Source organism: Rhinoderma darwinii, chromosome 2 (assembly GCF_050947455.1).
Source record: "Rhinoderma darwinii isolate aRhiDar2 chromosome 2, aRhiDar2.hap1, whole genome shotgun sequence".
In the NCBI taxonomy this organism is placed as follows: Eukaryota; Metazoa; Chordata; class Amphibia; order Anura; family Rhinodermatidae; genus Rhinoderma; species Rhinoderma darwinii.
The window spans coordinates 82,963,632-83,251,989 of NC_134688.1; the positions used below are offsets into that span (position 1 = coordinate 82,963,632).

Sequence of the window (288,358 nt, forward strand, 5' to 3'; positions counted from 1 at the left end):
TTCCGCAAATCCGCAAAACTGCGGATGACACACGGCGGTGTATCCGCAATTTCCACGGGCCCATTGACTTCTATTGGCATGTCCGCACCGCATTTGCGGCCCATAATAGGACATGTCCGTAGTTTCTGCGGCACGGATGTGCGGACATGCGGAGAGCCGTGAAAACACGGATAGTGTGTATGGGCCCATAGAAATGAATGGGTCCGCAATTTACCCGTGGATTTGCGGTTGAATTGCGGACGCAAAAACACGGTCGTGTGCATGAGGCCTTAGGGTATGTGCACACACACTAATTACGTCCGTAATTGACGGACGTATTTCGGCCGCAAGTCCCGGACCGAACACAGTGCAGGGAGCCGGGCTCCTAGCATCATAGTTATGTACGATGCTAGGAGTCCCTGCCTCTCCGTGGAACTACTGTCCCGTACTGAAAACATGATTACAGTACAGGACAGTTGTCCTGCAGCGAGGCAGAGACTCCTAGCGTCGTACATAAGTATGATGCTAGGAGCCCGGCTCCCTGCACTGTGTTCGGTCCGGTACTTGCGGCCGAAATACGTCCGTCAATTACGGACGTATTTAGTGTGTGTGCACATACCCTTAGGGTATGTTCACACGAGGGCGTCCGTTACGGCTGAAATTACGGGGATGTTTCAGCCTGAAAACATCCCCGTAATTTCAGCCGTACCGGCATGTGCAGGCGCTTGAACGCCGCGTCAATTACGGCCGTAATTAGCGCTGCTATTCATTGGAGTCAATGAATAGCGGCTCCAATTACGGCCAAAGAAGTGACAGGTCACTTCTTTGACGCGGGCGTCTATTTACGCGCCGTCATTTGACAGCGGCGCGTAAATATACGCCTCGTGTGAACAGACAAACGTCTGCCCATTGCTTTCAATGGGCAGATGTTTGTCAGCGCTATTGAGGCGCTATTTTCGGGCGTAATTCGGGGCAAAAACGCCCGATTTACGTCCGTAAATAGGCCGTGTGAACATACCCTTAGGGTTGTAGTGAGTGACTCAGGACTGCAGAGCGAGAACGGCAGTGACGTGGTATCACTCCTCTATTGATGTCAATAATTGTACATACATTGTATACTATGTCTGTAGGCGAACTGTGCTGAAATACTGACAGACCTGTATATTCGTGTCATAATATTGTCTTGTTTCCATCTAAATGGCTTTGTATTGGTTGATCTGGATATTCTTACAGATTTAAAAACCTTTAAAGGGAATTATAGTTAAAAAAAGAATACATAAATATACATATATGTATATATATCATTCTGAGGGTCTATTCAGACGTTGAGGTGTGGTCAAAACTGCATAGAAAAATGCAACCACATTGAAAAATGCACCAAATCGCAGTGAAAACGCATGCGATTTTCAGATGTAGTGTTCGCAGTAGTATTTCTAGTCTATTTTGGCGTTTAATAAGAGCGTTTTTTGGTCCGGAATATGCTGTGTGAACATGGCTTTACACTGACGGCCCTAAAGTCATGCCCCCTAGTGGGACAAAAAAATGTTAAGTAGAATGTTCAGAAAAAAAAAAGTATATCCAAAGTAAAAAAAAACCTCTATTATAAAATGCTGTATTATGGAAAGAAAAAAGTACCGTACATATAAGTGGTATCACCAAATCAGTTACGACCCATACTTTATAATGAATGCATTATTTATTCTGCATGTAATAAATTAACTGGTGGAATTGTTGTTTACCCTTCACCTAAAAAAAAAAAAAAGAATAAAAGCAAAGTAAATCAATAAGTCCAATGTACCGCAAAATGATGCCAATAAAAACTACAACTCGTCCTGCAAAAAATAAGCTCTCATGAAGCTTAAAAGGGATTTCCCATGAGGGACATTTATGATATATTAATAGGATATGTCATAAATGTCAGATAGTTGCGGGTCCCACCTCTGGGACCCGCACCTATCTCCAGAACGGGGCCCCCTAAATCCCGTTCTAGCTTTTTGTGCTCACGCTGCCTCCCGGCCACTTACTGATCACATGGTCGGGAGTTACGGAAACAGCGTTACTTGCTGAGCGATGCTGTTTCCGTAACTTCCCTATTAGTCAATGTCTGTTACGGAGGCAGCATAGCATGCGAGCTACGCTGTTTCCGTAACTACTATTCAGTTCTATGGGAGTTACGGAAACAGCATAGCTCAGCGAGTTACGCGGTTTCCGTAACTCCCGACCATGTGATCAGTAAGTGGCCGGGAGGCAGCGTGAGCACAAAAAGCTAGAGAGGGTTTTAGGGGGCCCCATCCTAGAGATAGGTGCGGTTCCCGAGGTGGGACCCGCAACTATCTGACATTTATGCCATATCCTATTAATATATCATAAATGTCCCTCATGGGAAAATCCTTTTAAATTATTACTCCCAACTTACATTTATGGCGTATCCTATGTATATGCCATAAATGTCTGACAGATATGGGTCCCAGCTCTGCAGGGGAAATGCCCGGCTAGCACCGCTTCCCCTGGAAAAATCAGTCGATCAAACATCCCCTTTAGGACATGGCCAGACGTGGCGGATTTGCTCTGGAATTCCGCTGCGGCCAGTCCGCTGGGGAAATCCGCAGCGGACATTTTCTCCTTTGCTTTCCACAGATTTTTAGTTAGGTTCATGCAAACGTTGCGGAAAACTCCGCTGCGGAGCATAGGCTGCGGAGCATAGGCTGCGGAGCGGAATTTGGTGTCCGCAGCATACACTGGCTGTTGCGGACGAGTAGCGGACTTGTTGCGGACTCATTGCGGAATTTCTCCATTGACTTCAATGGAGATTCAAAATTCTGCAATGAAGTACGCAGATGTTATGTGTGCTGCGTTGCGTATTGGTTTTACGAACATGACATTTCTTCATTCTGGCTGGACCTACGTGTTTCTAGGTCTACAGCCACGAACGTATAAACGCCCGTAATCACGGGCCGTTATTACGGCACGGGCAGGCCCATAGAAATTTATGGGGCTCTCGCAATTACGGGTGACTATGTGTGTGCACCCGTAATTACGGGAGCGTTGCTAGGCGACGTCAGTAAATAGTCACTGTCCAGGGTGCTGAAAGAATTAAACGATCGGCAGTAACTGTTTCAGCACCCTGGACAGTGAATACCGATCACAATATACATCAACCTGTAAAAAAAAATAGAAGTTCATACTTACCGAGAACTCCCTGCGTCTTCCTCCAGTCCGGCCTCCCGGGATGACGTTTCAGTCTAAGTGACGGCTGCAGCCAATCACAGGCCAATCACAGGCTGCAGCGGTCACATGGACGGCCGCGTCATCCAGGCAGGTCGGGCTGGATGGCGAAAGAGGGAGGCGTCACCAAGACAACGGCCGGTAAGTATGAATTTATTTTACTTTTACTAGGGAAAGGGCTGCCCCTTCTCTCTATCCTGCACTGATAGACAGCAGGATGTACTCTTCACCTGAATACGCAACGGCTAGTCCGCATCAATTTACTGCACATTTTAGGCAAAGCCGCAACAGAATCTGTAACGCAGATTATGTGCGGCATTGATGCGGACAGTGTATGCAGAACTCCGCCACATCTGGCCATGCCCTTAGGCCAGGATCACACACACAGTTTTGAGTACGTTTTTTTTAGCCAAACAGGAGAAGATACAAAAGAAAGAAGATGCATCAGTATTTTTTTTATACTTTTCCTTCCTTTTGAATCCACTTCTGGCTTTGGCTCAAATAGCGGAGCCAAAAACTGAATCGAAAGCATCATGAAAACTGCTGGAAGGATACTGGAAAGATTTCCGCACAATATTTGATTAGGTGAGACCCAGGAAATTCACAGTTGAGCAGATCCTTCCACATTCATGCTGTGCCTGGCTGGTGGACATGTAAAGCATTGTGCCCTCTGGTGGTGGGTATACATATACAGAATAGTCACCTACTATAGTTTCTGTTAGAATAATAATCTATATTTGCGGAAGCGCATTACATGTGGGGAAGTAACCGCATTCTGGCCACTGCAAGTGAGCTGGGCTTCGACCATGTGCAACCGCTACTACGTGGGACTGGACCTTCATAGTAGACAAATATTCTGCCTGATCAATCACCTGGGGAAAGAAGATACATCCGATGTGGCAGCTTAGGTTTGGGGGGGCTTAGTTCTAGAGAATCATGTGTTACATATAGAATGAAAAAATTGCGCGGTTCGTTTTTAATTATTTTTTATCTTGATTAAAGTCACGCTAAGATTTCAATAAACTGGGGCAAAACATATGGAAAATATGACCTCTAGGATAAAATACTGCCGCGACAAAACAAAATCCGTGATACTTATTACATCAGCTGTCTGAAGTACAGAGTCATTCATTAAGCAGACTTGGGCTGAGTTCACAGTCTACGTTTTTGTTGTGTTTTTAAACGCTGATGGAATAAACGCATCTAAAAAAACGCATGCGTTTTTTAAACGTTTCAGCTGAAATCTGGTTTTGAATTGAATGTTTAGGCTGGGTTCACACGTGGCGGAATTTCACTTAAATTCCGCTGCGGACACTCCGCAGCGTTAATCCGCAGCGGAGCCGTTTCTGCATTGACTTCCACTTCTATTTAGAAGTGTTCGTTTAGACGATGCGTAACATTCCGCTGCGGAGCATAGGCTGCGGAGCGGAATTTGGTGTCCGCAGCATGCTCTGTCTGTTGCGGAGCAGTGGCGGACTCATGGCGGAATTTCTCCATTGACTTCAATGGAGATTCTAAGTTCCGCAATGAAGTCCGCAGCTGTCATGCACATGTTATGTGTGCTGCGGATGCGTCTTGCTTTTTTGACATGACATTTCTTCATTCTGGCTGGACCTATGTATTTCTAGGTCTACAGCCAGACTGAGGAAGTCAATGGGGCTCCCGTAATGACGGGAGCGTTGCTAGGAGACGACTGTAAATAGTCACTGTCCAGGGTGCTGAAAGAGTTAAGCGATCGGCAGTAACTGTTTCTGCACCCTGGACAGTGACTACCGATCCCAATATACAGCAACCTGTAAAAAAATATAAGTTCATACTTACCGAGAACTCCCTGCTTCTGTCTCCAGTCCGGCCTCCCAGGATGACGTTTCAGTCTAAGTGACGGCTGCAGCCAATCACAGGCCAAGCACAGGCTGCAGCGGTCACATGGACTGGCGCGTCATCCAGGGAGGTCGGGCTGGATGCCGAAAGAGGGACGCGTCACCAAGACAACGGCCGGTAAGTATGAAAGTCGTTTACTTTCACTAGGGAAAGTTCTGTCCCTTCTCTCTATCCTGCACTGATAATAGAGAGAAGGGAAGCACTTTTCCTGCAGTCCGCAGCAGCTAGTCCGCATCAATTTTCTGCACATTTTGTGCAGATCCGCAGCCGTAATCCGCAACCCGGATTAGGTGCGGCATTGATGCGGACAGTTGCGGAGGAAATCCGCCACGTGTGGTCATGCCCTAATAGGAATACGGCTAAAATACCTCGTGCAAAAAAAAGCATACATTTTTTTCAGATGTGTTTTTGCGGCCGCGTTAACAAAAACACACAATGTGAACCCAGCCTTCAGGTCACATACCAAAAGGTCACAAGTTTTCTGGATCTTCCTAATTTTGCTATCATGGGCTGTGACCCTTCCCACATTGCATAATTGGTAAATAAATGTAAACCCTGGCATGCTGTGTGGCAGCCACGTGATACTCCAGACAGTACTTGTCCCCACTTCATCTAGATGGAATATATGCCGTAAAATAATAGCAAATATAGCTAAATGCTCTCCTACACGTCACTGCTCCGCAGCCTGGGTGACCCGGGAGAGACACAGGTTGTGGACTACTACTGCTGTAGGTCTATTAATCCCGCACAGGTAGTAGTAGTTTAGAAAGTGGACTATCTATAAGCTCCACAATGATCAGATAAGATATGGATTTATAGATCAGCATGATCCACCAGTATATATTTTCCTTGCAATCAGATAATTTGGACAGATGGATCAAAGTTCTCTTGGATTCCAAAGGTTATATAGGATACTTGAGTTAACAGAAAGTTTTTCGGGGGCAGAGGAGAAGGAGATTGATCACAGTGAATACAAACAGGACAAGGGTTGTTAGATACACTTCTTACTCTCGCTGAAAGGGAGTTCAGGGGGTATTGTCTGGTTTCTAATTATGAAAGTGCACCCGTGGGCACCATCTCTGCAGTGAAACACCATGGCACCTACTGAAGAGACCGCAGAAACCATAGTGCGCCAGAGAAAGAGCAATCACACTCCGGATGAAGCCGCCAAACAACACAATGGTAACTATTGCGGCCTGTTCAGCATGCAGCAGAACAGGGGCATTACTTTTATTTTTGGGAAGGGTAATGAATGGGGAGGTTACATCTGGTTTATCACTTGGTCTACCAATCCTGGAGCATAACAAATAGTGTAGCGCGATAAAAATGTCCTAGATGCACAAATTTGCAGCCCCAAAAATAACTCTGGACTTGAATTTGTGTTATTTTTACCTATTGGTCTAAGGTCTGAGCTACATGTACAATATGATGCCCAGTGTGACTTGAGTTGTATAATAAGACTTTCCTGCAATTAAAATCACTTTTTTAAATTTTATTTTGTCAAAGGCCGGGATCACACACACAGTTTTGATGCATGCGGTTTTAGGATGCAGTTTTTCGATACGGTACCCCACCTCAACGTGTGAATGGACCCATAGGACTAGATCACACATATGCCGTTTTGATGCAGTTCTTGGCTCAGTCTTTTTTTAGCCAATGTACGACATGGATCCAGAAGCAAGGAAAATTATAATTAAAAGACTGAGGCATCATTTCTTGTGTCTACTCCTGTGTTTGGCTAAAACAAAACTGCAAAAAACAAAACTGTGTGTGTGATCCTGGCCTAGGCTGGAATCACACATGCAGTGTTCATGGCAGTTTTTGATGCAGTTTTTTGTACCAAAGCCAGGAGTGGATCCAAAAACAGGAAAGAGTATAAGGATAAAACTGATACTTTGCCTTTTTTTGTGTTTGGCTCAAAACTCTCCCATAAAATCTGCATGTAATTCCAGCATCATACACCTTCTTCTCTTTTTCCACCTCATAAAAAAATGACAGAAAAAGTGGACAGAGCTTCAGAGTTGCGCCGAGTGTGACTCCTACACCAAAGTTTTTCAACACTTTGCTACTTAAAAAGTGTCATCAACCAGGCACACATCCTGTGGTTAAATGACACAGATTTAACACATTTTTCTGAATGCAAGTGGCAGTGTGATCGATGGATATATTCATTCTGGTTACAATGTCTGCATCCAGAGACCAGTATACAGGTACAGCCAATCACACGATAACAGTAGGGATTTCTCCCCGGACGTAGTTATGGCAACCAGAATGTAACCTCCATTGTTTCCACTGCTGGCTGAATTCAGAGAAGTGGAAGATAGAGACCCATAGAAAATAGGTTTATATTAACCCCTTCATCCACCTTGACCTAATAGTACATCAGAGTCCTCAGGTAGTTGTGGTATCTTGATGTACTGTTAGGTGTCAAGGTGATCTCATGGCACTGCCATTGTGAGACCGTCTGGTACCAAATAAAGTTCCTCGCAGGACATACCATGTAGCATATATCTAGCTATTAGCTTAAATATTTTTCCGAGTTAGCAAGGAGAGACATCACCACTTTCAGGAGAATTCTATTATTTATTTATTGATTATATGGCACCGAGATTTGCCGCATCACTGATCCTTTTTTTGCCATTCCCATCAGTCTCTAAAGTACATTTCATTTCACTAAATGACTACACCCTGGAGACATGACATTATACACTGATAGACTTTAACCACTGCGATAATACTGTAATGACTATTGATTAGCTATAACTTCACATCTTATGGGGCTATTCACACAACCTATTTTTTGACGGGTCCGGAAAACCGTCCGTCAAAAAATAGGACATGCCCTATTTTCAGCCGTTCACCCGGCCGCCCGGCTCCCGTAGAAGTCTATGGGGCCGGGTAATACACGGAATGTGTCCCGAGTGACGGCCGTGTCTACCGTCGCTCGCTCTCACCTCACAGCGCAGAGTGCATGTGAGGAGGAGGAGTTTATGCCATTCAAACGAATCGCTGTATGCTGGAGGTAAGTTTCTACAATGTGGGGGTGCTGTATACAGGGGTACTGTGTGGCAGGGCCAGGGTGTACAGCAGGTGGAAGGGAGCACTGTGCTGGCTTCCTTCCCCTGCTTGTTTTAAAAGCGCCCTGGCCCGGTGACACCTCCCATGGCCGATGGCGCCGCTAGCAGCAGCTGCGGCTGCTACTGCTGTAGCGACGCCACTATAGCAGAGCAGGGAGGTATCTCCCTGCTCTGCTATGTGCTAGCCCCACTTTAGCTCCCTGAAGGAGCGGAATCCCCGCATGTTCGGGGATTCCGCTCCTGGACAGAGCGCTTGATGTATCTGTCCATATATGGACAGTGACATCAGGGGAAACTCCTGAAGCGGAATCCCCGAACACTCTGTGACTGGGGATTCCACACCAGGCGAAGCCAGTAACGTTCATTTCTATAAATGGACACAGACGACAGGGGCTTTTCCTGAAGTGGAATCACGGCCACATGGGGATTCCCCTTCAGGAGTTGCCCCTGATGTCACTGTCCAGATATGCCCGGCCCTAAACGGATGCAAAACGAATGCAAACCGGCGGGAAAAACGGACGATTTTATTGGCCGACACTCGGACTCGGTCGGGGCCCTGTCGTGTGAATAAGGCCTAGGCCTTATTTACACGAACGTGTTTCACGTCCGATATACGCGCGTGAAAATCACCCGTGTCGCACGGACCTATGTATCTCAATGGGGCCGTTCAGACAGTCCTTGATTTTTGAGTGTGTCCGCTGCGTAAAACTCACGACATGTCCTATACTTGAGCGTTTTTCGCGCATCACGCACCCATTGAAGTCAATGGTTGTGTAAAAACCACGCACGGCACACGGACGCACTTCGGTGTGCCGCGCGTGATTCGCGCTACAGTTGTTATTTAAATGAAGGAAAAAAAACACCACATTCATTGCAGTTTCTAAGCATCAAAACCACGTGTCATAAGGATGGCATATGCGTGAAAATCACGCAGCCACGCACCAAACACTTATGACACACGGAACTGCAACGTGCGCAAAACGCTGCATTTTCTGCGTGTGCAAAACGCACACATTCGTGTGAATTTCGCCTAAGGGACACCCTCTATGATGTCCATATGCCCTAATAGTGTTTTCAGGAGACAACCCCTTTTGGCTACATGCCACATATATGTATGTGACAGCCGCCAATTGGAAGTATAGAGCGGGCTCACAGGCTGATCGCGCTGCATTCTGAGCAGGTGTTGGCTGTATGTTACAGCCGACACGTCACTGCAACGGGCGGAATCAAAAAACATGTTGATTCCGCCTGTCTAACCATTAACCACGGCCCCCTCGGACAGCCCATTGCCCCCCATAAAGCGATCGCTGGGTGCTGGTGGTTGTTACAGCAGCTTGGAGGACTAATGATGTTCCCTCTGGTCTGCCGACTTTGCCCGAGGTAGGGTTTAATAGGAGCCTCTAAAAATCGCTGGTTCGAGTCCCTAGGTGGACTAATAAAATAACTAAAGAATAGTTAAAGTTTTTTTTAATGTACAGAAAAAATAAAAATATTAAAAGTAAAAACTAATCTGTTTTTTTTCCGTAAAGTAATGTTAAAAAAAAGCCAAATTAACATAACTGGTATTAACGTGTCCGTAAAAGTCCATACTATTCTAATATAACGTTATTTAACCCGCACGGTGAACACTGTATGCTGTAAAAAAAAAAACAACATAATTGCTATTTATTGGTCACCTTAGCTCCCCAAAAAAATGGAATTAAGTGATCAAAAAGTTGCATGTACCCCAAAATGGTACCAATAAAAACTACAGCTTGTACCGCAAAAAATAAGCCTTCATACCGCTAAATTGACGAACATATAAAAAAGTTATGGCTCTCAGAAAGTAGCGACACAAAACAAATTTTTTGAACAAGTTTTCTCTGTAAGGCTATGTTCACTCGAAGTTTTTTGATGCGGAAACTGCGCCAAAAAAATGTCCGAAAACACCTCCCATTGAAGCCTCCCAACAAGCGACGTGCCCTATCTTCGGGCGTTTACATCTCTGACCACCCATTGACATCAATGGAAGGCAGAGAAAGCTTTTCTCACAGCGTTTTTTGCCCGCAGCGCTCAATGGCCGCGGGCGTAAAATGTAGTGAAAAATACGGCAAACGGCGTACATGCAGGTCAAAATCTGCCTCAAACTTCCAGACGGTAGATTTTTCTGCCTGCACAAACTCAGTGTGAACATATCCTAAAAGTGGTAAAGCATAAAAAAACTAAATTTGGTAACACCATAATCGTATCGACCCGTAGAATAGAGGTAACATGTCATTTTTACCACACGCTAAACGCAGTAAAAACAAAACCAAAAAACAATGGCGGAATCGCTGTTTTTTGCCTATTTCACCCCACAAAGATTTTTATTTTTTTTTCGGTTTTCCAGTACATTATATGGTACGTTAAATAGTGCCATGAAAAACTACAACTCGTCCCACAAAAAACAAGCCATCATACGGCTATGACGACTGAAAAATTAAAAGTATTGGCTTTTGAAAGGCGGGGAGGAAAGAACTAAAATTAAAATTAGCTGCGGAGGGAAGGGGTTTAACCCCTTCCCAACATTTGACATATCCATACGCCAAAGTCGGGTAGGGGAAGTATGGAACGGGCTCACGGAGTGAACCCGCTCTATACGATGCCGGTGTCGGTTGTTTGTTACAGCCGACACTTCAGAGTAACTAATGGCATCGCGCTCAAGCGCGATCCCGCTCGTTTAACTCGTTAAATGCTGCGGTCAATAGCGACTGGAAGCATTTAAATCGTTAGAAAGAGGGGGGCGACCCCCTCTAACAGCTCATCGCGCCCCCCGCAGTATATCGTGCAAGCGATATAACGATCGTTGGTTGAAGTCCCCTAGGGGGACTAATAAAAAAAGTAAAAATTAGTTAAATAAAGTTTTTTTTTAATGTAAAAATAAAATAAAATAAAAGGTTAAAAAAAAAAACTTTTCCCATTTTCCCCCTAGAGCATAGTAAAAAAAAAAATAAATAAACATAATTGGTATCGCCGCGCCCGTAAAAGTCTGAACTATTACAATATATTATTATTTAACCCACACGGTGAACACCGTAAAAAGAAAAATTGTAAACTCCAGAATCTCTATTTTTTTGTCACCTAATCTCCCACAAAAATGAAATAAAAAGTGATCAAAATGTCGCATGTACACCAAAATGGTATTATTAGAAACTATAGCTTATCCCGCAAAAAAAAAAGCCCTCATACCACTTCATCGACAGAAAAATAAAAAAGTTATGGCTCTCAGAATTTGGCAACACAAAATAAATGTTCTTTTTTACACTTGTAAAAGTAGTAAAATATAGAAAAAACAATATATATTTGGTATTGCCGTAATCGTATTGACCCACAGAATAAAGTTAACATGTTGTTTTAATTGCACGGTGAATTCTGTAAAAACGGCGCGCAAAAAACCATGGAGGAATCGCTGTTTTTTTCATTTTCTACCCCACAAATAATTTTTTCCCGTTTCCTAGTACATTATATGGCAAAATAAATGGTGCTACGAAGAACTACAACTCGTCCCGCAAAAATCAAGTTTTGATCATTGGGGTCCGAGCACTGAGACCTCCGCTAATCGCTAAAAGGAAGTCGCAGATGCATTCAGGTGAGCACTTTGCCCCTTCGTTTCTGAGCGGCTCTCCTCGGCATTCCTCGGAAAGCCAAGTGAGCATCTATAAGCCGTACACTGCTCGCTCAGCTTTCCGAGGAAAGCCAAGCAGAGTCTATCAGAAACGAAGTGGCACAGTGCTCACCTTAGCGCTCGGACCCACACCGATCAAAACTTCTGACAGCTTTTTACTGTATATATTTCTCTATTCACACGACAACCGTTTTCAGAACAATGAAGTTCTATGGGTGTATTCACACTGCCATTTTTTTTTAATGGCCTGTAAATAATAGCCATCAAAAAATAGAACATGTTCTATGTTTGGCTGTTATGGCCCGACAGCCCCCATAGAAATCAATGGATCAGTTTTTAACGTCCGTTTTCCAGAAATCAACCCTTGTGGCGGCCGTTAAAAACTGATCCTGGCCCTCACAAGGGGTCTGCCCACGCACATCGCTACTTTAAGCCTTGAGTCCGGGGAAACCCCTGACATCACTGTCCATATATGGACAGTGATGTCAGGGCTTTCAACTATGGAGTCCCTGGCCAGAGCATCGCAAGCTCTCTGGCCGGAGACTCCTGTCTTAGGTACGCCCTATATATGGACAGTGATGCTAGGGGCTTTGTAATGCAAGAATCCCAACGCCAACACTCTGGCCAGGGATTCCGCTGCTAGTGGGAGCCCCTGACGTCACTGTTCATATATGTGGGCTTTGAGATGCCAGAATTCCCGGCCAGAGAGTCGGCAACAGATAGGACCTGTTGCGGTTTCTGTGGCTTTCTACCCGCTAAAAAATTTGTTTTGCTTAGGGTGTGTTCACATCAGCGTCAGGGTTCCGATCGTGGGTTCTGTCAGACCTTTCCATCAGGGGAACCCATGAACGGAAACCATAGCTTTCCGTTTTGGTGGAATCAATAGCGCAGTCGACTACGCTATTGATTCCGCCAAAAAATGGAAACCTTACGGAACGGAAACAAACGGAAACCATTTGCAACGGAAGCATTACCATCGAAATCAATTGTAATGCAAACAGTAAGCTATGGTTTCCATTTGGTTTCCGTTCATGGGTTCCTCTGACGAAAAAGTCTAGCGGAACCCATCAACGGAACCCTGACGCTGATGTGAACATAGCCTTACAGATACAATGTGTGAATGAGATTTGATAACATCACATTCGCTACAATGTAATATCTGGCTTCAGAGGTTTTTCTCACAGTGAAAAATAATGCAAAAAAAAAAAAAAGTGTGAATCCAGCCATATTATTGTAGAAATTAACCCTTGATGTCATATGTGGGTTTTGTGTCTTTGTCCTGTGCTCTTAGGCTATGTTAACACGGAGTATTTTGCAGGAGGAATATCTGCCTCAAAGTTCAGTTTGGAAGTTTGAGGCAGATTTTCCTCTCCCTTCACGGCGATTTACGTGCCGTTTTTTGCCCGCGGCCATTGAGCGCCGCGGGCATAAAACCCTGCGAAATACGCTTTCTCTGCCTCCCATTGAAGTCAATGGGAGGTCAGAGGCGGAAACGCCCGAAGATAGGGCATGTCGCTTCCTTTTCCCGCGAGGCAGTTTTACTGCTCGCGGGAAAAAGACGCCGACGCCTCCCATTGAAATCAATGGGAGGTGTTTTCGGGCCGTTTTTGCCGAGTTTTGCGACACGGTTTCCGCGTAAAAAAACTCAGCAAAATACTCCGTGTGAACATAGCCTTACTCTCTACAATGCTATCTTATTATCTATTTACTGAGCTTGCACAAGGTATTTACAACTATGGACTTTCTGGGTATGTGCACACACAAAATCAAAAACGCCTGATTTTCAGATGTTTTTTATTCAAAGTCACGTTTTTTGCTGCGTTTTTATGTCCGTCTTTGGAGCTGTTTTCCTATAAACTCAATGAAAAACGGCTCCAAAAACGGCTCAAGAAGTGACATGCACTTCTTTTTCATTGGCGAACGCGGCTGTTTTTCAAAACGGACGCATAAAAAAAACGGCCCGTCGGAACAGAGCACCGTTTTTCCCATTGAAATCAATGAGCAGATGTTTGGAGGTGTTCTGCTTCCGATTTTTCGGCTGTAGACGACCCGAAAAACAGCCGAAAATAAGCCGTGTGAACATACCCTCAGGGTGTATTTATATGACTATTTTTTTTTTTTTTTTGGCGCTGTTTTCATCATGTTTTTTTGTCGCAATACACTCTTGGGGTACATTCCCCTGTTGCGGCAGATTAAACCATGCCCACATGCAATGGACAACAGATTTTTGTGTTAATAACTCAGTCTTACCGGCAAAATCGTGTTGCCATTGGTTACCAACAGTGGGTGTGGTTTCATCTGCATTCGGTCGCGCAACGTGGGAACGTGCCGTTGTTTTATTGTGTTACATGTGGATTTGATCATCTGCATTCGGTCGCGCAACGTGGGAACGTGCCGTTGTTTTATTGTGTTACGTGTGGATTTGATCAGGCTGATTTGACACTGATCAACTGAAAAAGACTCTCACTCCACTGACAAAGGTCTGAATAGATCACGCCCATTACCATGGATACACCAAACACACCCGATCTTTTTGCATCAGAAACACCAAACTAAATCAAAGCGATAATATGCATATTAAAATCAGGATAACCTACATATTGAAATTGTGACCGTGAAATTTACATCTGAAGGCAATAACGGTGACTCGCACATCGGAATGTAATCTGGATCTTGTTGAACTTTCAATTTAATTAAAACCTTTGTTTAAAATTCATTCAAAAATAAAGACTGGAATCCCAAAACTGCGTTCTCATTTTGATGAATAAATAAGTAATTGAATCCTTTTTCAATTTTTCACTGGCAAGAACATATGTAATGCGTCAATATTCGCAGTGCAGCATTAGTCTTGTCTTAATTGTTATTACGCCTTTTACCAATCAGGGAGGATATGCGCTCTCTTATTGTCACAAATTTGGGGGGATCTTTTTTATTTCTACTTACGGAGTGAGAAGATGAGCAGTTACACATCTATTCACCCCTGGATGTTTCCCCAGCATCTGGATCACAGTGATCTTTGGTTTCTTCATTTCTAGTGATTATATGAAGATACATGCATGTAGACATAGGTATAAGTGAAATATATGAACTCTGCACATCCATCACATTTATGCATTTTTATGAAACGTTAAAGTTTCATGCAAAATTGCATGAAGGTGCCCATGATTGTAAAGTGCTTGGTGACATTTGTCTCTGCTCAAGAAATATATCGCTATTGGGGTATATTATGAGGTCCTGTCAGCTAAAGGGTTAAAGGGAATCTGTCATGACAAGAATATAAATTAGATAAGGTAAACATGTCAGCAGGTGGCCCCTCAGGTCCTGTTCTATTCTTTACATGTGTTGTATGTAAAGTTTGTGTCAAGCCAAGGGGCACCATGTGATTTGGTTTCGGTCACATGGTGCCTCTTAGATATCACTCATTTACTTAGTGTGCGGAATAAGAGCTCCAGTGGCGCTATCGGTTAGCGCACGGTACTTAGTGTGCAGAATAAATACACGTCCCTGTTAGAGGGTTCATGGTGCTGCACATACCCACTGAGATGTGTTGGCTCTCTCTGTTGTGTTGTAGGGTTGTTATGGAGATAGCCAAGCAGCGCTAGCTCGGCTGTTTCCACAACTCCCATTGAACAAAAAGAGCTGCGTACACGCGTGACCCTCTCTCCACTAGTCTCTGTCTGGACTCTGTGGCCAGCGTCCACCGCACGAGGCAATATAGGGGTCACGAGACACCCGTTCTCGATATAGGTGCGGGTCCCTCAGCTGGAACCCTCATCTATCAGATATTTATGGCAAATCCTGTGGATATGCCATAATTGGCTATGATGGGAAAACCACTTTAAGTGGAGTTTTTATTATCTTTAAAGTGGTTGTCTGCATTAAAGCATATCGGGGTAAAAGAGGGTCATCCATTTCTCAGAGTACCTCTCTATGAGCCAGAGCAGGGACCTGCTTTGTAATTAGGGCTAAAGTTTGTAAAGTATACGACACGTCCTCCAAAAGGTCAGAAACAATTTCCACTTTAACCAACTATAAGGCTGTTCTGTGGAACATAACAATACAATAATTATAATGGTTAATAAAATAATTTGTGTGTGAAAAAACAAAGATAACCATAAAACAATGGCAGACAAATTGTCATACAAAAAGCATGAACTGACTATTCTCGTATTGTCACCACAGGTGGTGTGTCAGAAAACATAAATGATGTACTAGAATGGAAGAGACACATGGAGGTAGGTGGGCTATTGTATACTCTCCGTTTGTAATGACGTTATGAAGATGAAATTAAGGCTATGTTCACACGGAGTTTTTTGCAGGCGGAAATTCTGCCTCAAAACTCAGTTTGGAAGTTTGAGGCAGATTTTCCTCTCCCTGCACGCCGATTTTCGTGGCGTTTTTCACCCGCGGCCATTGAGCGCCGTGGGCATAAAACGCTGCGAAATACACTTTCTCTGCCTCCCATTGATGTCAATGGGAGGTCAGAGGCGTAAACGCCCGAAGATAGGGCATGTCCCTTCTTTCTCCCGCAAGACGGTTTTACCGCTCGCGGGAAAAAAAAGACGCCTCCGCCTCCCATTGAAATCAATGGGAGGCATTTTCGGGCCGTTTTTGATGAGTTTTGCGCCGCGGTTTCCGCGTCAAAAAACTCTGTGTGATCATAGCCTAATAGTTAACAAGAGAAATCATGAGCATCATGTTAGATAAAAGGAGAAATGTAGAAATGACACCATATTACCAGGTAATAAACTGATAACAAGTGGCTCTAGACCGGTAACAGAATGTCTACCATCCAGATCACCAGTGAGATATTACTTACTTTTGATGGAACATAAAGCAACATTAAGGCTACATTGTAATTTAAATCAGGAAAAATTAAGAAACACATGACTTCTCAACACACGTTAAAAATTGCAGTGTTTTTCCCCATAGGGAATAATATCTACCACATGCAACTGTGAAGGGGCATCCTCCCTAGGGGGAACCCACCCTGATTTGCGGTCTACTTCCCTGATTCTCCAGCATCTCTAAGGCCTTATGCAGATGAGCGTATTATACATCCATGTGCTGTCCGTAAATAAAGCGGACGGCACACGGACCTATGCAATTCAATGGAGCTTTTCACACGTCTGTGGTTTTTTCATGCAGTGTGTGTCCGTTGCGTGAAACTCACTGCATGTGCTTTTTTGATCCGTTTTTGCGGACTACGTCGCCCATTGAAGTCAATGGGTGCGTGTAAAGCACGGACAGCACACGGACGACATCTGTGTGCTGTCTGTGTTTTTCACACACCAGTTGCTAAAGAAATGAGAAAAAAAAACAGGAACACTGATGCCACACAGAACTGAAATGCATGAAATATGCTCAGTTTTTTTGCAAACGCAAAACAGATAACACTCGTCTGAATAAGGCCTAACGGTAAATTGCAGCACGGTGGCTCAGTGGTGAGCACGGTTGTCTTGCTCGTCCTGGGTAAAAATCCAACAAGGGATAACATCTGCATGTAGTTTGCATGTTCTCCTTATGTTTGTGTGAGTTTTCTTCCAGGTACTCCAGTTTACTACCACATGCCAAAAACATACGGAATAGGTACAATTCCCAAGCCCCTGTACACACCTGAAATTTACACTTTTTTACATGCGCCTGTTTGAGTGTCACAGTGCTTGTATAATAAAGCTAACCATACTGCTCCCAATGTGCCAGCCACAATAGCCCATAAATGAGTTTCCATAATTAATAGCCAGAAACCCAGTTTGTCACAGTACCTAGTTCCAGCCACTCTTTATCCCCACAAATATCAGCACACTGATCCCATAAATGTCAGTACCATTGGCCCCATAGATTTAATTGCCAGCACTGTAATGCCCTTAGAGCAGTTACAGAGTTTTACTGACTTCTTCCATAATCCTGAGCTATGTTACTCGCTGAGGCCTGAAGCTCAGAGATGATTTGGATGAATGTACAAAATCATGTGATTTGGGTGGTACTGATCAAAATCCGTTGTGTGCTTTCCACACAGGTACAATTTGAAGGTCCGTGTGGACAAATAATTCACTTACTGGTTCTAAACACACTCATACTGTCAGCTGGCAAGACTGAATGACGACAAATATCCTGGCAAAGAAAACAGCGCCATTAGAAATCTCATGTCTATAGACATTAGAGACCTATATGCCCAGTGATCTGCTGACAGCTGAACATACACTACCGTTCAAAAGTTTTGGGTCACCCAGACAATTTTGTATTTTCCATGAAAACTCACACTTATATTTATCAAATGAGTTGCAAAATTACTAGAAAATATAGTCAAGACATTGACAAGGTTAGAAATAATGATTTTTATTTCAAATAATAATTTTCTCCTTCAAACTTTGCTTTCGTCTTGGAATGCTCCATTTGCAGCAATTACAGCATTGCAGACCTTTGGCATTCTAGCTGTTAATTTGCTGAGGTAATCGGGAGAAATTTCACCCCATGCTTCCAGAAGCCCCTCCCACAAGTTGGATTGGCTTGATGGGCACTTCTTGCGTACCATACGGTCAAGCTGCTCCCACAACAGCTCTATGGGGTTGAGATCTGGTGACTGCGCTGGCCACTCCATTACAGATAGAATACCAGCTGCCTGCTTCTTCCCTAAATAGTTCTTGCATAATTTGGAGGTGTGCTTTGGGTCATTGTCCTGTTGTAGGATGAAATTGGCTCCAATTAAGCGCTGTCCACAGGGTATGGCATGGCATTGCAAAATGGAGTGATAGCCTTCCTTATTCAAAATCTCTTTTACCTTGTACAAATCTCCCACTTTACCAGCACCAAACCAACCCCAGACCATCACATTACCTCCACCATGCTTGACAGATGGCGTCAGGCACTCTTTTCAGTTGTTCTGCGTCTCACAAGTGTTCTTCTGTGTGATCCAAACACCTCAAACTTCGATTCGTCTGTCCATAACACTTTTTTCCAATCTTCCTCTGTCCAATGTCTGTGTGCTTTTGCCAATATTAATATTTTCCTTTTATTAGCCAGTCTCAGATATGGCTTTTTCTTTGCCACTCTGCCCTGAAGGCCAGCATCCCGGAGCCGCCTCTTCACTGTAGACGTTGACACCGGCATTTTGCGGGTACTATTTAATGAAGCTGCCAGTTGAGGACCTGTGAGGCGTCTATTTCTCAAACTAGAGGCTCTAATGTACTTGTCTTGTTGCTCAGTTGTGCAGCGGGGCCTCCCACTTCTCTTTCTATTCTGGTTAGAGCCTGTTTGTGCTGTCCTCTGAAGGGAGTAGTACACACCATTATAGAAAATCTTCAGTTTCTTGGCAATTTCTCGCATGGAATAGCCTTCATTTCTAAGAACAAGAATAGACTGTCGAATTTCACATGAAAGCTCTCTTTTTCTAGCCATTTTGAGAGTTTAATTGAACCCACAAATGTAATGCTCCAGATTCTCAAATAGCTCAAAGGAAGGTCAGTTTTATAGCTCCTCTAAACAGCAAAACTGTTTACAGCGGTGCTAACATAATTGCACAAGGGTTTTCAAGTGTTTTCTAATCATCCATTAGCCTTCTAACACAGTTAGCAAACACAATGTACCATTAGAACACTGGAGTGATGGTTGCTGGAAATGGGCCTATGTAGATATTGCATTAAAAACCAGACGTTTGCAGATAGAATAGTCATTTAGCACATTAACAATGTATAGAATGTATTTCTGATTAATTTAATGTTATCTTCATTGAAAAAAACTGTGCTTTTCTTGCAAAAATAAGGACATTTCTAAGTGACCCTAAACTTTTGAACGGTAGTGTACATGTTAATGTCCTTTTACACGGCTAATATGGGTCGTGAAAACGAGCGCCTATCAACGAGACAGCTTGTTGATCGGCGCTCGTTTGCTCCTTTCACAAGAGGAATTGATTCGTTATATATGGGGACGAGCGATCGTTCATCCCTATACATTTCCATCATATCGGCAGCACATCATGAAAACAGGGAGATGTGCTGACGACATGATAGAAATGTATGGGGACGAACGATCATAGTAACGATCGCTCGTCCCCATACATAACCAATCAATTCTCCTTTTCAATGATAATATTTTGTGCTGCATAAAAGATGCGATCAGCCAATGAACGAGAATTTGCTTGTTCATCGACTGATCGTTGCCATACAGGGCAATGACCGGGAACGAGCGTTCATATGAATGCTCGTTTGCCCGATCATTGGCCCATGTAAAAGGTCCTTTATTTGAATAGAGTCTGGTGAATTGTGTGGCACTTATCCTTTAGAAAAGTGGGCTTTGAGGTTACTTGCTGAAGGTGAATACATATATACTTATTTTTTCAATGCATGTATTCTTGAGTCTTACATGACACCTTGCTGGCTTTAGGGAGTAAAGGTAAGACTTTTGGAGGACATGAGCTGCCACATGAGAATTCTCCTGGATAAAGCTGTGACGGAAGCTGTGGAGTCCTACACAAGGGTAGATAAGCCTGCAACCCAAGGGTTGAAACCGAGGTAAGTTGAATTGGTGCAAAAATGTTTCGTTTTTACATTGTATTTAGTATGCACCAGGTGATGCTGGCGTGCCGGGCACACCCTTATGTGCATATCTAGATTTTTATGTTTGTTTGTGTGGAATGGTACGGCCTGGCAACAATTTCTACTTGGTATTGTATCTAAGCAGGGAACTTGGTTCCGGACTGAGATTGGTTCTGTTACCAAATCTATGCACTAGGCTTGTTTCTGTTGATGTACTTCCTGTGTGTACTGAGGTTGGATCTGTTACTGTATCTACAGTGAAATCGGAAAGTCTTCAGACCCTTTCACTTTTTTCACCTTTTGTTATGTTGAGGCCTTGTGCTAAAATTAAAAAAGAGGACAAAGTGAAAACAGATTTTTAGAAATATTTGCACATTTATTAAAAAATTAATTCAAATTTCGCATGGACATAAGTATTCAGACCCTTTGCTATGACGCTTGAAATTTAGCCGTGGGGGGCCTTGTATTTCTCTAGTTCATCTTTAAAATGTTTCTACACCTTGATTGGAGTGCACATGTGGTAAATTAATTTGATTGGACATGATTTGGAAAGACACACCCCTGTCTATATATGGTCTCACAGCTGACAATGCATATCAGAGCAAAAACCCAGCCATGAGGGGGAAAGAACTGCCTGCAGAGCTCAGGATTGTGTGGAGGCACAGATCTGGAGAAGGGTACAAAAAAATTTCTGCTGCACTGAAAGTTCCCAAGTGCACAGTGGCCTCCATATTTCTTAAATGGAAGAAGTTTGGAGCAACCAGGTCTCTTCCTAGAGCTGGCTGTCCCACCAAACTATGTAATCAGGGGAGAAGGGCCATGACACAGTGGTCACTCACGATCTTTGGAGCTCAGCCAATGTGCAGATGGGAGAAACTTCCAGAAGGTCAACCATCACTGCAGCACTCCACCAACCTGGGCTTTATGGCAGAGTGGCCAGAAAGACGCCTCTCATCAGTAAAAGACACATGAAATCCTGCCTGGAGTTTGCAAAAAAGCACTTAAAGGATTCTCAGACTGTGAGAAACAAGATTCTGTGGTCTCATAAAACAAAGATTCACCATTTTGGCCTTCTCTCTAAGCGTCCTATCTGGAGGACACAAAGCACTGCTCATCACTTGCCCAATACCATCCCTACAGTGAAGCGTGGGGGAGGCAGCATCATTCTATGGTGGTGTTTTTCAGCGGCTGGGACAGGCAGACTGCTCAGGGTTGAGGGAAAGATGACTGAAGCAAAGAACAGACATATATTCTTAATAAAAAAACCTGATCCAGAGTGCTCTGGACCTCTGACTAGGCCGAAGGTTCACCGTCCAACAAGACAATGACCCTAAGCACACAGCCAAGACAATACAGGAGAGGCTTAGGGGCGACTCTGTGAATGTCCTTGAGTGACACAGCCAGAGCTCTGACTTGAACCCAATCGAACATCTCTGGAAAGACCTGAAATTGTCTGTCCACTGACGGTCCCCGTCCAACCTGACAGAGCTTGAGAGGATCTGCAGAGAAGAAAGGCAGAAAATCCCCAAATCCTGGTGTGCAAAACTTGTGGCATCATACCCAAGAAGACTGGAGGCTGTTATCACTGCCAAAGGTGCTTCAACTAAGTGCTGAGTAAAGGGTCTGAATACTTATGTCAATGCAATATTTTAGTTTTTCCTTTTCAATAAATTAGCAAAGATTACAAACATTCTGTATTCACTTTGTCATTATGGGGTATGGAGTGCAGAATGATGGGGAAAAACAAGAATATTTTTTATTTTAGGACAAGGCCTCAACGTAACAAAACGTGAAAAAAGTGAAAGGGTCTGAAGACTTTCCGAATGCATTGTGTATTCTAAGATTCGATATAGTTCTGTATCTATGCTCTAGCCTTGGATCTGATACTGTATCTATAAAGTATATTCACCTATGCACTACACTTGTTCTATTACTATATTTGCATGCTTAAAGGGGTATTCCGGTTACCGGCACTTTTTTCAAAAACCGCAAATAGCGTGTTATTCACCTATAACCTCTCCACTCCAACATGTGCGGCTGTTCTTCCATTACTCCTTCGCTTATATTGCTCTCCAACAGCTCCAGCCGAAATATGCTTTCCTGATCAAGTATCATGGCGCCGTCGCTATTAACACATGACCTCATCACCTACATATCCCATCATACGTCTGTCTGCCTGTGCACGTTCACAAGATTCTCTTCTCACTCATTGGCGCCTGTTTCAGCCTCATTGGAGAAGATGTAATGAACTTGGCACGTGCGCACGTCAAAAAGAGGTCCCGGCAGGAAACTTCACAGGCAGTCTAATGCGAGTAACAGTGCGTGTTCGTGGGTTCATCGATTACTGCGTCAAGAATAAAGATGCACTTGACTCAACGCGCATGCTCAACCGGAGACTACAGGTCATAGTTATTAGCAGGGGCGTAGCTAAAGGCTCATGGGTCCCGATGCAACAGTTCTTATTGGGCCCCCCCCCCCCCCGCAAACTTCTCATGGCCGACAGTCTGCAGCTTTCAGCTGCATCGCTGGGTCTCCTAAGTGACCCAACAATGCAGCACTAGCAGCCGGGGGCGTCACTAAGGTCTTAAAACGTCAGGGGAAACAGCCCCAATACATACAGTGGAGGAAATAAGTATTTGATCCCTTGCTGATTTTGTAAGTTTGCCCACTGTCAAAGTCATGAACAGTCTAGAATTTTTAGGCTAGGTTAATTTTACCAGTGAGAGATAGATTATATAAAAAAAAAAAAAGAAAATCACATTGTCAAAATTATATATATTTATTTGCATTGTGCACAGAGAAATAAGTATTTGATCCCCTACCAACCATTAAGAGTTCAGCCTCCTCCAGACCAGTTACACGCTCCAAATCAACTTGGTGCCTGCATTATAGACAGCTGTCTTACATGGTCACCTGTATAAAAGACTCCTGTCCACAGACTCAATTAATCAGTCTGACTCTAACCTCTACAACATGGGCAAGACCAAAGAGCTTTCTAAGGATGTCAGGGACAAGATCATAGACCTGCACAAGGCTGGAATGGGCTACAAAACCATAAGTAAGACGCTGGGTGAGAAGGAGACAACTGTTGGTGCAATAGTAAGAAAATGGAAGACATACAAAATGACTGTCAATCGACATCGATCTGGGGCTCCATGCAAAATCTCACCTCGTGGGGTATCCTTGATCCTGAGGAAGGTGAGAGCTCAGCCGAAAACTACACGGGGGGAACTTGTTAATGATCTCAAGGCAGCTGGGACCACAGTCACCAAGAAAACCATTGGTAACACATTACGCCGTAATGGATTAAAATCCTGCAGTGCCCGCAAGGTCCCCCTGCTCAAGAAGGCACATGTACAGGCCTGTCTGAAGTTTGCAAATGAACATCTGGATGATTCTGAGAGTGATTGGGAGAAGGTGCTGTGGTCAGATGAGACTAAAATTGAGCTCTTTGGCATTAACTCAACTCGCCGTTTTTGGAGGAAGAGAAATGCTGCCTATGACCCAAAGAACACCGTCCCCACTGTCAAGCATGGAGGTGGAAACATTATGTTTTGGGGGTGTTTCTCTGCTAAGGGCACAGGACTACTTCACCGCATCAATGGGAGAATGGATGGAGCCATGTACCGTCAAATCCTGAGTGACAACCTCCTTCCCTCCACCAGGACATTAAAAATGGCTCGTGGCTGGGTCTTCCAGCATGACAATTACCCAAAACATACAGCCAAGGCAACAAAGGAGTGGCTCAAAAAGAAGCACATTAAGGTCATGGAGTGGCCTAGCCAGTCTCCAGACCTTAATCCCATCGAAAACTTATGGAGGGAGCTGAAGATCCGAGTTGCCAAGCGACAGCCTCGAAATCTTAATGATTTACAGATGATCTGCAAAGAGGAGTGGGCCAAAATTCCATCTAACATGTGTGCAAACCTCATCATCAACTACTAAAAATGTCTGACTGCTGTGCTTGCCAACAAGGGTTTTGCCACCAAGTATTAAGTCTTGTTTGCCAAAGGGATCAAATACTTATTTCTCTGTGCACAATGCAAACAAATATATATAATTTTGACAATGTGTTTTTTTTTTTTTTTTACATAATCTATCTCTCACTGGTAAAATTAACCTAGCCTAAAAATTCTAGACTGTTCATGTCTTTGACAGTGGGCAAACGTACAAAATCAGCAAGGGATCAAATACTTATTTCCTTCACTGTATGTGTCCGCCCAAAAAAAAAAGTGTGTATAGGAGACAGCATATCTATAGCACTATGACCCTATAAACTATGGATAGGATTAGATACATTGGCTCAGCAGACAGTATCACACATGATAGGATTAGATACAGTGGCTGAGTAGACAGTATCACACATGATTGGATTAGATATAGGGCCCAGCAGACAGTATCACACATGATTGGATTAGATACAGTGGCTCAGCAGACAGTATCACACATGATTGGATTAGATAAAGTGGCTCAGCAGACAGTATCACACATGATAGGATTAGATACAGTGGCTCAGAAGACAGTATCACACATGATAGGATTAGATACAGTGGCTGAGCAGACAGTATCACACATGATTGGATTCGATATAGGGCCCAGCAGACAGTATCACACATGATAGGATTAGATACAGTGGCTCAGCAGACAGTATCACACATGATAGGATTAGATGCAGTGGCTCAGCAGACAGTATCACACATGATAGGATTAGATACAGTGGCTCAGCAGACAGTATCACACATGATAGGATTAGATACAGTGGCTCAGCAGACATTATCACACATGATAGGATTAGATACAGTGGCTCAGCAGACAGTATCACACATGATAGGATTAGATACAGTGGCTCAGAAGGCAGTATCACACATGATAGGATTAGATACAGTGGCTCAGCAGACAGTATCACACATGATAGGATTAGATACAGTGGCTCAGCAGACAGTATCACACATGATAGGATTAGATACAGTGGCTCAGCAGACAGTATCACACATGATAGGATTAGATACAGTGGCTCAGAAGATAGTATCACACATTATAGGATTAGATACAGGGGCTCAGCAGACAGTATCACACATGATTGGATTAGATATAGGGCCCAGCAGCCAGTATCACACATGATCGGATTAGATGCAGGACTCAGCTCGCTGACATTGCGGCTCCAGGAAAGGTAAGAATAATAATTTTGCTTCTTTATGTGTTACTGATTATTTTTGTGTGTTTGTGTTTTTTTACAGGTTCGGTTGTTGGACTTCGGATACGAGGACTTCAATGACAGCGTTTTTTTATTCTCAATAAAATGGTTAATGGGGGTTGTGTTTTTTTATTTCAATAAAATATTTTTTCTATGTGCTTGTATCTTTTTAAACTTTATTACTACCGCCTTAGTAATGGCCGCTGGCTGATTGACAACCTCCATTACTAAGGCGAGGCTTAATGTTAGCCGGTGCAGAGGCTACACTAACCCCCATTATTACCCCGGTACCCACCGCCACCATGGGTACTGGGAAGAGCCGGGTACGAACCAGTACCCGACCATCTGTAGTGACGGTTAGGCACCGGGGCGGCCGCAGGCTGGTAGTATTAGGCTGGGGAAGGCCAAAAACAGTGGCACCTACCACCCTGGTAATGTTGCCTGCTGCTGCTGTGTTGTATCTGGCTGGTTATGAAAATTGGGGGGGACCCCACATCGTTCTTTCCAATTATTTTTTATTTTATTTTTTTTAAATGACGTGGGGTCCCCCCCATTTTTCATAACCAGCCAGATACAATAAAGCAGCAGCAGCCTAGCATTACCAGGGTGGGAAGGGCCACTGTTTTTGGCCTTTCCCCTTCTGATAATACCAGCCTGCGGTCACCTCAGTGGCCGACCATCACTACAGATGGTCAAGTACTGGATGGTACCCGGCTCTTCCCAGCACCCCTGGTGGCGGTGGGTACCGGGGTAATAAAGGGGGTTAGTGTTTGCCTCTGCACCGGCTAACACTAAGCCCCGCCTTAGCAATCCCTTTCCCATCCCACTTCCCCTTTCCCATCCCTTGGTTGAACTTGATGGACATGTGTCTTTTTTCAACCGTACAAACTATGTAACTATGTAACTATGTAATGGACGCTGTCAATCAGCCGGCGGCCATTACTAAGGCGGTAGTAATATAGTTTAAAAAAAAACACAAAGACATAGAAAAAATATTTTATTGAAATAAAAAAAAGTGTTAGGCTTAGATACAGGGCCCATGTGTGATACTGTCTGTGGGACCCTGTATTTAAGCCTACCACAAGGTAGGCTTAGATACAGGGTCCAGCAGACAGTAATCTTATACAGTATAAGATTACTGTGTGCTGGTGCCCTGTATCTAGGCCTACAGTGTGGTAGGCTTATATACAGGGCCCATCAGAAAGGATCACACATGGGCCATGTATCTAAGCCTACCATTTGATTGGCTTAGATACAGGGCCCAGCAGACAGGATCACACAATCGGTGATCCTGTCTAATGGGCCCTCTAAGCCTGCTACATCGTAGGCTTAAAAGGGTTGTGCAGTCCCTAAACATTGATGGCCTATCCTCAGGATAGGCCATCAATAGCTGATGTGTCGGGGTCCGTCTCCCGGGACCCGCCAATCAGCTGTTTTGAAGGGGCCGCAGCACTCGTACGAGAGCTGCTTCCCCTTCATTTCACTACTCACTCACACTGTGAATCGCCGACACCGATTCACAGTGTGACCGGAATGAAGGGGAAACAGCTCTCGTACGAGTGCTGCGGCCCCTTCAAAACAGCTGATTGGCGGGTCCCGGGAGTCGGACCCCGCCAGTCAGGGCTACTAATCTTACCTTCCTCTTCAGCCGCGGCGGAAGTTCTGTCCTCTCGATGTTGTGCGCGGCGCATAGCGCTGTGACGTCATGCGCTGCGCACAGCGCTTGACGTCAGGACCTCCGCTGCGATCCGGAACCAGGAAGGTAAGTACAGTCTGTTACTATAGTAACAGGGGTCCGCGGCCCGAGTTACTATAGTAACTTTTTATTGATGTGGTGCGGGGGGGGCTGTGGACCCCCCTGGCTTCGGGGCCCGGTTGCAATTGCGACCGCTGCGACCCCTATAGCTACGCCAGTGGTTATTAGTGAGGCCAAACGACAAAATTAGGGTACTATAAAATTATTTTTATAATAACAGAACGCTACTAAATGGCTTATTAGGACCAATTTGAGACTTTTATATTTTGTAAAGTTATATATATATTGTTTCAAGTAACCGGAATACCCCTTTAACCTATGTAGCAGGGGGTGTAGCTAATGGACAGAAAATGTGTGTGGTACTACAAGCAGGTTACAACTGCTACCTCTGCACCATCTAAAAAGCTGCGCCTTGATTGTGCCAAATAAGAGGCAAACTTTTTTTGTGAGCAGTTGTTTTATGTAAGTAAAGTTCATGAACACAATCTATCACATGAGCATGATATGAAACACTGCTCCTGTATTACGATCTATGATGCTGTTATTTTGGGTCATTAGACGTTTGCGGCTGCTTTACGGGCACATAAATGTGCCGTATTACATTTTGGTCTAAGTAACAAAATCTGACTAGACAACGTGATACATTTTATGATTTATAATATACAATGTTTCTATGGTGTCTAAACAATAGGATATAGCTATCTGAAAACCAAGTCAGTGTGAATATATTAGATGCTGATGTTTTGTAACCTTCAGTCTAGATTCAGACGAGCCGGTGCGTTTTGCGCACGCAAAAATAGCGGCGTTTTGTGTGCGCAAAAGGCACTTGACAGCTGCGTGTCTCCTCAGTGTATGATGCGCGGCTGCGAGATTTTCGCGCCGCCGCCATCATTATTACACTCCGTTTGGATGTTTGTAAACAGAAAAGCACGTGGTGCTTTTCTGTTTGCATTCAAAGTTTGACAGCTGTTGCGCGAATCACGCTTTTCGCACGGAAGTGCTTCCGTGTGACATGCGTGATTTTCACGCACCCATTGACTTCAATGGGTGCGTGATGCGCGAAAAACGCCTAAATATAGAACATGTCGTGAGTTTTTTTCAGCGGACTCACGCTGAGCAAAACTCACGGACTGTCTGCACTGCCCCATAGACTTTTATAGGTCCGCGCGAGCCGCGTGAAAACCACGCGGCCGGCACGGACGCAAAACACGTTCGTCTGAATCCGGCCTCAATGTATTTTGTTTTGTAGGTTTTTTTTAACCTTAACACTTCAAGATACAATTCAGTTAAAATAATAAAGTATATTTCAAGGGGATTTTTTTGGAGTTTAAATAGGGGTTATTTAGGGGCGACATATGGAAAACAAAACTCTTGTCTCTGAAACTTACCATGGACACATCACTGCATTGGAAAACCCCTAACATATTCCTCAGTTTTGCTCTACTATCAAGTTCTTAAACATCTGAACAGAATGATTGGATTTAGCTTTTTCTGGAAATGTGTATGGCTGCCTTTACAAATCCCATGGGGCTTGTCCTCTATCGTTCCCAAAATTCTGAACAGTAAATCTGCCTAGTTGTGCAAGGAAGTGTGACATCCCTATGGGAGCTTTAATGGCAGCCACATTCATTTCCTAGAAAGGGATTGCAAGGAGTTGTCACATTGCTTGACCCTGCCCAATATAGTCAGTGTCCGGACACCTTAAAAAAGCCAAACCATGTGGACAGGAGACTAAATGGCATGGCACTTTCCAAGCATTTCTGCAACTTCATTCTAATGATCATGGGGCCGTGGGTTGGACATTGGTGGCATAACCGAACGTTATGTCAGACAACTCCTTTAACTAAGAGAAGGCTGAATATAATTTTTAACCACTTTACAGATGAGGGCAGCTCTAGCATTTATGTTTATTGGTGATATATTTACTTTTTTCAGGGAGAAAACCACTGTGTAAGTCATTGAGTCGCGTATATTTATGGTTTAAATAATAAATATGAAATATTAGTGACCTGTTTATTTTTCCAAATTTATCTTACTTATGAGTTAAGCAGTTTGAAAAGCATTACAAGATATAATCACGATGACATTATTTATTCTAATATGATGGCTTTCAGCTGTGTAGATGATGATCCCATTATATCAAGTGACGGAAACAGACAATTTGGAATTATGATTTTTCTAGGCCTATTAATTTTAGATGCAAGGGAGAAGGCATGACCGAAAACAGGAATTGCCTATATCTATGCTATCTATCTAATCAAAGGTCACAATTGAAAACAAAAAGAAACAAGAAAAATAACTGGTAATAACACAATTGACATAAATCATGTCTCATGTGATGAAAAAGTGCGTTAAATATAACAGGAGACTTTCTTTTTAAGGGCTTTTTCAGAGTAAATGGGATGTGCAATTTAGAAATATATGTTATGGGGATAAGGTTACGTAGACAAAGCGTGTTACAAGGCAGAGTGCGATACAACCCATGGTATATGTGCCCTAGGCACGGAGACTGGATATGCCCCATAAAAGGCCCATTTACACTTGGCAATTATTGTCACGATCTGCTCATTTTTGGGAGATCGTAATGATAATTGGCCAGTATTCATAAAGGAGAAGATCAATCATCCTGCTGTAAAAATAATAGTTATTGGACGCATGATCTGTAAATGTAAAGGCCAATACACTGACTAAGTAATACCACTATACACTAACTAAATAATACCACCACACACTGACTGAATAATACCACCACACACTGACTGAATAATACCACCTCACACTGACTGAATAATACCACCACACACTGACAATAATACCACCACACACTGACTGAATAATACCACCATACACTGACTGAATAATACCACCTTATAGTGACTTAATAATACCACCATACACTGACTGAATAATACCACCTTATAGTGACTGAGTAATACCACCATACACTGAAAAATACCTCCATACAGTGACTGAAAAATACCACCATACAGTGACTGAATAATACCACCATACAGTGACTGAATAATACCACCATACACTGACTGAATAATACCACCTTATAGTGACTTAATAATACCACCATACATTGACTGAATAATACCACCTTATAGTGACTTAATAATACCACTATACAGTGACCGAATAATACCACCATACTGTGCCGAGTGAAAAACACAATACGAATACTAATATTCCCACCATACCGAGACTTAATACAGTGACCATATAGCATAACTAGAGTCCTATGGGCCACAGTGCAAACTTTTCTTGCAGTTTGCTTCTCAGACCCGCAGGCTCCAGGCACATTGTAAGGGTCTAATAGGATCAGAGGCACAAGCCTCAAGACATGTTTACCCCCCAAATTTATATATATATATATATATATATATATATATATACAGTGAAGGAAATAAGTATTTGATCCCTTGCTGGTTTTGTAAGTTTGCCCACTGTCAAAGACATGAACAGTCTAGAATTTATAGGCTAGGTTAATTTTACCAGTGAGAGATAGATTATATAAAAAAAAAAAACAGAAATTACATTGGCAAAATTATATATATTTGTTTGCATTGTGCACAGAGAAATAAGTATTTGATCCCTTTGGCAAACAAGACTTAATACTTGGTGGCAAAACCCTTGTTGGCAAGCACATCAGTAAGACGTTTTTTGTAGTTGATGATGAGGTTTGCACACATGTTAGATGGAATTTTGGCCCACTCCTCTTTGCAGATCATCTGTAAATCATTAAGATTTTGAGGCTGTCGCTTGGCAACTCGGATCTTCAGCTCCCTCCATAAGTTTTCGATGGGATTAAGGTCTGGAGACTGGCTAGGCCACTCCATGACCTTAATGTGCTTCTTTTTAAGCCACTCCTTTGTTGCCTTGGCTGTATGTTCCGGGTCATTGTCGTGCTGGAAGACCCAGCCACGAGCCATTTTTAATGTCCTGGTGGAGGGAAGGAGGTTGTCACTCAGGATTTGGCGGTACATGGCTCCATCCATTCTCCCATTGATGCGGTGAAGTAGTCCTGTGCCCTTAGCAGAGAAACACCCCCAAAACATAATGTTTCCACCTCCATGCTTGACAGTGGGGACGGTGTTCTTTGGGTCATAGGCAGCATTTCTCTTCCTCCAAACACGGAGAGTTGAGTTAATGCCAAAGAGCTCAATTTTAGTCTCATCTGACCACAGCACCTTCTCCCAATCACTCTCAGAATCATCCAGATGTTCATTTGCGAACTTCAGACGGGCCTGTACATGTGCCTTCTTGAGCAGGGGGACCTAGCGGGCACTGCAGGATTTTAATCCATTACGGTGTAATGTGTTACCAATGGTTTTCTTGGTGACTGTGGTCCCAGCTGCCTTGAGATCATTAACAAGTTCCCCCCGTGTAGTTTTCGGCTGAGCTCTCACCTTCCTCAGGATCAAGGATACCCCACGAGGTGAGATTTTGCATGGAGCCCCAGATCGATGTCGATTGACAGTCATTTTGTATGTCTTCCATTTTCTTACTATTGCACCAACAGTTGTCTCCTTCTCACCCAGCGTCTTACTTATGGTTTTGTAGCCCATTCCAGCCTTGTGCAGGTCTATGATCTTGTCCCCGACATCCTTAGAAAGCTCTTTGGTCTTGCCCATGTTGTAGAGGTTAGAGTCAGACTGATTAATTGAGTCTGTGGACAGGAGTCTTTTATACAGGTGACCATGTAAGACAGCTGTCTTTAATGCAGGCACCAAGTTGATTTGGAGCGTGTAACTGGTCTGGAGGAGGCTGAACTCTTAATGGTTGGTAGGGGATCAAATACTTATTTCTCTGTGCACATTGCAAATAAATATATATAATTTTGACTATGTGATTTTCTTTTTTTTTATATATATATAATCTATCTCTCACTGGTAAAATTAACCTAGCCTAAAAATTCTAGACTGTTCATGTCTTTGACAGTGAGCAAACTTACAAAATCAGCAAGGGATCAAATACTTATTTCCTTCACTGTATGTATATACATATATATATATATATATATATATATATATATATATATATATATATATATATATATATATATTTGGGGACTATAAGACTATTATTTAGAGGTATATTATCATAATACTTAGAAAATTGTCTTATGGCTACGTCTGATATATATACACGACGTAGCTATAAGACAAATTTCTAAGTATTATGATAATATACCTCTAAATAATAGTCCTATAGTCACCAAATAATACCACAATACAAGGAACAAATATCGCATTGCGCTGTGTGCTGAGCTGGGAAACTGACATCTTTCACACCTCTAGTACGCCATAGGCCTTCAACAGCCTGTGACTTGGTAAGTGGCAGGGCACCATAGTCAGCAGCGCTTGCCTGGGGATCCAGGCTACTGGCGAGCAATCTGTGAATGCAATCCTTACGCCCCTGCATATAGTGGTCAGATACCACACAAGTAGTCTACAGAATAACATCATGTTGCAGACTGGTAAAATGAAAACTGTTCTGATCAGACTCCGTCAAAGACAGACTAAATTACATTTAAATTCAGTGAGTCACAGGTGACGTCTTCTCTGATTGGAGTAGTTCACTTTCCATTTTTCTCTCCGTCCGGCCCAGACCGCCATGACTACTTGCACGAGATATTATTTGCGGCTGCCAAGTTTGCCAGACAGACATCTTTGGTTTCTTGCTTTAACCAACACATCCCTACCCGCTATAGCAACACAAATTCCCCATCCTGCATCCCTGTTTAATATTCCTATCCTGTTGCAACCCCTAATACTGTGGCTTACCCCAATAGTGTGCCTTTTCTGCTGCCAACTATTCCCAAATACTGTACTGCATAAATAGTAAATATAGTTCCCCAAAATAATAGTGCAATACAGATAGTGTCCTCAAATATAATTTTGCCATGCAAATAGTGCCCCCAAAATACTTCCTCCTTAAAACAGTGCCACATATAGTGCTCCTGAAAATATTGCCACATACCCAGTAGCCCACAGTAAATAGTACCATACAGCTACTGCTCCCCAATATACCCCACAAGAAATAGCGCCATAGAGTAATCCAAAATAAAAAAGCACCTTGCATATGGTGCCCCTCAAATTATCCTATAGTAAGTAGCCCCATTTAAAATTGTGCCATATAGTTAGTTCTCCCTATATATAACTGTGCAAAAAAGACACTCCTTTGGCCTCTGTCGGACAATGGAGCCTTTGTACGTACATTGTAAACCAAAAACTGGAACTGCAATTGATATAGGTCGTATGACTCTTATATTATTTCTTTAGTATATAGTTTGTATACCATCAGCAAATGCTTTCATTGGTTTCTTTATATTTCAGACCCCATGAGCCGGTAACGGAAAGGAAAAAAGTTTTTCTGCAGCAAGCATCACTGCTGGAGTAAGTGTAATTATTTTGTCACAACTTTGGAATAGGTTTACCACCTACTTTTAGTCTTTTCTGTGCAGTGATCCTTTTGAGGTCTGTTGCCTGACATGGTTTTAAGAGCATACTGAAAGCCTGTTGTGCTATTCAGTAACGCAAATATACTTCCAGTGTTGTGAAAAACTATTTGCCTATCACTCAATTTTTTATTTTTTTTAATTTGTCACATTTTAAATGTTTCAGCTCATACAACTTATTTTAATATAAGATAAAGACTACACAAGTAAACACAAAATGCAGCTTTTAAATGATCATTCCATTTATTAAGTATAAAAATTTATTTAAAATCTATCCTGGAGAAGCTAAACAGCCCCAGACAATCGCACTACCAGCACCATGTTTGACTCTTGGTATGACGTTCTTATGGTGTCATGCAGTGTTAGCTTTATGCCTGGATTAATAAGACCCATGTCTTTCAAAACGTTCCACTTTTGACTCATCAGTCCACATAATATTATCCCAAAGGTCTTGGGGGTCATCTAGATTTTTTTTGGCAAATGTGAGACAAGCCTCTGCATTCTGTTTGGTCAGCGGTGGTTTGCGCCTTGCAACTCTCCCATGGATGCCATTTTTTCCCAATGTCTTTCTTATTGTTGAGTTGTGTACATTGACCTTAACTGAGGCAAGTGAGGTGGGCAGTTCTTAGGATGCTCATCTGGGTTCTTTTGTGACCTCATGGATGAGTCATTGATGCGCTCTTGGTGAAATTTTTGTAGGCCGGCCACTCCCAAGAAAGATTCACCACTGTTCTAAATTTTTTCCATTTCTGGATAATTTCTCTCACTGTGGTTCACTGGAGTCCCAGAGCTTTAGCAATGGCTATGTGACCCTTTCCAGACTGGTAGATTTCAATAACTTTGTTTGGCATCTGTATTTGATTCTCTTTAGTACATGGCTTAATTTGCTCCTTTTTTGAGACCTTCTAGCCGGCTTCACATTGCCAGACAGGTTCTATGTAAGTGATGTTTAGATTCAACAGGTCCGGCAGAAATCATGCCTGGGTGTGGGTAGTGAAATAGAACCCAATTGTTAATTGAATTTTGTTTGCTACTAATTCAACCAGTTAAGAAGGCAATCATTTTTTCACATAGGGCCAGGTAGGGCTGAACAGCATTTTTCCTGTAATAAATAAAATCATCATCTAAAATAACCCAAGTAAACACACAATCCTTATCTGTGTCTAATATTAAAAGTAGTTTGATGACCTGAAACATTCAAGTGTGACAAATATGCAAAAGAAGAAGAATTTTTCACAGCACTGTATGATGGCATTTTTTTTTATAATGAAAGTCAATTGGCACACCGATCTAAATGCATGGTATATGTATGATATATGTATGGTATATGTATGATGTATGTATGGTATATGTTGTAGTGATGTTAATAGAGCCTAATCTGTGTAAGCTCTGCTGACTTTTCAACATTATAATAGGAAATATCTAGGAAGAGGCCTGCTAGGACATTCTTACCATAATACTACAGTTCCTTCAACTCTCTGCTCTATCAGCAGTACGTTTTTTTATTTTTTGCAAGATCAAAAAAGGGGTGGAGTTTATGCAAATGAGTGTGGAGGAAGTAGGCGTTTCAAACCATTTTAGAGCGTTTCGGGTTGGGCGGGGCTTAAACATCCCAATTTTGGGGATTTAAATGTTGGTGAGTATGTCTTTGGTGTGGGTGTGACTGCACAGAGTGGGCTCTGCTTGTCTTTCTCTATCTGCGCACGCCTTGCAGAATTTGTATGACAACATGAGGACATTCACACTGACTGGAACATGGGGACGAAAACATGCAGATGTAATCATGCAGACTTGTAGGCTGAAAAGGAGACCAGGAGACAAAGGGGGAATTTGTTAGACTGACGTTTCATACGCCATGCTAAATAGAAACAAAAATTGGAGTCAATTTCAACACATTTTATGGCACAATGACCGCAGCCAGGGCCGCTATCATAAATTTCAGGGCCCCATATAGCCTAAGAGTCTGAACCCCATGGGGACGGAAAGTTGCGGGAGGGGGCAGGGGTGAGACACATACTGACAGGAGCTCTGTGGAGGGGGCAGGGTGGAGACAGTGGACAGGTGGGGCCAAGGGGGGGGGGGGGACTATGTGGCAAGGATCTGTGGGGGAAGAAGAGAACTGGGAACTGGGGGGAATCTGTGAGGTGTCAGGAGGGAGACACACTTTGGCAGGGGGTTCCCTAGTGGAAAGCAGATGGCACACACTAGGTTACAGGAGAGGGGGCAGGAAAGGAAAAAAAACAAAACATAGGCTCAGTGGGGAGAGGGCATTGGTTGACAGTCAGCAGACTGTTTAAAAGAAGAAACTAATAATAATTGCACTAAAGCTGCTGCCTGCCTGTACAAAACACAGAATAGGCTGCAGCTTCAGGAACTCTCCCAGGCCTCACTCCTACACTACACAGCAATACTCACTGTGCTTCTGTATGCTCCATCTGGTACAGAAGGCAAATGATGGTGGCAGAACTCCCGCCACCGTGGGGTAGATGACGAATCCATCTCCTCTCCACACGCAACCAAACGTCACGTTGCTGAGGAGGAGAATAGAAAAGAGGGCAAGGCCAGCATTCGCTCCAGCAGTTCTATTGACTTGGAGGGTGGGAGAACCGGCAGGGAGAGCAGCCTTCTATAGTAATACTCTGGTGAAAAGAACGGGCCCTCACCCTGCAATAGGTGAGGGCCCATACGCTCAAAGTGAATTTATACAGGCCCAATTGCAATGGCCACATTGATGCCGGTAGCAGCAAGTGGGCCCCTTTTTTTTTTTTACATATCTGTCCAGGCCCCTGACAGCAGTACCACCAGTACTGCCCTGATGGCAGCCCTGACCTCAGCCATCCATTCCTCCCCTCTGCATAACAAAACTCGTGCACGAGCGTGTGTCGAAGCAAAAAAACACTAGAATGAAAAGCAGAACTTCCGACCGGCCAGAGGTAGGGGGAATAGGAACAAATGCGTTCTAATTTTTGACACAATGCATATGAGGAAGTTTATTTGATTTTGACAGAGTATTAGTACAAAAAGTTTGTATCCCTGGAAAACCCCTTTAAGGGGATGATATGGGGAAGTGTAATTTCCCACGAGGAGCGGTGGCACTTTTATTGTGTGATCGGTATACCACCCATAGTGTATGCCAGTAGCTTGTAATTCTTACTCAGTGACTGTATGTATCTAATATGATGTTGTCCCACGATGTTCACAGTGATTTGATGGAGGTGGAACACTTCCGAACCATCTACCACATGTTTGTGGCTGCTCTCTGTGTTTTTGTGATCAGCACAGCTGCTGTGGATATTATTGACCAGGGGAGGTAAGTAAAGATTGGCATTCTAACCCTTCATCCAAACTACATTCAAACTTTTCACTTATGTCAATATCGCTCTTTGTTGGATTACGCTATGTTCACACGCTTGGCAAAAAATGTCTGAAAATACAGAGCTGTTTTTAAGGGAAAACATCTCCTGATTTTTGCATTTTTCGCGGCGGTTTTTGAAGCTGTTTTTCTATAGAGTCAATGGAAAATAACTCCTAAAACAGTTTGTAGGCGTTCTGCTTTTGTTTTTTTCAGGCGTTTTTCGAGGTGTAAACGCCCCGAAATACACCTGAAAACACTACGTGTGCACATACCCTTAGTGTCTATATAGAGCATACTCTGCCGTAATACATGGTGGAAGATGTAGTGTTTATGACACTAAACTACAGGTTACACTAGTTAAACTGCAAACTGTATATAAAAGATGTCCCGCTATTCTTGCATAAAACGTGTTTGGGCCTGGATAGTGTTCGTTCCTTTTTCAAGGATGTATTGTGCATCATGACATTGCAACCTGCCTAATTCCGGTTGTAAATGACCAGTCACGGCAGAAAAAAATAAGCCATGCTACCTATAAATACCCATAGGTTGGGCATCTCTGGGCACCTGCGCCATCTACAAACACTATTGGTGTAATGTGTCCACTTTTATACTGCTGTGTTCTCAGAGTCCTTCTTCTTTCTTCAGGTTAGTGCTGGAGTTTGATCTACTTTTTTATACGTTTGGGCAGTTTGGGACTGTGGTTTGGTCGTGGATCTGTCTCTTTATATACACACTCCTGGTGCCGTACAAAGTGTTATCTTTCTGGGGCTCCGTGTATCCAAAGTCAGAGCACAAGTTCCTGCTATCTGCCTGTGTGGGGACGTTCCTACTTGTCAGCCAGACGTGTGCGCTGTGTATTTTCCCAGTCATTGTGGTAAAACATTACCAGCTGCCTCCAGCATCCAGCTTCATTGTCATCCTGGAGCAGGTGAGCTCAGTAACCATGTGGCCCAGAGTCTCTGATCTCTCCTGGAACCTTATATCACATATTTCTTTTTTGGCAACAGCAGTTTGCCTTTCAATAAAAAGCTGTCACAATGCATGCTGCCCGCCAGGTCGCCCACAAGCAAATGTTCTGTATAATAGTATTATGAGGGAATAACTTAAGTAGTGACATTGTATATTCTCTAAAAGAGGACCTGTCACTTCTCCTGTTACTTATTTTAGTAAACACTTGTATTCCCCATGAAATAACAATTCTGGAATATATTCTCTTAAAATTGTGTGTTGTGCAGTTCCTCTATTATTCCTCCTAGAAGTTTATGAATAAATTGACAAATGGGTGTTACATTCCCCTTGTCAAAGGGGCATGGCCCTACTCAGTCTCACTCTGACAGCATTGATTGGACAGTGTCAGTCTGTGCATGGACACACCCCCAACTGGTCACATGCAGTTGTCAATTTATTTATACATTTCTTAGAAGAATAACCGGAACGGTACAACAAAGAGTACTATGAAAAGGAAAGGTGACAGGTCCTCTTTAACCCGTTAGTGTTTTTACGGCGGCCACTAACCGGCTTTATTCCGATGCAGTAGCCTTTTTTTTACGCGCTGCATCGGAATATGTAAACAAAGCAGGGAGCCAACCTCTGGTAGCTGCGGGCTGGGAGCACACCTGCTTGAACGGGCGAGATCGGTCTTGATCCCGCTCATTTAACCCCTTAGTGACTAGCCTATTTTAGGCCTTAATGACCAAGCTATTTTTTATGTTTTTCCATCGTCTCATTCAAAGAGCTATAACTTTTTTATTTTTGCGTCGACATAGTTGTATAAGGTCTTGTTTTTTGCGGGACAAGTTGCAAATTTTTAATAGCAACATTTTGGGGTACATGGAATTTATTGATTAACTTTTTTATTAACTTCTTTTTTGGGGGTGGAATTGAAAAAAAACAGCAATTTCGCCACACTTTTTTGCGTCCTAAATTTACGCCGTTTACCGTCTGGTATACATAAAACAATAACTTTATTCAGTGGCTTATTATGATTGCAGTGATATCAAATATATAGATTTTGTATGTTTTACTACTTTTACACAGTAAAAACACTTTTTTCAAAATTATGTTTTTAGGTCTCCATATTTCAAAAGTCACAACTTTTTTATTTTTCAACCGATGCAGCTGTATGAGGGCTTTTTTTTTGTGGGTCGACTTGTAGTTTTTATTGGTACCATTTTGGAGTAAATGCAACTTTTTGATCACTTTTCATCACATTTTTTTTAAAGACAGGATTCACAGAAAACAGCAATTTTTTTATTTATTTTTACGACGTTCACCATGCGGGTTAAATAATGCAATAACTTTATAGTTGGGGTCGTTATTGGATGCGCCGATACCAAATATGTGTAACTTTTTTTACTTTTTTTTTTTTTAATAATGAAGCATTTTGTAAGGGGGAAAAGTGGGTTTTTCTTTTTTTTTCACTCATTTTTAACTTGCAGTATATCAGTGCCTGTCCGTTTAAAACGGACAGGCATCTGCTAGGCCATGGGGGCCTTTATTAAGCCCCCCGGCTGCCATAGAAGACACCGACACCCTGTGATCACACGCAGGGTGCCGGTGAGGTGAGAAAGGGAGCTCCCTCCCTCTCTCCAAAACCACTCAGATGCGGCGCTTGCTATGGAGCGCCGTATCTGAGGGGTTAAACGAGCGAGATCGATACTGATATCAATCTTGTCCGTTACAGCAGGGCTGCTCTCAGCTACCTCTGGTAGCTGAGAACAGGGAGTTTTAACAGCGCCCTGCTCTAAGTGAATTTATACAGGCCCAATTGCAATGGCCACATTGATGCCGGTAGCAGCAAGTGGGCCCCTTTTTTTTTTTTACATATCTGTCCAGGCCCCTGACAGCAGTACCACCAGTACTGCCCTGATGGCAGCCCTGACCTCAGCCATCCATTCCTCCCCTCTGCATAACAAAACTCGTGCACGAGCGTGTGTCGAAGCAAAAAAACACTAGAATGAAAAGCAGAACTTCCGACCGGCCAGAGGTAGGGGGAATAGGAACAAATGCGTTCTAATTTTTGACACAATGCATATGAGGAAGTTTATTTGATTTTGACAGAGTATTAGTACAAAAAGTTTGTATCCCTGGAAAACCCCTTTAAGGGGATGATATGGGGAAGTGTAATTTCCCACGAGGAGCGGTGGCACTTTTATTGTGTGATCGGTATACCACCCATAGTGTATGCCAGTAGCTTGTAATTCTTACTCAGTGACTGTATGTATCTAATATGATGTTGTCCCACGATGTTCACAGTGATTTGATGGAGGTGGAACACTTCCGAACCATCTACCACATGTTTGTGGCTGCTCTCTGTGTTTTTGTGATCAGCACAGCTGCTGTGGATATTATTGACCAGGGGAGGTAAGTAAAGATTGGCATTCTAACCCTTCATCCAAACTACATTCAAACTTTTCACTTATGTCAATATCGCTCTTTGTTGGATTACGCTATGTTCACACGCTTGGCAAAAAATGTCTGAAAATACAGAGCTGTTTTTAAGGGAAAACATCTCCTGATTTTTGCATTTTTCGCGGCGGTTTTTGAAGCTGTTTTTCTATAGAGTCAATGGAAAATAACTCCTAAAACAGTTTGTAGGCGTTCTGCTTTTGTTTTTTTCAGGCGTTTTTCGAGGTGTAAACGCCCCGAAATACACCTGAAAACACTACGTGTGCACATACCCTTAGTGTCTATATAGAGCATACTCTGCCGTAATACATGGTGGAAGATGTAGTGTTTATGACACTAAACTACAGGTTACACTAGTTAAACTGCAAACTGTATATAAAAGATGTCCCGCTATTCTTGCATAAAACGTGTTTGGGCCTGGATAGTGTTCGTTCCTTTTTCAAGGATGTATTGTGCATCATGACATTGCAACCTGCCTAATTCCGGTTGTAAATGACCAGTCACGGCAGAAAAAAATAAGCCATGCTACCTATAAATACCCATAGGTTGGGCATCTCTGGGCACCTGCGCCATCTACAAACACTATTGGTGTAATGTGTCCACTTTTATACTGCTGTGTTCTCAGAGTCCTTCTTCTTTCTTCAGGTTAGTGCTGGAGTTTGATCTACTTTTTTATACGTTTGGGCAGTTTGGGACTGTGGTTTGGTCGTGGATCTGTCTCTTTATATACACACTCCTGGTGCCGTACAAAGTGTTATCTTTCTGGGGCTCCGTGTATCCAAAGTCAGAGCACAAGTTCCTGCTATCTGCCTGTGTGGGGACGTTCCTACTTGTCAGCCAGACGTGTGCGCTGTGTATTTTCCCAGTCATTGTGGTAAAACATTACCAGCTGCCTCCAGCATCCAGCTTCATTGTCATCCTGGAGCAGGTGAGCTCAGTAACCATGTGGCCCAGAGTCTCTGATCTCTCCTGGAACCTTATATCACATATTTCTTTTTTGGCAACAGCAGTTTGCCTTTCAATAAAAAGCTGTCACAATGCATGCTGCCCGCCAGGTCGCCCACAAGCAAATGTTCTGTATAATAGTATTATGAGGGAATAACTTAAGTAGTGACATTGTATATTCTCTAAAAGAGGACCTGTCACTTCTCCTGTTACTTATTTTAGTAAACACTTGTATTCCCCATGAAATAACAATTCTGGAATATATTCTCTTAAAATTGTGTGTTGTGCAGTTCCTCTATTATTCCTCCTAGAAGTTTATGAATAAATTGACAAATGGGTGTTACATTCCCCTTGTCAAAGGGGCATGGCCCTACTCAGTCTCACTCTGACAGCATTGATTGGACAGTGTCAGTCTGTGCATGGACACACCCCCAACTGGTCACATGCAGTTGTCAATTTATTTATACATTTCTTAGAAGAATAACCGGAACGGTACAACAAAGAGTACTATGAAAAGGAAAGGTGACAGGTCCTCTTTAACCCGTTAGTGTTTTTACGGCGGCCACTAACCGGCTTTATTCCGATGCAGTAGCCTTTTTTTTACGCGCTGCATCGGAATATGTAAACAAAGCAGGGAGCCAACCTCTGGTAGCTGCGGGCTGGGAGCACACCTGCTTGAACGGGCGAGATCGGTCTTGATCCCGCTCATTTAACCCCTTAGTGACTAGCCTATTTTAGGCCTTAATGACCAAGCTATTTTTTATGTTTTTCCATCGTCTCATTCAAAGAGCTATAACTTTATTATTTTTGCGTCGACATAGTTGTATAAGGTCTTGTTTTTTGCGGGACAAGTTGCAAATTTTTAATAGCAACATTTTGGGGTACATGGAATTTATTGATTAACTTTTTTATTAACTTCTTTTTTGGGGGTGGAATTGAAAAAAAACAGCAATTTCGCCACACTTTTTTGCGTCCTAAATTTACGCCGTTTACCGTCTGGTATACATAAAACAATAACTTTATTCAGTGGCTTATTATGATTGCAGTGATATCAAATATATAGATTTTGTATGTTTTACTACTTTTACACAGTAAAAACACTTTTTTCAAAATTATGTTTTTAGGTCTCCATATTTCAAAAGTCACAACTTTTTTATTTTTCAACCGATGCAGCTGTATGAGGGCTTTTTTTTTGTGGGTCGACTTGTAGTTTTTATTGGTACCATTTTGGAGTAAATGCAACTTTTTGATCACTTTTCATCACATTTTTTTTAAAGACAGGATTCACAGAAAACAGCAATTTTTTTATTTATTTTTACGACGTTCACCATGCGGGTTAAATAATGCAATAACTTTATAGTTGGGGTCGTTATTGGATGCGCCGATACCAAATATGTGTAACTTTTTTTACTTTTTTTTTTTTTAATAATGAAGCATTTTGTAAGGGGGAAAAGTGGGTTTTTCTTTTTTTTTCACTCATTTTTAACTTGCAGTATATCAGTGCCTGTCCGTTTAAAACGGACAGGCATCTGCTAGGCCATGGGGGCCTTTATTAAGCCCCCCGGCTGCCATAGAAGACACCGACACCCTGTGATCACACGCAGGGTGCCGGTGAGGTGAGAAAGGGAGCTCCCTCCCTCTCTCCAAAACCACTCAGATGCGGCGCTTGCTATGGAGCGCCGTATCTGAGGGGTTAAACGAGCGAGATCGATACTGATATCAATCTTGTCCGTTACAGCAGGGCTGCTCTCAGCTACCTCTGGTAGCTGAGAACAGGGAGTTTTAACAGCGCCCTGCTCTATTACTTTATTCTGATGCAATGCCGTAAAAAGGCTATTGCATCGGTATAAAGCCCATTAGTGGCCACCATAAAAACAACTATGTAACACTAAGGCTTTATTCAGACGAATGGGAAAAATGTCCGTGCAACGCGCGTGATTTGCACGCGCGTTGCACGGACCTATATGTGTCTATGGGGCCGTGCAGACATGTCCGTGATTTTTCATCAGCGTGAGTCTGCTGAAAAAAAGTCACGACATGTCCGTTCTTTCAGCGTTTTGCACGCATCACGCACCCATTGAAGTCAATGGGTGCGTGAAAACCACGCATGCCGCACGGAAGCACTTCCGTGCGAACTGCGTGATTCACGCAAGAGCTGTCAAAAGGATGAATGTAAACAGAAAAGCACCACGTGCTTTTCTGTTTACAAACATCCAAACGGAGTGTCTTTGAGATGAGCGAACCCGGACAACCGAACCGAACTTCACCGGGTTCGGCCGAATTCGTTTTGGCCGAACCCAGCCAAAAAGTTTCCGGTACGCGACGTCAGGAGATAGTCACTGTCCAGGGTGCTGAAAGAGTTAAACTGTTTCAGCACCCTGGACAGTGACTTCCGATCCCAATATACATGAACGTGTAAAAAAAAAAAAGAAGTTCTGACTTACCGAGAACTCCCGGCTTCTTCCTCCAGTCTGACCTCCCGGGATGACAATTCAGTCCAAGTGACAGCTCCAGCCAATCACAGGCCAAGCACAGGCTGCAGCGGTCACATGGACTGCGGCGTCATCCAGGGAGGTGGGGCCAGATGTCAAGAGAGGCGCGTCACCAAGGACGCGTCACCAAGGCAACGGCCGGAAGGGAAGTTCTCGGTAAGTACGAACTTTTTCTTTTTTTTTAACAGGTTTCTCGATATTGTGATCGGCATTCACTGTCGAGGGTGCTGAAAGAGTTAACTGCCGATCAGTTAACTCTTTCAGCACCCTGGACAGTGACTGACGTCGACTATGCTCATCTCTATGATGGCGGCTGCGCGAAAATCACGCAGCCGCGCATCATACACGGATGACACACGGAGCTGTCAAGTGTTTTTTGTGTGCGCAAAACGCCGCGTTTTTGCGTCCGCAAAAACGCCACGTTCGTGTGAATCCAGCCTAACACTAACGGATTGACCCCTCAGATGTGGCGCTCAATAGCGAGCGCTGCATCTGAGTGGTTTTGGAGAGAGGGAGCTCCTCTCTCACCCCACCGGCACCCTGCTATACAATCGTAGGGTGTCGGTGTCTTCTATGGCAGCTGGGGGCCTAATTAAGACCCCCAGGTCTGCCTTTAGTTAACCCCTGCTAGGCCATGCCAGAGACATGGCCTAGCAGATGCCTGTCCATTTTACACTGACAGGCAGTAAAACACTGCAATACAGAAGTATTGCAGTGTCTTATAAAAGCGATCGAATGATCGCACAGCACAAGTCCCCTAGTGGGAGTAATAAAAAAAGTTAAAACATTTCTTTTAATAAAAGTTTATAATAAATAAATAAAAATCCAAAGAAAAAAAATGAAAAACCCACTTTTTCGCCTTACAAAAGACTTTATTATGAAAAAAAAAAAAGTTAAATTACACATATTTGGTATTGCCGCATCTGTAACGACCTCAACTATAAAGCTATTTCATTATTTAACCTGCTTGGTGAAAGCCGTAAAAATAAAATGAAAAACAATGCAAGAATTGCTGTTTTCTGTGCATCCGTCCTTAAAAAAAATGGGATAAAAAGTCACATGTACTCCAAAATCATACCAATAAAAACTACAAGTCGTCCCGCAAAAAAAAACAGCCCTCATACAGCTGCATCAGCGGAAAAATAAAAAAGTTATGGCTCTTCAAATATGGAGACACAAAAATAAATAATTTTGAAAAAAGTGTTTTTACTGTGTAAAAGTAGTAAAACGTAAGAAAACTAAATAAATTTGGTATCGTCGCAATCGTAACAACCTGCTGAATAAAGTTATTGTGTTATTTATACCACACGGTAAACGGTGTACATTTAGGATGCAAAAAAGATTGGCAAAATTACTGGGGGGTTTATCTATTCCCCCCCAAAAAAAGTTAATCAATTAATATATACCCCAAAATGTTGATGCAAAAATAAAAAAGTTATAGCTCTTTGAATGAGACGATGGAAAAACGTAAAAAATGGCTTGGTCATTAAGGCCTCAAATAGGCTGGTCATTAAAGGGTTAAGTCATGTTTGCCCTTTGCATTGTGGTGCAGAAGACGAGCACACTACCAGCAAACGGAAAAACCCACAGCAAAAAAAACATGGAAAACTACATGTGGTTTTGCTATGTTAGAATGTTTCTTTTTAGGGGGGGGGGGGGGGGGACTATATACAGTGAAGGAAATAAGTATTTGATCCCTTGCTGATTTTGTAAGTTTGCCCACTGTCAAAGTCATGAACAGTCTAGAATTTTTAGGCTAGGTTAATTTTACCAGTGAGTGATAGATTATATAAAAAAAAACCTGAAAATCACATAGTCAAAATTATATATATTTATTTGCATTGTGCACAGAGAAATAAGTATTTGATCCCCTACCAACCATTAAGAGTTCAGCCTCCTCCAGACCAGTTACACGCTCCAAATCAACTTGGTGCCTGCATTAAAGACAGCTGTCTTAAATGGTCACCTGTATAAAAGACTCCTGTCCACAGACTCAATTAATCAGTCTGACTCTAACCTATACAACATGGGCAAGACCAAAGAGCTTTCTAAGGATGTCCGGGACAAGATCATAGACCTGCACAAGGCTGGAATGGGCTACAAAACCATAAGTAAGACGCTGGGTGAGAAGGAGACATCTGTTGGTGCAATAGTAAGAAAACGGAAGACATACAAAATGACTGTCAATCGACATCGATCTGGGGCTCCTTGCAAAATCTCACCTCGTGGGGTATCCTTGATCCTGAGGAAGGTGAGAGCTCAGCCAAAAACTACACAGGGGGAACTTGTTAATGATCTCAAGGCAGCTGGGACCACTGTCACCAAGAAAACCATTGGTAACACATTACGCCGTAATGGATTAAAATTCTGCAGTGCCCGCAAGGTCCCCCTGCTCAAGAAGGCACATGTACAGGCCCGTCTGAAGTTTGCAAATGAACATCTGGATGATTCTGAGAGTGATTGGGAGAAGGTGCTGTGGTCAGATGAGACTAAAATTTAGCTCTTTGGCATTAACTCAACTCGCCGTGTTTGGAGGAAGAGAAATGCTGCCTATGACCCAAAGAACACCGTCCCCACTGTCAAGCATGGAGGTGGAAACATTATGTTTTGGGGGTGTTTCTCTGCTAAGGGCACAGGACTACTTCACCGCATCAATGAGAGAATGGATGGAGCCATGTACCGTCAAATCCTGAGTGACAACCTCCTTCCCTCCACCAGGACATTAAAAATTGCTCGTGGCTGGGTCTTCCAGCACGACAAAGACCCGAAACATACAGCCAAGGCAACAAAAGAGTGGCTCAAAAAGAAGCACATTAAGGTCATGGAGTGGCCTAGCCAGTCTCCAGACCTTAATCCCATCGAAAACTTATGGAGGGAGCTGAAGATCCGAGTTGCCAAGCGACAGCCTCGAAATCTTAATGATTTACAGATGATCTGCAAAGAGGAGTGGGCCAAAATTCCATCTAACGTGTGCAAACCTCATCATCAAGTACAAAAAGCGTCTGACTGCTGTGCTTGCCAACAAGGGTTTTGCCGCCAAGTACTAAGTCTTGTTTGCCAAAGGGATCAAATACTTATTTCTCTGTGCACAATGCAAATAAATATATATAATTTTGACAATGTGATTTGCTGTTTTTTTTTTTTTATATAATCTATCTCTCACTGGTAAAATTAACCTAGCCTAAAAATTCTAGACTGTTCATGTCTTTGACAGTGGGCAAACTTACAAAATCAGCAAGGGAGCAAATACTTATTTCCTTCACTGTAGGTCAGGGCAAGAAGTGTATTCTAGAAACCACAGGAAGTTTTTTTTTTTGCAAATCTCATTCACGTACATGTAATATCTGGATGCTTACAGTGTGAACTCTGTCTAAAGTGGCTGTAAGGTGGACATGTCTCAATGTTTTAGCTGGAAAATGTTTGCTTTTGGTCACCCCGTCCTATCCCTTACCTTAAAATTCTTTAAATAATGGGGCACAAATGTGTACATTTTGGACTGGATGAAGTTAGCACGTACCTTAGCGTGAATTATGGTAAAACGGATACAACATTATTCCTTGTCGTTTTGTAGGTGCGCCTCCTTATGAAGAGTTACTCTTTTCTTAGAGAGACCGTTCCAATTGTGATACAGAATGAAAGTAAAGGTAAATTCATATGGGCCATTGTGAACAGTTTGTCAACAATAAAATTGTACATTCGAAGGCATGTACCAGTGATACCCCGTATGTGCCTGTACAGCCAGGGGGCGCTATGGATGCAGTGGTGAGAGCCTTCATCTCTGTGCACCATGTCTAATGCAGGTATTTGGACGTTGCACATGAGGCACCTCTACCGGCAATTACAGCCGTGAGTTTGTGTGCATTGGCCTCTATCAGCTTTGTACAAATGGACACTGCAATTTTTCATTATTGCTCTTTTCAAAACAGTTCACGCTCTGTCAAGTTGCATTGGCATTGGGAGGGAACCGATGTTTTAAATTACAAAGTCCAAAATTCTTGGTTGGATAAAGGTCTGACTCCCCCCCCCCCCCCCAGGACATTAACACTTGTTTTGTAAAGTGGACTTGTCACCCTATCTAAGGTCAACATATTACAGGGTCAGTTCCGCTCTCCTATTAGCCGAAACGGCACAAAAAAATATTGTGCCAATTCATTAATCGGAGGGATCAAAGAATATAGCGGATTTCTAGTTATGAATTCAGTGTTTTCATGAGCAGACCGCTCCCCCCGCCACTCCCCTCCCCCTTCTTCACAGTGATTGGCGGGTTGCTGTGTATCTGAGACACATAGCAGCCAGCCATCAGTGAAGCGCTCCCCTATTGAGCCATTTTTATTTGATTTTTGTTCCGTTTGGGCTAATAGGAGCGCAGAACTTTCCCAGTAATATGCTGCCCCTTACATTGGGCAGCTCATACAGGTGACCGATCTGCTTCAAGCCATTTTTGCAGGATCATCTTTGGAGTCTTTGTCTGCAGAGACCACTTGAGGCGTTAATATTGATTTTCCAAACATGCTATGTAATGTGCTTTGAATTTCCAAAATTGATCATTGTAAATTGTAATCTTCCAGCTTTTTTGGGAGATGTGGTTTATCATTGGAAAAGACCAGAATTTCTTCTCTTTCCTTCCTTTGCACAAACTGCTGTAAAGCTTTAGTATATGAGTAAAATACAGTATAGAAAGTTATAAAGTACAATATTACAATTATTCATGTAAAACTGCTTCCAGGACTGGCCCCTTTAAACTTGGTGGCAATGTAGGTACTATATACAGCGCCCACGTACTATTGAGGGCACTTTGTAGCAGTATTGTACAGTAGCAGTCACAAGTTTTCAGGATTTTCTTTATCTTGCAGAGAAAAAATTCAAGATACCGGAGCTTTCTAGTTATCTTTATTTCCTCTTCTGTCCAACCCTGGTTTACAGAGAGCGCTATCCCAGGTAAGTCCCAAGACAAGTTCTGTTTAGGTCAGCAGGTCACGCTTTATATACCATTTTATATAACGTAGAATATAATGAAGAAAATAAAGCAAGCAATTTTATTAAAAATCCCCTCCCCCCCGTCATTTTCAAATTATTGAAGGATGTTTTGTATCTAATAAAGATTTTGCATTATTCTGGTTATCCTGCCTGTATTTTGTGATAGGAGAATTTGATTTGCTATTCAGGTGGGATCAATTATTGGTGATTTGTGAGTTCTCTGTTGGAGGATTTGTAGGTATATGTAAACCTCTCTAAGCATTTTATTTTAAAAAACTACACGGCCCGACATGGGCCGTGTAAACGAGTGCCGATCAACTAGACAGCTCGTTGATTGGCACTCTATTGTTTTATCACACGGAGCAATGATTGGATATGTGTAGGGACAGGTGCTTGTTACTACGATCGCTTGTCCCTATACATTTTTATCTTGTCTGCTGCACAGAGATGTGCTGCCGGCAATGAGGATTTTTAATTCTGCATAAAAGAGCAGATCAGCCGCTGAATGAGCCTATGACCGATTATTAGCCCGTGTTATAGGGCCTTTACTGTGATTATGACTATTACTAAAACTAAAAGTCACTAATATGGAAGAATAATTATTTGTTTCCTGTTTGGGACAGACAGACAGATAGACAGACAGACAGACCGAGATAGATAGATATCTTTTAGAAAGGCAGAGGTATAGCGTAAGTCCATTTTTCTCAACACAGCCAGTTATCATGGAATTTGTTATATTTCTGTATGTTGCATGCATATATGTACTCATAATGGTAGTTTGTATTCACTTTTTTGATAATATCAGAAATCAGGGGTATATTATATGATCTCCATCTGTTTGCTATGGCTGACGTAGCCGCTGACAAGATGTGACATATAATAGTTCTATATTTGAAAGGCATAGTATCTATGTCTAATCTCAACAAACTAAGTTCTGGTGTCAGTTCAATTGTTTGAGTTATTCCCAAAGTATATGTAATATGGTTCCTATTTGGCTGCAGCCGCTCCAACATTGGGGAGGTACATTTGCGTATATTTTAGAAAACTTATATGGGGTAGAATACTATCTGTATAATGTACTAACCATCATGAACTATACTATAAAACATAAGAGTGGATTTTAGAGATGTGTGTGTGTATATATGTATGTATATATATATATATATATATATATAGAGAGAGAGAGAGAGAGAGAGAGAGAGAGAGAGAGAGAGAGAGAGAGAGTTTTCATCCATTGTGTTTGCGAGAATTGTTTGTTTGCATCTTTCAGCCATTTAGAGATATTGGAATTGAAGTCCACAGTTTGATGGTTGGGAATCTTTTTGGTAGAAAGTACTTGTACTTCTGTGTCTAGTTTGGTAATTTAGGAATGTAGCAACATGTGTAGGTAGAGAAATGATTAAATATGAGATATTTCTGAGTTTGAGAAGCTGTGTGTTGTATACCCATCACCGGAGAGCAGGAATTGCGCCCTATATCACAATGTTGTGTAACGTCTAATACTCGCCCTCTGTTACAGATGTATTAAAATTCAATTTACTTGCATGTGCATCCACGGACGGGACATTTATATTGAGACTTATGTACACTGGTCTATACAGAACTCCTCTATCTGCCTTATGTTATGCGGGTGTAGTTAATATATAATCCAAACGTGTGGCTAGCACACCGAAAACTGTCTGAAACGTTGTCATGATGAGATCTAGAAGTATGTCCCAGGGATCTAGCTATAGGTGTTTGCAGGGGCAGCAGCTGTACGCAGACCCTGGTGTCTGAGGGTCCACCTCTGCTTCTACACCCCTTAATGACCGTGCCTGACAAGGCCTTAATGACCAGCTACATTTTTCCGTTTTTGCCTCTCTGCTTTTCAGCAGCCATAACATTTTTTTATTTCTTCATTGACGTGGCTGTACGAGGCCTTGTTTTATGCGGGAGAAATTTAATTTTTTATTTTTTTTGCTTGGGGGTAGAAAAAAATCACTACGTGTTTTTTATATGATTCATTTTTTACGGTGTCAAAATAGGAAAAAGCGATTTTCAGCATTGTTTGTTTTTTGTTTTTTTTGCTTTTTATATCCCGTTCATGTTTAACGCTAAATAACCTGTTAAATTAATTATTCAGGTTATTACAGTCGTGTAGATACCTAATATGTGTAGGTTTTTGTTTTTATCTAATATATGGGCAATAAAATTTTGTTTATGCAAAATAATGACTTGTTTTGGACTTTTTTTTTGTTACATTTTTTTTTTTAAATCCCATTAAGGGATAACTTTATTTAGAACTTTTTTTTTTTTTACTTATAATGTATTAGCATACTCTTGTATTCTAATACATGATCTTCTGTGTCACGTTCACACAGGCTGCTGTTAGGGCAGCACATAGTGTGCCCTAACAGCAGGCATACTGAGCAGACAGCCCTGGGGTCCTTTGTAGGTCCCCAGGGCTGACTGCGGCAGATTCCCCAGTCTTCGATTGTGTTGCCGGTGATGCGATCAAAGAGTGGTGTCCCCTTTGATCACGCTGCAGACACAGACCACGGCGATCAAAGGGTTAAGCACCTGGGGTCAGAATGTTTTCCTATCCCAGCTGAATTCTGCAGGCTGCTCTAAGTTCAGGAGCTGTAAGTTACAGCTCCTGCTTAGAGGAGCACTCATCAGCCTCTTTTACAGAGACGCCAAAAGACGTAACTGTAGACTAAGCACCCTGCACCGCCTGCCGTCAAAAGATGTTGCGGGTCATTAAGGAGTTAAGGACACACCAGTATTATAAAGGGTGGGTTATACGTGTGAGCTCTGCTACAGATTTTGAATTGGGGCCCAGGAGCTTCTACTTAGGCCTCTGGTCAACACATGTATAGTGTAACCCAGATATATCCCACCTAACCCCTCTAGCCACATGAATCTAGGACTAGAATGTAGCTATAGCCATTTTAACATGGCAGCGCATAGAATTGAACTGATTGAGAGCTTACTCACACGAGCGTGTCTGATTTATGTCTGCAAAAAACAGGTCGTTTTTCTTGCATATGAATGTCAGTGTTTGGTCTGTGCAATTTACGTTTGTCATTTGTTTTTCTTGTCCGTTTTCTCCTCTTCCTACTATTTTTTTTTGTTTTTTTGCTGCATTTCTTGAGCAACTGATTCGTGAAAAACAGAAAGCACACGGATGTCGTCCAAGTGCTGTCCATTTGTTTAACGCACCCATAGACTTTAATGGGGGGGTATGGTCAGCAAAAACGGACCAGATAGGACATTCTGTGAGTTTCTAGCAACTGACCCACGCTCTGTAAAAACAAACAAAATTGCATGTTTCAGCATGTGATCTGTTATTAAAACGGACAGCACAGTGATAAGAAATACGTTTGTGTCAATAAGGCCTTATGGCAAGGACAACCAGAATCGGCAGATGAAACACCCTAACCGGATTACAGCATTGTATGGTGCCCTGTACCAGCCTCCACAATGCACGGCTGGGCTACATGTACATTGTAAACTTGTATTACATATCTTGATGTCTTGCACAGTATATGTTCCGGACACTTTGAAAAGGACTGATAAAAGCAGAAATGTAGAAAATGCAGATACAGAATATATAGTCAAGTTATCTCATCGCATAAGTTGTCAGAAAAGCTTGTAAAGATTTAGAGATAAAAATGTACAAAGTGTATTCTGTTTATATAGATTAAGACCAGTATGATTTGCTAATGTTTTTGCCTCCATACAGAACACCGTACATCAGGTGGAAATATGTGGCTAAGAACTTTGCCCAGGTAAGGTGTAGGTGCAGACTGGCCATAGATGGGAAGATCTGCCTCCATTGCTTATTTTTGTAGTGATCGTTCTCATCAATGTCTTTATTGTTAATGTGAATTGCTGCACCTGTTTTATGTTCTCTAATAACTGATCAAAGAGTTTAATCAATGATGACCAAGAGAAATAAATCCTATACTGTACTTGTTTCAACAAATTAATGATATTTGCACATGATAACAGTGAGGAAATAGTAACAGTAAAGCCCCATTCACACGAACGTGAATAACGTCCGTGTGCTGCGCATGGAAATCACGCGAAGCCCACGGACCCATTGATTTCAATGGGGCCGTTCACACATGCGTGAGTTTTCATGCAGCAAGAGCCTGCTGCGTGAAACTCACTGCATGTCCTATATTGGTGCGTTTTCACGCACCTACGCGCCCATTGAAGTCTATGGGTGCGTGAAAACATGCACATCCGTGTGCGGTGCATGATTTGCGCATCAATTCGATTGAAAAAAATGTGCTTTGCAAGTGCATGAATAACGCATGGCACTCACAAAGCACACTGATGCATAACGCAACACACGCGGACCAGATTCACGCATGTTTTTCACGCATGTGAATCTGATACGCTCGTGTCAATGAGGCCTAAGGCCCCATGCACCTTATTATTACAAAAAAGAGCGGTAATATGGCAGTGGGCATGAGGCCTAACCCAGGCTCTTCTTCTCACCCTTTTCCGTCTAGAATAGTCGTCTTTGGATTTTGATAGCATCAACTGAGAATTCTTGCACTTTGAACTTTCACTACATTGTGTTTCAGTATTACACTGGGCAACTTATACAGCGGTCCATGTCTCCTTTTTTACATTTGTGTAACACGTGTTGCTTTATTATCAAATTACTCTGATATAATGTAATGAGCAACATGTCTGTTTCTGAAAACCTGATCATGTAAAACGGATACAAACAACAAATATTTCCATTTATTAAATTATCAGAAGTTAAAAAAGTGTATTGGACACTTGAATAACTTTTTTCATTATACAATGATTAAAATAATTTACTTAAATGGGTTGTCCGAGACTTAATGAAACTAAACTGCTGCAGGATATGTCATAAAATGAAAGAAAAAAAACAATACTCACCTGTTAATTCCACTGAGTATTTTTTTTAATTTTATATTATATTCTGTAGCCAGATACGTGTTTTTTTTTTAATGTCTCGGACAACTCATTTAAAACTAGAAAACACCTTTTAAACTTCTGCTTGTTCTGACTAAATGGGAATAATATAGTTTTGTACTCCTTTTATGTATTCAAAAACATCAATCGGTCAATATATTGTTCTATGGATAAAACGATCTATGGTGTGAAACCTTTTTTTCTATTCTTTCTATACATCAATAGTTCCTTGGCTGTCTGTTTTTTGGATACTTTATCTTGGTTACTCTGTGCATCCCAGTATTCAAGAACATGAGCAAGCAGCCATTCAATACAAAGACCTTAGTGCTTTCCATCTTCCATTCCACACTGCCCGGTAAGACTAAGAACTGGTTAATGAAATATGCACCTTTTTTTTATATAATGCAGTGGTTTATATATCAAGGATATATATATATATATATATATATATATATATATATATATATATATATATATATATATATATATATATATATATATATATATATACTGTATATATATATATATATATATATATATATATATATATATATATATAAACCATGGTAGATAGTTCTAAGGACTTGAATACTTGAATAGATGAAGATATGTAGTGCAGGATGAGAAGTAGGGATCCTCTCCTTACAAGCCCATGGTCATGTAATACTAAATTATTAAAACACGAAGACCATCTACTATGTCTGAGGTAGAGTGTCCAATAGATACGGTCATACATGCCTGCCCCTTCCAGATGTTAAATAGAGGTGTCAGGCAGAAAATCGAAACCAAAAATAATGGGAAGGTGAAGGGTCTAGCCTGGCAATCTTTCAACTTTCTGTTCATGCTTCCTTTTTGGGCTGTGGGACCTAAAGTTAAAGTGATTTTGTGTAGGTAATAATTAGGTAACACCATTATAGGAATCTCTTCCAGTGGGTCAACTGGGGTTAGAATTATGTGCAATTTTGTTAGTTCTTTGGGGTTGTATGAGAAATTAATAAAGTTCAGGAAGACCGTATTTTTTTAAATAAGAGGTTTTATGGGAGGCACACATTAAAATTGGAGGAATTAAAACTGCAATGTAACGTAACTAAAACCAAATTTTCGGAAAGAGTGATAGAATCATGGAACAGTCTTCCCGCAGCTGCTGTAAGGAGACCTACAGTTAAAGCAGTCAAGAATGCTTGGGGCGACATATGGCTATTTTAGAACTCTACTGGTATCCACGGCAAACGAGGAGGTTCGGAAGTCCAATTATATCTCATGTTCCAGGAATAAATGTCAGTCACTGCTGGTTGTGAAAGGCTCCACACTCTGCGTCCGATTAAAATCTTTTTACAATATGCCCAAACTGTTCAGTGAAAAATATATAACACAAGTGTAAAGGATCTGCCAGACACAGCTTCTGTGTCGACGCCCTTGGTTACTCAGTCTGCACCTGCTCCTAAGTCTGATGGAGTGACTCCTTCTTCTACCAGTCAGGCTGGGAGGCTGAGGAGTGGGAGAGCCTATCACAGCCTGGCCAGACGGAGCTAGCTCCCGCCCTCTGTCTATTTATACCTTCGTTTCCTGCTTCTCCTTTGCCTGTGATTCTGCTGGTTTCCTGGCTCTGCTGCTGCTGCTTGTACTATTTGTCCTCTGCTTCATTTTGACCCTGGCTTTACTGACTACTCTCTTGCTCTGCGTTTGGTACCTCGTACACTCCTGGTTTGACTCGGCTCGTTCACTACTCTTGTAGCTCACGGTGTTGCCGTGGGCATCTGCCCCTTTTCCCTTAGCTTCTTTGTACCCTTGTCTATCTGTCTGTCGTGCACAAAGTGAGAGTAGGGACCATCGCCCAGTTGTACACCGTCGCCTAGGACGGGCCGTTGCAAGTAGGCAGGGACTGAGTGGCGGGTAGATTAGGGCACACCTGTCTGTCTCCCTACCCCGTCATTACAACAAGGACATAGTGCAATAATACCTCCAACCAATAACAAGGAGTTCTGATAGCATTTATTAATTCTCACAAACATAGATTAAAAATCAGCATATCAAAGATATATAAAACTAAACGTTGCATCCAAACAATCTGGGCAGCCTGATTCGAGTTCCGCCTACATCGGCTTCTTCCGGGGCCACCAGACCATCCAGATAAAGTAAAAGAAAACAGGATTCATCGGATTAGGTCACCCATTGATCCATGGTCCAGTTCTGATGCTCACGTGTCCATTGTAGGTGGTTTCGGCAGTGGTTGAGGGTCAGCATGAGCACTCTGACCGGTCTGGGTCTACACAGCCCCAACCCCAGCATGCTGTGATGGACTGTGTGTTGTGACGCCTTTCTATCAACGCCAACAGTAACTTTTTCAGCAATTTGTGCTACAGCACCTGTTTTGTAGGATTGAACCAGATGGTCAAACCTTCGCTCCCCACGTGCATTATTAAGCCTTTGGAGTCAATGACCCTATCACCGGTTCATTGGTTGTCCTTTCTTGGCCCACTTTTAGTCACTAATCACTACACACTGGAAACATCCCACAATTTGGTCCTTGTCAAACTCACTTAATGCCTTACACTTGGCCATTTTTTCTATTTTCAACGTATCAACTTCAAGAACTGAACTTTTACTTGCTGCCCAATATATCCCACCCCTTGACAGGCACCATTGTTATTCACTTATCCAGTCAGGAGTTTTAATGTTAAGGCTGATCTGTGTATGTATGTATGTATGTATGTATGTATGTATGTATGTATGTATGTATGTATGTATGTGTATATGTATGTGTGCATATATATATATATATATATATATATATATCTATATGCGTGTGTGTATGTATATATATATATATATATATATACCCCCAGAAAGCGTTTAGTAAAGTGATTTAGCTACTGCAATAACACCGCCTCTCCCCACATACAGTCCGTAATCACTTTAATTTTAGCTGCTTAGGCTGAGTGTCATAGATGTTCTGATAACTATTCATTGGAAACAGCCAGCATTTGATTCCAAACCTGCTTATTCTGGGCAGATGGCATAGGGACCTGGGTCAGCTGGCATGTATTATGATTGCATTCATTTCTGAAAGAAATATAATAGCCACATCTCCGGTACAGAGAGATGAATTCTTGCAGAGGTGTGACTGCAACAAAAAGTACACTGTCAAGAGGTGAAGTAAATCAGTATTGTTAAAATGACAAAAAATATTTTTAATACTTCATTTTAGCATTTATAGGTACATTTTTGCTTTTTAGCTTGTAGACTCAAGGACCTCTACTACTCCTGTGGGCCCTTTTTTTAATTTTTTTTAAGAAAACGAATTTCTATAGATACTGGTGTTCCAAAAACTTTAAATGAAACCAAATATGATCTGTATTTGTGTGTTAAAAATACATCAAGATTAGAAGTAAGGTCAACTTGCAATGATAATTATAATGTAATAAAAATAATTATCTCCACTATAACAAATCACAAGATCCTGCGATCTACACATTTTAAGTAAGGTCGGTTTCAGATGGGTATAATGCAGTTGAATTTTTAGCATCTATATTATGTACGCAACACCCACACTTCCTGTGATTCCACTTTGGCTACTATGGTGATCTAAGTTTAGTTCAGTTGAACCATAGGGGCAGGGCGAGTTCCAGGTTTATGTGGGCCCTTGGGCGACACAGACTTAGTAGGCCCTTTTGCGGGGGAACTCACGGCGGCAGTAAAATGTCAGAAAACGTCACTTTGTGCCACACAGCCCCCCAGGTAGTGCCAAACAGCCCCTCTCCCTGGTAGTGCCACACAGCCACTCTCCCTGGTAGTGCCACACAGCCCCTTCTCCATGGTAGTGCCACACAGCCCCCCTCCCAGGTAGTGCCACACAGCCCCCTCCTCCTAGGTAGTTCCACACAGCCCCCCTCCTCCCAGGTATTGCCACACAGCCCCCCTTTTCCCAGTTAGTGCCACACAGCCCCCCTCCTCCCAGGTAGTGCCACACAGCCCTACACCTCCCAGGTAGTGCCACATAGCCCCCTTCCACCCAGGTAGTGCCACACAGCCACCCTCCCTGGTAGTACCACACAGCCACCCTCCCTGTAGGTAGCGCCTATGGGATTCTCTCTAGGAGTGTAATCCCCAGCCAGAGCATTGCCGATGCTCTGGCTGGGATTCCAATTCAGGAGAAGCCCCTGATGTCACTATCCTCATATGGACAGTGTTGTCAGGGGCAACCCCAGAGCCATAGTCCCGGGCAGAGAACTACTAGCACTCTGCCTGGGACTCCTGCTCTGCTCCTGACATCACTGTCCATATATGGATAGCGATGTCCGGAGCAGAGCTGAAGTCCCAGTCAGAGCGCTAGTTAAGGCTCTGCTCCGGCTCTGGGGAAGCCCCTGACATCATTGTCCATATACGGCTAGTGATGTCAGGGGTAACCCCAGAGCCATAGACTTGGGCAGAGCACTACTAGCACACTGCCTGGGACACTGCTCTGCTCCTGACAACACTGTCCATATATGGACAGTGATGTCAGGGCCTTCCCCATAGATGGAGTCCCAGAGCAGAGCCGCTTCTAACGCTCTGCCTCGGACGCCTTCTCTCCTCCTGACATTAATTTCCATATATGGACAGTGATGTCAGGAGGAGAGAAGGTGTCCCAGGCAGAGTGCTAGAAGTGGCTCTGCTCCGGGACTACGTCTCTGGGGAAGCCCCTGACAGTCAGCCGCTAGCGATTTGCCTGGGACTCCTTCTCTCCTCCTGACATCACTGTCCATATATGGACAGTGATGCCGTAATGATGGCAGCGTCAGCACCCGGCTGCCAAGTGGGACCCCCCTAGGGTAGTGGGCCCTGGCACAATTGCCCAGGTTTGCTGACGCCGGCGCTGCATAGGGGGTCTAGGTGCTGTGATGTTGATTTCGAAATCCTAAACTGTTAAGGGACTGAACCATAAACAAGATTCTGATAGAACAGGGATAGGGGTGGGACTGTGATAACCTTCCAATTACTTAGTGAATTGAGCATAATGGTTTCATGAACAGCTGATCAAAATGTAAAGTGGTTGCAATGTAACGAACTATATAAAATTATTGGTGGCTTGGCTTTTTGATATTATCTTTTGTTCTATTTTTCAGGCACCTTTGTGCTGCTACTATCATTCTTTGCATTTCTCCACTGTTGGTTGAACGCATTTGCTGAGATGCTCCGCTTTGCAGATCGCATGTTTTATAAGGTGACTGTACCTTTCGTTTTCATACACAATGGTGTTGTGCTTTGATTTGCTTCATAATAAAGCTGTTGTTTTCATTTTCTACAGGACTGGTGGAATTCCACGTCCTTCTCGAACTACTATCGCACATGGAATGTGGTCGTCCATGACTGGTTGTATTATTATATCTACCAGGATCTACTATGGGTAAGGATTTAATCACAAAAATAGTAGGAGAATCTAGTGATGTGAACCTGCACTCAGCAAGGAAAATATTCTTTTGTTTTTCAGCTGCTCAAGAACCGTTGTCGTACAGGAGTGATGCTGGCCGTATTCTTCATCTCTGCCTCTGTACATGAATATGTTTTCACATTGTCTCTTGGTTACTTTTACCCAGTCATGTTCTGCCTTTTTGCAATTTGTGGAGGTATATAAGACTACGATTTTCTACTTCATAATGTTGTTGTTAGCTGCAATGCCAAACATAGAAGAAAGAGGGGCCCATAGCAATGTTCATACTGGGCCCCCATTATGCTGCTGGGTTTTGCCACCCAGGAAAGGAGGCTCTGGTGTTTGTTCCCCCCTCCACACCCTTTTTATGGGCCAATGATGTTTGCATACAGTGTAGTACCTCTAGAAAAGTCCTGCACAAGTACTCATCATTCAATAGCAAAAGGAATCCAGGGCTGGGTTCTTTTCTCGATCTGCCTCTGCTATAGATGCCCATGGTTAGCTGAAATGTCATAACTACATAAACTTTATTCACTTTTATGCTTAGCTATAACTTAAAGGCTATGGACGCCTTTGACATGGGAAAAATGATTTTTATATATTAGTAGTTACCTGTAGTTAAAAAAGGTGCACTAACTTTCAGGCTGCAATCTTTATTCGTTCATTCGTTTTCAGACCCATCAATGTGCAGTTTGCAAACTGCATTTTGTTTCAGACTTTTCTCTTGTGGATGTTTCCTCCCAGTAGTACATGCTGGATGTGAGTTCTGTGAATCCAGGATGTTGCTGTCTTCACTAGCTCTCATGTATCCACACAGCTTCATTCCTGTACTGCTTTCTCCTTGTACAGCCTGTGAGTGATCTTGTCTACATTCCATCAGACATTGAAGCTGAGGAGTGTGTGTGATTTCCTCCATCTTCTCCCTGTGGGTATTCTCATTTCACTCTACACTGATAGCTTGTGCGATTTCCTCCTCCCTCCTACTGTGGTTTCCTCCCGATCTTCACTCAGATACTGACTGACTGTGTGATCTGCCCTCCCTGAACACTTGGATGCTTTCCTTCCTCTTCACACTCTGATCTGCTATGTACAACCCCCCCCCCTTCTCTGCTGATATCTTTAACACTGAGAGAAGGGAGAGTACATATGACGGAGGCCCAACAGGCGAATTATGCTGTCAGATGTGTCAGAATTTTCAGGATAGGCAGCTCCGTGAAGGAGTTAGTCTACAACATCAAATCCAGAAAGTTGCTAAATTTTTTTAACTGAACAATAATAAAAAAAAAAATTAATGCAAAGGTGTTCATAGTCTTTAAACTTCATCTATTTTTGGCTGCTGCGCTTTCTTTGTTTAGATGCAATGAACTGTCAGTGTCTCACAGTAAGTACCATGGACCTGCACCAAACGTAAAGCAACAAATACGGCCAATACATTCATTTTCAGTTGATGAACCTTTCATGACTTCAACCTCTGTGATGGGCAGACTGGTGCAGATCATGATAGTTGGCTTGATTGTGTATAACTCTCTGCCAATACATAATGAAAGACACAACCTTTAGATCACGTTTCTTTATTCACCCCAGCACAAGATCATGATAATATTACCTGTTTGGACTTTCGTCTGTCACAATATAGTCCCAATTGTTAAAAAACAATATGATTACTTGGTGCCTGAGCAGCAGCGGATTATGTCCTTCCTTGCCTTAAACTGGTCATACACTTTAGAACATGCCACCCACAATCTAATGTGTTGGAGGAGGGGGTCCCGATAGAAGACATTGGATATTCGGAATGTTCAACAGGAAATAAGCATTGTCAGAGGTTTATGAAGGCGGCTTATCTCTCTTGGAACAAGCAAGCACGCTAAGTCGATGTAAGCGTGCTGGTTTGAGGATATCTCACTTGTATGACAAGCTTTATGCTTGAATACATTAAGGCTAGGTGCACACAACAGATTTTTTTGTTGGAAAAATCCATTGTGGATTTGTCTGTGAGTCCACGGCAGAAATCTGAGGCGAACCCTTGAATTTCTGCCACGGATTTGCAGTTTCATCTGCCGAGGATCTACACGTGGATTAGCCCCATTTATGTGGAAAGCGCATCAAGAAGTGTCACTTTTTTTTCCAGCGTTTTTCAAATAATTTATTTTAGATTTCCCATTAGAATAAATAAGACGTGGTTTGTTGGCTGATCCCAGACAGATTTTGGCACGATTTCCATGCCAAAATCGGCATGAAAGTCATGTTGTGTGAACATGGCCTAATGTGTTGTGGTTTAGTTGTAGAGTGGTTACAGGAGGTGTAGTGTATGTTCCTTTATAGTGAGTAAGTAAGTTCTTTAACGCTTCATGTGTCTTCCAGTCGTATTTAATTTCACGATGAATGATAAACGGACCAGTCCAGTGTGGAATGTGTTGATGTGGACCTTCCTCTTCATTGGCCAAGGGATCCAGCTGTGCTTGTACTGCCAGGAGTGGTATGCTCAAATCCACTGCCCCCTCACTGAGGTACGGTTGGAAAGTTATTTACGAGCTAAATACAGAGTTTAGGGACCAGAAGAAGATAATGACCTTTTCTAGATACAGATAATAAAACATTATTTCACTGACTGACACATTCGTTGGTATCCAGCCATGGCTGCCCCAACTGTAGCGACAATTAAAAAAAAACCAAAAAAAAACCTCTGTATCCAATGTAATATTTACAGTGTCAATACTAAATAGATAAATGGGACATTCTCTGCAATGTCACTCACTGTTCTCATTTCACCTATTAACCCTTACTAGCGAATATAAACAGGTCTCAAAATTTCAATACAGTGTGTGCAGCCTTATCCAAATTCTGAATCGCATTCTTAAAAACGAGTAGAGCGATTTAAGACAATGTTCAATGGGACAAATATGCAACTTTCCTACAAAATAAGGAAAACTATCTTTTAACATGCCATTTTCATAGATATTCTGTAATGCCTCGCTCATGGAGAAGTTTATGATACTGATATGAAAAAACAATTTATATACAGATCTGTTTCTACCTTTTTGCCTTTGTCAGCCCAAAACCATGGATCTGTTAAACTCTGGTTTTGTAGGATGTTTATTCAAGCCATCAATACAAAGAAATACCCTCCATCTGGTTCTAAATAGGTTCTCCAAGTTAAGAAAAACATGGCTGCTTTTGTGTGCTATTGCAATTTAACCCATTCACTTCAATAGAGTTGAGCTGCAATACCAAACACAACTTGTGGATAGGTATGGCTCTGTTTTATGAGGAAAGCTGCCATGTTTTTCTAATCCTGGACAACCCCTTTAAACATATAAAAAAAAAATAGAAAAAAGCTCACCGGGTCCAGATGGCAGTCACAGGCAATAAGAACCAAGTTGCTAGTGAGTGCACGGAATCCTTGTTGGCCCCAAGGCAATAATAGTGGAAAATAAATAGCCATATCCAGCACTCCAGTATTATAAGGATTTTCTTTCATTCAAATATTCCTTAAAAGATCATGTTGCAAATACAGTAGACATGGTGAGAAGACAGGTCCCAGACATGGTGAGAAGACAGGTCCCAGACATGGTTAGAAGACAGGTCCCAGACATGGTGAGAAGACAGGTCCCAGACATGTTATTTTCAACATGATCTTTTAAATTCTTTTAATACTGGAGTGCTGGATGCTATTTTATTTTTCTCCTGTAGACATAGGTATACTACATAAAGACTCTGATTCCTAAGCTATCAGGACTATATATAAAAAATCTGTAGCTCAAAAAGTGAGTCCCCGCTAATACTGTGAAGAAGTAAGGATGATTACACACTAGAAACTAAACTTCTGTATTCGGAGTGTAAAAATAATTTTCTCATGAAGACAACCCTTTCTCTAAAGACAGCCACCCTGGCAATCAGCTGATCACCACGGGTCTGACTCCTGGAACCCCTGGCAATCAGTTGTTATCACCAGGGAATGATGTCGCTGGCCATACTAATCCCTTGCAGTGGCCACTGATAGGAAAATGAGGTATTACATGCCGAACTGACCCTGTCTGCCAGAAGTCCATATGCCCGAATAGGACATGTGGACAAGGGTTGCCTTCCTTAAACAACTCCTTTTAATATTTATACATATTTAGAAATTATATCTTCATCAATGTTTTTCATTTTTACAGAAAACCTTCTGGGGAATGGTCACCCCACGATCATGGTCATGTCGTTTGTGATTGGAAAGCCATCAGGAACTGTTGAAAATGACCTAATGTGCAATATATATCACGATCTCCAAACATCTGTGGGATTTGAAGGCCACAGCATGTTCCAATTCATGTCCTTCTTGATTTGGATAACTCGTACTTGAATTTCACTGAGATCTGAGAGGCCGTAATGATTACCTTACTCTAGATATTCCTTTTTGTTTTACTGCTTTCTAGAAAAAAATGTTGTAAATAAAATATCTAATGACATCAATTGTTGTGAAAGTTTCTGAGAGAAGAAATATCCTGGTTACCTCAGGGAAGAAATGTAATAGTTATAAAGTGGAATTCAATGGTTGAGACGCAACATCTGTGATGATGATAGATCTTCCCATGGTTTAAAGCTTCGGAGCTAGAAACAGTTTGTGGTAAAATTTAGACTCCTGGGAGATCAGCCCAACTCGCTATGAAGACCTGGACGGACTACCATCTTTTTATTGACCCATTATCACATAATAATTGTCACGATGCGGGGGGTGGACCCACTGGACCGTACCGCGTAGCGGGACGGCAGCTGACCAAACTTGTATAATACAGAGTCTATAGACCAGAAAGGGTACCTGTGGCAACTCGAACAGTAGCAAGGCTGGGACCAGGCGGCAGGTAAACGTCAGGCGTGGAGTAGCGGAACAGGCGTGGAATGCAGCACAACACGACAACAGCTCAGCACGGTACTAGATCTGGATAGCACGGGAAACAGGATACAGGAGCAGGAAACACTTGGAAATTGGAAGACACTAGGAGAACATTAGCAAAACAAACTTTGGGTAACGAACAACGCTCAGGCAAAGAACAAGAGGACAGAGCCCCTTATATAGTCCAGTAGCATTCTGGGCTTGATTGCAGACTTCCTGCAATTATGCGCACACTGGCCCATTAAGACCGTGCGCGCGCGCCCTCCGGGGAGACAGTCTCTAGCAGGAAGATAGTGCCGGCGACTCACTGGGGGACAACTCAGCAGAGAACACACATGGGCACGGCCGTCGAGGGGTAAGTCAGAATGACGGGCTGTGGCCATAGATGTTACAGCATCCCCATTCTTACGCCCCCTCTTCTTGGGACCAGAGCGGCAGAGAAACTTCCTCTCGAGGACAGTGGCATCGATGTTCACCTCTGGCTCCGAAGACCTCTCTTCTGGACTGAACCCCCTCCAATCGACTAAATAAAACGTCCTTCCTCCCACCTTCTTGGTTACTTCGAAAAGTCCCGGACGAGCCACCAGGGACCACTGCGGAACTAGGAGTCCTGGAGTAGCGGTTCAGGACCACGGGCTTCAGCAAGGAGACATGGAAGGAGTTAAAGATCTTGAGGGTAGGAGGCAGCCGCAGCTTGTAAGACACCGGGTTAATCTGTAGCAGGATTTCGAAGGGTCCGAGGAAGCTAGGGGCAAATTTGCAGGACGGTACCCTCAGCCGGATATTCTTTGAAGACAAGCAGACCTTCGTACCTCCAAGAAACTGAGGAGGAGCCCGTCTTCTTGTATCAGCCTTTCTCTTCATGCGGTCCACTGCCAGCAGGTTAGAAGATCGGGTCTATTGCCATATTTGCAGAAAGTCCCTGAAGGTAGAATCAGCTGCAGACACCTGGGACATAGTAGAGACAGGAAGAGGTATACGAGGATGTTGGCCGTAAACGATGAAGAATGGACTGGAGGTGGTGGACTCACTAGTGTGGTTATTATAGAAGAACTCTGCCCACGGGAGCAGCTGCACCCAGTCATCATGCCGTCTGGAAACAGGGACGCAGGTAGTTTTCTATAATCTGGTTAACCCTCTCCACTTGCCCATTGGACTGGGGATGATAGGCCGAAGAGAAGTCAAACTTTACACCGAGGAGACCGCAGAGTGCTCTCCAAAACTTTGAGGTGAACTGGACCCCTCGGTCCGAGACAATATGCAGGGGCAAACCGTGCAGACGGAAGATGTGTTGAAGGTAGAGGTCGGCCAATCGTGCAGCAAAAGGCAGACCAGTCAAGGGAACAAAATGAGCCATCTTAGAAAATCGATCCACCACCACCCAGATCACACTGCAACCCACAGAGGGAGGGAGATCCGTGACAAAGTCAATTGCAACATGCTGCCAGGGAGCAACGGGCACAGGCAGTGGTTGGAGCAGACCAGCGGGTCTGGAGTGGGCAACTTTATTTGCTGCGCATAACGTACATGAGGAGACAAAGTCCATGACGTCTTTGGGCAGTGTGGGCCACCAGAACTGCTGGGCGATTAGGTCCTGGGTTTTACGAGCACCCGCGTGACCTGCCAGCTTGGAACTGTGACCCCAGCGAAGGATTCTTAAAGGACGGGTGTCGCAAATTTTTTTTTTTTAATATAATATTGCTTTTAGTATGTTATTAAAATAAATTTTATTTATTTGTGTGTTTGTGTTTTACTTTTTTCTTTTTTCTAACTTTTACTTCACTATAGCGGCTTCCATTTTGTTTTTCATCTCTGTATGTGTCGATTAACGACACATACAGAGATGGAATACGGCAGCTACAGTGCATAGGAGTCAATGAACGGGAGCCGTTCCATTGACTTTGCTCTCTGGCTCTGTACTGCGCAGACGCAGGTCAGAGTCACACAGAGTAGAGCAGCTGTTTGCAGGGAGAGAGCAGGCGTCATCATGAAGACCAGCTGCATTGCAGGTAAGGTCTGTGTCTCTGCATGTCCCACTCTCTATCTCACAGACCGCCGCTCTCGTGACCCCCGACGGGCCCCCCCCGAGGAGCCCCCCCCTAATGGGTTAAGGACCTCAATGACCTTGTATGGCCCTATAAACCGGGGAGCACATTTTTTGGACGGAACCTTAAGGCGCAAATTTTTTGAAGACAGCCACACCAGATCCCCGACCACAAACAAGGGGTTAGCAGAACGTCTTTTCTCTGCCTGAGTCTTTTGTATGCTCTGGGACGCCTCTAGGTTCTTCTGAACCTGCGCCCAGACTGTGCACAGTTCCCGATGAATGACATCTACCTCGGGATTGTTGGAACCACCAGGTGAAACGGAAGAGAACCGTGGATTAAACCCAAAATTACAGAAAAAGGGGGAAACCCCTGACGAGTTACTGACCCGGTTATTAAGGGAAAATTCGGCGAGGGGAATGAAGGAGACCCAATCATATTGACAGTCAGAGATAAAACACCTTAAATATTGTTCTAGAGACTGATTAGTCCTCTCAGTTTGGCCATTAGTTTCAAGATGGAAGTCCGAGGAGAAGGACAGATCAATCTCCAACTTTTTATAGAAAGCTCCCCAAATCAATGAAACAAATTGTACCCCTCTGTCAGAAACAATATTGACAGGAACCCCATGGAGACGCAGGATGTGTTTGACAAACAAGGTAGCTAACGTCTTGGCATTGGGTAGTTTCTTGAGGGGCACAAAGTGGCACATCTTACTAAAGCGGTCTACTACAACCCACACCACCGACTTGCCTTGAGATGGAGGCAGATCTGTGATAAAATCCATGGAGATATGGATCCAAGGTCTCTGGGGAATGGGCAAAGAACATAGTAAGCCCGCTGGTCGGGACCTGGGAGTCTTGGACCTAGCACAAATTTCACAAGCGGCGACGTAGGCCTTAACGGCTTTAGGCAACAAAGGCCACCAATAGTTTCTAGCAATGAGGTGCTTGGTACCCAGGATGCCAGGATGGCCAGATAGTGCAGAGTCATTATTTTCCCTGAGTACCTTTAGCCGGAATTGCAGGGGAACAAACAGCATGTTCTCAGGAAGGTTCCCGGGAGCTGAACCTTGATCAGCCGCAATTTCGGAGACAAAGTCAGAATCAACAGAGGATATGATTATACCTGGGGGCAAAACACAAGCAGGATCTTCCTCCGAAGGAGGGCTGGCCATGAAGCTACGCGACAGTGCATCAGCTTTAATATATTTATACCCAGCCCTATAGGTGACCACAAAGTTGAATCTAGTAAAAAACAACGCCCATCGAGCTTGTCTCGGGTTTAGCCTCCGGGCAGATACTAGGAAGGCCAGATTCTTGTGGTCGGTAAGGACCGTTACCTGGTGCCTAGCCCCCTCCAAGAAGTGGCGCCACTCTTCAAATGCCCATTTAATGGCTAAGAGTTCGTGGTTGCCCACGTCATAGTTACTCTCAGTGGGCGAGAACTTCCTGGAGATGTAGGCACAGGGACGGAGATGGGTGAGGGACCTGGTACCCTTGGACAAGACAGCACCCACTCCCACCTCGGAGGCGTCAACCTCCACGATGAATGGCTCCATTTGGTTAGGCTGAATCAGAACTGGGGCAGAGATAAAGCACTTCTTAAGGATCTCAAAAGCCTGGACCGCCTCCGGAGGCCAGTGGAGGAGATCAGCACCTTTGCGAGTAAGATCCGTAAGAGGCTTAGCGATGACCGAGAAGTTAGCAATGAATCTCCTGTAATAATTAGCAAACCCCAGGAAGCACTGTAACGCCTTCAGGGAGGCAGGTTGGACCCATTCAGACACAGCCTGAACCCTGGCAGGGTCAATGCGGAATTCATTAGGAGTGAGGATTTGACCCAAAAATGGTATCTCCTGCACCCCAAACACACATTTTTCGGATTTAGCAAAGAGTTTGTTTTCCCGAAGGGCCTGGAGCACCTTCCTGACATGCTCAATGTAGGAGGACCAGTCCTTGGAAAACACAAGTATGTCATCAAGGTACACTACAAGAAATACCCACAGGTAATCTCTTAAAATCTCATTTATGAAATTCTGGAAGACCGCGGGAGCATTACACAACCCAAAGGGCATGACGAGGTATTCGAAATGACCTTCGGGCGTGTTAAACGCAGTCTTCCACTCATCCCCTTCTCTGACTCGGATAAGGTTATAAGCCCCCCGAAGATCAAACTTAGAGAACCATTGGGCCTCCTGAACCTGATTGAAGAGATCAGGAATCAAAGGAAGGGGATACTGGTTCCTTACAGTGACCTTATTTAAGTTACGGTAGTCAATGCATGGCCTAAGACCACCATCCTTCTTCCCTACGAAGAAGAAGCCAGCACCTACCGGAGAAGTAGAGGGGCGAATGTAACCCTTGGCCAGGCTTTCCTGGATATATTCTCTCATGGCGTCACGTTCGTGACAAGAGAGATTAAATATCCTACCCTTAGGGAGCTTAGCTCCTGGTACCAAATCGATTGCGCAATTGTATTCTCTATGAGGAGGTAACACTTCGGATGCCTTTTTAGAAAAAACATCAGCGAAGTCCTGAATAAACTCAGGTAGAGTGTTCACCTCCTCAGGGAGAGAAATAAAATTAACAGAAAAACAGGACGTCATGCATTCATTACCCCATTTAGTAAGATCCCCAGTACTCCAGTTAAACGTGGGATTATGCATCTGCAACCAGGGAAGGCCTATAACCAAATCGGACGATAATCCCTGCATTACCAGTACAGAACACTGCTCCAAATGAATGGAGCCAACATTGAGTTCAAAAACAGGGGTATGCTGCGTAAAATAACCATTAGTAAGTGGAGTGGAGTCCATACCCACTACCGGGACAGGTTTAGGCAAATCAATCAATGGCATAGCTAGAGACATAGCAAATTCCACAGACATAATATTAGCAGAAGACCCTGAATCCACGAACGCACTGCCGGTGGCAGACCTACCCTCAAAAGAGACCTGAAAGGGAAGCAAGATCTTATTAGGTTTCATATTTACGCGAAATACCTGTGCGCCCAAGCGACCGCCCCGATGGTCACTTAGGCGCAGAAGTTTTCCGGCTGCTTATTCTTACGCTTAGGACAGTTGTTCACTTGATGCTTGTCATCCCCACAGTAGAAGCAGAGACCATTCTTCCTGCGGAGCTCTCTACGTTCTTGGGGAGACACGGAGGCCCCGAGTTGCATTGGTTCATCCGAGTTTTCTGTGGAAGAACGAAGCAGCGGAACCTCAGGAGCCATCATGGGGAAACCAGAGGAGAAGGCACAAAAACGTTCAAGTCTTCGTTCCCTGAGACGTCGGTCAAGACGTACCACTAAAGCCATAACCTGATCTAGAGAGTCAGAAAAGGGATAGCTAACTAACGGGTCTTTCAGGGCGTTCGACAGACCTAATCTAAACTGGTACCTCAAGGCAGGGTCATTCCAGGGAGAAGCTACACACCACTTCCTAAAGTCAGAACAGTATTTCTCAACGAGTGTCTTACCCTGACGTAAGGTCACCAGCTGACTCTCGGCCAAGGCAGTCTTGTCAGTCTCGTCATAGATGAGCCCGAGAGCGGGAAAAAAAAGGTCAACAGAGGAAAGTTCAGGAGCGTCAGGAGCCAAGGAGAAGGCCCATTCTTGGGGGCCGTCCTGGAGCCGGGAGACAATTATACCCACTCGCTGGCTCTCAGAACCTGAGGAGTGGGGCCTTAGACGGAAATAGAGACCTCCTGGAGAAGGTTAAAGATAGCAGTGGCTGCCGATTAGACTCTTCCTGGCTCCTCAAAAACAGTCCGGAATTACTGCACGAACCCCTGGAAGTCTTGGGTCTCGGGTCCCTGACGCTCCCAGATAGGGTTTGCTCATGCCAGGGCCTTGCCGGCAAGTAGAGACACGATGAAGTCGGTCTTGGTTCCGTCTGACGGAAATGCTCGGGCGTGCAGGGTAAAATGGATATAGCATTGGTTCAGAAATCCCCGGCACGTACTTGTGTCTCCATAGAACCGAGAAGGTAATGACAGCGAGAACCGAGGATCCGAGCCTGAACTGCCAGGAGGTGTAGCAGGAGGGGCGATCTGAGGAGTTTGCATAGAGGCAGGAAGGGAAGCAGCTAATGTCCCTAGCTGCTGTGCCATGGTGTCCACTGCCACAAGAAATTGATCTTGTCTTGCTCGGAGATCCTGCAGGCCCGCCTGCATGGCTTGGGAGGGTGACATGTCCTTGAATTGACCAGCGTAGTCCATGGCCTGAGCATTCTGTCACGATGCGGAGTGTGGACCCACTGGACCGTACCGCGTAGCGGGACGGTAGCTGACCAAACAGGTATAGTACAGAGTCTATAGTCCAGAAAGGGTACCTGTGGCAACTCGGACAGTAGCAAGGCAGGCAAGACTGGGACCAGGCGGCAGGTAGACATCAGGCGTGGAGTAGCGGAACAGGCGTGGAATGCAGCACAACACGAAAACAGCTCAGCATGGTACTAGATCTGGATAGCACTGGAAACAGGATAAAGGAACAGGGAACACTTGTAAACTGGAAGACACCAGGAGACCATTAGCAAGACAAACTTTGGGTAACGAACAACGCTCAGGCAAAGAACAAGAGGACAGAGCCCCTTATATAGTCCAGTAGCAGACTTCCTGCAATTATGCGCACACTGGCCCTTTAAGACCGTGCGCGCGCCCTCCGGGAGACAGTCTCGATACCAGGAAGTGAGTGCTGGCGCCTCACTGGGGGACAATGCAGTAGAGAGCACACATGTCCATGGCCACGGCCGTCGAGATATAAGTCAGAACGACGGGCCGTGGCCATAGACGTTACAATAATGTCCTTTAAAATAAAGATCATGGCCAGAGAAGGAAAGTTATACATTGAAATTACATTAAAGGTGTTTATGAAATCAAAACAAAGTGTCTGGTTTGTTTTCCCCCCAGTAACTGCGCCACTCTTTTCTATTAGCTGTGTCTGGTATGGTAACTCAGCACTATTCCCATTCTTTCAAAACTCGTATACAAAATAGCTCTCCTGCAGAACGAAGAAAATAGTATCTCTCACAGTCTTCTGGCTGCCGTAGGACGTAATGGTACATCCAACAGATGGCACGTGCACAGGACCTGTACCTGCGTCATCAGCAGCGGGGGCCAGTTATAATATACAGCTGACATCCCTCTGCAATGGCCAGGATCAGAGGCAACTTTGATCCCGGCTGTTTGGCCCCAACATGGCACCGTCAATAGCGACTGCGGCATTTGTGGCTACAGTGGGAGGGGGTTACCTCTGTGACCCCATCGGCGCACAGGCAGTCGTGGGGCCTAACAAAGGCACCCAGGCCTATTAGATTGTTTGTCCGTCTATTACTGCCAGGCACTAATGCTTTGGCATACTGCGTATACCAAAGAATCATAGAAGCGATCAAACGATTGCATTGTGATGTCCCTAGTAGGACTAGTAAATTATTTTGAATAAAGTTAGTTTTGCAAAGAAGTATTTATTGTGCAAAAGCGGTAAAAAAAACAAAAAAATAGACATATAATGACGTAAGTTAAAAAAAACAAAAAACGATAGTGGAATTACTGGGTTGTTTGTTTTTTTTTTAAACCCCCACCCCTTCCCTAATAGCTAATAACAGTTAATCAATATGTTTTGTGTACCTCCCAAAAAAATAAAAGAAGAAAACTTATGGCTCTTGGAATGCATCGACGCAAAAACAAAAAGATTCCAGAAGATTCCAAAAAAGGCCATAAAGACCACAAGGGGTTAAATGGTCGAACATTGACTTACGGGGTATCCATCTATAGGTGGCACTGTAGACACAGTTTTCTTCCTTTTGGAGGAAAGCTATTGTATTTTGTATACTTTTTTCCCCAGTGTCCTTTTCTCCAGTGTCTTGGCCTAATCGTCAGGACTTTGTGTGCGGCGCCACACACAATGTCCTGAAGCTGACTGACTTGAGAACCATATGGCACCAGGAAGTAGAGAGGACCTGGGAGTGGTAAGTAAATGGAGGGGTCTGGTCTTAGGTCTGAATTGATATTTTTATATCTAGTCTGGGGTCTAGGGTCTGGTTTATGGTCTAAGTTGATTCTGGTGTCTGAAATAATTTTGGGGTCCAATGTCTGGATCAACTATGAGTTCTTGTTTGGGGACTGAATTCATTTTGGGGTTTGATATGATGTCTGAATTTATTTAGGGGCCTCGTCTTGGGTCTGAATTCAAAACTTTGCTAAGGGGCCCCACATTATTTAGCTGTGCCCCTGCCATGGAGGAAACTTGAATTAGTTACTGCCCCCTATGAGTAGATATATAATATGGAATTGCTTTTTATGTAATTTATTAGTGTAGGTTTATCAAAGTATCTTTTTTGGAAAGATATTGAGTTTTGCTTCCATAAAGGCCAGTTAGCATTTGTACATATGTGTCCGATATCTAGGTTTCCCCATAGAGCAGCATATCATATGAAGGTTGAAATTGCAATATGTATATCCAGAAAGCCACATAAGTATACAATTGTTTATTATGCTACTTGGAATGGGCAGACTTCTCATATCTAGCAGAAATGACCTCATTCTGGAGTACAACATGTTCTGCATTTCGCCTCGTTCACATGTCCTGTGAAGCCAGACCTACATTCCCAAGCAGAGGCACAAAAATGTAGTCTTGAATCATTGCAATGATCTTTCTGGGAAAAAAGTCAAATTCCTTCTATGTACTTGAACATTTTCCACATAAAATCTTACAAAATAAAGCATAATCTCAAGTCTTTAACAGCAAACAAACAGATGCAATATTTATGCCAAATGGGAGATGGTGAAAAATTAGACCATGCACCGCCCCCCCCGTCCGGTCGGAGGACATGTAGATCTGGCCAAAATATACCATTATCCACATAACCCTCTCTAAATATTGGATGCAGACCGCACACTTTTCATACAATATTTATCCTTATACATATACATCAAGGTTAAAGCAATCCAGGAAGCATTTGTAGTATTTTTCAAGTGTGAATTATATCACCGGCATAAACTAACATTCTCGAAGTTGTTCATGAGGGAGACCTATTTAGCAAGTACACTTTATTATAATCCACCCCTTCCACATGTACCTGAATAGTGTTATCATCTTTGCAGCAAGGTGGCTACTATTATTATATACTGTGCTTAGCTTTAGGGTGTAATGTGGTGGTCACCTTAGAGGGGGAGCTGTAGACGTTTTATCCTGCAAAATGTTGTAGGTACAGATGGTGCTGGCACCCGGTCTCTCTCTGTAAATGATGAAGGTGCAGTCTCGCTGTCTCTCCCCATTTAGGGAGTCATGTTGTATCTTCCCTCGTTCATACAGCACTAAACAATGTACATGGCTGCTGTTCTTAGAAACTAGAAGATGAATTTTTCAGTATTGGAGTTTTTAATATATACTATAAATATGATATCATGTCCTCCCCTTACTTTATTCTGTTCTGGTTCATATAAATATCCGTAAGGTCAAATATACAAACCCCAGACCATGTTATACCAGCGTCAGTATAAAATATGTCTGATGATCTTTAGCTTTGCTCTACAGTAATTATTTCTCGATAGCCCATACACAGCAGAACTCAAATATTGTGACTACATACATTTGAAATTACTCTTTCCTAGTTATATGTTTTATCAGGAAAGTCGGATGACAACCACTGTGGACACAAATAGAGCTCCTATGTAAAGGATCTGCCAGGCACAGCTTCGGGGTTAACTTCCAGAGGTAATCAGTCTTCACCTGAGTCTATCTCTCTGAGACTGACTCCAGCTTCCACCACTCAGGCTGGCAGGCTTAGGAGTGGGAGAGCCTATCGCAGCCTGGCCAGACTCAGCTAGCTCCCGCTCTCTGTCTATTTATTCCTGCCTTTCCTGTTCCTCCTTGCTTGTGATTCTTTCCGTGTGGTTTCCTGGCCCAGCTACAGCTTCTCCTATTTGATCCTGCTCCATACTGACCCTGGCTTACTGACTACTCTTCTGCTCTGCGTTTGGTACCTCGTGCTCTCCTGGTTTGACTTGGCTCGTTCACCACTCTGTTGCTCACGGTGTTGCCGTGGGCAACTGCCCCTTTCCCTTTGCTTTATATTCCCTTGTATGTTTGTCTCGTGCACTTACTGAGCGTAGGGACCGCCGCCCAGTTGTACCCCGTCGCCTAGGGCGGGTCGTTGCAAGTAGGCAGGGACAGAGTGGCGGGTAGATTAGGGCTCACTTGTCCGTTTCCCTACCCCTATCATTACATCCTATAGGGGTTCTTGCCAAGATTTACAGACTCCTTAACCCCTTAATGACCAGGCTATTTTTTACGTTTTTCCATCGTCTCATTCCAAGAGCTATAACTTTTTTATTTTTGCGTCGACATAGCTGTATAAGGTCTTGTTTTTTGCGGGATAAGTTGTATTTTTTAATAGCACCATTTTGAGGTGCATATTATTTACCTTTATTAACTTTTTTTGGGGGGGGTGGATAGAAAAAAATCTTAAATTTCGCCACTCTTTTTTGCGTCCTAAATTTACGCAGTTTACCGTGTGGTATAAATAACACAATAACTTTATTCAGTGGGTTGTTACTATTGCAACGATACCAAATTTGTATCGTTTTTATATGTTTTACTACTTTTACACAGTAAAAACCCTTTTTTTTCAAAATTATTTGTTTTTGTGTCTTCATATTTGAAGAGCCGTAACGGTTTTATTTTTTCGCCGATGCAGTTGTATGAGGGCTTTTTTTTGCAGGACGACTTGTAGTTTTTATTGGTACCATTTTGGAGTAGATGCGACTTTTTGATCCCTTTTTAATCACATTTTTTTAAAGTCTGGACACAGAAAACAGCAATTTTTCCGTTGTTTTTTATTTAATTTTTTACGGCGTTCACCATGCAGGTTAAATAATGTAATAGATTTATAGTCGGGGTCGTTACGGACGCGGCGATACCAAATATGTGTAACTTTTTAACTTTGTTAAACTTTTTTTTGTAACTTTTTTACTAGTCCCACTAGGGGACTTCACTATGCGATTCTCCGATCGCTATTATAATACACTGCAATACTTTTGTATTGCAGTGTATTACTGCCTGTCCGTTTAAAACGGACAGGCATCTGCTAGGTCATGCCTGCGGCATGATCTAGCAGGCATTCATTACAGGCAGAAATCCTAAAATATACCTGATGTAAAAAATAATAACACCAAGTAGACAACAAAAATAAAATATGTAAATCTTTATTATCCCATACGGGAGAAATTACCCACAAAAAAACATACATTTAAAATACAAAAAACTAAAAACACCCCGGATGGGAATGTGCACCAAGTCCCATGGAAATGACCATATGTTATAACAAGATGACAGCATAAGACATACTAGTAGGATAGCCAGAAGATCCAATATCTAGAATGATCAACTTTAAACGGCAAGATATGACTCAATATTTATGCAAAAGTACATCAAAGTCTATCACAGTCTAAATAGATTGTCATTTACCTGAAGTGGACATGGTAGAGAAACACACTCCGATCCAAGGACCACCTCGACGCGTGTTTCGCTTCCTTCGTCAGGAGGTGAGGTATGCCTAATGATTCCCCTCTTAAGTACACCTCCAAATGAGGTGATGTTAAGCGGCGCATGACAGGTCACGCACATCCCCACGCGTCAGACCATCCGCGTCACGGCCGGAAGTTCGTACCTGTAAACCAGGACTCGTTCTCAGACCTAAAGACAACTTCCGGTCCGACGCATGAGAGATCACGCGACCCGCATGCGCACCCATCAAGTACCCAACAGGTGAAGCAGGAAGCATACTATCATTAGGGGAAAGTGTCATAAATCATTCCGGTCCCTGAAACTATCAAAAACTATCAATGTTACCTATGTACGTGCACATGAAAATGAACCGGACTACATCGAATGTATCCTTAATATGCGTAACATTAAATGCCAGAATTAGATTACTCAACAAATAAATGGATAAATAAATATATACATGACTGACCACAAATATCATCCTTATATTAAAATTCTATGAAATTCATTAGTTGCAATGTATCATACACATAATGATTAAATGTGATTAAACGTAATATACAAAATCCAATACAAAATATCATGTGTATTAAAACCCCCCCATAAGAAAATAAATTAAGAGGACCAAAAAACGGACCAGACCCTTAATTATATTTGACAATTATATATATAAAGTGCACAATAATAGGTTGATGGATTCATAGATGCTGATCATTACAGGCAGACCTGGGGGCCTTTATTAGGCCCCCTGCTGCCATGGGAGACACAGACACTCGGCGATCTTATCGCCGGGTGTCAGTTGGATGAGAGGGAGCTCCCTCCCTCTCTCCAAAACTACTCAGATGCGGTGCTCGCTATTGAGCACCGCATCTGAGGGGTTAAACGGGTGAGATCGATACTAATATCGATCTCACCCGGCAGAGCAGGGACGCCTCTGGCAGCTGAGAGCAGGGAGATTTGACAGCACCCTGCTCTGTTTACTTATTCCGATGCCGTGACGTAAAAAGTCTATGGCATCGGAATAAGGCCCGTTAGTGACCGACGTAAAAAGACTATGGGTAGGTCACTAACGGTTAACCAGTTAGGGTATGTTTACACGGCTTAGCAAAATACGTCTGAAAATACGGAGCTGTTTTCATGCGAAAACAGCTCCTGATTTTCAGATGTTTTGTGTAGCAACTCATGTTTTCCGCAGTGTATTTTACGGACGTTATTGGAGCTGTTTTTCAATGGAGTCAATGAAAAACGGCTCCAAAAATGTCCCAAGAAGTGACATGCACTTCTTTTTTACAGGCGTATTTTTATGCGCCGTCTTTTGACAGCGACGCGTAAAATAACACCTCGTGGGAACAGAACATCGTAAAACCCATTGATAGCAATGGGCAGATGTTTGTAGGCGTAATGGAGCCGTTTTTTCAGGCGTAATTCGAGGAATAAAACGCCCGAATTACGTCTGAAAACAGTGCGTGTGAACATACCCTTAGGGTATGTACACACGGCTTATTTTCTGCCTTTTTTCAGGCCATAAACGGCTGCAAAATGGATGAAAAATCGGAAAGCAGAATGCCTCCAAACATCCCGCCCATTGATTGCAATGGGGAAAACAGCGTTCTGTCTTTCAAAAAACGGCCGCGAAAAAGAAGTGCAGGTCACTTCTTGGGACATTTTTGGAGCCATTTTTCAAAGACTCTATTGAAAAAAGCTCCTAAAACGCAGCGAAAAACGCGAGTGACTTAAAAAACACCTGAAAATCAGGAGCTGTTTTCCCTTGAAAACAGCTCCGTATTTTCAGAAGTTTTTGAGTTTGCGTGTGAACAAACCCTTAGTGACCATCCATAGGTGTTTTTACGTCGGTCACAAACAGACTTTATTCTGATGCAGTAGGCTGCATCAGAATAAAACAGCGCCACTGGGAGGAGGACAAGCTCCCTGCTATCAGATACCGGAAGTAGCTGAGGGCTTGGAGCAGACCTGCTCTAGTGGGTGGGATCAAAATCCGATTAGATCCCGCCCGTTTAACCCCTTAGATGCGGCGGACAATAGCAACCGCCGCATTAAGTAGTTTTAGAGGGGGCTCCCTCTATCACCCCATCGGCACACCCGCGATCACATCGCGGGTGTGCCGATGGTTTTTATGGCAGCCGGGGGCCTACCGAAGGCCCCCGAGGTCCGCCTTTAGTGAATGCCTGAGGCATGGCCTAACAGATGCCTGTCAGTTTTACACTAACAGGCAATAATACACTGCAATACAGATTTATTGCAGTGTATTATAAAAGCGATCAAATGATCGCATAGTGAAGTCCCTTAGTGTAACTAAAAAAAGTTTAATACAGTTAATAATAAGTTAAAAAAAAATAAAAACCCATTTTTTTCCCCTTACAAAATGCATGTAAAAAAAGTTACACATATTTGGTAAAGCTGCGTCCATAGCGACCCGAAATATAAAACTATTACTTTATTTAATCTGCACAGTGAACCGTGTAAAAAAAAAAAAAAAAAACAATGCCAGAATTGCTGCTTTCTGTTCATCCTGCATTCAAAAAAATGTTGATAAAAAGTGATCAAAAAGTCGTATGTACTCCAAAATGGTTCCAATAAAAACTAAATGTCGTCCTGCAAAAAAAAAGCCCTCATACAGCTATGTCAGCAGAAAAATAAAAAAAGTTATGGCTCTTAAAATATGGTGACACAAAAACAAATAATAAAAAAAAAAAAAAAAAGTGTTTAAACTGTGTTAAAGTAGCAAAACATAAAAAAAACTATATAAATTTGGTATCGCCATTTGTAACGACCCGCTGAATTAAGTTATGTTACTTATACCACACCATAAACTGCGTCAATTTAAGACGCAAAAAATAATTGCACAATTTCTGGTTTATTTTCCATTGCCCCCGCAAAAAAGTTAATAAAAAGTTAATCAATAAATTATATGTACCGCAAAATGGTGCTATTAGAAAATACAACTTGTCCCGCAAAAAACAGCTGTGTCGACGAAAAAATAAAGTAATAGCTCTTTGAATGGGGCGATGGAAACACTTAAAAAATTGCTTGGTCATTAGGTTTAACCCTTTCATGCCGACAATCTGTAGATTCACGTCCTAGCCGCATATACCCCGTGCAGCCAGGTTGTGAATCTACAGACCTCTGCTCCAGCCGGCATAGCGCTGTGAAAAGCGCTCTGACGCCGGCTGTGTCAGTGTCCCCGGCTCCCTTGCAACCTGCTCACTGACAGCCGAACTGATTAGATCGGCTGGTAAGCATGTGATCACCATGATTAACCAATCATGGTGATCTCTGAAAAGTTTGTTTCCAAACAAACTTTTCGCGCTTGTCATCTCCTGTCAGCCTCCTTCACTCTGACACAGCGTCTTAGAGAGAAGGAGACTTAATCGGGAGAAGACAGAAGAAAGTGAAAAAGACATACATAAATACATACACACACGCACACGATTGTATATATATATATATATATATATATATTTAGTGGTTTAGGTGGCATTAGTGTTGCAGGGTGCTGTCGCCATTTTTTTATATCTGCTGTATATCTGCAGTCATAGGTGTTCTTGCACCTGCGTATTTTGTATCATTTAGTTGGAATGTGCTGTTCAATTTTTGTTGTGTTTATGTGATCCATATATGTGGGGTTAGTGACTGCCTCCACTTGTTGTTCTTGCACTCCTCCCACTCTGCCCTGGGTGATTTTAATCAGTTCAATGCTGGATCCTACCATCCCCAGGTATATATGTAGGCTTAGTCCCAGTTCTGGGTGTATGTGCAGCTTAGGTTCCCACCTTACAGAGGTCGCCTTGTCGTGGCAGGTGGGCTAACATTTTTTGATCAAAATGTGCACTAAGAACCTCCCTATTTGTAGGTAGATTTAGCTTTAGTGCATATCTATTTATATTTAGTGGTTTAGGTGGCATTAGTGTTGCAGGGTGCTGTCGCCATTTTTTTTATATCTGCTATATGTACATATATATATATATATATATATATATAAGACAGCGTAGGAAGCTATCCATAAAATAGGGGAATTTATTCATCCCCTGGTGACGAGCACATGGCCTGATTTCCTGTCATTTTGGAGTGCTGTGTTTATCCATTGCTGGACTGTATATATATATATATATATATATATATATATATATATATATATATATATATACATTTACAAAGTATATAGAAACTATATACTTTGTATTCCCTGTGCCCCTTAGTGTTAAGCTGGGTTCACACGACCTATTTTCAGACGTATTGGAGGCGTTTTACGCCTCAAATTACGTCTGAAAAAACGGCTCCAATACATCGGCAAACATCTGCCCATTACTTTCAATGGGTCTTACGATGTACTGTGCCGACGACCTGTCATTTTACGTGTCGCTGTCAAAAGACAAAATAACAGCCAAAGAAGTGCAGGACACTTCTTGGGACGTAATTGGAGCCGTTTTTCATTGACTTCTATGAAGAACAGCTCCAAATTACGTCCGTAAAAGACGCGGCGAAAAACGCCAGTACATGCATTTACGTATAAAATTCAGGAGCTGTTTTCTCCTGAAAACAGCTCCGTAATTTCAGATGTAAATGCAGTTATCGTGTGCACATACCCTTAGAATAGGCAGGAATAGAAGGTTAGTTAGCTTGGTAACAAATTATTAGTTACCGTATTTTTCGGACTATAAGACGCAGTTTTTAGCAACTTGCTAAAAAGTTCCTGCGTCTTATAGTCCGCAGTCAAGGGCCCCGTCATCGCCGGGCCCCATGACCGCATCATTACTTAACCCCTTCCCGACCCATGACGTGTTGGCATGCTACGCTGCTTCCGCCATTCACTACTATGGGAGTTAGGGAAACAGCGTAGTTAACCAAGTGGCCGCTGGTTCAAGTCCCCTAGGGGAAGTAATAAAATGTGTAAAAAAAGAAATAAATGTTAGATACATTTTTAGGAGTGTAAAAAAAAAAAACCTTTTACCATTTTTCCCCGAGCACAAAGTAAAAAATACAATTATTTTGTCCCGCGACAAAATAAGCCCTCACACCGCTCAATCGATAAAAAAAATATAAAAAAAGTTTTGGCTCTCAGAATGTGGTGAAACAGAATAAATTATTTTTTAACAAATAATTTTTTTCCTATTCTCTGTTGTCTAAAACCTGGGTCTTAAGGTCAGGTGCGTCTTATAGTCCGAAAAATACGGTAGTTAGTTAGTTAATTAATTTATACATTAACTATTTAGTTTCATTTAATAATTTTTTCACAATTAATTTATTTTAATTTGTTCTGAGGAGTGATCTGTAGTGCGGTTTGGCGAGTAAATCGCAATTCGTTATACGTGAACAGTTAGGGTATGTTAACACACACTATTTACAGACGTAATTCCGGCGTTTTAGCCCCAAATTACGTATGAAAATGCGCCTCAATAGTGTCGGCAAACATCTGCCCGTTCATTTGAATGGGTCTTACGGTATGTTCACACTACAGCGTCCGTAACGGCCGAAATTACGGGTCTGTTTTCAGGATAAAACAGCCCCGTCATTTCAGCCGTAACGGCATGTGCAGGCGCTTGAACGCCGCGTCCAATACGGACGTAACTGGAGCTGCTTTTCATTGGAGTCAATGAATAACGGCTCCAATTACGTCCCAAGAAGTGACAGGTACTTCTTTGACGCGGGCGTCTTTTTTACGCCCCGCCTTTTGACAGCGGGTGTAAAAAAAAATGACCGTCTGAACAGAACATCGTAAGACCCATTCAAATGAATGGGCAGATGTTTGCCGACGCTATTGAGGCGAATTTTCGGACGTAATTCGGGGCTAAACGCCCGAATTACGTCCGTAAATAGTGTGTGTGAACATACCCTTGTATAAAAAAGGTGTTTTTATCAATTATTAGCGTGAACTTAAAAAGTACAAAAAAAATTGTAAACCAATAAGGATGTCACACAAAAACAATTCCGTGGAACAGGCTTATTCAATATTATGCATGGACAGTTAACAAAGTTCAGAAAGCGACATTGCCTTTGAAGGCTTTGATAGAAGCGATACAGAAAGCTCTGATGACAGTGCTATGTCTGGCCCCAGTGCAAAAAGGGCGAAAGCCAGTGGCCAAAATGTAGAAAGTCCGCCTTGTACTAGCGCAGAAGTGCAAAGTCAGATGGAAGTGGTACATGTCCAAGAACCTGAAATTCTTGATGAGTTGGTTCTACATTGGGAACCCCCAAGTACTGGCACCCCTTTTGTTCCTGAATTTACTGTTGACCCTGGCGTAACAGTTGATGTTAGAGATTTTGGCCCTTTAGAAATTTTTCATCTTTTTTTTGATGACCATTTATTTAATCTATTTGCTCAACAGACAAACCTCTATGCTGAACAATTTTTTTTTAGCCAACCCGCCTCCTACTACGTAGGAGGGTAGGACAATGGACACCCATAAATAAAAATGAAATTGAAAAGTTTCTGATGCTTACACTAGTAATGGGCATTGTAAAAAAAAAACAAAAAACGCATAAGATCCTACTGGGAAGAAAGCCACATACATGGGACCCCAGGTTTTGCCAAAGTTATGCCAAGAACCCGTTATGAGGTTTTGTTAAAATTTCTCCACTATAGAGAGCTTGGCTTGGCAGCCGAGAGACATGGCAGCTTTATTCCGGAGCTCCGGCAACATTAAAGCTGATTTCAACGCAAGGCTCTTCTTAACGATCTGGGCTTCTGAAGCAGCAGAAGTAATTGCTCATGATGACGAGAGGCAAAAGAAGCCTTAAACAACAAGGCAAGTTGGACTTCTATTTCGATAAAGACCGGGAAGAAGAAGAAGGGGCTTCTGGCATCACTTCGCACTCCCATACATCTAGCCCGGGGAAAAAGGCCTCACCACTTTCGTCCGGCTCTTCCCAAGGGGGTAAAAGATCTCCACTTACCTCATCGGACTCACGGAGGTCTTTGCAGAGGATAATTGCAGGCTCCAGCTATAATCCCCTGGCTGCGGAGTCACCGGAGGATTTCGGCGCGGATGGCGCCATGCGGTCGACGCCGTCTTCTCCTTCACTCAGCCCTGAAGCGCGGCGCCTCAAGCTGCAAGTGCAGACTCGTCAGGATTTGGAGGTAAGAGATGGTGCTTCTCTTCCTCATGTGTCGCCCTCGGTGGCAACTGCCTTCATAGACATTCCAACTAATGATCGCCCTGCCTTGGGCACTTTGATTAAGGAGATGCTGACGGCGTTTAGCATCTCCATGCACACAGAATTCACTGCTCTATTAGCCCCCATTAATGCTACACTGCAGGGATTGGGTCAGCGGATACACCATGTAGAGCACAAAATGGAGATTTTGCTATTTGACACAAGAAGCTTGTGGATTCACATTCCGATTTATCGGTAGAAATTGAGAGTTTAAAAGCTAAGGTCATAGACCTTGAAGACCGCTCAAGGCAGAACAATGTGAAGATGAGGGGCATTTTGGAGGACGTTCAACCTAAAGATCTCATAGAATCATAGAACGCACATAGAATACCGTGCCCGAAACACCTTTCGGACACTTTACCACGAGATGTACTCATCCGAATTCATTACTATCACGTGAAAGACGCACTGCTGGCCTCTGTTCGGCTACTTGGAGAACTACCGGCACCTTATCGGCATATTAAGTTATTTGCTGATTTATCAATAGCTACACTTCGCATGCGGAAAAACCTATCTCCAATCACTGCTGTACTAAGAGATCAAAAAATCGCCTATAGATGGGGCTTCCCTGTGAAAATTCTGATACGTCATAATGGAACACTACATGTTATTTCCACCCTGACTGAGGGACGGAGGTTTCTGCAATCGAGGAATCTTCCATTTCCTGATCTGACAGAAGATGGATTAATGTTACCCAATCGCTTGGGACAAGAGTGGCAGGTGGTACCACCTCGGAAGGCAATTCCTCGTTGAAGAGTCACCATTACATCGTGACACATATTCCGTTTGGAGTTCGGTCATGTCTCTGGTATTCGAGCCCTGAGTGACTGTCCCACCATTTCTCTACAGCTTATACAGCTGTATATGTGTTTGTGTTTATTTAGTTGGTGTGACTCTACTTTATGGGTCTACAGTTACCTATATGTTTTCGTTTGTCTAAGATCTCTCCCAGCTAGGTATGAGATATACTGTGATGCTCAGATGCTGGATGCACTTCTACTTATGTGGTATAATTAAGTACTCTTATCAAATGTGATTAGCGCTCTTGTCATTCCCTATCATATGGATAACTACACGATGATTGACAGTTTAAATGGGTATTACAGGATTTTTCATCCCTACAATATCGTGTTCTCTAATATATTAGGATGATTACGTTTATCTCCCTAAATAGTGTCAGGGATTGGAGGCTTATGTGAACCTGTGTGTAGGTTCATTGACTTCTATCTGAAACCTCTAGTGGAATGCCTGCCCTCATATGTCCGAGATACCACAGATGTGCTCAAAAGAATTGACGGGATATCACTGGAGGCAGACATGCTACTAGTTACAGTAGACGTGGAATCCTTATATACCTGCATCAAACATCAGGATGGGATTGAGGCGGTCCGCTTCTTTCTCGGGATGAGCAACCGGGACAGCCAACTGTGCAACTTGATAATCGAATTGCTGGAATTCATTTTGACACATAATGTTTGTCTTTAAGGACACTTTCTATGTCCAGAAACAAGGCACTGCCATGGGGGCGGCGTGCGCGCCGTCGTATGCCAACCTGTTTCTGGGCCTCTGGGAGAGGCGGGTTGTGCAATAGCGACGGCGCCTATGCCGTCAACCATGTGCTGTGCTGGTTACGCTATATCGATGACATATTTATCATCTGGCAAGGCACTGAATTACAGCTTAGGGATTTTATGCATAATCTAAACATCAACACTTGGAGTATCAAATTGACGTCTGTCTATGACCGACAAAAGGTGGGCTTTTTGGATATAACCATCGAAGCCGATAACGATGGAAGATTACAGACCGACGTCTTTAGGAAAGAGACGTCGGTCAATTCCCTATTACATGCAACATCGGCTCACACATACTCCACCGTGAAAGCTGTCCCGGTTGGTCAATTCCTGAGGATGAGGCGGATCTGTTCCTCAGAGACCAGGTTTGAACATCAAGCATCAGACTTGAAAGAACGCTTTAGGGAAAGGGGTTATAGCCACCGCTGCATAAAACAGGGCTATAACAGGGCTAAGAGAGTGGAAAGAGAACATCTACTGAATCCACTACCGTCAGAACGAAAAGACGAGACGCCCGGGGTAATCAGGTTTATCTCTACTCATAACAACCAATGGCAAACCATGAGGGATATCCTACAAAAGCATTGGCCCATTTTACAACTAGAGCCAACTCTTACCCCAGTCCTAGCACATCGTCCCCAAATGACAGCAAGAAGAAGCAGGAATTTGAGAGATTTTCTGGTTCAGAGCCATTATGTCCCGAAACGAGAAAACCCTTTCTCAACTAGGGGCCCAGCCCAGGGATGTTTTCCCTGTGGTGAATGTGTGGTATGTCCTAACCTTTTACGTACTACATCTTTTGATTCTGTCAGGAGTGACAGACGTTTCAAAATTTTGCACTATATTTCATGTAGTACCACCTACGTAATATATTATGCCACATGCGATTGTCCAAAAGTGTACGTGGGTTTAACCTCCAGACAATTCAGGCTACGAGTCCGGGAACACGTACGTGACATTATCGCAGCTAAAGACATAGATGACCTGACAACCTTGAAAACCATTCCTAGACACTTTAAATTAAAACACGGATGCGACCCCAAAACCTTCCGTGTACGGGGGATTGATCGAATCCATTGCGGTGTCAGAGGTGGAGATCTCAAGAGGACACTTGCACAAAAAGAGTGCAGGTGGATCGTGACTTTGGGCACTATGACTCCCTATGGCCTTAATGAAAATCTGAGTTTCTCAGCTTTCTTATGAGAACCTTTTTCTGCTATGATATCTGTCCTATATCATCTCAAATCTCTCTCCTATATCTCTAATCCCTTTACTTTTTAGAGTTTTTAGCTGTTTTTAATGCCCGTTTTTTTGTGCATTGTTGTATTTAGATGACTGGGTGACTTTAATCCGCTGCTCCTAGAACAAATCGTTGTGCTCTACATGCACTTACCAACTCCACCAGATATGAAGACAAAAAAACAAACAATAAAAAAAAAAACCCTGAATGCATCATTGCTGACTAGTTTTCAAATATTGTATTGGTTTTTTATTGAACGATTTCCTGTTCATGTGATATAATATTCGATAACCTTCTATGTCCCTGGTCCCTGTTCCCCTTATTCTTACCCTATTATCCTTGTTATTATTCTTTCCTTGTATGCACTTTCGTCAGCATCTACAATGATCTGCGTCTTACATTCATGATTTTTCATGATCTTCACCATCACTGTCACTCAATGTATTCCTCATGGTACGGTCTTTCTTTCTTCCTTTCCCTTTCCTTTCTCTCCCTCCCTTCACTTCCCATCCCTTTCCCCCCCCTTCTCCCCCCCCCCTTTTTCCTTTTCCTTTTTTTGCTTTACTATGTATGTTCACTTGTCGTCACGTCCATTCTCCTCTTATTATCATTATCACACATTTTTCACTTTTTATTCAATATTACTTTTTGTTCTTTAATTTTCATATTTTATTATTTGTTATTCATCCATCGCTAGTACTAACATTTGCTAGCGTCTTGTATTTACTATGTCCTTATGGTTCTTACCTACAATTATGTATATGACTTTATTTGTTTCTTTATGAACTATGTGTTTTCTGTTGGTAATTCCACGATACACACTATTTATTCATAGTACCTTTATACTAAACAGTATATGCTTTGAGATCTATAATAAACATCTACTCACCATCTGTCACCGGGGTTGCGCTTGCGCAGAGGAGTCTGGGAGCCTCGCCCGGGTGTCTGTCGTCTTCACTCTCGCGCCGCGCTTGCTTCGTCTCCAGGGATACCAATCCCTGGGGGCGCGCATGCGCGGCGTGTGAGTGACGACAGGCTTCCGGGATCTCGCGGCTCAAGCCGGACTCCCGCGAATGCGCCGTGGACCGGCAACGGAGCTTTACACACCGGATTACACCTCGATATCATCACCCCGCCGCCTATATATAAACTAACATAATGGCACATCAGTACACATTACCCCCTGAGGAAGCCAGTTTGGCGAAACGCGCGTCGGGGCGCTATTACTTTGGGCCGTAGTGTGGGACCGTACATACCATCATCATCATGGGTAAGCCTGTCACATAAGTGATCTGCTCTTTGAGTAGATCCCTCTGGATTTACATGTACCTGGGATGTCTTCCATGCCTCTTTTCTTCTCTCTGACTCCAATACTGTCGGTCATTTCTACCTAATATTGTCTTGGAGAGTTAAGGATCCCTAATCCCTTCACCCTGGACACTCACAAATATTTATTGCATTTGGTAGTGAATGCACTAACGTCCAGAGACAGGTGATACTTCTGATACACCGACTATATGTGCTCTAATCAGTACTGTAACACCTTGCCTTTCCTCCCCCCCTTTTTCCTCTTGACAGACACACTGTCTTTTTGTTATGTCATGGATTCCATTCCTTGTAGGATACCCTGAACTACTGTTTTCAATACCCATACTGGTCTTTTAGATCTCCTTGAAGTTTTAATTTTTGTGATCATTGTTGTATGTTCTAATAAAATTTGTACTTTTTCATTATTTGTATGGCCTTTTGACTTCCTGGTTCTATATAAGTTGTTTCCATCATTGTTTGAAGTTGGCCTTTAAATTGATATTTAGAGTGGGGGTGCTCTAACACTTGTAAGTGGCACCCAACCCTTTACCTAAACCTTCTGAGTCTTTTATATTTAAAATCCCTACATGATAGGTTTGGTATCTCGAACTCAGAATTTTACAAATTTCTTAGAATTAGACATCTCTTGCAATCGGATGGTCCGTTTACGGTTACAGCTAATGCTGATATATTCCAGCTATGGTCTCAACCTGGGACACATCTTAAGGGATTGCGTCATTTATATGATCTCTTGGGATCTAAGACTAAACTTGAAAAATCTTCCCCTTTCTTGGCTTGTGAGAAGGAGCTCGCACGAGTGTATCCCACACCAGTGTGGATCTATGCTCTCACGTTTGTAGCAAAACATTTGAAATGTACTCTACACTATGAGTCAGTGATGAAGACTATGCTCCGCTGGTATTACACTCCTAATAGACTTCAACACATGTACCCTACTGCTTCTCATTATTGCTGGAGGAATTGTGGGGGTAAAGGGACTCTACTACATATTTTATGGACTTGTCCGTTGCTCACCTCTCTTTGGAATTCTTCATTCCTTTTGTTGTCAGGTCTTACAGGGAATACAATTGTTCCTTCCCTATCGCTAGCGCTGCTTTTTCTAAACATTAAAGATATACCGGCAGAATTCAGCGTTATCGCAGCTCATGTATTTATCGCGACCAAACTAGTGATAACTCGATATTGGAAGAGTCCGACAATTCCCCCGTTACAAGAAATCATTTCCCACGTTAACAGTACTTGTTCACACGAGAAAATGATGGCATATAAAGATCATTCATCTCCTAAATATCAGAAAATGTGGGGTCCATGGTTGCGTAGTGCTCATATTTGTGTTACATAAGGGAGGGTTATATGTTAGTAGTTCCTCAGCAAAGGGCTTCACTCTAGCTGGTATCTAGTGTGAGATCTTGTATTGCTTCTTTTGTACTGTATTTTTATAAATATGTTGTTATATCAAAATGTACTCATTGGACTGCAAAGTCTGTCTGTTATTTTCTCTGTTGAAAATTTTCAATAAAAATCTATTGAATTAAAAAAAAAAAATGTCTCCACTATAATGACAATAGTCAGTGCCCCCCAAATGAATCCCCAGACTATGATAGTTTGTACAAGATTCGGCCTCTTCTATGCACCTAGCCCAAATTTGTCAATTGATGAATCCCTGGTAAAATTTAAGGGCAGACTCTATTTTAAACAGTATATCCCTTCAAAATGTGCCAGATCTGAAATCAAATTGTATAAGCAATGCGAATGCAACATTGGCTATACATTGGATTTTCGTGTCTACCATGGGAAGGACAGTCAGATAGATCTTCCAGGTTGCTCACCAGAAATCGAAACAAAGGGGCAAGATTGTCTGGGAGTTAATGCGCCCATTGCTCCACAAAGGCTACAAGTTATATGTGGACAACTATTATTCGGGTATCCCCCTATTCCAAACACTCCAAGCGGCCAATACAGGGGCCTCTGGCAATATCCGCCATACAAGAAAGGGATTTCCAGTTGCTTTAAAGAGCCAAAGGCTTAAAAAAGGGGAATCTGCTTCTCTCCGTTGCGGCACTATGCTAGCGCTTCTCTATCGTGAAGAAAGACGTGTTCATGTTGACTACTGTGCATACTGACGCCACTATGCCAATTAAAGAAAAGAGGTCGTCCAATAAAATTAAAAAGCTCATATGTATTATTGATTACAACAAAAACATGGGTGGGGTCGACCTCTCTGACCAGGTCTTGAAGCCATATGAAGTTATGCGAAGATCTTATACCTGGTATAAAAAATTGTCTATCTACATATTTCAGATGGCAGTTTACAATTCATATGTCCTGTATAAACAGTCAGGTGCCACGCAGACATTTCTGATGTATCAGGAAATTATTTTTGAAAAAATCCTGTTTACTGCCAGAGGCCCCACTCTTCTCTCGGAATCAGAGCAATTGCGTAGGCTTACAGAGCGGCACTTTGTGGCACCTATCCCTGCAACAGCAAATAAAAAAATATCCACAGGGAAAATGCTGTGTCTGCCCCTAAAGGGGCAGAAGGAGGGATACTCGGTATCATTGCCCTGGTTGCCCTTCCCTGCCACACCTGTGTCTCATTGAATGCTATAAAAGCTACCACACTGAAGTCCGCTTTTAATTCCCATCAGCAACTTTAGAAATATATGCCATCATTCTTTTATTTATTTTTTTCCTTATTTTGTGTTTTCATACAAACGTAGCCACTTAAACTGACAAGGGTGGGTGGAATAACTTTTGCTTTCTGGAATAAAATTAAAGTGCCAATTTTCCAATAGACCCCTCTTTGAATACTATAAGTGGTGTACTTTACTAAATGGTGTACTTTGCTGGTCACTTTTGATGTTTTGGTACCACAGGTTTAGCACAAAGGCAGTGTGGTGTGATAAAATGGTTCATGCAAAAAATGCAAACTGAAAGTAAATAGGGTCATCTGTGATTCTGGATGCTATAACATGGTGAAAGAAAGGGTTACATGAATTTTTGTGGTGTCCTGAAACTTAGGAGAAGTAGCCTACTATGTTTTAGGCCTTGATTAAAATTTACTACAAATTTAAAAGGCAAAAAAATATAGCCAAAATAAATAAAAATGCACATACCCTTAGTCTTACATGTGAAAACATTTGGCTCCTCTCTTTTGCAGCAGATTCTTCCCATCTCTCTCAATAGCAACAGAAACCCCACAAAGAGAGTGCTTTTCACGTAGGGTTTGTGAACCCAATGAGCCTTACCGCATTGGCGGTATGGCAGCTGGCCAACAGGGCGCAGGTCACAGGCTATAGTTCGTATAGGGTACCTGTGGCAGCTCGGACAGTAGCAAGGCAGGCTCGGCTGGGACTTGGCAGCGGGTAGATGTCAGGCGTGGAGTAGCAGAACAGGCATGGAATACAGCACATCATGACTACAGCCCAGCACGGCACTTGACCAGGATAGCACGGGATGCAGGATACAGGAAACACTGGGAACTGGAAAACACTGGGAGACCATTTTCTTAGACAAACTAGGATATGACAAACAACGCTCAGGCATCGAAGCAAGGGGCTGGGCCCCTCTTATAGTCCAGGGCACTCATGGGCTGATTACATATCAAAGTCCGGTACGCGAGCTGCCCCTTTAAGAGCCGGCACGACCTACGGAACGCGGCCGAGGTGAGTGGAAGTGAGCGCTGGCGTCTCCTGAAGAGGAGACTGGGGCCAGCGCTCGCAGACCCATGGCTGCGGCCGTCAGGAGGAGAGTGAACTTGACGGCCCGCAGCCACGGACATGACAGTGCTTACTAGGGAGTGCTACCATGTAAGGCCCCGTTCACATTGCGTTTGTGCTATCTGCCGAGCGTATAAGTTTTTAAACACTATAAAAGTATTGAAAGTATAGCTTGGCGTATACGTCGACTATAATGGGTCATACATAGACCAAAATAGCATCCATTTGGTCTATGTTTGTCATGGTTTACGTTGGGATACTGTTTTTTGAAAGTACTGAAGAGCGTAGTCTCAAAAAAAGATTTACGCGATGTAACGTTTTTTGTTAGCATTGATCTCAATTGACGACGTATGCAAACGTAATTCTATACGTTTGTATCCGTTTACATACAGTAAATCTATCCTTTTTTTTTGTTTTGTTCTATCAGCTTTCACTTTAAAAAAAAAACATAAAACCATACTTTTTTTTAGGTAAAAAGCAGACCGAAACGTATACCGACATATGAGTATACTCTAAACGTACACGCTATAAAAACCACAGACGTAAACAGAAAATGGTACACGTTTGTATACGTTTTCAATGGTCCACGTTTTTATAAAAAAACGTGTACGCTCGGTGGATAGCACAAACCCGATGTGAATGGGGCCAAATAGACTGTGCTTGTAAGAGAGTCCATCACTGTCCACATACACAATGGAGTTTATTTTTATTTTTTAACATATATGGACATATTAATATTTGATTTAAATGCAAACCGTATGTAAGTGATGTAAACAAACAAAAAAAACTGGCAAACTGACTTAACAATAATATATTAAACACAAAATTCAAAGATATGCTAAAGATATGTGTAAAAAGGTATAGCCCTAATACCTGACATTGTCCTCTTTGGCAGTAACAACCCACAGCAGGTATCTCTTATAACAGTCTACCAGGCTCTGACATTGACTGGAAAAAAAAAATCTTACTCCTTCATGGAAAATATGTTTACGTCGGGGTGCACAGCCTGTTTTAAATCCCCCACAGCATCTCGATAGCATTTAGATCCAGGTTTTAACTTGGCTATTCAGGAATTCTTCAATTCTTTTTTATTATTTTTGCCTTGTCTGTCCAAAGCAGCCTTGTTTCAGAAGTCCTGGTGTTTGCCTAGACTTTCAATGATGTTCTTTATGGACAGCAAAGGTTTCCTCCCGGCATAGCTCCCATGTAGATCTGATTTCGGCAGCCTCTTTCTCTCTTTTTAATGGTTGACTCATGCACGTTGGCATCATTACAGGTGCTACCTGTGGGTCCTGTGATAAAATTCTGTTTTTTTTTTAGAGACTTCTTCATACATCTTGAGTTCTGCGCTTGGGCTGAACTTGTTGGTACGGTACGGCATAGGCAGTTGTTTGGAATCTTCTCCATTTGTAGATGATCTTCCATACAGGATTGAGTGATGTCCAATTGTTTGGCAATCTTTTTAAAACCCGTCCACACCAAAAGGCATCTATGACCTTCCTTCTGAAGGCCTCAGAGAGCTGTTTTGATCATGATGATACCACACGTTTCAGAAACAATGAGAAAAACAAACTAAAGGTCCAAGGTTTAAATAACACAGGTTCCTCCAAGTTCCTCTCTGCTGATGTTCTAATTTTAGGCCCTGTTTACATTAAGTTTTTTGGCCTACTAGTTTAGCGTATATGACGGGAAAAGCTCCTGGCATATACATTAAACTTGGGCTGTGACGGATGCCTAACAGTAGCATCCATCACCCATAGACTATTACGGCATCCGTTTTGCGTATACATCATGAAATCGCTTGAAAAGCCCATGATATTTACGTTTAACAGATGCCTGTGACGTATGCCACAAAAATGCCGTAGGCTCCCGTGTTAAGAAAAACATATACTGCATTGTATTACGCTTTTACATACTTCAAAAGAAAAGGTGTTTTTTTTATGCTATACCCCAAATCCCTGTTATAAACATAGATTTAAAAGATAATGTTCTGGCCACCTTCAGTTATCACTAGAGGGAGCTTATGAGCTTACAGCATATTGTCTTATCATTGCGTAAGTAACAGTTTGTGGTAAGCTGCTAAGGGGGGCCTGTACACGATGCAGCCGAACAACATACTTCACCTGTACTTGCCACGAAACCGCAGTAAACAGAGTGCGGTTCTCCATCGCGCAGTAACATGTACGGGCACCCATCGTGCCCTCTAGTGGTGGCTGTACAAAGCCAGCATGTAATCTTTTAAATCTATACTATGTGGGGATTTGGAGCTCTGAATCAGAAAAGCGGCTGTAATGTCCGTGGCTGTCAGCTTCAATCCCCTCCTGACAGCCGCAGCCACGGCGGCGTCCACTCACCTCAGCCGGATCCCGTATGATGCTCGTGCCCGCTCTTAAAGGGGCAGCGTGCGCACCGGACATTTGATGAACTTTGAACCCGTGAGTACCCTGGACTATAAGAGGGGTCCAGCCCCCTGCTTCAATGCCTGAGCGTTGTTGTTGTTTCCAGGGGCGTAGCTAAAGGCTCATGGGCCCGATGCAAAAATTCTTACTCGGCCACCCCCCCCCACAAACTCCTCATGGCCGACGGTCCGCAGCTTTCAGCTGCATCGCTGGGTCTCCTAAGTGACCCAACAATGCAGCACTAGCAGCCGCGGCGTCACTAAGGCTGGGTTCACACACCCTATTTACGGACGTAATTCGGGCGTTTTAGCATTGAATTACGTCCGAAAATGCGGCTCAAAAGCGTTGGCAAACATCTGCCCATTTATTTGAATGGATCTTACGATGTTCTGTGCCGACGTCAAAGAAGTGCCTGTCACTTCTTCAGACGTAAATGGAGCCGTTTTCCATGGACTCCATAGAAAAACAGCTCCAATTACATCCGTAATGGACGCAGCGAAAGACGCCTGCACATGCCATTACGGCTGAAATTACGGTGCTGTTTTCTCCTGAATACAGCACCGTAATTTCAGCCATAACGGACGCTGCCGTGTGAACATACCCTCAGGGCTTAAAATGTCAGGGGAAATAGCCCCAATACATATGTGTCCACCCAAAAAAAAGTGTGTATATGAGACAGCATAGCATATCTATAGCACTACGACCCTATAAACTATGGATAGGATTAGATACAGTGGCTCAGCAGACAGTATCACACATGATAGGATTAGATACAGTGGCTCAGAAGGCAGTATCACACATGATAGGATTAGATACAGTGGCCCAGCAGACAGTATCACACATGATAGGATTAGATGCAGTGGCTCAGCAGACAGTATCACACATGATAGGATTAGATACAGTGGCTCAGCAGACAGTACCACACATGATAGGATTAGATACAGTGGCTCAGCAGACAGTACCACACATGATAGGATTAGATACAGTGGCTCAGAAGGCAGTATCACACATGATAGGATTAGATACAGTGGCTCAGCAGACAGTATCACACATGATCGGATTAGATATAGGGCCCAGCAGACAGTATCACACATGATAGGATTAGATACAGTGGCTCAGCAGACAGTACCACACATGATAGGATTAGATACAGTGGCTCAGCAGACAGTATCACACAAGATACGATTAGATACAGGGCCCAGCAGACAGTATCACACATGATTGGATTAGATACACAGCTCAGCAGACAGTATCACACGATTGGATTAGATACAGGGCCCAGCTCGCTGTCATTGCGTCTCCAGCGCTGGACCCAGGATAGGTAAGAATAATAATTTTGCTTCTTTATGTGTTACTGATTATTTTTGTGTGTTTTTTTTACAGGTTCGGTTGTTGGACTTCGGATTCGAGGACTTCAATGACGCCGTTTTTTTTATTCTCAATAAAATGGTTAATGAGGGTTGTGTTTTTTTATTTCAATAAAATATTTTTTCTATGTGCTTGTATCTTTTTAAACTTTATTATCACCGCCTTAGTAATGGCCGCTGGCTGATTGACAACCTCCATTACTAAGGCGGGGCTTAATGTTAGCAGGTGCAGAGGCTACACAACCCCCATTATTACCCCGGTACCCACCGCCACCAGGAGTACTGGGAAGAGCCGGGTACGAACCAGTACCCGACCATCTGTAGTGACGGTCAGGCACCGGGGTGGCCGCAGGCTGGTAGTATTAGGCTGGGGAAGGCCAAAAACAGTGGCCCTTCCCACCCTTGTAATGCTGCCTGCTGCTGTGTTGTATCTGGCTGGTTATGAAAATTAGGGGGGACCCCACATCGTTCTTTCCAATTTTTTTTTTTTTTTTTTTAAATGACGTGGGGTCCCCCCCATTTTTCATAACCAGCCAGATACAATAAAGCAGCAGCAGCCTAGCATCACCAGGGTAGGAAGGGCCACTGTTTTTGGCCTTTCCCCTCCTGATAATACCAGCCTGCGGCCACCCCAGTGGCCGACCATCACTACAGATGGTCAGGTACTGGATCGTACCCGGCTCTTCCCAGCACCCCTGGTGGCGGTGGGTACCGGGGTAATAAAGCGGGTTAGTGTTAGCCTCTGCATCGGCTAACACTAAGCCCCGCCTTAGCAATGGATGCTGTCAATCAGCCGGCGGCCATTACTAAGGCGGTAGTAATATAGTTTAAAAAAAAACACAGACATAGAAAAAATATTTTATTGAAATAAAAAAAAAACCCACACAACCCTCATTAACCATTTTATTGATAATAAAAAAAAAAGCCGTAATCGAAGTAGTCCTGGAATCCGCCGTAGTCCAACGACCGAACCTGTAAGAAAACACACAAAAAATGATTAGTAACATGTGTGTTAGGCTTAGATACAGGGCCCATGTGTGATACTGTCTGTGGGACCCTGTATCTAAGCCTACCACAACATAGGCTTAGATACAGGGTCCAGCAGACAGTAATCTTATACAGTATAAGATTACTGTGTGCTGGGGCCCTGTATCTAAACCTACAGTGTGGTAGGCTTATATACAGGGCCCATCAGACAGGATCACACATGGGCCATGTATCTAAGCCTACCATGTGATTGGCTTAGATACAGGGCCCAGCAGACAGGATCATGCATGGGCCATGTATCTAAGCCTACCATGTGATTGGCTTAGATACAGGGCCCAGCAGACAGGATCACACAATCTGTGATCCTGTCTCATGGGCCCCCTAAGCCTGCTACATCGTGCTACAGTCCCTAAACATTGATGGCCTGTCCTCAGGATAGGCCATCAATAGCTGATGTGTCTCTCGGGACCCGCAAATCAGCTGTTTTGAAGGGGCCGCAGCACTCGTACGAGAGCTGCGGCCCCTTCATTTCACTACTCGCTCACACTGTGAATCGCCGACACGGATTCACAGTGTGACCGGAATGAAGTGACAGGAATGAAGGGGAGCAGCTCTCGTACGAGTGCTGCGGCCCCTTCAAAACAGCTGATTGGCGGGTCCCGGACCCCGCCAGTCAGGGCTAACCTTACTTTCCTCTTCGGCCGTGGCGGGAGTTCTGTCGTCTCGATGCTGTGCGCGGCGCATAGCGCTGTGACGTCAGGACCTCCGCTGCCATCCGGAACCAGGAAGGTAAGTAAAGTATGTTACTATAGTAACAGGGGCCCGCGGCCCGAGTTACTATAGTAACTTTTTATTGATGTGGTGCGGGGGGCCGTGGGCCCCCCTGGCTTCGGGGCCCGCTCGCAATTGCGACCGCTGCCACCCCTATAGCTACGCCAGTGGTTGTTTCCTAGTTTATCTATGTGATGGCCTCCTAGTGTGTTTCCTGTTCCTTTACTTGTACCTGTTCCAGTTCCTGTTCCTGTTCCTTGCATGCCATACCATCCTGGTCGAGCACTGTGTTGTGCCAAAGTCGTGTCGTGATGTATCCACGTCTGACCTGCTTCACCTCGCCTAATGTCTACCTGCTGCCTAGGTCCAGCCGAGCCTGCCCTGCTGCTGTCTGAACTGCCACAGGTACCTATACGAACTATAGACTTTCACCTGCATCCTTTTGTCCAGCTGCCTTACCGCCAAGGCGGTACGGCCCAGTGGGTCCACAGACCCTTCGTGACAGTGACTCTGTCTACTAGAAAGATATATTACAAAATTAGCACAGCATTTTGAACATACAAAAAAAAAAAAAAGCAAAGGGGTATTCAAGGACAGTCATTCCCTTTAAGGTAGTGATAAATGTGTCCTTACATTTTCCACAGCAGGAAATGGCATATTTGTACATTTTTCTATTAAAAAATTATTAATAATCATTGTTTTTTTTTTTGTTAAGTTACTGTAACGGCTGCCACACCGTTCCCTGCTGCTTCCATGGCCTCTGCTCCGGTTCCTGCACCCTCCATTCCCTCATGCTCGTCCCGAGCTCCACTCACCCGATCCAGACGCTCTGCAGGCTCTGGGCGTCGTCAGGTAACTGCATCTCTCACCTCCCTCCACGGCCATCATCCACTATGTGCGGCTGCAGCCACTAGAGGGTGCACGCGCTGACGCTTCCCTTCTTTAAGGGCAGGCGTGTGTCAAAATCCTAAGACTTTCTATTTAAGGACCCGTCTCCCTCAGATCTTTGCTTGTTCAACCAAGTTATCCCTGTGAGCTTCCCTGTACCCAGTTTTCCCTGTTACCTTACCTTCTGCCTTTGTCTGGATTTCCCGTTGTGACCGCTGCCTGAACTTGTACTATCCTTGCCTGTCGCCTGCCTTGACCTATTGCAATCCATAACCGTAACGACGTCTGCTGCCTGTCCTGACTTCTGGCCTATTCATCTGACTGCCTCTAAACCTGCTGTGCCAATCGTTGCCCTGGGTTACAAGCACCATCTCCCAGACGACACAGAGGATCCACAAACAAACCAGTGAGAACCGTGATCGTTACATCTCCTTTATCTTTATATGTTGTTTGAATCAAATATCCAAATTTGTTACAAAATTTAAAACTTTACAATGGGTGTCCTTACTTTCTTACATCTGCATTGGAGGCTTTGTTAGGGACCTCCGTCGCAGATCCAGCCGAGATTACCTTCAGGTAAAACCACGAACACTCCAATGGAACCCATTAAAGAGCCAGCCACCGGTGGTGCAATCGAACCGTTGCTTCCATTATTCCCTTGTTCTGCTACTCTGATGGAGCAAAACAACGGAATCGCCCGACGCGGATGTGAACAGGGCTTTATATGCAATAAAAATGTGAACATTTACAGACATATGATCCTCTGGACTCTTCTAACTTATTACGTCCTACAATGCTGTTGTACTTTGCTCCTTGTTATAGGTCTGCTGCTTTGGTGTCATCGCCTCTTATATAAACAGGTAAAAATAGTCTAACTGAACTGTATTAGTTCATTGTTATGCCCCTAACTACCAGGGTGGCAAGCATAGCAGCTGCTAGGGAGCCCGGCATCCAGGGGGCCCATCTCAACTAATGGTGAAGTGCAGTTTCTGTGAAGCATAGAAGGGGTGAGTGAAACGGAGCAGAGGACAAGTGAATGAAGATCACTGAGTAGTGTTCGCCACCTATGGCGCTATTGAGAGTAGTGTGCAAATGATGGTTTAAAACGAAAAACAATGTGCTGCCTTTCATTTTACGGATGAACGGTGAGCACTACCCTTTGGTGTATTGGTGACGCAATGGCGTTTGTCTCATAGGTATAGGGTATTTATTTACAGGAGCCTAATGTAACTAAATGTTGCCTCCCTGTACAGTTGGGCAGCAGAGTACTGTACATGGTAAGGTGGGTCCTGGATTGAGAACCGCACAGAGGATGGGGGTTGAGGTAGAGGGGGGCACACTCTGAAACCCCTTTCTTGGTAGTCAAGAAAGTTTGTCCAGGAATAGAAAATTGAGGAGATATGGCGCATTCTTGGGATGCATTTAAATATTGCAATTTTTCCTATGATCCAAAATCATTGACCCTAAATAAATAGATGTAACATTTAATGGAAATCTGCGCCATAAGAAAAGCTATCTGACAAAATATTTTAATTGTAGTTTCTACAGATCAATATCAAATGAATGTTTCCAAAAGTCTATGTAGATTTGTATCCATTACAAGGCAGCAAAGAGGACGGGACCTGCTTGTAAAAGGTATTTATTACAACTAAATTTATTATAAAAAAAGGTTTTCTGTATTATTCAAATCTCATCATAGTGAGGGAAAGAAAGCCCGTGGGGCACAATGATCCACAACTCATAAGACAACTCACAGTGTAAGGCCTTATTTACATGAATGTGTGCGTTTTACGTGTGTAAAAAAAGGCAGCGTTTTGCAGTTCCGTGTGTCATCAGTGTTTGGTGCGTGTCTGCGTTATTTTTGCGCGAATGACATCCTTATGTCACGTGGTTTTGTCGTATGCAAAATGAAATGAAGGAGGTGGTTTTCATTTTCTCTTCATTTCTTTAACAACTGTTGTGCGAATCACACACAGCACACTGATGTGCGTCCGTGTGCTTTCCGTGATTTTCACGCACCCCTTGACTTCAATGGGTGCGTGATGCGCAAAAAACGCTCAAGTATAGGACATGCAGTGAGTTTTACGCAGAGGATACACGCTGCGTGAAAAACACGGAATGTCTGAATGGCCCCATTGACTTACATAGGTGCGTGCGACACGTGTGATTTTCACGCACGTATCACGGACGTGAAACACGTTCGTGTAAATAAGCCCTAAACCACATCTCATAAGGTCCTGTTCACACTGAGTATTTTGCAGGCAGAAAAAATCTGCCTCAAAATTCCTTGAGGAATTTTAAGGCGGATCTTGACCAGCTTGGACTTTCTTGCTGCGGTCTTCGCCGCGTTTTTCACCGGCGGCCTTTGAGGACTGCAGGCAAAAATCGCAGCGACAAAACGCTATTTTCGAAAAGGAAGAACATGCCGCTTTTTTTCCCCACGAGTGGGAGACGGTTTCAGACGATTTTTGGCGCTGACTCCTACGCAGTTTCCGCATCAAAATTAGCGCCAAAAAAACTCTGTGTGAACTGGGCCTAAGACTTTGTACAAATCTGCCCAATAAGAGCCCTAAGCAGAATCTGTCCCTTACATGTGACGTAGAGATGAGAAGTGCTGGAGTCTGTTCTAGCCTGCACAGGTAGGAGCTGTGGACAAGGTGACACAATACATGGCATGCAGTTATAGGGAGGGAGGCACGCTGTTTCATATCTGTACTTCCATATAACACAGGTTTTAGTGACTATATAAAGTATATAAAATATTTAACTTATTTAAAGTACAAAAATTAATCAAAGAGGAAGGGGGTATGCTCCTCCAACCTTCGGCCTGCATTACATAAGGTTTGGTAAGTGAAGCAATGAGGCGTACAAGGGTTAGTAATTTCGCTTCTTGTATGTATTACGCCATCAGCTAGAAAAGTTCTGTAATAATCTGTACAGCCAAATATATTTAGTTCAGCAGGCCGAACACATGTCAATATTATCCGATCCGGCCAGCATTGCTGATTGAGAATAATATCTGAACCAGTTATGATGGATCATGGAATTAAGTTTCGTCCCGGTAGCTTCCAGTCAATCATCTTAATTTTCCTCTGTTAAGATCATTATTGATTATTGTTGGGTCTATGCAGGGGGTGGACATACCATTGGTGAAAACTGTGCAGCTATACAGGGGCCCAGTAGGTCGGGGGGCCCACTGCCACCTTAAGGCTGGGTTCACACGTGGCGGAATTTCACTTGAATTCCGCTGCGGACACTCCGCAGCGTTAATCCACAGCGGAGCCGTTTCTCCATTGACTTCCACTTAAATTTAGAAGTGTTCGTTTAGACGATGCATAAAATTCCGCTGCGGAGCATAGGCTGCGGAGCGGAATTTGGTGTCCGCAGCATGCTCTGTCTGTTGCGGAGCAGTGGCGGACTGGTTGCGGACTCATGGCGGAATTTCTCCATTGACTTCAATGGAGATTCTAAATTCTGCAATGAAGTCCGCAGCTGTCATGCACATGTTATGTGTGCTGCGGATGCGTCTTGCTTTTTTAACATGACATTTCTTCATTCTGGCTGGACCTATGTATTTCTAGGTCTACAGCCAGACTGAGGAAGTCAATGGGGCTCCCGGAATTACGGGAGCGTTGCTAGGAGACGTCAGTAAATAGTCACTGTCCAGGGTGCTGAAAGAGTTACGCGATCGGCAGTAACTGTTTCTGCACCCTGGACAGTGACTTCCGATCCCAATATACAGCAACCTGTCAAAAAAATAGAAGTTCATACTTACCGAGAACTCCCTGCTTCTGTCTCCAGTCCGGCTTCCCAGGATGACGTTTCAGTCTAAGTGACGGCTGCAGCCAATCACAGGCCAATCACAGGCTGCAGCGGTCACATGGACTGCCGCGTCATCCAGGGAGGTCGGGCTGGATGCCGAAAGAGGGACGCGTCACCAAGACAACGGCCGGTAAGTATGAAATTCGTTTACTTTCACTAGGGAAAGTTCTGTCCCTTCTCTCTATCCTGCACTGATAGGGAGAAGGGAAGCACTTTTTCCGCAGTCCGCAGCAGCTAGTCCGCATCAATTTACTGCACATTTTGGGCAGATCCGCAGCCGTAATCCGCAACCCGGATTAGGTGCGGCATTGATGCGGACAGTTGCGGAGGAAATCCGCCACGTCTGGCCGTGCGCTTAAAGCAGTTTTTTACTGTCTATTGAATTGCAGGTATGGACTGAGCTGTTGACAATGGTTCAGAATTATTGATGAATTGTTAGAGACATGATGGCGGGGTGCTCATTGCTGAGCTAATGGAGTGTAAGGGCCCATATACTGTTCTTGCACAGGGGCCCTCTGCGGTCTATGCCCACAACTGGTTCTATGGCTAGCTTTATAGAAAAATGGCATCTGGAGGTGGACAGTAGGTGGTGAGATCTCTCCTCAACACCTACTGTATGGTGAGACATCGTCCTGTGTTCAGACATCTCTGTGTCATCAGCAAAGTGTTGGTCTGATCCTTCATTTCTATAAGAAAAAGATCTGTGAACTGTAAAAAAAACGTTTCTTTAACATTTTGGAAAATCTCCTCAAGGGTAGGAACATACACAGCGTAAACACTGTGGATTTTCCGCAACTGATTAATTGAGGAAACTCCGCAGCGTTTTACAGTAGCAGCAGTGTGGGTAAGATTTCAACAAATCTCGTCCCCACACTGCGGAAAAATGCAGCCGAAAAAAACGCACATAAATTGACCTGCAGTGCGTTTTTTACAACCGCAGCATGTGAATTAATGCTGCATAATCGCAACTCTTCTGCTGCGGGTTTTCGAATTGAATTCAATGGGGTGCTTAAACCCGCAACAAAGTGGTGTGTGTTGCGATATTTGCGGCGGAATCACAGCGACTCCGCCGCAAAAATCGCAAGTAAGAAAAAAAAAAATAGGGTTATACTTACCCAAAGTTCCCTGCTACTTCTCCAATCTGGCCTCCCTGGATGACGTTGCAGGCCATGTGACCGCTGCAGCCAATCACAGGCTGCAGCGGTCACATGGCCTGCAACGTCAGCCAGGGAGGCCGGAGCAGACGTCAGAGGAGGGAGGGGGTAAGTATGAATGAATTTATGTCCCAAAAAATGCACCATTTTGGTGCGGTTTTTCGGACCGGACTCCATGCGTAGCTTGACGCAGTGTATCTGCCGTGAATATGCTGTGTGTGTTCCTACCCTTAATATCAAACACTTATCTTGATATATGGACTGATACTTATTCTGATTATTCCATTCAGCTTAAAGAGGACCCGTCAGCTCTCCTAACAACTGGGTGTTACCATTCCCCTTGTCAATGTGCGTGCCCCTATACTTTCTCACACTGTCCAATCAGGGCTGACACTGTCCGGCTTTGTAGAGACACACGCCATTGACAAGTGGAACGGTAATTCTCAGTTATCAATATATTCATACATTTCCAGCAGGAATAACAGAGGAATGGCACAATGCAGAGTTGTAGGAAAAGGTGCAGAATTGTTATTAGTATTTGCTAAGAGATACATGTCAGGACAGACAGTTAGATAATGATATAACAGATTTTTTGGAAGTTCTGATGTATTTATACCCTTGGGCGTATGGTGCGTTGTATATAGGATAACATAGGGGTTGTCAGTCTATTCATTCTGTGTATTAATTCTACATAGCCCTGTTCACACACACTAGGTTTACTTACACCTTGCGGGCAGCATACACTTTGTTTCTTTGACATATATTTATGAACGTGTTGTCCAGGTTTCCCATTAAGCACAGCGATGGCAAGTGAAGGTTCTTCTCTACAAAAAGAAGATGCAGGGGATGAATTCTTAAAAGAGGCTTTCAAGATACTAATAGCGGAGGCTGTACAGAATGGTACAGATAGGAATCATAAGGTAAGAACTACATTCATTATGTAAATACTGCTTGTTATAGAGATGATCCATTGTTTTAACCCCTTGAAAAATAGCCCATTTTTGTCCTTAACCTCTTCCCGCGCTGCGCCGCAACTGGAAGTCCTGGAGAGGGCTTGCTTCCCGCACCAGGACGTACAGTTGCGGAGCAGTTCCCGGCACACACTGTCTAACGAACAGTGTCCGGGAACCGGGAGATCAGCTGTCCCTGACAGCTGACACTCCAGTCTTGCCGGCCAGCGGACCATCGCCACTGATTTCAGTAATTAACCCCATAAATGCGACGACGGACTGCGATCGCCGCATTTAAGGGGTTTGAAGCACATCGGCAGCCCCCACTAAGTGATTGTGGGGGCTGCCGATGCTTCTTGTGGCAATCTAAGGCCAGACAATGGCCTCCGGGTTGCCATGTATGGAAGCCTAGGAGGAGCAGCCGGAGGCTGGTACGCGAAGGGTTCCTGTCAAGTCACAATGACAGTTAGAATACATTACACTACGTAGGTAGTGCAATGTACTCTAGCCGCGATTAAAGCTGCAAGTCTCGTAGTCCCCTAGTGGGACAAGTAAATAAAGTTTAAAAAAAAGGCAATAAAAATGTTTTAACAAAAGTGTAAAAATAAAAGTTATAAGTGACATAAACAAAAAATGCTTTTTTTTCCTATAATAAGGCATTTATTATAGGAAAAAAATGAACACGTTAAAAAAAAAGTACACATATTTAGTATCACCGCGTTCGTAACGACCCAAACTATAAAACTATAATGTTGTTTTTCCCGCACGATGAACACCCCCGAAAAAATATACTAAAAAACATTGTCAGAATTGCTTGTTTTTGGTCAGCCGGCATGCAAAAAATTTAATAAAAAGTGATCCAAAAAATTGCATGTACCCCAAAATGGTACCAATGAAAAGTACAGATTGCCCCGCAACAAATAAGCCCTCACACAGCTCCGGTGGTGAAAAAATAAAAAAGTTCTGGCTCTCAGAATATGGCGATGCAAAGTGTCCAAAAGTGGATAACATTGGGTGCCATTTATCAGTGCGACACTGGCCACATATCTGTGAATTATTATTTATTTACCACATTATTATACCCTCTTATTATGCACTGATGTTCTCTGCCCAGTTTACATATGCCCCCACATTATAAACTGAAACACCAAATAAAACTACTACCAAGCTAAATCTGTGCTCCAAAGGCAAAATGGGCCTCCCTCCCTTCTGAGCCCTGCAACGTGCCCAATCAGCAGTTTGCGCCCACATATATGGCATCGCCATACCCAGGAGAACCCGCTTAACGTTTTATGAGGTATTTGTCTTCAGTGGCACAAACTGGGCACGACATATTATGCACTAAAATGGCATATCAGTGGAAAATTGCAATATTCACACCATCCGCTGTGCATTAACCCCTTTGCGCACTATGACTTAATCGCACGTCATGGTGCGGGGGTTGATGTATGGAACCAGCTCACGTGCTGAGCCCGCTCCATACGCTGCGGGTGTCAGCTATGTAATACAGCTGACACCCAGGACTAACAAACAGGAACAGCGATCGTGTGGTTATAGAAGCCTGTAAAAATAACAATATACTGCAATACATTAGAATTGAAGTATATTGTACCAGCGATCCAATGATCGCTGGTTCAAGTCCCCTAAGGGGACTAATAAAATGTGTAGAAGAATTAAAGTTATTACTAGTGAGAAAGAAAAAAGTTCAAAGCTAAAAAATCCCCCTTTTCCCATTTTTCTTCTGTATTGTAAAAAAATAAACAAAATTGGTATCGTTACGTCCGTAAAAGGCCAAACTATTACAATATACCATTATTTAACTCGCACGGTGAACACCGTAAAAAAAACGTAAATAATTTGAACCGAAAAAAATCGCTGTTTTTTTTGTCACCTTAGCTCTCAAAAAAAATGTAATACAACTTTTTGATCACTTTTTATGTACCAAAAAGTGGTACCAATAAAAACTACAGCTCGTCCCGCAAAAAATAAGACCTCCCACCGCTCAATTAACCGAAAAATAAAAAAGTTACGGCTCTCAGGATGTGGTGAAACAAAACAATTTTTATTTTAACAAATAGATTTTTATTTGTAAAAGTAGTATAATCTAAAAAAAAATATATAAATTTGGTATCACCGTAATTGTATTGAGCCGCAGAATAAAGTAAAGCTTTTGTTTTTACTGTACGGCGAAAGACGTAAAAACGAAACCCCCAAAAAATGGAATCAGATTTTTTTCCAATTTCAGCCAGCAAAGATTTTTTTTTCAGTTTCCCAGTACATTTTCTTTATACTTTAAATGGTGTCAATAGAAACTACAATTCCTCCCGCAAGAAATAAGCCCTCACAGCACTGTACTGACGGAAAAAGAAAAAAGTTATGGCTCTTGGAAGGCGGGGAGTGAAAAACAAAAATAAGAAAGCAAAAAATGGATTAATCCTGAAAGGGTTAATTCATTTCTAATGAAAAAAAATGTATGACCCCATGTGGGGTATTTACGTACTCGGGAGAAATTGCTTTACAAAAATTGGTTGTTTTTTTCTCCTTTATCCCTTGTGAAAATGAGAAAATTCAACATTTTAGTGGGAAAAATGTTGATATTAATTTTCGCGGCCTAATTCTAATAAATTCTGCAAAAGACCTATGGGGTCTAAATGCTCACTATACCCCTAGAAAACTTCCTTGAGGGGTGTTACCAAAATGGGGTCACTTTTGGGGGGTTTCCACTGTTTTGGCACCACAAACCTGACATGGTGCCTAAAATATATTCTAAAAAAAAGGAGGCCCAAAATCCACCAGGTGCTCCTTTGCTTCGGAGGCCGGTGCTTCAGTCCATTAGCGCACTAGAGCCACATGTGGGATATTTCTAAAAACTGCAGAATCTGGGAAATAAAATATTGAGTTGCATTTCTCGGGTAAAACCTTCTGTCTTACAAAAAAAAAATGTATTAGAAATGAATTTCGGCAAAAAAAAGAAATTTGTAAATTTCACCACTACTTTGCTTTAATTCCTGTGAAGCGCTTAAAGGGTTAAAACACTCTGTGAATGCTAATTCGAATACCTTGAGGGGTGCCGTTTTCAAAATGAGGTGATTCATGGGGATTTTCAAATATTTAAGGCCCTCAAAGCCACTTCAGAACTGAACTGGTCCCTGAAAGTGGTAAAAGTACAATATACTGCAATACTTACAGTAAGTATTGCAGTATATTGTACCAGCGATCTAAACATCGCTTTTTCAAGTCCCCTAGTGGGACTAAAAAACAATGTCAAAATTAGTTAAAATTTGTACATATATAGAAAAAAATATATTAAAAGTAAAAAAGAAAAATCTTTTCCAATTTATCCCCTAAATTAATGTAAAAAAAAACCCACATCATTGCTATCGCCGCATCCATAAAAGTCAAAGTTATTGCAGTATAACATTAGTCATCCCGCATGGTAAATGATGTTAGAAAAAATAAAAATGCCAGAATTGCTGTTCTTTGATCACTACCCCATAACATGAAATCAAAAGTGATCAAAAAGTTGTACCATGTGCCGTTTAATAATACTGGGTTGTTCTTATGTGGCAGACATTGGGCCCTCTCAGGCACCAGGGGGAGTCTGTGGTTGCTACCTCTGTATTTCCTATAGTTACTCTGCTTACAATATCTAATATATTAGAGTGAATGCTACTTTTAGTATTTCGTTTTAGTGTATTTGTTTTTATTCACGAGCCATGATTACCGAATTGTAGTAAAAATTCTGGTTATTTCAGTATTGCGTAATCCTGGCAACGTTCTCTGCTTCTCTTGATGTTGTAGGTCTGCGAATGGATGGAACCCGAAGAGCTGAAAAGAGTCCTTGATTTTAATCTACGGAGTGAAGGAGAATCTCAAGAAGTTTTGTTGGGTTACTGCAAAGACATCATCAGACTGAGTGTTAAAACAGGTTTTTCGGATGACCTCCAATCCATAGTCCTGTAATGTGATTGGATAATTGTTTAATGATAATATAAAAAACGTAGGTTTATTAACATACTATAATCTTTAGGGCATCCACGATTCTTCAATCAGCTTTTCTCAGGGTTGGATCGCCATGCTTTTACTGGCAGGATCATAAGTGAGGCCTTGAACACCAGTCAGTAAGTGTCAGTAATCTTCAATATAGTATGTAAATGATGAAGGAATTGAGGAGGGATCAGAAATGGAGATGTTTCAAATATTGGTCCTCTACCTAAAATTTGTTTCTGTCAATCTTGTCCATGTACTGAAGTTGTGTGAGGCAGAGAGTGAGGAGAGGACAATTCATTATTACATTTTAGTACAAGTCATTATTTTAACCCCTACCTGCCGCAACAATGTTTTGTTTTTTTCAGGGTTTTTTTTCTCCCCTGCCTTCCAAAAGCCATAACTTTTTTTTTTCATGGGACAAGTTGTAGTTTTTAATCACCCCATTTAATGTACCATATAATGTATTGCGAAACTTTTAAAAATTGTGAGGGGGGATGGAAAAAAACCAGCAATTTCTTTCTTGATTTTGGGTTTTGCTTTTACGGAGTTCACAATGCGATAAAAATTACATGTTAACTTTATTCTGTGGGTCAATACAGTTACAGCGACACCAACGTTTTGTGTCGCCATATTCTGAGACCCATATCTTTTTTCTGTCAATGGAACAGTGTGAGGGATGGATTTTTTTGCAGGCCGAGCTATAGTTTTTATTGGTACCATTTTGGGGTACCTACAACTTTTTGATAACTTTTTATTCCACAATTCTGGCTTTTTTTTTTTTTTTTTAATGCCATTTACCGTGCAGGATAAATTATATTATATTTATTTATTTTGGACTGTGTCGATACCACTTTTTTTTTTACCAACTATTTTTTTAATATTTACATTATTTTATTGATGAAATGGGAATTTTTAAAAAGTTTTAATATTTTTTTGTATATTGTTCAAAACTTTAATACATTTATTATTATATGTATTCATATGTAAATTATGTGTGTTTATGGTAAATAGATTCTTGTCAATATGCCTGACATGACTTTGGTGGTCCATTTCTTTAAGTAGACTACTGGTCCTCTGTTCCCCCATACTCGTACTTACTAAAAGCTTAGCAGCCTGCTGTAAAAGTTTCTTCTAGTATTTCTATGAACTCATAGATCATGTATCCATCCTTCAGATACACCTATGAGGTTGCTCCTGTTTTTGTCCTGATGGAAGATGAAGTACTAAAAACAATGAGAAGCTTTATAGGGTGGAAAACTGGTGATGGGATATTTTGCCCAGGTATTGTGATATCGGTACATTACAACAATGTTTGGAACAGTCATATCTGTGTCTTCCTCAACCACATTGCATGTGTTTTTGCATTTTCTTTTTGCAGGCGGCTCAATTTCTAATATGTATGCCTTGAATGTGGCTAGATTTCAGCGCTTTCCACAGTGCAAAGAAAAGGGTCTGCATGCCCTGCCCAGACTGGTGGTATTTACATCACAAGAGGTGAGAAGATGAGACTTTTTGACTTTATAAAACGTATGCGTTAGAGTACTGATGCACCATCAATGAGGCAAGGTGAGAACTTATTTTATTTCCTACTGCTTGTATCGCGGCAACATATTCCGCAATACTGTACAACGGGGCTCACAATCTAAATTCCCTATCTCAAACACACATATGCACTGGGTTTATTGTCAAAGTAAGACTATTGGTATGTTTTTTGAGTGGAGGAAACAACATACAAACTCCATGCAGATGATGATGACTCCAGTGCAGCATAGCAACAGTGCCAACTACTGTGCCGCCATGCTGCTAGGAAGTTCACATCAGGCTACATCCTTCCCTGACTATTGCCACCAATATCATCTAAGACTTCGAACCAAGCCTTCTAGTGATTGACACGTCAAGCACTTCTTGCCAGCTCCCCCAAAAGCATGAAATAAAAAGGAAAATAATAAACATGCTTGCTGCAGCACTGGGATTAAGAAATTCTGGCATGGTGTCTCATTCTCAGGGGTTCCCTTGGGGGGTTTACTGGTACCCAGAAACACCTGCCTTGAGATGGGAACCACATAACTAGAGTAAAACGATGAAATGCTTTTTGCCTGCAGCTACAACTAGGGGGAGCTCCTCACACATGGATTAATACAGCTTAGTATTCAGTTCAATGGGAGCTGTATAAATCAGAACGCAGCGGCCTTTCTCAGAATGGTATCACTTTATGGCTGTGTGAGGGGATTTAGGGCTCTGTATAAAAAAAAAAGAAGAGCACCGAGCACTACAAAGATCTCTTATGAAATTAATGGGCACAGGATTTGGACCTTTTTAGATACAATAAAATGATATGTAGGCTTTAGCCCTATAGACCACCACAAACAAGACCATTAACCCCTTCACCATCCTAAACCACCAGGAATAATAGGTGTTAACCTCTAACCACAATAAACTGTTAGTGTTTTATGTATGGACTATACATTTGCATTCTTTTCTAGTCTGTTTCTTGGGTCTATAGCTCGCTTTGAATAGTACGTTTCTCACCTCCTTAATTTGCTATGAAGAATTGGTTGACAATTTACCAACTTTTGTAAGATTCAGCTCATTTTGGAATCTGCTGATATTTATTAGGATAAAGTACTCAGTGTTCTGTTTACTCAGTGATCGTGCTATTAATATACCATTTTCAATCCTGATTGTAATTTGAAGATAAAAATATTAATTTCTGGCTGCAAGACGGACATGCTACATCTGCTGATTATTTTGTAAAATGGATCTTGAGCACCTCCTAGGGGTCCATTTATTAGTTGTACTTTCTAGTACTGTACTGTCTAGCTGTCTAGGCCAATGTTCTTCAACCTACCACATTATGGGGGGCCTCAAATAAGGATGTTCTGTGTCCACGGTTTGTAGCAGAGGCGGCCGCAAATATACTGCAACTCTCTATTGTACTGCAGGGGAGGTTTGGAAACAGCAGTGAGTGCGTGAATATCTAATATTCACTGGAATGGATGGAGATTGTGAATGTGCCCATCCCCTGCCAATCAGACATTTATGATATAACCAGTCAATATGCCACAAATACGCAAACTGAGAAAATCTCCTTTAAGTGGAGTCAGATTTTGATGTGCAGTCATTTTTTTCTTCATAATTTTTTAATGTTTTTGTCTCCTGTGAAAAACATTCTTTTCTTCATGGGAAAAATAGTGTGTGTGTGTGTGTGTGTGTGTGTGTGTGTGTGTGACTACCATTCTCTTTAATGGGAGTGCATCCGAAATGAAATTAATTAAAGTTAATTAAGAAGATTGTCATGTTTCCACTACATGAGCAACTCAATAGAACTGTAATGACAGAGTTAGGGAAACAGACAAGTGAGCCCTAATCTACCCGCCACTCAGTCCCTGCCTACTTGCAACGACCCGCCCTAGGCGACGGGGTACAACTGGGCGACGGTCCCTACACTCAGTAAGTGCACGACAGACAACCAGACAAGGAAACACAGAACAAAGGGAAACGGGGCGTGAGCAACAAGAGTAGTAAACGAGCCGAGTCAAACCAGGAGAGTACGAGGTGCCAAACGCAGAGCAGGAGAGTAGTGAACAAGCCGAGTCAAACCAGGAGTGCACGAGGTACCAAACGCAGAGCAAAAGAGTAGTCAGTAAGCCAGGGTCAATACGAAGCAGGGACAAGTAGTTCAAGAAGCTGCAGCATGGCCAGGAAACCAACAGAGAAGAATCACAAGCAAGGAGGAACAGGAAAGGCAGGTATAAATAGACAGAGGGCGGGAGCTAGCTCCATCTGGCCAGGCTGTGATAGGCTCTCCCACTCCTAAGCCTGCCATCCTGAGTGGTGGAAGATGGAGTCAGTCTCACAGACATAGAAGCAGGTGCAGACTGATTACCTATGGGCGTGGATACAGAAGCTGTGCCTGGCAGATCCTTAACAAGAACCATATATAAGTTTAGTTGTGTGATTAAAGGCCCTTTTACACTGGCCAATGATCGGGCGAACAAGCGTTCATACGCACTCATGTTCCCGGTTCTTTTTTGCCCAAAAAACGGTCGCTTGTTGGCAGCATATCTCCCCGTGAAAACTGTCGACAAAATGCAAAATGTGTGGGGACGACCGATCGTTTTGTCCCCATATATTCCGATCATTGCTTTGTTTAAATGGAGCAAAATAGCGCCGATCGATCATGGCTCGTTTACCAGGCAGAATATTTGCCCGTGTAAAAGGGCCTTGAGGCATGACTCAATAGTTGTGCATCAGTGTGTGACAGCAAAAGGTTGCTGCATGATGATGGCCACACAAAAGAAAACCAGACCAGACCCTTAATAGTTTTACCTCCTGGGCTGGATGGGACTGCACCGTAAAACAGACATTACAGTACTCAGCTTGTTCGTGTAGTCTGATGTCCTGCAGTGTCATGTACTGCTCTGCTTCGCGGGCTGCCAGTTGCCCACCAGTGGGTTAGGAGCACTGGTTTTAGGTTGGATGTACACATACCAACTTTTGTCATTAGCCATAGACAGAAACGTATACTAATATATAAATATCTCATAGAGAAATGGAAAATGTAATAAAGAATATATTTTTTAAGATTTTACTATAAGCAGTTGAAACATTAGACCTATTTGGAGTGAAATCTGCCAACAAAGCGAGACTAACACTGAATATGAGAGAAAGCCGGTTGTCAACTCTAAATTATTAAAGGGGTTCTCTGCTTTGGAGAAACCCTACTTGTTAGAAGGGTCCTTGAAAATAAGTTGATCACAAAGTCTCTCCCTCCTGGAACCCCCAGTGATCATCTGTAATCTGTGGGAAACCTGGCAGAAAGGCCCCCCCTACATTACGTTTGTTGCTCTAAGTTTGACGTAAATGCAGGGAAAAGCTTCCAAAGTATATGTTAAACGCAGGCTGTGACGGATGCCCTAACAGTGGGGAGAGACGCTCTTTGTAACCGCTCTCCACTATGGCCAAGATATAAGGATCCCGAATAGGGGAGCCCCACCCCACGCTATTAACTCAGAATTCCCTAATAGGTTATATGAAAATGGTTTTTTTCGAAATGTAACAACCCCTTTAAGAGTTAAATGTACGTAATTGCCATTTGTATATTTATAAAACAAAGCAAGTTTTGTACTGTATACATATATAGTGAGGAGCAAAATCCTACCACCCACTCCAGTACATTGTCCTCGTAGTGGTGCACAAAACAGTCATTGAGAACAGAGCGCTGAGAAATCTGTCTTTGCATAAGAACCATTAATACCAAGAATACGCCCGGCAGCATGGCAAATCACAGTCATAGGGTTCCATACAATGATACGTTTTGTTATATCATGTATAAAAACAGGGCACATTTTACTGGATCTTTCTTTTAAAGTGAGTTTGCTATTGCAGTTATTCATTAGGCAAACCTTCAAATCTTGGACTATTATAATGTCAATTCATATGGTTTTTACTTCTTGTTTTTTAATGTGTACATGGTAACGTGGCTGCCCAAATGGGACACTCCCTGTCAATATATCCTATTAGGGCATATGGGCAACAGAGAGGGGTCCTCCACTTCGGAGCCCTCTAATAGCCATAGAAGAAAGCCGCTGCATTGAGTGGCTCCCACTCTGGCAGACCCAGCACAAACATGTATTGCAATGATGAATCGGGCTGATCTCATGTAATCCTATGGCCCCCAGCAGCTTCCCCCAGTGACGACAGCTGATTGGATTTCAGCTGTTGGACCTGCAGTGATCAGCGGCTTAGTGTACGGAAGGGGTGGTGACAACCTTAGAGTCTGCAATGCAGATCTGTAAGGTAGACAGATTAAAGTAAAGTTGTCAATAAACAAATAATAGATGAATGATCAGCTGATATGTATGTTCCCCAATCCCAATTTCACTTCTAACATTCATCTGAGCATGCATGTTATTTATTATTAATAATAATAATAATAATAATAATAATAGGGGGTGATAAGCTGCTGCCATGTGTTAAAATTCATATTTTGGAGGAAAATAAATATAAGATTATCAGCTGATCCTGTCAAAACTGGTAAGATCCTCTAAAAAAAATAACATAGCCAGCTTAAAGGAATACTCCAGGAAACATTGATACACTGTGTGATGCCTAGTGTAGGCCTGAAGGGACGGTTCCTGACTTCTATTTTTGGTGTTCTTTGGGGTCATGCACCGCGGCCTCAGGTCCTGAACTAGGCATTACACAGTGTATTTTTTTCCTGGAGTGTTCCTTTAAGGCTTAAGGGAACCCTACAGCAAGGAGACAGTGGAGACAGAGGTGTTATCCACAGCAAACAATCAGATCACTGGTTCCATTCATTTTCTTACCTGCTTGAGAAACATATCACATTTACTTCTTCTGTTCATTACCTGACTCCCAGTGTCTAAATTCCTTGCAGACAGGTTATTCTAAATTGCAAAATGATGTAGACGCATACTGATGGCAGGTGTTGCTCTGTAGCCATCATGATATGTCATATGAAACTAAATGAAATGAAAGTGGAAGACCTGAAGACTCACTACAGAGACGCTACTACGGGATGACCGAGAGCTTGTCAGTGACTAGCACTGACGTCTTGTAGAACTATGGTCCTGGGTTCGATTCAGACCAGAGGCCACATCTGCATGGATTGTATGTTCTCCCTGTGTTTGGGTGGGTTTTTACTGATGTGAAATTGGCTCTAGTATGTCTGTATGTGACATAGAATAGAGACAGGGACTAATGTGAGTGATTACAGTCTGTGCACCACAGTCCAAAATATATAGGTAGCAGGGAATAATTACCTAATAACTTGTTTCATTATTTTATATTATCTTGCATTATACTTGTAATGTCGGGGTAGGAAGACAGACACGTGAGCCCTAATCTACCCGCCACTCAGTCCCTGCCTACTTGCACGGCCCATCCTAGGCGATGGCGTGCAACTGGGCGATGGTCCCTACGCTCAATAAGTGCACGACAGACAAACAGACGAGGGTACACAGAAGCTAAGGGAAATGGGGCAGTGGCCCACGGCAACACTGTGAGCAACAAGAGTAGTGAACGAGCCGAGTCAAACCAGGAGTGTACGAGGTACCAAACGCAGAGCAGGAGAGTAGTCAGTAAAGCCAGGGTAAAATTGAAGCAGAGGTCAAGCAGGAGCAGCAGAGCCAGGAAACAGGACAGAATCACAGGCAAAGAAAAAGCAGGAAATGAAGGTATAAATAGACAGAGGCCGGGAGCTAGCTCCATCTGGCCAGGCTGTGATAGGTTCTCCCACTCCTCAGCCTACCAGCCTGATTGGTAGCAGATCAAGTCACTCTATCAGACCTAGGAGCAGATGCAGACTGATTAATCACGGGCGTCGACACAGAAGCTGTGTCTGGCAGATCCTTTACAATACTACATTGCTATAAATTTCTAACACCATCATGTTATAACATATTATTGTATCACCTATTTGTAGAGTCACTATTCTGTCCAGAAAGGGGCGGCATTTCTTGGCATTGGGACAGATAACGTAATCCTAGTGGAGACAAATGACAGGTAAGTTCTGATATAAGGGATCAAGTATGTGCATTTTACACAAATATCTATTTACTGTTATTGTGTATTCTTCTTTTCCTTTTTTTAAATTTTTGTGAAAACTCCGTTATATAAATGTCAGTCGTGAATCTCTGTGGTTACATGACTGCGTTTAGGTCTTGTATAAAGCTAACTCCTGATGAGCTTGGTACTTTAATGCTGACACATGATAAAATCCTAAATGCCAGCAATTTCCACACCCAGATGTCATACTGTTCATTTTATGTTGTATCTTTTCTTGAACACAGGGGGGAAATGATTCCAGAAGATTTGGAGCACAAAATACAGAAAGCAAAATCTGAGGTAATTTGGGTTAATTCTAAAATTGGAAAACATCCTTCATTTTAGTAAACAATTGGCATGAATACTTGTGTTATAGGCATATTTACAGTTTTAGGCCTCATGCACAAGGCAATGCCATGTGCACAGACCTATATGGCGGTGCACTACAGGTTAATAATATGGACCAGAAGGCTCCATACGTGTGGCCCTCTGAGGTCTCCTATTCGAAACCTAGAATGGAATCCGTGAGACAAAAAGTGTGCCTACATGTAAAAAGACACGAGGTGTAAAGTATGGGCCCATAGATTTCTGTGGGCACCATATTTGCGATTTGTATAATATGGATGCCAAATATGGCCGTGTGCATGAGGCCTTAGACATTTATTATGTTGTTCTGAAACTGCAGTAGTGTCCATTACTGTGTGACTGTGTTTCGGACAAGTACACAATTGTTGGAAATGCACAATGGCAAATAACGGTCATAAGTGAAGAGATGCAAACCTCCATTTTTGTAACCTGCACAAACTCCTCCAGCTTCAAAAAAATCCCAGACGCATCTATCTTTTATTTGGAAAACTGGAAAAAAAAAAAATGTCTCTTATTTTCACAGACTGTCGGTAAATTTACACACAGTCTGTAACCCTGGCCTTAGCATGTGCAATACATTTCATATTTCTTATGATACAATTTTGTGCACGTTGTACAGCAGAGATAAATAATGTGAAGGTGATATCAGACTTGTATTCATTTTCTTCACTTTAGGGTTCTGTGCCTTTCTTAGTAAGCACAACTTGTGGGACAACTGTTTTTGGGGCATTTGATCCCCTTGACAGAATAGCTGAAGTGTGTGAACAGCATAGTCTATGGCTTCATGCTGATGTAAGTATGATTCTTTTTTACATGATTGTTGGTATTTGTGCCCAGATCCTCTGGCATAGCATGGCATCAGCAATACAAATAGTGCATGCTCATTGTTCTAAAACATACATTACCAGTATGCAGCCATTCTGATTTATTGTGAAGACATGATTGATGACATGCTTGATATCCATCGTTTCTGTAACTTAGAAAAATAGAAAATAAGTTTTCAAATTTATAACATTTGTTTTGTAAAAATGCCTACTATCGCTTACTAAACTAAGACCATGATATAACTCAAACTAAGTGGCCCATACACTGGTCAATTCACCACTGATCCAACCAGTGTTAAAATATTTTTCACTATTCGGAAACTAATAGTTACAGATACCTAAACGGCAAGATATTTGCAACAATCTGCCACTTGGCATGCCCAGAGCCACTCATAAATTTGTATCCTATATGTTTTTAGCTGTCAAAATTTCAATTATCAGACTATTATTAACCCAAAACCAAAAAGGACTGCATTTTAATCTATTTAAAAAAAGTGTGAGGACAATAAATGACATATCACCCCATCATAATGTGACTACATTAAGGGTGGTGGTGGCAGAGGTGTTCCACTGCCATTTAAATCAATTGGTAAAAGGAAATCTGTCAGCCCTTTTGAGCCCTCAAAACTGCTGACAACGCCATATGGAGGTGGGGGGAGGGCATTGGAATGATACGTGTTGTGTCAGTCATACCAATTGCATGACCAAGAAATCAACGTTTATTGCCCCGAGTACAGTGGTCGCAAGTGCCACTCTCTGATCTGAGTGACGGCTCTGGCATCCATTCAGGACACAGTTAGAGTTGTCATTCAAAGCTGAGGGGTGGGCCTTGCAATGTGAGGAAAAGCTGGAGCACTAGAATATCAAGCGGCCACCTCCGTGGCACTCGCGATCGTGGCACTTGCATGACCAACACAACAGGTATCAATACACTGCCCTCCTCTTCTATATAGAGCCGCTCAAAACTGCTAACAGATTGCCTTTAAATGAAATTAGTCAACAGTCTTTGAACAACCAATTTTTATTGAAAACGTTTCACCAGCAACTATCCAGGTGGTCTTGCTGCTAGGAATCCCACACTCAGCTACTCCTATTGGAGGAAGAAATCACCGAGCCCTATTTTAACTCCAAAAAGTCCAGTTTACACTTTTTCACGTTTTTTATGTATTTTCATAGCCAAAAGCAGACATGGAAATTTAGGGGAAGATAAGTGAATTCAGAGGCTTTATAATTCTTATTGGTTTTAGGTCTATCGACAATTTTGCCTATAGATAAAGTTGCATAAAAAAAAAAAACAATTAAAATGCAAAGTGTGAATATAGCCCGAGCAGTAAAATACCCCTTGATTTTTTAACAAGGCATAACATGTCAAATTTATCTTAAAGGGCTGAGTAACAAACGATGTGAGACCTTTAATAAGACAATATTGGTTGTAGCCCAGCTATAGCAACTAATGCATTGTATGAATAAGTCGTAACTAATTCATATTCATTCTTCTATAGGCTGCATGGGGAGGCAGTGCCTTGTTATCCAGTAGGCACAGGAATCTACTGAAAGGAATAGAGAGGTCAGTGGCAGTGCTACGGCTGGATGAAAAATCAATACAGATGACTGATAAAGATGTATACTGTGATCTTTGTTAACACTAAAGACTGGTAAATGATGGGATTCTAATATATGTTTCGATATTTTTATTAAAGAGTAAAAACAGAAAGGGTGTGCCAAACCAAATAGAATACATTACTAATATGGCCGCAAGACTTAGATCCCCAACCCCCACGTTTTTGTGGGAAAAAAAAAATCTTAGAGCACCATATGAAGATCTAACTTCAGTCCAGGTCTTGCAGTCCTAATACGGACATTAAAATGCGTCTAACAAATAGTCAGCAAAAAAGAGGATTTGGAACCAAAACTTCAAACTGGCCATATATTAGTAAGCCAGTTAGAGTAGCAGCTAGAATTTGGTAATTATACCTTTTTTTTCCAGAGATATTGCCATTTTTCTATTTTGTTGAGGTGGCCATTTTTTAAATTGTTACAACAGGAGTGCAACCAGTGGCGGATTAAGTGTACCATGGGCCCTGGGCTGTTGACACAACTTGGGCCCCCTCCTTCCCCCCTCACAAGCAATCCAACCCCCCCAACCTGCTGACACTGTACCAGTCAGTGCCACTGACCTGACGGATACAGGTTTTTGCACTAGATACAGCTGCTCTGTATTCAGGATATAAAGCAACTGTATCTCAAAAAGTAAAAATCTTTTTTAATAAAAAGTATTTAGAAAGTTGCACCAGACACCAGTGATTGTCTGTCCGCTGTCTCTAACATCATGTCCTCTCTCTATCTGAAACTGAATCTTTCTAAAACTGAGCTCCTTGTGTTCCCACCATCTACTAACCTCCCTAAACCTGATGTCTCCATCTCTGTGTATGGCACTACCATCACTCCTAAGCAGCACGCCCGCTGTCTCGGGGTTAATTTTGACTCAGATCTTTCCTTTACTCCCCACATACAATCACTTTCACGCTCCTGTCATTTTCACCTCAAAAACATCTCCAGAATCCGCTCTTTTCTTACGGAGGAAACAGCCAAAACTCTCATTGTTGCTCTGATTCACTCTCGTCTTGACTACTGTAACTCATTACTAGTCGGTCTTCCCCTCACTAAACTCTCCCTCTCCAATCTATCCTCAATGCAGCAGCCAGGCTCATCTTTATGACCAACCGCTACACCAACGCCTCTAATCTGTGCCAGTCACTGCACTGGTTGCCCATCCCCTCCCGAATAAAATTCAAACTTATTACTCTCACCCACAAAGCTTTCCACAGTGCTGCACCTCCTTACATCTCCTCCCTCATCTCTGTCTACCACCCTACTCGGGCTCTACGTTCTGCCAACGACCTTAGATTAAAATCCTCCATAATCCGAACCTCCCACTCCCGTCTCCAAGATTTCTCTCGTGCTGCACCCGTCCTCTGGAATGCGCTACCCCAGACAATCCGATTAATTCCCAATATCCACAGTTTTAAACGTGCCCTGAAAACACCTCTATTTAGACAGGCCTATAACATTCCCTAATCTGACTCCTTTCCATGGCCCTCCTTTTAGATTAGTCATCAGAATAAGATTCCCTCACACTCCTTCTCTTCATGTCCGTCATACACGGATACTGGCTGGTGACAGGCTCATGCAGCTTTATGTTACCACCGCATGTGTATAAAAATGGCCGGACTATTGTGCAGAACAAACACTGTTACACTTTGTGCCTCCCTTATTTCCTCATAGATTGTAAGCTCTTGCGAGCAGGGTCCTCACTCCCCAGGTTTGAATTGTAAATGAACCTTGTCACTATGTAATGTCTGATATTGTTTGTTTCATGTGCCCTCTAAATTGTAAAGTGCTGCGTAATATGTTGGCGCTATATAAATAAAGATTATTATTATTATTATTATTATTAAAGAAAAAGTAATACATAATAACAATAATAATAATGAAAAAAAATTAACACCTCTCTTTAAAGTGTAACTATACTTTTAAAAAAATGTTGACATGTCATACTGATATGTCAGAATTTTTAATCGGATGGGAGTCCGAGCACTGAGAACCCCACCAATCGCTAAAGTGAAGCGGCAGAAGCGCACGATTGAATGCTGCGCCACTGATCGGCATTCCTAGGAGTGGTATACGTCCGTACACCGCTTGCTTGGCTTTCCGAGAAAAGCAGATCAGAAAGGATGCGGCACAGCAGTCATCTGAGCGCTTCTGCGACTTTGTTTTAGCGATCCATGGGGGTCTCAGTGCTCGGACCCCCACCGATCAAAACTTCTGACATTTCACTATGACCTGTCAGAAGTTTTTTTAGAAGTTTAGTTTCACTTTAAAGGGGTTTTCCCGTGAGGGAAATTTATGACATATCCTGTGGATCCTGTCAGATAGATGTGAGTGCCACCTCTGGGACCCGCACCTATCTCTAGAACCAGGTCCCCTAAACCCTGTTCTACCTCTTTCTGCTATCGCTGCCTCCCGGCCACTTCCTGACTGCATGGACTTTCCGTAACTTTCATTCAGTTCTTTGGGACTCCGCAAGCTATGCTGTTTCCGTAACTCCCGACCATGTAATCAGGATGGGGCCGGGAGGCAGCGAGAGCAGAAACAGGTAGTAAGGGGATTAGGGGGCCCCGTTCTAGAGATAGGTGCGGATCCCAGAGGTGGGGCCTACATTTAGCTGACATTTATGACAAATTATGTGGTCCTGTGGATATGTCATAAATTTCTCTCATGGGAAAACTGAGGGCTGTATGGGGGGGATTATATTGCAAGGGGAGGTGACTTACCCTTTGTAATATATTCGTAACTAGTGAGGGCTTTATGGAAAGGGATTATACTAAATGGGGGGGGGGGTCTAACCATCTAAGTGACTCCAGAGGACTCCATGAAGGGGGGAATAACCCCCCATCCCATCCCCCATAGAGCCCTCAGTATTTCAGTATTTATTATACAGCAGGGGGGGTTGAGCGTGTAACTGACTGCTGAGTGTCTATGGGGGGAAATTATTGTCCCCCCATAGAGTCCTCTGCAGTGAGTTACACGCTCAACCCCCCCTGCTGTATAATAAATACTGAAATACTGAGGGCTCTATGGGGGATGTGATGGGGGATTATTCCCCTCTGGAGTCACTTAGATGGAAATCTCACCCCCCCCCCCCCTTTGCTGTATAATCTATCCCCCTTTAGCCTCTGCCGATTGTTGCTTGTGGCAGGCTGGCAGGACGAACATGAAGACTTACCTTCTTCCTCGTCGCTCGACCACCACCCTTCTCGTCCGTTCCTCACTGGCAGCGTCAAAGAGGGGCGTGTTCTACTACGACTAGCAGACGCACATCTGCTAGTCCTATCCAGCTATTGCTATCCATCCCCCTCCTCCTCATCAGCACTGCACTGGCGGCTCCATTCTGTTGCAGTCCGCCCACCCGCCCCTCCCTCTCTCTCCCTCCCTCTCTCACCCTCCCTCTCAACGGCCATTAGCGGCGCTACCACGCCGTGAGTCTTTAAGTGATTTTTAAAATGATGTGCGGTTCGGGCTGCCATGGGCCCCCTCGGAGCCTTGTCCCCGGGCGGCCGCCCGAACCGCCCATACGATAATCCGCCACTGAGTGCAACCATATTGGTTGTCATTGACAAATTAGCTTCTCAAATTTCTTTGTTTCATACAATGTTAAAGGGTAGCTCAACTTTCAAAAAACTTCTGACATGTCAGTGACATGTCAGAAGTTTTGATCTGTGGGGGCCTGAGTACAGAGTCCACCACCGATCGCTAAAACGAAGCTGCAGAAGCGCTCAGGTGAGCGTTGAGCCACTTGGTTTGTGATTGGCTTTTCTTGGAAAGCCAAGCAGTTGGTGTACGGGCTCATAGACTTTTTATTGAGCCTGTACACCATTTGCTCTGCTTTCCCAGAAACGAGGATTAGACGCCAAGCGGTTCAGTGGTCACCTGAGCGCTTCTGCCACTTAATTTTAGTGATCAGTGGGAGTCTTAGTGCTCAGAACACCACCAATCAAAACTTCTGACATGTCACTATGACATGTCAGAAGTTTTTTGAAAGTTTAGTTACCATTTATGCATTATGGTTTTATTCTATATTATTTATAATTTTGTCCTTTTTTCAGGGCAGATTCTGTGACATGGAATCCTCACAAATTATTAGGTGTCGGTTTGCAATGTTCTGCTTTTCTCCTACGGGACACAACTGTGAGTATACTTAAAATTATTAAACTACACAAAGGCCTTGTTCACACAAGTAGTTTTTGAAACTTTGGATTTTTAAAAAAATACTGCACTATGTAAACCTTGTACAACTGCATCTGGAGCAGGGCCTCTCAATCTTTTTCTAATGAGGGAAAATTTAACGTTTCTCCGGTTTTTATCTTTCATTTGTCTACTAAACTCTTTATAACATTAAAATAAGCACATAAAGGGTCAAATATGTTGCTAAACCAGCGCTTGGTGCTGCCAGAGATAGACCTGAGCAGTATATGATCACTTCTGCCAAATCTATCTCCCCAGCTGCACTTCACCAACAATTGGTTGGCACCTCACCAGTGATGTCAAAGTTAGAGTAGCACTGAGATAGAGCATATATTGCAGATATACACTACCGTTCAAAAGTTTAGGGTCACTTAGAAATTTCCTTATTTTTGCAAGAAAAGCACAGTTTTTTTTCAATGAAGATAACATTAAATTAATCATAAATACACTCTATACATTGTTAATGTGCTAAATGACTATTCTAGCTGCAAACGTCTGGTTTTTAATGCAATATCTACATAGGTGTATAGAGGCCCATTTCCAGCAACCATCACTCCAGTGTTCTAATGGTACATTGTGTTTGCTAACTGTGTTAAAAGGCTAATGGATGATTAGAAAACACTTGAAAACCCTTGTGCAATTATGTTAGCACCGCTGTAAACAGTTTTGCTGTTTAGAGGAGCTATAAAACTGACCTTCCTTTGAGCTAGTTGAGAATCTGGAGCATTACATTTGTGGGTTCGATTAAACTCTCAAAATGGCTAGAAAAAGAGAGCTTTCATGTGAAACTCGACAGTCTATTCTTGTTCTTAGAAATGAAGGCTATTCCATGCGAGAAATTGCTAAGAAACTGTAGATTTCCTACAACGGTGTGTACTACTCCCTTCAGAGGACAGCACACACAGGCTCTAACCAGAGTAGAAAGAGAAGTGGGAGGCCCCGCTGCACAACTGAGCAACAAGACAAGTACATTAGAGTCTCTAGTTTGAGAAATAGACGCCTCACAGGTCCTCAACTGGCAGCTTCATTAAATAGTACCCACAAAACGCTAGTGTCAACGTCTACAGTGAAGAGGCGACTCCGGGATGCTGGCCTTCAGGGCAGAGTGGCAAAGAAAAAGCCATATCTGAGACTGGCTAATAAAAGGAAAAGATTAATATGGGCAAAAGCACACAGACATTGGACAGAGGAAGATTGGAAAAAAGTGTTATGGACAGACGAATCAAAGTTTGAGGTGTTTGGATCACACAGAAGAACATTTGTGAGACGCAGAACAACTGAAAAGATGCTGGAAGAGTGCCTGACGCCATCTGTCAAGCATGGTGGAGGTAATGTGATGGTCTGGGGTTGCTTTGGTGCTGGTAAAGTGGGAGATTTGTACAAGGTAAGAGGGATTTTGAATAAGGAAGGCTATCACTCCATTTTGCAACGCCATACCCTGTGGACAGCGCTTGATTGGAGTCAATTTCATCCTACAACAGGACAATGACCCAAAGCACACCTCCAAATTATGCAAGAACTATTTAGGGAAGAAGCAGGCAGCTGGTATTCAATCTGTAATGGAGTGGCCAGCGCAGTCACCAGATCTCAACCCCATAGAGCTGTTGTGGGAGCAGCTTGACCGTATGGTACGCAAGAAGTGCCCATCAAGCCAATCCAACTTGTGGGAGGGGCTTCTGGAAGCATGGGGTGACATTTCTCCCGATTACCTCAGCAAATTAACAGCTAGAATGCCAAAGGTCTGCAATGCTGTAATTGCTGCAAATGGAGCATTCTTTGACGAAAGCAAAGTTTGAAGGAGAAAATTATTATTTCAAATAAAAATCATTATTTCTAACCTTGTCAATGTCTTGACTATATTTTCTAGTCATTTTGCAACTCAATTGATAAATATAAGTGTGAGTTTTCATGGAAAATACAAAATTGTCTGGGTGACCCCAAACTTTTGAACGGTAGTGTACATGTAAAATCATAACACATACATTATAGATTATAAGAATTTAAGCACGACTTTCTTCTCATGTTTCTGTATGTATTTTGTTGAAGTCAATTGTTTGCATCTATCTATTAGGTCATGTACAGTGCTGCGTAATATGTTGCCACGTATTAAATAAAGGATAATAATATCACAAAAACACAATCAACTAAAAGTTTAACTCCACTCAAAACTTGAGAAATCAGGTGTGACTATTATGAACCCAAATATCCTGCTCATAACCACATTCACAGGGTCCACGAAGCTGAGATGTGAGGAGCTGTTTGGTGGGGTGTTCACATTGCAGAGCTGATTTATCTATCCCTATCAAACAACTCTTTTATCTCAGCTGCCTGGACTACTGTATGACATGGGGGAGTGAATTATTGGGGTTCCCTGCATTTACACCTGAAACAGGTTTCAAATGGAGTTAGCTGGCCACTTATAATTGAGTTTATTTGCTTTTAAATATTAAAGGGTAGCTCTAGCTTTGGAGCATCTTTCGCTAATATAAGGCAATTGTGTAATAATGTAATCCCTAATATATAACAGTTGTCTGAATCGATCCCTTTACAAGCGGAAATCAGTAACGAGGAATTGTAATTACCCATTTCTGTTCTCCTGTTGCAATCTGGAGTGCCATCCTGCCGGTTTTATCTGCAGAATACAGATACCATTTTCTTCCCACAGAACACGTATATGTCACACTATCAATTTTATCACAACCGTTTATATAAATGGTCAAAAAATAAAAAATAAAAAAAATTTGACATCAATATGTATACACGGTGCTATAATAGGAAGCAATGTGTAGTTAATACCTACTGAATGATGTTTCATGAGATTATTGGGTAGAATGGGTTACGATGAGCATTTGTTATTTCTCCATGTACAAAATAACACTAGGAAATGTACTGGTGCTCATGTATACAAAGTATGGTGAGCCTCTAAAGCCAAGGACACAAGCACGCAGCAGAGCATCGTAGTACAGAGATGCATGGACTCTGTATGTGTCACGTTGGGCATGTGGACCCACTGGGCCGTGCCGCCTTGACGGTATGGCAGCTGGCCAACAGGTCACAGTCTAAAGTTCGTATAGTGTACCTGTGGTAGCTCAGACAGTAGCAAGACAGGCTCGGCTGGGACTAGGCAGCTGGTGCCAGGCGTGGAACACAGCACAGCATGACTTCAGCTCAACACGGCACTTGACCAGGATAGCACGGGATACAGGTAGCAGGAACGGAAAACACTGGGAACTGGAAGACACTAGGAGACCATTATAGTCCAGGGTGCTCTGGGAGCGATCAGCTCAATCTCCCACCTGTGTGCGACCTGGCTCCTTGTCTGGACTGATCTACCGAGCGCATCCTGGTGGTCATTGTGGAACAGGACGGCCGCATGTGCAGACATCTTTGGATAGAAGGCTGTCGACGGGATGGAAGGAGTTACAGTATGCCACCACATGGTGCTCTGTCGCAATGCCTATAGGGAAAATAACGTCATGTGATTGAGCATGCCACAATTTTTTGTGTCAGATTCAGCTCTGTATGCTTTTGTATGAAATCGGAGGTACAGTAGGTTGCTGTGTTATGGCTCTGCATGGGGCCCAAGTTCACAACTGATCTAAACAAATTGAAAAACTATCTTCAGTTTTAGAATATGCCACCAAAATAATTAAAAATAAAGAAAAAGATTACGTTTCTCAGATCTGTCATGAACTTTTTTTTAATATTAAATGCATTAAGAGAAAGTATGTGAATCTTGATTACAAATAGTTCATATATTTAATGCATATACATAAAGCCTACAAAGCTTTTGTACATATGTAATAATAAGTTGCAACATTTTCAAGTACACAGAAAGGTAACAAATGCTTACAAATGGTTTCATGTGTGACAAATTCCACAATTTGTGGGAGATGTTTCACTTGGCCAAAGATATTTTTTCAGACTAAAAATGACATTTCCAGACAACGTTTATACATGATCCCCATTCTGTCTACATCAAGCTGACAGCACATCTTATGCTCGTCTGGCCAAAAACTTTCTCCCTAGCCATGCATGTTGGGATGAGTGGCTGCCAGGTACATATTGCATCAGTTATCTCCAGGGAAGAAAGGATCAGGTATGTTGAAATCCAGCTTGCTCAATCCTTGTTTTCTCTAACAGTCAAGCTGCCCCGATACGCCAAATATTGTCAGTGGATCCCAACTATCATCTAATGTGGATGGCCAGCTTTCAGGAATGCAATCTGCTGCCTTTGCTATGATGTAAATACATAGAGTGGCATACACTAACTGTCTCCAGTTCTTTACAGAAATTATTAGATAGATGTCATGCAGCAAACGCCACCTACCTGTTCCAAACAGACAAATTTTACGACCTGAAATATGACACTGGCAATAAATCAATCCAATGTGGTCGCCGAGTAGACTGTCTGAAACTCTGGCTAATGTGGAAAGCACTTGGATCCAAGGGGCTGGAGAGAAGAGTGGACAAAGCGCTGGAGCATACAAGGTACCAGATGACCAAACAACTCATGGTCTTAATGTCCTAAGTTAAAAAAAGAAAAAAGGGTCTACTTTATCAGAAACAGGGTCTCTCTTGTCCATGGGTTGTGTCTGGGGTTGCAGCTCAGCCCCATTCTGCAAAAAAAATCAGACCCTTTGTTATCATCTTGGACATCTCTGAGCCGAGCATGCATGTTTCTGTTGGAGTCGGGTGAAACAGCGATCTCATGTGTTTGGTCGGCTTTAGAGCTCGCATTTTATTTGGGCAATAATCCAACAAGCAGCTCATAACTGATAGCATGATTCCATCTGATACCACACACCTGGCTCTGGTTGTCTAATACTTGCCTTCTAAGGCTCTGTTCACACCTGCATTTGTCTCTATGTTCTGTCATGTCTACAGAAGAACATAGAGAAACCCTTCTATTAACATCCCAATTCATTCCATAAGGGAATTTTCTGATGACATCACTTAGTTTCAGTTAGCCTCCAGGCAGAATAGCCCAGTCCACTACGTTATTCTACTCTGTGAAAACAACAGAAACCTAACAGATTACCAATAAATTTAACGGGATTAATTGGAATCCATTATGCTTCCATTTTTAACCTTAAAAATGGATCCACCAGAAACTGATTCCTTCCCGCAGGTGTGAACAGCATGTATTTGAATAATACATGATAGTCAATAACTTGTGACACTTACCTGATGTTTCCAGATGTTCTTCATAGTAAATAGATGTATTCATCTTTTTCATTTCTAAGACGTTATTGTAGCATTACTTTCTGTCCTTTAGATATCTGGCTGAGGAGATGAAGAGGAGGGAAGGTTTCCGCTTGCTTATGGAGGTATGATTGGTGAAGGTTACATCTTTAGGAAAATCTCATTGCGGTTTTGCAAACAATAAATAAATGTAACATTAATTTAAAAAAATCTAAATAAAAAATGTGATGCAGTACAAGGAGATAAATCACAATGTATATGGTTCATTCATCATTAAAGCCTCTATGGTCGTTCCGCATCTATCAGCAGATTATACCTTACTCTCAAATCTGTTTTACTATGAGTGCCCATACAGACTAACGTGTATGTGGGTGTCCCGAACCTCCTCCGACAGCAGATGTCGGCGGACAGACGGATCGGGGCTATTGGTTTTCTACATGCCCGATCCTTTATTCCTGCGAAAGAGAGCATTCAGCCGACAGCCGTTGTAATTGTATGGACAGCTAGACTCCTACTACCATCTAGGCAGAGATGCAAAAATACACTGATAACGTAAGGTTTGTGCAATGATATTATGAAGAGCTTCCTATGTGGAATCCATTAGAGCATGTGGATCGCGTCTGCCATTGGTTTTGTATATACAGGTATTTAGTTTACTACATACTTATTTTTATTTTTCTACAGCCAGAGTTTGTGAACTTATGTTTTTGGTATGTGCCACCGAGTCTTCGAAAAAAAGAGAATTCCTCAGATTTCTGGACCAGACTTGGAAAGGTATTTTAACACCTAGTATTCAATCAATTCTTAAAAGGGGCTATCCGGGATCTGAAATGTTTTTTTAGGGGCTGGAAATTAAATAAATAAACCAAAAAAAGCAATACTTACCTATCCTTGCCCCTGGCGATCCAGCACTGAGGCTCTGGCAGCACTCCCGGTGGTTGCTTACATGTACGTAGCATGTAACCGCTGCACCCACTCAGAGGGCACAGCGGGGCTCACTTGTAACGAATCATATTTCTGGCAAAATGCCAGAAATACATATGGCCTTTGAGCTCCGCAATGCCCTCTGATTGGCTGCAGCAGTCACATGCTACATGCATGTAAACAACCACTGGGAGTGCTGCCGGAGCGACATTGCTGGATCGCTGGGGACAAGGATAGGTAAGTATTGCTTTTTTGGTTTATTTATTTTATTATCAGCATGTTCAGCATATTTTATTTCCAGCATTAGGGGCATGTCACTAACTAGTCTGAGACTGGGAGCACTGATTGGTCAGTGTCAGACTGTGTAGTGACACATCCCCAACTGATGACAAATTTGTAGGACGAATAACAGAGGAACGGTACAACAGAGAGTTCTAAGAAAATATGCTTGAGTATCGTTATATTATCTGGAATAAAAATACTTATTAATACATGGCAAGAGAGCTGACAGGTCCTCTTTAACCCTTTTCATGACCAGTTGTGTTTTGGGCCTTCATGCCCAGAGCAAAATTCTGCATTTTAAAAGTATATTTATGGGTTTTCTTAGACTACCCCAAAATGTTTTGTTGTTTGTTTGTTTTTTGGCAGGACACACGGTAAATTTATTATTTATTTCATTTTTTTTTAAAAATTAAATAGGATATTAATTTTGTAGGATTTTTTTAAGGAAAAAAAATGTCAGAAACGGAAAAAAATACACCTTTCCCTAATTTTTTCCATGCCATGCTTTAAGGTACTTTGTTTAATGAATATTTACTAACCCCAAAAATTAATCCTTTAATTCTCCCATGCTTGGCGATGTTGGATATGTGTACTTTGTGTAACATATGACGTCATTATAGCACCGAGAACAAAAAAATTATTTTAGCGTTAAATGTATCTCACTCTCTTAGCTTTAGTTGTAGCATCTGTACATGGATAATTATCATCCAAAGTTCAGACATTTTTTTAGTAAAGGTGGATGGGGTGCACATTCTGCCTGATAGGAACATATACATTTCTGAGTACCTGATGCCCATGCAAAACTCATTTGTGTCACGCAGAGTGTGTAAAATTAGTACGTATGGTTACGTTTAGGGGGAAGGGGCTTTTACATTTTTTACTTTATTCGTTTTTTTTAATTCTCATTTGATTTTTTTTTACTGTGTGTGTGTGTGTGTGTGTGTGTGTGTGTATATATATAGAATTTATTTTTACTGTGGGAGCAAAGGTCAGCAGGGGCCACATAGTCTATGAGTTCCCTTATAGAGAAAACAGTTATCTAATAGTAACAGCCCCATTACATCACCGTTACCAGTGATCTGTATACACAGGCATGCAGAGAAGACGCAGGTCGGGTTTTTAATAAATTTCCTTAATATTTGATGCATTGGAACAAAACAAAGAAATGGTTGCAAAGGTGTCCATACCCAATATACACAGTCAAGTCACATTATTGTGACCACCAGCTAAAATCCAGAGTAACCGCTGTGTGCAGCACGGACAGCAGCTAGTATCCAGAGTAACCGCCATGTGAAGCACGGACAGCAGGTAATATCCAGAGTAACCGCCGTGTGAAGCACGGACAGCAGGTAGATGGGCTGGGAGTGACTCAGTAAGATGCTGGTAGGTTGTCTCAGGTATCTGGAGCTGTGCTTACTGCAGTGCATCCCACGTTTGCTGGAGGGTGCGTGGGGGAGGATTTATAGAGCGAACAAGACGATCAAGGTGGTCCCACAGATGATCAATTGGATTCAAGTCTGGCGAATTAGGGGGCCAGGGAAGTACTTGGAAGTCTTGGTCGCGCTCTTCCAACCACTGTCTGACATTTCTAGCCGTGTAACATGTCGCATTGTCTTGCTGGAAGATTCCATCTGCCCCAGGGAAGACAAATAGCATGTATGGGTGGACGTGATCTGCAACGATGGATTCATACAGACCACAACGCTGCCGCCACTAGCTTGTGTTCTTCCAGCAATGGTTGCAGGGTGTTTGTTCTCTGATGCTTCTCACCTGACACGTCAACATCCATTTATTAGATGAAGCCAAAAACGTGACTCATCGGAGAAGGCAACCCTTTGCCAATCATTAGTGGTCCAATTCCAATACGGCCGTGCAAATTGAAGCTTTTTTTTTCCAATGCACATTTGTTACATAGGAGCAGTGCCCATCCGTCTACTTCGGAGCCCCATATGCAGTAGGGTTCGCTGTACTGTTGTTTTAGACACACGTTTGGTAGCCCCCTGGTTCATTTTGATAGTGAGCTGCTCCACTCTAGCGTGTCGTTCGGCCATTGCGCAACTTCGTAGCCGATGTTCACCTCTCACATAAGTGGCACGTGGTGCTCCGCAGTTTCCACGTTGGCTATTCCAAATGGTGCCATTTGACCACTCACGATACACTTTCACCACAGCAGCACGCGAACAGTTCACAAACTGTGCTGTTTGGCCCGTAAGCCAAAAATCCTCCCTTTTTACAACTTGCCCCTTTTACCCATGGCAACAATGAGTGACATGTGTTCAGACAGCCTATCGCAATACACAGAAAAAAGGGGGACATAGATATACTCAAAAAAAAAAAAAAGGCCATACTTACTAAATGGGTTGGTAGACACCAGTTCCCAACAGGATGCAGACAAGTCAAAAATGCTACAGTCACGCCCATACTAGGCAGCCCGCCTGATCTAATAGTATAGGCGTGACTAATACACTGTGATCCGGCAAGATACGCTGTACCTTGCAACTGGCACATTATTTGAAGCTTTGGTTGTGTGCAGTGATAACACTGAGCAGCCACTCCCCTCAAGACTAGTGGGAGTGGATATTACTATTTGATGCACCTGAACCCTTACCCTCTAGTAGCATTTTTGACTTGTCTGCGTCCTGTTGGGAACTGGTGTCTACCAACTCATTTAGTAAGTATGGCCACACCTTCTATATTCACCAAGCCAGCCCGCAACACATCACTTCCTTCATGGGCTACACGCTGCCGACATCGGAAGTAGATGGTCATAATAATGTGACTCGACTGTGTATATGTATCCGAGGTAAAGATTTGGGCACGACTGGTATGGAACCTAGTATTGCCAATGTTTTAAAAGTGAGTGCACCTCAGTGTTTGGCAGATAATACAATGAGAATTTTCCTCTGATGCTGTCAAACTGTTCCTTAATGTTCAAGCAATTTACTGGTTCTAATAAACTGAGGGTTTGGTGGTCACTGTAAAGTGAAATGAAGAATGAGTGTGTTTGCTGCACTAAGAAATGCAGGAAAGCTGAAGATATGAAAGAACCTACGTTCTCAACCTGAGGAACATGTAGATATCTCAGTGGTCAGCGCTGTTGACTTGGCTCATGTTTACTTGGGTTTCCTCACAGTTCTCTGTTTCCTTCCAAACTCCAAAAAGATACTGACCGGTTATTTTTTTTTTTTTAAATTGTGCCTAGTGTATCTAAAATAGCTAAATTATATTTTAAGTCTCATTGGGGACGGGGACTATGAATGGTGACAATCTCTGTTCAGTGATGCAGAATATGTGGGTGTTATATTAACAATGAGAAATAAATTATTATAAAGTAAAATAATTGTTACTACAGGTGGCTCCAGTCATAAAGGAAAGGATGATGAAGAAAGGTTCAATGATGGTAGGGTACCAGCCTCATGGGCACAGAGTCAACTTCTTCAGGCAGATTGTCGTGAATCCAGACGTGACCAAAGACGATCTAGACTTCTTCTTAGATGAAATTGAAAGGATGGCAGAAGACCTATAAATTACCTCCTGGCAGAATCCTGGGAGGACACAACAATAATGTAGGAATAGGAGTCAAACCTTGTACACTTTATGTTCTAGTAACAGTAAATAATATAACACTGTGAAATGCATCACTTACCAGTCTTGTCGGCTTCATTGGGAAGTTTGGCTTGAATAATAATAAAATTTTAGTAGACAGTGTTTGGGGATAATCTTGGAGTAAGCATCTATGAACGCCAACGTATTCCCTGATTTTCAGAGACAGAACATTACTACATAACTTCTATATTAATGTGACACTATTGTTATATTGAGTAAATTCCCTATAGTTTCAGTCTTTTCTACATTAACCTTATTCATAATTGGTCTGACACCTTCATCTTCATGGGCACTGATACTACTAATATACACTACATGGCTTAAAGTATATGGACATCACATCTATATATGCTTGTTAAACTGATTATCTGATTCCAAAACCATGGTCATTACTCGGGTGGGGGGTTATGGGTGGGACGGAACCCCTTTAATACATTACTTCGTTTTATTTAACAATGCCTAATCTGCTGTGTTCACACCGGAATTGCACTGAATGAGTCCATAGACCCCTATGGGCCCAACAGATGTCAAAAGAGTGTCCTTCTGACATCCACTGGTCAAGTATACCTTGTTTTTAGCTGTATAGGAAAGAATAGCCTTCTGAGCTTTCCTATGCAGATGCCCTCTATAAAAAAAAGTATACCATGTAGTATTTTTGTAGGGTTTTTTTATTTTATATTGTAGGTTTTTTTGTTTTGTTTTTTTATGCAGTGGTAGGCCTTGTGCTGACACAGCTCTGACACATTGAGGCATGGACTCCACAAGAACTCTTAGGAGGTCGTGTTGTATCTGGCACCAGTCATCTGAGTTGTGAGGTAGGGTCTCCATGGATCAGACATTTTTCCAGCACATCCCACGAATGCTCAAGCAGAGTGAGATCTAGGGAATTAGGAGGCCAAGTCAATACCTTGAACTCTTTGTCATGTTTCTCAAACCATTCCTGAACAAGTTTTGCAGGTGGCAGGGTGCATTGTTCTCAGGATAGAGGCCACTGCCATTAGGGAATACCTTTGCCATGAAGGAGTGTATGTGGTCTGCAACAATGTTTAGGTAGGTGGTACATGTCAAAGTAACATCCACATTAATGCCAGCACTCGAGGTTTCCTAGAAAAACATTGGTCAGCGAATCACACTGCCTCTGCCGGTTTGCCTTCTTCCCATAGCATAGTGCATCCTGGTGCCATCAGGTAAGTGATGCACAGGCACCTGACCGTCCACATGATCTAAAAGAAAAGGTGATTCATCAGACCATGCCACCTTCTGCCATTGCTCCATGGTCTAGTTCTGACGCTCATGTGCCCACTGTAGGCGCTTTTGGTGGTGGACAGGGGTTAGCATGGACACTGTGACCAGTCTGCGGCAATAGAGTAAGCTGTGATGCATTGTGTGTTCTGTCACCTTCGTATCATAGCCAGCATTTTGTTTTTTTAGCAATTTGTCCAAGAGTAGCTCTTTTGCTATATAGCCTTCGTTCCCCATGCACTTTAATGAGCCTTGGGTGCCCAGGATACTGACACTGGTTGACCTTCCGTGGACCACTTTTGATAGGTACTAACCACTGCATACCAGGAACATCCCACAAGACCTTCTGTTTTGGAGATGCTCTGACCCAGTCGTCTAGCCATTACAATTTGGCTCTTGTCAAAGTCGCTCAGAAGCTTGCCCATTTTTCCTGCTTCCAACACATCAACTTCTAGAACCCTTGAAGAAATACAGACTCCAGACCTGACCCCCAAAATAAATGCAGACCTCAGACCCCTTACAGACCGCAGACCAGACATGTAAATGCAGGGGCGTAACTAGGAAAGACTGGGCCCCATAGCAAACTTTTGACTGGGCACGCACCCTAGGTGCCACACGCAGCCCCCCTTACAGATAGTGCCCCCATGTAGATTGTGCCATGCAGCCCCCTGTAGACAGTGTCACAGCCCACTTGTAGATAGCGCCCCCACCTACCCCTTGTGAATAGTGTCAAACTGCCTCCTCCCTTGTATAGTGCCACAAAGCCCTCCCTTGTATATAGTGCCATGCAGCCCACCCTTAGTAGATAGTGTCACGCAGCCCTCCCTTAGTAGATAGTGCCACACAGCCCCCTGTAGATAGCACCACACAGACCTCTGTAGATTCTGCCACACACAGCCCCCCTTGTATAGTGCCACAGCGCCCCTTGTATATAGTGCCACAGCCCCCCCTTGTATATAGTGCCACACATCCCCCTCCCTTGTAGATAGTGCCACACAGCCCTCTGTAGATTCTGCCACACACAGCCCCCCTTGTATAGTGCCACAGCGCCCCTTGTATATAGTGCCACACAGCCCCCCCTTGTATATAGTGCCGCACAGCCCCCTCCCTTGTAGATAGTGCCACACAGCCCTCTGTAGATAGTGTCACACAGCCCTCTGTAAATAACGTCAGACACAGCCCAGGGTAGATAGCGCCAAACACAGCGCACGGGCCCCCTCATGCCGTGGGACCCGCAGCAGCTGCTACAGGGTATTTACGGCACGGTGTAGATACTCTCCTCTCTTTGTTCCTGCAATCCTCTTCACTACGGGGCGCCACCGCAAGCAACATCCCAACACCGGCCATTGTGTCAGAACATTGTCTGCGTCAGTGCCCTGAATTCAAGAAAACTGCAGTAATGGCGGGTACAGGTGAAGTTTTGCTGTAGTATTTTATGCCGTTTTTGACACCAGAACCGAGAGTGTATAGTAAAGAGAGGGGAAATATATAGGAAAGATTTTACTTTTCTGCTTTTTTATTTACTCCTGATTATGACAATAACTGTCATAATAACTTCAATAACTGCACCAAAATTGCAATGTGGACATACCCTCAAAGAAGAAGTAACGCCCGGGATATTTGCCTGCTCCTCTTTTAAAAATAGAGCTGATAAAAAGTGGAGCAGTAGTCCATTACACCCAATCAGATCACTGGTTTCATTTTTCAACCTGCCTTAGAAAAATGAGAGACATAATCTGCTCTGTTTTTGTCTGCCCCACTTTCTATACTAGAAACCCATTGTAACATAAATCTAATTTAGTTTTCTAGTATTGGCGTTGCCTCTAGTAAGATGGCGTCTTCGAGCAGGCGGGTTTCTAGTGCGCATGCGTTTTTGCACAGGAAGTCATCGTGGAAAGATTCCGGAGCAGCGGGAGAAGTGGAATACAAGGCTGGAAGCCGCGGCCGGACAGGTATAAGAATTCTAACAATAATAGTAATATTATGAGCCAGGCCTGGGATACATGCGGCCTGAGCTCCGTTGTTTCCTATAGCCGCTCAGATGGAGTTAATGGGCAGTCTGTATGGAGGGGCGGGGGGCGCCATTGCTTATTGCATCTATGTACAATAGGCTGCACGGGGCACATATACGCTGCTCCTGTGTGTGAATATGGGGGGGTTATAAGCATTGTGGGGGCTTCTAGCTCCCCTCCCCCACATGATAGCCCCTGTGCCCTACTCTATGTGGTCCATTATCCTCTCCTGTGCCATGTGTAGTGATTGTTTCCTATAAATCTAGAAGTTTTGCTGCCCATAGATGTGATTATTTTGTGGCTGGACTGATGTTTTTATTCCATTGTGAATGAGGATGTAGGAAAACCGCTTATCAGACGATGTATGTGCACGCGCTGCGTGAGACGCGGTAATAGCCGAGATGAAGTCTCCTCGTAGACCATAGCCCACCATAGACACCAAGATTATACTTCTACACATGTATGGGAAAGATTGTCCGGTAGAAAACCCTACTGATGGTAATGAAAATCTTGAAGGGCTTTTTTTTAAATCTATAACAGGCGGGTTGCCATCGCCTTAAAAAAAAAAATGTACGTATATGTGGTGCCATTCGTTAGGATAATAAAAACCGATGGCAATACAGTCCACCTGACTGCAACGCCCCTGTCAGGTTAGCGCACGGCTTAGATGACGTCTTACACGAATGCTGAACGCTCCAACGAACAAATGAATGGGGTCAGTTATGTATTCGGTTTCCCACAAAGGGAACTGATCCTGACCGCCACTATGTAGGTGAACAAGCCCTAGAATAATCGTGTGGAAGATGGAAAATTATCAAGAGTAACAAAAACACATGATTACTGGTTGTATCAGGAGGAAACGTATGTGTGCTCCTAATACGAAGGCTGGACGTTCCACATGTAGTGACCCTTTACTATAGACAGTGCTGTAATGTGGGTGCGGAGCGCTGATCCCCAATATGGACCTTACATAAGGGCTGATGGAGCAATACATACAAGTAAAAATGTGCTGTCCTGTATCATGGGGTAAGGCACTGTTCACACTTGTGTTCTCTTCTGTAGTCTGTCCTATAAAGGGATGGATGGTCACACGGCATACGTGTGAGGCAGAAAAATACAAGGCTGATTTCAAGAGAAAACAACCGAATCCAGGCGTTTTTGGAGCTGGTTAACATGGCCTTAAAAATACCCCAGAAGCCTGATGTACCTATTATAAATGAATGGGGTGGGGGATCATAATGGTTTGGCATGTCCACAACAGTGTTATTGTACTCATTGATATGTAGATTCACAATATTGAGGAGTATAGGATTTTTAATTTAGTCCATTCTATTTTCAGTTTAGTCCTTTCGTGGGTGCCAGGGAAGATGTAGTCCGTGCTACTAGAGGTTTAATCCTGAAATGATCTAGTCTAAAGGCCCTTTTACACCGGACAATTATCGGGCAAACGCTTGTTCATCGGCTGATTGTATCGTTTTAAATGCCGAAAATATTAACGTTGTCGGCAGCGCATCTCCCGTTGTCATCGGGAATGACGACCTTCATAGTCCAACTGTGGCATGCCGCTTTGAAAACATCTGTCTAAAATGACTAAAGTATTGGCCAGCTTTAGCTGCCAGACCGCCAAGATTTGACATCTTTAAATGTTGATATAGTTTATAATAAACTAGAGAAAAAGAGTCCATATATATCCACATATGAAAAAATTACACATCTTTATTAGTAGCATCAAATACATAAAATTACAAGAACAGAGAATCTAAAATTAAATCCTTGACTAAGTCACAAGTACCTATATTGAACAGAGTATATTAAATTACATTTGAGTGTATAAACTTTATTAATGTTCAAAATTACTCCTACACAGGGTACATCTACATAAATAAGATGCAAATACAGAAAGTACAACAGACCAGACTGAGTAATATTGAAAAGTATATAGACCCGCGTTTGCCTAAGGAGACTAGTGTCCTTAGGAAAATAACATAGTGTCCATATGAGTCCAGCAAATGCACTTACCCATGTTTTGAGGAGAATCGTGTGACCCAGAGTATGGAAGTGCGCCCCGACGCGCGTTTCGCTTATAGCTTTCTCAAGAGAAACTTGAGAAAGCTATAAGCGAAACGCGCGTCGGGGCGCACTTCCATACTCTGGGTCACACGATTCTCCTCAAAACATGGGTAAGTGCATTTGCTGGACTCATATGGACACTATGTTATTTTCCTAAGGACACTAGTCTCCTTAGGCAAACGCGGGTCTATATACTTTTCAATATTACTCAGTCTGGTCTGTTGTACTTTCTGTATTTGCATCTTATTTATGTAGATGTACCCTGTGTAGGAGTAATTTTGAACATTAATAAAGTTTATACACTCAAATGTAATTTAATATACTCTGTTCAATATAGGTACTTGTGACTTAGTCAAGGATTTAATTTTAGATTCTCTGTTCTTGTAATTTTATGTATTTGATGCTACTAATAAAGATGTGTAATTTTTTCATATGTGGATATATATGGACTCTTTTTCTCTAGTTTATTATATATTGTTAGAGTCTTTATCTCTAATTGTGTTCATGGGTGGTTGAGATTTGTCTCCCACCTTTATACTTATGTCCTGTGAGACTTCGCGTCTAACTAATTGATATAGTTTATGTATATTTCCAATAATCAGCACGACTGGACGGATCCCTGGAGTCGGGATATTAAAGGGGTTCCCCGGGCTCCTGTGCAACCGTCCTCCCTCAGATTGAATATCTTGAGTGATCAGCACTGTAGTTCACGGCTGGTGGCACTAAATAATTATGTGCCCCGTATCCTAGGCAGGACGGGCAGTGTACATCCGGTGGTGAGGGCGGAAAGTACATTTTGTGTAGCCTCAAGCAGATCATTCACAGCTTGATATGTCAGAAGTTTTCATACAGTAGTGATATTTAGGGGGTTACTTTAATGACAAAACGAACTAGAAATTTAGTGGGAACACTGAAGAAATAACAAACACAAAAAACTTTTTTCTTTGAATATATACACACACTAAACCGTTTTTTTACAACACATTTTATATAATTTTTTTGTCCTATTTTTCTATGATAGAATCAGAGCAGCGGTGTTATCTGATACCGCTGGGTGGCTTCTCCTAGTTCCCGCCAATGCTAGTGTATGCTGCGCTAGTAATATATAATGTAGTGTCGGCAGGGAAGTGTGAGGAGCCAACCGCTGTTGCGCTTATCTGCTCCCACCGTGTCAAGTGAAGTGGTGATGGTAGGACTACGTAGCACTTTGTGACTGAACTTTTCCTCCTGACCTCTTTCTGTAGAGTCAGGGACCAGAAAAGTGCTACTGGAAATTTCCTATAATATGAGTATTGTAGTATATCGGTCATACCAGTATACGGCACAATCCTAGATTAGGATTTTTCCTGGTTAGTTAACCATTATAATTCAGATATAACTTTTTAAACTTCAAAATTGTAGAGAATTTGTCTCCAGACATTATGCTATCGGCTGCAGTCCCATAAACAATTCCTGGTCCCCGGAATCAACAGGGAGTGCGAATTCCTTTATGAAAAAGGTGTCGGATCTGGTCAGGTGACCTCACTGACAATGGACATGGGGGATGTTCTGTTTTGCGTACAGTGCTGGCTTCCTGAGGGGTTTTGGGGGTCATCCAATCGGTGCTGTTGCAGATATCTTCGTTGAAATAAATCTTCTGACTTTTCACTCGTCTGGTAGATTAACTTTGTCCATTTCTCAAATAACTAAATGTGTGTTTGGCTGGAGCCTTAAAATCATTTTGACAGAATGAGTAGGGTATGGATTGCGTCACAACGACGGATCCTTGCACAACTGACACAAACGGAAACCATTGGCACCAGATCAGTCACCATTGCAATCAAAGGTGAGGCAAACGGAAACCTATGGTTTCAGTTAGGGTCCCGTTCTGACGGGAAGCTCCGACGGGACGCCAGAACGGGACCCTGACGCAGATGGGAATGAAGCCTAAGATTTGTTTTTGCTAACAATGGTAATCTGTAATCTGGAGTAAATTAACCGTAATTGATTTCTCTGAGCTGCTCCATTAAAACGTATTTTGTTTTATTGATTAAATGATCTTTCCTTATCAAAAAGTAAGTATAAATAACAAAGAAAAGCAAAAAAAAAACGAAATGACCACGTAACCTGCACGAGTCAACACTTGTCTGCTTAATGCCACCTAGTATTGAAAATTGTCTCTGGAAGCAACAACCGTAAACGTCATGGATATCTGGGGGTGGTCTCAATGCAAATTTGTGTAAATCGAATATGCTACTATCCCTCTATTCGGAGGTATCCCGAGTTAATTCATGTCTCTTAAGAACCTTTTACTTTAATGCCCATTCCCGATCATTGCCCTGTGTAAACACGGCAACGATCAGCCCACGATCGAGCAAACGTTCCATCATCGGCTGATCGCATCTTTTATGCGGCCAGAAAATGGGACGTTCTGCCAAAAAGATAAAAAATCTATGGGGACGCACGATTGTATTAAGGATCGTTCGTCTTCATACTTGCAATCATTGCTCCTTGTAAATGGAGCAAACGAGCGTTGATCGACATGCTGTATTGACAATCGGCGCTCGTTTAACAGGCAGAATATCTGTCCTTTTTCACAGACTAGAAAAAAATAAAATATGTGTGCCCCCTTCAATGGCTCCAGTCAGTTATCCGCGGCTATCTCTCACTGGTGCTTGATGGCGATCACGCTTGAGAAGGACAAGTGTTGGGGCTGTATTCATTTGTTGAAGGGGAATACAAGGCTATTCCACTAAGGGTTCTCTTATACGGCCCGACGTGGGCCGATCAACGAGACCGCGCTCATTTCACAAGAAGCTATGTATGGGGGCGAGCGCTCATTACTACGATCGCCCGTCCCGCTACATTTCTATCATGTCGGCAGCACATCTTCAAGTTAACACCGGGAGATTTGCTGCCGACAACGATAATCTTTTTCTGCTGCACAGACTATACAATCAGCCGATGATCGAGCGTTTGCTTGTCCATCGACCAATCAGTGACAAATCGGCAGAATATCTGTCCATGTAAAAATACTTCTATACCCGGATGAGTGAAGCTTCATGGAGCACCGGAAAAACTGGACCTCCAGCAGACTTTACTAAATTCCATCCCACTCATTTTAATTTATTAAAAGTAAAATCCCAAGTTTTCACTCTGATGGAGGGCGTAGGGACTTGTTTTACTACCTCAATGTATTTGGGGCACCCTCTTTGCTTCATGCCAGAGGGCTTTCCATTTCTTTAATATGAATGAATGTTTTTTTTGCGGTCACTCTTAGATGTACATATTATTTTCATTTTTCAGAAGTGTTATGTATTGGTCGCGGTGAGAGACCCCAGGAGAAGACCACGTCCTGCACAGAATAGTGATTCAAGATGGCTCATTTCCACAGGAACCCAGTAAGTGCTCCCTTTAGTCCCATCTCCGTATGGGGGTATTCCAGGGGGTGACTATTAATGTTGTGTGCGTGATGTAGGTTTACCAAACATAAGCCGTTTAGCCAGGTTGAACAAGAATGTACATGTTCTCGTCTCCTGACCCCCAAAATCATTGGCTGGAAGTGACCACAAATAAAATGGATATATTGATGCAGGAGGTGCAGTGTGTTTGGCCGTAGGTGGCGTTCCAAGGCTGGGATCAGACTCTGCTTTTTTGAAGAGTTCATACTTCATGTTAATACATTTATTAATTAATTTTTTATTTATTTTTTAATTGCCATTAATTTCAGGGCGCCGTACGTAGGAAATCTGAAGCTTGTAGTGCGGCCAGATGTTACATTAAAGTCTATAGTAAAGTATAAAACGCACTAAATACAACTGCATTTTGGTTTGTGGCGGTTTTGAGGCAATTTTGTTGTCAATGGCGTTTTTTCCCAAATGCCGGGTGCTCCGAGTATGGTGTCTTTTATGTTGTTTTTCCCATAGGCTTCTCTAGAGGGCTTCAAAAATGACAGTAAAAAAATCTTGTAAAAAATGACACTAAAAAAACAACCAAAAACGCCATAACGAAAACTGCACTTTAACAATGGCGTTTTAGAGGTGTTTTTTTTTTATTATGTAGTTTACATTTTCAGAAAATTGTGTGTGAAGGAGGCCTTAGACCAAGATCACACACAGTTGAAGTTTTTGGCTCAGTTTTTTTTTTTAAGCCAAACACAGAAGTGGACATAGAGAGACATTAGTCTTTTCTCTATACCTTTCCTTCCTTTTGGATCCACTTCTAGATTTAGTGCAAAAAAAAACTGCACCAAAAATTGCATCAAAACTGTGTGTGTGTGAACCTGGCCTTAGAGGAGTAAAAAAAAAAAACAACTACCAACTCTGTTCAGTCCTGCAGTCATGACTTATGGCAAAACGTATATATATTTTTTTCATATATTTATATTCAGCGTCATCTGCTTGGTTGTGAGGGAATATCCGGATTAAGTCTCCTGCATTCAGCAGCAGGCAAGAAGTTGGGAATGCTGAGTGCCAGCCTGTCACGTACAGTAGGAAGTGATGACGGAGAAGATGATGATGAAGTGCAAGAAATAACAGAAATATCAGACTCCGAGGATATGCAGGTATGATTTCATGTTTTCATTTAGTATTGGTGTCAAGTTTTTTTGAGGATAACCTACTCCTATACTGGAAATGTAGCCATATGAGTGTAATAGAGGGGGGGAGGGAGGGGTTCTCCTCTATTAACCAGAACAGAGATCTACTACAAATAACCCCCTCTAACAGCCAGAAAGCTGTGGTCAATAATGATTTCAGTAGGTGCCATGTAATATCACCGCTTGCTGCAGGGTTCGGGTTCCAGCAGTCAGACCACTGGCGATCATTGCAGAGAAGCACAGGGTGTTGTTCTGATTGGACAATTCCTTTAAATCACTCTTATTTGTCGTTATAGTATGTTGCTTTGTATAGGAGGTACTTCATCTATTTGCTGCCTCTGTGGTTTGGAATTTTCCTACCCTTGAGTTTTCTTTTTCCAGGAAACCCATAAAGACATGTCCAAACCGATTCATGGTAGAGATCAAGCCTCATTGATTCCTCAAGAAAGTAAGAGCCATAAGAAGGTATGCAACCTTTTATATTGTGGACTTAAAGAGCTTTTCCCATTAATATAAGAATAAATATCACCCTACAAATCCTTGAGTTTGTTGGTGTTTCTTAATTAACCCGTTAGTGACCGGCCCATCGTGTTTCTATGTCGGTCACTAACGGGCTTTATTCCGATGCCATAGACTTTTTACGTCGCTGCATCAGAATAAATAAACAGAGTAGGGAGCTGTCAGATCTCCCTGCTCTCAGCTGCCAGAGGTAGCGGAGAGCTGGGGGCGTCCCTGCTCGAACGTGTGAGATCGATATTAGTATCGATCTCACCCATTTAACCCTTCAGATGCGGCGCCCAATAGTGTGCACCGCATCTGAGTGGTTTTGGAGAGAGGGAGGGAGCTCCCTCTCATCCCACTGACACCCGGCGATGAGATCGCCGAGTGTCTGTGTCTGCGATGGCAGCCGGGGGCCTAATAAAGGCCCCCAGGTCTGCCTGTAATGAATGCCTGCTAGATCATGCCTCTGGCATGACCTAGCACATGCCTCTCCGTTTTACACGGACAGGCATAATACACTGCAATACAGAAGTATTGCAGTGTATTATAAATGCGATCGGATAATGGCATAGTGAAGTCCCCTAGTGGGACTAGTAAAAAAGTTTAATAAAAAGTAAAAAAAAAAAAAAGTGGAATAAAAATGAAAAACCCACTTTTCCTCCTTACAAACTGCTTTATTATTAACAAACAAAATAAAGTAAAAAAGTTACACATATTTGGTATCGCCGTGTCCGTAACGACCCCAACTATAAACTTATTACATCATTTAACCCTCACGGTGAACGTCGTAAAAAAATAAAATAAAAAAACATGCAAAAATTGCTGTTTTCTTTGAATCCAGCCTTAAAAAAATGTGATAAAGAGTGGTCAAAAAGTCGCATCGAAAATGGTTCCGATAAAAACTACAAGGCGTCCCGCAATAAAAAGCCCTCCTACAATTGCATCAGCGAAAAAAAAAAAAAAAGTGTTTTCACTGTGTAAAAGTAGTAAAACATACAAAAACTATACAAACTTGGTATCGTTGCAATCGCAACAACCCACTGAATAAAGTTATTGTGTTATTTATACCACACGGTAAACGGCGTAAATTTAGGACCGTAAAAAATGGCTTGGTCATTAAGGGGTTAAACTGGTCTTATGGGGAAATCTGTGATAACCAATATATCTGCCATTGTAGATCCCACGAGTGGAGTCACAACCCCTGCGGGAGCTGAATTGTTGGCCATGTTACTTGTCGCCCATCTTTCAAATAAACAGATATAGCTATCTAAGGGCCTGTTCACCGTCGGATGAACCCCGCAACGGAAAGTGAAAGTGACAGCACAGCTTCCGTTTCAGTCACCATTGATCTCAATGGTGACGGAAACATCACTAATGGTTTCCGTTCGTCACCATTCCGGCTGGTTTCCGGTTTTCCGACGGAATCAATAGCGTAGTCGACTCCGCTATTGATTCCGTCGGGAAACCAGCCGGAATGGTGACGAACGGAAACCATTAGCGATGTTTCCGTCACCATTGAGATCAATGGTGACTGAAACGGAAGCTGTGCTGTCCGTTTCACTTTCCGTTGCGGGGTTCGCCCGACGGAAACCTGGAACGGAAATGAACGGTGATGTGAACAGGCCCTAAGAAATGACTCCAATTTATAACTGTGACTAAAGAAGGCGGCTCCAGGACCTATATTTACTGATGATTTTTTTTGTTTTTTTTAGATGGAAATGCTCTTGAATACATGTGTTTGCTGTTTTTAGATCATTTACCTGTGTTGCAGGTGGACATAACAGAGGAGAACAGTCCATATTCACTGAACATACCCAAAAATTTCATCTGTGAACATTGTTATGGCGCCTTCCGAAGCAGCTACCATCTTAAGAGACATTTGTACATCCACACAGGTAAGACCAAGATCTGGAACCCCTTTCATAACACATTTTAGGCATACGTCACCCCCTAAGGAAATGAAGTAAAACATTTTCTTGGTATTGAATAGCACAGCAATTTATGATGATCTATACAACACCAACAATATATGGATGTAAACCTGCTAAATATATGGCAAAATGACATATGTGTGACCCATAAGTCACAGTATACATGTGGATACTTTTTTTTACCTTCTTATATTTTATATAAATAATAGTCAAAGTTCTATTTTAAATGTTACGTGTGAGTGGAAGTTTGGTGTCCATGTTAAAGAGGCTCTGTCACCAGATTTTCAAACCCCTATCTCCTATTGCAGCAGATCGGCGCTGCAATGTAGATTACAGTAAGGTTTTTTTTTTGTTTTTTTTAAACGAGCATTTTTGGCCAAGTTATGACCATTTTTATATTTATGCAAATGAGGCTTGCAAAAGTACAACTGGGCGTGTTTAAAGTTAAAGTACAAGTGGGCGTGTATTATGTGCGTACATCTGGGCGATTTTACTTCTTTTACTAGCTGGGCGTTGTGAATAGAAGTGTATGATGCTGACGAATCGGCATCATCCACTTCTCTTCACAACGCCCAGCTTCTGGCAGTGCACAGACACACAGCGTGTTCTCGCGAGATCACGCTGTGACGTCACTCACTTCCTGCCCCAGGTCCTGCATCGTGTCGGACGAGCGAGGACACATCGGCACCAGAGGCTACAGTTGATTCTGCAGCAGCATTGGCGTTTGCAGGTAAGTAGCTACATCGACTTACCTGCAAACGCTGATGCTGCAGAATCAAATGTAGCCTCTGGTGCCGATGTGTCCTCGCTCGTCCGACACGATGCAGGACCTGGGGCAGGAAGTGACGTCACAGCGTGATCTCTCGAGAACACGCTGTGTGTCTGTGCACTGCCAGAAGCTGGGTGGTAACGAAGAGAAGTGGATGATGCTGATTCGTCAGCATCATACACTCCCATTCACAACGCCCAGCTAGTAAAAGAAGTAAAAACGCCCAGATGTACATACACAATACACGCCCAGTTGTACTTTAACTTTAAACACGCCCAGTTGTACATAAGAAAGGCTCATTTGCATAAATATAAAAATGGTCATAACTCGGCCAAAAATGCTCGTTTTAAAAAAACAAACAAACGTTACTGTAATCTACAATTCAGCGCCGATCTGCTGCAATACGAGATAGGGGTTGCAAAATCTGGTGACAGAGCCTCTTTAAGTAGAGCATCTTGTCAATTAAGGGACACCACTTGGATTTTCTTTTTTTTCCCCAGGAGAGCGACCATATGAGTGTGACATGTGCGAAATGAAGTTCATTCAGAAATATCACCTGGACAGACACAAACGAGTGCACAGCGGGGAGAAACCCTACCAGTGTGAGCGATGCCAGCAGGTAACGTGTATGTTTAACCCCTTCCCGTCGTAAACAACTTTCAGATTTTCATTTTCGTTTTTTCCTTCCCACCTTCCAAAAGCCCTAACTTTTTAATTTTTCCGTCGATATAGTCCTATGAGGGCTTGATTTTTGCAGGATTAGTTATAGTTTTTCGTAGCGCCATTTATTGTGCCATAAAATGTACTGGGAAACAGGAAAAAAATTATTTGTGCGGTAGAAAATGGAAAAAAAAACAGCGATTCCTCCATTGTTTTTTGCGCTTCGTTTTTACGTAATTCACTGTGCAATTAAAACAACATGTTAACTTTATTCTGCGGGTCAATACGATTTAGGGCGATACCAAAAAGATATAGTTTTTTTCTATGTGTTACTACTTTTACAAGGAAAAAAAAATAAAATGTATTTTGTGTCGCCAAGAGAGGCATAACTTTTTTATTTTGTTATTTTTCTATCGATTTAAGTGGTATGAGTGCTTATTTTTTGCTGGATAAGCTGTAGTTTTTAATGCTACAGTTTTGGGGTACATGCAGCGTTTTGATCACTTTTCATTCCATTTTATGAGGTGACCAAAAAAATAGCGATTCTGGTGTCTACATTTTTATTTTTTACGGCGTACGCCGTGCGGGTTAAATAATGATATGCTGTAATAGTTCAGAGATTTACGGATGCGGCGATACCAATTTATGTATGTTTAATTTTGTTACAATGCTCTAGGGGGGTGAAATGTTTTTTTTTTACCTAAAGAAAAACACTTTATTGTACTAATTGTAACTTTTTTTTTTTTGTCAGTCCCCCTAGGGAACCTCAACCAGCGATCGTTGGATCGCTTGCACTATATACTGTAGTACTAATGTATTGCAGTATATCGTCTTTCTGACAGGCTTCTATTGTGCCCTGCCAGGGCTTAACAGGAGCACAAAGATGGCTATTGACTGCGGCATTTAACGGGTTAAAGAAGTGGGATCGTGCTCGAGCGCGATCCCGCTTGTTACTGTGAAGTGTTAGATTAAGTTCAGTTAAATAATTATGTAGAGGGCGTTGCCTGAGCTCTACTGTAACTCCATATGCCTCTGATTTTAAAGAGGCTCTGTCACCAGATTTTGCAACCCCTATCTCCTATTGTAGCAGATCGGCGCTGCAATGTAGATAAGAGTAACGTTTTTATTTTTAAAAAACTAGCATTTTTGCCCAAGTTATGGCCATTTTTGTATTTATGCAAATGAGGCTTGCAAAAGTACAACTGGGCGTGTTGAAAAGTAAAAGTACAACTGGGCGTGTATTATGTGCGTACATCGGGGCGTGTTTACTACTTTTACTAGCTGGGCGTTCTGATGAGAAGTATCATCCACTTCTCTTCAGAACGCCCAGCTTCTGGCAGATCACGCTGTGACGTCACTCACAGGTCCTGCATCGTGTCAGACGAGCGAGGACACATCGACGCCAGAGGCTACAGTTGATTCTGCAGCAGCATCGGCGTTTGCAGGTAAGTCGATGTAGCTACTTACCTGAAAACGCTGATGCTGCTGCAGAATCAACTGTTGCCTCTGGTGCCGATGTGGCCGACATGATGCAGGACCTGTCAGTGACGTCACAGATCTGCACTGCCAGAAGCTGGGCGTTGTGAAGAGAAGTGGATGATACTTCTATACACAACGCCCAGCTAGTAAAAGTAGTAAAAACGCCCCGATGTACGCACATAATACACGCCCACTTGGACTTTTACTTTTCAACACGCCCAGTTGTACTTTTGCAAGCCTCATTTGCATAAATACAAAAATGGCCATAACTTGGCCAAAAATGCTCGTTTTTTAAAAATAAAAACGTTACTGTAATCTACATTGCAGCGCCGATCTGCTGCAATAGCAGATAGGGGTTGAAAAATCTGGTGACAAAGCTTCTTTAAGCTGATGTTTTTCATGTTTGATTAGAAAAAAAAACAAAAAACTGCGGCATGTTCCGTTGTGCTCCAAATGTACAGATTTATTTTCTCCTAGAAGCATTCTAGGTGGGAGAAACTCAATACACGCTCAGTCCAATGGAGGCCGTACGGCTCTGTACCAGTAAGCACGAGCCCTAAGGCCACAGTCATACGAGCATATTTTGGTCAGTAGTTTGCATTGGTGTTTGTATTCCAAAACCAGGAGTGGAACATCAGCAGAGAAAACGTACAATGGAAGATTTTTCTTTACCTGTTCTGTGTTTGGACACTTCTGTTTTTGGTTTACAACTACTCCATACTCAGCCGGTGCCTACTGTATGTTACAGCCGATACCTCACGGTAACGGCCAGGACTGGAGAACTCTGATTGCAGACTTTTAACCACTTAGATACAGTGGTCAATAGCGACTGCGGCATCTAAGCCGTTAGAAAAGGGTGGGGGCGGTGGTTGTCATGGCAGTCTGGGGGCCCAACGAAGGCCCAAGGATTTGCCATCTCTCTTCTCCTATTAAGCCCTGCCAGATGCAGGAGTCGGTGAATAGCACATTACGAAGGTACTGCAGTTTATTGTACCAACAGTCAAATGATCACTTGTTCAAGTCTCCTACGGGGGCTAAAAAAAGTAAAAAAGAAATTTTAAATAAAGTCTTTAATGTACAAACAAATGAAATATTGAAAAAAAAAGAACAAATCCTTTTTTTTCCCCTGAAGCAATAAAAAAAAATTAACAAGTTGACCTAATTGGTATCGCTTTGTCCGTAAAAGTCCAAACTATTAACCTGCAGGATCAACGCCGTAGGAAAAAAGAATCACAATGCCAGAATGACCGTTTTTTGGTCACCTCGCTTCCCCAAAAAAAAAAATGGAATAACAAGTGATCAGAGTCTTATGTTTCCCAAACTGTTACCAATAAAAACTACAGCTCGCCCTGCATAAAACAAGTCCTCACACCGCTACATCGACAGAAAAATAAAACAGTTCTGGCTCTCAGAATATGGCGTCACTAAATATATATATTTTTTCTTTTTTAGAAAATCGTTTTTCTTGTAAAAGTAGAACATTATAAATTTATATTTTTCTTATAAATTTGGTATCGCCGTAATTGTGTTAACCCGCAGAATAACGGTGTAACAAGTCGTCTTTACTTCACGGTGAACATGTAACAACAAAACCCAAAAAAACAATATAGGAATCGCCTTTTTTTTTTTTTTTTTTTTACCAGAATTTCCGTTTCTTAGTACATTATATGGTACTTTAAATGGTAACCATAATATGATGATTTAAATGGTCGATGTAAAAATAAGTTATGGCTTTTGGAAGCCCAAAAATGGCTGCGGTGCTAAGGGGTCAGCTTCTGCTTATTGTTAAAGTCAGGTTTGTCAATATCTGTGCCAGAATCGTCAATTCTCACTTCATTATCATAATAGGCTGATTGCTGAGGGCCCCTCCATCAATCGCTAGAACTTGGGTCCTGAACACCCTTTCCTCCTCACTTTCCCACCAGCATTGAGGAGCAGTTTAAATGGAACATCAATCGAGCGTGCGCCCGCTGCCCCATTCAATGTCTTTGCAACTGACGTAAACTGTCGAGCGCTGTACTCGGTCTGCTGTTTACGTCTGTCCCATAGACTTTAAATGGAGCATGCGCCCGCTGCTCCGTTCAATACCCTCCTCACTAAAGTCGAGCAGTGAGAGAGAACGGGGAGTGGAGGTCCCAGGGGTGGCGCAAACAGCGATCAGACAGTTATTACCTACTGTGTGAATAGGTCATAGTTGTCGATGGTGACACGGCCTCTAACCTGATGGACAAATGGTATCCGCATTTCATTACATAGTCTGGTATTGCTTTAGTTCGTTAAAAGGTTGGTGGAATGGCATTGCTTATTATGTGCCTACGGTCGCTTTCACATGGCAGAATTTTTGGAAGACAAAACCAGGAGTGGGTCCATAGCTCGGAAGACGAGCACATTTTTCCCTGATACCGTTTCTATTTGTAGGTTCCGCTCCTGATTTTGGCTTCCAAATACTGATCCAAAATACTACCATGTGAAAGAGGCCTAATATGTTGCTGTGTGTGAACATGTCCTTACCTCTATGATCTCACCTGCAGCAGCTCATCCTCCTCTTGTACTAATAGTCGTGCCAGGTTTATATTGACTACCACTTAATAATCTCCAGTATAATTGTAGATACTACCCAGCATGCCTTCTGCCCTGTGTGGTTTTATGATGAGATCAAAATCTGGAATTTCAGTCTACAGGGGGATGGGGGGGGGGGGGGGCTATTGTGCTGCAACTTACCCCCAGTTTCAGTTTACAGATTTCGCCGTAGCTGCAGACGCATAGTAACTTGAACTCGCTACCTTTTGAAAGTGAGGAATGCAAGAAAAAGTGAGGGGGGCACAAAAATGATATGCTACATATATACACCGGCTGCACAGGCCAAGTCTGCGGACATCTATATAGTTCCTGAACATGTAAATTCAATGCACAAAGTGTGAAATGCTGCAAAAATACTGTATGCCAAAAAGTATTTTTTTCTTTATTTTTTTTGTTCCGGTCACCGACTTTATCGCATTTTGTAGTTGTCCTTTTTACTTATCAATTGCAATTTTTTTTCCATAGGCCTTTTCACGGACAGACAGACTTCTGAAACATAAGAGGATGTGCCAGGGCTGCCACACCAAAATTGCCGAAACAGAGTATGTGTTGTAGCTTATGAATGTGTGTGGGACGTCCTGTAATCTCTACCTTCAGATTATGTTCTTTCACTCAGGACATAAATATTCTCAGTCCTGTTATATTTCAGCATCTGAAAAAAAAAACAAATAACTAAAAGTACTGGAAGGCACAGGACTGGTAACAGGATGACTTTTTTTTAAATAAAACATACCACTTCCAGTTTAGAATTGTGCACATTGAGGTCTCCTGGCTTCAGATTAATATGTTTCATAAAATATATAAATGTGTATGTGTGTATATATGTATCTATCTAGAGCGATTCTTCAGAGCACCCCTGCTTGCCTATGTAGCTTTAGGAAAATTGTACAAAAAAAGCAAAGGTTTTCAGTGATTGACTCAAGTGTCTTCATGCGGCCCACCGAGGGTTCAGTGTATGGCGCTAGACAGGAAACTGCATCATCTGATATCTTCTAATATACTCTTCCTAGCCCTTGGTTATTCTTAGTCTACCAATCCGCTTTCAGAGCACAGGTTACTGACATTTCTTAACCCCTTAATAACCCCATTATAGAATCAGAGGACCAGCGCTATACTATTACGGCGCTCTCATCGCGTTGTCACTGTGCCCGCCGCATCTAAGATGTTTGCCAGAAGTAAGTAGTTCCCTCTGCCCACCCATCAATTACCATATCAGCCGGTGGCCTAACAAAGGCCACCCTGTCTGCCATCGGCATCTGCCTACCATGCCATGCCAGAGGCATTGGCTAATATGTTGCCTGTCCGTGATACACTGGAAGGCAATATTGCTTTGGAATACTAAGTATTCCAAACCACTATATAAGCGATCATTGCTTCAAGTTCCTAGTGGAACAAAAAGAAAAGTCAAATTATTTTCAATAAAGTTTTAAAATAAAAGTGTACGCCGCTTAATTATTTTTTTTTTATAAATAAAATCCCTTTTTTTTTCTTTAAATTAAAAATCATTTTTTTATTTTTTTTTAAAAATCATTCCTATTAAGAAAAAAAACCAACATATTTGGGCCCGCCGCAAATGTAACGTCCCATAGAACAATGATAACTTATTAGTTATACTGCACAATGTTAAAAAAAAAAAAAAAAAAACTACATAGAGAAAGAGCGGAGTTGCCAATTTTTCACACTCCCATTCCACCACCGCTCTATTCCCATGGCACTCCCAGGAACGCCAAGGTAAGACCGTTCTTGTGATTAGTGGGGGTCCCAGCAGTCATACCCCCACCGATGAGATATTTATCACATTTACTGTGGATAGGGGATAAATATTGATTATGGGAAGACCCAAAAGAAAGCTGGTCCTTAAGGGGTTAAAAACGTTGTAGTCAACTGATTGCGGGTAAGCTGTGGGGAATTTGATTTGCCCCCAACCTCCCTGTTCTGGCCCTGCGTGGCTTCTCTTTGAAGTGGGGTTCGGCCACTGGGTGTGTTAGACCATATTCAATGATGCAGCCTGCATTACATTTTTAGGCCACAATACATACACATTGTTTTGATGCAGTTTTTTTTATACAAAAGGAAGGAAATGTGTAACGAGAAGACTGATGCATCTCCTTCCTTTTGTGTCCACTCCTGTGTTTGGCTATAAAAAAAAATAAAAAAGGCAAAAACTGCGTGTGTGTGATCCTGGCCCAGCGCTATTTTCCTGCCTGTCTGACTTTTCTTTCATTGTACAGTTTGCACAGGGTTTAAATAGTCAAGAAAATTGTTAGTATTAATAGTGTTTGTTGAATTCATCTTGTAGCAATGAGATCACATCTATTTTAATTAACAGAAAGATGCTTTATAACATTTTATACACTGTCTTTTAGTGTCCCCTTGCGTTTCGGTCTTTATTAACCCCGTTATGTCATTGTACCGCCGCAGTTTTATTGTGTAAACTTTCTATATTTCTAACGGAATTCTGTTACTTTTTAACATTAAGGGGCCAAATATTAATGGAATTATGACCTATAAATTGTTAAAGGTGTTATCACTGTCGGGTCACAAATCTTCCAACCTATTTTTATCTGATTTTATGGCTGAGCCTGAAGTTTTTTTTTAGTAGTCCTAATGTTTTTAGTTTGTCACCAGATCTCGTATATAAAAACCTGTGGGATCTAGTGACAATGTCGCCTATAGTAACCAGAGTCTGTTTAATTTTTCTAGTGCAGTTTTGAATATGTAAGCCATTCTATGGGCAACACACTTTTGTGCCTAAGATGGTTTTGATGCAAGATCCCGAATGAGAAGTTAGTCTGTAAGTCCATATGATCGCTCGTTCCTGATCATTTCCCTGTGTAAACAGGGCAACGATCAGCCGATGATCGGCTGATCTGCTAGCTTATGCAGCATTAAATATTATCATTGTCGGCAGCACATTTCCCTGTGTAAACAGGGCGATGTGCTGCCGACATGATGGAAATGTATGGGGACGAGCGATCACAGTAACGATCGCTCGCCCCCGTACATTACTGATCATGGCTGTCTCAGTGATTTGCTGCTCGTTTACACGAACCATATCAGGCCATGTAATAGGACCCTTAGTCTACACTCAAATTATCGGAGTCCCTCTAGCAGTTTTGTATCACTTAGCAAACGGGAAAGATAAGGATCTAGTTAGGCTTTAGTCTTAGTGCTGCCATGTTCAATGAATGAATTGCCAGCGTTCTTTATGGTGAGCACATTTTTTGGTTTCGAGGACAGCACTTTGTGTCGTCCGAGTAATATTCATAATAATATCCATTGGTTGTGTTAGGAAACTTTCCATTTTTAATAGGTACACTTCATATTCTTATTTTATAGTAGGTTAGACTAATGGATTGGAGTTTAGTGTCCCTCCAATATTACTTTCCTGTTTTATCGGTCATAGGGCGCGGATAGTCACAACGGCAGCTAATATCGTTCCTGTTTCCTATTAGAATGGGTCCCGTGCGCAATACTCGCCAGTTGCCTCAGCAACTGTACCACCCAGCACGCAGTTACGGCTATTAACGCAAAATGTCAGATGAGGTGGTAGCGTGATATTGGAGGGAGACTTTAATACAGTCAGTTATTATTACTGATCTTTCCTGTAACTTTCTTCACTCCAAGGCCACAAAGTAATATAACGTCAACTTTCTAGTTAACGGTCAGAAAATAAGTTTATAGATCTGCATGCATGTGTCGTAAAGAGCAGATCTGTGTAGTTTAATTCACATGTCTCTAAGTGGACCCAACAGTATTCATTTATTGAGTCTATTTTATAGGGCTGTGTTCACACGAGCCTCATTGTTTCCATTCATAACCACTATGACGAATCCCAATGATCTTATTGACTTATAATGGGGGTCTATCAAATTCCTGCCAAGTTACTGTATTATGAAGAGAAAAAAATAAATAAAATAAAAAGTTAAATAAATAAATATATATATATATATATATATATATATATATATATAAAATTATTGCTGTAGACCATGCTTTTCTCTCTTATTAAAAATACTAGCGCCCAGGTAGAAATCTTAAAGTGTGAACAGAGTGTTAGGAAAGAACAGGAAGCTAGAGATTCTATAGATACATGGAAATAACTACAATCAGACATCCTTATTGTTTGTGCCCAGGTAATATTTAGTTGCGTCTCCTCCAGGTCCAATGTTCAATGTGCCCAGCTGTTCTGTTTTCTACAATGTTACTGCAGAACATCATGTTTTGTATGTTTTTATTTGCTAGCATGTAGCACAATGAAACTTTATTCTATTATTATTATTATTAGGGTTTTTTTTAATACATTTTCTTAATGTTAGACATGACTGTATTCTGCAGCCTGCGCCCCGTTATGCTGGGAGTTCTAGTTTCGCCACAGGTTGCCGACCACTGGTAATACAGTATAATATGTCATCACCATCCAATCTTGCAATGTTAAGAGATCTGTCTGGTCCTGTAGTTTCTCTAGACTAGTTAGGGAGTGCTGTTTTCTTTACAGTACCAAATATAACGTGTGTTTTATTTAAAAATATTGATTTCGCTCCCTAGAGACATGTAAATATTGTATTACAGAAAATGAACAGGTAAAACGACACAAAATCGGGCATGTTTTTTTCAGTTTTTTAGCCCTAACATTGTATTTTTGGTGTGATTTGCCACACTTATACCTGCACCCGGCAAAATCTGCTAAAAACAATGCGACAATGGAGTACGTGAACTCTCCTTAGGCCAATTTTATACCAGCATGTTTTGGTGAGTATTTGAAAGCTAAAACCAGGAGTGAAACGTAGAGAATCAGTATAAAGGAAAAATTTGGACCTCATCCGTATTTTTGATTCACTCTTTGTTTTGGCTGAGTTCACACACGCTGTATAAGATAAACCAGAACTAGCTTTAAAATTCACAACTAAATCTGCCTCTTGATGAGGATTTCACCCGTTCCGTTACAATAAGTGAAATTTGCATCATAAATGCTCAACATCTAGGGTATGCTGCAAATTGTTCACAAACAGCAAAAGAAATCTGCAGTGGATTTTCCAGAGTAAGGCCCCATGCACACGACCGTGCCCGCAATCACGGCCCGCGATTGCGGGCATGGCCGGCCGCTGACTGACTGACAGACGCATTTTCTGGCCGTGCTCCCATACAAAGTATGGGAGCACGGCCCGCAAAATGCGAAAGAACGGACATGTTCCACAATTCCCGGAACATTTCCACGGCACTGACACCCTTCCGTAGTGCTACGGAAAGGTGTCAGTGTTTAATGAAAGTGAATGGCTCCGTTTTTGCGGACCGCAATTGCGGTCCGCAAAAACTGAGGTTTTTTACGGTCGTGTGCATGGGGCCTTAACACTTGCGTTGCCCTGTACTTTGTTGCAGAATTTTGGTGCAAATTCTTCAACTGAAATTTCACAACAAATACGCATTGTGTGAATATAGCCCAATAACTGTTGATTAGCTACATTTCCTATTAAACGCCAATAAATGTGAATTCATTTATATAAAAGAAAATGTTCTTTATTCACTGTCATTTATTTAAAAGAATTTGTAACAGTTGTAAAGTCTGAAATATTTTCATAATGCTTCTGTGTGGCACTGCCCAGCCAAATGATGATTAGCTGTAATGTAAAGTCGCTGCCAGTCACCTGTGCTCTTTACATAGTTTGTGATAGATTCTGTTATCGGTTCCATTCTTAGCAGGTTTAGCTTAAATTTGAAGTTTTTGTTTTTTTTCACTTTATTTTGACCTTTTTAGACTCGCTCTTGTTTTATCATTAGAGTAGTGAACAACTTTTTCTGCATTAGTATAGTTTTATAACACTGTACAGTCTGTTTCCTTTCACTTACAAGTGTTTGTAGAATATTTAAATAAACTTTTGATTTTTTTTTAATAAATATTCACTGTTTCAGCTGTGTTTTTTATGTAGGTGCATAAAGTTTAAAAAACAGGGACAGAACTATAAATTGAATTATAGGCTTGAAAGAATTTCAATTTGGCAGTAGTATCTTTGGACATCATCTCCTACATGCCGCCAGCATGTTATAAAGCAGGAGGAGCTGAGCGGATTGATGTATGGTCTTGTAGGAAAAGATTCAGTATAACTTGTATTTTATTGCTTTAAATGGTCTCTAACCTTTCAACAAACTGCAGAAATCAGTAGCACAAGCAAATATAAGAAACTTTGTAATCTAATTAGAGAAAAATGCCTCTTCAAATATCACTTTCCTCCCTGCCTCCTGTACTGATCATTCATTCTCGATTTAGAGCTAAAATCTGTCTTAAGAGACCAGACTATCAGACCACCAGCTGCCCATAGAAGTCAATGGGAAATAGGGCGCAGAAGCAGAGAGAGAAAGAGCGAGAGACGTAGTCTGTCATTGGATTCTCACATTCACTGCAATGGGACTGTAATTGCGCAATGGCCCCTTGGGTCTAGTGGTCAGTGGGGGGTCTGTGACATCTTCTGACATGTCTCATTTAAAAAAATGATTGCAACTTTATAATACAATTATTAAATCTAAATGCATAACCATTATAAAAGAAAAATAGAGAGAGACATAGACACCGCAGCAGCTTCCTAGTAAGTGTTCTAACTCATCCCAGTGCTGGATTTACATCTACACTCTTCATTACTGCTGTATGATGTCCTCCATGCTGCTATACATATAAATTCTCATGTACACACGTGACCGCTTATTCTGAAAATTTCGGTACACTTTTTAAATACCTTCTCGTTGTGGGCTTATGAGTCCAGTGGGCGGTCCTACTGAGTGACTAACTGCTATCACTGTATACACACATACAGGGAACGCTATAAATCATTAAGCCACTCTGCCCATTGGACTCGTAAGCCTTATTAAGATAATTTTGAATTAAAAAAAAGTTACACCGTATCCCATCCTGCAAAACTATATGTCATTCTGCTCAGCTCCACCTGCTCTATAACATGCTTCTTACATAAAGAGCAACATGTTTATTATGACAGGCTTGCTTTAAAATATTAAAGGGGTAGTCTATTTAAAACGACTTATTTTTAAAAAGAAACCGGCACAGCAATCAGGTGATCGCCAGGGAAAGTTGTGGACAGCCACGCATTTCCCCTGCAGCTGCAGGGGAATGACTGTCCATGTAATGCATGGATGTGCCAGGTCTGCCAGAACAGGAGCTGTACTTACAAAGTGGTTCTCTGTCCTGGCACATACAGGGGGTACCAAGCAAGGGACCTTACGCTATCATGTCCAAATGGCCATAAACGGGTTGTCGTGGTGAGACAATTTCTTTAATGAGTGATTCAGACTACTACTTCTTACACATTTTGGTACTGATGAATAACATGTTAAAGCAACACTATGTAAAGCTGGACATGCACATGACCGCTATTCGCAGATACCTGTCTTTTTCGACTCTCCCATAAACCCGTCTCTTTAACTTGGCCAGACGTATATTATTTCAATAAAGGCGGGATGTAGGGGCTGCTGGACATCTCTAATTCTTTTTATCTCCTATGGACACAAATGATTGGACATTAAAACTCAACAAGAGACCGTTTTACTCGCCCCATACATATTGTCAGCAGATTCTATTGCAAATAACGATATCCACAGACCATTTTCTTATGCTTGTGGCCGGTTTTAGAATGTATGATCAGTTTTGTAGGTTCACAAGCCTATATATTGAAAGGGTTTGGCCATAATAATTATCATTAATAATCCTAAATTATCGGTGGGGCCCCCAGCGATCATATATTATCACCTATCCACAGGATAGGTGATAATTTTCTTATTATGGGAAAACCCCTTTAAGTAATTAAATTAAATGGAATTTCCTAAGAAACGTATTTGCTGAAACGTCTGCTAGAGAAGGGCAGCCATGGAAAAACAGTGTCCCCACTACTATAGACCATTGTACAGTCTATAGTTTGGTTATGGAGTAAAGGCTGATAATCCGATGATTTTTTATAGGCATTTTGGAGATGAGCCAGGTTTACTCAAAGTAGCTGTGGGTCTTAAAGGGGTTTTCCCAGAAACCGAAATATCACCTATCCACAGGATAGGTGATCATTTTCTGATTGCTGGGACCCCCACCAGTTGTGAGAATGGGGTCCCAAACCCCCAGATTCTCCTTACTGCACCCCCCCCCAGAGTGAGGAGGTGCTTGAATGGAGCGGCAGTCATGCATGAACCCACCACTCCATTTAATGTCTGAGAACGACTGAAACAGCCAAGCGCTGTACTCTACGGGTTCTGTCATTCCCATAGGCTTTGAATGGAGTGGACCGCCGCTCCATTCAATTTCCTCCTTACCGCGTCAAGCAGTGAGGAGGAACGGGGGGTTTGGAACTCACAATTGGTGGGGGACCCAGTGGTGGGTCCTCTAGCGATCAGAAAATTATTACCTATCCTGTGGATAGGTGAAAATTTTATGATTCTGGGAAAACCCCTTTAATGACTCATTTACATCTCTATAAGGCCTGCTTATTAAAAGATGAACATCCAAGACCAGAATTGGATATTAATTTGTTAATCAGATATGTTAGTCATTGCTAATAAATTGGGCCATCATTAAAAAAAAAAAAAAAAGATACACAATATTATATCGACCTCTTGTAACAGTAGCTAATCAGCTTGTTGATGGTCCTCCTGTAGCAACATTTCTATTCCCCTAAATTGTGCAGAGTATAAGCAAACTGAAAAAAATAAAGTCAGAGCTACAAAAAAGATGATGGATGCTTATTACAATGTACTATACAACCTAAATTAAAGGTAAAGCTTAAAAATGGGGTGAAAAAAAAAAAGACTCACAAAGACAAACCCTTTCTATAAGCCCTACTTGGACATATAGACGTCTCCCAACTCTGGACTCTGTTCCATGAGCAAGAAGAGAGAGCCGCGAAGTATCTGTGGCTCCTGCTCAGGTAGTCCTGGCTGGTCCATGTATTTATTGGATTGTCTGCCATGTAATACTACGTTTCCCACAGCTGATAGCTAGGTCAACTTAGTTTCGAAAAGTTTTCTTCAAGATCTTTTTCAAAGCAGCTTGAAATTACATTCTATAGGGAAATATAGAAGGTTATTAAAAAGTGTAGGAACACTATAAAAGGGTTGTCTTCACAAGACAGCCTCTTATTAAAAAAAAACGAAAAAAAAAGTTGCTTTAGAAATTCTTGGTGAGCTATTAACCCCTTAAGGACGCAGCCTAGTTTGGGCCTTAAGGCTCAGAGCCCATTTTTCAAATCTGACATATTTCACTTTATGTGGTAATAACGTCGGAATGCTTAAACCTATCCAAGCGATTCTGAGATTGTTTTCTCGTGACACTTTGGGCTTCATGTTCGTGGTAAAATTTGGTCGATATATTCAGTCTTTATTTGTGAAAAATTGCAAAATTTAGAGAAAATTTACAAAAAATAGCATTTTTCAGAATTTAAATGCATCTGCTTGAAAAACAGACGGTTATACCACCCAAAATAGTTACTAGTTCACATTTCCCATATGTCTACTTTAGATTGGCATCGTTTTTTGAACATTCTTTTATTTTTCTTGGACGTTACAAGGCTTAGAACATAAACAGTAATTTCTCATATTCTTAAGAAAATTTCAAAAGCCTTTTTTTGAAGGTACCAGTTCAGTTCTGAAGTGGATTTGAGGGGCCTATGTATTAGAAACCCCCATAAAACACCCCATTTTAAAAACTAGACCCCTCAAAGTATTCAAAACAGCATATAGAAAGTTTTTTAACCCTTCAGGCATTTCACAGGAATTAAAGCAAAGTGGAAATGAAATTTGCAAATTTCATTTTTTCTGCTGAATTTCAATTTTTTTCAAACTTTTTCTGTAACAGAGAAGCTTTTACCAGAGAAATACTACTAAATATGTATTGTCCAGATTCTGCAGTTTTTAGAAATGTCCCACGTGTGGCCCTACTGCGCTCGTGGACTAAAACACAAGCCCTAGAAGCAAAGAAGCACCTAGTGCATTTTGAGGCCTCTTTTTTATTAGAATATATTTTAGGCAGCATGCCAGGTTTGAAGAGGTGTTGAGGTATCAAAACAATGGAAACACACCAGAAGTGACCCCATTTTGGAAATTACACCCCTCAAGGAAATCATTTATGGTTTTTGTTATCATTTTGACCGCACAGTTTTTTCACAGCACCTATTTGAATTGGGCTGTGAAATGAAAAAAATGATATTTTTTCCAATAAGATGTCATTTTTGATCAAAATTTCTTATTTTCACAAGGAACAACATACCCCATTTTTTTGCCCAATTTGTCCTTAGTGCGGCAATACCCCATTTGTGGTGATAAACTGCCCTTTGGGCCCATGGGAGGGCTCAGAAGGAAAGGACCACCATTTGGCCTACTGGAGCTTTTCTGGTGCTAAGTCATGTGTGCAGAAGCCCCTGAGGTACCAGTACAGTTGAAACCCCCGAGAAGTGACCCCATTTTAAAAACTACACCCCTTAAGACATTTATCTAGAGGTGTAGTGAGAATTTTGACCCCAGAGGTACTGTGTAAAAGATAATGCGCAGCAGATGGTGCAGTGTGAGATTTGCAATTTTATATATGTATATGCCATTTCAGTGTCCAATATAGTGTGCCCAGCATGCGCCACCGGAGATATACACCCCTTAAATTGTAATGTGGGTTCTCCTGGGTACGACAATACCCTACATGTGGCTGTTATCAGCTGCCTGGGCATACGGCAGGGCTCAGAAGGGAAAGATGAGGGGGGTAAGCTGTGCGGAGTGCATCAGGGTAAATAAAAAATCAAGGGATGTATGATACATTTTAAAACAATCTTTTATACAGAGCCCTGGTTTTTCGGGACACGTGTCACAATGATATATTGTGTTCTTCCTTATCCCCCTCTTATAGCAGACTCTGCACCTCTTTTGACTCTTTCCCTTTCCACCGGTTTGGGGACCTTCTCCTGGAAAGTGTTGCCCTGGTACGATGCGTGTGGCCTCGCTTCCAGAAGTACTGGGTGCCCCCCCTTCCTGGTCCCTAAAGATTAGATCTTGAAATTCCAGGAAAGTTCCCCTCTGGCCTGCACATCGACGTAGCACATACGCATTGTACAAAGCCATCTGTATGATGTGCCCGGCCAGCTTCTTATACCACACCGCATGGCGCTGTAGGGCTTCAGGACTTGATTTGACAAGTCCATCCCTCCCATGTACCTATTGTAGTCCAGGATGCAGTCTGGTTTGGGGGTGGCCTTTCCTTCATATATCCTAAACCTGTAGGTATACCCTGATGCACTCTCGCACAGCTTATACATCTTCACGCCATACCTTGCCCTCTTACCTGGCAGGTACTGGCGAAATTGAACCCTCCCTTTAAAATGTACCAGGGACTCATCAATAGAAAAACACTTCTCGGGGGTGTATGCTTGGGAAAACCGGGCACTGGAACGGTCTAATAGGGGTCTCCGTTTATACAAACGGTCAAAACTGGGGTCATCTCGGGGTGGGCACGGCTCATTATCAGTATAATGTAAGAAGCGAAGTATTGCCTCATTTATTTATTTTTTTAGGTTCCAGTTCATTTCTGAAGTTGCTTTGAGGGGCCCATATATTAGAAACCCCTATCAAACACCCCATTTTAGAAACTAGACCCCTCAAAGTATTCACAACAGCATTTAGAAAGTTTATGAACCCTTTAGGTGTTTCACAGAAATTTAGAGCAAAGTAGAGGTGAAATTTACTCTTTTTATACCATTGTTTTTTATAACACAAAAGGATTTATCAGAGAAACGCAACTCAATACTTATTGCCCAGATTCTGCAGTTTTGAGAAATATCCCACATGTTGCCCTCGGGCGGTAATGGACTGAAGCACCGGCCTCCGAAGCAAAGGAGCACCTAGCGGATTTTGAGCCCTCTTTTTTATTAGGCACCATGTCCGGTTTGAAGAGGTCTTGTGGTGCCAAAACATTGGAAACCCCCCAAAAGTGACCCCAATTTGGAAACTAGACCCCTTGAGGAATCCATTGTAGTTTTCATGGGGTGCATGCGGCTTTTTGATCAGTTTTTATTCCATTTTTAGGTGGCGTGGTGACTAATAAACAGCAATTCTACTATTGTTTTTGTATACTTTTTTTTTTTACAGCGTTCACCGTGCGCTATAAATGATATATTAACTTTATTCTGCGGGGCGATACGATCACGGCGATACCAGATGTTTATAGTTTTTTTTTATGTCTTATGGCGTTTGCACAATAAAATACGTTTTGTAAACAATCATTTACTTTTTGTGTTGCCTTATTCTAAGAGCCAGAACGTTTTTATTTTTCAATCAATAAAGCCGTGCGAGGACTTATTTTTTGCGTAACGAACTGTATTTTCCATCAGTACCATTTTTAGGTACATGCGACTTTTTGATCTCTTTTTATTCCATTTTTTGGGAGGTGAAGTGACCAAACAATTGTGATTGTGGTACGGTTTATTAATATTTTTTTTTACGGCGTTCACCGTGCGGGATAAATAACAAAATAATTTTGTAGTTCAGGCCGTTACGGACGCGGCGATACCAATTATGTATAGTTTATTTGTTTGTTTATATATTTTTATTAATAATAAAGGACTGATAAGGGAAAAAGTGGGACTTTTACTTTTATTACTTTTAAAACTTTTATTTTCTTATTTTTACACATCTTTTTTTAACTTTTTTTTTACTTTATTACTTTGTCCCACTATGGGACTTGAGGGCAGGAGGCCCTGATCGCTATTCTAATACACTGCACTACATGCGTAGTGCAGTGTATTAGAACTGTCAGCTACTCACTGACAGCAAGCATAGTGGGTCCTGACGTTGTCAGGACCCACTAGGCTTCCGTCTATGGCATAGCCGGACGCCATTGTTTGGTGTCCGGTTGCCATAGTCACCATCGCCGGCCGCTATCGCGTAGCAGGCCGGCGATGGCAGCTTAACCCCTAAAAAGCCGCGATCTCTATAGAACGCGGCTTTTAAGGGGTTAATCAGCGGGGACACAGCGATCGGTCCCCGCTGTAGGAGCTGTGACAGCTGCTGAACAAGACAGCAGCGTCACAGCTCCTGTATGTGTCGGGAGGACGGCCGAAACGGCCGTTACTCCCGAGACGTACTATTACGGCATGGAGCGCGAACGATACAGCTGCCATGACGTAATAGTACGTCAAGGAGCGGGAAGGGGTTAAAGTGTGCAATAACATGATTACTGCCCATTATATGACTTGTATTCTGCATTATTTTTTTTTGCCAGTTTTCCCCTCTGCATGCTCTATCTTTAATTCTCACTTTTCGCTGTGCAACTGAGTGGAGCCTAACTGCTATTATGTCTCCCATACACTACACTTAAGAAGAGAATCCTGTTCTCGTTTCTCTATTCATATATAGAAGCTGTAGCAGCAAAGAGGACATTACACAGCCGTAATGAGCAGTGTAGCTGTGAATCCAGCATTGGAGTGAGATATAACACTTACTAGAAGCTGCAGCATCTGTGTGTATCTCTGCCTCCCCCTCTCTGCTCCCATCTCACCCCCTCTCCATAGACTCTATGGGCAGCTGTAATCTGATCTCTCTCTCTCTAAGCCAATGGTCCATCTTGTCTTAAGAAGACATAAAAAGCAGTAAATTCATAGCGAGTGATCGGTTAGGCGGGAGGGGGATTAAAGCAGCCTGATAAGTGGAGAAAGGCATTATTCTGGAATAAGATATATTGCAAAGTATCCTATATTCACTTGTACTATTGATTTATGCAATGTTTGTTGAAAAGTTAGTGACCATTTAACGCTAGGAGAAGCTGTGTCTGACCACACAATTCCCCTCGATCGGCCACAGTTGCTCTCTACTTTAGGTACTAGAGGGATGTCTGGTTCAGGAGACCACCACCCCCCACTATGCCGTCATTCTGCACTTATAGGACATATGAATAGGGGTTATCTTACACAATCTTTAAAGGGGTTGTCCTACCATTAAATATCATATTCATTGTATACATTTACATAGTGTGGCGCCACCTTGTGTTCAAAGTGTGCTGCAATATGCATGTCCGTTTAATGAGCTGAGTGCTGGTGAACACCCAAGTCACTCTCTCCACAGCCAGTTCTCTTATAGTGATCCTCTGCAGGGCAGCCAATACAAATAGCTTTCTTCCCTACTTATCACCATGCAGTACGATGGCAGTATAGCTGAGAAAATTCCTTATTCTCCGCTTGTTAGGATTGTAAAGCTCTGCCTCCTGACAGCTGATCTGGACCCTGCACATGCCCACACAGTCTTTGTTTTATTTGGTTATATTTCCATCAGTTTCTTAGGGAGTGCATACTGTGGATCCCATGTTCCCTATCTGCAAGGGAAGCAAGAATGGGCATATTGTCAGCTGCCAAAGGGGCAAGGAGACTGATTCTGCTCAGAGCCCCTCCCCCAGCACCACAGAGCAGTAGCCAAGGGGACAAAGGAAAGAAGAAAAAAAACATGCTTGAAACACTGAGAATTAGTTGAAAACGCCTGTTAAAATGGTATACTATTTGTAACAAGTAATCACCTATCCATTGGATAGGTGATAACTGTTAGATCGGTGGGGGTCCAACTGCTGAGCACAGAGCTTGGCAGTTTCTGTCACTGCCATAGAGTTTGAATGGAATGGCAGGGTGCATGCCCTTCCGCCGCTCCATTTAACTTCTGGCAATCGGTCTCGTGGCTGGGCGAAAACGGGACTAGCGTTTTGACGATCAGTTGGGTTCTCGGCAGTTGTACTCCCATTGATCTAACCATTTTACCTATCCACCTTTGTGGACATGTAATATAAGTAAGCTGCTATTTTAAGGGGTTACAGAATGTCTTGTGAAATGATATCCTTGCAATTATAATAGATCCTAAAATTGTTGCATGTTTTTGGGCACATGTGTTTCCAACAGCCTGTGATGATGGTCTGTTTAGATCTGCGTCAGAGCTCCTGTATCGGGTTGTTAGTTTTGATGGTAAGAATAGTGCTGCATGCAGTGCTGTGCTTCACGTCAAAATGACGGACACCATAACGGAATCCACCAGACACTATTATATGTCGATAGGGTCCACTAGGTGCCAGTGCTATACGTTTCATAGATGTGACACAGCCTAACCAAATTATAGATATGGAACAGGAAGCTGATAAAGTGAATTGCATTTTTTTGTTTTTCACATTTCGCCTTTAGAAATTATTGTGTAAAATGTTTAGATTCCATAGGACTTTTTGATTCTTACAAGCAGGATGTTTGACGTTGTCATGGCTCAAGATATATATCGATCAAACTCCAAGATAACGTAAACTTATAAAGACACTGAATACCAGATTAATTCTGGTTGTTACAGGCCTTGTGTTACTATGTCAGAAGAAACTACTAATAATGATGGTGATCCATCGGCATTGAACAGTTGACTTCTATCCAATAAGATCCCTATATGTTTGGGAAATTAAATTAAGGTTATGTTCACATCGGCATTTGGCCCTTCTATTTTGGGATCCATTGAGGTTTCGTTATGTCAAGAATAGTGCTGCATGCTATGCTCTTTTTGCTGTCAAAAGTAATGGAAACCTAAATGGGGTCCATTGGGCGCCGTTCGGAACAGTCGTAAGTTAGATCTGGCAGAGCGTCATTGATTCCACTATAAATGGATGTGTGAATAGAGCCTAAGACTTCCTTTGAGAACAATAATAAGTCTTTCTAATTGTATAAGTATAAGGATCCTGGGTGTGCTTTAGGGCATGGATGTCTCCCGATGCTGAGACCTGTGCATTGCTAACATTCGAGGCTGCCATGGCGTTGGAAGTGATTTGGGATGTATAACCACATTAATAAATTATGATTTGTATCACTGCTTTGTTTAACATAGGCAAACCACCATATAAACCTCGAAGCAACTTCCAAAGACTTTGCAAACTTACAGTAAAATATATATGTTTTAGGTCTGGAACAAGTTTATCCCCATACTCACCAAGTTTCCGTATTCACAGAGACGTATTCATTAACTCAGGTAAGAGAAGGTCCCAAACTGCTGCGAAGAACATTAATGATTGTATTAGGTGCAAAGTCCCTCAGTGTGCCAACCTGTTATGTCGTAGGGGAGCGTCCATTTGAATGTGACATGTGCGACATGAAGTTTGTTCAGAAATATCATTTGGACAGACACAAACGAGTTCACAGTGGAGAAAAACCCTACCCGTGTGAGCGATGCCATCAGGTGAGTAATGCCTCAAATGTGTCTCCTCAATATTATTCTGTCCTAGGTTGTAATGGAAAGAATGAAACGGAAAGGAGCTTCATTGTAACGTGGTCTCCTTGTTTGGTGCAATTAATTTGTTTTAGGTTCGTAATTGTGCAGATGGTCCAGTGGTTTTTGTTTTTTAGTCCACAAAATAACGCACAATCCCAATAATAAAATGGATTACATGATAAATATTGGTAGAAGTTGACTGAAGGGAGTCCCCATTAGTGTAAATTGATCATTATTGGATCACCCTAAAGTCATTAAAATAAATGGTGCCAATCTTTCTCCTTTGGAAACAATGTTGGCATTATTTTGATATTCTCTGGTTGAGTGCCAGGATCAGTCCATGTGCTGCCAAGACCAGATCAGTTGCTCACTCCACTTGATGTTAAAATGGGAAGAGTTGTTTCTTATTTGTGTCTGTAGTGTTATAGCATTTACAATAACATGCAGTAGATTATTTTAAAGGGGTTATATGACATTACTGCTTTTACCCAGAAACATCACCACTCTTGTCCATAGACTGTGTCTGGTGTTGTAACTTGGCCCCATTTTAGTGAATAGGGTTTAAATTGCAATACCAGGCACAGCCACTGGGCCGGAGTGGCGCTCTTTATGGAATACAGTCTCCTAATCTCATACACTCCCGTTAAATTTAAGGGTTAGATAAGATTCCTAGTCACATTGTCATTCTTTTGATATACCGCCGATGACAACCTGAAGGGCCACATGTTGGCCGCAGTGATTCTGATTATATGATGGCTCTCCTTTTCTGTCTCCATTAGGCTTTCTCAAGGACAGACCGCCTTCTGAAACATAAGAGGATTTGTCAGGGGTGCCACACAAAACCTCCTGAATTAAACCCTGTGTTGTGAATTTCAGTGGGAATGTCAGCCTATCTTCTCTCTCTCAGGACTTATTTACTATCTGTACCGGTAAATCTCTGAAATCTTAAAGGATTTACCTTAAGACACAGGGCCGGTAACAGTGAGAGCCTACGAAGTCATCTTTTACAACTTGTAATTATGGGATTGAAAAAAAGGGCAAATGTATCTTATACGAAAAAGACGAAGCAATATGTCATCAGTCTGTCATCGATCTGTCTTCAACTGGTTATACAGAGTTGAGTTAGTGTAAGGAACTGACTCTTGTCTGATTTTTAAATTACCATGTCTCCATCTGCTGGTTCTGTTATCTTTGATTAACTATTAAAGAGGACCTGTCAGCTCTCCTCGCATGTCTTTTTAGTAAATACCTGTATTTCCCATGTAATAACAATGCTGGAGCATCTTTTAACTATGTTCCGTTCCTCTGTTATTCCTCCTGGAAATGCATGAATACATTGAAAACTGGGTATTAACACTCCCCTTGTCAGTGGCATGTCCCTGCAAAGTCTGACACTGTCCGATCTGTGCTATTAGTGTAAGATTGTGTAAGCACATGCCCTATGACAAGGGGAAAGAGAACACCCAGTTGATTATTTCTTCATAAATTTCCAGGAGGAATAACCGCGGAATGGCACATCCGACAGAACTGTTACTTCATGGAGATTTCAAGTATTGCCTAAAACAATCATGTTGGGAGAACAGATGGGTCTTTTTTTAATTACATTTCATGTATTTCAATTTTTGTTATGATCCCAGTAGTAAATATCTCTGCTCTATCCCCTGATGCACAAAGCCTGCCAAGACTTCAGGGCCGTGGTCTCCAACCTGTGGCTTTCCAGCTTGTTGCAAAACTGAAACTCTGAATATGCCCTGACAGCCACATGCAGTAGCAGTTAAAAGGGTTTTCCAGTCCTAAGAAATTGATGGCCCATCCTAACGATAGGTCATCAATAGCTGATCGGTGGGGGTGCCAGGTGTCAGACCCCCACCGATCAGAAATTGATGGCCTGAGGATAGGTCATCAATTTCATATGACTAGGAAACCCCTTTAAGAAACCTCTTTGGGCACTTGTCCTCCACATTTCCACATGTTACAGATTGTAATGTTTGTAGTGACGTCATCTGCTCTTAGGAGACTTCACTGAATGTACCTATTCTATTGTTAAAAACTGGAATCTTATAGAGCTGTAAAGTATTGTACAGTGTACAGTTCCTGTGACCACCTTGGTAGGTATAGCTACATGTATATCCTGCAGAATACACTAGTGTGGGGAGGGGGTTACTACAAAACAAATAGAATCCACACCGGTATTACATTGTATATACAGTCACAGTTCTGGAGTTAGGCTTTAACAATCCAGTTAGAAAAAGTGCTGTTTAAAACTAGAAATATTCATGTAATAAGATATAGACTAGTAATTCCCAACCCCCTACTCCTTCTTTTACCACAAAGGAGCTTGGTGGCCTATTTGTTGATGGCTGCCTGCTCTTTTGCCAGTTTTGTTTTTTTTGTAACAGGCAGAGATTTGTTTGCCTTCCTTATACCCAGGATCCATTGAATACTAGTGTACCATGGAGCCACGTTTGGGAAACCGATTTAGACGGTATTTGGAGAAGCAGATTATTATAAATTGAGAAATTCTAGGGATATTCCCAACTTAGACATTTATGGTCTACACACGTTCTAGGCAATAAATGTCTGATAGGTGCGGATCCCAGCTCTGAGACCGGGTGGAGAATGATTGAGGAGGTGGCCGCGTACATGCTTTGTGCAGGGTCTGAGAGGGGGGTACACAACAGAGATTCTAAGAACACAAAAGAGAGAAGTCATGCACTGCCTCTACAGGTCCTGCACTACATGTAGATATTAATGAATGGGGCCGCAATTCTCCCGTGGATTTTCAGGGGAATTGCGGCCGCAAAAGCATGTTCGTGTGCGTGGGCCCTAAGAGTTTTTTATTTTTGTTTTTTTGCAGCGGAATCGCTGCGAACCCTCTGCAAAAAACACAACTGCTATTTGTTGCAGGTTTTACCTCCCCATTGAATTCAATGGGGGAAAACCCGCAACAATAAAGCAGCGTTTTTGCAAATACAATTGACTTGCTGTGGAATAAAACCCTGCAACGCAGGCCAATTTCTGAGCGTTTTTTCCGCTTCGTAGTTACGCAGCGTTTGGATGAGATTTGTTTTATCTCATCCACTTTGCTGCTACTGTATTTGCTGCAAATTTTCCGCAACAAATTCAGTTGTGGAGAATCCGCAGTATTTACGCAACGTGTGAACTGACCCTAAAGGCTATGTACACCTTAGAAAAAAACATTTTTAAAATAAAAATGTGTATCGGTGTGTTTGGTGCAACTTTCTAATTACTTTTTATTAAGAATTATTTTAACTTTTTGAGATACAGCTGCTTTGTATCCTGTATCAGTCGGGTCAGCGGCACTGACAGGTTCAGTGTCAGCGGGTCCTGCGTGTCTGACACGCAGGATCGAGCTGCTACCGATCACATCTAAGTTCATAACTTAGATGTGATTGATAATGTGTGGATAACACGCAGTTAAACGCCTAAAAAAACTGAAGCTGAACACCTACAAACATCTGCCCATTGATTTCATAGGGAAAAACGGAACGTAAAAAAACATCCCGTAAAAAGAGGTAGCATGTCACTTGTGCCGTTTTTGGAGCTGTTTTTCCACGTCAGTAGAAAAACGGCTCAAAAAAACGCATCAAAAAACGTTTGATGCATTAAGAACGGCTGAAAATCAGAGGCTATTTTCCCTTGAATATGGCTCCGTATTTTACAGCCGTATTTACTTGAGCATGTGAACATACCCTAACATGTCAGAAGTTTTGATCAGTGGGGGTCCGAGCACGAGACCCCCACCGATCGCTAATATGAATCAACAGAAGTGCCCGGGTGAGCGCTGTGCCTCTTCGTATCTGATCAGCTTTCATTTTGAAAGCAGAGCGAGCGAAGTACCATCTCAATAGATATTCTATGAGTCCGTACACTGTTCGCTTGGCTTTCCGAGAAAAGCCGATCAGCGACAAAGCAGCCCGAGTGCTGCTTCTTTGTTTTAGCGATCGGTGGGGATCTCCGTGCTCAGACACCCACTGATCAAAACCTCAGACATGTCACTATGACGTGTCAATATTTTTATAAATATGCTTTTAACCTCTTAACGCCGAAGGACGGATATATCCGTCCTCTGCAGCTGCTAGATATATCCGTCCTGTGATGGCGCGGGTACTGCCACTGTACCTACGCAATCAGCCTGGCTCCTGCTGCAACTGCCGGAATCGAAGCGCGCGCCGATTCCGGCAGTCTAACACATTAAATGCCGCTGTCAATAGTGACAGCGACATCTAATTTGTTTGACAGAGGGAAGGAGCTACCTCTGTCACCCCATCGGCACCCCCACAAAGAAATCGCGGATCACAGTCGGGTTGCCATGGCAGCCGGGGGCCTAACAAAGACCCCCAGGTCTGCCTTCAGCAAATGCCTGTTAGGCGATGCCGGAGGCATGACCTAATAGGTTGCCTGTCAGTTTTCCACTGACAGGCAATAACCAGCAGATCGCATAGTGAAGTCTCCTGGTGGGACTAAAAAAAAAATGTCAATCAGTTAAATAAAGTTTGCGGGGAAAAAAAAATTACAGTTTTGCCCAAAAAGTGGTTTTATTTAGTAAAAGTGTCAAAACAAATAACACATGCACATATATGGTATCCCTGCGATTGTAACAACTTGAACAATAAAATGAACACATTAATTAAACTGCCGGATGAACGGTGTCCAAAAAAAACAAATAAACAACGGCAAAATGCTCTTTTCTCCCATTCCCCCCATAAAAAAATTAAATAAAAGTTGATCCATAAGTCCTATGTACCCCAAAATAGCACTAATGAAAACGACACATTGGCCCGCAAAAATCAAGCCCACATACGGCCACATTGACGGAAAAAAAAAAAATTACGGCTCTTGGAATGCGGCGATGCAAAAACAAGTAATCTTTTTCTAAAAGGCTTTTTATTGTGCAAACGTAGGAAAACATATAAAACCTTTACATATTTGGTATCCCCGTAATCGTGCCGACCCATAGAACAAAGTTAACATGTTATTTACGCTGCATAGTAAACGGCGTAAATTTATAACGTGGAAATTAATGCTGGAATAGCTGTGTATTTTCATTTCCCTCCTAAAATATAGTTAATAAAAGTTAATCAATATATTATAAGCAGCTAAAGATGGTACAATTACAAAATACAACTCGTCCCGCAAAAAACAAGCCCTTATACGGCTATGTCGACGGAATAAAAAAAAGGGGTTAAAGACAATAATGTACAAAAATAAGTGGTTTTCCTCTAAACATTTATGGCATATTTCCAGAGCGGGGTCACCGTTCAGCGGCATCCTGGCGGAGAATGAATGGAGAAGTGTCTGCATGTATTTCTCCTTGCCGGGATCGTTGCTGTGCAGGTTAAAAATGTATAGGGACCACAGCTCTGAACAGGCACTGCGGCCCCCTGATTCTGAGGATCAGTTGGGGTCCTGGCAAACGGACCCCCACTTATCAGAAAGTGATTGCATATCCTAGCGATATGGCACACATATGTCATATGGTACATCCTAGCGGTGCCTTACACCAGAACTCTCCTTTGTGTTCTCTGAATACCTGTGTCATTCTTTGCCCCCTCAGGCCCTGAGTCAATGAGTTTGGACTAGAGTATTCCTTTAATGTTCAGTCAGAGTGAACTTCCATTATACATGTAGCCGCTAACTACTAATGATTGCTGTCGAATTCTACTATTAATTTTGTTTTTATTCTATAGGCTCCTTTTGTTACCAAATTTTACCTGTGCAATTTGAAAGGTTTCTCTATGGACATTATAAATAAAGTTGATTGAAGTTCACAGTGCTCACAGTAACATATCATCTGTAGCGAGTCAGTCCTAGCGCAAGGACCACAACTACACAGGTCGCACTGTTAACATCCAGTTAACTCACAGACATTGTCTACAGTTCATAGAAGTTTTTGCGCACCTACTCACCCATGGACGAGCTATAGCCGAGGTCCCTGAATATTGCTACAAATGATCTATTCGATCTTGTTCCACAATCTTGGTGAAGTAAAAAAAAAAAAAACAAGAAACACTGAAACCAAAGTCTGAATTCGTTTTTCTAAAATCTCATTCACTCACATATAACATTTGGACGCTGTTTTTATTTTGCGCAAAAAATGCAATGCGTGGACGAGGCCCTACAAAATGCAAACACATCCGGTGCTTTCTTCGTCAATCAACTTTATTTATAGTGTTTGTTTGTAGGACTATTATCCTGCATTATTATATACTCAATCATTCAGTCAACTTTGAGATCGTTGGATGTTCATGATTCTATAATACTTGTAAATAAAACGTAAAGGGGTGGTTAATGGGTTTATTATACTGCTGTTTACAATTTTTTTTTTAATCGCTTTTATTGTAACCATCAACTTTTTTTCGGGATATTTGTGCGCTATAATTTATAGCTTCGGTTCTCCACCCAAATTTATTTTTACAAAACTTATGTAATATGGCAGTAAGTGATAGTGAAAGATATGGTTTGAGCAGATGCTTCCTCGCTCCTTCTCTGTCCAAGGTTTAGTGGCAAGATTTGACTAATCTGAGACTGGTTGCTAGGGAATGCACTGCTTGACAACCCCAGTGAAAGGACTATTCTTGTGTTAGGCAGTGTATCCCTAGCAGCTGGACAGTCACACTGGACAAAGTTTTATTGGCGCTTTGCTGACAGAGGGGAGGGTGGGAAATACTTTTCTATGCCCAATGCCATGCCCATGTTATTAGGGCGCATAACACAGGACAGTTTTCAGCTTTTTGTTGCTACTGACATTGTAATTGTTACATAGTTAGGAACGGGACTTTATGAAATCCTATTCACACTGCGATTAAAAACTATTTTTTTCAAGGGCACTCTGTTATTTTTTTTGTAATATGTTTCTACCCTTCTCTACCCTCTTCCCAAACTTTTCCTGCTGCAGTTCTTTAATAGAAACCACCAAAAACAATTGTATCAAAAATGTGAAAAAACGATACGCAGAAGCAATTCATGTTTCCCCTGTTTTTTTTTGGCTTTATTCCAGCCCTCTATGCAGCATTTATCAGGTTTTTTATTAAAGAGGCTCTGTCACCAGATTTTGCAACCCCTATCTCCTATTGCAGCAGATCGGCGCTGCAATGTAGATTACAGTAACGTTTTTATTTTTAAAAAACGAGCATTTTTGGCCAAGTTATGACCATTTTTGTATTCATGCAAATGAGGCTTTCTAAAGTACAACTGGGTGTGTATTATGTGCGTACATCGGGGCGTTTTTACTACTTTTACTAGCTGGGCGTTCTGAAGAGAAGTATCATCCACTTCTCTTCAGAACGCCCAGCTTCTGGCAGTGCAGATCTGTGACGTCACTCACAGGTCCTGCATCGTGTCGGACACATCGGCACCAGAGGCTACAGTTGATTCTGCAGCAGCATCAGCGTTTGCAGGTAAGTAGCTACATCGATTTACCTGCAAACGCCGATGCTGCTGCAGAATCAACTGGTGCCGATGTGGCCGACACGATGCAGGAAGTGAGTGACGTCACAGCGTGATCTCTCAAACACGCTGTGTGTCTGCACTGCCAGAAGCTGGGCGTTCTGAAGAGAAGTGGATGATACTTCTCGTCCGAACGCCCAGCTAGTAAAAGTAGTAAACACGCCCCGATGTACGCACATAATACACGCCCAGTTGGACTTTTACTTTAAACACACCCACTTGGACTTTTGCAAGCCTCATTTGCATAAATACAAAAATGGTCATAACTTGGCCAAAAATGCTCGTTTTTTAAAAATAAAAACGTTACTGTAATCTACATTGCAGCGCCGATCTGCTGCAATAGCAGATAGGGGTTGCAAAATCTGGTGACAGAGCCTCTTTAAATTAATTTGGGTGGAGAACTCCTTTAAGCTTTTTGTACAGGAATATCTGGAAATATGAAGAAAAACATGGTAGAGTTAGTAGCAAATTTGGTTTAATGTACAAAACTACAGATGATTCTAACACCGGTAAAAAACGACTAAACTGAGTTTTTTTTGTTTTACCAAATCAACTTTATTAGGAGTATGATTCTTAGCAACACCATCACCGTTTTGAGGGATCTGTTTGCCAACAGAACCAAACAAATCCTCCTGACTGATCCTTACAGATCCCGGGACAGACCCTAGTACTGGTTAATATGCTACAGCCAATCAGTGTGTGATATTTTTAAAGTGTAGCTAAACGTTTAACAAACTTCTGACGTGTCATAGTGACACGTCAGAAGTATTGATTGGTGGGGGTCCGAGCACTGAGACCCCCACCAATCGCTAAAACTAAGCAGCTGAAGCTTTCATGTGAGCGCTGAGCCGCTTAGTTTCTGTTCGGCTTTTTCCGGAAATCAATGTAGCGATGTACGGACTCAACAGAAAGTCCATGAGCCCGTACTCCGATTCATCGGCTTCCCGGAAAAAGCCGAACAAAAACGAAACGGCTCAGCACTCACACTGCCGCTTCGTTTTAGCAATTGGTCGGGGTCTCAGTTATTGGACCCCCACCAATCAATGCTTCTGACATGTCACTATGACACGTCAGAAGTTTGTTAAACGTTTAGCTACACTTTAACTTATGGAAACATCTGAGCAGCACCAAAGTGTTATGTTTGGATTTTTATACAGCCTTTTAATAAAAAAAACACTTTTATGGATCGTTTGTTTTTTTTCTTTTATGGATCTAAACATCTCTGAGGAGGGCTAGAAATGTATTTTTAGGGAGTTTCTAGTACATAAAAAAGTGAAGGCGTCTTAAGACCTTCATTGATAGACTAAAATCCCTCCTAAATGTGAAGATTCAGTCTTAGGCCGGGCTTTACCACATGACCATTCAGATCCTGTATTACGTCTTATCTCCTTGGCAACAGACTACAAACTGTCCACTTTGGTCAATCGCTTTTTGATAGAAGAGTTCCCTGGCAATAAGCTAAACACTAGTTGTCCAACTGCTGGGTCTCCCAGCAATTAGCTGTAGTCTGTGGGGCAACCCAGCAGGTAATTTTGCAGCGCCACCACAGGTGAAATTAAATATTACACAGTTCCCATTGAAATCGATGGGCTTTACATGTAATGCAGGACATGCCTTGTCCTTCAGAGATGAGACGCTGTCTGCTCCAGCTAATTTAGAATTTAGCAACAGGGTGTTTGTAAATAGGTTTTCTAAACCAGACAACTCCTTTAAGTGAAATGAAGCAAATCTTAGAGAGACCGAACCTCTGCTTTAGTCAATCTTCCCTGTCCCATTAATGTTAATTTAGTAATGTATCCTGAGAATCCTTTGTGGGGTTTTTCTTATTTTAATAATTTTTTTTGCACCATTTTATCTGTATTAGAAATAACTACAAGCTTTGTTTTAGTGAATTTAATGTTTTATGGCACAACTGCTGTATATTATTATGTCATGAACTGTAGCTTTAAATCCATGTGGGATTTAATAAACTGCAATTTTTTTTTGTATTATGCAGTAAATGTAATTTTTGTTTTTAGTAATATGTGACCTCATTTATAATTTTGCAGATGGTTTCCAAACTATTCCTCTCTTAGCCACCAGGTGTGACCATTTTAGCCTCCTGGAAACCCTTTAGGCCACACATATATCTGTATTTTACTATGTGTAATTGATTCGACACTATTTGGAAGAGAGAAACTGACTAACAGGACTTTTGACCCTTGAAGTGTCAGCCGCTTGTCTTTTTCAGAAGGACTGTGGAAAAGATATTTAGCAGTTTGGGGGCTCTCTTAACCCTTTATGGTCTTAAGCGATAGTGTCTCATGCCAAAAATGAAGTGCGCGAAAAATGGCCTTTTGATGTGGAAAAGTATAAGGCCATGTTCACACGTGGATTCTGTCAGGATTTAGGTGCAGGTACCAAGGCCGAATCTGGACAAAATTAGTCGGAAATGCATGTGAATGGAGTATTTTTTGCCCTATTCACATGTTCCCCAAAAAATCCATGTGAAATGTTGACCTCATTACAGATTTTTTTAATCTGCAGCATGCTTATTATGGATGCGGATTTCGCACTGAAAAGCCGTGGATTAGCTGCGTTGAACTTCCGTGGAGATAAAATTAGAGTGTGGAACCACATGCCAATCTGCGGCAGAAGTCCGAATTTCAAAATGTGACTGTTTCCCGTAGCATCAGGTCACAGCTTTCCTTTTTTAACCTGCACTGGAAAATGAAAGCTGCAAACTGGTTGCTATGAGCTCAACTCTACATAAGGCCTGGGTTAAGGCCTTATCCAGACGAACGTAAACCTCGCCCGTGTGACGGATGTTTTTTTTTGTGTTTTTTTACGGCCGTCACACGGATGCATATATTTCATTGGGGCTATTCAGGCGGCCATTGTTTTAACGGACCGTGTGAAGGGCCCGTTACACTGAAATGAGTGACCGCTGCAGTCCACAAGATTGCATACAACTCGGTGGATTCCTTTGGACTGCAGCTGTATCTTCACAGTTAAAATCAACCGGTTGTGCTACAGAAAGTCTGAGTGTAGCCGAAGCCTAAAGAAAAATACTGTAAACCCATCTTTTGTAAATCACATAGAAGTAGTTTTATAACACTGTGCAGTCTGATGTATTTTATTTTTGCCTCCTTTTGCCAGTGTATGTAGTATATTTAATAAAGATTTTTTTTTATACTTTGTATTTTGTGGTATTTTCTGTTAGATACATTGATATATTTAACACATTATTAACTTAGTTTGTTACGGATGTGTCAGACGCCCAGGTTTTTCTTTCTCCCACCCGGACACCCTTCTTGTATTAACCCTGTTGTTTATTTAAATAGTCATAGGTTAACACATTTATTATTTTTTTATTTTATCTAAAGCTTTTGACTTTTGTTGGGCATATATACATAGTTCCGGCAACAAGCCAATAATCCGTGTAGGTTTATCTAAATTTGTGTGGATAGATCACAGCGCTCTTAATTCATTTTGTGTAGCATCTATTGCTTCCCCTTTATGCCCTGCTTCCAAGTTTGGCCGCAGCTTCCCATTCCTAGAGATGAAGTATCAAAAACATTGAGACACGTCATCGATCTGATGTTATTTAAAAGACGATTTACCCAATACATAAAACATTGGCCTATCTGTGTGTGGTATTTCAAAGAGCATGTTGTACGCAAGTGCAAGATAAGTGGCTGCCAAACATCTGCCACCGCTTATCTATGTACAGGAAACGTATAACTTTTGGCTTATGTTTTTTGTTTTTTTACTGACCACCTTACACATCTTGCAAATCTGGGGAATCAGACAATAAAAATCGATTGACTGCAATAAGCTTTTTGGTGTACTTACTTGGTCCAATAGTGTGCAGCAATGCGAGGCCTACTGGCCCATGTTCATTCACCCTTGCATACATCTGGTTTGCTTAGAGATTAAATAGGTTGTCTAATTTAGAAAAAACATTTTAAATTACCCAATGAGGGCATTCTGAGTTAATAGAGGGGTTCCTTTATTTGTGACCTCCATCATTTAGCCAGAGCAGAGAGCCGCTACAAAGTGTCTTTCGCACTGGAGGACCCGACACATCCAAACTTTATACGAAGGAGTCCATTTATTTCAATGCTAAACAGTAGAGGAGAAAAAAACAACACAAAGCGCACATAGTGCATCAAATGATATAGTAAAAAAGCCACAGATAGGTGATCAGTTCTGTTGCCCTGGTTGGTTGAGCTAGGAGCACAACATCCTTGAAAGCGTGTTTTAAAATATTGCTGCAGCCTGGGCTCCGATCCGGATCCAAAGGGTCCAGTGGTAAATGGTAATTTGAGAAGTTTGAGGAAAAAACGGATTTTCCCTGGAGCTGCTAACTGGTAAAACCCTTCTTGAGTAATGAGGATTTAAAACAAGCAAATGTAATATCCGATATTGTTTTAATTACTACGCGTTTCAAAGCTGGACCGGCCTCTTCATCAGGTAATACAAATGCTATTTATTTTATTGGGCACTATGTATTTCTGGATTCCTCCTGTGGTGGCGCTGCAGGGAAATTTAACTCCTGCTGCCAGGTTTCCTTACAGATTACAGCGGATTTCGGGGGGTTCCAGCGGAAGTACACCCTGTGATCAGTTTATCGCCATGAGACACGTCTAACAAAAAGGGATTACCCAACGCAGTAAACCCATTTAACATCCATTTTGAAAGCAATTAGTTCTTCCATCTTAAGGGCATTTTGTAAATCACAGCATTTTTTTATTGCAATCCTTCTATTTAAGCAAAGTCCAGGAGTTCATTTAGGTTTCCTCGTTCTCTGAAATCCTATGGAAACGTTTTAGTTTTTCAGTAAATAATCTCTACTCTCTCCCAGCTGCTAAAGTTACTTTCTTGACTTTATAATATTGTTGGTTTTGTTTACGCCTTCGTCTTGGGCTTTCCAGGAGAATCCAGTTATTCCTGAATGAAATTTGGGTTTATCACAGTGGTTGTAGCACTTTTATAAAGTGGGTTTTGGGCCTGTAGAAAAAAAAATATACATATTAGTTGAATCGTTACACTGGCTCAGACACTAGAGCACTAGTTGCGAATCCTAGAACCATGGCTTCTATATGAATAATGCATGTGTGTATAGGTTCCTAAGTAGGGACATTCTCAATTAGGGTATTATAACCCTGAGTTCCATGACCCTATAAAAGCACATGACCACAGGTTAGGGAGCTCCAAGGAGACTTCTAATAATAATTCACAGTAGAGTGTTACATTATCCCTTCAAGACTATCCCTTATTAAATAACTTTAACTACTTCCACATCTAAATGAAGTTCTGCAGCAGCTGAAATGTGTAAAGGACTGCCCACCCAAACGTGCCCCTAAAAGCCAACCACACCTTGTTCCCAATGACTGCCATCTAGCAGCAAGCATAGTGAACAACTGGCGCATGATGCTGATCCTTCAACAGGCAGAAATGGACAGAGGTATATGAGGTATTTATTATGTTTTTCGGTATTGGGGTGAGAGGTTAGATTTTAAAAAAGCAGAACAACTAAATAATGTAAAAAGTTTAAAAACTTTAGGGCAGTGTAGTCTACTATATTATTCCATACCTCAAAAAAAAAATGTATGCCAACACATACTAAAGTCAGGCTTTTCCATGTGCATGGACCCTGTACAGTGGCACGTGGCGGCACAAAGGGTCAGTAATTACGGATCTATAGGCACGCTGTGTTCTGCTGTATGTTGGCACTGTATTGTCCCTCTAAAAAAACGCATATTCAACATATTCCTTTGTAGAACTGTTAAATACCAACATATTTTAGTATGCGTCGGAGCAAACCTCAATTTGTTTTCCGCTGTGTGGCTCCTTATAAAATCAGAGGTATATCAAGGCCAGTATATAGGCTTATAGCAGACTATGAACACTATATTGCAGATCTGTACAATACAGATCCACAATGTAGCCTCGTGCACGAGGCCTTTATCTGTTGCTCAAATATGTTTTTATAATACAATTTTGCAAAGTAACACAAGTTATAGCAATACATGTATAATTGACTTTTAGGATGTCATTTTTTTTTTTACAGTAGCATTATTGGTGGATAATGTACGAGGAGTCGTGGTCCATTATGTTTGGTGGTATCTTTGGGATCAAGATGTGTAGAATTATGATAGTAACTGAAGAAAACAGTATGTCGAAGAGAACTTTATACTGACATCATTCCACTGCTCTTGGCTTCGGGCTTTTAGGAAGCGGTGGTACTCCTGCCGGTCATACACCTCCACAGTGACTCGATACACAACAATGATGAGTAACCCAAAGAGCACTATACCCAGAACCACGCCTAGGATGAGGTACTGTGTATGATCTTGGATATCTGGAAAAGGAGAAAAAATAAATATATCATTTTCAGCAGTGCAAGACGGTGAGTTTTAGGATCATACAGAATTTAATAGGGTGGAGATTTTTCTTTGTTTACTACTTGTGAAATATCAGTTTATGTGCCCAGAATTTACCAAGATAACATGACTATTATGTGCTATGGGCATAATTGGAGTATTTCACAATAATGGAGGCTTTAAGGAACACTGGAAAATATAAGTCCATGAGTTATACTTTCCTGTCTAATACACTATATTTGTTTTTTGGGATGGACCATCAATGTTTTCTTGTGAGTTTTTTGAACACCAGGATCCCCAACTGTCAAAAAAGGTTGCGGCATTTATTGTTTACATAGGCACAGTGGTGTATCCGTAAAAGTGGCTGTTCATGGAACTGCATCTCGTCAAATTGATTGTGCTGATCGGCAGGGGCACCGGAGGTCAGATCCCCACCAATCAAACATTGGTGGTGGCCTATCCAACAGGTATGCCATCAATGTCGCAGAACCCCTTTTAACAAAGATTCACCATACTTTGAATATGCTGTTACCATGTCCACTCAGGTTTTGCCTTTGTGAGTGTATTAGAATTTATTTGAGAGATTTCATAAAAATTTTTTTTGTTAATCGAAGAAAATAAAACACTCTGGTGCCGATTTCTACTATTCTGTCTGCTATATATGACCATAATTCTTCTACATATGCCGGTAAAATGGTAGGCGACTATGTACATATCTAGTGGTTATTATAATATTAAGTGCAGCCAATGATTACTACCTAAAAGTCTTTAAAAGTAATTCCTCATCTCCAGTCCTTTATCACTTGTACAATGAAAGACTAAAGTGAGCAGTAATACTCCATTCACATCACGTTTTTGTCCAAAATTTTGCGTATACGCCGGGAAAAGCTCCCGACGTATACATTAAACATTGGCTGTCCATAGGCTATTATGGTACCTGTAACGTATATGTCATAAGTCCATGAAGTATACGTTAAACGGATGCCATACGGTAGCATACGTCCGTCATAGGCTCCTAAGCTAAAAAAAATAAAATAAACATACCTTTCAGGTTGGAATAGCGTAGTCTACTATATTATTCCATAGTTCAATTGTGCCATCGGCTTCTTGCCTGTGTTCAGCTTGTCAGCTTTTTTTTTTTTTTTTTTTTTTTACTGGTATATGTGTTTTATATGGCTTTTTTATGTGGTGTTCTTAAAAAATTGTGTGTTTTAGTACATGCGTTCTTACATGCTTTTTTGTGTGGTGTTTTTCACATTGCGTTTTAACAATTCCTCTTTGCAACACAAAAACGCAATAAGAAAACGCAAGACTCGGGGAAAGATGCTTTTTTTTTTTGATCAGGCGAAAAAACTAAACAATGGAGATCTATGGGAGAAACTAACTGGCTTAAAAAAAAAACACTAATCCAACCCCATGCTGCAAATGCAAAAGGATACCACTGAGCCAAACTTGTTGCAAAAAATGGCATAAAAAAAGCCATAAAAACTCTGCCTTTTTCCTAAGAATACTGTGTGGGAGAGCACTCTTAGGGTATGTGCACACACACTAATTACGTCCGTAATTGACGGACGTATTTCGGCCGCAAGTCCCGGACTGAACACAGTGCAGGGAGCCGGGCTCCTAGCATCATACTTATGTACGACGCTAGGAGTCCCTGCCTCTCCGTGGAACTACTGTCCCGTACTGAAAACATGATTACAGTACGGGACAGTTGTCCTGCAGAGAGGCAGGGACTCCTAGCGTCGTACATAAGTATGATGCTAGGAGCCCGGCTCCCTGCACTGTGTTCGGTCCGGTACTTGCGGCCGAAATACGTCCGTCAATTACGGACGTAATTAGTGTGTGTGCACATACCCTTAGCTGTAAAGTTGACCCTAATCCATCAAATTAATTATGTTACAGGTGTTCTTCAGGTTCGGGGCAGTTTTTTACACTGATGACCTATCCACAGGACAGGTCATCAGTATATGATCGGTGGGGGTCTGCATCGGTGGACCCCGCACTGATCAGCTGCCCCCGGGCACCAGAAGCAGATGGCTCCAGTCACTGTATAGTGGCCGTGCTGGGTTACTGCAGGTCTGCTCCTGTTCACTTGAATAGGAGAAGAGCTGCTGCACGGCGGCTATACTGTGACCGGAGCCTTCTGCTTCCGGCTGCCTCGGTGTCGCATCCCCACTGATCATATACTGATGATCTATCCTGTAGATAGGTCATCAATATGAAAACCCACCGCCATCCTGGAATACCCCTTTAAGTGTGCTGACTTTTGATATTAGGCATCAGCACAGTCTATGGAGGCAGTTTCACAATACCACTAGGGCATGCGGTCATCTGCAATTACGTACACATCTCTCACCATGACTACCAATATAATCATATTAGTGTTTTTTTGCTGCTGCTGATATTTGTCAGCCCCTGACATTTTGTGAAAAATTACCCTCTAACTGGACGACGACATTACATTTGGCTTTTGCTCGATATTTTTTCTTCTAGTGAACAGCACTCCTATCAGTCCTCGGAATGAAGCACTATCACCTTAAGGCCTCGTGCACAAGTCCGTAAGGGTTTTTGCGAATCCGTATTTGCGGAAGTAAATATGGAAACACTCCCTTATCCGTCAGCAATTGCGGAAGTGCCCAGGGTTTGTGCCTTAATTGCGGACTGGAATAGGACATGTTCTATATTTTGCGGATCATTTCTATGGCCCGGACACACGTCCATAAATATATGGAAAGGTGTCAGTGACTTCTAGAAATGAATGGGTCCGCAATTTCATCTGTAATTACCTGATCCATATTTACGGGTGAAAACTACGATGCCTTAAAGTTGCTTTCTTCTTTGCCAGGAAGTGGGGGAAGGGAAGTGACAACTGCTCTGAGCACATTCCTGTCTTAGAAAGTGGTTGTCACCCTTCCAGCCCATTCAGTGAAATATCATTAGTCTGCCAGCATAGCCTACTATCATACTGCACCCTAAAGACAACACCGTGGAAATGTAAGGCAATGTCATATCTGACTGACGTTGCTCTTGAACACTTCCACTTGCTATATTTGTATACACCATTATCACCTTGCTTTTCCTTCACGAGAATATGAACTAAATCTCCATCTTCCGTGACCTGGAATGTTATCAGGGAGTCTTCCCCTTTCTCTTGGCACCAGCCTTCCTTATCCTTCTCACCGGACTCTGAAGCTTTCAGCATGGTGACAACTACATGTTCACAGTATAGGGAGCAGTTCTCCTTCAGCAGTCCGGTCTGAAATGCCTTACACTCTGCACATGCACTGCAAGAAAAAAGGGGAAATTCAAATCTTACTTTTATTATAAAATGGAGGAATCATTTTCTAATATGCACCCTGTTCTGATTTGGCGTACCCTCCACCCATCAAATGTATGTGTTCTCATGATATCTATCTAAACACTGGGGAATTTATCAAAAGGTATTGTGGTGTAAAAATTTGTAGTTCACGCCATATTTGCACAATAATTTGCAGTTTTTTGCCAATTTACACCACCTCTGCCACCTTTCAAAAAGTGGGCATTACTGGGGACGGGCCATCCACAGGCCGGCAAATTTACTATGATTTCCCTTTCGGGCGCACGGACAGTTAGACATGCGCCAAATTTATTAAGAGGCATGCACCTCCTAATATAAAGAGCGCTGAAGTAAAATGTGCCTAATTTATTACGACTGGCATATGAAACACCAGTCTTAGGCCTTATTCACACGGACGTGTCCGTTTTGCAAGCGCAAAAAACGCTGCGTTTTGCACGCACAAAAGGTGGGTGTGGCATCAGCATATGGTGCGTGGCTGCGTGATTTTCGCGCAGCCGGCATAATTCTGACACTGTTTTTATGTTTACAAACAGAAAAGCACGAGGTGCTTTTCTGTTTCCATTCATTCTTTTTACTACTGTTACGCGAATCACGCGCGGCACCCGGAAGTGCTTCCGTGTGCCGAGCACGATTTGCACGCACCCATTGACTTCAATGGGTGCATGCTGCGTCAAAGACGGGCAAGTATAGGACATGTCGTGAGTTTTACGCCGCGCACATACGCTGCGTGAAATTCACTGACCGTCTAAACGGCCCCATTCACTAACATAGATCCGTGCGACGCACGTAGCACGGACGTATAACACGTTCGTGTGAATAAGGCCTTAATAAATCCCCCCCCCCTGAATGTTTAGTCAGTAACTCACTAGGGAAATTTAAAGGGCTATTAGTTCAGCAAATAATTATTATTTATAGCATAAACTATTTATACATTTTTTCTAATATATACCAGCATCAATTCCTCACAGTTTCTATTTTATATTTAAGATCTCTGCTTGCAGCGCTTCAATGGGACCCTTCATTGGTTAATTCCAGCAGATAAAAATCTGCCCTGGTAGTGTGACCGTTATCAGACATCTGTCTGGATGGAGCCCTGCACCTGCATATCCAACACTTGACCAAGATAGTTTTTATCCACTAGATACTGGATATGATACTAAACCCCTTAGATCTGACGGATTTGCTGCAGCAGTTATACCATATATAGCATTTGCATTACACTACTATTACAGTTTCAGCAAATAAAGGTTATGAATTACACCGTGTTCCAAATTATTATGCACATTGGATTTAAGTGTCATAAACATTTAATTATTAGTTTTTCAATGAACTCATGGATGGTATTGTGTCTTAGGGCTCTTTGAATCATTGTAATCAATCTCAGACACCTGTGATAATAAGTTTGCCAGGTGTGCCCAATCAAAGGAAAACTACTTAAGAAGGACGTTCCACATTATTAAGCAGGCCACAGGTTTCAAGCAATATGGGAAAGAGAAAGGATCTCTTTGCTGCCGAAAAGCGTGAAATAGTGCAATACCTTGGACAAGGTATGAAAACATTGGATATTTAAAGAAAACTTAAGCGTGATCATCGTACTGTGAAAAGATTTGTGGCTGATTCAAAGCCCAGACGGGTTCGTTCAGATAAAGGCATAATGAGGAAGGTTTCTGCCAGACAAATTAATAGGATTAGGAGAGCAGCTGCTAAAATGCCATTGCAACGCAGCAAACCGGTATTGGAAGACGCTGGTGCTTCTGGAGTCCCGCGAACCTCAAGATGTAGGATCCTACAGAGGTTTGCAAGGTGTGCATAAAGCTATTATTCGGCCACCCCTAAACAATGCTCACAAGCAGAAACGGTTGCAGTGGGCTCAGAAATACATGAAGACTAATTTTCAAACCGTGTTATTTACTGATGAGTGCCGTGCAACCCTGGATGGTCCAGATGGATGGAGTAGTGGATGGTTGGTGAATGGCCACCATGTCCCCACAAGGCTGCGACGTCAGCAAGGATGTGGCGGAGTCATGTTTTGGGCTGGAATCATGGGAAGAGAGCTGGTAGGCCCCTTTAGGGTCCCTGACGGTGTGAAAATGACCTCTGCAAAGTACGTAGAGTTTATGACTGACCACTTTCTTCCGTGGTACAAAAAGAAGAATCGTGCCTTCCGTAGCAAAATTATCTTTATGCATGACAATGCACCATTTCATGCTGCAAAGATACCTCTGTGTCATTGGCTGCTATGGGCATAAAAGGAGAGAAACTCATGGTGTGGCCCCCATGTTCCCCTGACCTCAACCCTATTGAGAACCTTTGGAGCATCCTCAAGCAAAATATCTATGAGGGTGGGAGGCAGTTCACATCAAAACAGAAGCTCTGGGAGGCTATTCTGACATCCTGCAAAGATATTCAAGCAGAAAATGTCCAAATACTCACAAATTCAATGGATGCAAGAATTGTGAAGGTGATATCAGAGAAGGGGTCCTATGTTAACATGGAACTTGGCCTGTTAAGTTCTTGATTGAAAAGCTTTTGATTTCTGTAAATATGTCCTCCTTATGCTGCAAATTCAACAAATTACCATTTTAGTTCTCTTTACAACCTTTAAAATGTTTTGATCTCTGTTGTGCATAATAATTTGAAACAGTGTATTTTGAGTTTTTTTACTTCTAAAAAAAAAATCTATTATCATTAGGAGATTTGTTCAATAGAATTTGCATTATACTCCAACGGTTGATGGCTTGAAGATTATACTGACTGTCATTTGCATTGACTATTTAGGAAAATCAGTGAAAAATAACATTTTGCATAATAATTTGGAACGCGGTGTATGTGCTGCAGGGGGATACAGTGATTTATGTGCTGCAGGGGGGATGCAGTGAGATGTATGGACTGCAGGAGGATGCAGGGATATTTATGTACTACAGGCTGAGACCTGTGACACCTGTAATGTAGAATGTCTGACAACAAGGTTCAGAAATTGACCTTGTGGCCGGTTCTTCGTTCAATAAAACGACAGCATCCCTAATTCAGAGTATGTTAAGTAATCCCAGCTTTAACGAAATCCTGGAAGTTACCTGTACTTCTGACATGGTGTCTGGCATCCAGGGCAATCACTGCACAGCTTGGTAAAGTACCCTTTGTCACAGACACATTTGTTGCATTCACATTTTCCATGTCCACTGCATATACCATCAGGTGTCATACAAACGCTGGTGTCCAGGCTGCAGCCGCACGCGCTGCCAGTGTAGTTGGGAGAACACTTACAGGTACCACAAATGCAGACTCCCCTGTTAAGACCTGAAAATGAAGGCAGAACATACATTTACCTAAACTCCTGCTTGGTTTATAATAGGATATGATCATTTTCTCCTTTGTGTAAAAATACCATTAGTGAGAGGTCATGTTTGTTTAGTGCCGTCATCAGTTAAATGGGTGCATTAATTTCAGTCATAATGATCTTCTGATATGTTATAGATAAAGCGATCTCGATGTTGATGGCGCTATATAGATAAATAATAGATACATGTGAAAGGATAACATAAGGATCCCACTTATATTCTCAGAGCACCATCGCTTTCCAGACTGACAGGCTCTGGAGATCACTGTAAACTCTTTTCTCACTGCACAGAGTTTTTTGTACTGAAAATGTAATTGAATTCAATGATCCTTTGCTTATTATACTCTGAGCGGTCACAAAGGGGTTTATAGTGATCTTTAGAGACCTTTCATTCTGCGGCAGTTCGAGATCACAGACTTCACCGATGTAATCTTCTCATAGTATATATAACTTGTGTCTAGATTTCCCATTTAAAGAAGGGGTATTCTATACAAAATATTAGGGAATTGCTGGAAAGGTTGTTTTATGACAGTCTGTAGTTTGTGTACCACTCAGATTACAGACCGCCATAAATGATAGCGAGCAGTTTATCCTGCTACTGATTTCTCCTTTTGGACCACTTTCCGGGTAGGGGGAAGGATGTAGCAGGTTCTAGGTGTTGTGAAGAGCGCACACAATTTTTGCAAGAATAGACAAACATTTAAATCCATGTATGACCTAAAGTGTGGCCTTCTTTATTGGTGGAGCCTAAGACATTTGACAATCTGTGTCTAGAGCAGGGGTCTCAAACTCGGCCGGGTAAGTGGGCCGCATATAGAAAAAATGGGAAGTTGACGGGCCGCATTACTTTCAAATTTGATACAATACAAAATTATTGTTAATCAATTAGTTATTTGAACTACTATAACACTATATTACTATAATAATAATACTACATTACTATAATAATAGCGCTAGGTTTAAAATTTGAGATATTTCTCCACGTGCTTATTTCAACAATCCAGCTTTCCAGTTTAAGTGTCGCTAAATGCAGTCCGGCAACTCAGTTAGCACACATGTCAAGATTGGGCAGCCCCTTTTTAGATAGTGCCGCAGTGGCCTCTGTGGATGCTGCCGCAGTGGCCTCTGTGGATGCTGCCGCAGTGCCCTCTGTGGATGCTGCCGCAGTACCCTCTGTGGATGCTGCCGCAGTACCCTCTGTGGATGCTGCCACAGTGCCCTCTGTAGATAATGCAACACACCCCTAGATAAGTCCACAGTGCCCTCTGTAGATAAGGCCACAGTGCCCTCTGTAGATAAGGCCACAGTGCCCTCTGTAGATAATGCAACACACCCCTAGATAATGCCAGTGTCCTCTTCAGATACTGCCACACACCCACTTGTAGATAATGCCACAGTGCCCTCTGTAGAGGCTGCCACAGTGCCCTCTGTACATTCTGCCACAGTGCCCTCTGTACATTCTGCCACAGTGCACTCTGTAGATGCTGCCACAGTGCTCTCTGCAGATGCTGCCACAGTGCCCTCTGCAGATGATGCCACAGTGATGTCAGGGGCTTGCCCAGAGCTGGAGTCCCGGAGCAGAGCCGCTTCTGGCACTCTGCCTGGGATTCCAGCTCTGCTCCTGACATCACTGTCCATATATGGACAGAGATGTCAGGGGCAACCCCAGAGCTGGAGTCCCAGGCAGAGCGCTAGTAGGCTCTTCCTGGGACTCCAGCTGTGCTCCTGACATTACTGGGACTCCTGCTCTGGGGAAGCCCCTGACATCATTGTCGATGTATGGACAGCGATGTCAGAGGCTCAGCAGAGTCCCGGAGCAGAGCCGATAATAGCGCTCTGCCCGGGACTCCGCTCTGGGGAAGACCCTGACACACTGTCCATATATGGGCAGATATGTCAGGGAATTCGGCAGCGTCCCGGAGCAGAGCCTATACTAGCGCTCTGCCCGGGACTCCGCTCTGGGGAAGACCCTGACACACTGTCCATATATGGGCAGATATGTCAGGGAATTCGGCAGCGTCCCGGAGCAGAGCCTATACTAGCGCTCTGCCCGGGACTCCGCTCTGGGGAAGACCCTGACACACTGTCCATATATGGGCAGATATGTCAGGGAATTCCACAGAGTCCCGGAGCAAAGCCTATACTAGCGCTCTGCCCGGGACTCCGGCTTTGGGTAAGCCCCAGACATCGCTGTTCATATATGGACAGCGATGTCAGGGAATTCCACAGAGTCCAGGAGCAGAGCCGACACCAGCGCTCTGCTCCACTCTGGGCAAGACCCTGACACACTGTCCATATATGGGCAGTGATGTCATGGAATTCCACAGAGTTCCAGAGCAGAGCCGACACCAGCGCTCTGCTCCGCTCTGGGCAAGACCCTGACACACTGTCCATATATGGGCAGCGATGTCAGGGAATTCCACAGAGTCCCGGAGCAGAGCCGACACCAGCGCTCTGCTCGGGACTCCGGCTCTGGGGAAGCCCCAGACATCGCTGTCCATATATGGGCAGCGATGTCAGGGAATTCCACAGAGTCCAGGAGCAGAGCCGACACCAGCGCTCTGCTCCGCTCTGGGCAAGACCCTGACACACTGTCCATATATGGGCAGCGATGTCAGGGAATTCCACAGAGTCCCGGAGCAGAGCCGACACCAGCGCTCTGCTCGGGACTCCGGCTCTGGGGAAGCCCCAGACATCGCTGTTCATATGTGGACAGCGATGTCAGGGAATTCCAGAGTCCCGGAGCAGAGCCGATACTAGCGGCTCTGTTTCCCGTGGGCCGCAGATGACAGCCCCAGGGGCCGCATGCGGCCCGCGGGCCGCGTGCTTGAGACCCCTGGTCTAGAGGCTCCGGAGATGTACATCTGGTACTGGGTTTCATGATTAAGATACTTGCAAACTTTTAAGAAATTACTTCAAGGAGAAAGTTGATGTTGCACATGCCTGTTACAAGTGCTTCCATAAATGAGATCCATTCTGCCATTCTCACCCACACTGCCAGAAAGTGACATGTGAACTGTCATTATCTGGCCGTACACATGTAGCTTTTTCTTCTGGCACGGATCAAACATCAGCATGAGGTGAAGGTTAGAAGTGGTCTATGACTTATTGCTCTTGCCAAACAGACTTGCCGGTCAAGGAGAATTTTTGTGTTCTTGGAGTTTCTAGCACATTGTGGCAGTGTTGGCAAGTATGATCTGAGGTATATAAAAATTCATGAATTTACAATGTGAACAGTTTATTAATTTACCTCCACATAGCTGTCCTTCATATCTTTCACAGCTTGCATCATCACACTCGCAAAATTGTCCTCGTACGTGTTTATTGCAAGCGCAGCGCCCACATTCACACTTTCCACGCCCGTTACATGTCAGTGAGCCGTTTACGATGCAGCCTTCATTGGAACCGTGTTTATTTTGGGGGCATTCACAATGTTTTCCTTTATATCCATCCATGCAGCTGCAAAAAAAGAACTTCACTTAGTCATAAGGAATCCAACATCATGTGGGCTGCAGAATTTCACAGCCTAGGCTAATAATGTTCAATAGGAAACTGCACGACCTATATTTTAGAACAGGCCTGAATAAATCATGCCTCCCATGGGTCCCTCTTTTGAATTAACAGTCCCTCTTATTGGCCCACTGGGCTTGATGGGCACTACTATGGGAACTGTCAATTTTATCTTCAGAGTATGGCCAGGATGTGACCTGAGTATTCAAGTGTGAGGTTTACATCTAGAGAAGAACGTGCACACTGCTTTAAAAACCAATATGTCCATCTTTCTCTAATTTAGTTTGGAGAGGTTGGCGCTAGAATGGCTAAAAAAACGCCTACACATAGCATGAAGAAATAATAGATTAATACAGAGAGACGTTGTACCATGTGTTGTAGGGTAAAGTTATGGATTTGTTAAGCAGAGTTGAAGTTTCGGGATATGGTTACAATGGAATAATTTTCATAATGTAAAAATATTCAATCTACCAATATAGCATCTTTAGCAAATCCCCCACCCTCTTCTGCCTTTGTAAAAGTCGTTCTTCTGGCATCGATACCACATTTGTATATGGTCTCCAGGCTGTATGCATAGATGTGTACACGCCATTACCCATGAGTGATGTTGAATATGATTTTGACATCAGTAGTTCTATTATTACCTGCAAATGCCACAGCTGTAGTTTCCAAGACCCCCAGTGCAATAACTGGAGAAAGCTTTCTCGTCCTTGCAGTCACATTGGCACACTGGTTCGACGTCCACATTTAGCTCTTCGTTGAATCCCAGTACCCTGAGCTTGAAGCTCTGCAATCCATCCTGACACGTCTTCTCATCCATCCATAATGTCACATTAAAATCTACCTGTGAGAATTCAAATCAGAACTTCAAAGTCATCTGAGAACTTCCCACCTTTTCATCTATATTTCCTCAATATGTAATATAATGAACCAAAAATGATGATTATGTCTCTGGCCATCTTTAGTTATTTTGGCTTTGATTTAAAGCCGAGTGTTGTCTTCCTATTCATAAAAATCCCACTTATGCTGCATCAACGTTTTGTTCATATCCTACAGGACTGCAAACCCAGCAGCAGAACGCACGCATGGTTTCTGGAAGCCTATATGTTCTTACTATTCTGGCACAGGCTGCAGTGATCTGGTTAAGGCCTTGTTCACACGGCACTCCAAAAAAAAAACCTGACGTGTAAACATGTCAAAAACTGTAGCGTTTTTGTAAAGAGCTTTTTAAAATACAGGCATTTTTTACGTGTTTTCATAAGTGGTTTTTGATGCATTTTGTGCGCAGTTTCGGCAATTTTTTTTGGGCGCATAATTAGGACTATGGGAATTAGATGAGTTTTCAGCACGTTTGACACGCCAAAGTGTTGCCCTGGCGCTTTTTTTTTTATGCGATGCGGTTTTTAAATACGCTCGCGTAACAAACCGCGTTGTATGCACTAACGATGTGCTTTCCCATTGATGTCAATGGGAAGCTCAAATCATGCGTCTATAATACATTTTTGGGCGAGTAAAACGTACCAAAAAAAAAGAAGTCAAGTACACGCTGTGTCAACAGGACCTTAAAGGGTTTGTCCATTATCCACAGAATAGGTCATCAGTATATCATCGGTGTGGATCCGATGGACACCTGGACCCCACACCTGGACGCCGGACATACATGCCGGAAGCAGTTGGCCACGGAATAGCGGCTGAGCTGCAGTACTGCAGCTCTGCTCCTATTCAAGTGAATAGGAGCAGAGCTGCAGTTCTGCTTCCGGCTCCGTACATCGCATAATGTGCAATAACATCAGGTGCCCGCAGGCAGCTGGAGCAGCTGAACGTTGCGGGGTCCGGGTGTTGGACCCACATGGATGATATACTGATGGCCTATCTGGTGGATAGGTCATCAGTTGTCCAGTAGTGGACAACCCCTTTAAAAGTACGGTATATCATTTATAGGAGTTGTCTGCTTTGGATAATTCCTTTTATTTTAGAAGAGTCTCTCAAAAGTAAGATGACCATAGGGTACCCTGCTTCTGGGACTGCCAGCTGTAGCCTGCAGGGAAACCTGACCGCAACTAATTCCCTGCAGTGTTAACACAGGGTAAAGGAAGAATTACATGGTGGACATCAATGTCTATCCAATGCATGGATTGGACAAGTCCTCCAGAGCAATAGAAGCCACTCTCTTCGTAGCCACTCTCTTTTCTGGATAATAAACTTTGGCTTTGAACGGAGGATGCTATATTTTTTTGTGGATGAACGCCTCTTGGGGGATATGTTACACACTACTAAACAACACCACGTCGCACCCACTATTGTTCACTGCTGTCGATCTGAGAAAAGTGTCAGAAAGCTTTAACGTTAATGTCTAATATATTTAGTTTTAGTGTCATTAATTAGATTTAACCCTTTTACTGCCAGGGTATTTTGGACATTTTGCACCTCTAGTAGCCAGGACAATTTTCATCTGTACAAAATAAAAAAGTAAAAATAAAAATCAAATGTACAAAATAAAAAAAAATATGTATCTTTTTTCTGAAAGTAGACACCTGGCAGGTTGTCAAAATGCCACTCAGCACTTTATACAATGGCACCGTCATGCAATGAACAGGAGGTCGATTGACAGAGAAATGTCATAGATTATTACAGTATCCAAATGTCATTTTGTCATTGGCATCAGTGCATCATTAAACCTCCCCCATTCTGTTACTAGTATAGTAGTTCAAGTCAAAAGACCAAGACCTTATAAACAGGCACACAATATTTTTCTAAGGCCCCCTGCACACGGCCGTAGCCATTTGTATGGTCCGTGATTACAGCACGGACGGGCCGCGGACTGTCACCCGCATTTGTGGGCCATGCTCACATTAAAAAGTATAGGAGCACAGTCCGTAAATGCATAAAATAGGTCATGTTCTATTTTTTGCAGGTCATTTCTATGGCCTTGACACTTACCCGTAAATATACAGAAAGGTGTCCGTGGCCCATAGAAATAAATGGATCAGTACTTTTATCCGCAATTACAGATCCATAATTGCGGATAAACATTTTGGTCTTGTGCATGAGGCCTAAAACGGTGGTTTGGAAAGATGTGAAAAGGTTTCTACGTTTGTTCCAATATAATTTTAAATCTGCCATCACCCCTGACGAAGCACCAGCGAAACGCGTGTCGGGTCTGGCAGCGGTCTCCCCTCCCGGTCCTGATCTCCTGCTCATTTTCCACTATGTAGGTGTAGGTATACTGCTCATTAGTTTGCCTATGACTGCACTTTGCATGTATTTTATTAGGTATCCATCTGTGCAAATGTACTATGCTTAGCACCTGCCTAAAAATATTGATTGATGCTTTTTGTGTGATCTTTTGACCATTTTAACATCTGGGGGACCAGGCTGCTTTCATGTTCGGATTCCATCTCTTTATGAGGGTTCATTCTTTTTACTGTGTATAGTTGTAATGTGTTTTCTGTGTATTTTTGACTGAAATAAAGATTGTTTGTAATTTTGCAAATACTTGGTCGTGACTTTTCTTCTTTTTCTGGTTTATTATATTAGTCACTGTGACCATCGGCACAATTTGGGGCATTGCTCGGTTTGATAATTTCAAATCTGTAAAATTTAGGTGCATTCTTACCACGTGAAATTATAATATTTAAATGTCATAGAATTTTGAGCAGAAGTTTGTATGGCTGCTATTAATTTCAAGTTTATTTTGCCAGGCACCTTTCCCTTTCATGTATATTTAAAGGGCATGTACATAAGTTTACATATAGAATTAGTTTACATAATAAAGTGAGTAATTTGCAAATATGTTGTATCTACTTATATCTATATTCGGGATCTTTTAGAATGATAGATACTGTATTTCAGATAAATAGGATCATTCTAGGGGGGATATATTTTGATGCAGACTCCCTGTGATTAAAGGGGTTATGTGGGGACCAAGAATTATTAGCAGTGTACTCACTGCAGTATGTGAGTACACTCGCTAATATACATTCCGGTCCCCCGTCACGCTGATTCTTAGATTTTCATAGATTTTTATAGCACTGCCGGGGGACAGGAAGTCTCGTTGCACAGCCTTCTTTGATGATACGACTCTTCGTCATGTGACCGACACCGCTGTACTCCATGTTACTCGCTCTACTACTGCTACTGCTGTGGGTACACTGCTGATAATTTTTGGCCCCCACATAACCCCTTTAAAACACTTCAACTAGCTTCTCCCAGCCTAAAGGGGCTAAAACATTAAAAAGCGATCCCTTAAACGGAAATATCTTCAATCTTCCCCAAGGGATCATTCACATGGCTGTGTTACACATGTGTAATATGGTGCCCATAGACTGTCATGGGCCCATACTGTACTTCTGTGTGCCTCAGATTTTATACATATGCATAAAGAGGATTTTTTTTTCACAAATTCATGAGGGATTTGTGAGGAAAGAAAATCGTGGTGTTGCATACCGTATCTGGCCAGTATACATGGAGGTCCCACATGGTGGCAAACAGAGTGTTTATGGACCGTAATAAAGATTCAAAGGGATTCCATGTGCCTTTGAACAGAGTTTGCCTTGTGCATGAGCCCTAAAAGCTATCCCAAGGAATAAAAAAAAAAAAAAAAGAATCGCCAGTTAATATAATTTGAGTTGTTAACAAGTTATATCGGTTTCTGGGAAAGCTTGGTGATAACCAGTTTTGTGGACGATACATCTCCCACTGAGGTCGCCACACATGTTATATACAGTAGGCGCGGCCTAGTTATAGGTTGATAACACCTCCACCCCTAGGAAATTTTGTGTTCGGAGAATTTAACTTTGCTCCATTGGAAAATAACTGAAGACACCTTGTGACTCGCACACAACTTTAAGTTGCTTTGTAGCCCCAGCCGTATTGCTGCATACCGAGGAAGATTTCAGCAGGTCTCTGGAAAAGATAGGTGATCATGATAGTCGTTACCCAGCTTTTCCACTAGCAGACATTATTCTGAAACCGCTAAACAGAATTTTTAACAACTTGGCAGACGTAAGGGCTCATACACACAGACATATTATGGTTCGGTTTTGCACGGAGCTGTAATGGTGCTGCCATAGAAGTACATGAGGTATCTGCTGTGCCTCCGATTTCATACTGGGGCATACAGAGACTTTTTCTGTACGAATCCGACAAAAAGAAAAACACTTGTCATGAGGATCAGTTACCGTATGTATGCATTGCTTCTAGAGGAGAAGAGCCCTGTACATACGGCACCTGACAGAGCCTGTGCAGCTGTACACATAGTGCGTCTATGCACTGGGGGACAATCTTTGTGTACACAACTCTGTGTGTGCATGAACCGTAAAAGAACATAAGAAATACTTTTTTTTTTGCATGGCTTGTGGAAAGTTCCAATTTCCAACTTCAGTTACCTGTTACCTAGCTCCAGCTTTCGCTCCCATACTATATTATCAGTGTATATACTTAATGTATTTATTATACTATGAATATACTTACATACATATTTATGTTTACATACCATTTGGTTTATTTTGACCCCTGAGCACTGGCCATGCGACTGTCCCGTCTTAGTAGAGTTCGGACAATAAGAATCGTAAGAAATGTGAATTCCTTTTGGTAAATTCACATGTTCCAAGTTTACAGTAGAAGACAAATTCTGAAAAGAAAGACGGAACAAGATAAGATGTGTAAATCCATTCTTGGTTCCACTAGTAAGCGTAGACACAGGGGACGCAATTGCCCACGGCCTCCTCCCAGGTCGTCCTGCCCTGTGGCGGAACTACCACTATAGCTGTCATAGCGGCTGCTACGGGGCCTGTGGCATGAGGGGTCCCGTGCTGCTCGACACATAACATTTATGGGCCAGGCGGCACGGGCTCCCTCACTCCTGGTGGCATCGCTAGCACTGTAGGGGCCCCTGATGCTAGCGACTGCCACATTTAAATGTATCTGCACCCGCAGGACGCAGATACAATTGAATACTATGGCGGAGCAGCTCCCTGCACTGCCATTCACTAGACTTCAGGCCATGTTAGGCCTGCAGCTTATAAGACACTGGGACAGAATCCCTGCGATAGGCCGGCATGATAACGTCACTGGATCATGCCGGCCTATGCAAGGGTCTCGGCGTCTCAAGGCTATGGAGCAGCTACATCTGTCACAGGAACGGGGCTAGGTGACTACAATTTTTTTTTATTTGTGGAGTAGTGTGGCCCTATCTACAAGGGGGCCTGTGTGGCACTATGTACAAGAGGGTCTGTGTGGCACTATCTACAAGAGGGGGTGTGTGGCACTATCTACAAGGGGTGGCTGTGGTGGCAATATCTACAGGAGGCACAAAGTGGCATTATTACTGTGTGGGGGCATAAAGTGGGTAGGTTACTGGTGGGGCACTTTTATTGTGTCGAGCACTAAGGGATCATTATTACCATCTGGGGCACAGTGGATTACGAGTTTGTTTAGACAATATGCACTTTGGGAAAAACGGGAACAAGTACGGCGCTGCTTCACAAATGATGGTACAAATACTGTAGAATGATGAAGTTTATTGAACAATCAAGGCTACGCGTTTCAATGCCACACCGGCATCTTCCTCAGGCCATGTCGTATACTGACTGCTACTTCCGGGCTTACTTACACTATGTGGCGCCGTGTTTTTTCCTTTCATTTCTCTACCTAGATCGAGTTTGTTTAGAGGAAGGGGTATAGGTGGGGTGGGTGCTGAAAGAGCGATGTTTTTGTGTCAAATTCTGCAGAGACGAGTCTTGGCTGGAATAAGTCGTGTCAGTGGTCTGGGCCAGATGGAGAAAAAAAGGGAAAGTGAACTACTCTAATCGGAGAAAACATCACCTGTGAGTCACTGGATATAAATGTGCTATATTCACTTATATAGTCTGCAGTGCTCCTCTGTATAACTGGCTTTTACCACTATACAGTCACTATGTGGTGGTAATCTTAGTCTTTGTATAGTGCTTTTTATTCAGTAACAGTACGGGGGTATTATTCAGTCACTATGGTTATGGTGTGGAGGTATTATTCTGTAAGCGTATCGGTGTATTATTCAGTCACTATGTGGTTATGGTGTGGCGGTATTATTCAGTAACACTATGGGGGTATTATTCAGTCACTGTGTGGTTATGGTGTGGCGATATTATTCCCTATCAGTATGGGGGTATTATTCAGTCACTGTGGTTATGGTGTGGCGGTATTATTCAGTATCAGTATGGGGGTATTATTCAGTCACTATGTGGTTATGATGTGGTGGTATTATTCAGTAACCATATGGGAGTGTTATTCAGTCATTATGTGGTTATGGTGTGGCATTATTATTCAGTCACTATGTGGTTATGGTGTGGCGGTATTATTTGTACCTTATATTGTGTTGTTATTATTGGTAATATTGGTCTTATAATAGTGAGTTGTATTTAGTAACATTATGCATGTAATATTTCATCTGGTATAGTGGTATGATTTAATAACTGTATATGTATATAGATAATTTTTTATGTGAGGGGTGACATATTCTTTGGGACTTCCAACACTCCTGGACTAGCTAGAAATCAGCGATGCAGTTCTCTGCACTCTGCCTTCTGAATTGACTGCATTATTGATACAGTAATTCAGCATTTGGGGCCCCACTTTTAACTTTGCCCAGGGCCACACTTTGTTTAAAACCGGCCCTTGATGGACTACTCACATTGTAAGCTTGAGATATCAGATTAACCACATTGCTAGAATCTTCCGTTAATTCACCAACTGCAGATTTAGGAATCAGCTCACTTAGTCCCTGAGAAGAGAAAAAATAAGGTCAATTATTAAAGCACAGTATATTTTAGATTACCCCTAGCGGACACTCTGATATCCTCCAAATCCCAGACTAGAAAGTCTCTGACCGTGAAGCATATTTACTCTTCCTAGATAGAAATCTTTGTTGTACAAACCTGATAGGTAGAGAGGGCATTACGTGTGACCGCAAATATAGGCTGAATATTGGCTGCCGTGAGGATCTGGGAAAGATGTCCCACTGATGGATAATCCTGTACAAGAGACACAAGGAGAATAAAATATTTCTTATAATCCAGAGATTATGATGGTTAAAATAAGGACTAGAACTGTAATATGACTATCATTACTCACAAACATATTACTGTGGTGATACTCTCCATTCTCATTTAGGTGGCAGCGCCCATCAGTAGGGATGTAGATACCAGCTAATTTACCATCCCCTGCCATGTGAAAGACATCATCAGAGGCAAACACCAACAGACGTGTAACGTTCCTCCAGCCAATGTGATCCTGCAATAAAGATTTGATACACAGAGGAAGTGATCTGGTAAATCTAGTAGGCTTCTTTAACCCCTTCAGGACCCACCCATTTTTGGGATTTTCGGTTTCATTTTTTTCCTCCCCACATTCCAAAAACCATAACTGTTTTATCTTTCCGTCGATATAGCCATACAAGGGCTTGTTTTTTGCGGGACGAGTTGTAGTTTTCACTGTACCATTTATTAATGTATTCGGAAACTTATTTGTGGGGTGGTATTGGAAGAAAACAGCGATGCCTCAATCTTTTTTCACCATACGGTAAAAATGGCATGTGAACTTTATTATACCAGTCAAGGTGATTACAGCGATACCAAATTTATATATATATTTTTTATGTTTTACTACATTTACAAGGAAGAAACTAATAGTTATAAAAATAAAATTTAAGTTTTGTCGCCACATTCTGAGAGCCATAAGTTTTTATTTTTCCATTGATGGAGCGGTATGAGGGTTTGTTTTTTGCGGGGCGAGCTGTAGTTTCTATTGGTACCATTTTGGGCTACATGAGACTTTTTGATCATTTTTTATTTAATTTCTTGTGGGATACGAAGTGACAAAAAAACAGCGATTCTGTTGTTTTATATTTTTTTATTTTTACGGCGTTCACCGTGCGCATTAAATAATGCTATATTGTAATAGTTCAGACTTATACGGACTCAGCGATACAAATTTTGTAGTTTTTTTTTATTTTTTACATTATTTTAGAGGAAAAATGGGAAAAGGTATTTTTTTAACTAATATTTTTTTTTACACTACTAAAAACGTTCAACTTTTTTTTTTACACATTTTGTAGTCCCCCTAGAGGACTTGAACCAGCGATGTATACAACTAATGTATTGCAGTATATTGTCATTTTTACAGGCTCCTTTTAAGCTGTGCCAGAGACACGGCTTAACAGGGGATGAAGAAAGGCAGCCCTGGGGGCCTTCATTAGGCCCTTGGGCTGCCATGACAACCATTGGTGTTTGTAACGTCTTAGATGCTGTGATCGTGCTTGATCGCAGCATCTAAGGGGTTAAACAGCCAGGAACAGCACGATCTCTGCTCCTGGCCATTAGTCCTGTGTGTCAGCTGTAAAACACAGCTGACGCCCGCTGTGTACGGGTCGGGCTCAGTGGGTGAGCCCACTCCAAACATCACCTCCCCCACCACGACGCAATAGTGTGTCGTGGCAGGGGAACACGTTTTAAAGAGGATTTTTTACTAGGTCAAATAAGTTGAACTGGTTTACTGACCTGAATAGCGCTGTCTCCATGATTACAACGCTGTTTTTTGTTTGTTTTTTCCTGGACCCTCCCTTTTCAAAGATAGGGCCCACTGTTTTCTTGGCTCTCTATATGCAAATTTGCTGTAGTTAGCATGAATTACGTGAATTACCCTTAAACTGCCTCAAGCTGATTGGTCAGCATCAGAAGCAGGGAAGCTAGTTCCACCCTGTTGGCTAACTACAGCAAATTAGCATATAAGCTATGAAAATGTAAAATGCTAATTATATTTTTAATATTATAATAGAGTGGCGTGACCATAACGCCCTGAAACCTACGACTGAAACTACATATGTTGAGCAGCCTCCTAAGTCAATTCTATATATATTTTGGTTTTCATTTGGTTTCTGATATGTTATCTGTTTTATATAGGACTACATGTATGTGGATTATGACGGAGAGAGTTGTCAGTGAGACATTAGTTATATTCTGGTATTAGACTACGCCATTAATACAGATGTCATACAATTGGTGCACTCTGTCTACAGAAATTAGCAATTATACCTATATTAATTATATACTCTTGAATGGAAATTCTCCATTGCTGTGTACTATAATGCTATTTTCTGAGATGACGCAAAGGTGAACAGGAGCTTTGCATTACAGCACCATTGTAAAGTCACATCTTGTCTTAATTTTTCTTCAGTGGAAGAAGAATTTGCTATACTATTCTTATTAGTATGTATTTATGATGATGGATTCTGAATATCTATGCCTTCTGTTCTTACTGTGCACACAGCTGCCTGTAGTATTGCATCAAATCCTCCCTCAGGTGTGTCCAGGTTGCCTGAGATATTCTCCGCACTGACTCGTTGTTGGAATAGCGTGAGGTTTGAGGTTAAAGAAAGGACGTGTCGGTAGCTGAAGGGTGGCTGGCAGGGCTCTGTTCTGGATTGGCAAGGATTCTGCATCTGCCATTCCAATGTGTTCACAAATGGTAACACCGTCTTATCCACAAATGATCCAAAACCTGAATAGAATATGTAACGTCAGAAATACATCCACTTCTGCCACAAAGCAAACACTGGTCATACCATCAACACTAAGGCCCTTTTCACACAGAGTTTCATACACTTCACTCCATTCATTTTTAGCAGTACTCGCAACACAGCGAGATCACGCTGTGCAGTCACATACTCCACATTAACTTTGTCTTGAGAGTGAATAAACATTGCCTCCAGCCAGGACGCGATGTCTGTTCATGCTCCCGACACTTCAGTAAAGTTTCTTGGGGACTTACTCACACAGCGCAGTGGGATCTCGTGAGATCATGCTTTGCTGTCATTCACAGAAACTTTACCGAAGTGTCGGCAGTGTGAATAGACATCGCGTCCTGGCTGGAGGCAATGTCTATTCACTCTCAAGACAGTTTGGTAAAGTTAATGTGGGAGTATGTGACTACACAGCGTGATCTCGAGAGATCACGCTGTGTTGCGAGTAGTGCTAAAAATGAATGGAGAGAAGTGTATGATGCTGATTGGTCAGCATCATACACTTGTCTCTACAACGTCCACTTGGTAGAAAGGTAAAAACACGCCCAGTTGTCTATTAAGAAACGAATTAGCATAAATCTAAAATTGTTCATAACTTGCTCAAAATTGATCGTTTTTCAAAATAAAAAACGCTGTTGTTATCTACATTACAGTACCGATCGGATTATGTAGGAGATAGGGCACTTATAATCTGGTGACAGAGCCTCTTTAAGTGAGCAACTGGACTGTCACTGTGCAATAGTTGTGTGACATTTCTGTGCAGATCAGGACCCTTTGCTTAATTCTTTGAATCTGCGGAGGTCACAGAGGTTGGGCCCCACTGATCATAATGTTATGGCATATTGCTTGAACATTAGAAGATGGGAATACGCCTTTACACATTAGAAGAACACTAAATCTATAGTTAGCAACTTACAAAAGTGCAGTGCAGTGGCTAATGTCAATAACATACATATATGTAAATGTCAGAACTGTGATAAAGTAATGCTCATGGTCATAGAGAAAACTTTTTTCTGGACTTGGTACTGAAAAACAATACAGTCAGAAATGGCTGATAGCAAGAAACAAAGGATTGTATTCAACTGCACAGCAAATTGACCTAGAGCTGTAAAGTAGTAGTACAGTACCTTGCAAAAGTATTCCCCCTAATGGTGAGTTACCTGTTTTGTTGCATTACAACTTGGAATTAAAATTGATTTTAAGTTTGATTATATGGAATGGACCTAACAAAATAATCCAAATTGTTACAGTGGAATGAAAAAAACCCCCAAAAACCTGTGATTGGCAGCAGCGGTCACTTTGGATGGAACGTCATCCCAGGAGGCCGGCATGGATGAAGAAGTACCGCATTATGGGTAAGTATAAGATTTTTTTATTCTGCTGCAAAAATCGCAACATCTGCTATTTGTGGCGGCTTTTACCTCCCATTGAATTGAATGGGGAAAACCCGCAACAAAAAAGCAGTGTTTACGCAAATACAATTGACATGCTGCAGATAAAAAAAAACGCAACGCAGGTCAATTTCTGAGCATTTTTTTCACTTATCAGTTACGTAGCGTGTGGATGAGATTTGTTCAAATGCTGCTACTCTATTATACTGCGGATTTTCGCAGTATTTACGCTACGTGTGAACCCGGCCTTAATGTTTAGGGTTTTAAAATCAAAACTACATGTTAATGACCAGATCACTATTTTTATTTTATTTTTTGGTTTTAGAAACCATATTACGGCACCGTGTTTAAAATCTATTATTGTGGCTTTTTCCATTCAGTTTTTATGACCTTTCTTCCCATTGAATTCAACGCAATCTAAGGGCTTGTTCACACAGAGTTTTTTGCAGGCAGAAAATTCTGCCTGTAAAAATCGGCTCCGGTTTTTCAGTGGTTTTGCACCACACGCGTTTTGTGCCGCGTTTTTTAGAGGCTTTTTTATTTAGCTATCTCCAACAGAAAGATGGAATAACCGCGAGCGTTTTTTGCCGAAAAAAATAGCGGCAAAAAAACGAGCCAAAAACGTGTTTATTTTCGTCTCCCATTGATTTCAATGGGGTTTTTCAGGCGGAAAACGCCTCAAGATAGGGCATGTCGCTTCTTTTTCCCGCGAGTGTTTTTTTTTGCTCACAGTAATAAAAACGGCTCCACCCGGGAGTCGATTTCAGATGTTTTTTGCCTCGTTTTTTGTCGCGGCTTCTGCGGCAAAAAACACATAAAAAAAACTCAGTGTGAACAGGGCCTAAATGGCGTGCACGTTGTTGTTGTTTTTGTTTTTTTAATACGCATAAAATATGTGTGGTTAATTACTACAATGTGGGAGTTTGTTTGCTAAATGTCCAAGAAGCACTGATCTCTGCAATTGGTACTGGCTCCAGTCTAGTAAAATCTCTAATTGTCACATATGTAAACAACCAATGTCTTACATAAACATACACATGCACACACACTTTGCATCAATGCCATAGAAATCAGATTTCCTTATAAAAAAGACAAAACCAAAGAAAACCCAAATATAAAATACATGAACAGATTATGTTCTGACGAGCTTTCACCACTAGAGGGCTCAGTTTGACAATAGAGATAAAACCTAGTTGAAATGGGCTGAGTAGCAGATCTTCTGGTGTCTGTATGCATGTTATTTCCTGCAGGCTACCCCGGCAGCGAACAACTCCTAATATTTGTAACAATAGAGAGTATTAAATGAACACTGTGCCATTTTGTTACTGTCGACCATACATATGCACAGGACAGATGCTCAGGTCGATGGTGATCAGGGCAAATGTGCCCTACACTTGTCAAGAGTAAGGTAGACAGGGAGCCCAATATGACTGTCGCTCAAGGGCCTATATATTTGGAGCCTGACGCTGTATATGAACCCAGAAGAACTAGCCATAAGTCCAGTTTTCTTTTTCTAACTGATCAAGGAACATTTTTTTTACTATTATGGTAAACTTGTCTGAATGAAAGAATGCTACTCCACAATGGAAAGTATCACCATAACGTCACTGAGGTCAAAAAGCAGCCTGAGCTTATATGCCATACTATTATTATATTACTTTTTCGTTTATACTTTAAAAATCAAATGACAAAAAAAATTACTTTAATCGGCAAAGTCGCTCTGTAGTAAAATGTGTTTTGTTTTTTATTTTAAATAGTTACCTTACATATATACAAGTATAAAACCGCTTCATTGACATGGACGGGTGTGACGTCACTAGTTTAAATCACCTTCACGGACCACCAGGAATCAAAGAAAGAAAATCGGGTCTGTTGTCATACGTAGATGATTATCATGACAACAGGGGCGTACAAAGTTGAGGGAGGTCCATGACAGAGAATAAAATGGGGCCACCTTCCAGGGGAGAAAGGGGGTTTTGGTGTTTGTTTGCAACGATATCCCCTAACTATGATCCTTGGTTTAATTCTTGTCTGTTTATTTTGTAGGATCTTAGGAAAAGGGAATACCTGCACATGCTCTCACCACCCATTAATATAAGGGGTGCAGACTACCTCTCTCCACGGCCCCATTGCATAGAATGTAAGCCTTTGCATGACAGCCTCTCCTCTTACCTGCATGCAGCGAATGGCATTGCGGATAATAGGGATATTGATTTCCCCACTGCTGCTCCCCCTTAAAATTTGGATAGGCCCTTACTATAAAGGCATTAGCAAAAGTCTGATTATATACAGTAGTCTTGCTCCATAGAGACACCAACATATGCACAGTTCTTTCTCTCACACTCAAAAATCTGTTTACTGTCTTTGGAAATAATGCTGTTTCAAAATCATGTCCTATTGCAAGACTTTCCCTTCCCAGGAGATTAACAATGGAATTTAACGGTGGTGGGTCAAGTGTTTTTTGTCACCTAAAGATATAAATTTTTTATATGAATTGTTATTTTATGTACTGTTATTTTAATTTTGTATTTGTCACCTGGATCATACCAATGCGAACAGACTTGGTGACCTTGTGTAGAACTTCCTGAATGTCACTTCCTAATTTCTTCACGTTCTCCAAATCATCCTTCATGGAGTAAGACAAGTCCATCAGGTAATAGAGATCAATGGGGTACCCCTCTGCCCGCTTAAACCGAACTCGAAATGTTTTTTTCTCTCCTGAAATTCACAAAGTATTAATGAATCACTAACAATCTAGATAAAATAAAATAGTACAATTTAAGGGGATAATACCATCAGATAGTGACACATTTTAAAATCCTTTATAGCATGTTAAAGGGGTTTTCCAGTCTCAAGAAATTGATGGCCTATGCAGAGGATAGGCCATCAATATCTGATTGGTGGGGATTTAAACCTTTCAGGACCAAAGGTCATCGATGCCTCAATGACCAGCCCCATTTTTTCAAATCTGACATGTCATTTAAGTGGTAATAACTCTGGAATGCTTTTGCATATCAAACCGATTCAGAGATTGTTTTGTCGTGACATGTTGTACTTTATGTTAGTGGAAAAATTTGGTCAATAAATTCATAGCTTATTTGTGAAAAACACCCAAATTTTAAGAAAATTTGCAAAAACTATAATTTTTCTAATTTTAAATGTAATCTACTTGTAAAACAGATAGTAATACCACACAAAATTGTTGATAATTAACATCCCCATATGTCTACTTTATGTTTGCATTGTTTTTTGAACATTATTTTATTTTTCTAGGACGTTACAAGGCTTAGAACTTTAGCAGCAATTTCTCACATTTTCAAGAAAATTTCAAAAGGCTATTTTGTCAAGGACCTTATGTACTACATAGACCCCATAAATCATCCGATTTTAAAAACTGCGCCCCTCAAAGTATTCAAAACAGCATTCAGATAGTTTATTAACCCTTTAGGCGTTTCACAGGAATTGAATCCAAGTAAAGGTGAAATTTACAAATTTCATTTTTTTTGCCGAAATTCATTTGTAATACATTTTTTTCTGTAACACAGAAGATTTTACCAGAGAAATGCAACTCAATATTTATTGCCCAGTTTCTGCAGGTTTTTATAAATAACCCACATGTGGCCCTAGAGTGGTAATGGACTGAAGCACCGGCCTCAGAAGCAAAGGAGCACCTAGTGGATTTTGGGGTATCCTTTTTTTAGAATATATTTTAGGCACAATGTCAGAGGTCTTGTGATGCCAAAACAGTGGAATCTCCCTAAAAGTGGTTTTGGAAACTACACACCTCAAGGAATTTATGTAGGGGTATTGTTAGCATCTTGACCCCACAGTTATTTTGCTATATTTATTGGAATATGTCTGTGAAAATGAAAATCGACTTTTTTTCTGAAAAAATATAAAAAAATGTAATTTTTACAGGGAATAAAAAATAAAAAGCTTTACAAGTTTTGCGGTGCTATTCCTCACGATTACGGCAATACCCCATATGTGGTAATAAACTGCTGTTTGGACCCACGGCAGGGCTCAGAAGGGAAGGAGCGCCATTTGGCTTTTGGAGCGCAGATTTTGCTTGGTAATAGTTCTGTTTGGGGTTTTGCTGGTATTTCAGTTTATAATGTGGGGGTATATGTAAGCTGTGCAGAGTACAACAGGGCATAATAAAAGGGTATAATAAGGGGGTAAATAAATCATAGATATGTGGCCAGTGTCGCACTGATAAATGGTGCCCAATCTTATCCCCTTTTGGACACTACACAATTTCTGTCGCTATATTCTGAGCGCCAGAACTTTTTTTTTTATTTTTTCTCCACCGGAGGCGTGCGAGGGCTTATTTGTTACGTTACAATCTGTAGTTTTCATTGGTACCATTTTAGGGTACATGTGATTTTTTGATCACTTTTTATTCTATTTTTTTGGCAAGAAAAGCGACAAAAAAAACATACATTTCGACAATGTTTTTTGTCCTTTTTTTTTTTACAGTAATCACTGTGGGCTATAAATGACATTTTACTTTATTCTGCAGGTCGGTACGATTACGGCGATACCATATGTATATAGTTTTTTTTATGTTTTGTGGCGTTTGCACAATAAAATCACTTTTCTATAAAATAATTTCTTTTTTGTGTCACCATATTCTGAGACATCATTTTTTTATTTTCCAGTCAAAAAAGCTGTGTAAGGGCTTGATTTTTGCGGGACGGGTTGTAGTTTTTATTGGTATTATTTTGTGGTACATGCGAATTTTTGATCACTTTTTATTCTATATTTTGGGAGGGGTGATGACCAAAAAAATAGTGATGCTAGTTTTTTTTTTTAATTATTTTTTGCGGTGTTCACCGTGCGGGAAAAATAATCCTATCGTTTTATAGTTGGGGTCGTTACGAACGCGGTGATACCAAATATGTGTACTTTTTAACGTTTTATTTTTTTTCCTATAATAAAAGACTTATTATAGGAAAAAAAGCATTTTTTGTTTTTACACTTTTATAAAACTTTTGTATTACTTTTTTTTTTTTTTACTTGAAGACCTGCAGCACTGATGGCTGCTATAATACATTACACTACCTAGGTATTATAAACTGTCAGTGTGACATTGACAGTCACACTGACAGGAAGCCTATGAGGACCAGCTGGTCCTCATAGGCTTCCGTGAATGGCAGACCGGAGGCCCTTATATGGCCTCCGGTTTTGCCATGCAACCGACGGCAGCACCCGCAATCGGTCCTCGGGAAAGTTTGTTGTAGCTTCCCCTGCGATCACATGATCGGGACCTGTACCAATCAGGTCCCGGTCATATCTCCGGGACCAGAGACAGGGGTTGACAGCGCGATCCGGGTGTCACCACTACTCTGAGACACCCGGATCGCGCTTTTAACACCCACTGTGAATTCACGTTGGCGCTGCACAGAGCCCAGCAAGCGCCGACGTGAATTTACTGTGGGCGGTCAGGAAACGGTTAATGACGGTGATCATATTCTCTGCAGCCGAACCAATCGGTTCAGCTGTCAGAGAACAGGTTGCTGGGGAGCCGCTGACACTGACACAGCCGGCATCCGAGCGTTTTTCACAGCGCTATGCCGGCTGGAACATAGATCTGTATATACACGTCCTGGCAGCACGGGATATGTGCGAAAAGGACGTGTATCTACAGATTGTCTGCATGAAAGGTTTAACTCCCGGCACCCCCACCGATCAGCTGTTTTGAAGTGGCCGCAGTGCCTGTAGGAGCGCTGTTTCCCCGTCGTTCCTTATCTGGTCATACTGTGAATTTCTGACATACTTTTAGTATGGGTTCATAGTATTTTACAGCCTTCTCTTATTGACGTGAATAGGAGAAGGCTGTAATACTGTGTACTGCCGCTACAAGTGTGTCAGATACACAGTGCGACAGGTAAAAAATGAAGGGGAAGCTGTGCTTGCATGAAGCTGCAGCCCCTCAAAACAGCTGATCAGCAGGGGTGTCGGGAGTCGAACCCCCACCGATCAGGTATTGATGGCCTACCCTGAGGATAAGCCATCAATTTCTTAGGACTGGACAACCCCCTTTAAAGACAGAATGATAGTTCTCTAGGATTGTCTGAGTCAAGATAAGCAGGCTTCACAATGACAAAAGCAAAAGGAAGATTTTTTAGTTGACACATAGTTGACACATAGTTGAATAAGGAGGCAGGGTTATTTGGTCTCTCGTGTACAAAGACAGTGGGAGCAGTTCTATTAAGATCGATTAAATAGGTCAATAATGCATAATTTTCCTAGATACATTTCTATCACAAAAAGAGGAATAGAAATTCCCTGTATATTATAGATAAATAGCTTCAGCAGATCCCATTTGTTTATATATAACGTGTGCATAAATAGCAAAAAATGTATGTTCTATGTATGTCTCACCAGGGCGAAGTTTGAGATACACCTTCTGTGGAGCTAGTTGTGTGACCGTATCTTCATCCGCGTTGTCACTCAAGGGTTTGTCCTTCTGAAACTCAACAATTCCTTTTGGGTCTATCAAGTGTTCTTCATCGCATCCTCGCTGAAGGAGCTCTAGACGAGAGGCACATCGAGAACCTTCTGACTCGCCTCCTTGAGTGAAATTCTGCATAATATAACAATCCTTAATTATTTATATTCTATTTTTAATGTTACCTTTTGCCTTCACCAGTATAATAATGTTGTATGTTATTTTGAAGCCAGAGTGAACAGAATCTTACATGTTAAAGTTTTAAGCTCAAATGATCAAAATCCCTATTTATTTGTTTTGATCGGGTTTTTAAAATATATATATTTTTTAAAATGGCCAAAAAACAAAGGATAAATCCTGTCAGAAAGAGAACTAGCTAGAAACTAACACCTCCTACCCCTATAAACATAAACATTTGGAGCAGCATATACAATTAATAGTGTGTTGACCAGTTGCAAACAATCCTTCTCTCCGAAGGTGGCATATACTCAGACAGGAAAAGTAACAATACTCTAGTTTTTATTTAATACATTTATGTTACATTTAATACTAGTTTGCTTAATACTATATTGAAATAGGAGCTGGGCTGGTCTTATAGAAAATGGTGCCCAAACAAAGGGCTCCCTGTTTGCCATTTTTAAACACTTCCCCTTGTTATTTAAAAAGCTGCATATATATATATATATATATATATATATGTGCATATATCTATATATATATATATATATATATATATATATATGCACATAGATACATATGCACTTTTTACCCAAACAGCCATTCAGAGCCCAAATAATACTGCCGTATAATGCCTAAATAATGCTTTCAGACAGTGCCCACATAATAATGAATTAATGGGCCGATATCACCACCATAATATGGCATAATAATACTGGCACAAATAATTTGCAGTATCCAAATGATACTCTCTACAAGAGCCCACATAATACTGCATTTCAATTCCCAAATAATACCAACATACACCCCTAAATAAAGCTGGGTGTTTTCAGGGTTAATTCGAATCGTGAGAAGAGCGCTAATTTCTATTGAGCTTGACTACTAGAACGGACAGTGGGGTGGAATGTTTTTCCTCTTTACTTTGGGGGTCCAGTCCAAGGGTTACCTAGGAAGCAGGGGCCATGGGCAATTGTCCAGTTTTACACCCCAAAAAAAGTCCCTGAAAGTTGGTCAGAAATCTAGTTATTTTCTGTGCTCTCCCAGCTCCCTATATGTTCTGTGACTTGAAAACTATATTGATTTCATCCACTGTTGGCGAAAGCAAAGGGAATTCTAATTTATACAGGCCCATGGAGAACAAAGATTTCAGTATTGGTGCCTAACAATAATGTGATGTTACATCCGCTTTTAGGGCTAGTTCACATGGCGAATTTTGCGTGGTGGGTCCCGCCGCAGAACTATTCCTGCTGTCGGCAGGAAGATTACTCCCTCACATTGGCATCAATGGTAGGTTCGGGCGGAATCCGCCCGAAGATCGAGCAGGACGTTTCTTTTCCCCGCTAGCTGAAAAAATCAGCTAGCAGGAAAAAGAAGCGTCCGACTCCCATTGAAATGAATGGGAGGCGGAATTTTGCAGCTGGAAAATTTCCTCCGTGTGACTTAGAGCTTGTGCTTCTACATTGTATTATAACATGTTACCTGGCATTTCTACTGGCCATTTGTAAAGTAAATTGGTCTAAAACTTAGGGCTACATGCGCACAGCCGTTTGTATTTTGCAGGCCGTAAACAACGGATCCTCAAATCACGGACAGCACACGGATGGCATCTGTATGCCGTCTGTGGCTTTCACGTTGCCAAACACTTGAATAGGTGAGACTGCGAAGCAAACACGGACAAGGTCCTGCTCTTAATTTTGCGGCGGGTCCCATAGCCCCCACACGGATCCATGAAAAACATGGTAGTGTGCATGGGGCTATAGAAATAAATGCGTCAGTGTGCAATCATTTAAAAAAAAAAATGCATAGCACGCTGACGAAGACAACATTTGTGTGCATGTAGCCTAAAAAGCATTGTGACCATGAGACAGCACTTGGTGTTTTTGGTAAGCAATGATTCTTATGTGATTTTTTTTCTACTTTTCAAGCCTCTAATATAGAATGTACCTTAGACATTTGTAAAGTAAATGGGGCACTGACTTTACAACTCTCCCTGGTTTTCTCACCCATGGTACACAAAGCAGAAGAAAATGTAAACTTCCGATATGAAAACCTCAAGACAGTCTAGTTTAATAAAGCAGCCACTGGCAGAAACAAAAATATCCCCTTTACCAGACACTTTGATGCCAGGCAGACTGCTCATGCTGTGGTTTATTATTTTGACTCAGAATCTCCACCGAGCCATTTCTAAACGGAGGATGTACTGAATATCGAAACGTGGGTAAAGCGCAACTCCTCTACAAAGCACTTTACAGGGCAGCAACTTTGGGTAGGTACTGTAAAAACTCCGGTAACTATAGGGGTTGCAGGAATAGCAATAACTAGGCCCAAAGCCTCGTGGGCCCATAGTCCACCCAGCCACATAAGAGCAAAGCTATGTTTAGACCTAGCAAAAGCAAAAATCACTATGATTAGTTTGTTTCTGAACGATTGTAATTCAAGTATTGGCTGGTCTAAATACACAAAAAGATCAACGATAACTGGTAAAACTTTTATTTCTAGTTGATGAAAACATATCATGCATACATAAAATAATTGTAAATGGCATAGGTAAATGTCACACGTGCGACATTTACATTTACAATACATGTCACTTTGATCATTTGAAAATGACGACATATGAATATTGGTCGTACTGATGTAAATGTTCATTTGCACATTAACCCCTTAAGGACACTGCCAATTTTAGTTTTTTCATTTAATTTTTTCCTCCCCACCTTACAAAAGATATAACTTTTTTTATTTTTTCATCGATATAGCAGTGAGGGCTTGTTTTGTGCAGGACAAGTTGTAGGTTATCATGGCACCATTTAATGTACCACATAATGTACTGGAAATCTTAAAAAAAAAAAAGAGAATATTTGTGGGGTGTAATGGGAAAAAAACGCGATTGTGTTTTTGTTTTTACGGTGTCTATCAGGCGGTAAAAACGACATGTTCACTTTATTCTATCGGTAGATACAATTAAATTTGTATTTGTTTTACCACTTTTATAACAAAAACTATTTGCTTAAAAAAAAAATAGTTTTGTGAACCCATATTCTGAGAGCCTTTTTTCCATTGACCGATGTGATGGCTTATTTTTTTCCGGGCGAGCTGTAGCTTTTATTGGTATCATTTTGCAGTACATGCAACTTTTTGATCACTCTTTTTACCATTTTTTTGGGAGCTTAGTTGACCAAAAACCAGCAATTTGTGTGTTTTTACTTTTTTTTTTTCAACGTGCACCGAGCGGGTTAACGAACATTATATTGTAATAGTTTGGAATTTTACGGATGCGGCAATACCAGTTATGGCAAAAAAAAATAATTCAGCATTACTAGGGAAAAAATGGAAATTATTTTTATTTTAAACTTTCAATACTTTTTTTTTTGGAACATTAAAAAAACCCTTTATTGAACAGTTTTTTGTTTTTTTTATTATCGTTGGACCACCACTTCAATAATAAACTGCAATACTAATGTATTGCAGTATATATCGTGTTTCTTACAGTCTCTTATGAAGCCCTTCAGAGGAGACGGCAGACCTGGGGGCAGGGGGATGGCACGTTGGAGGGAGCCGCCCCCTTGACTCTAATGCTTTAGATGCCGCGGTCGCGATTGACCGCAGCATCTAAGGGGTTAAACGGGCAAAATCAAAGCGATGCTGTATTATGGAAGTATCCACCCCTAGAAAGTACCGTAAGGCATAAAAGAAACCACAGCCACTCTGTATGCCACTGTACAGGGCCACTGTACATGACATTAGTCCTAATGCTGGATTCACAATTACAGTTTTTGATGCAAGCCTAAAATTATTTGCATTTAACGCAGTTTTCAGAAATTTTCTCATGTAGTAGTGGTGCATCTGTCTGCCACATCACTACACAAAGTATTAAGTGCAGAAATGAAAGTGGGAAGAGATTGTCCAAAAAGGGATGTGACCCTATATAAATTTTGGTATGTCTAAACCGTTTAGGCATGATTTGTGGTTAGATAATTAATTCTTTGTTCTGGTTTTATATCATGAAATAGCAGATAAGACACAGTGGCAGCATATGTTATATCATTCTGCAATCCCACGCAACTGTCAAGCCCGAACTTGCCAGTCTAATTTTTGCTCTGTTATATAATGTATATTTTAATATACTATGGTGGACTATGAGTAGTCCAGTCTCATATGCATACGTCATGTCATCATTACTTTGTAGGTAATTGGAGGCACTGACCTTAGCTGAGCACCATACACAGCTGGGATGGGACTTGATGCACTCTGAGCAGGATAAGGTGTGTTTACAGGCGTCTGCAACAATATAAGAAACCAGGTTACATTAATCACACGCCACCTACTGCGTCAGTCTGTCTATCAACAACCTACATCTGTCAAGTTTAGACAGCCATATACATTATTGACTCCTTTAGGACGCAGCCTGTTTTGGCCTTGTGGACACAGATGATTTTTTCAAATCTGACATGTTGCTTTATGTGGTAATAACTCTGGAATGCTTTTACCTATCCAAGGGATTCTGAGATTTTCTCATGACATATTGTACTTTATGTTAGTGAAAAAATTTGGCCGACAAATTCAATATTTATTTGTGAAAAATGTCACATTTTAGAGAAAATTTGCAAAAATTTGCATTTTTCTCAATTTAAATGTATCTGCTTGTAAAACAGATAGTAATACCATACAAAATAGTTACTAGTTTACATTTCCCATGTGTCTACTTTATATTTGCATTGTTTTTTTCACATCCTTTTATTTTTCTAGGACGTTACAAGGCTTAGAACTTTAGCAGCAATTTCTCACATTTTCAAGAAAATTTCAAAAGGCTATTTTTTCAGGGACCGGTTCACTTGTGAAGTGGCTTTGAGGGCCTTATATATTAGAAAGTCCCCATAAATCACCCCATTTTGAAAACTGCACCCCTCAAAGTATTCAAAACAGCATTCAGAAAGTATTTTAATCCTTTAAGCGTTTCACAGGAATTAAAGCAAAGTAGAGGTGAAATTTACAAATTACAAATTTTTTTTGCCAAAATTCATTTGTAATAAAAACATTTCTGTAACACAGAAGGTTTTTACCAGAGAAATGCAACTCAATATTTATTTCCCAGATTCTGCAGTTTTTAGAAATATCCTCCATATGGCGCTAGTGTGGTAATGGACTGAAGCACCGGCCTCAGAATCAAAAATGCACCTAGTGGATTTTGGGGCCTCCTTTTTTTAGGAATATATTTTAGGCACCATGTCAGGTTTGAAGAGGTCTTGTGGTGCCTAAACAGTCAAGAAAAAAAGAAACTGTCCCCATTTTGGAAACTACACCCCTCAATGAGTTTTTCTAGTGGTATAGTTAGCATTTTGACTCCACCATCTTTTTTGCAGAATTTAGTGGAATTAGTCTGTGAAGATGAAAATCGACTTTTTTCTGCTAAAACATAGAATTTTTTCATTTTTACAAGAAATAAAGGAGAAATAGCATCCTAACATTTGTAAAGCAATTTCTCCCAAATATGGCAATAGCCCATATGTGGTCATAAACTGATGTTTGGACCTATAGCAGTGCTCAGAAGGAAGGATCGCCTTTTGAATTTTGTAGCGCAGATTTTGCTAGAATAGTTTTCGGTGCCATGTATCGTTTGCAATGCACTGGAGGGACCAAAACAGTGGAAACCCCCCAAAAGTGACCCCATTTTGGAAACTACATCCTCAAGGAATTTTTTGCTAGGGGTATAGTGACCAATTTTGACCCCACAGTTTTTTTGTAGAATTAAATGTAGGCCATGAACATTTTTGTCCACTAATCTTTCAATTTACACAAGGGATAACAGAGAAAAAGCCACCCAGCGTTTGTAACGCTATTTCTCCCGAGTACGGCAATACCTCATATGTGGTCGTAAATGTTTTATGTTGTTAGAAATTAATTAACCCTTTCGGGACTGATCCTTTTTTGCTTTTTCATTTTAGTTTTTCACTCCCCGCCTTCCAAGAGCCATGACTTTTTTATTTTTCCCGTCAATAGAGTGGTATGAGGGCTTATATTTTTCGAGAGGAGTTGTAGTTTCTATTGACAGCATTTAAAGTACCATATAATGTACTGGGGAACTGTAAAAAAAATGCGGGCTGAAATTGGAGAACACTGTGATTCCTCCATTGTTTTTTGGGTTTTGTTTTTACGGCTTTCACCGTGCAGCAAAAACAACAACTTAACTTTATTCTGCGTCTCAATACAATTACGGTGATACCAAATGTATATAGTTTTTTTTATAATTTACTACTTTTACAAAGAAAAGACTATTTGTTAAAAAAAATATTTTATTTTTTATTTTTTGGTCGATTGAGCGGTGTGAGGGCTTATTTTTGGCGGGATGAGCTGTAGCTTTTATTGGTACCATCTTATGGTATATACAACTCTTTGATCACTTTTTATTACATTTTTTTAAAATTCTTTGTTTCTTACGGAGTTCAACGTGCGCAATTAAATTACATTTTACTTTATTCTGCAAGCCGGTACACTTACAGCGATACCATATGTATATAGTTTTTTTTATGTTTTGTAGCATTTACACAATATAATCACATTTTATAAAATGATTTATTTTTTGTGTCACCGTATTCTGAGAGCCATAACTTTTTTATTTTCCAGTAAAAAAAAACTGTGGGAGGGCTTGTTTTTTGCGTGACGGGTGTTAGTTTTTATTGGTTAATTTTGGGGTACATGTAACCTTTTTATCACTTTTTATTCTATATCTTGGGAGGGGTGGTGACCAAAAAATAGCGATGCTGGCATAGTTTTTAGCTTATTTTGTTTGCAGTGTTTACTGTACCAGAAAAATAACATTATAGTTTAATAGTTTGGGTCATTACGAACGTGGTGATACCAAACGTGTACTTTTTTTTAACGTTTTCATTTTTTCCCTATAATTAAATACTTATTATAGGAAACAAAACAACTTATTTTTACACTTTTATAAAACATTTTTATTAACTTTCTTTTATTTTTTACACTTTCTTTTTTTTATCTGCAGCACTGATCGCTGCTAGAATACATTACACTACCCAGTAGTGTAACATATTCCAACTGTCAGTGTGACGTCACAGTCACTCTGACAGTAAGCCTATGAGGACTAGCCAGAGGCTTCCATATATGGCATTGTCTGGCCTCCGGTTGCCATGGTAACCCACCATGATTGCATGGGGGCTGCTGATGTTCTACAAACACCCTAAATGCGGCGACCGCAGTCAATCGCTGCGTTTAAGAGGTTAATTGCCAAAATCAGCGGCGATGAGCCACTGGTCGGCAACACTGACAGTGTGCATCGGGAACGACATAGTGACTTCCTGTCACTCTGACAGGAAGCCTATCAGGACCAACCCGAGGCTGGTCCTGATAGGCTTACGTCCATGGCAGACACGGAGGCCATTATTTGACCTCCAGTTGCCATGCCAACCATTCGCAAACCCCGCGATTTCATCATGGGGTCCGCGATGTGCTAGAAACCCCTAAAATGCGGCAACCGATCGCCGCATTTATTGGGTTAATTACCAAAATCAGCGGCAAAGGACCGCTGGCCGGCAAGAGAGGAGTGTCAGCTGTCCTCGTGCGGGAAGTAACCCCCAGCGATGACGTATAGTTACTGAGTCGTGCGGGTAGGGGTTAAAAGCTATGCATCCATTTTGAAATCAGTGTGATTGGTGTAACTTTCAAAATACTTATTAATAATAATTTAAATTTTTGAGATACAGCTGCTTTGTATCTTGTATACAGAGCATCTGTATCTAGCGCTGAAACCTGTGTCTGTCAGGTCTTCGGCACTGACAGGTTCAGCGTCAGTGGGTCTTGCGTCTCTCTGACACCCGGGGTCACAGTTGGGGGAGTTGATCAAATTTTCTACACCCGTTTTCTGTGACTGTTGGCCGCTTTCCGCAGCTTTTTCTAAAAAGGTAGGTGGAGCTTAGTGGAAGGACTCGTGACCACAAGCAGCCCTACATTTTTACTACAATTTACACCTGAAAGTGGCAGAAATTATAGCGGAGGTCTATGCCATCTCCTGGCAGACATTGAGTTCACTCAGTAGCGCAAAGACTGCGGAAGAAGTGACAATCTTACTCCAGTTTGTATCCTATTAAGACTGGCGTATGAAACGCCAGTCTTAATAAATTCCCTCCATTATCTATAACGGGCCAACCAAGGGCCTCTACTAAAAAGACCAGCAGAGCCGACAGGAGCTAATGTGTAAGGCCCTATTCACATCTGCTTCTGGGCATTCCGATGTTCTGGTCCATCAGAGGAGCAGCATACGGGAATTCCGGACGCAACGGTTTCACTGCAACACTGACACCACCGATGGCCCACGGAACACATTGACTTTGATGGGTTTCGTCGGCTTTCCGTCAGGGTGTCCGTGGTTTTACCAGAAACAATAGTGCACCGTGCTGTGCTATTGTTTCCGGTAACTTCTGTCGGATCTGTGACGGAGGCCCCTAACGGAGCCTCCAACGCAGACGTGAACAGGCCCTAAATGGGATTTTGAAAAATCCTATTCACTTAAATGTAACATCTGGGGTCAACACTTACTGACAATATAGGTTCACATTAAAGAGTTTGAATGCTGGATGATTTGATAAGTTTGTAAATTAAGTATCACCTTTTGATTTACTTTTTTCTTTTTATGACCTAGATCAGGGGCCTCAAGCTAGTATCAGCTCTGCTCCGGGACTCTATGGAATTCCCTGACATCGCTGTCCATATATGGACAGTGTTGTCAGGGTCTTCCCCAGAGCGGAGTCCCGGGCAGAGTGCTAGTATCGCCTCTGCTCCGGGACTCTATGGAATTCCCTGACATCGCTGTCCATATATGGACAGTGTTGTCAGGGTCTTCCCCAGAGAAGACCCTGACAGTGTTGTCTGTGTTGTCAGGGTCTTCCCCAGAGCAGAGTCCTGGGCAGAGCGCTAGTATAAGCTCTGCTCCGAGACTCTGTGGAATCCCCTGACATCGCTGTTCATATATGGACAGTGTTGTCAGGGTCTTCCCCAGAGCGGAGTCCTGGGCAGAGTGCTAGTATCAGCTCTGCTCCGGGACTCTATGGAATTCCCTGACATCTCTGTCTATATATGGACAGTGTTGTCAGGGTCTTCCCCAGAGAAGACCCTGACAGTGTTGTCTGTGTTGTCAGGGTATTCCCAGAGCGGAGTCCCGGGCAGAGAGCTAGTATAGGCTCTGCTCCGGGACTCTGTGGAATCCCCTGACATCGCTGTCCACATATGGACAGCGATGTCTAGGTCTTCCCCAGAGCTGGACAGTGATGTCAGGAGCACAGCTGGAGTCCCAGTAGGAGAGCTACTAGCGCTCTGCCCAGAACTCCAGCTCTGGGGTTGCCCCTGACATCTCTGTCCATATATGAACAGTGATGTCAGGAGCAGAGCTGGAATCTCAGGGAAAGTGCTAGAAGCGGCTCTGCTCCGGGACTCCATATATGGCAACGCTCTGGCTGGGGATTACACTCCTAGAGGGAGCCCCAATGGAGCTATCTACTGGGGGTGTGTGTGGCACTATCTACAAGGGGTGTGTGTGGCATTATCTACAGAAGGCACAGTGGCAGCATCTACCGAGGTTACTGTGGCAGCATCTACCGTGGGCACTGTGGCAGCATCTACCGAGGGCACCTTGGCAGCATCTACCGAGGGCACCTTGGCAGCATCTACAGAGGGCACTGTGGAATTATCTACAGAGGGCACTGTGGGTGTGTGTCAGTATCTACAGAGGACACTCGCATTTTCTAGTGGTGTGTGGCATCATCTACAGAGGGCACTGTGGCAGTATCTACAGAGGGCAATATGGCAGGATCTACAGAGGGCAATGTGGCAGTATCTACAGAGGGCACTGTGGCAGCATCTGCCTAGGGCACTGTGGCAGCATCTACCGAGGGCACTGTGGCAGTATCTACAGAGGGCACTGTGGCAGTATCTACAGAGGGCACTGTGGCAGTATTTATAGAGGGCACTGTAACAGTATCTACTGAGGGCACTGTGGCAGTATCTACAGAGGACTCTGTGGCACTATCTAAAAAGGGGCTGCCCAATCTTGACATTTGTGTGTCTGCCAAACGCTGCCAACTGAGCCGCCGGACTGCATTTAGCGAAACTGGATTGTTGAAATAAGCACGTGGAGAAAACGCACACATTTCCGTTAAGTTTAAACTCAGCGGTATTATTATAGTAATGTAGTATTATAGTAATGTAGTACTATAGTAGTTCAAATAACTAATTGATTAACAATAATTTTGTATTGTATCAAATTTGAAAGTAATGCGGCCCGTCAACGTCACATATTTTCTATATGTGGCCCGCTTACCCGGCTGAGTTTGAGACCCCTGACCTAGATGAAGATGTGATCACATTATAGATTTAATGCATGCAGAAATATAATTTAATTTTTTCCAGTATATACATGTGTCCTTTGGTAACCTTGTATGAGAATAAGACAATGCATTGTTTTACTTTCAGATCCTGCCCGTTCCTCATTCTCATACACGCCTCAGCTCACGTCGTCTCTCACTTCAGTCCTAGTATTGTCTGTGGTTTTATTTTCAAACAATGTTATTTCCCATTTTCATGTAGGGGAACAAGTCATTCTATAGTACGGTTAATAAAGTAATTTTCACACAAAGTTACAAAACCTGCAAATAGCAACCTTAAAATTTACATAGTAACATGCAAATACATTACCCCCTAAGGACGCAGCCAGTTTTAGCCTTAAGGACGCAACCATTTTTTTCTTTTTTTTTTTTTAAATCGCATTCCAAAACACATAACTTTTTCATTTTTCATCGACATAACTATATGACAGTTTGTTCTTTGCAGAGTGAGTTGTATTTTTTTTAATGCCACCGTTTTGGGGTACAAATAATGTATTGTATACATTTTCTAAACACTTTTTGGGGGAAGGTAGAACTTAATTTTTTGGGGGGGGGGGGGGGAAAGGAAGGTAGAAAAAACCCCAGAAATGCCGCCCTTTTTTGGAGGTTTTGTTTTTACAGAATTTACCGAGTTGTATAAATTACATGGTAACTTTATTCTGTGGGTCAGTATGACTATGGCAATAACATATAGTTTTTTTTAGGTTTTGCTACTTGCATAATTAAAACACTTAAAAAAACACATTGTTTTTGTGGAGCCGCACACGGAATTGTGTGTTTGTTGTTTGCAGGGCGAACAGTTTCTTGGGAGGTGGGATAAACAAAAAACAGCAATTCTGCCATTGTTTTGCGGTTTTCTTTCCCAATGTTCACCATACGGAATAAATAACATGATAATTTTATAGTTCGGGTTATTATGGCTGTGGCGATACCAAATATGTGTCGTTTTATTATTTTTTAATATTTACACATGAAAATATTTTTTTAGGGGAAAAAAGTGGATTTGTACTATTTAATTTTTTCCAAAATACTTTATTTATGTTTATTTAAAAAAATGTTTAGTCCCACTATGACACTCCATCGTGCAATCATGTGCGATCGCTTGTATAATACACTGCAATATTTAGAAATTGCAGTGTATTGTGCCTGGCCTCCACCTTTACACCTGAATTAAAGACATACAGAGAAAAGGTATAGGCTGAACAACTAAATCCGGAACCGCACAGAAGATAGATTAGTAGCCATAGTAATCTTAAAGTGACGGATGTTTCCTAACATACTAGAGTAGAGATTTAACAGTTATTTATCAGAGATGGTTTTAGTCTAATTGAGATTTGCTGCAGCCTGAGGAAGTATTTCCTATGTAAACTCCCAGTTGGTTCATAACAATGCCCATTGGACATTATGAATTGACACCAGATTAAGCTGCAGTCTAGAACAGGACAGCAGAGGTTCTCCAGGTGCCTCTGAAGTAAGAAAAACTTTGGGGCATATAGAAATATGGTACTCCAAGCATCATTATGTTGCTCTTGTTGACTATCCATGCATATTTTTGTTGACTACCCATCATTATTGCTATTGTACTGTTTTGTAATAAGGTACAGCACCAGACAAGCCGGGGCATGTGCCAGTGCCAACTGGGCTTGGAAAGAGCTCATGACAATCTGGATAAACATGCTCTATTCTTGTAAAGTCAAGGTAGACTGGGGGTGAACTGTGGCTCAAGGGTCCCAATACACCTGGAGCTGGCCATGGATAATATTGTTTCTAAATGCTATAGAAGATGAAAGAAACATGTCCAGTAATTGAATCCAGTATTTTGGATAATGTACACAGAGGGGCTAATTTGCTAAGACTGCCGTTTCATACGCCAGTCTTAGCCTAAAGTCCGCCGGAGAATGATGCAACTAATTTTCTTAAGGCGCACGCTTCTTAAAAAAATTTGTCGCATCTTGTGCTGTCCGTGTGCTAAAAAAATAAATATACGCCAGCTACGAGCTTACGTAGATTTCCGCTACAATTTATACCAGCTTCTGGTGTAAATTATTGTACATTTTTCAGGCTGTGGGTGGCCCTCCCCATTTAAAAAAAAAAAAGTGTAATGCGCAATGGAAAATGGCAAAAAGTTATCGCGCATATATGGCGTGCATTATAATATGCTACTTCTTAATGCCATACAACTGGCGTAATACCGTTAATAGTTTTCCAAAAGGTAAAGTTCAAAACGTTAAAATGTTTATGCAAACTAACATTGACCTTTCAAGACCGATCAATCTTTATTGATCTAGTTGGGGTAAAACTAGAATTCATACGGCGCCATAGCAATAAAAACAATGCCCCCTCCACACCTTGATAACAGTAAACTAAACTGCATAATGCAAACAGCAGCATGACTATTTTTTCTTGAGCTGCAGCCAAAGGAAGGATAGTAGTGTCATATATCAGATGTTCTGCACAAATGAGAACCTACATAGCAGAGCCAGACAACAGAAAGCTTTTGTACCCCATAGTAGCTGCAATGGCCGTAGTTACAACTATGATATATGGCAAACACAGTTTAGGGTTGTCACATAGAAAAGTGTATTGAAAAACATATAGCTAAAAAGTTATTACTGCATCCTGGAGACACAAATTTTTAGCATGAAGTCTGAAGTCACACGCCATCCACTAACCACATCTTTTCACAGATCATCTTGTGGCTTATCTAGTTATTTTAGAGAGCAGAAAAAAGTTGTAATACTCTGCATGAATTCATCCAACTTCACTTAAACCTAGCATCACCACATTTCAGTAAGTTTGACATTCAGGCTATGTAGGGGACCAGCCAACTCATAAAGAAAAACCAAGGCAGGGGCATGGCTGGACTAACTCAGGAGCGGCCACTGGAAAAAAAAACTAAAGAGACTGTACATCAACTACACCCAAGATAAATATTTTCTATTTATAGCTTTCCCCTCAACCCAATACCAGCAAATTGGGCTACACTACCCGCGAGATTGTAGTAGGCCTTGGCCACCCAAGCTGTAACAGATAAATGCTTCCACACAATACATGGCTGCAGCAAAGCAAAGCTGCTTGTTTTACGTGCCCTACTGCTTTCAAGCATGGCCAGCCTGATGGGTCACACTTGGCATTGTATGGTATATTATTATTATTGCAGTGTATGGTGGTTGCCGACACTGTATAGTATTGTTATTTAGAAGTATTATTTGGCCTTCTGTTATATGGCACTGCATGGTACTTATAATAAGGAACTGTTTAATATGGTTATATGTACATTGAATGACAAAACACCATATGGGGAAAGTCTGCCAAGAGAAGTTACTGCACAGGGCAACATCCAACATTAGACGGCCCTGCTCTTCAGTATACAGAGGCTCCCCATGTTCCATATGTCACTTCACAGTTGAAATAGAAGCTGTAACCCTGCAAAAAATTGGTTTTGTCCCTCCAGCTTAAAGGGGTTATCCGGGGACCAAAAATTAAAAAAATTGCTTTGCATTCATATTTTTATGTAAAAAGAATTCACTTACTAATATACTTTAATTAAAAATTCGGTACTACATGGTGCTGTCCAAACCCGGCGAACTGTTCCTGGAGCTTTTCTAATATTGATGAAACGGCCCCACATGACTGAGGACTTGCTTCCTGTGCTGTTCGTGTCGGTATGTTATCAATGGCATGACCGCAAGGGGCTGTCACATTGCCTATTGCCGGAGTCCCCGAGCAGAGCATCAGCTAGCGCTTTGCTCAGGACTCCAACACTGGTCCCGACATTTGGTCAGTGACCTCACGTGTTTCCTATAGCTGGAGTTCCCGAGCAGAGCATCAGCTGATTGACAAGGGCTGCATTGAGCATCAACGTTGCATCATCTTTGTTTCACATATGGGAGAATAAATTTGGATTCTTGAAATCTTTGCTGGAGTGCTTCTTCCTTCTCCTTTTTGCATTTATATTGTGGGTATCCATCAGTCGGATTCCTGGAAGCTGGCACCTGTTTTGACCCTGGAGTCTAGTTCTGCTGTGCTGCACACTTTTTTTACTGTCCATATATGTACAGTGATGTCGGCAGCAGTACTGGAGTCCCCGAGCAGAGCATCAGATGATGCTCTGCTTGGGAACTCCAGCTATAGGAAACCCCTGAGGTCACTGACCAAATCTCGGGAGTAGTGTTGGAGTCCCGAGCAAAGCGCTAGCTGATGCTCTGCTCAGGTACTCCAGCAATAGGCAATGTGACAGCCCCTTGCGGTCATGCCATTGATAACACGCCGACACGAACAGCACAGGAAGCAAGCCCCCAGTCACGTGAGGCCGCGTTGGCGCTTCATCATTATTAGAAAAGCTCCAGGACTTCCGGGAACAGTTCACCGGGTTTGAGCGGTGTCATTTAGTACCGAATTTTTAATTAAAGTATATTAGTGATTTCTTTTTACATAAATAGATGAATGCAAAGCAATTTTTGGTCCCCGGATAACCCCTTTAAGGAAAAAATAATGGTTCCTCATTTGCCGTTCGTCTTATAGTCGATATATCTACTGGCTGCTTGTGGTTGTCTTTGATATTTAGCTAGAAGCATAAATGAATCAGTTGTGAATTTCATAATACCTGTATTTTTATGGTGTTTTTTTTATTAGCGTAAACATTTTGTAGTACTCCAGATCTGTATGAGAAACGTTCCACAGAACACAAGTGGTTTAAAATACAGTGGAATTATAGGGAGAAAAAAACAACTAATAATAATGTAATTGACAGAAAGGGAAAAAATGAATAAAGTGTTTTTTCTTAGCTCTAATACGCACAGAACTGTGACGGCAGCATGGTGACACAGTGGTTAACGCTATTGTCTTACAGCACTGGGCTACTGGGTTCAAATTTGACCAAGTACCACATCTGCATGGAGTTTGTACGATCCCCCTGTATCAGTGTGGGTTTCCTCTGGGCGCTCCAGTTTCCTTCAACATGCCAAAAACATACAGATACAGTGAAGGAAATAAGTATTTGATCCCTTGCTGATTTTGTAAGTTTGCCCACTGTCAAAGACATGAACAGTCTAGAATTTTTAGGCTAGGTTAATTTTACCAGTGAGAGATAGATTATATATTTAAAAAAAAAAGAAAATCACATTGTCAAAATTATATATATTTATTTGCATTGTGCACAGAGAAATAAGTATTTGATCCCCTACCAACCATTAAGAGTTCAGCCTCCTCCAGACCAGTTACACGCTCCAAATCAACTTGGTGACTGCATTAAAGACAGCTGTCTTACATGGTCACCTGTATAAAAGACTCCTGTCCACAGACTCAATTAATCAGTCTGACTCTAACCTCTACAACATGGGCAAGACCAAAGAGCTTTCTAAGGATGTCAGGTACAAGATCATAGACCTGCACAAGGCTGGAATGGGCTACAAAACCATAAGTAAGACGCTGGGTGAGAAGGAGACAACTGTTGGTGCAATAGTAAGAAAATGGAAGACATACAAAATGACTGTCAATCGACATCGATCTGGGGCTCCATGCAAAATCTCACCTCGTGGGGTATCCTTGATCCTGAGGAAGGTGAGAGCTCAGCCGAAAACTACACGGGGGGAACTTGTTAATGATCTCAAGGCAGCTGGGACCACAGTCACCAAGAAAAACCATTGGTAACACATTACGCCGTAATGGATTAAAATCCTGCAGTGTCCGCAAGGTCCCCCTGCTCAAGAAGGCACATGTACAGGCCCGTCTGAAGTTTGCAAATGAACATCTGGATGATTCTGAGAGTGATTGGGAGAAGGTGCTGTGGTCAGATGAGACTAAAATTGAGCTCTTTGGCATTAACTCTACTCGCCGTGTTTGGAGGAAGAGAAATGCTGCCGATGACCCAAAGAACACCGTCCCCACTGTCAAGCATGGAGGTAGAAACATTATGTTTTGGGGGTGATTCTCTGCTAAGGGCACAGGACTTCTTCACCACATCAATGGGAGAATGGATGGAGCCATGTACCGTCAAATCCTGAGTGACAACCTCCTTCCCTCCACCAGGACATTAAAAATGGCTCGTGGCTGGGTCTTACAGCACGACAATGACCCGAAACATACAGCCAAGGCAACAAAGGAGTGGCTCAAAAAGAAGCACATTAAGGTCATGGAGTGGCCTAGCCAGTCTCCAGACCTTAATCCCATCGAAAACTTATGGAGGGAGCTGAAGATCCGAGTTGCCAAGCGACAGCCTCGAAATCTTAATGATTTACAGATGATCTGCAAAGAGGAGTGGGCCAAAATTCCATCTAACATGTGTGCAAACCTCATCATCAACTACAAAAAACGTCTGACTGCTGTGCTTGCCAACAAGGGTTTTGCCACCAAGTATTAAGTCTTGTTTGCCAAAGGGATCAAATACTTATTTCTCTGTGCACAATGCAAATAAATATATATAATTTTGACAATGTGATTTTCTTTTTTTTCTTTTTATATAATCTATCTCTCACTGGTAAAATTAACCTAGCCTAAAAATTCTAGACTGTTCATGTCTTTGACAGTGGGCAAACTTACAAAATCAGCAAGGGATCAAATACTTATTTCCTTCACTGTATGTATTGGCTTCCTCTATTGTCTGTGTCTGACATAGAGAAATTAGATTGTGAGCCCCATTGGGAACAGGGACCGACACAAAAGATGACAATATCTGCATATCACTGGGGAATATATTGGTGCTATACAAGCAATGTTAAATACATGGTGATTTTATTGCATCTATTAATCCAATCGATAACTGCCTGTATAATTAACCTCTTTGCTCGCTGCACTGGGTCCTGACTCTGCCCAGTGTCAGGACATTGTGTACGACGGCGCACACAATGTCCTGGCGCCGGGGGCAGAGCAAGGAGGGACTGATGTCTGACTATATTTTTTTGTCTGATCTGGGCCCTGAATTAAGTTAAGGGGTCTGGGGTCTGATATTAATTTAAGGGGTCTTATCTGGGGTCTAAATTTTGTTTTGTCTGATTGAGTGGTCTAAATTACTTTGGGGTTTTGTCTGGGGTCTGAATTAATTTGACTTCTGGTTTGTGGTCTGAAGTAATGTAGGAGTCTGAATTTAATTTGGGGGCTGGTCTGGGGTCTGAATAATTTTGGGGTCTAATGTGGGATCTACATTTTTTTCTAAAGATCTGGCATTTCTGTACTATTTATGTGTACATTAAAGCATACTGTTTGTTTGTGATATAGCAGCACTATTTATGTGTTACTGACAATCCAAATGGCAAGTCACAGATTCAGCAGAGATTATTTGAAACAATAGCGCAGCCGGTGGTTCTTTTGGCAGTGTGAGCAGGTGCCAAGTCCTGCTGGAAAATGAGATTAGCATCTCCATAAAGCTGGTCAGCACAGGGAAGCATGAAGTGCTCGAAAATTTCCTCGTAGATGGCTGCATTGACTCTGGACTTGATATAACACAGTGGACCAACACCGCTGCACAGTGTCCAAAGTCCTGTTTTCAGTTGAAAGTAAATTCTGCATTTCATTTGTAAATCAAGTCTGGAGGAAGAGTGGAGAGGCATCAATCCAAGTTGCTTGCAGTCCAGTGTGAAGTTTCCACAGTCAGTGATGGTTTGGGGAGCCATGTGATCTGCTGGTGTTGGTCCACTGTCCAAGTCCAGAGTCAACGCAGCCGTCTAGCAGGAAATTTTAGGGCACTTCATGCTTTCCTGTGCTGAAAGCTTTATGGAGATGCTGATTTCATTTTCCAGCAGGACTTGGCACCTGCCCACAATGCCAAAAGTACCAATACCTGGTATAATAACCACAGTATCACTGCGCTTGATTGGCCAGCGAACTCGCCTGACCTAAACCCCATAGGGAATCTATAGGGTATTGACAAGACGAAGTTGAGACCCCAGACCCAACAATGCAGACGAGCTGAAGGCCGCTATCCAAGCAACCTGGGCTTCCATAACACCTCAGCAGTGCCACAGGCTGATCACCTCCATGCCACGCCCTATTGATAACACCTCAGCAGTGCCACAGGCTGATCGCCTCCATGCCGATCCGCATTGATGCAGTAATTCATGCAGTTTTGAGTGCATATACTGTACATACTTTTCAGTAGGCCAACGTTTCGGTATTAAAATTCAACAATTAAATAATATTCACATTTTCTGAGAGACTAAATTTTGGGTTTTCATTAACTGTTAGCCATAATCATCAAAATTAAAAGAAAAACATGCTGGAAATAGATCACTCTGTGTGTAATGAATCTATATAATACAGGAGTTTCACTTTTTGAATTGAATTACTGAAATATATTAACTTTTTGATCATATTCTAATTCATTGAGAAGGACTTGTGTGAATATATATATATATATATGTATATATATAATGTGTGTGTGTGTGTGTGTGCGTGCGTGCGTGCGTGTGTGTGTGTGTGTGTGTGTGTGTGTGTGTTACTTTTATGGTGAAGGGGGGCAAATTTAGTTGTGCTAGGTGTGCATGTAATTGGAGGGTGTGCCACAAGGAATCTTTGCCCCAGGTGAAGGAAAGCTGAGCTACATCTCTGGAAATAGCCTATAACTATGACTTTACCAGGTCATATTGATGCTTTGCAGGTAGACGAATAATTATATTTGCAATGGAGTCACCTGTTTGTTGGATAAATGAGGACAGCAATGTAATTAAAATAACACTAAATGTACAGCCAGTAGCAAATATAAGTGAAGTTGATCAGCTTCAGTCCTGAGAGTTTTCTATGCATGAACGTCTCTCTCCATTGAAGTTACAGAAACAGCTGAGCAAGCTTTGCTTTTGGAACCTGTTACATCAAACAAGCAGATCTGTGAGCATTATGTTATAGAGCAGGAGGAGCTGAGCAGATTGATTTAAAGTTTTGTGTGAAAAGATTTAGGATAATGTGTAATTTATTGATTTAAATCCCTGCTCACTCCTGGCTTAAGAGTCCAGTGGGCGGTCCTATTTAGTGATTGGCAGCTAATCTTTTATGCACACTCATACAGGGAATTCTGTTAATCGATAGTTGAGACCGCCCACTGGACTCTGTAGCCCTCAGTGAGCAGAGGTTTAAATCAATAAATTACAGGTTATCCTAAATATTTTTGCACAAAACGATATACCAATCTGCTCAGCTCCTCCTGCTATATGACATAATGTCTGCAGATAGCACAATATGTTCTATGTGACTGGTTCCCTTTAAGTAATATTAAAAAGGATCCTCATGAGTTCTGGGCTGTCTCCAAAGCTTGGGAACCAAGAAAGTTGTCTGGCTTGATCAGATGTAACTCACTTTATGGGGTTTCAGTTCCCTGTGTGTTCTCTTCAAGTTTTGAGTAAGCAAACTATAGTCTCTTATCTGCAGCAAATAATTACAACATTTCTCTTATTTGTTCTTGTTCTTCTGTAAACTTGTAAAGTGTGGTGTGTGGGCCCTGGGCGGTGTACAGTCATTGCAGGTCTGTCGTGGAAGAGATGGAACAGATACCAAGAGATTTTTGTGGCAACTGAACTCTACTCGCCCGGTGTTAGCAACACATTCGGCATTTCGGCCACAGCAGAAAAATTAACACTTTTCAATATAAGAGGCACAGTCGCTTACATAGGCTGGCGGATTATGGCTAGCTGTCTTACAATGTCACAGACATAGCCAAGGGCACCACCCTGATACATACAGGGGTGGTCCGGGATTGAAGACTCTCTAGGCCAAAATTGGCTTGCTGAGTTGCTGACCGCTGGTACTCGTGGGGAGACTCCTGCCTGTCACCCACCACAACTCCACGCACGCGGAGTCTCCTGCCCGTCAGCCGCAACACGATTCCGGACCACAGACTCAGATGCAACGATTGTGCTAGTCTCGCTACACTCTCAGAAGCCCTCATAATCTTATCCAGGTTCCTCCTTTCTTCCACCCGAACACTGAACACAGTTCAAGGACGCACCGTAGCCGTGCTGCGTTGTCCTGATGCTGTAATTGCACAACTTGAATTTAAGAAAGATGACAGCCGGGCCATACATTCTGGTACCAAGCAATTTAGTTATCATCTAGTTAACCAACATTGTGCTTCCCCTGTCATAACAGAAAAAAGTAACGTTACAGTGCAATTGCAATAAACACAACATCAGTGCAACTAATTTTAACAGTCCGGATAGGCTACTTCTGAGGAATGCAACCTAGGGGGATGAAGATAACAACAGCACACAGTTTAAAGATGCTGACCTTTATCAGTAAATACTTGTACCTATCCACCATCATTTACCCCCAGTTAACACTATTGCTTTGAGGGCACCGTTACATACATATTACAGGTCCTCTACATGTACCAGACTGCTCCAATCGTGGTCCTGAATCTCTAAATCCAGTTAGTACCTCCCATCTAACCCTTTAATCGTTTTCTGCCTCCATTTACCTCATCTCCTGACATGCTTCCCTCCGTCTAGTTTCTGGTCACATTTTTAGGGTGCATTCACATGTAGCAGTAGTTTGCTAGAAGTTGTCCACCTGTCAAGCTATCAGGCTCAGTTTTGGAATGGGATATACTAAGCTACAGCAATTCAGTTTGTTTAATTGTATTGTTTGATCTTTAGTTTTATTGTAGGTCATATCATAAATTAAGACTTATAGAATATTTATTACAAAATAACCCCAAAAAAGGGATAAAATGCAGCAGCAAGTAAAGTGTGGGGCATGATGTGGCTGGCCTTGCTGTGTCAGACTCTCGGCCCATCAGAGGATCTTCTGGTAGCTTGGTGGGCCAGTCCAACCTTGATCAGACCTGTTCATTCAGGCAGAAATGTTTTCCATTTTCAGGCAGAGAAACTCCAGCTTGACCATACCCATCAAATGACTGTTCACTACACAAATGTATAAAATGAACTCTGAAGAATTATACTACTGCACCTGTCTGAGGTTCTATCTTCTTGTTTCCATATGACCCAGGATACAGAAGAAGACCCAAAGTCCAAATGAAAGTCAAAGCCACCATATTCTAGAAATAAATGAAATATAGGTTAAATAAAAGATCATTATGCTATATCCATAGATCAGTAAGGATTCACATTCATTCTACTATTACACACAATGTATATTTGCCAACCTATATCAAATTTCTAGACATACAGGATTAAAATAATCTGAGTGTAGAATAATGCAAGACTATGTGATAAATAGGAGGAACATATGTGGAAAATAAATGGTCCCCAGTCAGCTTTGAACGCATTCATATATTTGATGGTTATATCATAATTACATGTCTCAGTTTCTCTTGTAAATGTAGAATTTAGTATGTAGTATTTAGGGATGTAAATAAAAGATCACATACAAATGAAAAAATACTAATATACACTATCTAGCCAAAAGTATGCGGAACACCTAACAAACACAATAATGAGCGTGTTGGACATCCCATTTCAAAACCATGGGCGTTAATATGGAGTTGGGCCCCATTTTGCCGATATAACAACCTCCACTCTTCTGGGAAGGCTTTCCACAAGATTTCAGAGTGTATCTGTGCATATTCGCACCAATAACAAATTAGTTGGAAGGTTCTTAAAAATGATTTCAGGGACTTAGGCCGTAAGCTTAGGGGAAGAACCTCAAATGTATTTTATGAAATTCTACCTGTACCATGTGCCATACCAGAGAGGCATTGGGAGATTAGGGAGGTCAACAAGTGGCCCAAGAACTGGTGTAGGAAGAAAGGGTTTGGTTTCATGGAGAACTCCTCCGACTTTCAGTAGGTATGGGCTACACCCGAATTGGAGAGAAGATGGCTGTGAGGTTGGAGGAGTGTTTAAACTAGTGATCGGGTGGGAGGGTAACTACACATTTAGAGGGCAAAATAATGTAGATAGAGAATTGGAACTTATTAATAAAACTGGGGGTCAAACGGAGGGAGAGGTTAGAAAAATGATTAAAGTGTAGCTAAACGTTCGACAAACTTCTGACATGTCATAGTGACATGTCAGAAGTTTGGATTGGTTGGGGTCCAAGCACGGAGACCCCCACCAATCGCTAGAATGAAGCAGCTGAAGCCCTCGTGTGAGCGCTCAGCTGCTTCGTTTCTGTTTGGCTTTTTCCGGAAAGCCGATGTATCGGAGTACGGGCACATAGACTTTCTATTGAGTCCGTACACCGATACATTTATTTCCGGAAATAGCCGAACACACACGAAGCAGCTGAGCGCTCATACGAGCACTTCAGCTGCTTCATTCTAGAGATTGGTGGGGGTCTCAGTGCTCGGACCCCCACCAATCCAAACTTCTGACATGTCACTATGACATGTCAGAAGTTTGTCAAATGTTTAGCTACACTTTAAGGATTAGTCCAAATTTAAAAATTAACTAAAATCTCTAGATTCTGTGCTAACCAACGCTAGAAGCCCAACAAATAAAATGAATGAACTGTAATTAATAATAACAGAGGAAAAGTATGACATGGTGGGGATATCTGAGACAGGGTAGTAGGATAGCTCGACTGGGCAGCCTACTCACAAGGTTACAGTCTATATAGAAAGGATTGTAAAAACGGGAAGGGGTTTGCCTTTTATGTAAAGTCCTGTCTAAAGCACACACTGCGGTACAATGTATGTGAGTGAAATTATCATGTGGAGTTTGTATGGGCTAAATTATAAGAATGGAAAAACCATAATAAAATACTGTTAGGAGTTTGCTATAAGACACTGAATATAAAAGAATCCATAGAAAATCTTCTGGTAAGGCAAATAGAAGAGGCATCAAATCACAATGAGGTTGTTGTTATGCGTGATTTTAACTACCATGATATAAATGGGGAAACTGAAACCTGTGGATCTCCTAAAGATAACAGGTTACTGTCAATCACTAAAGTAATACTCTTTCTAACTGGTGCAGGACCCAACTAGAGGAATAACCTTTTTTGGACTTAATATTAATCTGACAGAATAACAAAGGGGCAGGTTGGGGGCACCAAGAAAATAGTGACAATAATCTAATTAACTTCCACATGTCTTTCAATAGGATGTTTTGTCAAGGAGCTACAAAAACACTGAACTTCAGGAAGGCAAAGTTTGATCAGATTAGATATGCCCTTTACCTAATTAACTTTGATAATGTCCTTGAAAATAAGAGTACAGATACTTGATGGGATATTTTTCAAAGCATCTTACATTTTTATTGTGAGTGGATAATATAATTTTGAAGTAAAAGGGTTAGGAACAGGACAAAATAGTTGATAAATAAAAATGTAAAGGGGGCAATAAATGATAAAAAAAAAAGCATCTAAACTACTAAAACAGGAAGGCAGTAAAGAAGCGCTAAAAAGCTATAAGGAAAAAAATGGATGATGTAAAAAACCGATAAAGACAGTAAAGCTGGAGACAGAAAGACTCATTGCCGAAGAGATTATTTTAAAATAAACCATAATATGTTCTTCAATTACATAATTAATAAAAAGGTTAAAACAAAGTGTTATGAATGAGAAATTATGGAAGTTGATCTGGAAAAAGCTAATGTATTAAACACTTGTTACTCCACTATGTTCACATAGGAGAATAAAATGTCAGGTGACATGTAGAGGAATAAAGTTAATACTCTATTAAATGTCACCTGTCTAACCCAGAAAGAAATACAGCGCCACCTAAAAAGATTAATATAGACAAATCTCTGGGTCCAGATGGCATTCTCCCCCGATTCCTAAGACAATAAGGTACAGAGATAGACAGACTATTATTTTTTATATCTAATCAGCATCATACACTTCTCATCGTTCCCGCCCATTGTTTCAGCGTGATTGTGCAGTGAAAGAAGCTGGGCTGGAACAATGAGAAGTGTATGACACTGATTGGTCAATGATTGGTCAGCGTCATACACTTCTCTTCACAATGCCCAGTTGGTCATTAAGAAACTAATTAGCATAAATCTAAAATTGTTTATAACTTGCTAAAAAATTATCGTTTTTCAAAATAAAAACCAGTGTTGTTATCTAAATTACAGCGCCGATCAGTTTATGTAGGAGATAGGGCATTTATATTCTGGTGACAGAGCTTCTTTAAAGAGTCTGAGAATCGAGCCTCCATCCCATTCCCTGAAAAGAGACTCAGAGGTGTCCTGGTGGGAGAGCCTGTTTGGGTACGACCCCAAAGCAATTTTGTTCTTCAACCTGCTCATCCACCCTGTGATAGTACTGATGGGTGAAAGCACTTGCCGACCAAGTAAAATAGGTCAGGCATAAAAGAATGAACTTGGACTAAGGACATAATACCAATACTGTCCTGCGACCCGTAATCATCGAGTTTATGTATATATATATTTGTGTAGTGTAATATGAATCAATGTGTCGTACAAAAACATTCAAGGTGTACATATAGACGTTCTAGGTGTAGATATGTGTCTGCAACATAGGCATACTCAGTGAGGACATGCCTGTCCCAGAGTGAGTGAGTGTGTACTTGTAGGCGGGCACATATTTACAGCCTGCAGTGACCCCATTCACATGTGTACCTTTCACGTGTTTATGGAGGAGTAGTGAGAGATGCTGTTTATGCATGAATCTCTATATGTACATATACCTATGGTTTTGGGGGGAATATTTTTGTATGTTTGATTATTTTACATTTTGTGTGTATGATTGGGTAGTGTGTAAGAACCCTTAGGGACAGGTCAGGTACACACACACCCATGTAGGTAATTGCCACCTCAACCTTAGAACTGGTATGGTTCATAAGATAATGGATTGAAAGTTAGGTAGAGGGGAAATGGAACGATGTTCCGCCCCATAATTAGATATCGGGTACCTTGACATCACCTCCTACTTAGGGATGCTAACCTACCATGGTAGAGACCAGGGTATCGGCCCACAAAGATTGCGTCTTCAATCAAGGTGCTTGGGAGATTTGGAAGAAGTCAAGTTGACCACACACGCAGTTGAAGGTGGTGCCGCAAGGGTCGACTAACGAACTGTGTTGAAGGAAGGTTGTCGCAAGGCAGGACTAAGCCATTCCAAGGCTGACCGTGTGAGGGACTAAGTAGCCTTACACGGGTCGGTACGCTAAAATGGGATCGGCCGCTGGAAAGACCTGCTGACGCCGCTAAAGAGGAAAAGATTCATAAAGAAAGATCAAGATCCAAGAAAGAAGAAGATCCAGGACTTTGAGTTTCTATGGACTTTCAGCTTTGTTTTATGGACTTTGAGGTTTGTTAGATGGGCTTTGCATTTCTATGGACTGAGTTTACTGGCGGAAAGGTGTACTTGAGGGGATCAGTGATGTCCGAAGTACCTAAATCCAAAATTACCCTTCATTCCATCTAAGACAATTACCAGTAACGACTGAGGTTGTGGGGGTAAATACAGGTAATGAGATTCCATGGGGGGGGAGCCATAAACAGTCCCATGGCCCCCCCACTTCCACGTGCATGAGCATGTGATGTCATACAGAAGTGTATGGGAGGGTTTAAAAAGACGAACTATCCCACACTCTGCCCTCTTGCCTCTTGCTCCTGCCTCCCTCAACTGACACCAACTCTTGGACCACATGCACCGCTAAGTATCCACGTGTAGCAGCAGCTACATGTAACCCTCTCCCCCTATACACTTAACTCTTACTCCTCCCCCTACACAACGAGCCGGTGCCCCATCTTACCCATCTGCTTACACAACACTTCCCTGGTCAACCCTTTCCCACCTGCCTGCACATTACCTGTATATCCCCTGGTACCTGTACATCCCCTGGTACCTGTTTAACCCTTTCCCACCATTTACCTGCTATCCCCTGGTACACAGCAACCCATTCCCCTTGTTAACCCTTTATCCTCCTTATCCCGTGTTCACCCTTTAGTGCAAAGGGACAGTTATTGCTAGGAGGGAGTGGGACAGAAACAGTGAGCATGTGTATTGTATTGTAAAGTAACTTCAATGTATGTTAGGTATGTAGGTGGTGGTATAGATTAGAATTATGATATCTTGTTTATACTGTACCACGTGTAGTGTTGGGGTAATCAATACATATTAAGTTGTCATGTGTATTAGGATGCACTGATACTATACTGTGATTACTTACTGTGTTTGGTGTATTTTATATGTAAGTGTGAGTATTGTTAATAATAAATATTACCCTTTATTTACTATGCAATCGTATATGCTTACTTAGTAGCAAAGCAATTATATAAACGTTAATACAAGAGAAAGGTAGGGAAGCTAGGCATAACCCTAGTGACCCTGATTATAAAGGAGATAGTAATGGTGGGCGACACGAGTAGGTGAACCTGGCTATTATACCAGCCCTTTTATAAAAAACATCAGCAGCACTTGTCGGCTTATACGTTAAATGGAGACCACTAAACGTAGTATGAAAAGACCCTCAGACTGCCAGATAGTGAAACGTGCTTCATCACTACAGAGGACATATTTCCACTGCTCTAGAGTCCAGTAGCAGGGTGCTTTATACCACTCCAGCTGCCTTTTGGCATTGTGCATGGATATCTTAATCCCTTCCTGCCAATTTTGACCTTCCTGACAAAGCCTCATTTTTAAAATCTGACATGTGTCACTTTACGTGACACATTGGACTTTATGTTAGTGGTAAAATTTGGTCGATACATTTAGTATTTAATTGTAAAGAACACTAAAATGTAGCGAAAAATTGCAAAAAATTTGCATTTTCATACATTTAAATGAATCTGCTTGTAAGACACATAGTAATACCACACAAAATAGTTGCTAATTAACATCCCCCATATGTCTACTTTACATTGCCATCGTTTTTGAACATCCTTTTATTTTTCTACGACGTTACAAGGCTTATGACCTTAGCAGAAATTTCTCACATTTTCAGGAACATTTCAAAAGGCTATTTTTTCAGAGACCAGTTTAGTCCTGAAGTGGCTTTGAGGGGCCAAAACTTTGCAAACCCCCATAAATCACCCCATTTTAAAAACTGCACCCCTCAAAGTATTGAAAACAGCATTTAGAACGTTTCTTAACCCTTTAGGCTGAGCTCACACATTGCGTATTTGTCGCAGATTTTGTTGCGGACTTGATGCAGAGTTCACCTTTTTGCATTGCAAAGGGTAAAATCCGCAATGAAAATCTGTTACAAATCTGTGACGTGTGAACTCAGCCTTACGTGTTTCACAGGTATTAAAGCAAATTAGAGGTAAAATGTACAAATTTCATTTTAATTTAAACTAGACCCCACAAAGAATTAATCTACGTGTGTAGTGAGCATTTTGACACCACAGGTGTTTCATAGATTTTATTAGAATTGGGTTGTGAAAATGAAAACTTATATTTATTCCCATAAAACCTTTTCATTTCCACAAGGACTAAAGGAGAAAAAGCACCCCTACATTTGTAAAACAATTTCTCCCAAGTACAGCAATCCCACATATGTGGTCATAAATGGCTGTTTGGACACACGGCATGACTCCGAAAGGAAGGAGCACAAGTTAACTTTTGGAGATCATATTTAGCTGGAATGGTTTGCAGAGGCCATGACGCATTTGCAAAGCCCCTGATGGGCCAAAACACTGGAAACCCCCCACAAGTGACCCCATTTGGGAAACTACACCCCTCAAGGAAATAATCTAGGGGTATAGTGAGCATTTTGTACCCACAGTTGTTTTGCAGAAATTATTGGAATTAGGCCGTGAAAATGAAAATATAATTTTTTTCCAATAAAATGTATGTTTCCCCAGGCACAGCGCTACTTTAAGCCATTTATGGACAGTGACGACAGTGGCTACTGATTAAGCAGAATCCCCACTGCCGATGATCTGGCCGGGGATTCCGCTCCTAGAGGAAGCCCCTGACATCAGGGGCTCCTCCTGGAGCGGAATCCCCGGCCAGAGTCGGCAACGGGGATTCCGCTCAAGGAGTAGCCACTGACGACACTGTCTATATATGGACAGTGGCGTCAGCAAGTCCTCCATGAGGGAATCCCCAGCCACAGTGTCAGCAATGCTGTGGCAGGGGATTTAGTTCAGGGAGTAATCCCTGATGCCACTGTCCATATATGGACAGTGGCGTCAGGGGCTCCCCCCAGAGGAAATCCCCGGTCACAGTGTCGGAAATGCTCTGGCCGGGGATTGCACTGCTAGAGGAAGCTTCGGTGGTACTATCTAAAGGGGAAGGGGGAGGGGTAGCACTATATACAGTGGTGGTGGCACAGTCTACAGGGGGCACTGTGTGGCATTATCTACAGGGGGTAGTGTGGCATTATATACAGAGGGTACTGCAGCATTACATACAGGGGCGTGTGGCACTATATACAGGGGGGTGTGGCACTATCTAAAGAGGGCACTGCAGCATTATCTACAGGGGGTGTGCCACTATATACAGGGGGATATGTGGCACTACCTACAGAGGGCACTGTGGCATTATCTACAGAGGGACCAGTGGTCTCAAACTTGGTCGGGTAAGTGGGCCACATATAGAAACAATGTGAAGTTGATGGGCCGCATTATTTTCAAATTTGATACATTACAAAATTATTGTTAATCAATAAGTTATTGAACTACTATAACAATACTACATTACTATAATAATACTACATCACTAGGTTTAAACTTAAGGGAAATTTGCGCGTTATTGAACTACTATAACAATACTGCATTACTATAGTAATACTACATTACTAGGTTAAAACTTAACGCTAGGTTTAAACTTAATGGAAATTTGCAAGTTTTCTCCACGTGCTTATTTTAACTCTGTAGATAATGCCACAGTGACGTCTGTAGATACTGCCACAGTGCCCTCTGTGGATACTGCCACACACCCACCTGTAGATAATGCCACAGTGACTTCTGTAGATAATGCCATAGTTCCCTCTGTAGATAATGCACACCCCTCCTAGATAATGCCACAGTGACCTCAGTGATTCCTTTGCTGGAGGAAACCCTGACGTCAGGGGATACTCCTGGACCGGAATGTGATGTCAGGGGCAACCCCAGAGCCGGTGTCCCAGAGCAGAGCACTAGTATAGGCTCTGCTCCGGAAGTCTGGGGAAGCCACTGACATCATATATGGACAGTGATGTCAGGGTCTTGCTCAGAGCTAGAGTCCCGGAGCAGAGCCGCTTCTATCACTGCCTGGGATTCCAACTCTGTTCCTGACATCCCTGTCCATATATGGAGAGAGATGTCAGGGGCAACCCCAGACACGGAGTCCCGGGCAAAGTGCTACTGGACTCCGGCTCTGGGGAAGACCCATATATGGACAGTAATGTCGGGGGATTCCACGGAGTCCCGGAGCAGAGCCTATACTAGCGCTCTGCCCGGGACTATGGCTCTGAGGAAGCCCCTGACATCACTGTCCATATATGGACAGCGATGTCAGGGGATTCCACAGAGCCCCTGAACAGAGCCTATACTAGCGCTCTGCCCAGGACTCCGGCCCTAGGGAAGCCCCTGACATCACTGTCCGTATATGGACAGCGATGTCAGGGGATACCACAGAGTCCCTGAACAGAGCCTATACTAGCGCTCTGCCCGGGACTCCGGCCCTAGGGAAGCCCCTGATATCACTGTCCGTATATGGACAGAAATGTCAGGGGATTACACATAGTCCCGGAGCAGAGCCTATACTAGCGCTCTACCCGGGACACCGGCTCTGGGGAAGCCCCAGAATTCACTGTCCATATATGGACAGCGATGTCAGGGGATTTCACATAGTGCCGGAGCAGAGCCTATACTAGCGCTCTCTGCCCAGGACTCCGGCTCTGGGGAAGCCCCAGACATCACTTTCCATATATGGACAGCAATGTCAGGGGATTCCACAGAGTTCTGGAGCAGAGCCTATACTAGCGGCTCTGTGTCCCATGGGCCAGAGATGACAGCCTCAGGGACCGCATGCAGCCCGCGGGTCGCATGTTTGAGACCTCTGCCCTAGACTACCTTTTTGGTGGACCATTGTGATAAAAACTGATGGTAAAAACTGATGACAATTAACGGCAACTGATGGTTTTGTAGTAAAAATTGTGAAAAAGCCTGATGGCAACTGAGGGCCTGTTCACATCACCGTTCATTTCTGTTCCGGGGTTCCGTCTGAGGTTTCCGTCGGGTGAACCCCGCAACGGAAAGTGAAAGCACAGCTTCCGTTTCAGTCACCATTAATATCAATGGTGACGGAAACATCGCTAATGGTTTCTGTTTATCACCATTCCGGCAGGTTTCCGGTTTTCCGACGGAATCAATAGCTGGTCAGTTTTTGCATCAGTTGTAATCACTTGAGAGACAAAAAAACCGATGCTGATGCAACTGATATGTGAACGCACCCTTAGAAGGGGAGGACCAACATTTGGAGCGTGGATTTTGCTTAGTTTTTGTTCTGTTTGGAGTTTTACTGGTGTTTCAGTTTATAAGGTGGGGGCATATGTTAGCTGCGTGGAGTACATCAGGGCATAATAAAAGGGTATAATAATGGGGTAAATTAAAAAACTATGCAGAGATGTGTGGTACGCTGTGAAGCAATCCGTTATGCGCAGGTCAGTGTCGCACTGCTAAAGAGTGTCCTTTCTTATCCCGCTTTTGTAACACTCTGCACTTTTTGGGAAATTTTCCTCCTTTGTATTTTCGAAAATTTTGCTGGGAAAATGTTTGCTGGCATAATACGGGCGCCATTGCTTCCAGCAGATGTGCTATGTCCCTTCGCTTCCTAGTTCCTAAATACCAGGGCCTTGAAACTGACTGAATGTTTTTCCTCTGGCCTGCACATCGGGATGGTTTTTCATCACCGCATTACTAGTGCCATAACTTTTTTGTTTTTTGGTTGATGGAGCTGTATGAGGGCTTGTTTTTGCAAGACAAGCTGTATATTTTATTGGTACAATTTTGGAACATATATGATTTTTGGATCACTTTTTATTTCATTTTTTGGAAGGGAAAATGACCAAAAACAAGCAATTCAGGAATTGTTTTTTATTGTTTTGTTTTTTTTCTGCATTCACTGTGCGCCATATATTACATGTTAACTTGATTCTGCAGGTCGATACGATCACGGCAATACCAAATTTATATAGTTTTTTTCATGCATTGCAGCTTTTGCACAATAAAATCACTTTTCTTAAAAAAACATTTGTTTTCTGTCTCGCCAAATTCTAAGACCCATAACTTTTTTATGGACAAAGCTGTGTCAGGGATTTTTTCTGGCAAGACGGGCTACGGTTTTTATTGATACTATTTTGGGGTAAATGTGACATTTTGATAATTTTTTATTCCATATTATGGGAAGAGATGGGACCTAAAAACAGCGATTCTGGCGTTGTTTTTCATTTTTATTTTTTTTACGGCGTTCTTTGTGCGGGATAAATGACATAATAGTTTTATAATTTGTGTCGTTCCGGACGCGGCGATACCAATTATGTATAGTTTTTTTCTATTTTTTGCATTTTCTTCCGATAATAAAAGACTTATTATGGGAAAAAATGGCAATTTTGTTTTTTGTTTTTTATTTGAAACTTTTATTTTTTTACAACATTATTATTAACGTTTTTTTTCCTGTCCCACTAGGGGACTTGAAGCCCTGATCGATGTTCTAATACACTGCACTACTTACGTAGTGCAGTGTATTAGAGCTTTCAGTCATACACTGACAGCAAGCCTATGAGGACCCACCTCTGGCAGGTCCACATATGCTTCTGTACAAGTGAGACATGGTGGCCATTGTTAGGCCTCCGGTTGCCATACCAAACATTGGCACCCCACAAAGACTACTTATGTGAGAAAAGGCAATTTTGGTTTTTTTAACTTGAAACTTATTTTTTTATTAACATTTTATTTTTTGTTACTTTTTTTTTTTTGTCCGACTAGTGGACTTGAAGGCCTGTAACATTGATCACTATTCTAATACACTGCACTACATACATAGTGCAGTGTATTAGAGCTGTCAGTTATACACCGTGTTCCAAATGATTATGCACATTGGATTTAAGTGTCATAAACATTTAATTATAAGTTTTTCAATTAAACTCATGGATGGTATTGTGTCTTAGGGCTCTTTGATCATTGTAATCAATCTCAGACACCTGTGATAATTAGTTTGCCTGGTGTGCCCAATCAAAGGAAAACTACTTCATTATTAAGCAGGCCACAAGTTTCAAGCAATATGGGAAAGAAAAAGGATCTCTCTGCTGCCGAAAAGCGTGAAATAGTGCAATACCTTGGACAAGGTATGAAAACATTGGATATTTAAAGGGAATGTGTTGCCAGAAAAACATGTTTGTTTTTTTTTAATTAAACATTTAGTGTGTGGGTGATTAAACATTGTTCAAATTTTTTTTATTTTTTTCACGAGTCAGGAAATATTATAAATTAATTCTAATTTATAATATTTCCCATTTCTGGTCACTAGATGGAGCTATTCCCAAAATTGCAGCATTGCAAAATTGGGTAAAAAGCCCTCGCTCTAGTGAGCTCTCAGCATCCCCCCCCCCTCCTTTATCCTGGCTAGTGCCGGGATAAACGAGGGGTTTGAACGGTGTAACCTCCTACACTGTGTGTCGCCATTTTTTGAGCTAACACACAGTGTAGTAGGATTACATACAGTTGTAAACACACACAAACACAAACATACATTGAAATCTCTTACCTGCTCCTGCCGCCGCGGCTCCCTCCGGCCCGTCCGCTCCGTCTGCTGCCGCTGGTCCAAGTGCACAAGTCCGGAAGCCGCGACCGGAAGTAGTAATATTACTGTCCGGCCGCGACTTCCGGTCCACAGGAAAATGGCGCCGGACGGCGCCAATTTCAAATTGGACTGTGTGGGAGCGGCGCATGCGCAGTTCCCACACAGACGCCGTACACACAAGTGAATGGGACGGGAGCCGTTCGCAGTCCCTATGGGACTGTGGCTGCCGTATTCCATGTCTGTATGTGTCGTTAATCGACACATACAGAAATGGAACAAAAAATGGCAGCCCCCATAGGGAAGAAAAAGTGTAAAAATAAGAAAAAGTAAAACACAAACACACAAATAAATATAAACGTTTTTAATAAAGCACTAACATCTTTAACATATAAAAAAATAATTTGTGATGACACTGTTCCTTTAAAGAAAACTTAGGCGTAATCATCGTACTATGAAAAGATTTGTGGCTGATTCAGAGCACAGACGGGTTCGTTCAGATAAAGGCATAATGAGGAAGGTTTCTGGCAGACAAATTAATAGGATTAGGAGAGCAGCTGCTAAAATGCCATTGCAAAGCAGCAAACAGGTATTTGAAGCCGCTGGTGCCTCTGGAGTCCCACGAACTTCAAGGTGTAGGATCCTCCAGAGGTTTGCAAGTGTGCATAAAGCTATTATTCGGCCACCCCTAAACAATGCTCACAAGCAAAAACGGTTGCAGTGGGCTCAGAAATACATGAAGACTAATTTTCAAACCGTGTTGTTTACTGATGAGTGCTGTGCAACCCTGGATGGTCCAGATGGATGGAGTAGTGGATGGTTGATGAATGGCCACCATGTCCCAACAAGGCTGCGATGTCAGAATGGAGGTGGCGGAATCATGTTTTGGGCTGGAATCATGGGGAGAGAGCTGGTAGGCCCCTTTAGGATTCCTGACGGTGTGAAAATGACCTCTGCAAAGTACGTAGAGTTTATGACTGACTGACCACTTTCTTCCGTGGTAGAAAAAGAAGAACCGTGCCTTCCGTAGCAAAATTATCTTCATGCATGACAATGCACCATCTCATGCTGCAAAGAATACCTCTGTGTCATTGGCTGCTATGGGCATAAAAGGAGAGAAACTCATGGTGTGGCCCCCATGTTCCCCTGACCTCAATTGAGAACCTTTGGAGCATCCTCAAGCAAAATATCTATGAGGGTGGGAGGCAGTTCACATCAAAACAGAAGCTCTGGGAGGCTATTCTGACATCCTGCAAAGATATTCAAGCAGAAACTGTCCAAATACTCACAAATTCAATGGATGCAAGAATTGTGAAGGTGATATAAAAAAAGGGGTCCTATGTTAACATGTAACTTGGCCTGCTAAGTTTTTTTGATTGAAAGAGCTTTTGATTTCTGTAAATATGACCTCCTGATGCTGCAAATTCAACAAATTACCATTTTAGTTCTCTTTACAACCTTTAAAATGTTTTGATCTCTGTTGTGCATAATAATTTGAAACAGCGCATTTTGAGTTTTTTACTTGTAAAAAAAAATCTGTTATCATTAGGAGATTTGTTCAATAAAATTAGCATTATACTCCAACGGTTGATGGCTTGAAAATTATACTGACTGTCATTTGCATCAACTATTTACGAAAATCAGCGAAAAATAACATTTGCATAATAATTTGGAATGCAGTGTATACTGACAGCAAGCCTATGAGGACCCACCGGAGGAGGGTCCCTATAGGCTTCCGTACAAGGCAGACATGGAGGCCATTGTTAGGCCTCCGGTTGCCATACCAATTATCGGCATCCCAGCGATCGCGTTGCTGGGGTGCCGGTGGCTAAAAACCCCTCAGATGCTGCGATCTCTATTGAGCGCAGCATCTGAGGGGTTAATCGGTCAGATAAGAGACTAGCTGGCAGTTATAGCAGGGTGTCAGCTGTAACATATAGCTGACACCTGGAGGTCATGATGCAGGCTCACCGCGAAATAACCGTTCTGCGGTTGCGGAAACCCCTTACCGACAGTGCCGTATATATAGAGCGGATGTCGGGAAGGGTCACGCTTGTGTGCAGCTGCTCAACCATGAAACTTCTTTCATGACGCTCCCGACGCACAGTTCTTGTCCTGATGTTACTTCCAGAGGCAGTGTGGAACTCCGTAGTGAGTGATAGAACAGAGGATAGGCGATTTTTACGTCATGCACTTCGGTCTACCGCTTCGTGGCTGTGCTGTTGTTACTCCTAGACACTTCCACTTCACTATAATAGCACTTACAGTTGACCAGAGCAGATGTAGCATGTCAGAAGTTTCACAAACTGACTTGTGGCAAAGGTGGCATCCTATGACAGTGCCATGTTTAAAGTCACTGAGCCTTCAGCACAACCCACACTACTACCAATGTTTGCTTATGGGGATTGTATGGCTGTGTGCTTGATTTTATGTACCTGTTTGCAATTGGTGTGATTGAAATGCTCCAACTCAATACATAATTAGTGGATCTACATAGACTTTTGGCTGTGTAGTGCAGCTGGCAAAAAATATAAAATATACAAACGATCTTCATGTTTTTGAAGTTTCACCAGTGACAATGAAGTACAGAATAGAATCCTCAACAGCAGAGCCCTGAGACCCCCACAGTTTATTAACTAAATGAATACATCCAAATAATACTTATGAATGTTTCCGTTCTCAGTGTCTTATTCATATTATCAAATATTATTTCATAAGCTATGTTCTTACTTTGGAAATTTTCTACAGTACAATATAAGTACAATGTAAGGCCTTATTCACACAAACGTGTGCGTTTTGCGCGCGCAAAAAACGCAGCGTTTTTTGCGTGCTGCAGTTCCGTTTGTCATCAGTGAATGGTGCGTGGCTGCGTGATTTTAAAGCATATGCCATGCTTATGACACACGGTTTTGATGTTTAGAAAAAGAAATGAAGGAGGTGCTTTTATTTTTTCCTTCATTTCTTTATCTACTGTTGCGCGAATCACGCGCGACACACGGAAGTGCTACCGTGTGCTGCGCGTGATTTTCACGCACCCATTGACTTCAATGGGTGTATGATGCACGAAAAACGCCCAAGTATAGGACATGTCGTGAGTTTTACGCAGCGGACACACGCTGCGTGAAAATCACGGAATGTCTGAACGGCCCCATTAACTAACATAGGTCCGCGCGGCGCACGTGATTTCCACGCGCGTATCACGGACGTTAAACACGTTTGTGTAAATAAGGCCTCAGTGTGAATGTGACCTTACACTAGCAGTGCTGCTCTCTGAAAAAGGGGATAGAAATTTGCAGCAATGGACAGCCATTCTGGAGGCTATGGAGAGTTGCATTTGGTCACCTAGTCGGCTAACTGCATATCCAAATACACCGAAACGTCTCTGCTCTCTCCTCCCTTTTCCCGCCTTTTCCCCATGTCTGTCAATATTAGTTTGTTACTCCTATAGCTATTGCCCTGTGCCATGTGCTTTTGCATGGATTAGTACACTAGGAGAAGGCATTCTAAGACCCCATGCACATGACCATATCTGTAATTCTATTAGGGTATGTTCACACGGCTTATTTTCGGCCGCAAATGGCCAAAAACGGCTGAGAAATCGGAAAAAAAATGCCTCCAAATATCTGCCCATTGATTTCAATGGGAAAAATGGCGTTCTATTCCGACGGGTTGTTTTTTTACGCAGCCGTTTTGAAAAACGCCCGCGTAAAAAAACGCCCGTGCAAAAGAAGTGCATGTCACTTCTTGAGCCGTTTTTGGAGCCGTTTTTCATTGACTCTATAGAAAAACAGCTCCAAAAACAGCCGTAAAAAACTCAGCGAAAAACACGAGTTTGATTAAAAAACGTCTGAAAATCAGGAGCTGTTTTCCCTTGAAAACAGCACCGTATTTTCAGACTTTTTTTGCTAAGGCCTCATTCACACGGCAGGGTTTCCCGGCCGGGTGCCGGCCGTTCATAAATCGGCCGGCACCCGGCTGCATTAGGAATAATAGACCCCTAATGGGGCTATTCACATGGCCGATTTTTTGACGGCCGGGAAAACCGCCCGTCAAAAAATAGGACATGCTCTATTTTCGCCCGGGTACCCGGCCGCCCGGCTCCCATAGAAGTCTATGGGGCCGGGTAATACCCGGCCATCACCGGGATGTGTCCCGAGTGACGGCCGGGTTTTCCGGCTCTTGCGCTCTATCTCCTCCTCCTCACAGCGCAGAGTGCATGTGAGGAGGAGGAGTTGATGCCATTCTGACGAATGGCATCGCTGTACACGGTGTGGCAGGGCCGGGGTGTACAGCAGGTGGAAGGGAGCGCTGTGCTGGCTCCCTTCTCCTGCTTGTTAAAAGCGCCCTGGCCCGGCCACACTTTTGATGGCGCCGCTAGCAGCTGCAGCAGCTGCTGCGGCTGCTACTACTGTAGCGACGCCACTATAGCAGAGCGGGGAGGTATCTCCCCGCTCTGCTATGTGCTAGCCGCATTTTAGCTCCTTGAAGGAGCGGAATCCCCGTGTGTTCGGGGATTCCGCTCCTGGACAGAGCGCTTGATGTCTCTGTCCATATCTGGGCAGTGACATCAGGGGAAACTCCTGAAGCGGAATCCCCGAACACATGGGGATTCCCCTTCAGGAGTTGCCGATGATGTCACTGTCCGGATCTGCCCGGCCCGGCACGGATGCATAACTTTATGCAAACCGGCCGGGCAGAATGGCCGATTTTACCGGCCGGCACTCGGGCTCGGACGCGACCCGGTCGTGTGAATCCCGCCTTAGCGTGTGAACATACCTATATCGGTCAGTGTTGTGATCCTCTGGGACCCAAACTTTACCTTTTATGGTGGTAGCCAGAGTTTTTTTTTTCTCTAGATTCTTTCTAGAATGTTCCATTGCAGAACAGAATAACAGAGGAATGGCACGGCACAGAGTTCTAAGAAAAGATGTATTTCATGGGGAATACAAGTATGTCAGGAGAGGTGACAGATCCTCTTTATTGTGGGTAGTGTTTCATCCTTAGGGTATGTTCATACAGCAGCGTCCGTTACGGCTGAAATTACGGCGCTGTTTTCAGGAGAAAACAGCACCGTAATTTCAGCCGTAATGGCATGTGCAGGCATCTTTCGCTGCGTCCATTACGGACGTAATTGGAGCTGTTTTTTCATGGAGTCCATGGAAAACGGCTCCATTTACGTCTGAAGAAGTGACAGGCACTTCTTTGACGCGGGCGTCTTTTTTACACGCCGCATTTTGACAGCGGCGCATAAAAAAAATGACCGTCGGCACAGAACATCGTAAGACCCATTCAAATGAATGGGCAGATGTTTGCCGACGCTTTTGAGCTGCATTTTTGGACGTAATTCGGGGCTAAAACCCCCGAATTACGTGCGTAAATAGTGTGTGTGAACCCAGCCTTAGTAATCCTCTTTGGCCATCAATTAAGAAACAATTTCCTAAATCAAACATGTCACAAATGTTGAGTTTTATTTTGAACTGTTTAACCTAGAAAAGGATGAGAACAGATGTTCTGAACCTGTAAACCACAGGATGAATAGCACACCTGCCATATGTGTGGCTTTTCACTTGGGTAAAATACTGATCATAATAACAGTTGTATACATCTAGAAAAACAGCTGCTTAGAAATGACTGAATGTGGTTCTTAGTAACCCACTACGAAAAATGACATTTCTTGCTAAAATAAAACAAAAGTTAACCTCTTCTTTGGACTATAACATTCAACTGTAATTCAGTAGTAGTACCATTGCAGCCTCCATCTTTGCAAGGCTCCTTAATGGCAGATTTGACTAGTATACAGCAATAGGGAGAAAGGACATGTATTATGTCAAAGCTTTAGGAAAGTTGAGTGACAAGACCTGTGGGAGCCGCCATATTAGCGACACATTTCCTGCATAGATGTAAAGACGTATTGAACTGAATAAAAAGACAGTATACAGTAAGATCCTATGTTCCCCCTAGTGGTGGCTGCCGGCGCCAAAATGTTATACTTTAAACTCTTCACGCACCATGACGACACTGTACGTCATGGTACGGGAGTTGATGTATGGAGAGGGCTCACAGGCTGAGCCCACTCCATACGTTGCAGGTGTCAGTTGTGTTTTACAGCTGACTCCCCGCAGTAATAACTAGGATCAGAGAGAAGTCTCGCCCGTGACATCTAAGCTGCTAGAAAGAGGGGCCAGCCCAATCCTACAGCCTATAGGCCCCCATTTTTAACGGCCGAAAAACGCCTGAAAAATCGTAAGCAGAACGCCTCCAAACATCCGCCCATTGATTTCAATGGGAAAAACTGCATTCTGTTCCGACGGGCCGTGTTTTTTACGCCGCCGTGAAAAAGAAGTGCAGGTCACTTCTTGGTCGATTTTGGAGCCGTTTTTCATAGACTCTATTGAAAACAGCTCCAAAAACAGCCGTGAAGAACGCAGCGAAAAACGCGAGTGGCTTAAAAAACGTCTGAAAATCAGGATTTGTTTTCCCTTGACAACAGCTCCGTATTTTCAGACGTTTTTGGTTAAGCGTGTGAACATACCCTTAGGGCACATTTAGACGTGGCGGAATTGCTATTGAATTCCGCTGAGGACAGTCCACAGTGGAATTCTGCAGCAGCCGTTTTTTACATTTTGTTTCTATACATTTTTTATAAACTTAGACGTTGCGTAAAATAACGGTGCGGAATTTAGGCTGCGGTGCAGAAATTTTCCTCCACAGAATGCACGTTATGTTGCGGAGAAGCAGCAGAATTTCACTTTGGATTTCAAATGCTGAAATCTGCAACAATTCTGCTGTGATATCCACAACGTCTGAATTACCTGTCAAATATGCAAATGTTGCCGCAAATTTGCAAAGAATCTCAACATTTTCAGCGGAAAAATTCTGCCACGTCTGAGCATGGCCTAAGGGTATGTGCACAGGCTTACGAAAAAAATACGGCGCTGTTTTCAAGGGAAAACAGCTCCTGATTTTCAGACATTTTTTAAGCAACTCGCGTTTTTTGTGGCGTTTTTTACGGTTGTTTTTGGAGCTGATTTTCTATAGTGTCAATGAAAAACGGATCCAAAAACGGCTCAAGAAGTGACTTACACTTCTTTTTTGCGGGCATTTTTTATTGCGGCTGTTTTTCAAAATGGCCGTGTAAAAAAATGGCCCGTCGCAACACAACGCCGTTTTTCCCATTGAAATCAATGCCAGATGTTTGGAGGTGTTCTGCTTCCGATTCTTCGGCCGTTAACGGCCCGTACAACGGCTGAAAATAAGCCGTGTGAACATACCCTCATAGCAGTTGACCTGATCTATACTTTCTCACATACATCCTCTCCCATGTCAAGGTAAAGTCTACATACTGCTTTCACAATGACTATAATCTTTAAAATTTGTATTCCATAGACGTGAGTAAGGTGTGATTCTGCCCTGGTGTGAATAAAACACACAAATAAATCAATGTTTTACACAAGCTCAGTATTAAAGGGTTTTTCCAATCATACGAATTTGATAGCCTATCCTCAGGATAGGCCATCAATATCTGATCGGTCAGGGTCCCCCGCCAATCAGCTGTTTTGAAGGGGCCTCAGTGCTCATGCGAGCACTGCTCATTGTGTGATAATAATGATCATAGCAACTTTGTAATTCGGCTTTATTAAAGTGTAGCTAAATGTTCGACAAACTTCTGACATGTCATAGTGACATGTCAGAAGTTTGGATTGGTGGGGGTCCGAGCACTGAGACCCCGACCAATCGCTAGAATGAAGCAGCTGAAGCACTCGTGGGAGCGCTCAGTTGCTTCGTGTCTGTTCGACTTTTTCCGGAAAGCCGATGTATCGGAGTACGGGCTCATAGACTTTGTATTGAGTCCGTACACCGATACATTTATTTCCGGAAAAATCCGAACAGACACGAAGCGGCTGAGAACTCGCACCAACGCTTCAGCCGCTTCATTCTAGCGATTGGTGGGGGTCTCAGTGCTCGAACCCCCAACAATCCAAACTTCGGACATGTCACTATGACATGTCAGAAGTTTGTCGAACGTTTAGCTACACTTCAAAAATATCCTACTCTGTGTAGTCTGATCCTGAAGACATATGCAGTCATCCTTCCATCTGTTAACTACTCTTTACTTTAACTTACCTAGGTAGGTTGGTTAGCAAGAAGTAGGGGATAGATGGAAAACGGTATGGGGGAGATGTATTAACATTGGTGCAAAAAAAATAAATTGCCCATGACAACCAATCACATTTTATCTCTCATTTTTCAGAGGCTCTTTGGAACATAAAAGCAAACTATTCTACTTTTCCTTTGTATCAGTTTTGATACCTCTCCCCCTATGACCGCAGGATCTGATTACACAAGGTTTTTTTTTGTTTTTTTTTACAGTGCGTAACCTTGGAGACACATGGGTTCGTATAGGAGCAGTAGAAAGAAAACAAGGGGGAAACATTAAATATATTTTAAATTTTAGATATATTGGGACAATAAAAATTAAAATGGATGCAAAGGTGTACATAGCCTTTAAGCTAATGAATAGAGAGATGAAGGTTTCAGAGTCTAGGTACAGATGTAGCAGAGCTGAGTTTGCACAACTAATCAGGATATTAAAATGTGTTTTAAGGTTGTCCCTAGGACTGGAGCTAAACCTCAAAGCATAGAACCCCTTTGACCCTTTAAAAAAAAATGCAGATAGAGACATTTTTGTTTTTGGCTCCTATGCACTTCGTTGGTCACAATTTTTTTTATCTTTATGCCAACGTATATGTATGAGGGCTGTTTTTCTGCAAGATGACTTGCAGTTTTTTAGTTGCCATTTTAGGCTACATAAAAATTAGCAGTTAAATTTCTATTATGGGAAAATGTATATATATTTTTTCACCATAAAATATGTGTTGAATTTATTGTATTGTTAGTATGAATATATTTGGTATCCTCATAACTAGTCCATGTGACTTGTATTTCATAAACTATTATCCCATTAAGGGATCGTATAAAAGGAGTTTGTATGTATCCAGAACATAAATACTATAGAAGTCTGTAGATCGCAGCCCTTTTAGACATAATGAGAGGTATAAATAGAGGTATTTCTGTGACAGGACATCTTTGGTCTAATTTCAGCTTCTGGCTACCCTTTTTTTAGACTGTTTCTTATTCCCCACATGCCCTATATATTGTTTATTACAGCTATCATGTCTTTCTATCTAACTGTGATATGGTATATTCTGTGTAATTCTTATGACTTTGTCATTTATATATACCTTTTAGCATGTGAGGCCATTATTGGAGTGTGTTATATATATCTATACAATCTCTTACTATTTTTGGCTGATTGTCAGATATTGTGGCTGATTTTTGTAGCAAGTGGCCTTTTTGTACGGTATTATTCATATTCGGATATACCTTTTGATTATATTTCAGGTGATATTGGCTGCAGACATGTTATAATTGGTAGCGTCTGAGCTTCCATCCGTTTTCTACCTATCTATTTATCTATATATTATCCTAATTAGTTTCCTGTCTGTTTCTGTAACTTTGGGCCCTTTTTCCATCTTTGTGACTCCATCAGTAGTAGTTTTCTCAGGTTTTATTATATTTGATCTATATATTATGTACTAATAAAATATATATATTTTTTCCGTATACAAATTGTTTGTGGTTATTCCTTCTCTCTTCTTGGTGGATACTAAAATATACAATCCTGAAAAGTCGTCTTAAGGCCCTCTTACACAGGCCAATGATCGGGCAAACAAGCATTGATATGAACTGCTCTTTTATGCAGAATTAAAAATCATCGTTGTCGGCAGCACATCTCCATGTGTAATCAAGGAAATGCGCTGCCGACATCAAAATGTATAGGGAAGAGCGATCGTAGTAACGAGCATTCGTCGCTATATATAGCCAATCATTGCTCTGTGTCTCGTTTATCGTCACTCGTTTCATGTCGTGCCGTGTAATAGTACCCTCAAAAACACAGCCTATAATGGCATATTGACCTCACAGAGAGGGGTAACCCACTGAGGCCCCACCTAATTAGCTAGAGCAGAGAGCCACTGAAAACAGCCGCCGCCACCCTCTCTTGCACTGCTGGTCATTCAGTGCCTTACAACGACTCAAGCGGCGAGATTACCTCTTTGCGCCGTTTGCATCGTTGAAAGGCGCTGATTGACAGGGCAAGTCATAGTGCCCTGCCAATCAGCGCCTTTCATAGACGCAAGCGGTGGGATGACGGCATCGTGCCGCTTGCATCTATGAAAGATGCTGATTGGCAGGGCAGAATGACTTGCCCTGTAAGTGAGTGCCTTTCGACAACGCAAGGGGCGCGAGGATGTCAGAAGAGAGCAGGTCTGCATTGACACCGGATGGCGTGGGAACAGGATTAAGGTGAGTATAATAATAATAATAATAATAATAATATTTATTTATATAGCGCCTGTAATGACGGGGTAGAGAGACAGACAGGTGAGCCCTAATCTACCACTCAGTCCCTGCCTACTTGCACGGCCCGTCCTAGGCGACGGCGTACAACTGAGCGATGGTCCCTACGCTCAATATGTGCATGACAGACAAACAGACAAGGGTACACAGAAGCTGAGGGAAATGGGGCAGTTGCCCACGGCAACACCGTGAGCAACAAGAGTAGTGAACAAGCCGAGTCAAACCAGGAGTGTACGAGGTACCAAACGCAGAGCAGGAGAGTAGTCAGTAAAGCCAGGGTCAATATGAAGCAGAGGTCAATAGTACAAGCAGCAGAGCCAGGAAACAGGCAGAATCACAGGCAAAGGAGGAGCAGGAAATGAAGGTATAAATAGACAGAGGGCGGGAGCTAGCTCTGTCTGGCCAGGCTGTGATAAGCTCTCCCACTTCTCAGCCTCCCAGCCCGAGTGGTAGATGATCGAGTCACTCTATCAGACTTAGGAGCAGGTGCAGACTGATTAACCACAGGCGTCTACACAGAAGCTGTGTCTGGCTGATCCTTTACAGTGCCAACATATTACGCAGCACTTTACAATTTAGAGGATGTAAAGTTTTTTTTTTTATCCTAATAAAAATGTAAGTGACATTATCTACAGGGGGGCTCTATCTACAGAGGACAGGCTCTATCTAAAGGGGGTGGCTATATATAGAGGTCGGCTTTATCTACAGGGAGGGCTATATACAGGGGTAGGCTATATGTGGAGCACTAAAGGGGAGCTATATGTGAGCCACTATATACAGGGGTGGGCTATATGTGCAGCACTAATTATAGGGTGAGATATATGTAGGGCACTATCTACAGGGGTGGGCTATATCTACAGGGGTGCTATATACAGGTGTAGGTTATATATGGAGCACTATAGGGGGAGCTATATGTGAGGCACTATATACAGGGGTGGGCTACATGTGGAGCACTATTTACAGGGTGAGATATATGTAGGGCACTTTCTACAGGGGTGGGCTATATGTGGAGCAATACCTACAGGGGGCTATATGTGGGGCACTATCTACTTGGGGGGCTACATGTGGGGCACTATCTACTTGGGGGGCTACATGTGGGGCACTATCTACCGGGGTGGCTATATTTGGGCACTATCTACAGGTGTGGCTATATGTGGGACACTATCTACAGGGGATTGTATGTGGGGCACTATCTACAGGGGCTCTATGGGGGTCACGATCTACAGGGGGATCTATGTAGGGTACTATCTACATGGGGCTCTCTCGGGGGCACTTTCTACAGGGGGCACGGTGTGTGTGTGTGTGTGACAGTGTATGGTGCTATTATAATTAGAGGTGGAGTGTATGGTGCTATTATAATTAGAGGTACAGTGTATGGTGCTATTATATTTAAGTGTCTGGCACCATGATAACTTTATATTTGTTTATAGGTGCAGAAATGTTTGATAAGTGAGAAGCTGAAGACATCTGAGTTACAAACAGCAGAAACGGGCTGTGGCCGGGAGAAGTCATCATAGAGGTCTTGACCGGATGGAGAAAAAAAGAGAAAAAGAACAACTAGAATCTGAGATCGTCACCGGTGAGTCACTTAATGTAAATGTTTATTCTGCCTCTAATTAGTACTGTAGTCACTGTATAATCTGCAGCGAGATGATGGGTGGTATGATTATATGATTTTTTTTGCGAAACAGCAACTCCCAGCATATCCTTATAATTGTTTGGGCTATGCTGGGAGCTGTATACAATTTGGTGCAAACCTATACTGCAGGGGTTGCACTAAATTGAGCTGTATTTGTGCTGGTGTTGTATTTATGTGCTGAGCTTGGTTCTGGGGCTGTATTTATGTACTGAGCTTGATTTTGGTGTTGTATATATATGTACTGAGCTTGGTTCTGGCACTGAATATATGTACTGAGCTTTGTTCTGGTACTGCATATATGTACTGAGCTTTGTTCTGGTGCTGTATATATGTACTGAGTTTTGTTATGGTACTGTATATTTGTACTGAGCTTGGTTCTGGCACTGTATATATGTACTGAGCTTTGTTCTGGCGCTGTATATATGTGCTGCGTTTTGTTCTGGTACTGTATATATGTACCGAGCTTCGTTCTGGGGCTGTATTTATGTACTGAGCTTTGTTCTGGTACTGTATATATGTACCAAGCTTGGTTCTGGCACTGTATATATGTACTGAGCTTGGTTCCGGTGCTGTATATATTTACTGAGCTTTGTTCTGGTGTTGTATATATGTACTGAGCTTTGTTCTGGTGCTGTATATATGTAATTAGCTTGGTTCTGATGTTGTATATATGTAATGAGCTTGGTTCTGGTGCTGTATATAGAACTATATTGCTTGTAAAATGTACAAATGGCTTTATTCTTGAGTTACATAAAAAAAATGTGGCAAAAAATGACACCTCATTGATTGTTAGGGAAAACAAACATGGCGAGGGGGAAGGAGATGTCGGGAAAGAGGTTTTAGGGGGGCGCCAAACTGAATTTTTGCCCCGGGTGCTGGAGAACCTAGCTAGGCCTCTGCTTCCCCTGGTAATAACATTTGATTGCTGGGGTATTCTGAAGCCAGATCCGCAGTGATCAGCTAGTTTCTTCACTGGTTTTTGTATATAAAGAAGTTATCATGAGTGGACAACCTCTTTAAGTACTGACAGTTAATATTTTCAATTCTTGTACTTAGTTTAGACCTGTATTTTGCATTACATTGTCAAAGAGTAACTACACTTTCTTCAAACTTTTGATATGTCATAGAGACATATCAAAAGTTTGGATTGGTGGTGGTCCGGGTGCTGAGACCCCCACCATTGCTGAAACAAAGGTACAGAAACGCTTATTTGAGCACTATGTTCCTTCAGCTGTGATCAGCGTCCCCGTCAAGCTGAAGATGGCTCACATAGATGTTCTATGAGAGCTGTCTTTATTCTGGCTGACGATGATCACAGCCGAAGGAGCAATGGCGAAGGTTTCGTTTAATCAACAGTGGGAGTCCAAGCACCTGGACCCCCACCGATCCTGACTTTTGATATGTCTCTATGATCAAAATTTGCTGAAAGTGCAGTTATTATTTAACTTGCAATCCCACGTCATGGAGTGCATGCAAATATATTCATAGAAAAGTGATTTTGCGCATTGTATAGATCTGTCACCAAACAGCAAACCACAGTTAGTTTCAGCTCCAAATAAGGATTTGTCTACTTGCCTGCTTAAAACCAGAACAAGATACACAAACTAAACTATAACTCTATTTCATATAATGACGTTTTTAACAAGGGGTAAAATATTTGCTGCTACATGTTCCCCATTTTATAATCGTTTTACAGTTTATTTCAAATTGATTGAAATATGCAGGGTTTGAGCAGGGCCGGCATCAGCACCCGGCGAACACGGGTAAGTGCCGGGTCCCACAGTCCTACGGAGGGCCCACTCGGCCGCTGGGTGCTGCCGCTGCTGTCATGGCTCCTCCAAAAGTGGAATCCCCGGCCAAAGCGCTGCAGACACTCTTGCCAGGGATTCTGCTTCTAGAGGGAGCCCCTGCCTAGGAGGCAGCGTAACTTCTGTTGTAGCAGCCACTACGGGGCCCGCGGCATGCCTAGTGGCCCTGCTAGCAGCCGCTATGGCTGCTACAGGGGTAGCGACACCACATTTAATAGAATCTACATCCTTAGGACGCAGATACTATTGAATACTATGGAAGAACAGGGATGTAGCTCCCTACTCTGCCATTTACTAGGCTACAGACTTCCAGGCAGAGTGCTAGTAGCTGGGACTTCGGGGTTCCTTCGGGGTTCCTCCTGATATCACTGTCCAGGAGGAGAGGTGTCCCAGGCAGAGCGCTAGTAGCGGCTCTGCTCCGGGACTCCGTCTCTGGGGATGGCCCTGACATCACTGTCCATATATGGACAGTGATGCCAGGAGCAGAGCAGAGTCCCAAGCAGAGTGATAGTAGTGCTCTACATGGGACTTTGGCTCTGGGATTGCCCCTGACATCACTATCCATATATGGACAGTCAGGGGCTTCTCCAGAGGAGTCCTGGAGCAGAGCCTTTACTAGCACTCTGCCTGGGACTTCAGCTCTGCTCCTGACATCACTGTCCATATATGAGAAGCAGAGCAGGTGCCCCAGGCAGAGTGCTAGTAGCGCTCTGCTCGGGACTATTGCTCTGGGATTGCCTCTGACATCAGGGGCTCCTCCTGAAGCGGAATCCCCGGCCAGATTGTTGGCAATGCTCTGGTTGGGGATTCCACTCCTAGAGGGAGCCCAAAAGGCTGTGTGGCACTACCAGTGAAGGGTACCAGAGGGGGCTGTGTGGCACTACTTGGGAGGGGGTTGTGTGGCACTACCTGGGAGGGGGGCTGTGTAGCACTATCAGGGAGGGTGGCTGTGTGGCACTACCTGGGAGGGGGGGCTGTGTGGCACTACCTGGGAGGGGGACTGTGTGGCATTACTTGGGAGGGGGGCTGTGTGGCACTATCTGGGAGGGGGGGCTGTGTGGCACTACCTGGGGGGGGGCTGTGTAGCACTACCAGGGAGGAGGGCTGTGTGACACTACTAGGGAGGGAGGGCTGTTTGGCACTACCTGGGAGGAGGGCTGTGTGGCACTATACTGCCACTGTGAGTTCCCCCGCAAAGGGGCCCACTAAGTCTGTGTCGCCCAAGGGCCGACATAAACCTGGAGCTGGCCCTGGGTTTGGAATATACTTATATTTTGGGTTGTTTAATCCCTTTTATATTAAAGTAGTTACTTCTCCCAATTTTTATGTAAATGATGCAGCTGTGACTAAACTGTACATTGTCTCCCCCTCTTCCCATACATATGGCGCTGAACTAATACTGAATTTTTAATACAAATATGTAGAAAGTTAATTAATTCTTAACATGGCCGCTTATGATGGCCTGGATCCTTTAAAATCAAACTTTACTTTGTTATTATTTTGTTTGCTTTTTTTAAGACATGGATGTGTAGATGTAGGCATGTGTGATATGTATGAACTTCGGAAACCTTGAACTTTGCTTTTTTGAAGGTCTTTTATAGATAAAGGTTCAGACACTTAAACTCTCATGGAAATTTTGCATAAAAACCGCTGTCTCGCAAATTAGCATGAAGGTGTCCATGACAGTAAATTACTAGGTAGGGTTTTTCCGTTTTTTCAAGTTGATTGCTTACAAGACTCATTAACTCATTAACTCATTAACATCCAACATGGCATAATGTAAGAAATACAGCAAGTACTATACTATTAGGAGTTGTCCTCATTGGGCAATCTTTATTTGTTAGAAGAATCCCCTGACAATAAGCTGATCAGAGGGCGTTTAGCTGCAGAGACCCTCAGTGATCAGCTGTGATCTGTATGGGAAACTAGCAGCAAGTGTTTAATTTTCCTGCAGTGCCACCACAGTACAAATTAAACATTACAATGGTATGTCCATATACTAGTATTGTATGGACGTGCCTCGTCCTTCAGAGTGATAGTTCTCTTTATTTGTTTTTTTTCACTTCTCAATCTTTATATAAAATATACATAGAAAAAGGACATGATAATCACATAAGATTATATTTGGCACACCAATATATTTCAATGTTTCTAACCATTGACTCTAAATGGCTACAAACTCATCCATGTTATTTAATGAAGCAAAATACTATTTCTCACTTTTGCCAATAACGCCCAAATGCGACTACCACATCACATCTAGATGTGATCAATAACAGCTGGATCCTGCGCTCACCGAAGCCCTCATTCCCGCTGACCTGACGGATTGGGCTTTGACAGCAAGATACTGCTTCTATGTATACAGGATACATAGAAGCTGTATCTTAAAAAGGAAACACTTTTTAAAATAAAACCCAATTCAAAACTTGTTCAAAATAAAATAAAACATTGATTTATTTAAAAAAAAAAAACATTGCATTCAAAGTTTTACATAGCCTTTAAAGGGGTTTCCAGGATATTACATTGCGTGTGATCAGATGGGGTTACACTAAGCTGTGGTGCTTGCTGAGGCATAACGAACAAAACCTGAAAACCCATTTAATACAGTTGAGCAAATTCTGCATTACAATAATGACAGTAGATAGAAACTATGCCGATAAATTAGATTTTTTTTATTTGAATTGTTCTGAAATGATTATGGAAAATATGTGTCTGTCTGTCTGTGAGTGACAGTCTCACCGTGAGAATGTGAGAGATGTCATAACAGATTACAGGGTTACACAACAAAACGTCTACAGACATCACTTCTGTCTCTCTTATAAGGTTTCATATACATGAACTGGTCTTTGATATTAAGAAATATTAATTCCGGGTTTGTAGCAATTACTTTTAGGAGCTGCTAATCTTGGTAGCACAAATGGAAAGAAAAAAAACCAAAACACTTAAAATAGGTTTCCCTTATAGTCTCTTCACCAGACGCTGCATCATCACCACCACATCGGAAAACAGGCAACGAAATGGCATTATTAATACATCGGCATTTATCATGTTTCTTTTTAACAGAAAATCTGATCATGGTTTTGTATTTTGTTTGTATCTCATTGGGGCAATTACATAGTATAGTTACATAGTATGGCTGAAAAGAGACATATGTCCATTAAATTAAATCAGGGTGTGAAAACTCCTGTGTGTGTGAACGGCCGCATTGAAATCAATGGGTCCGTGTGCTGTACGTGATTTTCATGCACAGCACACGGACGAGATTCACGTTTGTGTGAATGTGCCCTAAGTTTGTCTGAAACGCGTCAACCGTGTTCTACTTCTCCTTTTCACACTGTAATGTGTGGATGTTCTGCTATTTTTAATCATTTTGGAATAAAGGTATATATTTTATTAGCTGGTGCCGGTCCTCATCGTTGTTTTGGAAGTTGATATTCAATGCAGCAGTGATGTCTATTTCCTTTAGCACAAGTCATCGTAATATCAGTTTCTTATACAGCTGTAGTTTTTAAGACAATGACAGGATACATCTTACAGAATATTATGTGAAAATAAAGGGAAAATTATTTATCAATCTATCTTTCTAGGTGATTGATTGATTGATTGATTGATTGATTGATTGATTGATTGATTGATTGATTGATTGATTGATTGATTGATTGCTAGATAAATAGATCATCAAATAGAAATTGTATATCAACAATAAATAGATGGATAAGTAGACTGGATAGATAGATAGATAGATAGATAGATAGATAGATAGATAGATAGATAGATAGATAGATAGATAGATAGATTAGATAGGGCAAGGATTCCTTCTGTACAAGTTTCCAATAAATGGACCTGTTCCTCGTCAATCATCATTAATTTGAACCCTCGGACACATAGACCTAAGCTTATCAACATATTTGTGCCTTTTTTGTGCATTTTACTCCAAAATCGTGTTTAATATGCTTTGGTATATATTTATTAACCATTTGCACCACAGTTTAGAGCTATTGCCGCCATGCATGTCAATTTGCAAAAGTGGAGTGAAAAGTGGCTGTGGCTCACTGCTTGGCCAGGATTTAGACACATTTATGAAATGTAAAAAAAAAAAAAGTCGTAAGTCAGAAGGAAAGTCACATTTTGACTCAACACAGACTCTGGCATGGAAAAAATGTCGACATTTTAGATGGTGTAAAAGTTAATAGCTGTGATGTATGTTGTGATATATTTATCAAAGAAGACACATGCAGATATACATTTGTTGTAACATATGTCAATAAAGTTTAACTTAGACATTAATACTTGAGACATTGAGTTAATCATTCCTGCAGATATGAGCAATTTATAATGATCGCTAAAATATTAACATAATGAAAGCAATAGGATTAAAACTAAAGATTAAATAAAATACAATAAATGCTCAAACAGTGAAGCAAAGAAACTTATTTGTATCATTTATAGGAATAGAATAATCTCTTGAATCAATAATAAAATTATTATTGCATTAACCCATGTTAGAATTTAGCATTGAATTACAAGGTACGTACTGCAGACATTTGTTACTTACTTGTTTTCCACTCACAGCCTCATACAGAATCTCCCCTTTGATAAATGAAGAAGTGAGATGTTTATGGCAGGAATATCATGTATGTCTCAGACCTTTCAAGATATATTTCAGTCTCTCCACCCATCCCTCATCACTTGAAACCTCTTCCTCCTACTATTATCAAGCCCCTAAAAGCCACAGAAGCAAAATATCACAACGGAAGCCACAGCACTTTTTGAAGGTATGAGATGGAGATAGACCAACTTCTCAGAAAATGGTTAAAAAGTTTAACATAAGGTGGGAACATATGTTGTTTATTTGTGGAAAATTCAGTATATCCTTTTTCGGTAGCACAATGATATTCCTAAAACATCCTTTAAATTGCTTGGCCGTCTCTCAAAGAATTTTGTAACGTACTATACTTATGGTCAGGTTTGGACTGGCACATCATAGTACCAGGGAGTCCTCCACTGGACCTAGACTCTGGCGCAACAATGAGTCCCAAAGGCTAAGAAAAACAAACAGATAACTTTGGAGTTAATCACTTGCCACTAGGGTCTATTTTTTTATGAAGACAAATTTTTCCTCAACACATCTGCAAAATATGGTATAAAAAGCTATGACACGCATTACCTGTGTCCTTTGTCAAGATAACAAATATAATACACAATAACCACAAACACATGGTTGTACAAAAACTCAGTGTAGCACATAGTATACATAATACATAGAACTTGCATACTGTCGTGAATGGACAACTCAGAACCATTCTAAGCATCACCACACATATATGAAGTACGAACCATGCGGAGAGAGAAAATCCAGGAAAACATGTCGCATGTGGTAAACACACACAAAAATGCCCTGAAAATAGAGCATAAAACATACAGACAGAAAACCAAGAATAGAGAGTTTCAGGTTTAAATACATCGGTTACAAATATGCATTACGGGAGTATACAACTCTGAGGGAGAAGATACCAGTTCTTCCAGTTCTCCGCATACTGTGGGTATCTGTGATCTTTATATGCCAGCATTTTTTCGTAGGCACATGTAGTATTTAGCATATCATAAATTTCCCCAACAGCGGGGAGGGTCGCACTCTTCCAATACCTGGTTATACCCAACTTAGTAGCCAAGAGAATATGTGCCACAAGCACCCTGTTTTCTATAGGTATCTCATTTATTCAGAGAAAAAGAAGTGATAGGGATGGTGATAACGGAATGACCATTTTACAAAGCTTGGAGAGCAGTTGAAAAATCGAGGACCACAGAGGAGTGAGACAAGGGCAGGACCATAGTATATGGATGAGAGTGCCTCTGTGCCCAGAATTCCTCCAGCAAAGATCAGAAGAACCCGGGTACATACGGCTCAATCTATCGGGTGTATAATACCATCTACGAGCTGTTTTGATAGCGGCCTCGTAATGAGATACACATTTAAAAGTAGAAGCAAGGAATTTTAAGGAGTAGGTCCATTGGGATACTGCAAAGGTCTGGCTTAGGTCCCTCTCCCAGGCAAGGAAGGGGGAGGTTTTAACAAACGAGGATTTAGAGCCCAGTACAGAATATAGGGGCTTAAGGCGGACCGGGGCATCCGATGGGGCTGACCATAATTGAAACACGTCCGCATTGGCTGAAAATACGCTCAGATCCATAGTGGATAAGAGATGTCTAATTCTTAAATATTTATAAAAATCTCTGTGTGCAATACCATATTTATGGGTCAAATCAGAATATTGGGCTAACTTTCCGCCATTCAATAAGTCCGCTAAGTATACAATGCCTCTCTCCTTCCAAGGATCCAGTTTCATATCTAGAAGAGCAATGTGGAATATCTCAATAGGTGTTACATACTGTAAGGAAATTTGAGAAGATAAGCTACCAGAGTTTTTCCAATAAAGCAAAGAGGTAGACAAAAAATAGGGGAGACGGGCTGGTAAGGCTATTGTGGTCAAAGCAGCTATCAGTAAAGCCCTCAAATTTTGACCAGGTGCTAAAAAGGTCTCTATATGTATCCAGTGTTGAGACACATCCCCAATCCACCAATTCCTTAGTAACGATACCTGAGTTGCGTAATAATAATCTGGAATGTTAGGCAGACTCAAACCGCCATACTTTTTATCTCTGTTAAGAATTGAAGAGGCAATCCTAGGTCTGCCCGGTTTCCAAATGAAGGTATTTAACAGTTTCTGTATTTTATTAAAGAAAGAAACTGGTAAACGGATAGTGACGGTTCTGAAGATATACAAAATCTTGGGCAGAATTAAAATTTTGAAGGCTCCTATACAACCCACCCATGAGATTTCAGATTTATTATGCAACAGCATATCCTGTTCTATAGTTTTCAACAAAGGAATGTAATTATATTTATATAAATCCTGTACAGAGGTAGTGACCTCTATACCAAGATACCTCACATGTTGTGACTGCCAATCCATCAGGAATTTAGATTTTAGCGGAGCCAGGGCAAGATTTGAGATTTATGCTCATTAATCTTGTATAGGGAGAGAGAACCAAATTCCTTAATTACAGCCATTGCCGCCTCCAAGGATTTCTCCGGCTGCTCCAATGTCAACAAAATATCATCAGCAAATAACAAAATACAATACTATCTGTCACCTATCCGGACTCCTCTAATGTCTGAGTGTGACCTAAGCGCCTGGGCCAATGGTTCTATAGACAATACGAATATCAAACGGGATTGGGGGCACCCCTGTCTGGTTCCATTTAATATATTAAAACTATCAGATAATGCTCCATTCACAAAAACCTTTGCAGAAGGTGTAGAATATAGTGCCCTGATTGCTCGTAGAATCCCATCCCGTATACGCATTTTTTCCAACACCGAGAAGACAAGCGACCATCGCACCCAGTCGAATGCCTTCTCCGCATCGAGAGTCACCATTACCGAAGCCCTACCGGAACTCTGCACAAAATCCATAATATCAAGAACCCTCCTGGTATTTTCCGTGATTTGTCAGCCTTTCACAAAACCCACCTGGTCCCCCCTATCAATGAGGGTAATAAAGGTGCGATATGGTTAGCTAAAAATTTTGCATACATTTTTACATCCGTATTTAATAACGAGATCGGTCTAAAATTTAAAAATATGGATTTAAGATGACCTAATAAAGCTCTTTTTATACCATATTTTGCGGATGTGCTGAGGAAAAATTTCTCTTCTTTGAAATATTGAACTTGTTGCCTGCCTACAAGCCCCCCCTTCCAATTACACTCCATTGAGGAACTACAGCTCTCAGAACGAATACTGGGTGAGCAAACCTGTGGCTTGTTTGCTGCTGTTTTTTTTCTCCTTCTATTTCTTATGGGTTGATTCACAAATAGGCTATGTATCACGGCTATAGTGGTTGGTAAGGGGCCCCCGTCACTTTCATTCCTTGGGGCCCAGATCACTCACGGTCCACCCATGAACTCCAGACCTCATCAACAAAATCATTTTTTAAAAGCTAATATTAATGTAATGATGGGGGTAGGGAAACAGACAAGTGAGCCCTAATCTACCCGCCACTCAGTCCCTGCCTACTTGCAACGACCCACCCTAGGCGACGGGGTACAACTGGGCGACGGTCCCTACACTCAGTAAGCGCACGACAGACAACCAGACAAGGATACACAGAACAAAGGGAAACGGGGCGGTTGCTCACGGCAACACCGTGAGCAACAAGAGTAGTGAACGAGCCGAGTCAAACCAGGAGTGTACGAGGTACCAAACGCAGAGCAGGAGAGTAGTGAACAAGCCGAGTCAAACCAACAGAGTACGAGGTACAAAAGGCAGAGCAGGAGAGTAGTCAGTAAGCCACTCCCACCTCGGACGCATCAACCTCCACGATAAATGGCTCCATTTGGTTGGGCTGAACCAGCACCGGGGCAGAGATAAAACACCTTAAATATTGTTCTAGAGACTGATTAGTCCTCTCAGTTTGGCCATTAGTTTCAGGATGGAAGGCAGAGGAGAAGGACAGATCAATCTCCAACTTTTTACAGAAGGCTCTCCAAAACAATGAAACAAATTGTACCCCTCTGTCAGAAACAATATTGACAGGGACGCCATGGAGACGCAGGATGTGTTTGACAAACAAGGTAGCTAACGTCTTAGCATTGGGTAGTTTCTTGAGGGGCACAAGTGGCACATCTTACTGAAGTGGTCCACTACAACCCACACCACCGACTTGCCTTGAGATGGAGGCAAATCGGTGATAAAATCCATGGAGATATGGGTCCAAGGTCTCTGGGGAATGGGCAAAAAACTTAGTAAGCCCGCTGGTCGGGACCTGGGAGTCTTGGACCTAGCACAAACTTCACAAGCGGTGACGTAGGCCTTAACGTCTTTAGGCAACCCAGGCCACCAATAGTTTCTGGCAATGAGGTGTTTGGTACCCAGGATGCCTGGATGACCAGATAGTGCGGAGTCATGATTTTCCCTAAGTACCCTTAGCCGGAATTGCAGGGTAACAAACAGCTTGTTCTCAGGAAGGTTCCTCGGAGCTGAACCTTGATCAGCCGCAATTTCAGAGACTAAATCAGAATCAATAGAGGAAATGATTATACCTGGAGGCAAAATACAAGCAGGATCTTCCTCCGAAGGAGGGCTGGTCATGAAGCTACGCGACAGTGCATCAGCCTTAATATTTTTAGACCCAGCCCTATAGGTAACCAAAAAGTTGAATCTGGTAAAAAATAATGCCCATCGAGCTTGTCTCGGGTTTAGCCTCCTGGCAGATTCTAGGAAAACCAGATTCTTGTGGTCGGTAAGGACCGTTACCTGGTGCCTAGCCCCCTCCAGGAAGTGGCGCCACTCTTCAAATGCCCATTTAATGGCTAAGAGTTCGCGGTTGCCAATATCATAGTTACTCTCAGTGGGCCAAAACTTCCTGGAGAAGTAGGCACAGGGGCGGAGATGGGTGAGAGACCTGGTACCCTGGGACAAGACAACCCCCACTCCCACCTCGGACGCATCAACCTCCACGATAAATGGCTCCATTTGGTTGGGCTGAACCAGCACCGGGGCCGAGATAAAGCACTTCTTAAGGACCTCAAAAGCCTGGACAGCCTCAGGAGGCCAGTGGAGGAGATCAGCACCCTTGCCAGTGAGATTCGTAAGAGGCTTAGCGATGACCGAGAAGTTAGCAATAAATCTCCTGTAATAATTAGCGAACCCCAGGAAGCACTGTAACGCCTTCAGGGAGGCAGGTTGGACCCATTCCGCCACAGCCTGGACCTTGGCGGGGTCCATGCGGAATTCATGAGGAGTGAGGATTTGACCCAAAAATGGTACTTCCTGCACCCCAAACACACATTTTTCGGTCTTCGCAAACAGTTTGTTTTCCCGAAGGACCTGGAGCACCTTCCTGACATGCTCAGTGTGGGAGGACCAGTCCTTGGAAAACACAAGTATGTCATCAAGGTACACTACAAGAAATACCCCCAGGTAGTCTCTTAAAATCTCATTTATGAAATTCTGGAAGACCGCGGGAGCATTACACAACCCAAAGGGCATGACGAGGTATTCAAAATGACCTTCGGGCGTGTTAAACGCAGTCTTCCACTCATCCCCCTCTTTGATGCGGATAAGGTTATAAGCCCCCCGTAGATCAAACTTAGAGAACCATTGGGCCCCCTGAACCTGATTGAAGAGATCAGGAATCAAAGGAAGGGGATACTGGTTCCTTACAGTGACCTTATTCAAGTTTCGGTAGTCAATGCATGGCCTGAGACCACCATCCTTCTTCCCTACGAAGAAGAAGAAGCCAGCACCTACCGGAGAAATAGACGGGCGAATGTAACCCTTGGCCAGGCATTCCTGGATATACTCTCTCATGGCTTCACGTTCGGGACAAGAGAGATTAAATATCCTACCCTTAGGGAGCTTAGCTCCTGGTACCAAATCGATAGCGCAATCGTAATCTCTATGAGGAGGTAACACTTCGGAGGCCTCCTTAGAGAAAACATCAGCGAAGTCCTGAACAAACTCATGTAGCATGTTCACCTCCTCAGGGGGAGAAATAGAATTAACAGAAAAACATGACGTCAAGCATTCATTACCCCATTTGGTAAGATCCCCAGTATTCCAGTCAAACGTGGGATTATGCAACTGCAACCAGGGAAGGCCTAAAACCAAATCGGACGATAATCCCTGCATCAACAGTACAGAGCACTGCTCCAAATGCATGGAGCCAACAAGGAGTTCAAAAACAGGGGTATGCTGTGTAAAATAACCATTAGCAAGAGGAGTGGAGTCGATACCCACTACCGGGACAGGTTTAGGCAAATCAATCAAAGGCATAGCTAGAGACATAGCAAATTCCACAGACATGATATTAGCAGAAGACCCTGAATCCACGAAGGCACTGCCGGTAGCAGACCTACCACCAAAAGAGACCTGAAAGGGAAGCAAGATTTTATTATGTTTCATATTTACGGGAAATACCTGTGTGCCCAAGTGAGCTCCCCGATGATCACTTAGGCGCGGAAGTTTTCCGGCTGCTTATTCTTACGCCTAGGACAGTTGTTCACTTGATGCTTGTCATCCCCACAATAGAAGCAGAGACCATTCTTCCTGCGGAACTCTCTACGTTGTTGGAGGGACACGGAGGCCCCCGAGTTGCATAGGTGCCTGTTAGGGATCTGCCAGGTACTTCATCTAGGTATACTCCTGGGATTAATCAATCCACACCTGAGGCCAGACCTGTTCGACTGACACCATCTCCCACCAACCAGGGTGGCAGGCTCAGGAGTGGGAGAGCCTATCGCGGCCTGGTCTGTCGGAGTTAGCTCCGCCCCCTGTCCTTTATTTCCTGCCCTGTTCTCTCCCTCAGTGCTTGTAATTCTTTTGGATTCTTGGCCCCACTGATGCTTGCTCCAGCCTGCTTCTGCCGTGCTTCTACCTTGCTGCAGTTCTGCTTGACCTTCTTTGCTTTGCCCCTGGCTGGCTTCTGTCTCCTTGCCCGCTTGGGTGTACTCACTTCGTCCTGGTCCTGACTGTCCGTTCGCCGCTCCGTTTCCTCGTGGCGTTCCGTGGCTACTGCCCCTTCCCTTGCATGTTCCCTGTTTGTTTTCCTGTGCACTTAGACAGCGTAGGGACCGCCGCCCAGTTGTACCTCGTCGCCTAGGGCGAGTCGTTGCAAGTAGGCAGGGACAGGGCGGTGGGTAGATTAGGGCTCACTTTCCCTTCACCTCCTTCCGGCCATTACATAATTACAAGCCCTTACCTAGTCTACCATTTCTCCTACGCTGACGCTATCATGGACCCCCTTGAGACCCTGGCCAAGCAGATGCAGGGCCTCTCCCTACAGGTCCAGGCCCTGGCCCAAAGGGTCAATCAGGGTGACGCTGCTTTAGTAGTACCCCTCACCTCACCTCTAGAACCCGACCTCAAATTACCTGACCGGTTCTCAGGGGACCGTAAGACGTTTCTCTCCTTCCGGGAGAGTTGCAGACTGTATTTCCGCCTAAAGCCCCACTCCTCAGGTTCCGAGAACCAGCGGGTGGGTATCATCATATCCCGACTCCAGGAAGGGCCCCAAGAGTGGGCCTTCTCCTTGGCTCCTGACGCCCCTGAACTTTCCTCTGTTGATCGTTTTTTCTCTGCCCTCGGACTCATTTACGACGAGACTGACAGGACTGCCTTAGCCGAGAGTCAGCTGGTGACCTTACGTCAGGGTAGGAGACCGGTTGAGGAATACTGTTCTGATTTTAGGAAGTGGTGCGTAGCTTCTCAGTGGAACGATCCGGCCCTAAGGTGCCAGTTTAGGTTAGGATTATCTGACGCCCTGAAGGATCTGCTGGTTAGCTACCCCTCGTCTGACTCCCTTGACCAGGTTATGGCCCTAGCAGTACGACTTGACCGACGTCTCAGGGAACGTCAGCTAGAACGCTTCAGTGTGCTCCCCTCTGACTTTTCTGCGATCCCCCCCGAGGTCCCGTCTCCTCGCCCCTCCACGGAGGACTCGGAGGTACCTATGCAACTCGGGGCCTCCATGTCCCCTCGACAACGTAGGGAGTTTCGCAGAATGAATGGTCTCTGCTTCTACTGTGGGGACGACAAGCATCTACTGAACACCTGTCCCAGGCGCAAGAATAAGAAGCCGGAAAACTTCCGCGCCTAAGTGATCATCGGGGAGGTCACTTGGGCGCACAGGTATTTCCCGTTAATGTGAAACGCAATAAAATTTTGCTTCCCTTTCAGGTCTCGTTTGCTGGCCGGGCTGCCACGGGCAGTGCTTTCGTGGATTCAGGGTCATCTGCTAATATCATGTCTGCGGAATTTGCTATGTCTCTAAAGATGCCTTGTATTGATTTACCTTATCCTATCCCTGTAGTAGGAATCGACTCAACTCCCCTTGCTAATGGTTATTTTACTCAGCATACTCCTGTTTTTGAACTCCTTGTTGGCTCCATGCATTTGGAGCAGTGCTCTGTACTGGTGATGCAGGGATTATCGTCTGATCTGGTTTTAGGCCTTCCCTGGTTGCAGTTGCATAATCCCACGTTTGATTGGAATACTGGGGATCTCACCAAATGGGGTAATGAATGTCTTATGTCATGTCTTTCTGTTAACTCTATTTCTCCCCGGGAGGAGGTAAACACGCTTCCTGAGTTTGTTCAGGACTTCGCCGATGTGTTTTCTAAGGAGGCCTCCGAGGTGTTGCCCCCCCATAGAGATTACGATTGCGCTATCGATTTGGTGCCTGGTGCCAAGCTTCCTAAGGGGAGGATATTTAATCTTTCATGTCCTGAACGTAAAGCTATGAGGGAATATATCCAAGAATGCCTGGCCAAGGGTTTCATTCGCCCCTCGACTTCTCCTGTAGGTGCTGGCTTCTTCTTCGTGGGGAAGAAGGATGGTGGTCTTAGGCCGTGCATTGATTATCGTAACCTGAATAAGGTCACCGTAAGGAACCAGTACCCACTTCCTTTGATTCCGGATCTTTTTAATCAGGTTCAGGGAGCCCAATGGTTTTCTAAGTTCGATCTACGGGGGGCATATAACCTTATCCGCATCAAAGAGGGGGATGAGTGGAAAACTGCGTTCAACACACCCGAGGGTCATTTCGAATACCTGGTCATGCCCTTTGGGTTGTGTAATGCCCCTGCTGTCTTCCAGAATTTTATTAATGAAATCCTGAGAGAGTAGCTGGGTAATTTTCTTGTTGTGTACCTTGATGACATACTGGTGTTTTCCAAGGACTGGTCCTCCCACGTGGAGCATGTCAGGAAGGTGCTCCAGGTCCTTCGGGAGAATAATCTGTTTGCTAAGACTGAAAAATGTGTCTTTGGGGTACAGGAGATACCATTTTTAGGGCAAATCCTCACTCCTCATGAATTCCGCATGGACCCTGCCAAGGTTCAGGCTGTGGCGGAATGGGTCCAACCTGCCTCCCTTAAGGCGTTACAGTGTTTTTTAGGGTTCGCCAACTATTACAGGAGATTTATTGCCAACTTCTCGGTCGTCGCTAAGCCTCTTACGGACCTTACCCGCAAGGGTGCTGATGTCTTCCATTGGCCCCCTGAGGCCGTCCAGGCCTTTGAGACCCTCAAGAAGTGCTTTATCTCGGCCCCCGTGCTGATTCAGCCCAACCAAGAGGAGCCATTTATTGTGGAGGTTGACGCTTCCGAGGTGGGAGTCGGGGCCGTCTTGTCCCAGGGTACCAGCTCCCTCACCCATCTCCGCCCCTGTGCTTACTTCTCTAGGAAGTTTTCGCCCACGGAGAGTAACTATGATATTGGCAACCGCGAACTTCTAGCCATTAAATGGGCTTTTGAGGAGTGGTGGCACTTCCTGGAGGGGGCCAGACACCAGGTAACGGTCCTTACGGATCACAAGAATCTGGTTTTCCTAGAATCGGCCCGGAGGCTTAATCCTAGACAAGCTCGGTGGGCACTATTCTTTACCAGATTTAATTTCTTGGTTACCTATAGGGCTGGGTCCAAGAATATTAAGGCTGATGCTCTGTCACGTAGTTTCATGGCCAATCCTCCTTCTGAGAAGGATCCTGCTTGTATTTTACCCCCTGGTATAATCGTCTCTGCCACGGATTCTGATTTAGCTTCTGATATCGCGGCTGATCAGGGTGCAGCTCCCGGGAACGTCCCTGGGGACAAACTGTTTGTTCCCCTGCAATACCGGCTGAGGGTACTCAGGGAAAACCATGACTCCGCTCTATCTGGTCATCCTGGCATCTTGGGCACCAAACACCTCATTACCAGAAACTATTGGTGGCCTGGGTTGCCTAAAGACGTTAGGGCTTACGTCGCCGCTTGTGAGGTTTGCGCTAGGTCCAAAACCCCTAGGTCCCGACCTGCGGGCCTTCTACGTTCCTTGCCCATTCCCCAGAGACCTTGGACCCATATCTCCATGGATTTTATCACCGATTTGCCTCCATCTCAGGGCAAGTCGGTGGTGTGGGTGGTAGTCGACCGCTTCAGCAAGATGTGCCACTTTGTGCCCCTTAAGAAGCTACCTAACGCCAAGACGTTAGCTTCTTTGTTTGTGAAACACATCCTGCGTCTCCATGGGGCCCCAGTCAATATCGTTTCTGACAGAGGGGTACAATTTGTTTCCTTATTTTGGAGAGCTTTTTGTAAAAAGTTGGAGATTGATCTGTCCTTCTCCTCCGCCTTCCATCCCGAAACTAATGGCCAAACGGAAAGGACCAACCAATCCCTGGAACAATATTTAAGGTGTTTCATCTCTGACTGTCAATTCGATTGGGTCTCATTCCTTCCCCTTGCTGAATTTTCCTTGAATAACCGGGTCAGTAACTCGTCAGGGGTCTCCCCGTTTTTCTGTAATTTCGGGTTTAACCCAAGATTCTCCTCCGTCTCCCCTGGTTGTTCCAATAATCCTGAGGTAGAGGATGTTCATCGGGAACTGTGCACCGTCTGGGCCCAGGTTCAGAAGAACCTAGAGGCGTCCCAGAGCGCACAAAAGATTCAGGCGGATAGTAGACGTTCTGCTAACCCCCGGTTTGTCGTCGGGGATTTGGTCTGGTTGTCGTCCAGGAACTTGCGCCTTAAGGTCCCGTCCAGGAAGTTTGCTCCCCGATTTATTGGACCTTATAAGATCATTGAAGTCCTCAACCCTGTATCCTTCCGTCTGGAGCTCCCCCCATCATTTCGCATACATGACGTCTTCCATGCCTCCCTCCTTAAACGCTGCTCCCCGTCCTGGTCCCCCTCGAGGATACCTCCTGTTCCCGTTCTCACCCCTGAGGGGGTGGAATTCGAGGTGGCCAAGATTATGGACAGTAGGATGGTCCAGGGCTCCCTCCAGTACCTGGTCCATTGGAGAGGATACGGGCCGGAGGAGAGGACTTGGGTACCTGCCCGTGATGTTCACGCTGGGGTATTGATCAGGAGGTTCCACCTTCTCTTCCCCACTAAACCGGGTCCCCTTAGTAAGGGTCCGGTGGCCCCTCATAAAAGGGGGAGTACTGTTAGGGATCTGCCAGGTACTTCATCTAGGTATACTCCTGGGATTAATCAATCCACACCTGAGGCCAGACCTGTTCGACTGACACCATCTCCCACCAACCAGGGTGGCAGGCTCAGGAGTGGGAGAGCCTATCGCGGCCTGGTCTGTCGGAGTTAGCTCCGCCCCCTGTCCTTTATTTCCTGCCCTGTTCTCTCCCTCAGTGCTTGTAATTCTTTTGGATTCCTGGCCCCACTGATGCTTGCTCCAGCCTGCTTCTGCCGTGCTTCTGCCTTGCTGCAGTTCTGCTTGACCTTCTTTGCTTTGCCCCTGGCTGGCTTCTGTCTCCTTGCCCGCTTGGGTGTACTCACTTCGTCCTGGTCCTGACTGTCCGTTCGCCGCTCCGTTTCCTCGTGGCGTTCCGTGGCTACTGCCCCTTCCCTTGCATGTTCCCTGTTTGTTTTCCTGTGCACTTAGACAGCGTAGGGACCGCCGCCCAGTTGTACCTCGTCGCCTAGGGCGAGTCGTTGCAAGTAGGCAGGGACAGGGCGGTGGGTAGATTAGGGCTCACTTTCCCTTCACCTCCTTCCGGCCATTACAGTACCTCCGAGTCTTCCGTGGAAGAACGAAGCAACGGAACCTCGGGAGGCATCATGGGGGAGTCAGAGGAGAAAGCACAAAAACGTTCAAGTCCTCGTTCCCTAAGTCGTACCGCTAAAGCCATAACCTGGTCTAGGGAGTCAGAAGAGGGATAGCTAACTAACAGGTCTTTCAGGGCGTTCGACAGACCCAACCTAAACTGGCACCTTAAGGCAGGGTCATTCCACCGAGAAGCTACGCACCACTTCCTAAAGTCAGAACAATACTCCTCAACAGGTCTCTTACCCTGACGTAAGGTCGCCAGCTGACTCTCGGCAAAGGCAGTCTTGTCAGTCTCGTCATAAATGAGTCCGAGAGCAGAAAAGAAAAGATCAATGGAGGAAAGTTCAGGGGCGTCAGGAGCCAAGGAGAAGGCCCATTCTTGGGGCCCTTCCTGAAGCCGGGACATAATTATACCCACCCGCTGGCTCTCAGAACCTGAGGAGTGGAGCTTTAAGCGAAAATAGAGCCTACAACTCTCCCGAAAGGAGAGAAAAGTCTTCCGGTCCCCTGAGAACCGGTCAGGCAACTTGAGGTGGGGTTCAAGAGGTGAGGTGAGTGGCACTACCATGGTAGCATCAGGCTGGTTGACCCTCTGAGCCAGGGCCTGGACCTGTAGGGAGAGACCCTGCATTTGCTGAGCCAGGGTCTCAAGGGGGTCCATAGTAGTGTCAGGGACCTGGGAGACTAGGTATATGGGCTTGTGATTATGTAATGATGGGGGTAGGGAAACAGACAAGTGAGCCCTAATCTACCCGCCAGTCAGTCCCTGCCTACTTGCAACGACCCGCCCTAGGCGACGGGGTACAACTGGGCGATTGTCCCTACACTCAATAAGTGCACGACAGACAAACAGACAAGGATACACAGAAGCTAAGGGAAATGGGGCAGTTGCCCACGGCAACACCGTGAGCAACAAGAGTAGTGAACGAGCCGAGTCAAACCAGGAGTGTACGAGGTACGAAACGCAGAGCAGGAGAGTAGTGAACAAGCCGAGTCAAACCAGGAGTGTACGAGGTACCAAACGCAGAGCAGGAGAGTAGTCAGTAAGCCCCTGCAATATAGGTTTGCACTAAATTGTATACAGCTCCCAGCATGGCCCAAACAATGGTAAGGATATGCTGAGAGATGCTGTTTCACAAAAAAAAATCATACCACCCACCATCTCGCTGCAGATCATACAGTGACTACAGGGCTGATTAGAGGCAGAATAAACATTTATATTAAGTGACTCACATGTAACGATCTCAGATTCTAGTTGTTTTTTTTCTATTTTCTTCTCCATCTGGTCCAGTGGCAACTTCTCCTGGCCACAGCACATTTCTGCAGTTTGCAACTCAGATGTCTTCAGCTTCTCACTTTTCAAACATTCCTGCACCTTTACACAAAGATAAAGTTCTCATGGTGCCACACACTACACCCCTAAATATAATAGCACTATACACTGTACCTCTAATTATAATAGCACCATACATTGTGTCCCTGATTATAATAGTACCATACACTGCACCTCTAATTATAAAAGCACCATACACTGTGTCCCACACATACACACACACCATGCCCCCTGAAGATAGTGCCCCCATAAAAACCCCTGTAGATAGTGCCCTACATAGATCCAATGTAGATAGTGACCCCATAGAGCCCCTGTAGATAGTGCCCCACATATAGCCACCCTTGTAGATATTGCCCACATATAGCCACCCCTGTAGATAGTGCCCCACATATAATGCCCCTGTATATAGTGACCAACATATAGCCTCCTCTGAAAATAGCGCCCCACATGTAGCCCCTCCTGTAGATAGTACCCTACATATAGCCCCCCTGTAGATAGTGCTGCACATATAGCCCACCCCTGTATATAGTGTCCAACATGTAGCCCACCTCTGTAGATAGTGCTCTACATATATCTCCCCCTTTAGTGTTCCACATATAGCCCACCCCTGTATATAGTGCCTCACATATAGCTCCCCCTATAGTGTTCCATATATATCCCACCCCTGTATATAGCCCCCATGTAGATATAGCCCACCCCTGTAGATAGTGCCCTGCATATATCTCCCCCAAAAAATAGTGCTCCACATATAGCCCACCCTGTATAGTTCCTCACATATAGCTCCTCCTATTGTGCTCTACATGTAGCTCACCCCTATATATAGCCCCCCTATGGATAGAGCCCCCTGTAGATAATGTCACTCACATTTTTATTAGGATAAAAATAAACGTACATACACATCTTAGTCCCATTCCCACGCCGTCCGGTGGCAATGCAGGCCTGCTCTCCTCTGAGCAGGTCTGCTGGGGTTGAATGACGCAAGCGGCGCGATGACGTCATCGTGTTGCTTGCGTCGTTGAAAGGTGCTGATTGACAGGGCACGTCATTCTGCCCTGCCAATCAGCGCCTTTCATAGACGCAAGCGGCGCGATGACGTCATCGCGCCGCTTGCATCTATGAAAGGCGCTGATTGGCAGGGCACTATGACTTGCCCTGTCAATCAGCGCCTTTCAAAAACGCAAGCGGCGTAAAGAAGTAATCGCACCATTTGAGTAGTTGAAAGGCGCTGAATGGCCGAGCACGGAATGTACCCGGCCATTCATCGCCTATAGTGCAGGATGGGGTGGCGGCGGCTGGTTTCAGTCGCGGCGCCGCCCCCTCAGAGAGGCAGGAGGCCACCGTCATGGATGGTGCGGCCCTGGCGCCCCCCTGGCGCCCCACCACCTTCTCTCTTAGTTGCGCCTGGGGGAATATGCCCCGCCTGCCCCACTAGCTAAGCCCCTGCAGAGGATATGCCAAAAATGTCCGATAGATCCTGTCCCACCTCTGGGACCCACACCTATCTCTAGAATGGAGCCTCCTGATCCTGTCCTACCTTCTCCTACTGTAGCTGGGCTCCAGTTACTGGGTTACAAGGTGGTAGGGAGTACAAAAATTGCCAAACTTGCTGTGCTACGTTGTTTCCGTTACTCCCATACATGTGAATGGGAGTTACAGAAACAGCGTAGCACAACAAGCTACATCGTTTACGGAAGTCTGGAGCTTTGGAAACAGCTTAGCTCATTGTGCTATGCCCTTTCCGTAACTCACATTCACTTCTGTGGAAGTTAGGCCGGATTCACACGAGCGTGTTCAGTCCGTGATATACGGTCCGCAGGTCGGCCGCATTTCCCGGACTGAGCACACTGCAGGGAGCTGGACTATTATCGTCATGGTTATCTAGAATGCTAGGAGTCCCTGCCTCTCCGCGGAACTACTGTCCCGTACTGTAAACTGTTTTCCCGCAGCGAGGCAGCGACTCCTAGCGTCATAGATAACGATGACGATAAGAGCCCAGCTCCCTGCAGTGTGTTCAGTCCGGGAAATACTGCCGACCTGCGGACCGTATATCACGGACTGAACACGCTTGTGTGAATCCGGCCTTATGGAAACAGCGTAACTCAGCAAGCTCGGCGGTTTCCAAACTCCCGGCCACCTTGTAACTCAGTAACTGGAGCCCAGTGACAGCGGGAGAAGGTAGGACGGGGTCAGGACGCCTCGTTCTAGAGATAGGTGCGGGTCCCAGACACAGGGTATATTCCATAAATGTCTGAGATGGGAATACCACTTTAAACTTTGTTTTGTATAAATAAGTGAGTGAAACAAGAACAGGAGAAGAATGCAAGAAGGTTTGCAGATAGAAGTGTACTAAATAGACAACCTCATGCAGCTTGTGTTTTAATCAGCAACTTTTTGTGGTGAGGAAGTCGATTAAAGAAATCTAAAGTTTATGTATAGATATAATCTATTGGAAACAGTCAACAAGGCACATCACTAACAACTCAGCTGTCCTACTTGGGAGTGTAGTTTTTCCTATTTTGTGCATCAGATAACAGTATCTTTGTTGATAAAACATGCTTCAAAAATCAGTACAACATAACTAATCCTATGAGACTTGATTTTTATAAAGATTTATAAATATATAAAGTAGAAAATGGTGTAAAATGTTCAAATAGGTTTAAATAAGACGTTTTGACAACTTTTTTCTTCTGTGGCTTACGCTGTCTAAAAGTTGAATATAGAAAAACAATCTTAGCAAATACAGGCCACATCTCATACCTCTTCCTGTAAAGTGTAATGCTCATACTGAGCCTCTGTTCACCTCTGTGTAGCTGAGTAAAATTGCAGAGTTGCGATATTCCAAGTCTCGCTGTCTCTCACTGTTTAAAGAGCAATAGTAAATAGGTTGTCCAGGATTAGAAAAATATGGATGCTTACAATGGCTACTTTCTTCTGCAACATCAGTCCACAGGTTGTGTGTGGTATTGCAGCTCTTCTTCATTCACTTCAGTAGAGCTCTGCTTTAATACCAGACCAATGGACAGGTGCAGTGCTGTTTTAATCCTGTTTTCTTTTAATCCTGGGCAAAGTCTTTGAGGTAAAAACTATAAACTCTAAAGGAATGCACCATCCGGAAATCTGCAGCTAACTTTTCAGTTTTGACGTGTAGACTGGGATAGATTCAGCAGAGTAATCTCATTATCATTAGAGAAGGTGGGATTTAAGGACAGGTGGCAGCTTTATTGTGCTGGAGGCGTAGATAAAATAGAACACCAACACACACACACACACACACACACACACACACACAGACACAGACGTGCACACGAGCACGCACACACACTTCCTATTTCTTACTCTATCAGTTAAAAAAACTAAAATGTACACAAAAGCTTACTTTCCTAACTATGCAAATTGTATTCAAAGTCAGTGCTGTCCTAGGTAATGAGTAAATTTCAATATCCAATTATACTGCTACATTCTAAAACTTTAGAACAGCTCTAATATTGACTTTTACATTTTTCATCTGGAAAGCGTGAGAAATAAAAAAATTAACCCAGACTTGAATTGTGCAATCTAACCACATGTGGGTTTGCAACACAGGGAAGAAAGTTCAAGAGTTACGAAAACTTTTATTAAAATTAACACTAAATTAGAAAATGCACAAAACATTAGCAAAATAAAATCCCACTAATTCCTCACTTAAACCTCCCTCTACTTCGTTCCTATTCTGTCTCCTAATCAAAACTGTTCAAAATATATAAATAATTCTTCTATGTGTCCAAAGGGAGCATCCATCCCCCCACCTTCATGTCACAAACCTGAAATAATAGCTGTCTCTGTCTGTAAGGCAACTGTCTGCAGCAGGAACCCTCCTCTATTGCTTTGTCTGCAATAGGAGATCAGAAATGCTAAGCTCCGCTCTTTAACAAAATCCACAACTTTTTCGCTGTCTGACATTCAAAAATGGAAGGTATCAGGAGCACTTGTGTTCTCTGCAAGATTTCTACAAGACTTTTTCTATATAACATAATCCCAAGTCCCCCCAGTTAAACATGCATAAGTGTGAACTGAACAACTTTAGACAGGCAGTTATCTAAGATAACTAGTCAGGCCACATTCAGATGTAGTCAAATTGTCACAGATTTCTGGTGCGGATTCTCTACCAAAATCCGCAACAACTAACAGTACAATACTTGTGGGACACCTTCCAAACGTAGTGAAAAAAAGCAGTGTAGAAATCCGGACATGCAGTCGATTTTCAAATCCGCAGCAACCCTATTCTGTTGCGGAAAATTCCTGAAATTTTACCTGCAGATTTTGCTTGCGATTCGCTGCGGATTTGCTGCGAAATCCATGGTGGGAAAACTCTGCTACTTCTGAATGTACCCTAAGGGTATGTGCACACGGTAGCAGCCTTTAACGTCTGAAATGACAGACTGTTTTCAGGAGAAAACAGCTCCCTCGTTTCTGACGTAATTGCTCCTCCTCACATTTTGCGAGGCTTCTCTGACAGCCGTAAATTTTGAGCTGTGCTTCATTGAGTTCAATGAAGAACGGCTCAAATTACGTCTGAAAGAAATGTCCTGCACTTCTAATGACGAGGCTGTATTTTTACGCGTCGTCGTTTGACAGCTGTCAAACGACGACGCGTAAATGACAGGTTGTCTGCACAGTACGTCGGCAAACCCATTCAAATGAATGGGCAGATGTTTGCCGACGTATTGTAGCCTTATTTTCAGACGTAAAACGAGGCACAATACGCCTCGTTTACGTCTGAAAATAGGTCGTGTGAACCCAGCCTAACTGTATTCTTCACATGTTTATTTTTTATTCAGCAATTCTATCTCTAATTGTATCTATCATTTAACGTTAAAATAACAGATCGATATTACATGAATAGGTAAACAATGTAGAATGGAAGCAAGCCTCAACAGTTTATACCTCACTTAGGCTACTTCTCTGATTTAGTGTTGAAATTACACATTTTTAACCCCTTAAAAAGCTTGAAAAGGCCTTAATGACGAGCAACATTATTTTGTCTTTGCCTCTCTGCCTTTCATCAGTCATTGCTTTTTTATTTTTTCATTGATGTGGCTGTATGAGGCATTGCTTTATGCGGGAGAAATTTTAATTTCTTTTCTGCATTGTTTGGGGGTAGAAAAAATTTACTGTGAAAGTTAAATAATGTATTTTCACCTGGTGAATATAGGAAAAAGCATTGTTTTTTTTTGTTTATTTTTTATCCCGTTCACGTTTAACACTAAATTACCTGTTAAATTAATTCTCCAGGTTATAATGGTCGTGTATATATCTAATTTGTGTAGGTTTTTGTTTTTATGTAATGTATGGGCAATAAAACATATTTTATGCAAAATAATGACTTTTTGTGAATATTTTTTTATTTTTATTTTTTTGTTACATTTTTGTTAATCCCATGAAGGGATAACTTTATTTATAACATTATTTTATACTTATAATGTATTAGCATACTCATGTATGCTAATACATTACACTATGTCACTATGACACAGACGGCTGTTAGGGCAACACATAGTGAACAGACAACCTTGGTGTCCTTCCTAGGTCCCCAGGGCTGACTGCAGAGGGTTCCCCAGTCTCCGATTATGTCACCTTGTTTCCGGTGACACGATCAAGGAGTGGAGTCCCTTTTGATCATGCCACAGTCATGGACCGCAGCGATCAAAGGGTTAGGAAGCTGGGTCCAGTATTTTTTCCAAACTCAGCTGTATTCAGTAAGCTATTCTAAGTTCAAAAGCTGTTAGTAACAGCTCCTGCTTAGAGAATGAGCGCTCACTGGTGCGCTCATAAAGCTTTTCTAAAGCAACGCCAAAAGACATCGCTCTAGACTGGGGACCTGAACCGCCTGCTCATTAGCAATTATATGATGAATAAGAGTGCCCTCTGGTGGAATAGATAGTTCATTGCTGTACGTGTTTAGCAAGACTTAATAATCCGTATTTATACAGTGCCAACATATTCCATAGCGCTTTACAATAAGGGGAAGCAACAAACGTATGAACAGACAATTAGTAGAAACAAATGACCATCAGCAATGACACATTAAAAGTGAGGACACTGCCTGTAACATCTTAAAATCAAAAGGGGATGACGGACACAATACAGTACAATACAATACAGTACTTATATGTACAATGAAATAACAAAATATACCTCTCAAAGAAGTTCTACATGTAAAAAAAAAATTCTGATTAATAATGCAGCTTGGGATGGGGAATAGAAATGAGCTGAAATTCTCTGTGCGTTGGAGCTTTGAAGTAAAATTGGTCTGTTCGGGCACCTCGGTCATCAGTGTATAGTGGAACCCAACAGTCTATCAGGAATGTTGTTTGATACCATGTTACGATCTCACGATATACATTCAGTGAAGTGTAGTGCCAGTGTGCCACAGCAATATTATTTCCTCACTGCAACCTGGTACTTACTGCTTGCTACCTTTCTTCATCATCTAGATTTTCATCCTGCAAGCTTGTGAAAGAAAAAAAAGTCCTTTTTAAATGAGAATATGACGATGTTATAACATGACCACTAGGAGGCTGCTTGGCTGCCAGAGAAAGCATCTCGGGCTACAATCTGGCGTAGATTTCCACTATAATTCATGCCAAAATGTAGTGAATTCATCGGCCGTGTGTGGCTTTACGCTAAGTCCTGACGTAGGCGGCGTACAACGGCAAAAAGTTGAAAATTATTGCGCAAATATGGCATGCACCATAATTTGCAACTTTTTTTTTAATTACTGTACAGCTGTTGATAAATTTCCCCCCAATAGTTCTTCTTGGTACTATATAAAATGAAGTGATGCTCACATAAAATAGGTGTTTGAATGCAAAAGACAATGGTTTATTTTATAGTTCTACAAAATAGTTTGCGATGCTTGCTAAGATCTGCCCACATATTTGCTATCAGGGCAGTACTGAGAGTACATGGAGCAAAATGAGCCATTGAAACCTCAAACGCACACCGCAGACAATTAAAGCGTACCTAAATTTTCAGGTGACTTTTTATAATAACCTGTCATGTGTGTACATAAGGGGTAGGTCCGGCCTTATGTCGGATGGCGCCCTGTGCGGGATTCTCTATTGCTGCCCTCCACAAACCAAAAATGAACCACATATATAGACACGCATATACTGGAACATAAATACTGCACATGCATAGAGGGACATGTTTAGACAAACAGGCAAATACACACACACACACACACACACACACACACACACACTGACAGTATCATATACAAATACAGAAAAGGCACATGTATTGTAATGGCAGGGGGTAGGGAGACGGACAAGTGAGCCCTAATCTACCCGCCACTCTGTCCCTGCCTACTTGCAACGACCCGCCCTAGGCGACGGGTTACAACTGGGCGGCGGTCCCTGCGCTCAGTAAGTGCACGACAAACATGACAAACATACAAAGGAACAAAAGCAAGGAAAAGGGGCAGTTGCCCACGGCAACACCGTGAGCAACCAGAGTGGTGAATGAGCCGAGTCAAGCCAGGAGTGTGCGAGGTACAAAACGAAAAGCAGAAGAGTAGTCGGTAAGCCAGGGTCTGTATGGAGCAGGATCAAAAATAGCAGGAGCTGTAGCTGGGCCAGGAAACCACAAGGAAAGAATCACAAGCACCGAGGGACAGGAAGTGCAGGCTTAAATAGACCGAGGGCGGGAGCTAGCTGAGTCTGGCCAGGTTACGATAGGCTCTCCCACTCCTAAGCCTGCCAGCCACAGTGGTGGAAGCAGGAGTCAGTCTCAGGGATGTATTCTCAGGTGCTGACTGATTAGTTCTGGGAGTTAACCCCGAAGCTGTGCCTGGCAGATCCTTTACATGTATACACATTCACATACAGTACATTCCAATATATGCACAGTGCAGATAATGTAGTAGATGTCATCTGTAGTCCTATATAATACCACAGATAACACACAGTGATAACTCTGTGAGGACAGATAATGTAGTAATGTTACATGCAGTCCTATGTAATACCACAGATAACACAGTGATAACTCTCTGAGGACAGATAATGTAGTAATGTTACATGCAGTCCTATGTAACACTACAGATAACACAGTGATAACTCTCTGATTACAGATAATGTAGTAGATGTTACCTGCAGTCCTACGTAACACCACAGATTAGGGTTGTCGCGATACCAGAATTTGGACTTTGATACCGATACTTTATGTAGTATTGCAATTTTCGATACCAAAACGATACTTTCCCAACAATAATGATGAAAAAAAAGTTCTTCCATCTTTTGATGTGAGGCACGTGGTGTTATGAATTTTGAACCTCCATGGCCGTGTAAAGGGTCCGTTGAAAAATAGAACATGTCCTATTTTGTTCAGTTTTCACGGATCCCTCCATAGACTCAAGTCTATGGGGATCCGTGAAAACAAAACCTGCACGGGGTACCTCGGACATGAAAAACTTCGCGTTTTTCATGTCCATGTTTCCCCATGTTAGTGTGAATCTAGCCTAATAGTAATTAACCCTATCATGTTTCACACAGTCATAATAGTCAACATTGAGTTAATGTGTGAGGTTCATGATGGGGTTAATTACTATTAATGGGAGGCACATAGAGGTACTAAATCCGTAACACCTCCTGCCTCACAGTAATAGATGAAAGAAAGCAGGTTTTTTTGTTTTTGTTTTTACAGCGTACACATCCTAAATGATGCTATAAATTTGTTGTGCAGGTTATTCTGGTCGCGACGATTCCGAATATGTGTATATTTCATGTATTGAGACTTTTATTTTAATGTTTATTGTAAAAAATGTGTGTATTTATTGTAAATTTCTTTATTTAGCATGACATTTTTTTACCTTTTTTATTTTTTTAGCTTTAATGTACTGGCATATATCTATATGGCAGTATATTAGCCTGTGTACTGATAGTACACAGACAGTTGTTAAGACATACCTAAGCATGCCCTAACAACAGCAAACATGGTAAGACAGTTCCATGGCGATTGCGGGAAGGTCCGGTGGGGGGGCAGCGGGAGCAAGCCGCGTCCCCATGCCTGGCCAGAATTCCAGGGCGATTGCGGGAAGGTCCGGTGGGGGGGCAGCGGGAGCAAGCCGCGTCCCCATGCACGGCCGGAGTTCCAGGGCGATTGTGGGAAGGTCTGGTGCGGGGGCAGCTGCGGCTGAGAGCGGTGTATGACGGCAGCAGAGGCCGGGGCAGAGTTCCAGGGCGAGAGTGTGACTGTCCGCTGGGACTCTGCCTCTGTGCGTGAGCAGCTGCAGCTGAAAGCGGTGTATGACGGCAGCAGAGGCTGGGGCAGAGTTCCAGGGCGATTGCGGGAAGGTCCGGTGGGGGGGCAGCGGGAGCAAGCCGCGTCCCCATGCCTGGCCAGAGTTCCAGGGCGATTGCGGTAAGGTCCGGTGGGGGGGGGGGCAGCGGGAGAAAGCCGCGTCCCCATGCCTGGCCAGAGTCCCAGGGCGATTGCGGGAAGGTCCGGTGGGGGGGCAGCGGGAACAAGCCGCGTCCCCATGCCCGGTCAGGGTTCCAGGGCGATAGCGGGAAGGTCGGGTGGGGGGGAGGCAGGGGCTGGCTGAGAGCGGTGTATGACGGCAGCAGAGGCCGGGGCAGAGTTCCAGGGCGATTGCGGGAAGGTCCGGTGCGGGGGCAGCTGCGGCTGAGAGCGGTGTATGACGGCAGCAGAGGCCGGGGCAGAGTTCCAGGGCGAGAGTGTGACTGTCCGCTGGGACTCTGCCTCTGTGCGTGAGCAGCTGCAGCTGAAAGCGGTGTATGACGGCAGCAGAGGCTGGGGCAGAGTTCCAGGGCGATTGCGGGAAGGTCCGGTGGGGGGGCAGCGGGAGCAAGCCGCGTCCCCATGCCTGGCCAGAGTTCCAGGGCGATTGCGGTAAGGTCCGGTGGGGGGGGGCAGCGGGAGAAAGCCGCGTCCCCATGCCTGGCCAGAGTCCCAGGGCGATTGCGGGAAGGTCCGTGGGGGGGGCAGCGGGAACAAGCCGCGTCCCCATGCCCGGTCAGGGTTCCAGGGCGATAGCGGGAAGGTCGGGTGGGGGGGAGGCAGGGGCTGGCTGAGAGCGGTGTATGACGGCAGCAGAGGCCGGGGCAGAGTTCCAGGGCAATTGCGGGAAGGTCCGGTGGGGGGGCAGTGGGAGCAAGCCACGTCCCCATGCCTGGCCAGAGTTCCAGGACAATTGCTGGAAGGTCTGGTGCGGTGGCAGCTGCGGCTGAGAGCAGTGTATGACGGCAGCCGAGGCCGGGGCAGAGTTCCAGGGCGAGAGTGTGACTGTCCACTGGGACTCTGCCTCTGTGCGTGAGCAGCTGCAGCTGAAAGCGGTGTATGACGGCAGCAGAGGCTGGGGCAGAGTTCCAGGGCGATTGCGGGAAGGTCCGGTGGGGGGGCAGCGGGAGCAAGCCGCGTCCCCATGCCTGACCAGAGTTCCAGGGCGATGGCGGGTAGGTCCGGTGGGGGGGGGGCAGCGGGAGCAAGCCGCATCCCCATGCCTGGCCAGAGTTCCAGGGCGATTGCGGTAAGGTCCGTGGGGGGGGGCAGCGGGAGAAAGCCGCGTCCTCATGCCTGGCCAGAGTCCCAGGGCGATTGCGGGAAGGTCCGGTGGGGGGGCAGCGGGAACAAGCCGCGTCCCCATGCCCGGCCAGGGTTCCAGGGCAATAGCGGGAAGGTCGGGTGGGGGGGAGGCAGGGGCTGGCTGAGAGCGGTGTATGACGGCAGCAGAGGCCGGGGCAGAGTTCCAGGGCGATTGCGGGAAGGTCCGGTGGGGGGGCAGTGGGAGCAAGCCACGTCCCCATGCCTGGCCAGAGTTCCAGGACGATTGCGGGAAGGTCCGGTGCGGTGGCAGCTGCGGCTGAGAGCAGTGTATGACGGCAGCCGAGGCCGGGGCAGAGTTCCAGGGCGAGAGTGTGACTGTCCGCTGGGACTCTGCCTCTGTGCGTGAGCAGCTGCAGCTGAGAGCGGTGTATGACGGCAGCAGAGGCTGGGGCAGAGTTCCAGGGTGAGAGTGGCACTGTCCGCAGGGACTTTGACTATGTGCGTGAGCAGCTGCCGCTGAGAGCGGTGTATGACGGCATCAGAGGCCGGGGCAGAGTTCCAGGGCAAGAGTGTGACTGTCCGCTGGGACTCTGCCTCTGTGCGTGAGCAGCTGCAGCTGAGAGCGGTGTATGACGGCAGCAGAGGCCGAGCAGAGTTCCAGGGCGAGAGTGTGACTGTCCGCTGGGACTCTGCCTCTGTGCGTGAGCAGCTGCAGCTGAGAGCGGTGTATAACGGCAGCAGAGGCCGGGGCAGAGTTCCAGGGAGCTCCCTCCCTCTGTCAAACACATTAGGTGCCGCTGTCACTATTGACAGCGGCATTTAATGGGTTAAACTGCCGGAATCGGAGCGCGCTTCGATTCTGGCAGTTGCAGCAGGAGCCAGGCTGTGTATAACAGCCGTGCTCCTGCCGCTGATCGCGTGGGTACACTGGCAGTACCCGCACGATCACAGGACGGATATATCAGTCCTCCTGCGTGAACTAGCAGCTGCTGAGGACGGATATATCCGTCCTTCGGCGTTAAGGAGTTAATCCGATTGTGTACCTGTAGGATGTGCTTGAAAAACAATTCATTCCATGGAAGCCCCACCTTGCAATTTAGAGGACTTAACTGGTTGCAGACGCAGGATGAGAATACTCATCCTGAGCAGTGGGTCGTTGCCGCATTAGGACGAGCATTCTCGTCCTGCAGTTAAACTGTCACCGCAGGTAAACACATGGTGACAGGACAGTGACTTCAGCTTTCACAGGCAGCTGAGCGTCACAGCTATCGGCGGCGGGACCAATCGCGGCTCTCCCCCCGTGGATCGCTTTGAATGGTCAGTCACTCCAGACTGACCAATCACATCTGAAAAGTAAATTGCCGCCCTTCCTCTGTGACGGATCTCCTCATTTCTGTCACAGTTGTGACAGTTCTGGGGAGATCGGACCAGAGAGAATTTAGTGCGTCCCCTCACAAGTCAAATACATTACACAAACCCGTTTTTTAACCGCATAAAGCTCCCCGATCCACCTCCCCTCCCCTCTCCTTTTGAGGACCTGTCAAAGTTACTTAGTTTGTTAAAAAAAAAAAAATCTCTCTCTCTCTCTCTCTCCCCCTCTCTCTCCCCCTCTCTCTCTCTCTCCCTCTCTCTCTCTCCCTCTCTCTCTCTCTCCCCCTCCCTCTCTCCCCCCCTCCCTCTCCCCCCCCCTCTCTCTCTCTCTCTCCCCCTCTCTCTCCCCCTCTCTCTCCCCCTCTCTCTCTCTCCCTCTCTCTCTCTCCCTCTCTCTCTCTCTCTCTCCCTCTCCCTCTCTCTCTCTCTCTCTCTCTAAAAATTTATAAGCTCTGTGCGAGTGAAAGTGGGTACACTCACAGATTTAGAATTTATGAGGGGAAAGACTCCCAAATCTGCCCAACAGAGTGTCCCCCTGTCCTCAATACAAGCGGCAAAATTGTGTGGGACCATTTGAACCCCCTGCTAGATAGAGGTTATAACCTTTATATAGACAATTTCTATACTAGCGTCCCACTGTTCCACTGCCTATTTGAGAAAAATACAGTCGCCTGTGGCACAATACGGAGGAATCAAAAAGGCCTCCCAAAAATTTGGTCGACCTGGTGATAGCAGGTCATTGTGTAATGGGACTGTGATTTGTTTTTATCATCACGTCCATTCATGGGGACAGCAGCACCCCTGTTCAAGTAAGAGGGCGTAATGCCACAGCCCTCAAGCCTGTGTGTATACAGGAGTATAACCAACACATGGGTGGCGTAGACCTGGCAGATCAAATGCTACAGCCATACAGCGCAATGAGGAAGTCCCGAGTATGGTACAAGAAGACTGCAGTGAACCTCATACAAACAGCGCTGTAGAAATTCCTTTATTATTTATCGGAAGTCAGGGAATCAAGCACGGTATCTTGAATACCAGGAAAAAGTAATAAAACAACTACTTTTCAAAGACCGAGCAGAAGAGGCTGCAATCACATCCCATAGCAGCGAGGCCAGCAGAATTGTATCAGGGCAGCACTTCCCAAGTGAAGTGCCCCCCACTGAGAACAAGAGAAGACCGTACAAAAAATGTTGCGTCTGTTATAAAAACGGAATGTGAAAAGATACGGGCTATCAGTGTGACACTTGTCCTGATAAGCCAGGATTGTGTATCAAGGACTGTTTTCGCGCCTACCATTCCTCCCTAAATTATTAATTTTATGACTTACTCTCTACTTTTTTTTTTTTTTTTACCCATTTTTGGCCTTTCACCCCTATTTCCAGTACATTATTGCCCATTTATGAATTGGAATTAAACCTAAAAAAAACACTAAATACTTCATTATACCCCTAGATGAATATTGAAGGACAGTGTTTTCTGCTCAGTCACTTCAGAAAGTCTGCAAATAAATTGTGCCTGGTATTCATCTAACTAGGCCCAAAAAGCCACCACTCCTTCAGTTTTATGCTCTCCCGTAATTCTAGCTTAAAAAAGACGACATGGTCAACATAATCACTATAACCCTAAATGAATACTTTCAGGGTGTAGTTTCCAAAATGGTGTAACTTTTTTGGAGTTTCCACTGTACTGGCACCTCAGTGGCTCTGTAAACGTGACATGACACCTGAAAACCATTCCAGCAAAATCTGTTCTCAAAAAGCCAAATGGCACTACTTCCCTTCTGAGCCCTGCCGTGGGTCCAAACAGCAGTTTATTACCACATATGAGGTATTCCCGTAATCGGGAGAAGTTGCTTTACAAATTTTGGGGTTCTTTTTCTCCTTTATTCCTAGTAAAAATTAAAAATGTCTACGTTTTTTCATGCCCGAATTCCACTAAATTCTGCAAAAAACCTGTGGGGTCAAAATGCGTACTATACCCCTAGGAAAATTCCTTGAGGGGTGTAGTTTCCAAAATGGGGTCGCTTTTGGGGGGTTTGCACTGTTTTGGTACCTCCAGGACGTTGCAAACGCAACATGGCACCGAAAATCATTTCAGCAAATTCTGTGCTCCAAAATCCAAATGGCGCTGTTTCCCTTCTGAGCCCTGCCGTGGGTCCAAACAGCAGTTTATTACCACATATGCGGTATTCCCGTATTCGGGAGAAGTTGCTTTACAAATTGTGTGGTTCTTTTTCTCCTATAGGGTATGTGCACACACACTAATTACGTCCGTAATTGACGGACGTATTTCGGCCGCAAGTACCGGACCGAACACAGTGCAGGGAGCCGGGCTCCTAGCATCATACTTATGTACGACGCTAGGAGTCCCTGCCTTGTTGCCGGACAACTGTCCCGTACTGAAAACATGGTTACAGTACGGGACAGTTGTCCGGCAGCGAGGCAGGGACTCCTAGCGTCGTACATAAGTATGATGCTAGGAGCCCAGCTCCATGCACTGTGTTCGGTCCGGTACTTGCGGCCGAAATACGTCCGTCAATTACGGACGTAATTAGTGTGTGTGCACATACCCTTATTCCTAGTAAAAATTTAAAATATCCACTTTTTTGAGAAAAAAAGGTGGATTTTCAATGTTACAGACTATTTCCAATCATTTTAGCAAAAAACCTGTGGGGTTAAAATGCTAACTATACCCCTCGATAAATTCCTTGAGGGGTGTAGTTTCAAAAATGTTTTGGCACCACAAGACCTTTTCAAACCTGACATGGTGTCTTAAATATAATCTAAAAAAAGGAGGCCCCAAAATCCTCTAGGTGCTCCTTTGCTTCTGAGGTCCGTGTTTCAGTCCAAGAGGACACTAGGGCCACATGTGGGATATTTCTAAAAACTGTAGAATCAGGGTAATAAATGTTGAGTTGCAATTCTTGGCTAAAACCTCCTGTGGTACAAATTTATTTTATCACAAATTAATTTTGGCAAAAAAAAATGAAATTAGTAAATTTCATGTCTATTTTGCTTTAAATCCTGTGAAACGCCTAAAGGGTTAAAAAACTTTTTGAATGCTGTTTTGAATACTTTGAGGGTGCAGTTTTTAAAGTGGGGTGATTTATGGGGGTTTCTAATATACAAGGCCTTCAAAGCCACTTCAGAACTGAACTGGTCCCTGTAAAAATAGCCTTTTGAAATTTTCTTGAAAATTTGAGAAATTGCTGCTAAAGTTCTAAGCCTTGTAACGTCCTAGAAAAATAAAAGGACGTTCAAAAAACAAAGCAAACATAAAGTAGACATATGGGAAATTTTAACTAGTAACTATTTTGTGTGGTATTACTATCTGTCTTACAAGC

The 288,358-nt window shown here is 42.7% G+C and overlaps 4 protein-coding genes across 8 annotated transcripts; 3 read left to right on the forward strand and 1 right to left on the reverse strand.

Moving 5' to 3' along the window:
- Nucleotides 1-6,179: 6,179 nt before the first annotated feature.
- Nucleotides 6,180-63,729, forward strand: SOAT2 (sterol O-acyltransferase 2). The gene is made up of 15 exons (XM_075851061.1): nucleotides 6,180-6,267; nucleotides 15,988-16,040; nucleotides 20,188-20,315; nucleotides 33,631-33,690; nucleotides 36,955-37,062; nucleotides 37,753-38,035; nucleotides 47,524-47,596; nucleotides 48,806-48,890; nucleotides 52,654-52,699; nucleotides 54,093-54,222; nucleotides 58,973-59,070; nucleotides 59,155-59,253; nucleotides 59,338-59,473; nucleotides 61,639-61,784; nucleotides 63,435-63,729. The coding sequence occupies exons 1-15, from the start codon at nucleotides 6,180-6,182 to the stop codon at nucleotides 63,483-63,485; spliced, it is 1,584 nt and encodes a 527-aa protein (XP_075707176.1). The 3' UTR covers nucleotides 63,486-63,729.
- An 8,330-nt stretch (nucleotides 63,730-72,059) lies between these two features.
- On the forward strand, nucleotides 72,060-131,751 carry CSAD (cysteine sulfinic acid decarboxylase). 4 transcript variants are annotated; one of them, XM_075851829.1, is made up of 19 exons: nucleotides 72,060-72,166; nucleotides 96,506-96,669; nucleotides 96,980-97,558; nucleotides 97,975-98,012; nucleotides 98,692-98,787; nucleotides 102,912-103,048; nucleotides 106,880-107,006; nucleotides 107,109-107,199; nucleotides 108,243-108,349; nucleotides 108,447-108,562; nucleotides 114,516-114,595; nucleotides 114,883-114,937; nucleotides 115,679-115,795; nucleotides 117,330-117,394; nucleotides 121,494-121,575; nucleotides 125,924-126,123; nucleotides 126,911-126,962; nucleotides 127,522-127,611; nucleotides 131,396-131,751. In XM_075851829.1, exons 5-19 carry the CDS (start codon nucleotides 98,712-98,714, stop codon nucleotides 131,567-131,569), a joined length of 1,569 nt encoding a protein of 522 aa, XP_075707944.1. In that variant the 5' UTR covers nucleotides 72,060-72,166; nucleotides 96,506-96,669; nucleotides 96,980-97,558; nucleotides 97,975-98,012; nucleotides 98,692-98,711; the 3' UTR covers nucleotides 131,570-131,751. The 4 variants fall into 4 exon arrangements, with proteins under 4 accessions (XP_075707944.1, XP_075707941.1, XP_075707942.1 ...); XM_075851826.1 differs by lacking the exon at nucleotides 96,506-96,669; XM_075851827.1 differs by lacking the exon at nucleotides 96,506-96,669 and having other exon boundaries at nucleotides 96,980-97,116.
- Nucleotides 131,752-134,750: 2,999 nt separating this feature from the next.
- Nucleotides 134,751-167,312, forward strand: ZNF740 (zinc finger protein 740). Of its 2 annotated transcripts, XM_075851830.1 has the most exons (10): nucleotides 134,751-134,843; nucleotides 140,259-140,353; nucleotides 141,343-141,516; nucleotides 141,931-142,014; nucleotides 143,822-143,945; nucleotides 145,251-145,369; nucleotides 149,935-150,011; nucleotides 165,401-165,468; nucleotides 165,557-165,675; nucleotides 166,488-167,312. In XM_075851830.1, the coding sequence occupies exons 2-10, from the start codon at nucleotides 140,330-140,332 to the stop codon at nucleotides 166,575-166,577; spliced, it is 879 nt and encodes a 292-aa protein (XP_075707945.1). In that variant the 5' UTR covers nucleotides 134,751-134,843; nucleotides 140,259-140,329; the 3' UTR covers nucleotides 166,578-167,312. The 2 variants fall into 2 exon arrangements, with proteins under 2 accessions (XP_075707945.1, XP_075707946.1); XM_075851831.1 differs by lacking the exon at nucleotides 165,557-165,675.
- A 9,955-nt stretch (nucleotides 167,313-177,267) lies between these two features.
- ITGB7 (integrin subunit beta 7) lies at nucleotides 177,268-204,347 on the reverse strand. The gene is made up of 12 exons (XM_075850087.1): nucleotides 204,230-204,347; nucleotides 200,028-200,269; nucleotides 197,846-198,004; nucleotides 197,650-197,745; nucleotides 197,406-197,495; nucleotides 195,228-195,365; nucleotides 190,378-190,577; nucleotides 189,474-189,682; nucleotides 185,961-186,183; nucleotides 182,619-182,833; nucleotides 179,364-179,524; nucleotides 177,268-178,170 (listed from the first exon to the last, which is right to left on the reverse strand). Exons 1-12 carry the CDS (start codon nucleotides 204,330-204,332, stop codon nucleotides 178,105-178,107), a joined length of 1,902 nt encoding a protein of 633 aa, XP_075706202.1. The 5' UTR covers nucleotides 204,333-204,347; the 3' UTR covers nucleotides 177,268-178,104.
- Nucleotides 204,348-288,358: the final 84,011 nt, after the last annotated feature.

Bases quoted from the DNA above. Each gene is read 5' to 3' on its own strand.
- SOAT2 (XM_075851061.1), top strand. From the start codon at position 6,180: ATGGCACCTACTGAAGAGACCGCAGAAACCATAGTGCGCCAGAGAAAG. The intron at 37,063-37,752 runs GTAAGTAAAGAT...TTCTTTCTTCAG, and splicing joins GATATTATTGACCAGGGGAG to GTTAGTGCTGGAGTTTGATC. The intron at 59,474-61,638 runs GTATATAAGACT...TGTGTCTTCCAG, and splicing joins CCTTTTTGCAATTTGTGGAG to TCGTATTTAATTTCACGATG.
- CSAD (XM_075851829.1), top strand. From the start codon at position 98,712: ATGAATGTTTCCAAAAGTCTATGTAGATTTGTATCCATTACAAGGCAG. The intron at 117,395-121,493 runs GTCAGTGGCAGT...TCCTTTTTTCAG, and splicing joins CTACTGAAAGGAATAGAGAG to GGCAGATTCTGTGACATGGA. The intron at 126,124-126,910 runs GTACCAGATGAC...TCTGTCCTTTAG, and splicing joins AAAGCGCTGGAGCATACAAG to ATATCTGGCTGAGGAGATGA.
- ZNF740 (XM_075851830.1), top strand. From the start codon at position 140,330: ATGGCTCATTTCCACAGGAACCCA. The intron at 143,946-145,250 runs GTAAGACCAAGA...TTTTTTCCCCAG, and splicing joins ACATTTGTACATCCACACAG to GAGAGCGACCATATGAGTGT. The intron at 150,012-165,400 runs GTATGTGTTGTA...TATATGTTTTAG, and splicing joins ACCAAAATTGCCGAAACAGA to GTCTGGAACAAGTTTATCCC.
- ITGB7 (XM_075850087.1), bottom strand. From the start codon at position 204,332: ATGGACTTGTCTTACTCCATGAAGGATGATTTGGAGAACGTGAAGAAA. The intron at 197,746-197,845 runs GTGAGTAATGAT...TCTCTTGTACAG, and splicing joins ATCACCACAGTAATATGTTT to GATTATCCATCAGTGGGACA. The intron at 178,171-179,363 runs GTCAGTATAAAG...TTTTTTCTACAG, and splicing joins GCCAAGAGCAGTGGAATGAT to GCCCAAAACCCACTTTATAA.